The 230,100-nt window shown below is 44.7% G+C and overlaps 1 protein-coding gene and 1 long non-coding RNA gene across 6 annotated transcripts; one reads left to right on the top strand and one right to left on the bottom strand.

Annotated features, from left to right (window-relative positions):
• Window positions 1-11,521: 11,521 nt before the first annotated feature.
• PDE4B (phosphodiesterase 4B) lies at window positions 11,522-227,988 on the bottom strand. Of its 5 annotated transcripts, XM_055724489.1 has the most exons (17): window positions 227,849-227,988; window positions 201,266-201,376; window positions 198,774-199,009; window positions 72,258-72,452; window positions 70,018-70,054; window positions 69,850-69,920; window positions 66,240-66,289; window positions 38,707-38,819; window positions 23,513-23,606; window positions 20,212-20,390; window positions 19,526-19,624; window positions 19,225-19,389; window positions 18,715-18,814; window positions 17,854-18,008; window positions 17,634-17,756; window positions 16,427-16,609; window positions 11,522-13,606 (listed from the first exon to the last, which is right to left on the bottom strand). In XM_055724489.1, exons 2-17 carry the CDS (start codon window positions 201,305-201,307, stop codon window positions 13,241-13,243), a joined length of 2,208 nt encoding a protein of 735 aa, XP_055580464.1. In that variant the 5' UTR covers window positions 201,308-201,376; window positions 227,849-227,988; the 3' UTR covers window positions 11,522-13,240. The 5 variants fall into 5 exon arrangements, with proteins under 5 accessions (XP_055580464.1, XP_055580465.1, XP_055580466.1 ...); XM_055724490.1 differs by lacking the exons at window positions 198,774-199,009; window positions 201,266-201,376; window positions 227,849-227,988 and adding an exon at window positions 179,774-180,130; XM_055724491.1 differs by lacking the exons at window positions 198,774-199,009; window positions 201,266-201,376; window positions 227,849-227,988 and adding an exon at window positions 105,697-105,758.
• Window positions 227,989-228,438: 450 nt separating this feature from the next.
• On the top strand, window positions 228,439-229,765 carry LOC129737174 (uncharacterized). The gene is made up of 2 exons (XR_008734724.1): window positions 228,439-228,564; window positions 229,569-229,765. It is a non-coding gene; the product is annotated as an uncharacterized LOC129737174 (long non-coding RNA).
• Window positions 229,766-230,100: the final 335 nt, after the last annotated feature.

The raw sequence follows: 230,100 nt of genomic DNA, 5'->3' as shown, positions 1-230,100 counted from the left end.
CTCTCCCGCAGCCATTCGAGAGAGAAATCCATCAGGCTGACGTCACATCACCAGCAATTAGCCCCGAAAGGATGATGCGGGAGAAATTTCTCCCCGACTGCCTTCCGAGAGCGCCTGGGAATTAATTCCACATGAAGAACAGACGAAGCATCGCCGGAGCGGGGAACAAAAGAGGCTGGGGAGAGAGTGGGGGGGCTGCAAGAGCCACCCTCAGCCTCCGCCTGGGACACCCCCCACCACCATCCAAGGACCCCTGCATCTACCATCACCATGGCCAGCAGCAGCTGGTACTACTGTTGCTCTACAAGATGCCACCTGAGCCTGTCCCAGCAAAGTGCCACATCCCCCCTTTTCTCTCTGCCAGCCCCCGCAGCACAGAGCCTTGCCACGCACCAGCCAGCCCCCCCCGATGGATGTGCAAACCTCACCAGCCTGAGCTCACCATTTCTCAGAGCTGCTACGAGGGCAGAGGGAGCGTGGCTGGAGGGCACTGGCAATGCCAGCGCTGGAGTAACCCAGGACGCTGCTAGGATCACCCCATAAATACACAAGATACAAAACCGGTTCTGGCAAAACCAGCTTTAAACCACCTCCCAAAGTCTGGTTATATGATTTTCTTTTGCTGGCAGGGAAGATGCATTCAAGCCCCTTACACACATAGTGAAGTAGCCCCCGCGCACAGCCGCGAGCAGGGATGCGCTCACCCAAAACAGCATCCATCGCTTTGCGGGACAGCGGGGACAGCCCCAGCCCGGGGCGAGGGGACCCAGGCATGTGGGACCATCCCTGCGGCCACCACCGCAGCTCAGCGCCCAGCAAGGACGGGGATTACGGCCACCAGCACCACCCTGCATGCACAGAGGAGCTGCCTCCCCACCTCCGCTCTGGTGGGGCACAACCAGCCTGCCCCAGCACCTCGTATGTGTGGCAGGGGCTTAACTTCTACCTCTCACCCTGCGTCACCATCGTTAAGACCATCTCAGTCACCAGGTACATTTCTCAAGACTTCACCTTGCTCACAAGCAGGGAGAGCAATACCTGCATTGTTTTTCCTGTTAAAAAAAAAAAAATATATCCCATTTTCCCCCATTAAAAAAAAAATATATATATCCCATTTCCCCTCCGTTAAAAAATCCAAAAGCCAAGCACCTCCAAGAATTTAGATGCACCAATGGGGAAATGAGCTCCAACACCACAACCAAGTCTCCGGCACCAAGTGTCCCCAGGACCAAAGTGTCCCCAACTACAGCCCCCACCCATCCCAGCCGGCCAGAACCCCACCGCCCGCCCGGGATTATTTAGCAGATGGCTGGTTTAATCCCTGCAAGGAGCCCCTACGACCTGCCTCAGCTGCCAGCACTTTCAGCACAGGCAGCGGGCTTGCGGGGAAGGGTGCCCAGCGCCTGCTGGAAATCCGTCTGTAATCCCAGGGCGAGCGCAACATGCCAAACACTGCGCCGCTCTGCCCCAAGCCACACCGAGGACCCAGGCTGGCACACATGGCAGGATGCCCAGGTGATGCACACACACCTGCTGTGCCCAAATCCCTCTGGGACACACCGGAATAACACTTCTGCTCCGAAATCCAGACAGCAGGACACGGCGCCACCGGAGCCAGGCGGCTCCACTTCCAGCCGGGAAAGAGCTGGCAACCCACCTCCCGCTGCTCCTCGGCAGGGCTTGCAGGCCTTGAACCAGCGAGAAGAGCTGTAGTCTCCCCTGCGAACCCCCTCCCCAAGCTGGGTGAAGGGCAAATAAATTATTTTCACCAAATTCCCCCGGGTTCCAGCAGGCTCCACGTGGTGCTGGCACGCACCGTACGCGCGGGAAACTCACGGGTTGGGGCTAAGCATGGCGCAGCTCCAGCCTCGCTTGGCTCTGCGGGGCGTCTCGGCCTTATGAAATAATCCCTGCCATGTGGCAAGACCGAAACTCGTCTTCCTGAGGGCAAAATGAACCCCATGCTAACACCACCACAGAGCTGCTCCCTGCTCTTCCCAGAGCTGGGAGGCACAGGGAGAGCCGGCTCACTGCGAGAGCACACCCGTCTCCCTGGAGAGGGCAGCGTGCCGATGAGCCCTTCTCGTTTCAAGGTAAAATTCCTATTTATGGATTCCCAAACAATTTCCAACCACTTTAGTGGACACATGGACATTTCTCAGCAAAAGTGCTGGAAAACTCAGGCAGCTCCTGAAGGATATGCATTTAGGCAGCTGCAAGCAAACATCAACAGACAAAATAAAAATAATAATAATAAAAAAAAGGCAGAAAATTAATCACCAGAGTGCATTACTCATATCTGAGCAGTCATGCTTTAGGTACATGTGACAGGCACCGTGGGAGCGGAGGAGCCCAGCTCGTCCCCTGGCTGGCCGGGGACACAGTGCCCCAGGGCGGGTGCAGAGCGCGGGGCGCAGCATGGATGTGGATGGGGATTTGCTAAATAAAACTCCAATCCGCCAGCCTCGTCCCGCGTGGGAGCTGGCCCTGGCAAATCCCCCGGCATTAACGGGCAGCCGGTGGATTGTTTACATCTCTGCGTTCGTGGCTCCGCAACCCTTTCGCTAAACCAAAACTAAACCTTTACTGAAAATAAGTTTGTCCTTTATCTGCTCCTGGTGGAAATGCCATGGGTGACACCAGACTCCCTGGCAGTCTCACCACCGATGGCTCCTGGCGCTGCACAGCGCTGGGGAATTCTCCCCCATCCCCTGCAGAACAGACTTTCCAAAGTTCAACCGTTTGCCTCTTCCCTTATAAAACTCACATCTTCCCTGCAGGGTGCCAGAGGTTGGTGTGTGTTTGCTGGAGGTTAGAAGTCCTGGGACGCAGGAGCGTCACAACAAACGTGGACATGCATGCATTGCTCTAGGACAGCTAAAGACAAACCCAAACCCTTGCAGAGGCTGCCGCTCGGACTCTGATAAAGTGCCATATTGACAAGATTCCTTGTTCAAAAGGCTTCTCCCTACCAGGAAAGGGGGCTGGGAGATGCAGGGTCCCACCAGGACCACCATGCCCAAGCCTCCAGGGAGCTCAGGTGGGCGCAGAGGCAGATCAGCCAGATCCGGAGCACCAAATGCCCCTGCATGGTCCTAGAAACGTGGCCACCTGCAAATCTGTGCCGAAAGAGACTGCACCCACGATTCTACCGCGCCCCACCACCCTGCATCATGTTGTGTGTGGCCAGAGCATTGCACGTGCATCTGCAGTCCCCTGGCAGGACCAGGGCTGGGCCAGCACCGGGAACCCATGGGAACCGGCCCTGCCAGCCCCCGGGTGGTCCCCATCCCTCCCTGCCCCCCTCGGCGAGCTCACTGCCACCACCCCGGCCGGGAGCACCGGGGACCGCAGGCTGGCAGGGCTGCGGGGAGGAGAGGAGCAGCACCCACCCACATCCCCCAGGCACCGGCCCCCTTCGGGATGCAGCTGCTCCTCACTCCACAATAAAGCCCGTTACCTTCTGCTCTATTAGGTTTTTGCTCTATTCATCCCCTGTTTTCCCCACACACAAGGAGACGCCGAGCCCCTTCCATCTCAGCGTGCTGCTCCGAGGAGAGGGACAAGGGACACAGGAGCGAACCCTCACCCATGGGACACATGCTTGGAGAGGGCAGAGAGCCGCACGGGGTCCCCCACAGCGCTGGGGAAAACGAGCTTATTGTGTGTTTAAAGGGAGACTCGGCGTGCCAGGCTGTCCTCGGGGTACAAGGGGAGCAAGGCTTCCATGGAAGCTCACCGGTGAGCAGCAGCACAGGCTGCGCCCATGCCCCCCCGCCTGCCGCTTGTCCCCACCGGCACACAGGGAAATGGCCCTGGGGGACACGCGACCACAGCCAGCCCTCAAGAAGCACCCTGCAAAATACCCCACGCCCTGCTAAGCGCCCCCCAAAGCACCCGGTCCAGGCTGAGCACCACCACAGCAGCATCCCACTGAACCTCGAACCATCCCCAGCGAAGCAACCCCCCCAACCACAGCCACGGCACAAGTCACAGCAGGGCTGGAAACAGGGAGGTGCTCCCTGAAACCAAACGTGGCAACTTGTGGGACCGACCACCTCCATCACCAGGCACGAGCAGGGCATGGGGGGCAGCACCCCCCAACCCCAGCCAGCAGCCCTGCTCAGTGCCCCCCCAAACTCACACTGTGCCGAGCAGGGTGCCCCAGTGGCACAGGGGTGCTGGCAGAGCTGAGGCGCAGCGGGCACACTCACAGAGCGATTTGACGCTGCCAGAGCCAACTCTGCCTTGTTTAATAACTATGGTGTAAGCAGAGGTAATTAGGCTATGCCCCGGGGTGTAAGAGCAGGCCGGGAACACCCCCCCCCACTGGGGCCCAGCCCCCATCGCTGCCCCTCACACCGCCCTCGGAGATGCCCATTCACCAGCACCAGCCACCAAAACCCACCTCTGCCAAGCCAGGAGAGCCAGCCTGTCCACCTTCCTCTGCTTCCTCTTCCTCCCAGCAACCCGGCCCCCACCCACAGCCCTGCTAATCAAGGGCTTATCAGGCTAATCAGCTGCCCCAGCACCTCAGCACCACACCCGGCAGGGATGAGGCGCAGCTGGGGGCTGCCCTGGGGATGCTCCAGCCACCTGCCCAGGCGGGGTGGGGACAGGGCCTGGGTGCCCCCCCACCCCCACTGCCCTGTCCAGAAACGAGACGGCCGAGGGAATATTATTAATGCCGCCTTTTTTTTTTTTTTGCAAGGAAGAAGGAATTCAACGGCACTGAAAAAGCCTCGTGCGCCCCACAGGTGTGGGGTTTGGCAGCCAGCAGCCCCACTTCACCACACACCTGCTCCCAAATATTATCAAACCCAATATTAAAGTCCTAAACTATTAAATCCTAATAATTATTAAATATTTGATCACTGAAGGCACCAGTGCCAAGCACATTTTCAGGCTGGGAACGGCCTCCCCACGTGCCCCCCAGACTGGGTGGGGGGTCAGCGCTGCACCCTGGCACCTGGCTCCTGGCTGGTGGGGGCACCCCACCGCCCCACATTGCAGCCGGTGGGCATAGGGAAGGGGGAGCCCCGAAAATAGCATTTCACTCAGTTCTGCCCAAAGAAACACTCATGGCATTTGAAGCGCTGCACCCCAAGGGTGCAAGGTGGGGCCCAGCAGCGCACAGGGGGGTGAAGGGAGTGTCAGCTTTTGAATATAAAATAAATTCTATAGGAGCAGTGTCAGCTGTGGGTATTTCAAAAGTATCTCGTGTTTGGATACTGTTCCCTCATTAGACGTGAGAACAAATAAAAGCAGGCTCCCAGCTCCTGCGCCGTTCCCCTCTTCCCTGTAGTTTAAGCATGAGCTTAATTAGAGTGTCAATTAGCAAGGGGAAAAAATATCAAAGCACAAGGCCGGGATTACCTGTCATCTGCAGCAAAGCAAAATAAAAGCGAGCTGAAGCCACACTGGCTAGCACCTGCTTTCTGCTCCAGTGCCAGCTCGGGGGGCTTCTCCCCGCTGTGCTGGGGGCAGTGGGTGACAGCCCTGGGTGCCCCCCACCCGCCTGCCCATGCCGCTGCCTGCAGTGGGAAGCCCCAGTGGAAGATAAACTGGGAATTTTTGTGCTGGTCCAAATCCAACAATATTTCAAACACGTTTTTTCCCTCTAGGCACGATGGCTTATTAACTTCAAATCGTTTAAAAAAAACCCCAACTGCCTTGACCATGCAGGAGCAGACTTGCACCGCCTGGGAGCAACGAGGCTCCGCTGGCTCCTCGGGGGCAAAGCAGCCCAACCCATGGGGTCCGGCAAAGCCCCATGCGGGTGGGTGCAGCTCGGCCAGTGGTGCTGCTGCCCAGGCACCCTCGGGGGGCACATCCTGCTCCCCAGCAGCGCAACTGGGCACCACTCCTCACACTGCTGCTGACAGCTGCCTGCCTCAGGCTGATTTTTTTTTTTTTTTTTTTTTTTTTTTTTGGTGGGGTGGAAGGTTTCAACCCAAATGGCTCAGCTGAATATGCTGGAAAAAAATTGTTATTTATGGAAGTGGGGCCATGGCTGAGCGATGGTCAGACAGGTCGGCCTGTATCACACCAGCTGTGCTTGCACATCAGCACAGTGAACGGAACTGTGAGCCCCTGTGGGGCAAGAGTGAGAGATGCTGGAGCATGTCGGAGCAGGGAGAGGGCAGGGGATGGCGCTGGGAAACATCTGTGCAATGTGGCAGAAAAGGCAGAGGGCCCTCAAAGGTGAGAACCCCAGAGCAGGCCCAGAACAGCTGCCTCCAGCTGTGTGGTTCCAGCTGTGCTCAAGCATCAGCTGTGCTCAGGCTCCAGCTGTGCAAGGATCCAGGTGCACGGAGGCCCCAGCCATGAACCCTTCCAGATGTGTACAGCCCCAGCTGTGCATCTATCCAGCTGTGTATGGCCTTGGCTGTGTGGGACTGCAGCTGGACTTGTCTTTAGCTGCTTGGGGCTCTGCCATGAACCACTCCAGCTGCCTGAGTGCCCAGCTGTGCATGGCTCCAGCTGTGCCGGACCCCACCTGTGTGTCCCTGCAGCGCATGTCCCTGCCATGTGTCCGAGCTGTGTCCCCCACAGTGGACATCCCTGCTGTGCACACGCCGGCTGTGCTGTGTCCTGCCCTGCGCGCTGTGCTGTGCAGTGGCCTGGGACCTCGGCAGATGGAGCTGTGCAGCTGTGCAGGCAGCCGTGCATGGGCAGGATGGTGCTGTGCAGCTGTGCAGGCAGCCGTGCGTGGGCAGGATGGTGCTGTGCAGCTGTGCAGGCAGCCGTGCTTGGGCAGAATGGTGCTGTGCAGCTGTGCGGGCAGCCGTGCATGGGTAGGATGGTGCTGTGCAGCTGTGCAGGCAGCCGTGCATAGGCAGGATGGGGCTGTGCAGCTGTGCAGGCAGCCGTGCTGGGGCAGGATGGTGCTGTGCAGCTGTGCGGGCAGCCGTGTGTGGGCAGGATGGTGCTGTGCAGCTGTGCGAGCAGCCGTGCGTGGGCAGGACGGGGCTGTGCAGCTGTGCAGGCAGCCGTGCTGGGGCAGGATGGTGCTGTGCAGCTGTGCGGGCAGCCGTGCTGGGGCAGGATGGTGCTGTGCAGCTGTGCAGGCAGCCGTGCACGGGCAGGATGGTGCTGGCAGTGGGCTGAGCCCCACAGCGTGGGGCTCCCTGGGGATGGCTCCCTGGCCCTGCCGGTGTCCCAGGCTGAGCGCCGCCTGCAGCATGGTGGTGGCCCCCTGCTCAGTCCAGCTGGTGCGCCCCAAAAAGCGGCTGGCTCCGTGCACCTGAGCTGCATCATGCTGCGCCCTCCGTGCCGCGCTGCACCCCGAACCACAGCAGGATGCTCCCCAGAGCGCGGTGTGGTGCCTGGCCAGAGCAGGGCCCATCCCAAGCAGCGCAGCGGGAAGGTGTCAAAGGTAAAAATAAAACTATTTCATGTAACTGAAATCCTCTGCTTGGGCCCATCCCAAGCTGCTTCAAATAGCAGCAACAGGGGTGGGGGGGACCCGTGGGATCTGGGGACTCCATGCGGGACCCACAGCAGGACCTACTGCCAGCAGTGACCCCCTCCTGTGGGTATGTCTGTTCTGCAATATGTATTATTATTATTATATTTTATTTTTATTGCAGCAGTCTTCTCTCTGCAATGAGGAGCTTGCCGTGGGGATGAGGACGTCCCTGGGCCTGTCCTGCTGTCCCCCATGGGTCAGCCTTTCACCAGCACTCCTGCAGCCCCCCAACACGGTGACAATCTGCAGCCGGACCAGCTGCCGTGAGCAAAGGCAGCGTAACGGCGCTGTCAGCACAAGCTGTGTCCAGCTCCACAGTGTGTTGGCAACCCCATAACAGAAACCCTGTCCCAGGAGAGCCTGTCCTGCCCCCACAACAGGGGTGCCTCCCTCAGCCCCATGGTCAGAGCTTTGCAGTCCCCAACCTCCTGCAGCACTGCAATAGCAGCATCACAGCATGGTGGGGTGGGAGGGCAGCTCTGCAGACCACCCAGCCCCCCACCGCGGCTGGCGCAGGGGCTCCCCGAGCAGCCGCACAGAGCCGCGTCCCGGTGGGTTTGAGTGTCTCTGGGGACGAGACCCCCCAGCCCCCCCGGGCAGCCCGGCCCGGGGCTCTGCCACCCTCCCCGTGAAGAAGTTCTTCCTCATATTCAGGTGGGACTTCTCGTGTTGCGGTTTGTGCCCGTTGCCCCTTGTCCCATCACTGGGCACCACTGGAAAGAGCCAGTCCCATCCCCCTGATGCTCTCCTTTAAGATATTTGCATGCATTGGTAAGATCCCCTCTCCATCTTCTCAGCAGACAGACAGAAGCGGTGATGGCATCTGACCAGGGTGGCAGAAATAGCCTCAATAGACCAGAAACTTGTGCAGCAGGAGCAAGGGCTGGGAGCCCTCGGGGACGGGGAGCCCTTGGGGACAGGCTCCTTGTGTCACCCTAAGAGGGATGTTCGAGAGAGCTAAAACATCTAAAGCATCTTAAATTGCATCAGCTGGGCCACAACCTGCCCTGTCCTTCCTGGACAGCCCAGGGATCCCAGCGGTGTCCCCACCACCAGGCCAGTTCACCCACCTCCCCTTCGCAAGGGGCCACCGGTGCCGTGAACCCTCGGGCTTCGTTCCAGCACCACAGACTCGATAAAATCTGTGCTTTGTGGGCCAGCCCTCAGCTCCTTCCTGTTTTTTATGACAAAACTGTCAGCACTTCAGTTTTTCATTTCTTTTTTTTCATCTCTAGGACTTTTAGGGGAACTCTAAGCCAGTGGCACCTAAATCTCCTCAGCCAGCAAACCACTTCCAGCACTTTGCAAATCCTTATGGCTGGTTTGTAACTTGGAAAATGCTCTGTGCTGCTGGCTGGCGCACGGAGGGACACAGTGCGGTGGCCCACAGGGTGCTCAGGGGCATGGGGCACCCCCATGAGAACGTGGCGCAAACCTCGGGGGGGGCTGCAAGGCCAGCAGAGCATTCAGCATCCAGGCGCCCAGCCCCCGTTACAATAAGCACCGTCCTGAAGGGGGTTTTGCTACGTATGCAAACCAGAGGGGATGGCGGTGGCACCAGCCATCCTGGTGCTTGGCATCTGGTGGCCCCAGCGCAGGAACCTGTATCCCTGTCCCCATCCAGGCCTGCAGTGGGGGGCACGGGACACCCACAGACGCTGGCCTGATGGCTTGGCAGAAAGCTGCCACTGAGTGTCATTACTCAGATGAGAAATCTGCGTCCTCAGTGTTTCTTCAGAAGAAACCCAAGATTCCTTCAGTGCCTTTCCCTGGCAGGGAGCTCTGCGCGTGGCTCAGGGCCGCAGCACCGGCTTGCAGCCGCTGGCGTGCCGGGGGGAACGCACGTGTTCATCCCTGACTCCTATGGACCAGGGGGGAAAAAGAACAAGGAAACCCAGCCCCCACACCCAGGAGAGCAGACAGTGCCTGTGCACCATGGGAAAAAGCAACAGGGTGGGTTTATTATTTGATTTATTTGCATCATGGTTTCTATTAACAATGCCGACCTCTGGGTCAGAAGTTTCCTGGCAGCAGCGGGGGCTCTGCGGGACCCTTGTCCCTGTGCCCCAGGTGCCAGTGCAGAGCCAACAGCGGCTCGTCCCCAGGACTGATGCCCGGGGGAAGGTTTACGGCTGGTGGAAATCCCCGCTGCAACCCCAGCGCCCTGGCCTCAGTGGGAAACTGTGTCCTGGAGGACAGCTGCCACTCGGCCGCTGCTGAAGACAGGGCTGCTGGCACCAGCCATCATTAACACTGGTGGCAAGGAGGGGACAGTGTGTGCATCCTCCTCTCACAGCCCCAAGGCTGGAGGTCCCAAGCCCATCCGGCTGGGCTGGGGTCCTGCACCATGGACCCCACACACATCCCAGCCCCTCCTGGCCCAGCCCCAGTGGGTGTTGCACACCCCAGCGCACGCCTGGGCTGCGCAGGCCGGTTGCATTCCCTGGTTGCAAGCTGCAGTTCCATGCACAGCTGGTTGCACAGCTGGTCGCATGCCCCAGTTGCAGACCTGGGAGCCACCCCCTCTCCGGAAAGACACATTTCTGCACCCTGTCTTCCTGCAGGTTGTTTCTCATCCTGCTTCCCCCAGATATCTGAGCAGCAAATACACCCCCCAGATGTATTCCCAGCCCCTTCGGGCGCAGCCAGGACCTGCTGGGGGGTCACTGGAGGCAGCACAGCTACACCCGCAGCGGGAACACTGGGGAGGGGGAGCAGGCACCCATCAGCACCGTCCATCCGCTAATGAGGAGGAAGCACCGCATTGCTGCCGCCACACGGACGGACGTGCTTTGGATGCTGAAGGAAACCACTCGAACCCCACAGGGTGCTCGGGCCGGTGGCAGTTTTGGATGGGAGGCCAGGAAAGCAGAGCCAAGAGGTGTCCTCATCCCCCGAGGAGAGGAGGAAAAACGGCGCCAGCAAGCCGCCCTGCACCTGAACTGGGATTTCCCACCCCAAAGTGGAAGGGAAACAAAAAGGATTTGGGTTATCTGGCAACACAGCTGCCATGGGAGCATTCTCTCTGCTGCTGCTGAGAAGGAGAAGTGAAAGGCGGCTGTTATTTCAGCGCCAGAGCAGCACCACCACGTTTGCATGTACTAATGAAGCCGCTGCCTGGCAGAACTAGGTCACTGGAAGGCAAAGCGAGCGAAGGCGTGCAGGGGGGGGCGCAGGCAGAGGGGAGGGGGCCAGGGCACAGCACCCTGCCCCTGGGCACACCGCCTCCCCCCAGCATGCCCGGTGGGGCTGGTGGCTCACCCACAACTGCAGCGCTTTGCTGTCCGTCCCTGCTGGCCGCTTTCCTCCACCCAGAGCTGCAAATGGTTTTTCAGCCCCATAACCCGCTTCCCATCCCACACGTCCCCTGGAGCCACGGGCACAGCGCCGGACGCAGCTGCCACAGCAAAGCGTCGTGGTGGCGGGCACGGGGCTGCCCCTGCTTCCAGCCCAGCGCACCCAGCTGTGGTGTCAGCTGCCCACCCCGGCCAGCCGAGGCTGAAGCCTCATCTCGGAGCCTGTGGAGCCCCACGCCATGCTGCAGCAGGGTCTCCAGCACCGCCAGCTCCCCCGGCATCACCCGCAGCGAGAGTGGCACCGTGTCCCCACCGCCCCCTCGCCCTCGTGCTGCTGGCCGGCAGGATGTTGTTTTTACTGGAAAGTCAGTTGTTTTGGGTCAGGCGGGGACATGAAAGCATCCCGCGAGCTGGCCCCGGTGTCGCCCTGTGCCGGGCGCAGGCTGCGCGACCATTGCCTTCCTGTCTGCACTGCCTTCCTGTCGCCGCTGCCACCAGCACCGGTCCCCGCTCCACCGCCAGCTGCCGCTCAGGAAGATGAAGGTCTCGCAGCCAGAACGATGGAGCGGGTGGCCGTGCCCTCCAGCCGCAGAAACCCTTCTTTTCCGTCCGTAAGAGAAGGGTTCCCCGTGTCCGCTGGGTTTTGCCACCCGAGGGTCCACTGCTATCGCTGCCCTGGTGCTGGTAGCGCAGCCGCCTTCGTCGGTACAGCCCGCGCCACCCTGTTAACAACAGCAGCACCAAAAACAACAGCCAGGGTCATGCTTTCATTTATTCACTTCATATAAAAATCTCTTAAGAATGCATCTGAACACAATATATAATACTATAACATACATTGTGTGAAACTTTTGGAAACAATAAAATAACCACCTGGAACAATGCAGTGTTCAACAGACATACAAACCCATTGATCATGCACAACTGTGCTATTTCATTAACTAGTTAGTCACAAGTTGGACCAAAAGCTTGAAACATATTTTACAAACTGAGATTGACACCGCTCACGATGCCGGACAAGCTTTGTCAGAAGAAGTTTCACAGCACAATTATTACATCAGTTCACATTTTTGTCATAGAAATTCACATTGGGTTGTTCAGAAATTGGAACGTGACATTTAAAAGCCGGCCTGTCCATGGGGGTTTCTTTTCTCTGGTCCCACCCCCCACCCCCACCCCCCTCTAGGTTTTCAGCACTTCCAACCGCCTGCCCGCTGCCCTGGGGTCCGGTCATCGAGCTCACACCACCCCCCCACCCCCCCACCACCCCCCGCAGGCGGCAGCCACCCAAATGCCCTTCCTGGGTTGCGTCTGTCTCTTCAGCTATGTTCAGGTTCTTGTATTTTACGCAATACAAAAGGTTACAAGAAAAAAAGGCAACTCTTATTCCGAGTTTTCTACACAATTAACATTGCCGCCGACAGGCAATGTTAATTCATATAAATTAATAACTTACAAAACATTACAGTATATACATTACGTAATAAATACACTGTTATAAACAGTAATGGAGGTGTTAGAGCTCAAGGCAGTGCAGGAGGAGGACGGTGGACCTAACCCTAGGAAACGTGAACGATAGGCGAGAGAAACACAAATATCTGAGCGTGCAAATTCCACTGAGCCAAGGAGCTGCCGAGGGGGAACGCGCGTCACACGCTGCCTTATCACGTTACTTATATATGTACTGTGCTGTGCCATGGAAACAAACTACCCTCTATCCTGCGCACGACAAAAATAAAACCCCATTGAGGAAAAAATACTGTTATTCCTAGCAAGCGAACAGAGATGGTGCACGATGGCATGAAGTGACTTTAAATGGGTCGCCTGGGGTGTTAAGATGACGATTAAAGGTGCGATAATGCAAAAGAGGGTTTCCCTTCTATTTAGTCTGTAAAAGTGATTAACTGCAATAAAGTGACAGGTATTGCCCATGAAAAAAAGGAAGACTGCTTCTTGTAACAGGAAGAATCAAAAAAGTATCTGTCAATTTTGAAACACTTTGCGTTGCTTTTTATACTAAACTCCGTGTATTTAATTAATAGACTCTTGAAAAGACATGAAAGTGTTTACAAAGAAGGCACACAGGTCTGCAGACAGGTGGTCAGGTGGACAGGTTTTATATGGAGAGTTATTAATCAGTAGTTTCTATCAGTCTAACTGGTATAAATTCCAAAACTAACAGTATAAAATCTCTCAGTTGTGTGTCGTTTACTCTTCAGTCATGACCCAAGCCAGCTCCAGGACAGGACAATGCTCTCAGCTGACAAGGCTTAAACCACAATGTAAATCACCTGTTAATTTCCTGAGCAATCATTCACTACACGATCTTTAACCCTGACTCCAATCTCAAGTAGCTGGGAAGATCTTTCAGCCCATGTCAGACACAGGCCTCAGACCCAGGCTGCAGGCTAGCCCGTGAGACTGCCCGCGTGCTCATCAAGTGTTTAAAATCCACCCACACAGCGACAGGACATTATGTGTCGACAGGAGACGTATCTTCTGTCACGATTTCTATGTTCGCCTCCCTCTGTGAATCCTCTTCCCCTGGGTCGGCCACGCAGAGTGTCTTTGTATTGCTGAAGTAGCTGATGCTCTCGCCGTCCTTCTCCGGCCCATCTGAATCCTCCTCCTCCAGCGTCAGTTCAAACTGGAACTTTTCCATCAGACTCTGACAGTCCCTGCCCCGCTCCTCCAGTGGAGGAGATGGGCTCTGAGGTATCATGCTCTGGTACCAGTTCCTGTTGTCCTCCAGCGTATCCAGGATGTCCTGGGCATCGGGCTGCACCAGGTCAGCCCACGTCTCCCAGAGTGGATGGACGATATAGTCAATGAACCCCACCTGAGGAACACAGGAACGCGGCACACTTAAGGCCAGGGAATGACTAGGAGCAGGCTGCCGTCTAAAAAGTTCAGATGCTGTGAATACATGACTTTTACAAGCAAAATACCCACCCCCAGAGCAAGTCCCCAAACCAGCACGGTCTTGATCGCAGACATAATCATCTGATACCCACAGCTGCACCTGCAACGTTGGGCTAGGTTGATGTCTGCAATCAAACCTTGGATGAAAGTTTAACTAAAAGCAGGAGCCAGAGGAAAACTCGGCGACGGAGCTGCCAACCCCATCCCATGCTGCATGCGTGCCTTTAAAGATCCCTGCAGATGCCTGGTCCGGACTAGCCTTGCCCTGCAGGAGTCAGGGTGAGCCATCACTTTGAAGGCAGAACATCCCACCGAGAGATGCTTCTTACCAGCTGTTAGTGCAAGAGAGGCATTTTAGACCATCATTGCCTCTACCCCAACTGCACTGAGAGAGCTTGCTGTGTCTGGGGTCGGACCCGCTGGTGACCATGGACAAGGCTGGTGCGCTGATGGCAACGCCGCCGTGACCCCAGCGGAGGCACACGTGTGGCTGGCAGCTGTGAAAACGCCAGCGCGCCCCAGGCCAGCAGCTGCCCCAACGCCGAATGTCACTGCTCTTACGGAGCCAAGTCTGACCTCTAGGTGTATTTTACCACTGTGCGTAGTTTGTACCTACTCTGAACTCTTTCACGGTCCTGCCTCTCTCTATGAACATTTCAGCATTTCTGCTCTACTCTGCCAAAGCAGGCACCGCGTTTTGCTGCGGAGCTGGCGCTGGTGGAGATTTCCTCTCCTTTCCTTTTGTTTCGGGAAGAGCGCAGAAAGCTGGTCAGCTCATCCCAAGAAGTACTCCTCTCACATGAAGGCGACAGACCGCTGCTGCCCGGCTCCTGGGGACGACATGCCAGCGGTGGGAACAGCAAGGGCTGTGGCCGAGCCCGTCAGCCCTTCCGCCGGCCGGCGCGTAAGCTCTGAGCTAAATCATTTTTCAATTGTCTGACTAAGAGGACGTACGTCCAGGATGGAGAAAGCTGAATAGCCGTAAAGAGGATTGAAATTCTTCTGTCTTGGCAGAACGCGTCCCTTCTCTCCTCGCTCTGCCGGACAACATTTCTGTGCAGCAGGAAAATGGCTCTCAGAGGGGCCAGACTCAACGTGCAGATGTTTGCTTTGGAAATCACACATGCCTCCTTCAGACACAACAGGATGTCAATAGAACCATTAACATTCAATTGTAACATACTGTGGAGGCAGCTTAAACAAAAAGGTGATGAAAATTTCCTGCAGCACATGTTCCGGAGAACTTTTAAAGTGAAAAAAAAAAAATATTCTGTATGGTTAGTTAATGGTTTCACTGCCACCCAAAATGCTCGGGGGCCATACAGCACCAATGGCCTGGGATCGGTCACTTTGTCACCAGGCCACTGTTTTTTTAAACAAACATCCCAAATTATGGAATAGCTGGCCAGACAGCTGACCACCGATCTTCCAATATTTTTGTGATGTAAAGAGGTAACATCTGAAATACTTGCGTACTATTTTCCAATTAATTCCTTGTTTTGCTCCAGAATGGATGTGCCACCTCCCTTCCTCCTTTGCCACTAGCTGGGATTTCAGAGGTAGCCATTTTGTGCAATTCCCATTCTTTTTGCATAGCAAAAATACCATTTTGAAACCTCTGTGAAGTGCGTATGTGAAACAAAAAAATTAATTGGAGCTCACATGCGGAACACATGGGCATTTTCTGGCCAAGCCTGGCCAAAGGATTCATTTCTTGTTAGGTTAACAAATAAGACAGATTTTTCCAACAAAATCACCAAGTGGTTGAGTGAATAATTTTGAAACCACTTGGCTTAGCCGAAGAGGACATTTGGAAATAATTATCATCAATTTTGTTACTTATTCAAGCTGAAAAACCTCAATGATGACTTGCTCAAGTCATTTAAAAACAACAACCAAGACACCACTATATAAAGATTGGAATATGTTTAGACAAACATAAATTACCGACTTTGTTACAGCCTAACTGGGTGAAATTTTACAGCCTGTGCTACACAGGTCAGAACAAAATCTGACCTTGAAACCATTGAATCCATGAATCAGAACTAGAGATGAGCCAATTCATCCAAAAAAAAAAAAAAAAAAAAAAGGCAGCGCCATCTCCTTTAAGGTTTGTATTGACCTAAGTAAAATATTTCTTTGACTTCACCTGGCACACAGCAGCTCCAGCAGACCCCTAACTTAACTGGCCAGATCACGCTCTGCAAAACTGTTCTGCACGAGGCTCAGTAATGACTGATGGCCAGACCTTTCCAGCATCCTGAAGTGGATCTCAGCTGGGAGAAGCTCCTAACCCTGCAGTTTCAACGGGGCTGGCATTGATGTAAATGTCTAACACGGGGTATGACGTCAGTAGGTTTAGGAGGTGCTAATTAAGGAGGCTGGAGGGCATGAAGGCAGAAGAAACCTGGCAGAAGGAAGGGGAGGAGATCAGAACTGCACTTTTCAAGCCTGGGGAACAAAAGGAAACGAACTCACTCTGGAAACTGGGAGAGAAACAGGGCAAGATGAACATGCATTTGGAAATGAGGAGACACCAAGGGGTACATAAAGGAATCTGAACAGCCTCGCCAGTCTGTATGGGCTTCAGGCACAGCTGGATGTCAGGGTCAATCAGAACCAACCCTCTGAACAGCTGGCTGTTTGCCTAATTGTGCTAGAGAAAGCAGATGAATTTTGTCTCAGTTTTAAAAATACAAGCTTAGGCAGTACGAAAATGCAGCTCATGGCCAATTACCTGCGATTTTTCCACTGACGCTGTGTGTTTGTCGCACATTGGACTGATTTCCATTCCTCTTTCTCGCTCTTTGTCTCCCTGCTGGAAGAACTCCTCCATGATCCTGTCCGTCCACTGCCGGTACAGCTCCAGAGACTTTGTGGGATTACTCAAGTCTGCACAATGTACCATATTTCGGAGAACCTGCAATTACATTAATCAGAAAACTCATAAAATCAAATGCAAAAAAAGAGGACGGTTTCAAGCTGTATCTGCTTGCTTAATTCAGAACATCTAACCACAAGACTCCTCGATTTCCAACAGCCTATAAAAATATTAACATCGTAACATCTCTGTATACGAGACTCGCTGCTATGGTCTGCTCCAGAAGTACAACGGGCTGCATGTTTTTCAGACAACTCGGTACTTAGACGGGGTGCAGTTGTGGCAATGGTAATTACATCATACAGGTTTGTTTTTGAATGCAGGTGCTTCCCACCATTCAAAATTTATTTCCATGCTCTCAGATGGTTAAATGCTCCTACTTTATTAAATGAGTAATATCCCCTCCACGCACACAAAAAATGTGCCTGACTAAGTGTGGTCGCAAGGACTTAAGACAGCAACAGGGTGACCTGTTTTAACATCAGCAGTCTTAAATAAAAATGACGGGAGTTTTCCCATGAGTCTGTTCTAAGAATTTGGCCATCAAAGTGGAGAGAAGATCAGGATGTATCTTGTCCTACTAACTACGTAACCCTGTTCCAGTTCTGCTTTGTCATTTCTGTAAATCAAGGATTATGTTTTAGAGAGAACAGACTGTACATGACTGATGTCTCAGAGTGAGAGCTGCTTTTTGTGTGGAGCCACAAACTAGAATCTTGCACCCCTGCAATGCTACAGCAATCTTACTGTGCTTTTTTGACAGGAGAAACAAATGGGAGAAAGCAGCAAGGGCATTCAGGAGCCCTCAAAAACTCGGCCCTCCAGATTAACTTCAGCAGAATGCGCATGTTCGCCGTTCCATGCTCTAAGGGTTAAATCCCCTTTACCTAAAGGATATGGGACCACCTTGTACCCCTTCATGGTGCAGAACAGAAGAAAATGCTGAAAATTTAGGTCAGTAGCTGCTGTATATGGTCCATTCAAAAGCCAGAGTGCAAACAGGAACATAGTTTCTTCAACCCTCAACCAAACACACAAAATCCAGGAAACTCGGCTGACGTACCTGTATTCTGTCTGTGTAGTTGTCCAGAAGGAGGACTCCTGAACTGGTCACCTTCTTGGTTTCCACCATAGTCTTCAGATCAGCTAACAGACTCATGTGCTTTGACATGTCTGTAGCCAATACCTTTACAGAAGTGAAAACAGGATCTCAGTACAGGCAAGCATACAAAGAAACCAGGGGTTTTGTCTAAGAGGAGGAGCACTGGGTGCATGGGTCATACCATGTCGATCACCATCTTCCTGAGTGTCTGACGCTGTTTCTTGGTCAGGTTCTGGAAGATGTCACAGTGCTCCTCTTGAAGCAGTTTGAAACCCACAGCAAGATGGTGGTTCTCCAAGACAGATTCGTCATTGTACATCAGGGCTAGTTCGGAATCTAGCAAAGCAACACAAGTATGTGACTCCAGCATGTGAAATGTGTGACTTCTAACAGCAAACGCTTGTCCTGGGTACTGAAATGTTTATCTGTATGCAATACATCGGGAAAGGTTTTCTTTTTTTGCTTAATGCATGCCAAGAGCGTGCGGTTTTCTAATCCGAGCACATATGTATATAATATAAACAGCCCTTGCTCGGTTCTAATGAACAAAATAGTACTCAGTTGACTTAGTTACGGGCTTTAGAATCACTGACAACAGAAAGCATGAATCCTGCAAACACACTTTCCAAAAAAGAACAATACCCATATTTTGGAATCAAGTAACATGCTTAGCCTGTTGCAGCAGAACACAGTATGAAACACGGTATTTAGCTTTATCGTTGTCAACAGCAATAGCACTATTTATCTTATAGTAATGATCAATTTTGCACTCAGGACTGGACGAATTATTATGCGTTAGCAAGTAGTCGTATTCACAAGATTCAAGGGCACTTTGCAAATTGCACTACAATAGCTTCCTTTGTTAGGAATTCCATTTTAATTACTGCTTTATTTCAAAATGTCCATCTAGTTTAGTGCACAATATTTTGAGAAAGTAATGCAGCCTGAAAGTTGTAATTTGTGACCGTGCTGTAATGGAAAATGCATTTCCATTAGTTTCCAAGTTTGCAGATGAAGTTATTGTGTTTGAAACAAAACTCACTTGTATTAATAAGAAACTGATTGGAGACCCCAGGGTGATCCACATCATGAATTGCAGCTGCAAAAATTGCAGCAAGAATTTCCAAATCAGTGAAGACGGCCTAGGAAGGAAAAAATGGAATTTGTCAGGCAAATCCTTACGTTTTATCTCTCAACAGTCTGGGACGCTGATTCAGAGAAACAAACTGTGCTTTAAAAATTAGTTTTCTGAGGACAAGACATTACTCAGAAGAAAGGCCTAGAAGCAGCATGTGCTCTTTAAGATGAAAGAGATTACGGGCAAAGGTGCTGCTGAAATTTCGTAACGGTGATTTCCCTGGCAGTAAAGGGAGCCCTCAGAAGAGCAGGCAGCATGCTGCTTTTTGCCAGTTGCGTGCTACCGGTCCTTGACTCAGCTTAAGGTTTTTCTGCTACGTTCACACAGGCAACATGGTGCTTTTATTCTGCCACCCCACCCTGGAACGTGATGACCGCCCAACACAAAGCACTTCGCTCAAACTAGGGAACTCACATCCAGTGCGGGGGTGGAGAGCAGAACATGTGTGGACTGGGCAACATCAGCGGCATGGAGGCTGTTGTGGTAAGCTACATCCGAATGGTAGTGGTCCTCCAGCGTCATCATGTACGTCACAAACGTGTCTGAGGAGATCTTGAAGGTTTTTAGTAGATCTCGCTCCTGTACAATAAATGGTAGAAGCATACACGCATTTATCAAATAAAGTTGTCACACTGTAGAAGGCAACAAACCAGAAAGCAATTAGAAACTAAAATAGTGTTGTAAAAGAAGCAAATTGGATCAGAAGATCACGCACCTGAAATATAGCGTACATAATGCAGGTGAGCGGCCTGTTGTGGGAATACCTTGCAACATTAAATATGTTCAGTCCCCACTTATTTAGATCTTCCAGTTCCTTTTGAAAGGACAAAAACAGAACCGTTACAATATTTTTCAAGACATTTATCACTCTCATGTCTTTTGCATTTTCCAACAGTTTAAACAGATGCAAATTCAATCTTGTGATAAGTGTGTGAGTGCATGAACATGCATACTTAATTAAGTACGCGAAAACAGAGTAACTGTGAAGGGCTGCTGCCAAAGAGCTTGTACAAGCAGATGACATTTCTTTGTGTGGCAGGGGAATTATTTATGATGTGTGTTTCCAGGTAGCAAGAAGAAATGCCCTGACAGAGACGAAGGCCCCACAGCCAGTTTGCTGGATATGGTGTTTGCTCTCCTCTGCATTCATCACATATTTTTTCATTATTTTAGGGGTATTTTCAAGGAATTTATGAACATAGAATATGCTGTTAGGGCCTGGTACCATTAATTAAAGCATTTGTAATGGACACATCACTTCAGAGATACTGACTGCAGGTTTGGTTGTGGTTTTTTTTGGGGGGTGGGGGGTGGCAAGGGAGGGGGACAGGCCAGCCAGCCAGTCCATTCCTGGCTTCCAGATAACTCTAGTTCTCCCAGAACTGCAAGAATCTGTCATACCTTGGCCAGATGGTCTTCCTTTTCTGTTTTCACACCAAATCGTGAAATGCTGGTGTTATTTAAGCTTGAACTATGCATTAATTTTTTCACTCCACTGATCTGTGTCATGAGCTGCTGTTTTTTCTTCTTCTCTCTGTCTTTCTGGGTGGGAGAAGGAATCTCCACATCATTCTGCTTGTCTGTAACAAATAAAGGTGAAATGAGTCAACATGGTTTGCAGGGTGAACACTCATCACGCCACTCAAAATCAGCCCCTTAGCCTTCCTGATTAAGTGGCTCTCCACACCAGTTCAAACCCATGTGTTTCTGCCGGGGGTCTTCTCTAATTTTGGGACCGAACTGAACCAAACCCAAAGCAAACCAGGCACACAACCTCTGTTTGCCCTCTGCAAGACTGAATCTTCCCACTGAACCCTGCTGGGACACGAAGCGCCAGGCTGCTTTCATCACAGCCATTTTCAAGCCGCACTGCTTTGGGACACGGCACGTGTCCAGGAGTTAGCTCTCCATGCCTGAAGGGCCCCAAGTTCTGCTTATGGCTAGATCTCAATTAATTTTGGTTATGTATGTTCAGGAAAATAAAATATATATTCGAGAAACACATTTTTCCTCAATAAAGTATAGAAGCATCGATTTTTGCATTCACTCTACTGATACTTATTAGGGCCAAACTCATCTCCATAGCCCCTGCTCTTAAAACACCAACGCAATTAACAAATCTGTGTCACCGATTCATTCAAGGTTTGCCCTTTACAAACATACACAGACTAACATACAATGCACAGGCTGTATTTCTGTCGTCATGCTCAGAGACAGTAAGAGCATTGGGGCACATTAAGTAGGCACCTCGTGGGGCACAAACTTGGCTGCAGAGCTGTGCTTAAGAAAAAAAATCTATCCGCATATGCTACTTACTGCCTTTGCAACTGATTTATTTGCTGGGTGAAAATGGAGATACAATGGCTCAACTTTCACACTAACCATTTTTTATGAACTTTTAGAAAAGGCTCTTTGCACCTTTGCATCTCTGAGGACCTCCAGAAAAGACTAGGCATCTAGGCACCAGTTACTTTTGCCTTGGTTGAATTAAAATTCTCTGAAATAAGAACTACCAGCGTGTCTGCACCACTGCAATTAAGAAGGAAGCCATTATTCACAGCAATAGTCAAGCTGACATCAACGGGTGTTTCCCCTGTGTGTTTTTGCTGAACAGAAGGACTTTCCTCTACATAATCTCCTTAGCAATGACTAAGGTTAAGGCAGCACAAAATGGACATTCTTGAGCCGAAATCTCTAATTTGTTAAATCATGTTCCCATCGTGGTGGCAGCAGCAACATCCCTCGCCCCTCAGGAAAGGGCATGTGCCGAAAGGTCATCGTGATCCTCCCCATTTACGTGATGTGGCCAACAATAAACCCACTGTTTTCTATCTTTGTCCTTCATCCAGATCCAAAGCTGGCATCCTTGCTCTCGCTGACCAAACGGTGACGGCAGGACTGGCCCCTCTGCAAAGGACGTCACTTCCTCAGCTCATTTAATATGTCAGGAGACTGAATGAAGTCATGTGATCCGGTGCTAGTATCTGTAGGTTATCCCCATTGAACAAACACTGTTTGGACATAAATTAATGTCCTCTCTGCATATTTGTTTGTTTGTTTGTTCAACCTCCTCAGTTATAAGACTCCTGTTATTTTGTGTGTTCAGTTAATTTTAAACCAAGTTGTTTTTTTTTTTTTTTTTTGGGGGGGGGGGGAAGTAAATCATAAAAATGTAACAGCCTGACTTCCTAAAAAAAGCTTTAAGAACCTTTTAAAAGCTTTACTAATTTATTTTTAATATGAGCAATCAAGTTGCAGTCTGGCCCAATCTGGAGAGCCTGCACCACTCGGCATTAGCGCAGCACTAAGCGGCCGAGCGGCCCTCAGACTGCCACAAAACGGTGAGGACGTCACCATTACAGAACATGTGAGCAAAAGCAGAATAGGGAGGAACAAGACCATTGTCAAGACCTGCAAAAGGAAATGCAGTTACCTGACCCAGCCTGAGCTCAGGGAATAATACAGCCCTGTTAGCACCAGCAGCAGCTTCAGCTAATTAGTCCCCGCTGAGACACAGACTCGCTAACTCGAGTGTATGTGTGGTTTATCAGTTTTATATCAGGTCCACAGTATCAAGCCACACTGGGTATTTCTGCTGCAGCATATCCTGCTCCAGAGACATACGCCTACTGGCAAAGAACTGATGAACAACAAACTCCCAGAAAATGCCATGGTGTTCATGCTTCCCGGCGCGTTGTGTACGCTCCAGGCTCCTCCAGCTGAAGAAGTGGCCTGCTGGCTGGCAGCTAGGCAGTCTTGTTTCTACTCCCTGTATTAATTCATGTTCTGGATGTTACGATTAAGCTGAGCAATAAGACAGGGCCCATGGATTCCCGCAAAGCAGCTACAGACTTACATGGATTATTAATGATGTGATGTGTCCTAAATGCATGCAGTAGTTCCAGTTGCAACTGGCTACTGAAATCACTTTAAAATCCCTTAATGGAAATAATTGTGTGTCATACATTGAATGCATTCTGGGCCATCATAACCGCAGGGCACGAGTCCCCCACGAGCTCCGGCATCCCACATACATTCAGCATTTGAAGCTGTTGGACTCAGAGATACGTATGTGAGGGTCCTGTGCTAAGCTTCATTTTATATGCCAATGGTCACAAATTCTAAAGCTGCTTGAAAACACAGGAAATTATATTTTTCATAACAAATATATTTTATAAATGCAGAGGATTAATTCACATCAGTAGTCCTACGAGCTCCAACAAACCTAATGAAATGCAAAATATTCTCTTTACCCTTCATTCTCACATCCAGTGCAAAATGAGAAAATACACACAAATATATAAAATGTCCGGGCTGAACCTAAACCCTGTCTCTGAAGGGGAAGATGCAGCTGGATGAGGCAGCAGTTGCAGAGATGAGAGTATGCAGTTGGGCTTGTGTGACTTTGTCCTTTAAGTAAGGTCAACGCAAAAATCAAACATTGCATAACGCAGCTCCCAGTCGCTTAATCCATCTGAACAGCAAAATCTTTTGAATTGAAGAAGGAATTCTTCTGTGGGTGGCCTTATTCAAACACCGTATTATTTTCCTCCCCATGTCCACTTTGGAAGTGAAAAATCAAAACATTTAAATAATGATCTGCCCCAAAGGAAAACTGGGCACAAGCACCTACTGATGGCTATTAGGCTGCCATTAATCGTTATCTTTGAATCACCCGAAAGCTTGGGATGCAACGCCTTACCCAGGAAAGTGTTGGAAATGTACTCAGACACCTGGTTGCCGGAGCGGCTCATCTCAGAGAGGTGTGTCAGCTCCCGGTTCAGCATCCTCTTGAACTGGGAGGGGAAGAGCACAAACACAAAGGTGGCATTTTTCTGAATGTTTTTCCAAATTAATACAGCTTTATCACAAGCAAGTCCACAAACAAGATGTTAAAAGCAAAATTCTGGAGATACCTGGAATGGAGTCAGCGACACATAGTTTCATTTAGATATACTGTTCAGCAGCAGCATCACTAGATATTTCTTTTCAGTACCTTAAACTACAAAATTAATTTCCCCCAAAGATGCATATTAGGTTTTACTGCAACAAAATGAGAAGGTAATGTTTCAGAAAATCTCTGAAAGATCAAATTCTTGTATTGTTTTTAAGTTCCACATCCTATAACCTTCTTTTGTTCTCAATTTTGTAAGTTTGCTCCATTTTGAATTATGCAAGTAAAAAACTGCCTATGTTCAGCACATAACAGAGATATGCCACAAATCTGAAGATCTGCTTGGATCATTACAGTAAAATCCAGGATTCGAGCATTTGTTCACCCAGCTATACAAGCTATGGTCCTCCTAATTTTCTAATCACACATTTTCATTGCTGCATCATTTTACCCCGCAACAGTGAATTCCCAAAGGGGAAAAAAAAATCTACATACATGTATGCTGCATGCACAGTACACACATATGTCTATCTCTTGCCATACAGTACGCACAAATAACCATTTTAAAAGCATGTTTTCCTTATAGAGCTTTTATCCAAGCAGTACAGTACAAAACCCCAGCCATTTATAAGCCTTCAGGATTTAAACCCACCTTAATATAACCCCAAGATACAGATAACAAATAGTTTGCTTCAGGCATTTTGGAAAACTCCACGCCACCGTCCACAAATCCTCACGGAGAAATCGCCGGTCAGACAGGAGAGCTTCCTCGGGCACACCGACACCCCCTTCCCCAGTCAATAAAAAAAATCAGTGTTCATCAAAGCCAGAGATCCCCCAACGCCCGGCAGTTGCTAATCCCAGACAAAGCCAAGCTTGGCACAGCATCTTTGCAGAGGGCTGAACGTGGGTGTATTTGCTCGCAGGAGAGAATAATGAAATCAGGGATTGCACGAAAAAACGAGAACTAATCCAAATGTATTCAGCTGGATGGCTGGAAGCACTTATGAATTATGAATTGTCCTGGTTGCTTAGTTGGCTGAAGGGGGTCCCCACTCCACATCAGCTTTGCTCAGCTGAACTGTACAGCAAAAAAATGATGCTGGTTTCTGCGGGCTTGCCAGCTTTAGTAACACAGCCATCTTTTTAGAAGGAAGATTAAAATGGAGGAAGCTCTGTGCATATTTAAATAAGTCAAAAGTAGGCAGCAGCCTCTTCTCCGTTTCTGCTTTGTTTTAATCCTCTTCATTACAGAGGATTTTCAAAGCAAGTATTCACAGATGGATTTTTAAAAGCATAATTTTTCACATTTTCCATGTGATCATACGTTTTTCCCCCTACATGGTAAATGGCAAAATGCAGCAATGTAGCAAAATGTACCTTTGCCAACTGGAACTATTTCTCAGGTAAAAGGTATAAGCTAATAATAACCTTAAATCTGTAAGGTCAGCCTGCAATTAATAAATTCTTTTTTACAATATATTCACAATCCCAATTGCAAGATTTAATCATTATTGTAATTTATTTTAAGCTGAAATGCAACCACTTTACTAGGAAGCTGTAGCTGTCCTTTTAGCATCAAATCAGAAGAAAAGCACATTGTCCTGGGTCTGACAGAGATCACAGCAAGGAGTCACCGCCGATGTGCTGCACTCGCCCTGCTTTAGGATGTCCTTGGTGATTGCTAGCTGTAACACACTGCACGACAGCGGCCAGCACGCCAAAAATAAAAGTGCAATCTCTGGTCTAAAATTATTTACTTCCTCCAATTGCCTTCATTAAATGTTATCTATCAGCCTCGCTTGCATGACATCATGAGGCTTCCTCGTGTGCTCTGGGACGTGTGGGACATGTGGGGCACCGGGGCAGCCTGTGCTGCATTGCACCCCTGTCGCCACTGCAAGAGCCCGCACGCAGGGAGAGGCAGAACCCGCACACAGCCCGTGCAGAGCTCCCCACTTGCTGGACCAGCACTGAGCACCACAAAAATCACGCCTCACTGGCCAGGCATGGCTCCAGCTTCTGCTCAGCACCGTCCAGATGGAACTGCCGCTCAGCCTTTTGGCCATAAGAACCACACGGTGCAAATGAAGTTGCAAACCCACCTCCTTCTCTCCTTGAATTTATGATTATCAGAGGTGGAAAGCTGATGTCGCCTCCCTTTGAGCACGTGGCTGTCTGCGTAGATCAAAGATGGGGTGCCATCTGCTCGGATTCTGCCACCACCATCTCTGCTGCTTTCTCTTGCAGGAGCCTGCCTTGTCCTAGTGTGACTGTCACACAGAGAGGCCTCGTTTGCCAGGTTACTCAACCAGTTTAAATACTGCCTCATGGGATGCAGGTGGGAGCAAGATGTGAAAGACGGTATCTCGTGGGATACGGCCAGGAGCAGGATGTGAAAGATGCTGGCTGCCCAGGAGAGCATCCCACAGCGCTGGGTCATGGACACGGGCTTTGGCTCATGGGGTCTCCAGTAAACTTTGTGTCAACCAAGAGGGACAAAAGCCTTTTTGAAACTCCTAAGAGAAACCTTAGTGACGGAGAACGAGTGGCAGCGAGAATGAAAACCAAGTAAGAGAAAGCCTGTGGGAGGAGAGGAGGTCTCTGACCCTATCAATTCCTCACAGTGACGTATTTTCGCTGGTCACAAGCACCAGCCACCGACACATGAGCACTCCCACAGACTTACAGCAAAGCATGTGCTGAAACATTTCTCTGGATCGAGGCCTTTATCTTTACAAGGAAAACACCATAATCAGATGATCACACAAACAACTTTTAAGCAACGTTGAATCTGTCTGGTTTTCTGTACAATTGCCCCTTTCAGACTAATAATTCCAAGCAGTGGACAAACATCAGAAAAAATTGCCTTTACCTCACAATTGGCTGCCTTTTCACAGCGGCACCAAGCAATTAAATGGCCTCCACAAGGTCACCTAAGCCATCTGCAGTAGAGATGAGGGCAGATAGAAGACCTTGGGTTTCTCATATCTGATCTTTAACCAGGAATCTGTTCCCTTCACCTCCTCCAACAGCCTTAATCTTGCTCACTTTTCCTGACTTTTAATCAGCAACCTTTTATAAACGAAGACAGCAGTATTAGAGCACTGCTAAAAGGACTACCGGGGCCAGACCCAGCCGAGACACCACCCACAGCCCGAGACACCACCCACAGCGCTGTAAGAATACCCACGTGCTTTGCAAAGTTTATTGCAAATTACCATCTGAATGATGCTGGCACCTAAGCAGTATTTACTTAATAACACTATACCCTTTTAAAATGAACAGAGTTCAGCATGGACCAAGGCATGCTGATGGTGCACTCGGCAATCACAGTGTCTCTGCTGCTCGTGGGGGGCATTTGGGATTTTTCCTGAGCTTCCCTTGATGTCAGGATGCTCTGCAGTGACACAGCTTCCTCTGAACTGCTTTTGCCATTTGCCTGCGGCGCCTGCGGGGAGAAAGCGCGTTTGCTGCCTCTCTGCACAGATCAATGACTGATGTCATGTGCAAACCTCTGTAAGATCCCTTCATTAAATCGATTTGACAGCAAAGGGTAAAACAAACAGATTGCACGCTAGCAATGAGAAAATACCAACTGCTCTGCCATTAAGCAAACAGAAGTGGTGCTGCTTTAAAAAGCTCGTGCATGAGCACAGCATGGCCCTCAGCTCGGCAATTACAATAATGCGTATCAGGAACATGTGGACATGTGCTGTTATTTTCATAATTTATAATCATCTTGGTGCCTTTTACAAAGGAAATAAGCACCGATAACCTCACTGTACGGATGGGAACTGAGGCACACACAGAATATGCGCGTGCACACAGGAGGATGTACACGGGAGGGGATGCCCACCCCAGAAAGAAGCAAAATCAGGAAAAGGGCTTGAGGGTCCCTGCTCTCTACCCAGAACTCCAATCACAGGACCGTGCAGTTAACACATTCAGCTGATGAAAAGAGTGCAGATAACATAAATAAGATGAAGCCCCAGCCAAAAATTTTAATAACCAAATACACATGGTGGTACAGCTGACCTTCCCAGCAAGTCGCAGAGGTCTAAAACCATCTGGAGCGCTGTGCGAGAAAAAGCCAGTGCATTGCATGGAGTTTTCCTGTTTTGCATGCTCTGAAGTAACTGCAGAAGTCATCTGAACCAAATTAAGTCTCCCAGAAATTGAATCATTCTTTGATTACCAGCAGTGACCCTTTTTCATGTATTCTCTGGTAGAGGGAATCACAGTTTCTTTCCAGCTTTCCAGTCGTGTGTGCGTGCGGCAATTTCCTTGATTACTGTTGGGAAAGTTCACTCATAGTTCCCCTCTTGGCTGCCCACACTGCACCCTTGCTGCTCATGTTCCCTCTGCACCGGCAGCTGCACTATTTGCTTTGCAAGGACATGACCATGGGAGCTCAGCAGGCGTGCAGCGGCATCAGCATCAGCACTGAGCGCGGCAGCTCCCTCCCTCCCTTGGCAGCCGGCCCTCCACCCCATCCTAACCAAAAGCTCTGTGTGCGAGGCCTGCCTGCCTTCATTTGTGTGAGAGACAGAAAATTTGGCCTGTCGTAGATTAGGCCAAACATCTGCCAGACTGAGGAGCCCCATCACGCTGGGAGCGCGCCGGCAGAGGGGCCACCCTGTGCCACACGGGGCGGCGTCCAGGGCAGCACCCAGCCACACGTGGGACATCTCCCCAGTGCTTCAGTGGGCAAAGTCCCACCTTTCCGGCTCTTCATGGAAGAAACAACTCTTCTTCCTTTCCTAGGAAGGTTAGGGAGAGCCACACCGCGGCACACACAGCTCTTGGCCTTTCCAGCCCCACACCAGCTCCAGCGATAGTCCTGCTGTTATTCCCATTCCTACTCCCCTTTAGAGCAGGCATCAGAGGTGTTCCTGGTGCTTTACAGGGAGACTAAAGACAGGAGGATGTATCTGCTGCTGATGTAAATCCTTTGAAGTCGATGTATACCAGCTGGGGTTCCCTGAGGCCAAGAGTCCTTATGCAAAGAGGCTGCTTAAAAAAGTTTTAGTCATTTGCAGGAGCTGAGGGCAATTTCAAGATAAAAGAGCTGCTGAGATGCTGTGGGGCTCCAGCCTGCCCGGAGTACCTAGGGAGAGTGGGGTCCCACCCCACACTTTGATGGAGGAATCTCGGTGCAGATCTCCAGTGTGTAAAAATGTTTATAAACTCCGTTCCCCGCGACCCACCCTTCTGACGCAAACATTACATCCCTCACTCTTCCACCACTCCTAGGCTCCTAGAAATCCTTAGAACAAAAGGATTTGTGGTACGATTGTTACTTTCGCCTTTGATTTCCACGCAAAGGCTGCTGGGCTGAATCCTTCTCAGCTTAATTGCCTGGGTAAATTACTGCAGGTCCAGAGGCGCAATTAAACTTTGGTGTAACTCCACTCGTTTCAACAGCTCTTCTCCTGGGAATAACTGGATGCCCAGCACTGGGAGCTGGGAAGAGCTGACACTCACCTGCCTGTGTGACGGAGCAGGAACGAGAGTCCAGCCGGAAATTATTTACACACAGGAGGGAAATTACTCATCCGTGTATACAGCAACCAGGTCAAACAGCAAATGTGTAATGCTTTTGTCTGGACCTCTGGTCGCTCTAAGAGAAGAGATGTCACACTCATGTGCTAATGCAGGTTTGTAAAAAAATCAGATTAGTCTCATTGCCTGTGTTTCAGAAGTTAGAATGAGTATTTCCAAATACCTAGCCCTCTCTTCCTGACACGGACAGCTCATTCCTGTATTGCACAGAGACACCTACCCCTCAGGCAGACAAAATTCCCGGAGCTGGGATTTTGCCTGAGCAGTGGCAGAGCCAGGCTCACCGTGTGCGCTCCTGGGTGCCCCGGGACAGGGGTCAGACCCAAACCTGGGCACCCCCTGCTCGCTCCTGAGGCAGGGCAGGGAAGCTGATCTCTGGCACACAAGTGCCTTGTAAGGTCATTTTTCATTGCTGTTTTTTCCTCAAAACCTGCTGGTTTTGGAGTGCTGGAGCATTTCTTTTGTTGCTTCTTAAAACATCTGCAAATGAGTTAAAATTCTTTAATTTATAGAAGCCGTAACTCATTCATTTGTCTGTGCTTTCCTGATGTTACACCACTTACAGAAAGGGCTATATCAAACAAATTTGCAGCTGTCCTTGTTACACCGTAATTTCTATCAACTTTCCTTTTGAAGCACTCACACCAAGGATGACGGGAAGGTGCATTTAAATGTTTAAAGAAAAAAAATGAGCCCACTTCGCAGTAATCATTACTAAAGGGAGGAAAGTTTTCAGACGCATTTCAATGCCTGAAGAAAAGTGGAATGGCTGCAGTCAACTATCAGTCATTAAAAAAATCAAATGCTTTTGCAACTCTTTCTAGTCCTTGTTTCCTAAAACAATATATTTTTTAATGTGCTAGAAACTATTTTTAATGAGATACAAAGTACTATTTGTTTTTGGGGGTTTTTTTGTTTTCCCTTCAGCTTATTTTTTAAACCAAAAAGTAAACACACGGTTATGAAATCTCCAATTTCACATCAAAGGAGAGTTGATTTATATGTATGTTCAAAGGAAGACTTTAAAGGAGTAACATCATGACCAACTTGTTGGCCTTATGTTATTAAAATAATTTTAAATTCCACAATGTAAATGTTGATAAATAAATAGCATGTTGCCATAAATCAGCATGTGGCTGCTCATGAAAGCAGTAACATATATCTGATGTAGACAGAACAATATTCAGGTTTTACCCATGAAGTTTAGCATTTCTGAAAGCAGCCAGCAGAACCTCCCTTGGGTGGGACGTATTTACGCAACACGGGGCTTAAGAAGTGATGAAGTGGAACCTGAAGCAGGAGTGTTAGCACCGGTAGGTTTCCAGCTCATTTCCAGAGACCTGAAATATGCAAATGGCATTAAAATGCCAGAAAGGAAAAACTCCCAATAGGATCCTGCCCGAGGAAAGCACTGTGAATTAGCACTGCCTAGAAACAATACTGAATCTCCTTAGTTAAAAGCAGGCTTGGGGCATGTTACTCACTTGCTGGGAACTGGTAAGGCAGAAGAAAAAACCCCTCCGCCCGATGCTGGCGAATTGGTAAGGTCATAGAGAAACCACCCCATTTACTTTCCTGAAAATGAATGTGTCATGTGTAAGGTGTGCCTGCCTGAGTTTTTGTTGGCACACGAAGAAAATGCCTGCCATACCCTGCAGGGCCAAATCCGCTTACCACCTCCTCCATCGGGCAGTCCGGAGGCACCCAGTGCTGATGGATTCACTTCGCGGTGTATCCAATAGCACTGTGTCTGGTACCCAGCAGCCCTCGGTTCAGCTTTACATTTGTTGTTTGGGTTGACATGAAATAGCAAGACTGAGGGAATGTAAGATTTCACGCTGCGTGGTGTGACAGAGCACATATTGTGTGGTCTCCTCAGGTGGAAAAACCACAGCAGGGGGTATGGCCCAGTCTGCAGCGCGATCTGAAGCTCCTTTGGTTCCTTTGGCAGAAGCACAGGTTGATTTCTGCTCCATCCAAAATGCTCTTCCTACACTTAAGAACAGGTCTCTTGTAGCCAATTAATACACGCAACCACAACCGGAGCCTGCGTGTCAACTTACTCGATTTTGTAAGGATTTCCTCACCAGTAAGTACCAAACTGCACATGGCAAGAGCTCGCAACCACACGAAAGCTGAGCAGCGATCCCTCAGGAACTGTACTCTCTTCTTCATCACTGAAAGGTACATTTTGTAACATAAAACAAATTACACTGTAAGGAGGAAGGACCACACCGATGGCACATTGCAGGCAAGGGGTAACTCCTGAGACTAGTACCACCTTTTCCAGAGCAGCTGACACAGCGTGGTCAGTCTTCATACCACGTTTTCAGCCCAGCACTGGTTGTATTTTTCACTTGAACGAGAGGTGAGCAAAGAAAACCAGCAAAAAGGAAAAACATTTGTTCTGCAAAATCATTTTTATAGAGTTTTACCAGGTGGAAAAATGTTTGCCATGTTAAGTGCAAAAGGAAAATCAGGAAGAAGAGATGATGAGTACCAGCCTGAGCTGAAGGCTAGGAAGCAACAGCAAAATTAAAACCTACAGCAGCTTGTTTGTTGACATAAAGTTGATTAAAGAAAGACCTGATGCAGCTGACAACATCTGTGGCCTCAAGAGCAGATAGCGCTCCAGAAGGCTGCAGATCTCAAACCAAAATCTTCTGTCAGTCACACCCATGCAAACCACACTGCTGCCAAATGACTACGCAAGGAGAGCCCACAAACCCGCGAGCCTCCCCAGCCGCTCGTCCCTGCCAGGGCAGGCAGGCAGCAGGCAGAGGCAGCCCTGCTCCCGGGGAGCTCGGGGCTGCGCATAAGGAGATGCTGGCCATTCAGATGAAATATGCCTGGATTATACTCTCAATCTTCAGGAGAAAAAAAAAGAGAAAAAACCAAACATCTGAGAGGGAAGAGCATTTGTCATTTAACAAAGAGAGCAATGCAATTAAACATGGGATTTTGTTAATCGTGTGAAGCAGCAATTTAAATTTAATTTAAATTTGAGTCAGGCTCTGCAGTCATCATTTAAGCAAATCCAGCTGGGGTTTTACCTGAGTAGGAGAACAGGCTCTGGAAAATTCAAATAACTTTGTGCCCTGAGATGACTCTTCCATGATGCCCGTGATGAGGAAAAACTCCGGCAACTTTTAATTGACAGAAGTCTGTATGCTTCAGAAAACACAGGATAAAGAGCAAGTCCTAGGAAGAAGTCAGTGTAGCTCTACAAGACGGTATCCCCCCAGAAAACATGGCAGTTGGTCCTGCCAAAATGAAAATGAGGCTAACGCAAGCACCAAAACCATACGGAAGGCACTAATTAATGTAAATATATTTAAATGAAAAGTCCTTCTCACACAGAGATAGGCAAATTATTTGCAGAATAATTTTTATGTGGCGTTTGCCCAGCTGTGCTAAACCAGCAGCAAGGTGAGGCACTTCTTGTTTGTTTGCTTTAAACACAGGGCAAAGGCTTTAATCAGAGGAATCTCTCCCTCTAAGAGCTCTGACGGATGAGCCTTCAAACCAGTACATCTCCACAACATGTTCTGGCTTTGATAACGCAACATCTTTCAATTAAGTTTCACTTAGCGCAAGTATTTTGATCCCCAGCCGCCCCACCGAGAGCAGTTGCTCTGCAACTGGGTAAAAAACAAAGAGTTCGGAGTAAGGCTGTGCAAACTGCCCTGGTCCACAAAATCGGGTCAGGATTGGGACTGCTCCAAGGATTAAAGCCTACTCTGCAATCCTTCACAGCTCACCCTCATCTAAGTGATGCTTCTCCTCCGAGATTTCATGCTCATTCTCCGGTATCCTCACTTCACTTCCAGATAGGTCACTGCTCTGAACAGTTAGTCACTCTCTAGTCCTGCCCTCAAATCATGATTCATTTTGAACCTGCCTTTGAGCTATTATTTATTTAAGCCCCACCCTAATGTGTTATAACGTAAAAGTCTGAGAATGCAGAACTTTTAAAACACATCGCATCCCAGCACAAGCAGAAATCTTTAAAGGACATGTTAGAAGGTCCTGGGCACTGTCACGTCCCAGAGGATGGCAGCTCCACAGAAGGGCTCCCAGGAGGATGGATTTGAACCAACATTCAAACCAAAGTCTTCTTATCTGCTGTGGCTATCTAGACGTGCTGGTCCTGGGATCTCCCTCGTATGGGCTTTTCCCACCCGTTTACCACAACAGTCCCAGCAGGTGAGGATGCATCTGCCGCTCAGAGTCACTGTGCTCTAGGAGGCACCTCAAACAGTGGCACTGGCTCTCAATGCTGGACACTTCTCCCAGTGGTGCAGCTTTCCAGTACTTAAACATTTGAATCAGTTTGACTAAGACGTTCAGAAACTGGCAGCCCAGAGGGCTCACAAGACCAGAATATTATATTGTTAAATAACCCACATACGGCCCCACTATTCCACCCCACTCTTATGACATATCTGATATAGTCAGAATGATTTATTTTAGAGGCCAAAGAGCAAGGGAGGAGGAACAGGATGGATACAGAGATAGCTACCCCATAAGTCCATTTATGATAGTGATGAGAACTGATACACAGGAGTTGACTCGGACCCATCTCCGCAAGTCTTGAACATCCATGAGGAGCTCTGAGGGGTTTTACAGCCTGGGGCAGAGCCACTGCCCAGAGCCGGCTCCTCCTCACTCAGCAGGCTTCACTGGAACCTTGCGCTCTCCACTCCCAAGTGGCTCTGTTAAAAAACCTGGCTCCTGCATCACCCATAGCTTTGCCTTAAGAAAAAGACTGCCCTGTCCTCTAGCACAAGGACATCCTCAACACAAACGAAAAGCCATCAGATAAAACCAAGATGGAGTGAATATTCCCAACCTCAGATATAAACAGCTCCTACCGCAGTTCTCACCGAGCACAACGATCGCCTAGCATCCTGCTCTGCAGACAGCAGCTGTACGTCTAAGAAACAGTTAACCGCTGCTGAACACGCCGACGTCAAACCTGACACGGGCAACGTGTTAGGGCTCTGCAGGGACTGAAGCAGAGCGATGCCAAGGGCTGCTCTGACCAGCCTGCCACACTCCAGAGAGCTGGGTAGCAGATCCCGGTTTCCATAACGTAAGTCCCTGGGCGAGGGGAATACCGGCGTGCGGCTGGGGAACCGCGTGCGGAGCTCAGTGATTCATCCCGGCTTGTAAAAACAGGAGACGTGGAAGTCTCTTTGTTTGCTGGCTGCTGCACAAGCGAACAAGCCCCTCTTTGTGCGGCACTCGGCTATTTTAAAGCGCATTAAACAAAGGAAGTTACAGCAAAAGCAAGCAAAAGACTAAACAGGTCGGCACCACTTAAGGGAAACATCACGTCCAAAGGGGATGAGACGGAGGGCTGGTGGGCTGGCAGAAGACAGGCGAGCGGGCGCGGAGGCTGTGCAGCCCAGCACATACGCTGCTGGCACTTGGCCCTGTGCCGTGCTCAACCTCTACCACTGACCCCAGGAGTTTACATTAGTGTCCAGATGTTTATTTAGCCACTGCCTCCTGAAAGCTAGGTGCGGCCTTGCTCCTCTTTTCTGACTGAAATGCCCTTTGAAATACAAGCAAAATGAAATCAGTTATGTTTATCTTAGTGGCTTCTGGCTCACAAGCAACCAAGATAGGAGTGCGAAGCCCTGACGTGCTGCTGCCCTGAGCCACTGGCTGGAAACGGCCTTGGGTGGCAAGATTTGAGTTGCATCATTCAGCACTTGGGAGTAACGGAGATGGCTTTAAGAGCTGACATGAGAAACTAAAGATTTACTCTGCAGTGTCTGCAGCTGCATGAGCAGTGCTGGCGGGGACAGGTCCCCCAGGGAACAGTCCGGAGAGAGCAGCGGGTTTCAAAAGTGTCAAGAGCACAAGGCAGGCACCCTGATGACACCACCTCTGTCAAAATCAGAATATCCTCACAGAGCACAAACGACATCACCTGTCCATTTACTTACTTGACAGACTGCAAAAAGCTCTAAATAAGACTGGTCTGCTTTAAGGAGATGGAAAGGTACTGCTTGGGCCCATTCAGATATATCTGTTTTAGGCACAGTCTGGGCTGTATACTGCACAGCCAGGAATCAAACGTCTTCTCCATCCCTAAATGCTTGGAGCTGGCAAGACCAGCATTTCAGCTGGGAAAAATACTTGCTCCTTTTTAAGATTCAGGAGATGCACCGAGTGTGTCCTTCTCAAGATCCCAAATGCTAGGCTAGGTAGTAGAGCCGAGGGGGTCCTGCACTTCCATCCGCAGGACAAGCGAGGCTGCGCACAGCTGCCTAATGCCAAATGCAACATTACAGGGTGGCCACCAAGAGAGAATATACCCCCTCTTTATCAGCAGGCCCATGACTCACAAATCCTTCTGAGACACAGCAGCTGTCTGAGCTGGAAGTTGGACAGGGTGATAAATGCAAGCAAAAAAAAAGAATATATATGTTACAATAATGTAAATATGTGGTCTGCTTCTTCAGGCAACACTGAGTGCCTACAGAGCTTTTTGCAGGTAATTTCGTTTCACTGCACAGCTGCAGTGCCATACTCTCCTCACAGCAAAAGGTTAGTATTAATGTTAGGAAAATAAATCCCCTTCGTATTGGTTGCATTCCCTGCAACCAGGTAGTTTTCCAGATAACTTTCTAAATTAGAGAGAAAAAAACTAAGGGCACTGTGCACGGTCAGTTGTTCTGCAGCAAAAGCTTGGAGCTGGAGCAGCAAGGGATTTGGGCTGGCCTGCAGATCAGGCACTGCTCTGGTAATGCAGCAGGACTCACAGATACCGACAACACACAGGGGAAACAGTTTCCCCTTTGCCAGTTTTACGTCCAATCCCTGCTCCTGGGACCGTAGTGTCCCACCGTGCAAGCAGCAGTGCTTCCCTGGCTCACACTGATGTCAGTGCAATCAGACTCGTTAGCTCACAGTAAGATTAGCTGCTCATTTCCTCACTTCTCCTGTAATTAACTCACATCTTAAAAACGTATATGCACATGTTTTAACTGATGTTTTCCGAAAACCATCAGCTTAAAGCCAGGATGCTGTCCTGCATGGTGTTTCCCCCCAGCAATTCCTTTTTGTTGCAGGACTTCTGAGAATCACCCTGCGAACACGTATGCCGAGATCCTCCCTCTCTCTCTGCTGTTGTTGCAACTCTGGGTTTTCTAAACTACGTCTGTCAGGAAGGAGACAGGAAATTCGAGTCACACTTGCAACAGCTGTGCCATGCCTACTATCAGTCTCAAATGACGTAGTTTGGCTTGGGTGGCGCGGGGCCAGGAACTCGGCGAGAGCGGAGGTCAGGAAGATAGGTCACTGTTTATACTGCTCTTGCACTTGGGAGCATGCTGAGTCTATTTGCTTTCTTCCTATCTATACTGTTTCTCTTTCCGTTTTTCTTTAATAATGTGGAGCCCAAGCATCCTGTTTTCAAAACATCTGACTGTTTTTCTATTTACCGGTGACAAATTTAAATGCCGTTGACCAAAGCTGGCAGTTGAGTGGGATACTTGGTGAAGGGAAAAACCTTACCAATTAAGGACCGTCGCAGCCTCCTCCTAAAGATGCACGTCTCTAAACCAAGGGCTTCTTGCTCTGCAAGATCACTCTGCAGACTGTACGTCTGCCACCAAAACCCAAAAGCCACAAACCCCCAAATTAATTTATGTCAATATTTAGTGCTGATGAGGCAAGGAAAGTGAGGTGTGAGGCCATTTAATGTTCTTCTTTCGCAGATGAAAATGATACTGGAAGTTGACCAAAAAACGCAGACATTTCAGAAAATGGTTATGAAAGAACAAAGTTTCAGGAACCTTTTGCTCAGCCCAGCTGCAAGCCATCTGCACACAGAGAGATCACAACTTTTAATTACTACAACAAGCAATTTAGTTAAAGTCTTTCACCTTCACGAGTCTGGTTTGGCAGTCAGAAAAAAAAAAAAAGAATCTCAAAGTTAAGGGTATCAGTGTCCACATTGGAGGTGCAGCCCTCTGCAGCCTAAACCTTTCTCAGCTTTCACCCTGGGTTCCCTCAATACAAACAAACAAACAAAAAATATTCTTTCTTGAAAGCTTGGTCTATAAAACTTTTATTGCTTCCTTTGGCCCCGCACGTTGTGGTAATCGCTAACAGAGGAGGAAGCCGAAATAATAGGATTTCTCTGCTCAACGTTTTTCATAAAATCAGTTTATGATTCAGCATTTCTGATTTCATTAATTTCCACTTAGGAAAGAACCCAACAACAACATGGGGTTTGTGCATTACAACTGGGAACCGGGTTTCACCGTGGCAGCGGGTCAGAGCCAGGGATGCAGCAGACACAGCCCGAATCCCAACGACGGAGCAAGCTCAGTCTGGGACTGCAGAGCTGCTCCATCAGACAAGGCACGGTTGTAAACACTGCATTAAAGCCTGGGTGAGAGAAAGCTGAGCTGGAAAAGCCAAGGGATGGGGAGCAGCCAGGCTGTCCCGGAGGTGCGAAGGCTGCGCTGGCAGCCAAGCGGTGCCGCGGGGCAGGGAGCGCCGCCACCCCGCACAGCGCCCGGCAGCCAGGCTCCTGCCCGGGGGGATGCTGCAGCCACAGCCTGGCGTTCGGCTGGGCAGGACGGAGCTGGGGAGCCCGGCTCCAGCACGGGGAGGGGGCAGGCAGGAACAGCAGCTTCTGAAAGTCGCACACAAGGGTTCAGACCTCGCATTTCGCCTTTCCTCTCTGCTGCTTCTCGGTGCGCTCCTGGGACTCTGCTCTCCCTCGCGCTCCTCTTAGCACAATGTACTTTTCTGGCTTTATATTACTTACTTATACTTACTCTCTCTAAATTAGAGAGAAAATACCTGACTCCTCGCAGTAGAACTCAAAACTCCCCTTTCATTACAAATTTAAAAAACCCACCCAAACCCGAAAGGAGCCAAGGTCCCGGGAGGCGGGCGAGCAGCTCCCCCGGGAGCCGATTCCCTGTGCGGGATCTCTGCCGGGAGCCGATTCCCTGTGCGGGATCTCTGCCCTCGCTCCCTGCCCGCGCGGGCGAGCGGTGCGGAGCCAGCCCACCGCTGGGGACACACGGGGCGCCCACCGACGGGCACAACAGCGACCAACAACGCACCGCAACGCTTAGAGCTTACCGCTATTACGGACAGGCAGCAATGAAGATAATTGACTTCTGAAGTGATAATTTGTTAAATGCGGGCGTTTGCCCGCTGTGCCTGGAAACATCGGTGCCGAAGGGACGGGCGCCGGGCGCCTCGGACCGAGCGGAGCGGGGCCGGTGTGTGCGCGGTGGGCGCTGCTGGGACCCGCGGGGCACCCGCACCCCCGGCCCAGCGCCGAACTGCGCGTTCCCTCCTGCACAGCCGGGATGCAGGCGGCCGTGCCCCGCACCGCGCCCCGCACCGCCCGCCGCCCGGCTCCGCACCGTGCCCCGCACCCCCCGCGCCCGGCTCACCTTGTTGGATGCCATCTCGCTGACGGAGCGGTAGGTCTGGATGGTCTCCAGCTGATCCAGGCACCAGTCGAGCTCCTCCAGCGTCTCCATGGCCAGCTTCTGGTAGGGCTCCTCTGCGAAGAGGCAGACGGACATGTAGTCGGGCTGGCGCGGCGGCAGCCTCTCCATGCCGGGGCCGCCCGAGCCGCCGCCAGCGCCGCCGGAGGTGCCGCACCGCTCCCTCATCATGCGGCCGCCGCTGCGCTCCCCTCGCCGCCGGCGAGCAAATCCCCGCCCGCCGCTGGCAGCCGGCACAGCCCCGGCCCCGGCCGCCCGCCCCGGCCCGCCCCGGCCCGGCCCCGCAGCCCGCCCCTGCCCCCGCGGCACGGGTCACCGGGCGCCCCCGAGCAGGGCCGGGCTGCGGGACCGCCGGCTACCCGCCGGCCCCCGGCCCCTGCGCCCCCCCGGCCCTGCCCCCCAGCCCTGCCTGCCCCCGCACCACCAGCCCACTCCCCATCCCCGCCAGCTCTGCCTGCTCCTGCTCCATGGGCCCACTCCCCATCCCCACCTGCCCCTGTGCCCCACCAGCCCTGCCTGCTCCTGCATCCCCCGCCCACTCTCCATCCCCCCCAGCCCTGTCTGCTCCTGCTCCCCCGGCCCACTTCCCCATCCCCACCAGCCCTGCCTGCCTCTGTGCCCCGACCCCGCTCTGCTGCCCCACCAGCCCTGCTCCCCAGCCCTGCCTGCTCCTGCGCCCCTCCAGCCCTGCTCCTTCACCCCTGCCTGATCCCGCTCCCCTCCCCAGCTCACACCTGGTCCAGCTCCCTGCCAATCCCTACTCCCTGCCAGCCCCTAGCTCTGCTGGCGTGTTCCCTGTGGCCTTGACCACATCACCAGCGCTGCGTCCCACTGGTCCCACTCCCCAGTGCCATGTGCCTGTGCTCCCCAGCAGGCCCTGCACCCCAGCCTTGCCAGCCCTGCTCCCCAAGCCTGCTGGCCCCTGCTCCCACCAAGCTCTGCTCCTTGACCCTGTCAGCAGGACAATGCGCTCCTGAGCGGCTCTCAGTGTAAAAGTTAAGGTTTACATAAGCGGATACAGTGAATCATAAAATCTCTCCATGAATGTAACTGCTTCTCATAATACCAGTGACATATGCTTACCCCGTAAATCTGTCAAAGTTAATGGATTCAGCATTTCTAATGGCACTGGCTGAGCAGGTAACAGTGACATCAGAGGGCAGGATTGCTATGATATACACTCAGCGAAGCATCTGCTGTATAGCACGCATGCTGTACACACGTATGCCCCATATGTGTGTATACCACTGCCCTCCCTGTCAAACCCTCACCAGGACTGCATGGGGTGTGCTCCCCGCAGGGCTGCCACCCTCTTCGGCCCCCCGTGTCCTTGGGGGACCAAACTGCACCTCGTGCTGGTACCTGCCTTCATAGGGATAGATCCTCATCATCATTCACCATCGCCATAAAGCAACGAACATCATTAATAAGTATTGTGCACAGGCTGTATGTTCAATGTTGGAAGTTACATGGCAGAAAGTAGATGCTGCCAAAGAGTATTTCAGCAATAAACTTGCAGGGAGTGCTTGGAACTGGCACATTGTAAAGATTCAGTAAATCTGAATCTTTGTGGCATTGAAAATGTTTTTTCTGTGCTCACAGAGCTCCAAACATGGCAAGTAATCTCATTCTTGCATACTTCTACGATACATATATCAAAAAGCAGGTGGAAATAGCCAAAACACACAGAACTTGAGCGTATTTTCCTTTCTAACATGCATATTCTCTATCAACTACTTTATCATGTGAATTAGTTGACCTGGAAGGGCTCAAATTCCTTGTAATAGAAAATGTTTGCGTTGATAAAACTAACACAGGCTAAATCATGACTTTAGGAATTGGAAAAATACCATCTCCTCAGACAAACTAAGGAGGAGCTGACCATACGTGTAAATAACGAACTGCACTGTGCTGTTGTAGTGTGTTCTCCGAGACTTCTCCACTAAGCAGAACCATGGCACGTGTGCATTCCTGCAGCAGCAGCAGCAGCAGGAATAGGTTCATAGAGGACAGACTCTGGCACTAGACCCTAATTTAGCCCTTTTGGGGATTTCCAGCCTTGCCCAGGGTCGAGGTTGCAGGACCTGCTACCCCAATAGTTTCACTTCAGATCTTCACCTCCGAAAGAACCATCACGGCAATGCAAGACCAAGAACAGAAATCTGCACTTGATATTGAAGGATTTATTTTCCCCAGAGCTGATGAAAGGTTCAGGCTATTCCCTTTATATTCCCTTACTTTGAAATCAGAGTTTTGTGTAATAAAAGAAAAAAACCCCACCACCAAAACCCAAGGAAAGGTACTAGATATTACGGAGAACAATGTGAATTAGGAAACTTCAAGTATAAGGTATGGAACAAGGGGGTTTGGCTACTGCTAGTTCTAAATAATTGAAAATTTTATTTTACCTTTTCAGAAGATGAGATAAATATACAGTGAATATTTTATAGATTCTAAATGTTTTTCAGAATTTTTAGCAGACTATATCTGGACAGTCGTGCAAAATGACCGTTCCTTGCCACCAGCGTTTTGCAGCATGTGAGCTGCTTTTCTGCTTCATCTCCCTGAGGCTCCCCTGGGAACAGTGGGAATCCCTTTGGTCTGAAGCCTGGTTTACTCATGTAAAAGTACGAGCATTGTCACTTACCTAGGCCTTTTCAACAAAAACATTTAGAGGACAATAGATTAACGATTTAAATGCAGATGTTTTGAAAACTGCTACTTAAAACATCTCAAGTCATTTCAATGGCAAAGCTGCAGTGAAATGATAGTAAACTGTTCTTGCTAAGTATAATTTTAAGGGGAAAAAATGGGTGAGTACTGCTACTGTTCAAAAGCTTTTTAATGCCCAATTTAAAATAAGTGTATTTCCATATAAAAGTACTGTTTCTAGCTTTTTCTGACACTAAGCCAGCCTGCACATTTCCACTGCCCTCCTGCGCACAGCTCTGTCTGGGTCTTCAGACCCAGGGAAAGATGCATCACCTTCATCCTTGGGTAGCTTCTCTGAAATTCTGCAGTGTCTTTTGGTTTTGACTAATCCAAATATTTTTTCACTCACTAAGTAAACGAGCCCTGTGAAATGAGGCTCTGGTGGTGTGCCTCCCTCCAGGTGTATGCATGCTTCTCAGCTTCTCCACCCTCCCTGCCCTCCTCGACTCCTCAGTCAGTCATTTCTGAACCTGCGGCAGTTTTAGCTCGGTTTGCTCGACCAGTAAGTACGTCAAAAATACCACATCCCTACGAGTTTCAAGAAATTAGACAGTCAAGCAGAAGAAAAGACATTATCCTCCTTGACAGAAGGAAGACAGCGTGAGCTCAACCTTTCTTAGAAACGGGGTAACTGTCTCCTAAGCCGCTTTGTAAGTGACCCAGTCTCAGACCAATCAGACTGGAAACCCCAATTCCTACCAAACCAGCCCTCTCTGGGCACATCCAAGTCCTCTGACTCCCTGCTCATTAACTTGTTGTGACTGTTTACAAATAAATTGTGAAAGCACCGGCTACGATTACACAGATAAGGCTAAATTTGCACCAGGTGTTTTTGAAAAACAGCATGTAAAATTAAAGTGCTTACTCCCAAGTCCCTAGTGAAATGTAAGATACACAGCTATCCAAAAATAAGTCTGATAGAACACCAGTTAGAAGTTGCTCTTCTATGAATGCAATAGCTTTCTGTGGGAATGATCTTAAAAGGGAATAACATGGATTCTCTAACTTTCTTAATAGTTAATATTCATGGATATATACCACATTAATCACATTTGAATATTTTAAAACTAGCGGTACCTAGTGATACTGGTAAGGGAACTAAACAACAGAACCAACGCAGCCCCTGTGAGTGAGAGCAGCTCCTCCTCTGCTGATGCACCATGCCACCTGCCACTCTGCTCAGCGCTCCTGCAGCATCAGTCCCTGCAGACAGCACAGCCAGAGCTGCGTTCGATACAGCATGATACACGAGAGTACGATACACTCTCAACAGCTCGTGATGCTTCAGTGCCAGCTCTGCCTGCAGGAGCAGCATTTGCTTCTGCCGAGGTGGCCATGCAGGGCACAAGAGGGAACTGGAAGTGATAGCAGGGAACTGAGGAACCCTCCAAAAGCAGGGGGAAAGAAAAAGAAGTGACAGAAGAGAAAGATGAAGCGCCATTGGGATTCTCCCAGACTGGTATCTAGCGTTACTACAGGGATTCACATAAACAATAAACAAAAGTTCAGATGCTACATGACGTGTTCTTTCCCTGAATCCAATGTGAGCGTCCCACTGACATCAGAGGCACAGCACCCTCTGTCAGAAACACCGTTAAACCATCTCCACTCGTGGACTTTGATAACCTTCCTGGTACAGCTGGTGCACATGGTCACTTACGGAAACAGTCCTGCAATTTCTGGATATGAACTCCTGGAATACTATATATGTGTCTTCAACTGTATCATGTTTCAGTTTATATTTGGGTGTTGCATAACTAAGCCCTTACCCATAAAATTATAACCAGCATTTCCGTCATTTTTTCTAGCGCCCTACGTGAAATCATTTCTGAGACAGAATACAGAACTAATTAAAGACAGGAGTTTGTTTCAGTTTTCAAGTATTCATGGTGTTTCTGCATGACTTTTGATCCTGGTGGCAATTTAGCAGGAACCGAGGTGACATTTTGTCACAAGACCCGATTTGCTGCCAGACCATCAGAGGACAGACTGGCTGAGCCCTCAGAAGCAGCACACCATTTAATATTTTTCCGTTGGCACTTAGGATGTTCTAATGTACTGAAATACAATTCATTTATGTGCCAGTATTTTGCAACAACTGCATTTTTGGTACTTTTTCCATCTGTTTCTTCTTCATCTCTGTAAGACGATGGAATGGAACATACGGTATCTCTCACTAGAGAAGTGCCTTAGCAGCCCATTTTTAGAAGCTTTTTCCCATTTGCTGACTTGGCCATGCTATTGGTTTCTCACGGTGAATATGGACTTGAGGCTTCTTTTTCTTCTTGAGTACGTGAAAAGTGAAAGGATTTGGACATCATCCTCTTTCTGGGAGTGGTTCAGCTGAAGAGCAAATACACACTTCACCAGAAGGCCTATGAAGTGTCACAGATGAGACGGGGGCTTAATATGATGAACTCTTGGCCCATACTCCCCCACCAACCCCATGTCTGTGCCGTGCTTCCCTGCAGCAGAGAGCCACAGCCCCTTGCCACTGCACAACCACGCGTGCAAGCCCCTGCGCTCGCCCGCTGGCTGGGGTATCGTCGAGCATGAGGCCAGCGTTATCTGCAGCTGCAGCCGTGCGTTCTGGTCCCTCTCTTAACCCACAAACTTGCTGTCCCCATCCTGTTAGCCAAATGCGCCGAGCCTCAGGAGGCAGCACGGCACGGTGGTGGGGCAGAGACCGCAGCCCCAGGGGCTGCGGGAGGCAGTGGTGTCTTTGCCCTCAACTGCCACGGCAGAAGAACCAAGATAGGAAATACTTTGAAACCAGCTCCAAACGCCAAAACTCAAAGTGAGCTTTTCTCTCCTCACAATTCCCTCTTGCCACCCCAGTCCCCTTTAAATAAATACATTAAGACATAGTGTGTCTTGCTTCTGGCAGAGAGCATAAAGGCTAAAAAGTTTTAAGTGGCCAAAATACCAGATCGCAAACAGGTGAGTTAAAAAAGCTGGAGAGGACTTGCAGTTCTCCTCTTTGCTCAGCAGAATATTACAGGTGCCAAATAACTACATTCTCCATGATATAGCAGGCTAATATTGCTAATGGGTTTCTATCTTGTGAACAGGTTGTCCAATTTGGCAGGCCAGAAATGTTGCATACAAATATTTGCAGACATCTTTACAAACTCTGCTCTCCTCAACTCTTAAAGATCAAATTATGGACTGACTGTATGGGTAAAAGAGAAACTCTTATGATGATGGTTAAAAAGCAAGGCATTGCTGCTTACAGCAGTCTTCCCAAGTTTTAACGCAGTATATCCTATCCCACGTACGCCGCCAGTAGTTCACAGTACCAGTAAGACATCTTCTGGGTTATTTACTTTTAATTGCATCCTGGCTGCAATAAATTGCAGCTCTTTATAATTGTAAACTTCTTCAAAATTTGAAGCCATCCTTCCTACAAGCACTCTGCAATCAGTTCCAGCCTGCCTTTGTAGCAGCAATTCATCTGAGACTCCGGGGACAGCCACCAAGGTCACCAAAGTGCCCATATTCCAGTGATTCCAGTTGATTTAATAAAAAATATTATCACTCTATCTTAACCTTACCTCAACAACAATTCAGACTCGGGATCAAATCTGCTCACTTCAAAGCAAAATTAGTAAGAACGGTTGCTCTATTTTGCCTTGGAACGGCTTTAATACTGGATCTGTTCCCAAATCTAGTATGTACGTGGCAGTAGGCAGGCGCTGAAACGTTCCCTGAATGTTTAACAAACTGATAAAATACAACAAAACCTGAAGCAGGCAAACACTCATAAGAAACAAAAGATAAAAATTTAAGTAATACAGAATAAAATGCTTCCCTAGTTTCACTAGTGACGGGGAAACAAACGGTCAATAATGAGTCCATTTGGTGAACTGAACTCCACTGCAGCTCTTAGGTGAGCTGGGGCTTTTGAAGTCCCCATGTCCTTGTATGGGAACATGTAAATGTTTATCCTGGTGCATGAAACCGCTTGCAGGCACTGAAAACTCTGCTTTAGGAAACGTCTGAAAGCATGCTCCCAGGCGCCTAACCTGAAAATAACATTAAGGGTGCAATTTTAAAATGTGCTTAATTCTCAGTGTGAATCCATACAACGCAACCCCTGTCCCAGAGGCTTTCAGCACATTTGAATATTTTGCTTATTTACAGATATTTAAAATAATCTACACAGTAAAAAAAAAAAAAAAGGCACATTCAGATACAGACCTTTCTTAAAAATTGTAAAAATACACATTATGAGTCTTTATCGCTGAGAATTCGTCAGAGGACATTAAGACAAACCATTTTTAATTATATAGCATACTATATTTATTATAGATTATCTTAATTGTCATTATTATAGATGACCAAAAAGATTAAGCAGAGAAGGGAGATCCTCTACTTAATCACATGAATGACAGATTATTGTTTTGCGAGCAGTACAGATGTCATTAATGTTTAGTGAAGGCTTCATTTACATTTCTCAGTCCTTGACTACTAATGACTAAGAGCTTCTATGAAAGCAAGCTGGCAAAAGCCCTCTTTGTGGGATCCTCACATATGATGTGATCCACCAGCTGAACTCACCTGTGCTTCAGCTGAGACCCATTTGACTGTAAGTCCTGATGGAGGTTAGAGGACAGAAAAATAAAAGAGGAGAAGGAAAAGAAAGGAAAAGGAAAGGAAAAGGAAAAGGAAATGGAAAAGAAGGAAAAAAAAGGAAGGGTGGCCTGCGTGATTTAACAAGGTACTCTATGTGGTCATGGCTTAGATAAAAGTCATGCAGATCCAGATCACCGAAGGTGTTCCCTCCCATTCCCTCCAACGAAAGAATACGGCTACTTAAACTTAAAAAAGCAAGATTCATTATATGCCCTGCAATAATTACTAGCCAGTGTCTAGCATCACTCTAAAACCCGGGAGCACAGAGCATGTTCAGTAAAACAGGTTTATCAACAAATGGCATGCCAAAACTTGATCGAACAGGGACTCGGGCAGGCTGACAGCCATTTACCTTTTGCCTTCCCTAATATATCTGTGGTTGCTTACAGATTGTGCGGACATGTTTACATATTTATCCTTGACAATGCCGAGTGAATAACTGACACCAAATAATTTATTTGTTTAATGTATCCTGTTAGTGCATTCATGACTACCCATGAGCAGAGAGCTATTTCCTTGAATTAAACTATTGTTCTAACAGATCCAACAAACGTATTTGAGAAAATTGTTCTGTAGATGGGTTTGAAAATTCACAGGGAACAAAATGAAAGGCAGAGAGCACAAATGCAGTGATTAATTTTAAATCTTCAGTGAAAATCTCCATGTCTGACAGCACCATCTTACAAACTGCAAGCACTGAAAAAAGCCCTGTATCCTGTAATTAGGGGTTTCTTTTATAGATGCTCTGTATGTTTTCCAATATTCAGGGAGTCTATGGACCAGATTGTCAAACTTTTTTTCCAAGCACAAAAGCTAGATGTGTACCGAAAAGGGGGTATTATTCAAAAGCACGATGTATCCAGCAGAACTACCCAACGCCGCACGTGCCAGCAACACTGCCAGCACACAAACATGTTCCTGCTTGTAGGTTTATGGACACTTGCGCACTCCCGGTCCGCTGGACCGCGGGGCTGGAATTAATCTAAAATCATGGGAACGACAGAGTCTTTAGATACACTTCCCCTCCTCCCCAACATTTCATTGTATGCAATGAAACTAATTATATCTTTTGCAAAGATAAGTGCAGATGTGCTAAGAAAGGCACAAAGCCCCAGCACCTGTGGAACAGGTGGAGCCAGTACGCTCTTGAGCAACTCCCCAAACAAATGGATGATCCTGCCCTTCTCCCCCCTCCCGATCATATTTTTGGGACTCCAGTTCAACCAGTAACTCTAGCTGTCCCCTCTCACATTTCTCACACCTGCAGCTATACTGCAACCTCCCTCTGGTGGCAAGGGTGGTGGGGGTCAGAGCGAAGGGCTCTGGCTTTGCTCCCCAGCATGGGGCAGCTGCGCTGGGCACCGGGAGAGCCGTGGAGCGGGGCCAGCAGGTGCCAGGGCTCGGCAGGAGATGGGCAGGCTGCAGGCGGCGCGGGCACGGGCACTGCATGCAAATGAACGGAGAGCTGTCTCGAAGCAATGCTTTTAGCGAAAAGCTGTTTTAGAAACGTGGACTTTTCTGTTAGCCAGCGCTAATACACGCGAGGAGGTGAGAGAGGCCAGGGTAGCGAAACCCCTGCAAAGAGAGACAATGGGATTAACTGGCAAAGGCACCGCTAGAGGTGGCACTGGAGGAGATCCAGCTGTGGGGAACGCAGACAAAATCTTAACACAGGCTCAAAAGCAGCAGAAACAATGGAGTCTGTATTCAGAGATGATAGAGGAAGATAGAGACAAAAAAAATGAAGTGAAAGCTTTCTACTGCTAGTTGCGAAAAATGCCAGGAAATGAGAGATGCTGCTGCCAGGAATAACGTTTGTGATACTGAAATTGTTGATGAAAGTGTTTGACATGCACTACGACCTCAGGCAAAATAAGGCCAAGATTTTGGGGGGCATGTTTTTTTTCTCCCAAAAAAAAGAACAAGGAGCAGAAGAAATGAACTCCTCCGTTACACTGCTGAGGAGTCTGGCATTATAAGTTCCCTAATTAAAGACAGGTCCTTTCTGGGACACACCATTTCAGTTGCCCAGAAAGGCTGCTGGGAAAACTCAGGCCCCAGAAAAACGGCTCCAAACTTGCTAAAGACGCCAAGGCAGTGATTGTAACAGCCCCCGCCAAGAACATCGGGGACACATTCAGGAGTGGAAGACTCGGGGGAGTAAGCAGAGACGCCTCACCAAGTGAAGGCACGGGGACCACAGAAAGCAATATGAAAAGGAGAAAGAAGAACCTCCTGCCTGTAGGGAACGACACAAACCCAAACCACTTCACATCCCCATGCTGCATCCCAAGAAGGAAGAAGGCACAGCTCATTTAACCACCAAAACAGAGGCTTCCAGTGACGGGAGAAATGCCTGCAGCATGACTTGGCCATGCCGCGAAGCGCAGGAGACGTCTGCGAGTCACTCGACTGCCATAGTAGCAGCGATGTTTCTGAGTCAACAGCCAATGTGTTCGCTGCCGATCACTGAGCCAGCTGCAATGTAATCTGAGCAACACCGATAAGCAGTAATATTAGCCTGGAGAAATGTCACTGGGGTGGGGGGGCTCATCTGAGCTATCTTTAGCCATCTAAAAGTTAATCACCTAAGCTCCCCGCACAGTCAGTGGAAAGTGGCTGGGACCTCCAAGGGGTAATCCTGGTCTATTCTCAGCATGACTGCTGCGATGGGCTGAATCACCCTCCGGAGGTGCCGTCATTCTCCTTTAACTACAGAAGGCACCTCTACTGCAGTCACAAGACACTGGCTGGAAGGGACCTCCAGATGTCCTCTGCTCTGGCCTCCCACCAGTAGGACTATCCCCCGCTAATCACCAACATCAAACTGATGCACAAGTAGCTGTAGGGCACTGTTAGCCTCCCCACACCCCTCCTGTCATCAGCCACCAACTGCACACTCAGCCTTTATCACCACCCCTAGAGCCTGGTGGCCCAGCAATACCCAACCCTGTCAACAGTCCGTCTGGCCAGCCAATGCTGCTTCAGCTTCCACGTGGGAATGCTGTGGGAAATGGAGCCAAAGCGCTTATTGCAGGAGGCCCTCCGTGTTCCCACAGCCGGGCCATCCTGCTAGCCCTTGGAGGAGGAGGTCAGGGCTTTCAAGCACAATTTGTCCTTGGCAAATCGGTGTCTATCATTCCAGATTCACTTTCTTGCCCTCTGTGTGTCTGGAAACAGACTCCAGCAGACACCCTCAGTGACCTCTCTGGTGACAGGGAAAAGCCTGACTTGTCCACAGTTCCCCAGATCCCCTTCACCCTTCTCAAAGACAGACCTTCTCAAGCACCAGAATTTTTCGTGATTGACACACGCTGACCTTACAGCCACACCAGCCAGCTTTTCCAGCCAGAATCCTGTCCAACAGGTGGACTTGAACACATCCACCTCCTCTATGTGGCCCCTAACACACCGCTCCCCTCCATCCCTCTCCTTCCCAAGCTGCCTGGGGAAGCAGATGCTGGGGCCTGGGCCAAGACTCTGGCTGTGAAGACTGAGACAAAAAAAGTCACTGAGTATTTTGGCCTATTTTGGCCTTTCGTGTACCAGCTGTCACTAAGCGGCTTCCTGCATAGATTAACATTTCTTCTGAACTTTCTTTCCATACTCCATACCCTCGTTGGAGTCCCCCCGCTAGTCACAGCTCCATCGGCCTTTGGTCTGCCCAGCTGCACCCCACACACCCAAACAGCTACATCCCTCCCTTGTTACCGGTCCTTTTCACTCTTCGCCTGCTCTCTTTCTGCACTTTGACTCGTTAAGAAGCTCCTTGCTTCACCAAGTTGGCTTCTGCTGAAATTCCTGATCTTCCTGCACAACAGGATGGTTTGCTCCCGAGCTCTCGATGTTTTCTTCAAAAATCAGCCACTACTTAAGATCGGTCTATAATTTTTAGATGGCTGAAGTTACGTGAAATTGATCCTGTGACAATGATGGAGTCTTGAGACCAAGCAGTGAACAGAAGCCCTCGGCAGCAAACAGAAGAGTTTTTGCAGAGCCCTGGTGCTGGGAAGCCTGTCCCCCTAGCACTGCTTTGATCCCGATTCCTGCAACCCACCCCAAAGTGAGCGGCAGGAGATCAGTTGTGGGGGCTCAGCCACCATTTTGAAGGCAAAACCGAAACACTTCAAGGAAACCCATACCAAGAGGTCAGCCTGGAGCGAGAGCCAAGCCCTGATGGAGCCAGTTAAGGCAGAACTGGACAAACCTGCAGAAGTCCTGACTATACCCACCAGTACCAGTGTGCAGGCTGGCTGGGGTGGATCACAAGCCAGGTCATGAGAATCAGGTCACCAAGGACCCACACAGGCTGGCAACTCACTGAACAGACCACTGACTGTCAGCAGTAATGAGGCAATTGCTTACCAATTAGTCTAGAGGAGGGTGATTGCGGTTTATTATCGCAGGAGTTGGAGAAGTCGCTCAGTTTCGCCAGGCTTTGTGGCAATAACTGTGGGTGCCCACAAGCAGCACTCATCATTAGAGTTAGTCCTCTAGTGCCAGTCCCTTGCACTGGGCAGCAGGTACTGGGAGTACCAAGAGCATCACTCCTTCTAGGAGAGGATAATGACACGGAAGAGGCAACCAACAGCCGAGACACCTGCCTGGGACAATCTCAGCAGTTCAGTCTGGGTGTTGTGCCCTGCTGAGCTCAAGAAGCTGAAGCTCTGAGCTGAAGGAGGCATCAGGTGGGGGGTACAGCTGTAGTTCTTCAGGGACTGCTGGTAGGAAAGCCTGTGATGTCCCCACAGACACCTTAAAAACAGACCAAAAAAGAATGAAGGAAAACGGGAGGGGATGCTACTCGGGTATTGCCTTGCAAAGAACTGAATTTACGAAACGTTGCTTGGAGAGAAGGACCAGAGGTTCAGTGGGCATTGCAGCAGGGTGCAGAAGATGTTTAATCATGAATCTCCATTCCCACAGAATAAATAATACTAACATCTCTTTTTGACTGAGAATGAGCATTGGGAACCACTTGGAAAGGACCAGCTAATCAAAAGTCAGGGTTCTGAATTAAACTAAAAAAATACTTACATTTATTTCGTGTGTTTACATATGTCAGATATGCATGCATGCTAAAACAGCTGTGTAAATCTCAACTTTAAAAATGCTACAGTGTAAAGATTAGAGGAAGATTCCCAAAGCAAAGTTAACGCTGCAACTTTTGCATTACAATGAGGTGCAAAAACGAGGCGTAAACACTAAGAACACCTGAAGGTGGCTAATAAAAGCCTATGAAGCTTCCCAGAGAGGTAATTTCTGATGTGAAGATAAGTCTAAAGGTTTAATCTGAAATGCTAACGAGGGAGGAAAACTGAAGAAGTTCTGAAGAAGGATTTAGATTGGAGATACCATCTCACCTTGGGGTGGGATGGAGTTTTTGCCACAAGGCAGTCCCGGTTTCTGCAGTGTCCCCTCCCTCCCTCCCTGCCTGTGCGCCCCCCCCCCCCCCCAGGCAGCCACGTGGAGCGAACAATACAGTGTAGCTGCCACATGCCACAAATCAGAAGGGTAAGTGACAGTGCTTTTATGGTGCCAAATGGAAGTAACAAAATGCAGGAAGCATCTTGTCAGATGTCACTTAGCAGTGATATCATGGGGGAATCTGGGAACGGGATTTGCCTGCATAGTAGGAATTCCTCAGTGCATGGAGAGGGAGAAGCAGAAATGGCAAGAGGGGCAGAATCTAATCTTGGCCTGTTGAATGCACGGGAAAGATTGTTCAGCTCCAACTTTATCTCGGGGAGCAAACACAGGGTTTGGCACATTATCATTTTACTGACCAGGCTTGATTCCTTGTTGCCCTATAGGATTCCTGCCTTAATCACAAGACAGGAGATAAAATACACGCAAGAGAGTACCTCTCCTACACAGGGTCTAACAAGTGCAAAAGACTGATGGTGCACTTAAAGGAGAGACCTGCACGGAGAATGCTGAAAATGTTTTTTCAGATGACGTTTCATAAGAAAATAAAATACATACCTCGAACACATTTCTGAAGACAGATCACAGTTACCAAGGTCATTATGAATTTTTAAATTAAGTGAATCCTCACCACACGTTTACTCAACACGCTCCTCAAAGTGCAGTGAAAACAGCCCAGAGAGCTGCAGGCTGCGCATGGAGATGAGCATTGGTTTCGCTGGGCTGCAGAAGGTTCCAGCCCAGGCCCCAGAGCTGAGCCTGGGGACTGAAATCCCAATTTCCTGCAACTCACGGGGTGCCCAGATTGTGTTTTTGTTTCTCCAGCTAAACAAGGAAAGGTTGGACCGCAGTAAGATGGACACTTTACTATATGAGTAAATGTGTTTTCTTCCTGAGCACATGGCGTGCATGTGAATGCACGAGTGTGAGAAAGACACTGAAAAATCAGGATATGATTGTGAAATTACCTAGCTACCCACCTAGGATCTACCTGTGCCGTGCAGCACATTATCTCATTCGATACATGTGGGCTGGCTCTGAGAGGGCTGGTAAGCTTACACGTGCAGGGAAACCAACTTGGATCCTGGAAGCAACATCGTTGTGCTAACAAGGCACTCCACCTAAACTAATTAGCCCTGCCTTTCAACAGGCTTAATTAGGTGGGGCACCATCCTGTGCTGTTGTGGCTAGACGCCTTCCGGTTCTGGATCTGGCTCACCCGCAGCCAGCGTGCGGATGGCAGCGCTACCTGGTGCCATGGCCGCCGCCTGTGGGAGCGCAGGGCCTCGCTCAGCCGCCTTCCGCTGCACGTCTGCGCAAACCGCCGGCGCCCCTGCTGCCGCCCTGAAATCCGCCCTGGGAAACCGCGAGCTGGCTTTCACAACAGGCCTAAGACGAAGAAGGAACTATCGAGACAGACCACAGCAACGATTTTAATTCAACAAAGGGGAAAAAACCCACCCTGACACACGAAAGATGCGAAGGGCTAACCGTACTCTATTTCATTGCTTCAGAAGTTTTGCAAACCACAAACAAAAAGGTCTGCGTTTGGATCTGCCACAGAATCCAGATGTTACTTTCACCCACGTACCCATCTGTAGCCATTAAATCAGGTTTTGAACCGGGTTAACCTGAAGATAATAAAACTTATGGTCTAGGTATTCTGTCAAGAGCGAAAGTCCTTTGACTGTGGCGAAACAAATACCGGGGTAGGAAATGGAAGAGGAACCTCAGGAATGAATCCTGGAAGCACAAAGCACAGTGCCAATCTACCTGAAAAGCTCCCCTTGGCCAGTGGCATTAGAGGTAAAGACAAAGTTTACTAATAAACCTTAGCTCTTCATAAGGGAAATTAATCAGAAGTTTTAAATGAGGGTCAGAATGAGGCTACCTGTGCCACCACAGCAATGCAGAACAGGCTGTTGGTAAGACCTTGGACTTGTTTAAATCAGTTTCCTTGGCTCCTGGAAAGGTTACAATTTAACACAAAATTGTCCTCCATTTCCTCTCAATTTAATTTCCTTAAGGTCTTCAATATGAAAGTTAAGAATGTGGCTCCTGGAAGCATCCCAGTCATAATTCGTAGGAATTATTTAAGACACATATCAACCTTCATGTCCATATGCCCCGCTCTCAGCCTTGGAAAGACTGGGCGTTCAGTCAGCTGTTACATTCTGAGCCACCACACCAGCCATTTAAATTATATTAATTAATAAATATAATTAAATGGTTTGGGTTTTTTTTTTTCGTGGCTATATGTAATTTCTTGAAAGCATTATCCTTAGGACGGAAGCTTAAAAAACTGATTTAGTTTGGAATTTTAATCTGTTTTCCTACAATAGATATTTCATGTACCCAAAGGGTAATAATGTCAACCTCAACAATTTACCTTACGTGAACTTTTTGCCCTTATTTAGCCTCTCAAAATAAATGAATATGAGCACCATCCTACATCTGAAACCCACAGATATTGCTACTCCGCATTGAGCAGAGCCACTCAAGTACGCAGCATGTTGCAAAAAATGACCTGTTTTGACATATTGGGTTTTTAAGTGATACTCTGAGTAAGCCCTATCGGCCGATCTGTAATTGTACCAAACGACACTGTGGGAAGTCAGAGTATTGCTCACTGCAGACCGTGGGTCGGTCATAGAGCCGAACCAGCAGAAATAGCTTGAACAATCTGAAAGTACACGCAATTAAAAAAGTTGTTTCTTAATCTTCAGTCCTCCAGCTTTTGAAAATGTGGAATGTTTTGCACGTTGAGCCAGTGCCATTCAAAGAGATCTCTGGTGGCACCCTGAGACATATGGATTCACTTTTTGCGCGTCTGCACGCTGTAACTCTGAGCATACAGAGTGAGCCTCAAGTCACACAAATAAAAATCTTCAGACCCGCAGTAGCCCACAACAGAGCTAAAATATTCACTGTGCTAATCATCTGTATTAATCTACCCTAGCAAACAATTTCAGCTGTTCCTAGCTGTGACTCAGTGTGCTTTATGTTTACTAAACTGCACATACGTCCTTTTAGAATAATCTGTCTAAAATCACAGAGTGAGTCCCACGGGTAAAAGGGTGGGGAGGAAGAGGGAGATGTCAGTATCCTACAAACCAGCATAATTTGTTTTGACAGCTTTTAATATTCCGTATTAATCTTTTGCACGTGCTGATCTCCACTGTGCCTCTGTGTCACCTTCAAACCGAGGCCATCACACCCTGGTCGCCACCTTTTTAAAAGATGTTTTTGGGATGTGGCTCAGCACTGGACCATATTTTCCCCGACACTGCCAGGGACACAGCATCAGATTCATTAAATGGTTATCCATAGTCAGAAATAGATAATAGAGAACATCGGATAATAACTTACTTGTGGGGTTTTTTTCTTACACCTGGATCATTTTAGCCAGAAGGTGATTAAACCTGGAGGTCCGATTCCTGTATGACCACTTTCCTAACATCTGAGGTCTCGGTCCTGACCCGAACCAGGCTGTTCGCACTGAGCTGCACCATCAGAGAGGTGCCTTCAAGGGGCAGATGGAGGACAGGCTTGACAGCGACAGGCAGGCTTGGAAGTGTAAGCCCTTGTCAAATCGCTACAGCCAGCCCAGGTAAAAACAGCCTTTCACTCTCAAAATGCATTCAGTTAAGGCCCTCACAATATATTTATTTAAGCACCTCAAACCAAGTTCAAGGAAATAAAAATGTCAGCTATACCGATAGCACCCTTATTAATTAACAATCTCAGTTAAAATATCAGATTAAATTGACATGGAAACTGAAATATTCCCCATTGAAGGTCAAGTATGGGTTGGCCTGCTGCAGATTATTCCAGTGCTTACTTTTTATGCTTTAAGTTTTATGCAGCGTGGCACCTTTCATAATTTCTTACATTTAGCAGCATAATAGAGGCACCTCGTGTTAGCCTTGGCCAAGGTCTCTGGGCTGTCATTCACACTGCCTCGCTGAATTAATTAATTCTGTGAAATAAGTTCAGTGAAATCCATAGAATTTCTGTGAAACATCTGATTGTAAGCTGCACATGACTTTCCATTTAAGGCAATCTGCAATAAGAGACATTCTAGCAGCATGCTAAATTGACCACATTTGGATGTGTTACAAAGGCAGGCTCAGAATGAGCAGCTGCTGCTGAAAAATGTGGTGTGAGCATCATCTCTCCTTGTGTTTCATTTTTTTTGTTCCTGATCTATAAAGTGTGAATAACAGATTTTTGGCTTTTACCTGGATAGTTTGTTCCCACTGTAAGCGGATGGAAATATTTAAAAGTTTCACGCAATATAGTTGAAACCCAGGAAGCTGCAAACAGTGTGTGACATTTCAGTAACAGGAATTTTGGGAAATACCCTGCCCAAAGAACTTGAATGAAGATGAAGGCCCAGCATACCTCTTTGACTACAATCTGGATGTGGACCATGTCGCATAAAGTATCACTGCTAAAACAGAAAATACTCCAGTTAGACTGGAAACTTGTATCTGGATTTCTCTTCTTCAAGGAAGTATCTTTGGGAAGAAAGGGAGATAAACATTTCACAGCTGTCAAATGCCAGTGACATCTATTATTGACAAACCCTGCACTTGTGTTTCCTATCTTGTAAACGTTTACTTCTCTGAATTTTTGCTAGCGGGATTGGCCCCACGCTGTGCTCAACCCATCAGATGCTAGCCCCCACCCCGAGCAGATGGTTACAGCACGTCCTCTCGGGCTGTCTCAGGCCAGCTGAGCACTCCCTGTGCCTGTGCTGACCCAAACATCCTGCACTCCCATCAGCAACAGCAGGGCCACCATCCCAGGTCACTTCTCACAGAGAGGGAAGGAGGCAGGGAGGGAGGGAAGGGGAGCAGGAGGACAGGCTGGCTTTTCCACCTCTGGGAGTAGTACGGTGGCTTTTCAGAGAATGCAGTGAGTGCTTCTGTCAACCTAATATACAGTATTTAAAGAAAAATATGTTGCTTGCAAGATGTGACATCTTAGAATCATTTTGTTATTAAGTGCTAAGCTCGTAAAACCTACCTAAACGCGTGCTTGCAGCACAAAGGGCCTAACTGGATTCAACCCATTTTAAATGAAAATACTGGGGTGTCTGGAATATGCCCTGCGGGCCCTGGCAAGCTGCACCCAAAGCTTCGCTCTGAACGCCTGGAACCTGGAGTCTTTTAGGTACAAGGCAAAAATGTCTGCTTAAGAAATTTTTTGAAGTGTGTGGAGGTGTGGTAGAAGACTTTTCATATGCACAGATGTTTAATTTCCTCTTGGAAAGACATATTTATGACAGCAGGATATTTATACTAGAATATCTACATTAAAAAGCATAGCTCTTTTAAAATTAAATCCAACTACTTAAGTATTTCGTACTGAATGATGGCCACTGATCATGGGTCCTAGGAAACAACAAAACCCAGCGTCTAACCTTGGGTCAGATCCTACTCCTCTTCTGGTTGATGAAAGGCTGCTTGCCACTGGCCTTCAACAGGCACAGTACTGAATAAAAAAATCACTAGACATTAATTTTAAATCTATGCTGTGCCAGATTTTTGAGAATGGTGGTTTTTTTGGTTGTTTTTGGGTGGGTTTTTTAAATTTTGAATTCTTAGAATTATTAAGTGCCTGAATGCACAACAAAGTCAATCAATGATACCTTTAGATATGAAAACATATTCCACAGAGACAGACATATTTAGATGTCTTTTAAAGTCTACTGCTTAAAAAATTTAAATCTTTGTAAGCATACGTATTTTTCCAGTGAACTGAATTAACTTAAGAACCTGGTATGTTTTATTAATAGCTATAAAAAATTAACAGTTGTTTCCTTTCTGTCAAAAAATTATTGTAATTATACAATACTTAAGGCTGTCACTTACAGACACTTCTCACAGGGAAAATAGTATTACAATAAAATGTTTCATTAACTATTAGCGTAATATTCTTTACTAGTTGCACAATGACATGCTTACATTAATAAGCATACCACACTTAACTATATAAATCTTTTTTAGTCAATCAGGAGATTAAAAGATACCAATAATAAACCCAGAGCATTTCTAGGTGATTTGAACATTGAAAACAGTCAAGACGTTCATTGTTCAGTGTCACCATTTGGGAACTGGTGAGTCTAAACCGCATCTCAGAACGGACGCGATTCCACAACTGAACAGAGGGAAAAGTGCATTAGCAATCCTTTACGCCATCTTTAATTCTACCTAGTTTATATATTGATTTTCAAAGCTCTTAAAGTTTTAATCTTTATCATTGTTCTCCTATAATTGTAGAGTTAACTTTGGTGGGCAAAATGTCCACCCTAGAGAGGAAAACGGGCAAATTCAAATTCTGCCTGTCCAGGCCAGTGCTGTACCCTCTGTACATGCCCCTACAAAGCAGAACCAGGCATTGCTCCCACCACAACTAATCAATGTGAAGCAGCAGGAGTTCCTGCCCAGTGACGGACTGAATAACTTGGCCACTAACAATCAAAACACAAAGTTAGAAATACTGTGTAAAACACAACAAGAAAGCAACTTACACTTGGAACTGGATCCTGCAGGAAGACAAAGGTTTGAACATTGGGACTGGCCAAGGACGGGCTGACGGCTCTGGGATTTGTGCGGTGCATTACCCTGGGAACGTCTCCGCACAGATACTCGGATGCAGCCTCTCACACTCCCATGGCCAGCTGTGTCTGGGACACAATGCTGCAGCAGTGAGCTCAACCTCAAGGGAGGAAGGAGAAACTTATATATAGCTGCTGCAGGGATGAGCTGATGGGTGCTTTCAGGAGTCTGTTTCAGCTCCCACTGGCTGGAAAATGCTGATGACATGGAAGTTGAAGGGGCTCAAATCAGTGGGACAATGAAGAACCCTATTCATCACTAAGGCATGCACAAACTGTGCCCCACAACCTAAAAAAAAAAAAACCCACAAAAAAACTTGGCCTGCCAGAAGTTTGGTTTGCGTGTTTTTGTTTGTTTTGGTTTGGGTTTTTTCTCAGATCAAGTACACATTTTTCAAACTCATATGGAACTGATTCAGTACATTGAAGACCGCGCTGTCAAAATCTCACCCACAGCAACTATTATCATTCTATGCAGAAAACAAAAGAAACACAGATTTTATCAACTCTGATATTAGCAATGGCAAAGTCTTATTGTCTTCGCAGAGGCCTTAAGCAATCCAGTACAAATGGGAGCTGAGTAAAGCAATATAGGGCGTTCAGGGCTTGACCTGTGCTTAAAGAGCAGAGTGAATATGGGGACATGAGAGCATGCCACTGCAAAGATCTCTTCGCTGCCACCTTGGATTCACAGTTGCCTGGATCATTCAGAAAGAAACCATTCATCAGAGAGAAGCCCTTTTAATAACCTATGACTGTTTTGATGGTTTTCTCCTACGTAAAATGACATCACATTTCACATCAGTGAAATGACAACCTCAACAAAAAAACCCAGCTGTTTGGCTCCTCAGCTGTTCTGCAGAAACACAGTGCTGCTGTGGATTACAACATACCTGCTTATCTTGTCAAGGAAAGGTACTCCCTCCACCTGGGTGAAGATGCCATCTATATATATATCCTTAGGTTTTCAGCTCGCAGCCCCTTCGGAGCCTCTGTCTGATGGGCAGAGCCATTCCTGACACCAGGCAAGGAGAACTGACCGACCCGGAGCTGCCTTCAGCAACGGGCAGGATGGCAGCTCGGCGAGGTCGGCATCTCCCCAGCCGCAGGGATGAATGGATGCCCAGGGCAGCCCAGGGGAGCCAGCGTGCCTCAGAGATACAGCAGGACAGCACGAGCACACGCAGGGAGTCCCACTGGCATGGTGGCTGTGCGCCCCACAGCCGCGGATGGCAGCTGGGCCCAGGGAGTGACAGGCTCCTGATGGCAGCAGCACGTGTAGCATCTTCATGTGACATCCACAGGTGGGGCGGAGGGGAAAACAGTTTTTATCTGTTGCTATGGAGTCATGATTAGCTTGTGTGTCTTCAGAGCCTGCTGAGGAGAAGTGAAGGCTATTTTCTTAAATAGATGTCATGAAATCAATCCTTGCAGAATTTCTGGAGTCAAAGGCTAAACAGGTTTGCCTGAATACCTTCTGTTACTCGATACACAAATAAATCTAGCCGGGAGACCTAAAATGAGTGTCATTTTTCAGCTGGAGCTGAGCTCAAAAAATTACTCTTTAGTCTCATTTGGAGCTGCTTATGCGCACAGTAACATAACAAAAGTGTGTTAAATAAAATGCAGCCATTATCTTCGCAGAAAATGAGTCTTAGGAAATAAAGCAAAAAAAAAAAACCAAACCACCCCTTATTGTAAAGCATAGTGACTTCAGAAGGAACTTTTCCCTTATTCTCTCCAAATGCTAAAAGAAAACCTGATGTTCCTCTTTTAAAATGTGTCTGCCTCTAGGTCTTTGGCACAGGTTTACTGATGGGAGGGCCGGCAATCTATTTAATGACTGCATTGACGTCAATAGCATAACTGAAATACTTACTAAGATGCATGAGTCCAACTTTCAGGGGGTGTGTGTTTGCAGGCAGGCACAACACACGAAACGGAGTCTCTGCAGGAATGAACTACCCCAGAGGAGCAAGAAACGTCCCCAGCGAGGTCTGGAGCTTTGTCAGCTATGGTTGCTTTTTCTACAGGTAACTTTTAAAGCTCACTTTAAAACGCACTTTCAATTTCTGAAGCAGTAAGAATCACTTGCCCATTCAACAGCCTTAATTTTACTCAGTCATGTCATTAAGCTGGTATCGGTCTGATTTCTTTTACAGTGTTGCTTAGTTTCTAAATAATCTGCATCATTATAGCACCACATCCTTTAAAAACAGTATTTGTACGTAATAATATTTATAGGTAAGTCTACAGCACCACTGAATTCACTGTACACAACCGGTTACTTTTTTAGATCAGCTCTGTCGTGATACACGGTTCCTCTTGCACTCTTGTTAAAAGCCAAAACCACCAGATCTACTCGACTTGTACAATCTTTCTCAAGATCAAAAGGCTGGATCTTCAGCCAAACTCACAGCAGACCAACAGAACTTCAAAATGAATCCTCTGTTTCACACATGCCCAGCGCCATTCTCTGCACACTGAGCAGAGGCAATATTATTCTGCAAGAGCGCTAGCTCCATACTAATCACTTGGGATTTATAGATATTTGTAACCAAGAGCTTACTTTGATGCACGGGGATCGTTAACTCCTACAAAAAGTTGGGACTCTCATTAGCACAAGCACCAGCATTACCCAGCCTTCTGTTTACGCTTTATACAAATGTTTGTGCACGAGTCTGTGTACATCTTACACCCACATAAAAAATGAAAGAGTACAAGTTTTGAGTTCGTGTAAAGGCATGTGAGAAGTGCAGGCAAACGTGCAGATGTACAGGAAAGCAGAGGCTAAGGCACAAGCATGAAAAATACCAATCTTTCACTCCCATCCCCAGAGAGGAATTTTAACAAAGCTTTAATCCCCTGAGCCCTGAAAAGCCTGTGTGTGACATATCCCAAAGCGCTACACCCGCCAAAGACTCGGGTTGCAAAACGAATCAGCTATGTTATATTGCTAGCTATATAATTAATTGTGAGGACAGACTGTAATTATTCAGTGTTGAAAGTATCCAAGGGGCACTTGGTCGCCTGCTCTTAAGGAAAGTTTCTGCAAGCCCCTCGCAGCTCCAGGAAGCACACAACGCTGCCTGACCCCTGACATCACGCTTTGCTCCCGACAGCCATCAGTAACATTTAAATGGAGCAGACGGTCAAGTGAACCAGTGTGGGAAAATACCGTCCATCTGGGTATGGATCTCTCGGCAGCGATGTGCCGCCTCTCCCCGGGACCCCCTGCTCAGCCGGGGAGGCTGCTCACTCCCTGTCATGCCACGACCGGCACGGGGCTTTCTCCACAGTCTCAGGGAGGAGGGGGTTCACATACCGCAGCGCCCACGGGTAACACACAGGCTTCTCCACATGCACTGCAAAGGGAAGGTGACGGCGTGCAGAGCCTACGCTAGTCCACACAAACACCAAGACCAAGTCCGCAACCGCTGTCAAACAGTGGGGGAGAAGCCTTGATACTGGGAGTCTAAGCAAACAGCACTGATACTGTGCTGAGCTGAGAGTAAGAATGTGGTAAAATACAAAAATGTCCTGGGAAAAGTACAAAGGAAACAAAACAGATGGAGAAAAGATTGTACCAAAACGGGTGGAAGAATGAGAGGCTTAGACTGAATGTGGCAACCAGTGCAAGATGATTTAATTCAGAGGGGATTAGGGCCAGTGAAACAAATACATATGGAGGAAGGAACAAAACTAAGCAGGAACTGCCAGACTTGTTGCTGGTTAAAGATTTTATTAGTTGAATCAGTTGGGTAGGAACTAAAGACCTTTCACTGATGCCAGGGGAGAGGAGAGCTGAATCGAGAAGAGAAGGCACTGATGGATTCACTGAGCCCAAGACAGCACCAAGGTCAATGAAAGTAACTGTGGCAGAGGCCACGTTTAAAAAAAAAAGGGGGGGGTAATATGGGGAAGAAACATCAGAAACACTCATATGACAATGCGTTTGTGACAGTGTGTTTATATCACTGTTTCTGTAACTCCAGAGAAGGTAGCTGGGTAGCGTCCATAACCCCGGCCCCGTGCAATCGTGCTCTGCACTGCTATACACTGCTTTGGAACCGCGTGGTCTCCAGTATTCCCATTATCCTTCCCAGCTGGGGAGCGCACGAGCTAATTAAGGATTTATGTACTTTTTGCTACAGTTTCATATTTCCATGTTATGGTTTCTCAGTTAATTCATAAAAGCAATTTTGTTCGTTCCTGTGATCTGCAGTTATAACAAAATAACAGGAAAAATCTGCCACATTTACTTAAGCTGATACCAAGGACAAAACACAGGATGTTCAATACATACTCCTCTTCCTTTTATGGCTGTGGTTATAAGGTTAAGAAAGCTCTGAAATTTAGTGACATCAGTATCAGCTTTGAAAGCACTTTGTCCCATGAAAAACCTGGCCAGAATTTTTTAAACTTTCAAGAAAATGAAAGCAAGCAAGAAAAAGAATTTCATAATTTCGACACAGCTCATTCATTTCACCATGGGCCTGGGTCCTCAGTGATGCAACTCCTTGGGAGTACACTAGCAACAGATTTGGCTCCTCTCACTTTGAAACAACTGACAAATCCTGTAATATTTTAGCTGGAGTAAACAGCTGGCATGTATTACTTCCAGTGCAAATGCGGAATGTAATTTGTCTCCCTCCAGGGTAATTTTATTAATGTATGCTAGTTTGCTTTAAACCCTGAGTTCTGTACTTTTCATAACAAGATATAAATCACTCCACTAATGACAAATAAAAGGAGACTTATATGAGGTGCTCATACTGATGTCAATTGATTGTGGTAAATCTATGAATCAACGTGTGACATGGGAGAGCTAAAATAAAATTCCGAGCTTTGCCGACTAACCAATCTAGAGAATATAAACGCATTTTATTTCAAAACACATTCTTTTATCTAGAAGTATGTAACGCAGCCTAGTCCCAATCAAAACATTACTGCTTCCTTCTCCAAAACTTTCAGGAAAAACACTCTGCGTCCTTTCAGACACAGGAGCCATTGGCACATAACTGGAAGTGTTCTGATAGGAAAAACTCTCCTTCCTTTCATAATTTCCACATCAGAAGCCATCTAGGGGAAAAAAAGCTGTAAACACTGAAAAAAAAAATAATTCCCCTAAAAATCTTTGCTCTTGCTGCATTTAAATGGAAACTTCCTTAGAAAGTAAATGGCCGTAATTGTTTCCTGCCATACTGAAATGAGTTACCACAGGTAACAATGACTGTGAATAGGTAAAGGGAGGCAATCACCACATCGATCAAGGGAACTGCTGTGCAGAATCACCGCAGCTTCCATGGGAAACAAGAAAGGCTCTGCAAGAACCTGGGATGCACTCTGGGCAGCAAAGCGGGGACACTGAATTCAACAAGGGCGGGCAGAAATTCAGAGTGGTCCTGGCTTACATGCTAGAATAGCACAAACCAAGAAAATAAATAACTGCAGGATAGAGGAAGACTGGCATTCTTCACTACATGGCTATTTGCACATGAGCGTGGGCAGAATGTGAGCTGAGGGCACGCAACCTACCACCAGAGCAAGCAGGCAGGTGGCTGGGTGCTGGCCTCACCTGAGAAGAGCGCATCCCTTCTCAGCTACGACTCCAAGCCTTGCAAAGCCCCTGACAATCTGTGAGCATGGCAGCTTTGTCAGGCTGGTTTTCAGAGTCTTCCTTCAACGTGTCCCTTCACAGCAAGCACAGTCCTGACGCTCTCAGCACCGGGGTGCGACAGGATGGCAGATGCAATGTTTTAGGCTGGCCAGGAAGGGAATGCTTCAGCCTAGAAACTAGATCCCGCAAGAGTTGGTAACATCCATCAGCAAATAGAATCTGAAATTGAATTTAGGCAGAGAACCCAAAGTTTTTTCACTAATAATGTCAATATTGGCCTTTTTCATGTAGGAAATAACACAATTTCCTATCAATCTCAAAAATATTTCTTATTCTCATCTACGAACTGTCACAATTTACATAACTTGTGATGATACAACTCACAGGTTTTGTTTCATTTGAAGACTTCACCTGAAGTCAGTTAAGATTCATGGCTAAGAACTCACTTACTTGAGGGGCCACTAATCCAACATACACTTCTCGAATTTTTACAAATCCCACAAGCTGCTGAGCTGCAGTTTTCTTCCACAGTCCTTTTGCTACCAAGTAAAAATGTGCATGCTGAAAATGCATCCAGCACGGCTCATTTCCACATGTGGGCTTATTTTTTTTTTCCACATCTCAGGTAAAATGTTAATATAATTATTTTTAGATATATTCACCCATCCACATATAATTACCAGCACTGAAACATTAAAAACCATGAGTCAGGATCACAAGGCTAAAAATGCTAAGTTGGATTCTTCTCAGTTGCTTTCTTTTTTTGAGCTTTGTAGAGTGAACCAACTTGCTCTACAGTTATGTGTGTCAGACCCTTCAATCAAAAAGGAAGCTTGAAATTTTCATGTAACTCCAGGATTAGAAGCTTGGGTTAGCTAAAAAGTAACAAGTATCCTATGGCTTGTGTTGGAAATACTGTAGAAGAATACCCACAAAGTGTTAAAAAGTTGAAAGCAATCATTTCCACAGAAAGTGTAAAGAAAATTAACCTAACAATTCCTGTAAGGGAATTCTCTCTTCATTATTAGATTCTGTAACTTATACACACAAACCTATGGAAAGCTTATGATTTTTTCCATACAGGCCACAAAATCAAAGTCTTGCTAGAAGAGATTTTTAAATAAGGTGATGAGTTGCATTCCTGCTCGCTCTGACTCGACACTGCTCACATACAGGGAGTGGAAGCAAAGTTTGTGTTGTCCAGTTTTGTTCCCACATCAGAGCTTTCCACATCCCATAAACAAGTTTTGAGGAACCTAATCTGGAAGTGTCCAGGACTATACGTGTCCCCAGACAGTAAATAATACACAGCATGAAAGGAAATGATAGTTTTCCAGGCTTCACACACTGTAAAAATTAAGCTTTACTAGTCCCTCCAAGCACATAATTATTGGAAAGGCTGAGATTAAACCTTATGAATGGGCACTCCTCCAAATCTTATCTTCTTCTCTGTGGGAGTAACCTTTAAATTAGCGCAAGCAGGGCCAGCTGTGTTCCTGAGAGGGGTCCTACAAGCCCTCAGCACTGTGTGGTGTAAAAATAAAGAAACTTGTCATAAGTGAACAGCAGGCTGCCTCTGCTTCCTTTCCTCAGTGCTTCACCCTACCTGAGCAGCCCCCTGCTCCCACCACCTTGCTCCCTGCCTCTGCTTGCTGAGCCCACCCCCTTGCTCTGGCACTCCAGGCAGGCGCTGAGCCCCCACGGGGGTCCCTTGCTCGCCCAGGCTCTAGCACAACCTGTACACAGTGCACTGCCCAGTGCCCTCTGTCCAGAGGCTTTGCTCAGTGCTACTGTCCTCCGCGTTCGCAGTTAAACCCACTTGTGTTTGCTGGGGTCTCTGACCCGGGGTGAGGACAAGGTGACTGAGGTGGAGCGCAGACAGGAAAGAAGATGCGATTAGCCACACTCACTGACTTCTGCTCTCGTTTGATTGCTAAATGTAGATCTCAAAAGACCACAAAGAAACAATGAAACAAAAAAATGCCATTCCAGGGCACCCTAATAAAAGCAGAGGAAGTTTCACCTGAGAAAGGTTTTTGAGATTGCAATTTTTACATAGATCACATGGAAACAAACTGAAATAAACAGGATAAAAAAAAAAAAAGTACAGCTGTGTCTGAGCCTGTTCAAGGCTTGTAGGCTGGGGCTTGTCCAGGCCTGTGCAGCACAGGGACTCAGAAGAATAGCAGTCACTGTGGCCATGACTATCAAACCAAAATCATGTTCATCTTTCATGCTAATATACATGGATAAACCCAAACGCCAAACTATTAAAACAGAGATATTTTGGACCCGATGGTTCTCTCATATTGGTTTTGCACAAGTAACCCAGAAGAAGCTCTATGAGCCCTGAACTGCACCGGGGAGGGGGCAGAAAAGCAGCTGTTGGTAAAACGATGCGCAATAAGCATCACCTGTATTTGGCCTTGTAGGCGATTATCAAAGTCCCACACTTACCTTGCAGGTTCACTCTGGAGACAGGTGGCTGACTCGTTACTGGAGATCTCCTACAGGGGATAAAGAACACTCTGCAAATAGCTATTATTTTATCCTTTCAAACCCTGTTGGCAGTTCAAACTGCCAACTCCCACGATTAAAAATCCTTTTCATACTCACAAAGAAGCCCCAACCACTTTAAAATGATTTTAACAAACGGTTATCAACAGTTAACAAAGATAAACAGTTAACAAACCGTATCAACGTATCTGTTAGGATAACTCAAAGATGTACATCCCCTGGCTAGGCACACACACGTGCTGGAAAGAAGGCATGCCAAGAGAGATGTGCCATCATCTCACACTGCCTTTGCAATTTTCTGCTCAAAATATGCCTGGAAGTCAGCAAAGGCTGGTCTGTGTGGCTGAAGGGGGTCCCCCAGAATCAACGCTTTCTCCTGAAAAGCTTTTTTTTCTTACAAGGTCTGGACTGGAGCTTGGAGTAATCTCAAATACCACACCAGTGTGCAGGCTGCAAGGCAATGCCATAGGTAAGGTGAGAAATGAAAGGCTTTAGAGCCTACAATTAACAGTTTGAATTTCACCTGGAAACAAGTAAGGAGATGCTGCAGTCGCTAGTGCAAGCTCTAAAACAGCTGAAGGACATTTTGTTTGACTAGGAGCAACAATTTCATCAGAAAAGTCTGGATTTCAGAAGGACCAAAAGATATTTGAAAACCTGATTCAAGTCAAGCAAACAGGGTCTGACTGGAAAAAGGCTGCAGTATTTGTCCAAATGTCAAAATATTTCATTGTGAGATTTGCCAAATAAAACTGTTAATTTTTCAAGTTGAAACCATGATTTACTCAGGCAAAAAGAGGCTTCTTTTTTAAGGAAGTTAAAAAGAGTTGACACCAAAATCAAGACACTTCATTTTGGATTGAATGCAGTATTTCTGGCTGACCAAAACTGAAACTTTGGGCTTTTGCTTCCCTAAGAAGTTTCTGATACATTTTAACTGAAGCCAGATTTCCCCACACTCTCTCTTAGCCAACCTCCTAACCCCAATTTTTTAAGTCAGCGACTGAACTGAAACATCCATTATTTGCCAGTTCTCCTTTGAAGCTAAAATCAAAGCAAGTGAGCGGCTCAATTCTGCTGCAATTGTAGCTCCAGGGGGTTCTTCAGAAGTGCTCCAGGAAGGCCTCGCTAACCAGGTAAGATCTGCGTTAAGAGTAACACAGCTACAGTCCTGCTTCAACCCCTTGGCCCCAGCCTCCCGATCTGCCGGCACTGCTCCAGAGCCTGCTCCTGTGCAGGGGGCTCCCCTGGTGCAGCACCCGCCTGCCAGCTGGGATTTCAAAGGCTCAGCTTTTCTGGAGGGAGCTACAGGACCCAGATTCTTTGAAGGGTTCAGCACAGGGCACACATGTTGGATGCCAACTTCTCTGAAAATCTGCCCTGACCTGCCGCTGCTGAGCCTTTGAAAAGCCAGATCTTGAAATCTCTAAAAAACAGAAACTCCCCAATAGGGACACCACACTTCCAGTATCTGGGGAGGCGTGCTCCAGGTATCTCCAAATCCTGCACTGAGTTGCACAGACATGCCTTCGGGGAGGCGGGGAGGGATGAAGTAGTGTTCGGGAAGGTATTCCCCACTGCAGTGCCTGAAAAGGGAACAGCGCTGCTCCCAGCATCCTTGAATTATGTCCTGGCCATGCCCATCCTGGTTACTGCAGCAGCCATGGCACAGGCAACAGAGACCCAGAGATCTGGGGTCTGACAGCACTGACCCTTCTTAGCCACCACCACACTTCAGCATACATGGCTTCGCTTCCTGATCCTTCTCTCTTGCTGGTGGGAATTAGGAGTAGGCGCCGGATGCTTTCTGACTGTGTCCTGGGCCACATCTGCCAAACACAGGCACTCCGAAACCATTAATCATACTCTCCTCTTTTCCAATCAGGAAACTGCCTCAAAACCCCTGACGTTGAAGTCCAAAAAATATGACTTCTAGTTGTTTTTTTTTCCTCCAGCCCTTAACATTCATATTTTCCAGCATTTCTGTAAATATGTGGGACAGCATCCTCTTTTTCTTTCTCGGGCCAGGAGGGGTGGAGGAGGAGGAATAAGCGAGGGGAGAGGAGGGGCTAAAGAAACACTGAGATTCTCATGATCCCCAGAGCAGAAGTTTAAGTAAAATACCACATATCATGAGACATATGATAAAATCATGAGCTGGCAGCACGGCTGTAACCCAGCAGAGCTGTCTGGAAACTGTGCGGGAAGCTCCGCAGTGCCTGGAAGCACATTTTGCCACGGACTTGGATGTTTGGTATATAATGGTTTAAACATTTAATGACTTTTACTTTGGCTGGGCAAATGACTTTATACCTCAATCAAATCTGGGAATGTTTTCAAAAGGACACTGCAAGATGCCTGTGTGTCCTACAGGTTACGCCCTCGCTTCCTTCCGGCCCCGTCCAATTTCAGATTCCTCATTAGGAACTGCTGAAATGCTCGAGCTGTTCAAAAAAGCAAAGCTTAAAAAAAGGAATCTATTTCAGCCATCTCTTTTGCTATTAACCTCCATCTTGGAATGTGGTGGCTCCTTCCCATCAAAATTTGCAAACACAAATCAATGGGAGGAAAGCCTCGCGCCTGGATAAAATGCTGGGCTTTATGTAAAACACAAGGTTGCACTGGAAGGCAGAAAGCAGAGCCTGCGGTGGGCACCCAGGCAAGGCCACGCATGCAGCAGTGCAGCAAGCCTGTGGCATCCCACCGGCATGCGCTTCTGCAGCTCATCCTTCCCCTCAGGAGCCAGCGGGACATGGGAGCCACCAGCGCCTGCCCGTCCCGGGGTGGGATGGGTGGGTGCGTGACCGACGTCACCAGGAATGAATGATGCTGGTTTCATGCAAAACAGCTCTCTTGGGGCAAAACAGGCCAGAAAGTGACGATGCCCGGCTCATTATAAATAGCTAAGGGGAAACAGTGGCTCTGGACAAAGGCCTAAAAAGGTTTGTTTAGTTTCTCCTGTTCAGCAGGTATAAAGCCCAACACTCTCCCCCTCGGTTCAGTGCATTGCCTTCCCGGTTCAGCGCCAGGACCGAGCGAAACGGAGCGCTGTGGGCCCGCTGGGCGGCAGGCAGCCCCCCCAGCACAGCTGCTGGGCACTGCTGCCCGCCCCGCCCGGAAACCCCCACCTCCTGCTGGGGCCTCCCCTCGGCGCCCACCCTCTGGCCCTGACCGCCTCTCTGGTGAAATATGGGTGGCGAGGCCAGGCAGCTGGACCCCTAACGAAGGCCTGGGGCGGCCACGGCGGCACAGGGAGGCAGGTGTCACACCACGGCAGCCCCTGCCCGAGCAGGCACACACCGCCGCCCCCACGGCGGGCCGCCCCCGGCCCTGCAGCCCGGCGCCACGAGCGAGCGGCAGGGCCGCGCTCTGGCGCCCCCTGGCGTCCCGCGCAAGAGGCGCGGCGGCCCCTCAGGCGGCGCGGCCGCAACCCGGCGGCGGGCGCCGAGCAGCGGCTCCCGGGGCTCCCGGGGCTCCCTGGCCCCTGCCAGGCCCTCCTCGGGCCCCCGCTGCCTGCCAGCCGCCAGGCGATGGAAAGCGCCACACTTACTTGTTGGAGGTGCCGTGCAAATTGGTAAGGAGCGTGAAGTTGTTCCTCACACTTCGTAGACTGGCCAGCACCTACGAGACAGGCAAAATGGGAGACATTACCTTCTCCACTTGAGGGGTTTGTTGGGGTTTTTTTGTAATTTGAGAGGCTGACAGGCTGCCAACTCACCTGGGCGAAAGGTGTGACAATCAGGTCGTCCCCATGCCTAAGAAAAAATGGAGAAACTGTGTAAATTCACCTCAGGCAGGGCATCACTCACTGCCGAGAAAGCACGTTTTATAGAGGGAGTTTTTCCTCAGACAAAAAAACCCAACCAGCATTAACCCATGCGGCGTTTGTTTAACACTACATAAAATCTTGTTCGTAACAGAAAGCTCTCGCAAAACAACCCGGCTGGAGCGGCTGTTCGGGTTGGCAACACCAGGCAATAAAAGCCAGGAAATTCAGAAGTTAAGGCAACACGCTCACACCGTGGTGGAAAAAAACCCGTAACGGTCCAGGGAAAGGTCAGCTTTGAATTTCCTGGCTTTTGTTGATCTCTGTCACAGTCTTTAATGTTATTCAGATACTGGGTTTTGTCTGGCTGTTTTCATCATGGAAGATCTGAGCAGAAGTTCTGAGCAAAATACATCGTCACCATCAGTAAGAGGGATTTTTTTGGCGATACGATATGTAGCACTGGCGCGTATATGAAAAATCCAGTATGACTGACTGGAGACATGGCAGGGCAGAGCTATTGCTGTGCAGCACAGCCCTGACAGCGGCTGGAAGCAGGGCAATGCAGCGTGGCTGCTAGCAGGCTCCATCCCTTGGTGTCCTGGTACGGTGCGCACCAGGGGCACAGAGCGACGGCAGGAGAGCAGGCAGGGCTGCAGGCAGGAGAGAGGGGGCATGCCTGCGGGCAGGAGAGCAGGAATGGCTGCAGGCAGCAGGGGAGGCATGGCTGCAGGCAGGAGAGCAGGACAGTTGCAGGTAGGACAGCAGGAATGGCTACAGGCAGGAGGGCAGGAATGGCTACAGGCAGAGGAGAGGAAGCAAGGCTGCCAGCAAGAGAGCAGGCATGGCTGCAGGCAGGACAGCAGGCATGGCTGCAGGCTGCCATAGGCACCTCTAGATTCTAGACAATACCCTTCAAAGGGGTATTCTCCCTGGCTGTGCTGCCACAGAGCACGTCCACTTGCCCAGACTCAGGTATCAGTGCTACTAAGTCGACATTTTAATTAAAGTTGTCTCAACACTGATGTCAAAACCAGGTCAGGAGATGCTGGCTCCTCCAAGAGCCATGGGAGCTTTTACGCCTGCAGTAAACGGACCCCTCTAACTGCAGGCAGCTATGAAGCTGGGGGAAATCAGGGTGGCGGGCAGAGCTGGACAGGGCTCTCCCCATGCCAGCACAGCTTTCTCCTCCAGCACACTGCTGGGAACACAGGGCAACTGTCAAGATCCACCATTTACACAAAACATGGCATTTTCATAATTTGGAGTGGTTACTTTGTCTCTGGTAAATATTTACTAAATGTTAACCAACATGGATGGACATTCCCTTTCAGAAGAATTCTCCTCATGGATCTCGCTAATATTTAGATTTAGGACAAAACTTGTAGGCCTTCTGTAACAGTTAAACTTTTTTTTATGAGGACTTCTTTTATAGCTTAATGGTCACTTTAAAACTTTAAACTGTGCCTTTTAAAATAAAGGGCTGCAAATCCAGGACACTCATTTAAGCTCCATGCTTTGTGTTGTATTGATCCTCTCAAGCTTAACCATCTGTCTCAGCTTTCTGCTCGGTTGTAGTGAACAACCCATGACAGAAAACAGGATAGAGAAGAGTAATACTGTAAATGTAAGTACAGTATATTTCTATTGCCCAGGTTAATGGAGCATTAACTACTTAAGAAAAAGCAGAGATCATGTTAACCAGGCTCTGAGAATGTATGGTGAGAGTGCAACGGAGAAAAGAGTGCAAGCAAGCCAAGCACTGGAGCGTCAGGGTTCTCCTGTCTGCAGGTCCAACGGTGGCCTGGGCAGCTCACAGCAGTCTCTACCCTGAGCACAGCCCGGGCTTTACCCTGCAGTTTGCTGCAAGCGCTTCGTACCCCTAACACTAATTCCCACGTGAAGAACTAGTACCAAGAAAGGTAACATGCAAAATTTCTCTGTTATTTCAGGATATGAATTTGAAAGCTCTTCTGCTAGATTACAGAGAAAAGGGGAATATTTTTGAGGATGGCATGGGGGAGAGGGAAGTCATGCCTTGGCAGACCATAAAAGCACCCATCTTGGGCACGCAGGCTATGAAATGTGAGTACCACCTACAGGCTCCTCTTAACAGAGCTCTGAGGATTACAGGAGGCCACATAAAGCTCTTAGTTACTGTAAAATATGATGTGAGTGGAATTTATGCTTACTGTTCACTTGGGAGAGAAGAGTTCCTGGACATCGTCTTTGGTGATAAGTCATAGTCACTGTCGGATCTGTACAGGAACGACTCCCTGCGCTGGCTGTGGCCCGGGAACGTCGTGTGCAATACGAGTCCTGATGAGGAGCTGGCCTGTGGGTCCAGTGGGCTGCGACCTGGTGACGGGCCATTTTCCACATCGAAGCTGTGAACAAAACACATACTGTGTGTCACGCGCGTCTGTCAAAATATGTTTTTCAGTGCATGTGTCATGTTTGCATTGCCCACACCATGTCATTTGATCAGTACAGGAGACGCAGGGCTACATTTACTGGAGCCTCTCGCTGGTGTGTTTTTATTGTATGCAAGCAGGACTCTGCATTACGATAAAACATTTACCCCCGAGGCTTCCTTCCTGACTACATCTGCTCAGTCTTCCTTCAGCCTGAATTTCTCTAAGCTCAGCACAGCTCCTGTCACTCTCAGCATGAACATGCAGCAGTTAAACACTGCTACCAGGCTCTGCAGCCCTCCTCATGCCAGCCCCATGGCCATAGTGTTTGCACAAGTCAGGGGGTTTGATTTGCCAAACCTCACTCCAAGCCTTACAAGTGTAACAGGGACTAGAGAAGCTATGACATGCCACTGTCCTCCAGCCAAGCCCTGTCCCCATCCACTCTGGAAGCAAATTTTTGAAATCCTGCAAGATTGGCAAGGACTTGGCAGTTGTGTGAGCTGGATGTTCGAGTCTCTTTTCAGCCATAGTTCACATCTTAGCCATTCAAGAGATTAGTTCATCAGTTTCAAATAGCCGGGCTGCAAAATGAAAGACCATTTTAAAAAAATTCAAAAAGCCCCAAACCTTCTGTCACCATTTCCATTATACACCCACTTTCTTACGGTTTCGTAACTTGGCTGCTGCAACTTGTGGCTGAAGTCACCCTGGACACTTCAGCAAGTGACACCCCTCATAAACCCTGAAAATAAGAAGGTTGGCCTCTTTTGCTTGGGCATTCAGATCTGATATAAATACCATATGTGTGACCATGTTCCAGCTCAGCCAAGTGAAGTACAGCTGCATTCAGCATGAATTTTCTTGCCTTTGGAAGTCTGAGGCTTCATTTCACTTGCAGCGGGAGCTGAGATCTCACTCTAACCAGGGCATGTGCTTCTCCCCATTCCTGATGTTCTCCCAATTTATTTCCCCCACTGGGCAGGTGCTTAGACCCTGGCCATGGCACCAAGCTGCAATCTCGGCTGTGCATTTCTCTGTCCCTCCTTGCTCCTGCCTGACCCCACTCTTTAAGTCAAAAGATCCCCTGAACACAGTGGCAGGGAAGACCCTGTCTCTCTCCGCTCTGCAGAGCACACAGCATGCTTTTAACTACCCTGTGAGGAGGCAGACAAAATATACACATTAAAAGAGCAAAACTTCTGGCAGATCTGAAAGTAAGTAATGCACATAATTGTGAAAAAAATACAGGAGCGTGTGTCTAGTTGCAAAATGTATTGGCTTATTCTCCTTCTGTATGGAGTCCATACATACACACAGAGATTTAATACAGGTCGATCAAGGGATGAATGAGAAGGGGAAAACAAACACTAAACACCACAGAAGGGAATCACTAGTAGAGAAGTCTTGGAGAAAACCACTGACATGACGGTGCCATCGCTGAACTTGACCTACATTATTTAGAGATGAGGCCGGAGAGAATGAAAGACGAAGCAGGCTCAGAACAAAGGCAGCCTGCTCGAACAGTGACCTGACACCTCGAAGCATTAAGGCCACCTACCTCCCGACCAGGAAATCTGATTAAAATCCAAATTTTATGGCATAGCCTGTCTGTGGTTCTCTGGGCATTGGCAGGAAGGATGCAGAGCAGAGGACAAACCCTCTCACCACTGAACACCCAGGCACCAACTACAACCTCAGGTTTTGCAGAAGCATTTCAGGTTCCTGTATAATAAAACTGAACATCTTTCCTGGAGAAGCACCAAGCTGCAGTGTGACACCAAACTGCTTCCAGCAATGCAGGAGTGGGACACAGGAGCTGCACTGGAAGCAGCAGTGGTGGTGAAATGTAGGCTGCATGCCCTGATGTGGCAGCTCCTGATGTGAGCTGCTTCCTGGCATACACCAACTATTTCGTATGAACAACCACCAATGAATTACTGAACAATTTATCAAGTATCAGTAATAACACACCGTGTGTGAGAGACTGCACGCTTTGCTTAAGCAGTGATATTTATAACATAAATGTCTATTTACGGTTGTGTATCCACTTGGGAGGGAGTGGGTGCTGAGCGAGTTACTTTTGATGTCTCCAGAAACTACTTACTGGAGTGGAGCAATAAAAGACTATGTGTCCTGGCAGTTACTGTGTTCCTCGTGGCTGCAGATAGAGGGCAACTACTTTGGTCTCATGCCATTTGGTCTCACATATGGCTCCTCAAGAATTAAAAAATGCATGAGAACATACATTTAATTAGTGCAATCAAAAAATCACAAGCACCACTGCAAAGATTTTTAGATTCTTTGGAAATCCAAAGGCAGGGCACCAGTATAATACAGAACACACTGAAGGAGACTCCTACATCTACTGTGCCTCACTGTACTGTTTACTTACCTGACTGCTTAAGTACATCTTGAAACTGGTAATGGCTCAATTAATATTCTTTTCTTTTGCTCTTTATATTCTGCTGTTTTACCAATGACAGCCTGAGTACACTTTATTTGTACCCACAAAGTAATCAACGGAACAAACTCAGCTCTGTAACTATGGCGTCTACAAACAACAGCCAGCTGATAGTTAATCCGTACCTATTCAGAAAATTAACCTTGATTACTCAAAACAATTTATTGCAAAATCTTCAACTGAGAACATTTAGTTTACTGACACAAATGGAAATACAGCAATGAACTAAACCTGAGTGCTCAGCTGAGCACAGCTGCTTCTGGCTCTTTGATACTCTATCCGCTGCTTGCCCATAGACCTTAGCAATTGGCTTGCGAGAAAAAGTTAACACACAAGGTTTAAAAAGTGTGTAAGCAGAGGAACAAGTTTAGTAAGAGGGGAACTATCCACCAAAGATCTGGTTTTGCATGGCTTACGGTAGCATGGCTTCTATGCCTTGAGGTAGGTGGAAGATACTCAAATCCTCTTCCTTTCCCCTCTTTTAACATAAAAAAACCCCCTCACTGCTAGCCTAGGCCTATTCTGAGTCACTCATGCAGAAATTCCCACCTAAGCCCGAGGGATTTTCAGTATTTTCAGAGGATGTGAACAGTTACATAGCCGGAGGTGTTAAGAAGGACCTGACACTCTGTGACCTGGGTTAAAGGTGGAGGTTAAGCCTTGGCAAAGGCAGAGCTCCCCAGGAAACAGTTCCCTGAACCGTGAAGGTTTTGCAGATTTCTACAGCACTTGCAGCTCTTGATGAGCTGGAGACATTCAGGCTGCGTTAGTGAGAAGCCCGGCACAGTTGACGCCCAGCTCGGAGTGCCGTGGCTGCTTGGAAGCTGGAGCCACCCTGCTTGCACGCAGCCAGCTCCTGGCTGCACACTGCCTGTGCTTCCCGTACCAGCGCCTGGGATGCTGCAGCATAGATCACGCAGTTAATCCAGCTGGAAAGGCGTTTTTATTTCTTTCCGCAAGTTCAGCCTGCAGCCATGCCGGCCCCCTCATCTGGCTCCTCTTCCTTGGGCCTGATCCAGCACTCAGCCAACCATGTGCTCAGCCATTAAATCAACAGAAAATTCCCCCCCAAAAGTGAGGGTGAACAAGGAGTTTGTAGCTCTCTCTACCAAGTGTCCTGTTTTATGCATTTTTAAGTGTCTATTTTGAACAGGCACTCCCAGTGGTACAGGTGGGTGGGCAAGGTGTTCACCAGGATGGCCAAACCCGGGTCCAAGTCTCTGCTGTCATGGCTTTTTAACAGTTACAAGAAGTCAAATATGGGAAACTGTTTCCCCCAGATGACCCAACATCAGGAGAATGTGGCTCGAGATATGTAGAGCAAGAGTTTAACCTTGTGTTTTTCAAATCTCTGCTGTACACTAAGTTCAACAGTTGCTTTTGGTCTATACAACAGCCCATCTAGAATTGTGTCCTGAGGGAAAAAACATCTCCCAAAGAAACATTTGCTGAAATTGTCAAGAACTGCAATTAGATTGTAAAGTTGCCCTCTCAGGGCTGCATTTCCCACTAATTTTTTTCATTACAAGTTAACTGATGAACTCTGCTGGAAAAACTTAATCACCAAAGAATACTCTGCAGATTGTAAGGGCCCTCTCCAAAGTCTGCAGCACCCCACAGTCTTTGCCTAAGTGGAACATAAAGCTGCATTTGTCTCGTTAAACATAAGGATGGCAAAGCACAAAGCACCCACTGCTACAATAGCCTAGAGAAAAAATGCCAAAATTTGCTTGCAGTTTACCTTCGAGCAACAGCGCTTGCAGTCAAGACACCCCATTTGTGAAACAACCTTTGGGACCGGAGCACTGAAGCAGTGGTGGCAAGTGCCAGAGGTAAAAAATCAGGGGACACCTGATCTGTTATTCTATGGTTGTTCCTCACCCCATGTCCAAACCAAGGCTGGATGAAGTATCTTTGGCCCAGGGCACAGTCCTCAACCATGATGTACTGCTTCTTTCCCCTAACCTCCCACGCCGCCCCCAGGGGCAGTTCTGCATGAGCACGTGTATGCTTACTGCACTCAGGCCTGAGCAGGCACTGTTGAGACTTAAAATTGCGTTACCTCAACACATAGCTCACAGACTTGCTATCTGAGGTCCCTATAAATCCTTCAAGGTAAGCTACATAAATACCTGTCCCCTGTAGGAGATCTCCTCTCTAAAAAGCATGCCTTGCTCTATGGTCTTAGGAGCTCCAGCGCACTGAGCTGGCACTGTTCCCTGCCTGCCTCCAACTTGTGTTACCAGGTTTCTTCAGCCAACTTTTCCAAGCGCCGTGACAATCTCAGGGAGTGACGGCTGTCTCGAGGCCACCAAGGGCTTCCAAGAAGTTGAGTCCACTTGAACAGAGACAAAAACCGGCTCCACAGGACGAAAGGTGACAGCATCCATATGGGATGGGCATTAGTTAACCACTGACACAAATCAGTGGTGCAATCCCTATGCCAGAAAATAATTGCAAATCAAAGAATTGACATCAATCTGTTGAGACAAAAACAAGTCTCCTGAGGCCCTTCTGTTTTTAATGCCAGATTCAGGAGCACACAATTCATGAGTACACGTGAGTGGCACCCCTGAGGACAGCATATTCTCAGGGTTACAGACCACCAGCAGAAACCCAGCAGCAGATGAAGAGGGGGACTGGGGGGCCAGAGAAAGCCACAAATCCCAGTGTGAGCCAAAGGGACCAGCAGACCCACCAACCAACCCCCAACGTGGCAAGTGCACAGCCAGCGCAGCAAAGGCAAAGAGAGCAATGGCAGGGGCAGCACCACAGCCCAGCGAGTCCCCACTCTCAGCACTGCAGAACTGGGAAGGAAGGTGGCCTGTCCCCTGGCTTTCTCTCCAGAGCCAGGCTAGTTAAACTCAACATCCAGGCTCTCCGCTTACTGGGTTGGATGAGAGGAAAGCTGGTGGTGGTGGAGGAGAGGAGGTGGCAGGGTCGGCAGTGTGAGGAGCAGGGTGGCTGCAGAGCAGTGCTCAGTAGGGAGGACAGTGCAAGCGACGGGGCAGCAGCAGCTCCATCTCCTTTGTCCCTCTGCATTTTTTAATAAACCAAGGTCTTAATGAAGTGAAGAGCAAAGAAGACAGCAGGTGGCAGGAGTTAGCTGTAGCTGGCTCTGACAAGCAGCTAAGGAGGGGGCACTTGCTTTGGACCTGTGGAAAGATGTGATTATAACACCGCAAAGAACAAATAAGCAACATCAAGCCAGCAGAAATCATGCTCAACTGTAAAACACAATGAGATTTCATGAGTCAGTCTGCAAAACAAAGAAAATTAATAAAAGCAACCCCCAACTGTCCAAATTCTGCAGTTTTACAGTAACAACTACAATTTCTCTACATTAAAAACTCCTGCAGTCTTCTATCACAAGCAGAAAATCCAACCAAGCCTCTGTAGACAGTTGGATCCCTGCCGTAGGACTCTCCATCGCCCTCCAGCCATCTTTGCCCCCACCCAGCGATGGGGCCAGCTCCCTCCAGCATCCATGAGGACGCATCAGACCAGTCCTATATCAATCCTAAACCAGCCCCGCTCCTTCCCACAGCACAGCATCACCCTCACATGAAAGCACTGCAGCTGACCAAAGACGCCACCTCCAACTAATCCAACAATTCAGGCTTTTGAGCTCTTTGATCTACCTCTGCAAGGGGGTCTTGGCACAAAACTTTTTGGTGGAGTAGCAATATGGAAGAGACAGCATCGGGAGCGCATTGCCCCTGGATTAGCATTGCCCGCCAGCAGTCTTGGAACGTGGTAAGATTTGGAATAAAAACTGAAAAATAGGACTGTGCTATGATTTTGATGTATTCCAGAGTCATTTGAATAGTCATTGCAAGTCAAATCGTTACCATGAGAGCTACACAGCCCCACAGTTTGCTTCTAGATCTGTAATGTAAACCACACAGACAGGCACATTTAAGTCTATCAAACCAGGCAGGCTTGTGTATTTTTTGTTTATGTTACGAATTTACACTTTTCCTGAGGATGACAGCACTGGCTCTACAAGTAGAGGGCTTACCATCTGCTTTGCCTTCCCAGACTCATTCCTGAGGGCATTACTCCCGATCTTCTACGTACGGTACCACCTTTACTATGGTATCAAATATGTTTCCAAAATACAGGATTTCAGGAAGTTTGGGCAGACTCTGCTAATTATAAAGATCCCCTTGTGATCATTAGAGCCCTGTTTCTCACCATGACATTCAGCTGGATTTTTAACACCATTAGCAAGGAAAAATGCTGTTTCTTACACCTTCAGATCTGTACAGATGCAACTGCTTCTCACTGCTATCTAATTTTGTGCACCTGTTTCCCATTACCAGAACAGCTTGCTGTTTTTTCGAAACAACCTTTCATGCAGAAAGGTCTGTGCTTGAAACCATCGGCACCTAATGAAACAGGATCGGACACGCAGCGGGTGTGCCAGAGCTGAGCGCACTGACAGCCGATGCAGATGCCCTAGCATGGGCACAAGGCTCCGTGAGCCTGACTGCTCTCAGTCAGAATTTTTTTTTCCCCTTCCTGACCTTCTCCCACCAAGGAGAACACCTTGTTGCTCTCAGGGGCCTCTCAAAAGTGTTCAAAACCCTCTGCTAGGCTTGTCCCTCATGTGACTCCCAACTCTTTTTTATCTCCAGAGCCTAAATGCCCATGCCTCCCGACATGCAGCCACCAAGCCCTTGCAGTCCCCCCCCCAGCACTGTCTATCACAGCTGCCTGGCACAGAAAACTCAGCAGCACTTACTGAAGTGTTTGTAATGTAAACTGTCATTTGCTGCTAAACATGTTATTAAGCCTCTGCGTGTATCACAAAGCAAAAATATATGTTTATTTGACTTTGTTATCTCTGAGTATATAAGTTCACTCTTCCTAGTGGCTTTCTTGTTCAACGGGTGCAATGGGGGCAGAATAACCAGAGCCCCCTGCCACGGCCCACAGCCTGCCTGCTGCCGCAGAAGATGGGGCCAGGAATTAGCTTGCCTTGTGCTTACAAACTGCTTTGAATCGCAGTTTGCCTGATTCCAGCCCTGGTGTCCAAGGCAGACCTGAGAGCTAGTGGTGCTCGCTTTGCACCCAGGGCCATCTTCAGAGTAGTACAAAGATAAAAATGAATATACACAGCAAGAGCCCTTACAGCTCTCCAGCGTAACTCGTCAGCAGCACCCTGGTGAGGCTCCCGGTTTGCACAGCAGCAAACATCCATTCAGCTGCCAGCTTGGCATAAGCACTGCTAGTTTTTAAGGGATGTTATGAAGTGCTCATTTATTTTTTTAAAGCCCTATTTGCTATGCAGATGCCACTGTGCTATCTGCTTGTTCTGTCTGCAGCGATTACTGCCTGAAACTTTCAGCATCTTGCACATAAGGTCCTTGAGCCATTACTTCTCCCCGTGGCCATTCACTCACCAGCACTGGTGAAAGCCACCAGGCTGCGGAGCTCCTGCCCGAGCCCAAGGATGGTGTGCAGCACCATGCCACACTGGCTGCAGTCTCACGCTATGCCACAGCAGCCACAAATAGATGTTGGAAAAGTACAGGAGGTAGGTAGAAATGAGTTTGGATTTTCTTTTAGCACAGAGGGTTCCAAAAAATTTAATCCTTTTCATGTTTACTACAGATAAGTAGCTTGACGTTACCCTGTAACAAGCTAACATCATGTGGTTGTTTAAGTCCTCCAAAGAAGAAATTCTGAATTCTGTAAACCAGTTGTTATTTTCCCACATGTACAACCTGGGCTATTTTATCATCTTACTATGGTTCACTGTCATTAATCTCTGGAAAATGCAAGGCATAGTCAAACACAACGGACACCCTCTCTATTTTCACTTCCAGAGCCTGTAAATGCAGATGAGTGTGAACGTGATCATTCTTAGTGCAGGCAGCAATGCCACTTCCTAAGGGCTTTTTCCTCCTCAAAGTACTCCAGCTAGCAACCGATGGAGCAGCTGCTGTTCTTCCCTGCCGCTGCTGCCCAAGCCAAGGTATTACCATCCCTGCGCAGCACTTACACAGCTCTTCTTGCCTTACAGGTGTTTCTGCCCAGCACCCTCCATCCGCTCACAAATCATCAGGACCAAATCTGCCCCGGCACACGGGCTGTGCTTTTGCTGTGCTGAAGGACCCGGCTGGGCCTCACCGAAGGGACAACTGCCACCTTTTCCCTGCTGGAAAGGTGCTGGAGAGGCAGTTGCACGCCCATGGCCTGCCCTATAGGTGGCACGGGGAGAGCACGGTGCTCCTCAGCAGACACTCGCTGGATTCTGGCATCACCTGCTCTGCAAAACGGTGCTGTTCTGCGGCACAGGTGTTTACATTCAAGTTATAGGACAGTATTTATCCCAGCCTGGCCTGGCTGCTATGCTCTGCTCAGTGTCAGTTCAGCTTTTACAGCTGCATCTAAGCACCGTAACATTTTACAGACTCTCTTTCCCAACACGTAAGACATGGATGTTGCCTCCCCTGGAGGAGGCTGCCTGCGGCGGCCTGGTTCGTGTGATGGGGACCCCACTGGGGTCTGCAGCTTAGCCCAGTGCTTCTGTGCTGCTTCAGGACACCTTACAGCATTTCTGCCTACGGACAAGCTCTGCTCCCTCCCCAGAGCCAGCCTGGGGTGGGTAATTCCACCCAGCGAGTGGGTACATGGGGTCCAGCCTCGCATTTTCCCCACCAGGGTATTACTGGTAATGAAAGGGGAATTACAGTCATATATTTCATCCTTTATCAATTTATCAAGTATCTCATATACCTGTTAAGTGTAATCCGCACTTAACACTCTTCCCAAAGCATTCAGTGCAGTAATGGTAAATGCCAGCCAGCAGCACAAGTCTCAAGGGACCCATACGCAAACAATCTCTGCTTCCAGTATGTAGGGAAGTGTTCTCGTATCTGTACGGAACCAGAGCATCAGGAGGCTGCCGGCCAGAGTCATGGTTTATTTCATGCTGACCTTAAAAAGAGGATCGCCTGGCACGACTCCAGGAAGCACTTTTGCCTTTTCAAACAGGCCAGCAAAGTCACAGCAAGCCGCTTTGCTCTGCCCTAACTCTGTCCGGCTGCGACAGGTTGCACGAAGGCATCAACTACAAATCAAATAGCTGTTCTGAGCTGCTGTCAAACAGACAGGAGTAAAGTGACAATAATTTTTAACAAGTTACAGAGACCACAGATTTTTCCATTTTACCTGGCTAATCTGACCTGGGAAGACAGACAGACTTTGAGTCAGGTTTACACATTTTCTGCACTGATGTTTTAAACTACCCTCAACTCACCTACAATACCCAAAAGTCCAACAGTGGATGTATGGAAAGCTGCTGCACTAAGAAATGCACCAAGCCTTTTCACTCAATTCATAAAATAATTATTTGACCTGGTTTGGGGATTTTTCTCCATAATTGGTATCTGTGCTCCCTGCCAGCAAAAAGACAATGAAATGTCCTAAAATGGTATTCAGATTATTAAATCCTTTGGAGACTCTTCCCTCCCCCCAAAAATTAATCCGGTTGGATACATTTCAGCAAAATTTTACTTGCTTCACATCTTTCAAATGTCTGTACTCTTCACCTTTTATTTCAATAGGAGAAGACACTGTTCACAGCAAATGGCAAAGTACGCTGATGTGATTTCAAGGGCAATCTTTTTTATAGCTCTTATTGATCATTTCAGGCCCAGCAGAAGCTTAATGTAAAAGCAGCCTCATCCAAATCACGAGCATCTGCCAACTGGTACTATTTGAGCACAAAACATCAAGGATGGAAAAACCTGGCTCTTTGGCAGAAAGTCGCACGTTTACTCAGCCTAAGTGGTTTGGCACATGGACTGAGCGGAGGGTTAGAAACGGCACCCTTTTCTGGGGTACTGCAATGATGAACAACACCAATACCCCATGGTTAATACAACTTCAATAGAATATTTGCTATAACTCCTTCCCTGGCAATCACAGTATTTCTGTCTTCTCTGGGAAATGCAGAGAAATTGCTCACAGGTATGATTTTAAATTGCAGCTCCTTACTCTGGTCAATCACAGCCACAGCCATCACTGTGCTTCTCACTGCTCATTTGTTCTGTTGCCATTAGCATAGCACGGTCCTGACGGTAAGGCCGGAGGGACTCAGCTCATTCCTCCTGCTGAAACGGCCGCTGAGGGATGATGCCCTTCTTCTGTACGTGTGCCAGGGGCAAAGGCCAGCAGAGGAGATGAGATCTTCAAGCTAAAGGACAATGCTATCACAAGAACAAGTGGGTATAAAACAGGCATGAATAAACTGAGGCTGGAAATCAGAGGAAAATTTTTTGCCTCGAGAGCAGACAGATCACTGAACAGCTTTCCTGTAGGAGTGATGGGGGTAAACACCAACTTGATGTTATTATTGGTGGGATTAATAACATAATTGACTACAACATGGTGGGATGGAGCCGGGTGGCGTTGGAGGCTCATCCCACAGCTGGCACCCCGATGGACATGGGAGGGAACCTCCGTCCTGGCTCGGAGGGAGCCGATTCCTGCGATGCCCACGTTTCCCTCTTGCTGTCTGTGAGCCAACACAGATGAGCCGTATCCACTGAACATCCATCTACTCTATAGAAGCACACTTACTTGGGGGACATCACAGCGACACGCAGAGATGAGCTGTCAGGTTTAGGGTCTCTTTGTTCCCTTCCTGCCTCCCCAGTGCTGCACAAAGCTGCCTACCAAACCCCTTCTCTCCTGTGCTAAGCTGAAGCCTGGCCAGCACGGCAGGCACAAGCAAGATGCAAGCAAGTGGCTGGCATCAAAAGGATGTTGCACCATCCCAAACGAGACACCTCTGACATTGCCTTTGCCACCAACGCTGTTACCGTAGCTCTGGATAACCCCCATACCTCAGCACGTGTGCAGGCAGAGGCAGGAAATACAAACCGTGCATCTGCTGGCATGCACAATACAGTATTTCCATATATTTGCATTTTTACTAATGATAGTGAGCTGGAAGGGACACCTGAGTGCTGCCTCGGCAGTGACCAGCAGTGACACGCTCTGCCTGCCCACACTCCTTCCCTTCCTCCTCAGGCTGTTTGAAAACAAAAGGGGGAAAAAGAGGGTGAATTTAAAACACAGATTTTTATTTTCTGCTATTAAATCATGTGCTCTGAAATGAGCTTTAATAATTCTGGACAGTAAACTGCATTTAGCAAAAGGAAAACCTTCTCCAGCATGGAGAGAAGACAGAAATGGCAGGCAGCAAGAGCAAAGAAGGACAGAAATGGTGGGCAGCAAGAACAAAACCCTCTATAGGAGTGACTATGGGCCCAAAAAGCCAGGCAGGGCAAAAGTTTTGCAGCATTTTCATGTAGTTTATGCCAAACTGAGCTCATACAGTAAAAACATGGCCCCAGATTTTCTAGGTGTGGCAGAGCTCAGGATGTCAGTCCTCGCAGGCCTGCCAGCAATTGATCTCAGAACATGTTAGGAAGGAGGCAGACATTATTACCCATTACATCTGATATCCATTATCTGTCTTTTTCCCCCCTTTAACCTTTCTAGCACCCTTACAGCTTGCTTCTCCATCCAAAACAAGTCTCAAACGGCGGTGTGTGTCTGCACAGGCCAGCCCTTCTCAGGTCTCCAGATCAATGCGGTTCTCATCCCGGTTCTCTGGCTCTCACGGAGATGGTGCAGGGACCTCCACTCCATTCCTGGCACTCAACGTGCAGCTCAAACTCCCAGCCTCCTCTACGCACAATTTCACAACCACCTTGTGACTTCTCTATAGCATGTTCATGCTTGCAACAGTCTGCATCTTATTGCCAAATCATCTCCTTGCTCAAGTCCTACCTCAGATCATCATCTTACCACGAAGCCCTTCAGAAAAGCTCCTGCCAGCCTCCTACACTGCCTTCTCATACACTGCATCTCAACCAACTCCTCCCTGCTGCGTTTCTAAAAGCCTCTTGGGAAGGAATTATTTCTCTGATGTGAAAGCAGGTAGTGCACTGTTGGCACCTAAAATATCATTTAATAACACTGTTATTTTCTCTAGACCTGCAAATTTTCCCAAGACCTGCTTCAGGGTTCATTTTGATCTTCCTTAATTAGTGATCCCTTAGAAGCTCTGTTTCATGTCGAAAATCACTTGCTGGAATCATTATTCTGGAGTCACTTGCTACAAATCATAAAGCTGCACTGTTCAAAAGAAATTGAGACGTGGGAGTGCAGAGCAAAATAAATTGCAGCCCCAAACTATGAATATATTAATGCAGCCATAAGTCATCAAGTCCAGTAATAGCAAACAATGCAGCAATACAGCCACAAACACTTAGAGATTAGGAAGAAATATTGGCAGAGTACTTGCTACAATTGATCACCATCTAATAATGCAGAAGGTGAAGTTTTCACTGTGAATAAGCATAAATGTGTAGGCATGGCACAAAATCATTATATCTGATTGCAGTTTAAGACTCACGTCATCATAGCAAAAGCTTCATTCTTGAACTAATAGAATTTAGACATCCTGAGTATTTTATTGTATTGATAAAGGTTTGTACTGAGCTAATGAAGAATGAGTGGGCAGAAGTAGTCAATGCCCAAAATGGATCCATTTTAAAAATATTGAAAAATAAAAAATTGTGTGAAAACACTCCGTGTTGCAAATCCTGAAGACAGTATGCACAGACGTGTCAGTCCAAGGGAGGGAAAGAAATGTTTGATTTCACTCATGAAACACGAGAGAAAACACTGGAAACTAGTGAGGAGCTGCTGAAAGCCCCAGGGGGGCTGCCAGGGGCGCAACAGGCAGGGCAGGCGAGGCAGGCAGGGCTGTAGCGGAGTCCTGGGCCACACACGCAACCCCAGCCCTGGTGATGCTGGGGCCTTGAGCAAACACTCCAGCGCACACCAACACTCCTGCGAGGGCTGAGCCCAGAGGTACCTGCTCAACACCGGTTTTCAGATCAATAATTCTATACGCTGTAGGCCTGAGCGTTCTTCCTGTGGCTCTGCACCGAGTGTGGGGGGGTGTTAATTCTTCATCTGCTTGCAGAAAAGCTGCGTGTGCTAGATCACTGCTAGCCATATCATCTAAATTAGAAAGATGGATTAAAATTAGCCTGTTCAAGCTCAGATTAATTCCCAGCAGAGGACTGGAAGGAAACTAACTGAGCACCGGTCTGCACCCTCCCACCCCAGCTCAGGCAGCTGTCTTCTCCAGCCTAAGCCAAGATGCAGGTTCTGAAACCTTTCCCCTTGCTCTCTGTGCTTTTTCTGAACTCCAGCCGAAATCCAGCTCCTTCCTTCCTTCATGTAGGAGAGTGGGCCAGCTCCGAGTTTTCAGGTTAGGAAACCTTTCTGCAAATGTGTTGATGCACTTGGAACTGGATGATGGCCAAGAAACCAATCAGTCCCAGGGCGAGCAGGACGGCGTGTTATCTGTCTGCCAGCCGCCAGGAGCGTCTGGAAATGGTCAAGATTACCAAGCCAGGGTGGGAGACAAACAACGGGTATTCCCTTTATACCACTCAGCCAGAATAAAATGTGACACGCTATATTAATAACCTGGCGTCACCCAGCAAAACATCTGACCGAGGGGAACATGAAATGCCACGCAGATATCAAGGGCCTGATGGCAAGTCATGTGAAGAACAAACAAGATAGCTGGGTGGCATGAGATGCAAGCAGGGAACAAAACCCTAATGTCAAGCCTTTTTGTGCTGAGCAGAGTCAGCCCCAAATGGTTTGTGATTTTTCCTTTCTGCCAAGGTACTGCTTTAATTGGGCAAGGGAGACTGTTGAGTATTGAATAACATAGAGCGGAGAGGAAAATGGCATGTGCTGGGCTGAGAAGCCATGTAGAAGTCAACCTGCTTAAGTGCAAGAATTTATTACTGGTAGGAACACATCTTATTCATTATAGCTTTTTACTTTACTATTCTAAGAAGTGTTTTCTGTGACTTAATTTAAGAACGTAGCCTTTTTTGTGTGTGCTGTTAACCAGCCACACACAGAAATAAAATTCTGTCTAAATTTATGTTCACAGGCTCCACTCGTTTCAGTAAACAAAGCCAGAACTAACTCCCACCCCTTTCCATTTCCTTGGGTGAGGTGGAAGCAAAAAGCCACTGACTGCTAAGACAGCCTGAGGACATAACCACGGACACGGTGGTGGACCTCACCCCTGCCATGACTCTCCCGTGCACTGGCCCGGTGGCTCAGTGGTGGCAGGGAGCGAGCAATGCCACCTTAACTACACACTGCTCTTACTTGCAAAGCAAGGGCAACTCTTGTGAGGGCTGATAGAGCACAGTTCTCTCTGGGGGCAGGGGCTGAAACCTTCTGGGTGTCTCCAAGACATCAAAAGTTGGCCTAACTCCTACATTATGATGGTGGCCTACAGGGCTTCTCAAGCAAATCTCTGATGTAGAAAATTGAGCAAGCATAGCTGAGTTGCTTATTGACTTGAATTTAACAGATTAGTTAATAAGCCCAGGGACCTCATCACAGAAGTAACATCCTAGCAATGCTCCTTCCTAGACTCCATAATCATCTGAATAGCGTCTTTGGTACTTGAAACACTTTCCAGCATAAAGATGGTTCAATAGCAGCATTCAAGCCTAGAATAGCTGGACTGGCTGCACTCTGTCTTCACAAGGGTATGAAATTCTTGCGGCAGTCTAAGAAAGAAGAATCACTTAGCACAAATAAGGTCTTTTAAAACCGCTGATTAAATAGATATTCACAAGATAGAGCACAATGGCTTTGATGGAGCCATTGCAACCTATTACATAAATCCTCATTCATGCCCATGAGAGCTTTTCCTTTTCTTTTTTAATAACAGAAGAGAAAATGAAGCCACGTAAAAGATATTAAATTGCATAAAAATGTGTGACTGGTAAGTTCATGACTTAAACTCAGAGAAGCAAAGAGATGGAGAGTTTGGGCTGGAGCTCTCGGCTGCCGCGCAGCCCCCCGCTGGGACCTTGCGCTGTGGCCTTGGCTCACTGGCACCGGAGCTCACTGCTTGCTTGCTCAGACCCAGCTCCGCAGCACCAGACACCTCTCCCGAAGAAGAGGATGTAATTGCAAAGTTTATTTATGGATATACAGGGCTGCCGACAATGAAAGCAAAGCGTTATGTGAGGGGTCAGGCTGGTACGTAGAAACTCTGTCCCTTACTCTATAAATGTTCCTCATCTGTGCGTATACTGCGACAGCCCCAGCACCTTCCAGCCAGGCATTAAGCAACGCAGCTGACGCATGTTAGCAGCGCACCATTTATACTTCCACGTACTGCTGTACTAACATGTCAGACCTGATTGAAGGCAATACTTTCACTATAGCTTTGGCAATTTTCTGTGTTTCCTCCCAATAATGGATTTTTTTATTTTTTTTTGGCCAGAATCCACTTCTTCACACATTTAATCTGAAATATATACTATTACATCAGTCACCAGCTGACCTCGTTAGCTGGGCTTGCTCTAATGGAGCTAAAACTGATCTGGGAAAGCAGCGATAAGTTTAATAAATTAGTTTTTAAAACAGTGTATAATTTTACTGCAGTAAAGCAAAAGGGGGTCAGCTTGTTCTTCCAGACTCCACTCCAAACAATTTACTGTCCTTACAGATGAAAAAAATGCAGGCAGTCTTTTGTGATTTGAGTGAAACTAGGGCATTCAATCCATACCCACTTCAAAACTTCACTCACAGATGGCTATTCCTTCAGCTAATATTTATTCTCCAGATTTTCAAGAAAGCCCTTTTATGCTCTCAACAAGGCTAGGTACAGACACAGCATCTCCTTCACTGCCACCTGCCGCCAGTAAATCTCTGCTCTCGTAAGTGTCTCTAACTGCAAATAGATGAAATCAAGCTGCAACCAGGCAGACTCACTCTCCCCGGAGTTAGGGTGTCATACAACACCGGGAGCTCCATGGCCCTGCCAACAAGGGCATGAGGGACCTGGCAACTTGGCCCAGCAGCAGGACTCGAAACAGAAGTCAGTATCCTTGTTGAGACAGCATCAAGAAGCACATTGATCTCAAGAGACCTGTAACTTCAGGAGCAGACAAAAGTGTAATAAAGAAGTTCCTAACCCTGCCTTTCTTCTCGTGGCTGGATGTCGGAGCTCTTCAGCCAAGTGGCTCTACGGGAACTGGGGAGACACACACCAGGGCGACTTGGTGACACGGGACAGCCAAGCTCAACGCTCCCTGGACCTGTAAGGCATCTTCTCTGCCTTGCTTCTTGCAGGAGAGGGGCTAGTTTGTGCCTGCTATGAGCGGTGGGCTTCCTTCCAAATGCTGTGCAGTCCGTATATGTCCACACAGCGGTTCTTCACAACCAGGCAGACACAACTTCTTGTGGATTCGCTGACCCGAGCCACCCCACTGAGACAGGCTGTGGCCCCCACTTCACACTCACCAGCCACTGATGTGGACAGCACACAGAACCAACCACTTCTTTCCTGCTCCTCACCACAAGAAAAGGTTAACAAGAAATGTTTGTTTAGGAGCCCGACAGGTTTTCCCCCCAGAAATGGACTCAGACCACAAGAAGGACACATTTGGAACCTCTCTGGGTGCTTAGCCTGTCTCTGTTCTGCTTTGCAAGGCACAACTCACATGGCAAAACCAGGAATTCAGTTCACTGGCATCACTCTCCATGCGAATTCACCCCTTTTCCTCATGATGTCATCCAGCTTCAACACCCCCAGGGCTTTTGCCAGAGTTGGGAAGTGCTGACGTGTGGGGATTCTCGCTTTAGCTGAAGCAGAGATGATTTATAAGAAATCTCTGACTGCACTTTCTCCAGCTGGCTTCAGAATCTTTGCCTTGGTGTTTTTACAATAAAGCTGCTCCTGGGCTCAGCCTGCCTGGGCTTGGCCCCGCTCCCCTCCCCCTGCACCCACCTGGCACAACGTTCACCCGAGACAAAGCAATGCGAGTTTTCCACGGGTTCATGGAGCTGAGCTGGCCCGCTGCAGGGTGACAGGCAAGCAGGTGGCACCGAGCCACTGGTCCCATGGCTGGACTCCATCCCTTGGGCAAGGGGCTTGCAGCCAGGATGGCTCCCCAAAGACCAAGAGCTGGGAACAGAGATCAGGGGCACTGAGAGCATCGGGACTGGGACAGGCTGCAGCACTTCAGCGGGAAGTCTACCTCAGCCAGCTTTAGAAGGCTCCCACCTGAGCCGATACTCTGCCCCACGTTAAATAGCATGGAAGCGATTACACAGCAGGGTAAGATCCACGTGCCTGTATCTGGAAAAAACTTTGTGTGTTCCTGTGTCCAGCCCTCTGCTACTGCAGACTCTGCACCAGACAACCTCCTCCATGAACTTATCAAGCTTCCTCCCAAGTACTGGGTTCCTTCCGATCTCTAGCACACCTCCCCAGCTGCCCCAGCAGACCGTGAGGTCTCCCTGACGGTATCTCGGCTGGACCACAGCTGCTCGCAGGGAGAGCCCACAGCCACACCAGCTCACAGCCTGCAACTACCCTGCAGGCAGCACGCTGGCTCTCCTCTGCCACTGTTTTCAGCTAATCAGTTTGCAGTGTACAGCCAAAGTTTTTCTTATTAATCCCCACACACGTGACCTTACGCTCCGTATTGCTCAACTTCACCAAGGCCAGGCAAGCCTTCCACACGTGCAACCACATCCAACCACAACGTGCAACAGTGGGCGTACAGAAGATCAAAAGATGGCATCAGCACAAACACAGAGATGAAAATGTTTCAGAAGATCAGATGTAGGATTTATCCCTGAAAAATCCCACTGCTAACTTCCTCCAGCCTACGAGATGTCCTTGCTGTACCACCAGTTCCAGCGTGTTTCCCCCGCAGCTCACTCCTTACCCATTTTACAGCTCTTGTGGCAGTCCACACCTCCAGCTTGCATCTCACCATGTCATATACGGCACCACACTGAACCCTTTGAGATAGACATCTACTGAATTTACTTGATCTGGGAAAAAACCAAGTTGCCTAATATAGAAATGATGTACCTAAGACAGATCTGTTTCACCACTGCCCTCGTATTTTTAATTAACCCCTCCTTCCAAACTAACCACTAAACCATCTTTAAACATCTATTCCTATGCTAAGGAAGTGATAAAAATTGAACCGAAATGTCAAAATACTGCATATAATAAACACTCAAACAATATTATGTACAATCAATGTAAAAATAATAGACTTACATGAGATAACTAAATAAAATCTGATTTAGGGCTTTTCAAGAGCCTTGCTAGCTTGTCTTTTGTATAACTTTTGAAATACTCGGGCTGTGTTGAGTTTATAGAATAATTCTAAGAAATAGACTATAACTAGAAGGACACCGCTTTTTTCTCTCTTTCTAAATAGAGATCAAATCTAAGGACTATTTATCTAACTCCTCAGAAAACCCAGAGTCCAGCCCCTCAGGTATGAGCACTTCGGCAACGCACACGCTGCAGTTTAGCAGCTCTGTATTTCCCTGCTTTAAGCTTTTCTGGATGCCAAGAAGCAGGCGCACATCCCCACTAAGGATGACGGCAGAGGACTTGCCGTCCTCATGTGCCGCGGCGCTGGTGAAGCCGCTGCCAGCTCATCGCCTGCAGCAGCAGCAGCGGAATGAGTGGGAAGGGTGGCAACGGGGACACAGCCATGGGAAGGGACTTCCCTGGTCACCCATCGAGAGCTGCAGCCCTTACTTCTCTGAGATCAATTATTTTATTATATGCTTATATGAAGACTGCAAACATCTGGAAAATATTAGGCAAATGCTGAAGAGAGAGCAGGCTTCTCTAATTAGCAGAGAGCTGCATCACAGCTCCTTCCTGCGTTCTGTGAAAGGGGAATTTTCGGGCCAAATTCTGCAGACTTATAGACTCAGGGCCCTGTTGGCACCCAGCAGACCCGCTGCCTCTGTCTCTCCACAGCATTTGCAGCAAGATACAACAGGTTTATTTCTTTGATTTTTTTAATCTACAGCCTTTGAATTGCTCCAAAATATATTCAGTACCAAATACACCAACTCAACAGGGAAATTGCTTCATGCTCCATCTTGTCTCTTATCAGATGATGCCAAAACACCCCAGATCTGCTCTTGCGGGTGACAAAACTGCCAGAAAAATTTTGGTTGGGAAGGTCCTTGTCTACACACCAAAACATACTTCCTGGATATGCCATGGATCAGCTCACAATGGGGTTTCAGCTGGGGACAAACATGAAAGCATCTTCTGTTCCCATAGGTAGCAACAAGAAGATGGGCTGCTTTGAAGTCTATTGTAAGGCTTTTTTTTCTCTTTTCAGCTCTAGGCAAAGACAAAAAAAAAATAATTCTCAATGCTATGGCAACTTCCCATGGAAAAACTTGTCACCTACCTGCAAATGAACATATGTACCTCAACAATTCAGGTGGGCAGAAACCGTGGTGGGAATACGATAGACTGTGCAGGGATCAAGACTGTGACACCGCACCCTACATCAACATTTGACAGCATCGAGACAATCTCAAGGCTGGTGTTTTAAGAGCCACAAGTGAAGCACAATGATTCAGGCTTAGAAGCATGTCAGGGAATCAAAACGTTAGCCAAGTGATCGGTGATGCCTTGGTTTCCTTTCACCTAAAGTCACTGCTAACAGGCTCTGGCTGACGTGACCAGAAACAAGCCAGGTATTGCGCAGAAATAGCTCTGGTTCCAGCAGGTGGCATGTGGCTCCTCTTGTCCAGAAAACGAAGGCGAGCTGTTCTCTCCTTGTTTGCCAAAAATTCCAGGTATGTTCCCAAAGAGTGTCACCAGGGAAGGATTTCAGACTTCTTGGTGCTGAGGGCTGGAGAGCATCATGGAGTGTCCCTAGAGCCTCCTCCAGTGGCACCAGGAGGACTCAGCAGCCCTCCAGAGCTGCTGAGGCCACTGGGGCGAGGTGGCCCATGCAGAGGTGAGTACAGTAGACCCACAGGCTAGAGGAGAGCGATTAATCTGAAAAAATTACCTGAGATTTTAATTCAGAATGTATTTTTCATGATGATTTCCTCTGCTGGTATAAATCATGATGTGAGGCACTCCTGAATCATGTCTTCACAGGGGTAAGAGTGAGCCCTGTCTGTACATTCCCCAGAAATTCAATACAGCCACGTTGGCACGTACAGGTAGGAGATGAAGGAGCCATCTGAAGGGGTAACCTGGGGTATCCCACCCCTAGCATATGGGAAAATCTAGGCACAGCAATGCTTTGACGGACCGATGCCTTAAGTAGGTGACCTTCTAGAATAGGTACGAGGCTCCCCCATGATTTCTGGCGATGCAGAACACAAACCCAAATGTTCCTATATCTAAAAAGGGACTGTAGAAACGGGGTGCAAGCTGGTGTAAAGCAGCAAGACAAATCAGCATTCACACACTGCTAGGAAGGGGTACCCCAGGCTGGGAACTCTGTCCAAGAGCTCCAGTCTGGGTCCAAGTGCCACATCTGGGGCCAGCAGCATCCCTGAGCGCTCCATGCCAGGCTCCCGTGACACCCAGGTTGTGCCAGGGGCCTCCAAGAGCGTTTAACACCCCCTTTCCTATTTTTGAGGAAAAAGATCTTTGCCAACAACCTGCCTCTCACTTTTGCAGAGTAGCAGTGCTGCTTTTTCTTGGATAAACTCGTACGGACCGGCACTTGGCACTGAAGGCTGTTTATGAAAACAAGTACCAGCTGGGGGAGGACTTGGGTGGCAGCACACACTCCCTAAAAGCTTTTGGATCTCCTCAGCCCGCTCCAGGGAGAGCCTGCCGTTCGGAGGCAATGAGGACAACTCCTCCAACAGCTATAGATCCAGCCCTCCTCCCACCCAAGAAACCAGCCACAGACTCATACATGGAATTTCCCCTCCTACCAGTTCCTAAGACCAGATGATTCTACCCCAAATATTTGTTTATAAACTTATGAACCAGTAATGATGCACTAAACAGTTTTGCAAAGCAAGGTGAAGTTTGTGCAACAACATCTAGAAAGCTGTATTATTGATAAAGTCAAACAAAATGAATCTAAACAAGGTAAGATTTAATCTCTTCGTTCTTGCATTAAGTCATTCTGAGGACTTAATTTTAAAATACAGAAGTGTTCTGAGAATATTGTGTAATTACAAACCAATAAGAAAAATCATCCAGGAGGAATAATTACATAATTTCTAGATGAACTCACTGCTTAGAAGAACTCACAGCTTAGAAGAGCAGTAATAAATAGATCCTCATATCATTACTGTTGCTGCGGCTGATGACTCACCACTGTTACTGGGATCATATCCCAGAATAGTCATGCTACTCTGTGTACTGCATGCAAAATTAGCCATGAGGGACTTACTATTAAATGAAACAGATTCGGGGGTTTAGGATTCATGTGGTCATATCATAAAAACAAAAGCTGTTAAATATTTTACTTGAACACAGTGTATTTCAGATACCAAACCTGAAGGTATCTGCTCTCCATCAGACAGAATTAGCATCTGCATAAACCAACCGCATGGGTTTTCAGGTAACAACTCCCTGTCATACCCTCCTGGTTCTGGCAGCACAGGATAGCCAGCCCTCTTACACACACCAGCTAAAACATGCCACCCTGAGAGAAAAATACACGTACTTTTATAGAAACGTAAAGGAACAAGTACAGGTATCTGAAACAGTTTATCGAAAAGAAAGAGATTAGCTAATTGAAATTTATGTGCTTAACAGCTAAGGCAGACTGGTGTATTGGTCTGATAGAACTTCATTCAAAATGCGTAACAAAGACATTAGAATGTCCTGCTATTAGACTACTCAGCCTCCAAGAAACACCAGTAGTTTTGTCTAATAACTTAATTGCATGATATAGATGTTATCTGTGCTTACGCGCCACACCAAAGCGTGGTTTGTTTGCCACCTTCAGTGAACACCAAAAGTCCTTGGAAGTGTAGGGCAGATCGCCACGAAAGCCACGCAGGAGACCGACAGCACGCCGGGACTGTGAAAGGGCCTCCCAGCCTACTGCACAACCTCCTTCCCAAACACGTTCTGTTCTTTCACCTCCTGGGACATACACACACCCCAAAGTACATCCGCATCCTTTACCTGCTCAACACGTTTACTGGAAACAACATCAGGAACATCCAAAGTTTACCTTTTGGTTGAATAAAACTCTCTCCCCGTGCATTATAAAATGATCTAGCATGTATTACAAGTGAAAACACTTCCCCCCCCCCCCCCCCCCCCAGTCTCCAAGCAACATCCAGCACTCGGCATACAACAGAACTTTATCAACATGCTACCACTCAAGGTACTTGCTTCCACCTTTTTCAGGTGAACTGCACCTTCAGACTTCGCCAGCCACTAACTCTTCAGGCCTTCCTCTTAGGATGTTGGCTAGTTTCATTTTATGTTGGTTTCTTAAAAGAACTCCTATTCTGCCCTCCAAACAAGCACACCAAATTACAGAAAATCTTTACTTATCATCGCAGCAATCACGCACCAGCGAGTTAACCGAAGCAGCATCCAGATTGCTTTGAAGCAGGCTCCCACTTAAATGTTCTCGCGAGCACGAGCGAGCCCCTGCCCGGTGGGGATGTGTCCCAGTGCTCTCTGCCTGCCCCATGCCCAGCACCTCGCGCTCAGCTCATTTGCAGCACAAGCTCCTTCCCAAAAAGCTCACAGGTAAAGCAGCTTGCTCCCGTCGGAGCCAGGGTGGGTAACGCTGTAACACCAGCCACCACTGAAGTGACACGTACGGGTTTTTCAAACTAGGTTCAAGGTTCTCCAAGATGAAGAAGCTGGTTGAATCAGTGGGCAGTAAACGCGAAGCACCTTGTCCATCTAGCTCCTGTGGGTCACCCTGCAGCCCACTCCACCGCTGCGTCGTGCTGAACCTGCCTCCTTTTCTGCTGTAAACCCTCAACTCTTAATAACTGCTGTGGCTTCCTTGGAAATACGTCAGCTGCTGCCCTAGATACCGAGCCTGCTACACCAAACGGTCTTTTCCAGACTGCACGGTGACTACCAGCTTATTTCTCATGTCACTCTCAGCATCCTTCTGTTCATCCTCATTTCCCCGTTTCTGCCAGCCTACCCAGAGGACTACCACGCTGCTGTCCACCCTTCCCAGCTCCCTCTCCTTCTCTTTGCCTAATATGCAAGAAACCACGTATTTATTTGTTGTTTTTTCAACCTTTAGACAACAAGAGTTTGGCTTGTTTCTCTGCAGACATTAATCCCTCCAGGCTAGGTAATTAATACCGGGCTCCCTGAAGCAGCCTGTCCTTCTAAGATCTTACTGACGCTCCCCAGACCGCCCACTCGCGTCTTTAGCTAACAGCCAGCTTTCGGGCCGTATTATAGCTCTCCCCTTATGAGAGTCAATTTGAATACTCAAAGTTGTATTTCAAGCTCTCCTAAAAGCCAAATATATACTGTCTATCAAATTCAGTTCCTCTCCTAATTCTCTTACTTCTATAAACAAACCCACCAATCACATATGCTGTGTTTTTTGCTCATGCTTGTGCTTTTGACAGTGGGCCAAACCATCGAAATTGAAAGAGTTTCTAAGCCAGTGCAGGCAACACAATATATGCTCCTTTAAATGTGGCAAATCTGCTTTTAATAGGCTTTTAACGATGACAGATTTTAATCCTGTGGAAGCAATTGTCTAGACTACTACCTGTGCATTTTCACAAGCACCTGCTATATTTGCTTTTCCAGTCCTCTGCTTTTTCTATATTCCTACCCCAAAACCGTATTACTTACATCATCAAATGCGGCATTCATTCCAGTAGTTTACATTATCGACCTATTGTGCTTTATCCATGGCTTCTAAAAATATTTTATAATGCAATCAGGCCCTTCGGGCTAATTTAATTCACTGTCATTTCAGTAGCAGACCTACACCTATTGCTTTCATCACAGAAAACATACGAACACACATCAGGTTCACATGTCCTCCAGCTTTCAGGGAGTAGCTGCTAGGGAAAACCTTTGCATTGCTCCTCCACATTGAATAGCAAATCGGGGGGCACAGCATGTGGCTTTTAATAGAGGGCCCCTCATTCCTGTCACAGATGCTGTGCGTGGTCCAGCAGCTCTCTGGAAAGCAAAAGGGGAGGCTGAAGGGAATCCTCCTAACAGCAAAGTCCACATCTGACACTTGCATTAAAACACAAGTTTCACACAGGCAAACAGGTAAACAGAAAGAAAAATGAAATAAGGGAAGTCTTCTACCATGAAAGAGGAATTGTGAGCGTTTATACAAAGTTTCAGAATTATGTTAACCACTACAGAATTAACTAGTTTAAATTGCTGGTTGTTACTGCTTACATTAATTGTTAAACTTTCTTTGGAGTTAACACCTACACACAGTAGGTATAAACACCTCGGAGGGAGACACACAGTAAAAAATGTTTAAAGCTTCCCATTGCAAACCCCAGTGCTCAGTGTGGTGCGGCTGCTCGCCCAGCCTGGCTCGCTCAGGATGCAACTTGCCTGGAAAGTTCCCGCAAAAACTATTGAGCTGTTTTCAAGAATAAAACTATGGAAAACATGTTCTGCCCACAATAAAAAATGGTCTGTCAGAAGCTGGCTGGGTTTGATTTTTTTTTTTTCTTTCTTTTCCGTTTCAGGCTATTGCTGTAAAGGTTTAATTTGAAACTTGGCAAGAGTGCCTGGCCAGTGTTGGTCAGGGATCAGCCCTTCCTCAGTCAGCTGGGGAGTCAGATGCTGTTGTAAAGCAATCGAGGTGAGAAAGTTTGAAAAATAGGTGGTAACATACCCAAGGACTACTATAGCACACGTGCATGGCAGGGTCTTGACCTTGACCCAGGCTGCTCTGGGTTCATACTGTGGGAATATTCCTGCGGCGATGCTGGGCATGCAGGCCACTGCTCCCTGCGCCACGGCACAGCACCGGCACCAGGGAATGCAAAAATGGGTCTCAGCATTCCTAAGAAGTTCCGGGGCTTTTTCCACTCTTGTATCTTAGCAGGCTTAGGAATACAGATTCTTGTTTCTAAAGCTTTATCAGGATTTTCTTCATAAACCTCTTTTACAGAGGTTAATAACTGGGATAAAGATTTCTTTTAGCTACAAACTTCCTAGCACGTAAGGCAATCTCTGGGCAGTTAGCTTTTTCAGAGAACACCACCATGACAAACGGGTTTGAAATCTGGATCCTGCAGAAGGAATGAGTAAAATTTTGGGTTCTTGCTGACCTGGGTTTTGTTATATACAAAGAATTGTAGAAGTGGTGGGTTTTTTTTTTCTTTTCAAAAACACACCCTCCCATCGCTTGTGATTTCCAGTTGTGCCATCCTGAGAACAGCTCCACAGTACCAGTGAACCGGCCCCCTACAATTTCTCCATTTCACTGGTGGGAAAAATGAAAAAGCTATTCCAGGGGCCATGCGACATTCCCTTCAAGTTACTTCTGCTCAGAACAAAGCCAGGCACACCCTGCACAGCAGCACCCCTACCAACACCATGCCCAGAGCCGGACAGACAGGCGTTGGGCGCTGCCCTCTGCTCCCCAGACCCAAAGCTCAGCCTAAATTTAACCCTGAGAACTAAATAAAGTATTTTCCCACTCACAGTCCTGTCATTGCTTACATCCTGGTCAGCACTGGGTGACACAGAATTGTAATTCACAGCCATGGTATTTATTTTTCATCCAGATGAGATTCCTCAGCAGGACTTTCTAAAGGAAATAAAGTGTGATTAACAATCTTTCTCCCCACATTGCAAAACCAAATCTGTAATCATTATCCAACTCCTATTTCCACTGGTTCTGTTCTGAAAAACTCTGGATTATGGCAGATCTAAGTCAGTGTCCAGCTGCCAGGAGAGGAGAGCTGTCCCGAACCCATGCCCTGCTCACCCTCTGGTTCAGTGAGCCACTTTTGCTTCGTCATTTGGAGGGCAACCATCTACAAAAGAAAGATCCTGAAGCTCATGACGCAGAATACAAAAAGATACCATTCCATGTAACATAACGATGTTAAAAGCCCATTTATTTTTTTATGAGTGTTGTAAAATTATGTTCTAAACTGTCTGAACTCCAGGAAAAAAAGCCATTCGGTTACCTTTGGAAGAACAGAGAGCATCCATCCGAGTGGAGGTGCCAGTACTTCTCAGCAGGGCAATGTTATAATGAGCCACGCTCCATTTCAACCGATCTATCTGACATAGCCGCAGCATCACAGGGCTTACGAAACTACAGATGGTTTGTGCAGACGCCCGGCAAAATTATTAAAATGCTGCATGATGGCACTATTCATAATAAGCAGTTTTGGGCAGACTGGGCTGTATGTAGCAGGTAAGCAGCAGCAGGTCTTCTCCTGCTGCCCCTCCTCCAGCCTCCTCTTTCGCAGCATTTTTATAGCCTTTGTTCAATCTATCACAGATGATCCTCGATGCTTATTAGAATTTCAGTTTTATTTATTTAAATGCTAACTAGATAAAGGCTGTGAAAAAAAAAGAACAAAACAGGAAAGGTTTTCCGAGAGAATAAACCTCATTTTTATGCTTGTGAATTAGCTACCAGACTTTTATTATTTCATTTATGTGCAAGTTTACTAGACATTCCGGGCTGGTTTGAAACCTCCCAGTGACGTCAATGGGCCAGCAAAATTAGAGCTCTGCGAGACAGCAGCACTGCACCCAGCCTGCCCGGGTCTGCTGCTCCTCTCAGGGTGACAGCTCAGACAGATACAATCAATCACGCACTCCTGGCACTGCACCAAAGCAGGGCTGCTTCAGCGTTCACAACAGCAAAAGCTCCCCATTATTTGGAGAATATTTTTTTTTGTTCAGTACAATTAACAAAGAGAGTGGTATTAGAAACTGCAGATGGCAAATGTATTAAAGCGCTACAGCTCTTCACTAAATTCTGGAAGTTTAATTTGTTTGGAAGAAAAAATAAAATTCCAAAGTAACAAAATCATTGCTTGGTTTATAAAGGGATTTAATCATCATTTTACAGGATATATTCCCCCCTGCCCCGATTCCTTGTATGGTTCTGTTGCTTTTTTATGCAGCTATCACTATAAATTCTAGAAAAATGACTGCAAGCCTTTAACAGCAGTTTATCTTTTCTACTTGTTTTTTAAGGAAAGCATATGAAAATGTGTTAATTCTATCAATCTAACTGTTAAACATGAAAACAAACTCAGTAAGAAATCGACCCATGATACTGTTTGATCCAGTGCATCACTGCTGTACGCTGTGAAGCCACGTGGACTCATTTCACTCGGTTCATCAAGGGTTTGTCCCAGCTCATCCAGCCCTTCTCGTCTGAGACATTAAATCTGGCTGCGTGAGCCGGGGTGCAGCACAGGACCGCTCTGCGCAGCGGTTGTCTGAAGAGCCAGACAGCATCTCGGAGCACGTGAGGGGGAGATGCTGGGAGGAACGGGTATCAGCGGTGGAAATGTGATGGTGGCCAGGACATGGTCTCAGGGCACGGCTGCAGTAGCAGGGAAGGAGGGGGGGGCAGGGGGCCAGGGGAGTGGGGGTGGGGTGGGGTGGGTGGGAAGGATCACGTAGGAAGAAATAAAATGAAATAAAATTATCTTAACTCTCTGCAGCACTATTACAAATAATCTCTCAAGCTTATACACAATGGTGATGAGGGAAGTAAAATAATCAGAGACACAGAAGCATGCTTAGAGGTTGCAGAGCAGGGAAGCTCATCAGCAGAGCTCTGCAAGCCAGTGGAGCACCAATGGTATCCCCCCTCGTCAGGATGAAGACCACTGCCTTCTCTAAAAGCGTTCAAGGAGAACCTGGGCTTGTGTAACAAAGTCAGCACGTGGCTTCCTGGTCATCTCTGGATGCCACCTAAACCAAAGGGCATTCCCTGGGGACCCACCGAAGCCAGGCGGGTCTGCTGAACCACCGGGGCAGCTCCTCCATCCAGGCTCACCCTGACAGGACCCACACGGCGAGGGCTGTCTGCGTCACGTCAGGACTTGGGCTTCTGTGTCTTAGACAAGTCAACCAGGAGGAGAAGGAGAAACTGGAGAAACAGCTACGCGTGCATGACAGATCTAGATATACATTAACCTGGCTAAAAAGAGTTTGCCATCCAAATAAAGTGACACAGATTATTTAACTGGAAGTTGAGATAATGAATATAAATATGATAATGTAAAGACAACACTAGCAGCCTCAAATGCTCTAACTTTTATCTTCTGCCTTGCAAAACCAGCATGAAAATATAGCCAGGAACAACTTGAAAAGATACAGCATGAAGGGAAGGGAAAGGTCACTAAATACCAAGCACCATTCCTCCACCAGAATCCCTCCGTAACCAGCTCTTCTAACAGTGAAAGCAAACACTGCATTGCTCAGACTCAATTAAATCCCCATTATTTTATTGTTCAAAATCTCGTTTCAGCCAGGCATTGTCTTCGCTGCAGACACATTTCAAGAGCGTATTCTTTATTCTTCCTACAGCCATTTGTGAGCACAAGAGAAATATTTGGCCTTCTTTTTCTAAATTGTGCCTACAGATTTTTGAGTTCTGTCTCTCAAACCTACCCTCTGCATATAAATCATTTCTTTGTTGAAGACACTACCTATTTATAGAAGGCTAAGGAATTAATATGTGAAGACAACCAAAATGTTTCAAGTACATCTAAAGTCACAGCTAAGCCCCACGAAAACAAGGTAACTTGAAGGTCGAGCAGATTTTTACCCACAGTATTGGTGAGTATTCACTCCCGGACCAAAACTTGAGTACTTCAAAACTCAATAAATAAAAATAAATAAAAATCGTAGTCAGTATATACGGCACCGCAGTATGAAAAGTACTTCCAGCCTTATCTCCAACCGCAAACAACCAACGGAGCTGGAAGTGTTAATGTCAGGGTGGCTGTTCTGCACACTGTGCTTATCACCCCTACCATAACGATGTCGGTATTTCAGTCCTGACACAAGGATCGGCCAGGAGCAGCTGCCCCGCGGACTGTAGCTGCCTGCGGGCTGCGGAGCCCCTCCAGGCCATGCCCGTGCTGTCAGCCAGAAGCAGAGCCCTGCCCTTTCCCTGCACCGCTTCACTGTCTCCGGAGTTTTTCTACTCGCCCATCGGCGCAAGGCAGCTGCCCTTCAGCACTGTGCAGGGGACAGACAGGAGTTTTAAAACGTCCCTATGAACAAGCGCCGGCCACGGAGTTTCCCGTTTCTCCACCATGCATTTAGAAGAACTGATATGCCAGTGCACTCAGCTGCTGACAACTATTCTCCGTTTCCCCAGACAGCTTCCAAAGCCCCAGTCCAGCCAGAGCATCCCTCAGCACAGCACTCCCCTCTCCCCACCGAAAAGCAGCAGCAACCAATGCCTCACATCACCCACGTGTGGACGGGAACCACCAGCTCCTCTCCTGAACTTAGACTCACAGCATGGTTTGGGTTGGCAGGGACCTCCAAGACCACCCAGTCCCACCCCACACCACAGGCAGGGACCCCTCCCCCCAGCCCAGGCTGCTCCCAGCCCCGTCCAGCCTGGCCTTGAGCCCTGCCAGGGATGGGGCACCCACAGCTGCTGCGGGCAGCCTGGGCCACTGAACCTGGTGGAGAACCCGCTGCTCTGAACCTAGAGGCCGTCCCAGCTGGCCCCAGGCTGCACCGTTTAAAACAGCCTCTCTGAAATGCTTCGTTAGGATCTGGTTTTGACAACTCTTCTGCAATATGGAGCAGTTATTTGTTCACTTGCATACCCACCTGGCAGCGAATGGCTACTTGGTTGATTTGTTTAATTTAATTAATGTGTTTCAGACAGTTCAGATCAGTGAACACTTATGCTTCCACCAGCATCTACAATACTTTTTTTTTTTTTTAAATTTTAGTTGAAGAGTTTGCTTATGCATGATGGGACAGAGGAAAGACAAGTTCAGAAGAGGACTGAAAACTTACTAGAGGAACAAAGTGCCTGAAGATACAGTGCAAATGGCCAGCAGTAATTAATGAATTTCAGCCACGACGCATGCCCTGAACAAGCAACCAGCCGGTTACAATGGTCATGATTGGCGAGACTCAGTCTGAAACTGTTATGAGACCAGCACGGGGCGAAGAACGTGCTTATCGCCACCTGCGCACAGGTTAAGTGAATCTTTATAGGCTAACGCCTATCCTCTCCTTTGTAAATCAACACAGTGGCAGGCCTCCCTCTGAGCTGTACAGTTTTAAATGACCTGAAACTTCTCCAACTGATCCGATGGGCTCCAATAGCTCCACTTGTCTCCGGGACCCATCTTTGACAGCCCCCCCTCTCAGGATTATGGTGGTGTTGAGCTTTTATTCGAGTTCTGCACTTCCTCAAGCTAAAATTACTTATGTTGCTCTTGCAGCTACAAAAATGTATGTCTCCTTTCTCTGAATGAAACGCTTATTTCTGTGACATCCTCTGCTCTGTGCAGGTGTTGGCACTGTCCATAACTAACGCACACAGTCTCTCCTCTTCCTTGCATTTGTAATTCTGGCAAATCAACTTAATGCTTCCCACCCCTTTCCTCCTGATCCAATACCCCTCAATCTTAGCTTACTGGGGTTCCGTCTCAAGAGGAACTTCCTAAATCCAGCCAACAACTCCCCCTGCCAAAAGGGGAAGCTGTGGTGATAATTCTGTATCTACATAGATCTAATATGGATTCTGCTAACGCTCAGCAACAACCTGCCACTGTGTCAGGTGCAGCCACATGATTCCTCACTTATACCCGTCCTTCAGATCTGGCACGATGTTGAGAGCTGCCAGCAAAGGCGCATCCTCCTCCCTGAGCTCACCCAGCCTGATCTGCCAGCACCAAAACACATCCCTCATGGCCAGGTGCCTTTGGAGATAACTCGTGCACAAAAACAATTTTGCAGGGGCAATGTTATACAGATTTTGACAATCCCGTGGCCACTGCTTGCCAAGATGCTCCTAGGATCTCCCGCGCACACCTGGGTATCACATACGAACTGTCCTCTACCGCTGCAGACAAATGGGCATGTATGGAGAAAGGAAAGCTGAAGGATTTTGGTACAAAGATGACAAATTTGGGCAACGTGCTTGTCTGAAACTACGAGACTGTGCAACGTGCTGCACAGCAATTGTACATCTGACACCTTCATTGCACGGTCCTTATTACTCTGCAAGCATTGCAGCTGCCTGGGAACCTGGGAGCAAATACCAGAGTCAAAGAGCACGAACACGGTAAGGTCGCCAGCACGCCCACGTGAGCAGCACGTGCTGGACCTCTTCAGCAGGGCAGGAGCTCCTGCTGTCAGCACACTTTGCCCTCCTGAGCACACAGCCGCCATGCCAACAGGGGAGGCGACACGTGCCACCAGGTCTGTCCTGCAGAAGGGCAGAGGGTGCCAGGGCAGCACTGTGCCACCGATGCAGCTCTGCCAGGACGGCATGGCCAGCAGCAGGGAGAATGACCTCGCCGTCCACCCCAACCCACAGCGCAGCAGAGAAAGAGCAATCTTCCTCGTCTCAGCTATCTATCGATTCACCAGCGCCGCACCGAGTGCGGAAGACACAGCCCTAATGTCTATGCAATGTAATGACAGATGCTGTTGGGTTTTTTTAATGAAGAAAACCTCACACTAACACAAACGGGTCCTTGGGATGGGGAGGACGTACAACACCTCGCATGGACAACTCAAGCAACTGGTGGGACCCTCCTTCCTTCCCCTTCCTGCTGCCTCCTTGTTTCCAGGTGGTCCTTGTTTCTTCCTTTCTTAACATCTGCTTTAACCAGAGGTCTTCCAATAATACAGTAGTGCATTTTCCCTCTTCTTTATATATTTACCTTTCCATTCTCCTGTCCCTGAAACACCACACATGGCTCTGCTTGATGAGCAGACTCTGAGCTCTGGAGAAGGAAAGCTGACTGTGTATCTTTACAGACCGTTTAAAGACTCAGACCCTCAATATTTTTATTAATATATACAAATACTGAGCTATAGGTTCATCTTGAAGCCTAATGCAGAGAGAGTCACAGTTAAATGATTATAAGTAATAATAAGATTACATTGGATAAATTCTGTGTAAAACCAAAATATGTATGTGTATAGGTAAGATTAAAGAATACAGTATTTGAACATCTAGAATATAAATTTTCTCTATATTTTATATTCTTACAAGATGCTGTACAGACTAGATGGGGTATCTGAAACTGTAAGACTATATTTCACACTACCCAATGACTTCATATCTTAACTCCAACAGCGGACCTTTACCTATGGAAAGGAAACCCATTTCTGGGCAGTCCATCAAGCACAAACCTGTGGCACCTGTGGCAGGACATGCCCTTGAAGGTCCCCTCCCATCTCCCTCTGCCCTAACACAGCCAGATCAGAGCAGAGGCAGCAGCGGCAGCTCCATCTGCTTATTAAAATGCAACAGTAGTTGACAACAGACTTGAGAAGGTACAGAGGTAACACCATGAAATCACCCAAGTGAAAAGACGTTTTAGTGAGTCATTTTTTAAATGAAAATTCATGTTCATATACATCTTACAACAAAAATAATTAAGCACGATACAAAATCTTCCATCCTTTTCCCACCCTTTGCACACGCACCCCCCAGTTACTAGGCGTCGTGAGGGTGCGTCGTGAGATCAAAATCTGATCAGGAAAGACAGAAGAAAAGAAAATATTCAGCAAGCACCCTGACAATTTTACAGCTTGAGGAACACGCATATCCTTATCAATGCTTCTTTTTAGCACCTGCTTTTTGCAAACATAAAATTGCAGACTTTCAAGCTCTTCTGCCCACCAGAACTGCCCTTAGCTGGACAAAACCTAGGAATACTTACCAAATCCACGAATGACGACGATTAGGTAAAAAATTAATATTTAACATCTTCCAAGACGATACTTTCCTTCTACTTGTCCGAAAATATTCAGTACATTTTCTGCTTCTTTCAAACTTCTGTCTTTCTGAAGTTGTATCAGTGGCACGTAGATGTTTCCAGGAGTTTTTATTCTTTGTGATTACATGTCAGCTCCCATTGCAGGGTGGATGTCACTTTATATACGAATGCAAATGACTTGGCAATCAAAATGTGAGGGTGCATGTGGAACAGCCTCTACGGACTCCCATATTTCTTCATTTATATCAGAAGAAAAAAAATAATCTATTTCTGGCAAAACCTTGACTGCAGTTTCCTGCTCTCATTTGTGTAATCCCTTCCAGTGATCCTGAGACAGCAGGGGAAAAAAAAGCGAGCCTTTTCCAAGCTGGAGAAACATCCCTATTTTCCTGTTTATCCTTTCCAGGTCACATCCCTCGTTCATTCACCACCTTCACAGATGAATCAAAGTTTTCTCATGCTGCAGAAACTCCACTCCCAGGTCCTTCCTGCGTAACCCGCTCCGTACCACGGACGTGAGGGATGACATGCCTGGGGTGTTGCGGTGCAGGCGGCTTCAGGGGGACCCAGGTCCGTGCCCAGGTTAGGGGCTACAGCCAGGAGGGAGCAGGTCTCTATGGCAAAAGGCCTGGCTCGTCCAATCCGCTAAACCAGAAGAGACAGCAAAGCTTTCCGAGGGCTGCGAGCTCCCTGCAAGGGGTCATTCTGCACAGACACGGGTACGCTCTGCCTTACTCCTGTCACTCAGGGACGGGTCTGTGTTTCTGGACACAGCTGCCTCTCCAGCTCTCCCTCTGCCTGGCTGGAGAGGTGCTCTGCCTGCAAGAAAATCCTCCAAGCAGGTACCTCCGCAGCTGCAACTTCACCCAGAGCCTTTGAGCCAGAGCAGATTTGTGTGTCTCTGCATAAAATGGAATTTTACAAGATTTACATCTAAATCCCGCCGCTAAACATCAAACCCAGCACAGCTCCCTGGTGCATCGAGACGTCAGGGGGTGGGTGGTGGGAAGACAGCCGCCACGGAGCCGTGCGGGGAGCGGCTCCCAAAACCAGGGCTTTCCGCAGCCGGGGGCGCAGAGCCCCTCGCCATCACCCACCCCGGGGCTGCCGCCAGCGCTCAGCAAGGCTGCACCAGCGCCGGGGCTGCGGAGCCGGGGAGGGGACCTGGGGACAAAGGGGGGTCTGGATAAATAAAGGAGACTTTAAAGTGCTTCCAGCAGTGCCAGCGCGAGGGTTTGGGGATGCTGAAGGGGACCTGCCCACGCACCCCTGCCCCGGCAGCGCCTCCGCCCACCCCAGCGCGGGGGCAAGAAGGGGGTTAGGCTAATGAGGCTGGAGCGTATGCTGCGCTTCCCTCTGTTGGGGAAACAAAAAGTTCAATGTCAAGAAATGCGCAGCATGTACGAGCAAATTTGCCGTTTACTGGATTTTTTTTTCTCCCAGTGAAGTCTCGAGACATTTCACCTTGACAACCAAAAGGAAGGGATTTTATCATCGGCTGAAATCAAATGCATAAGCAAACATGTATAAATGGGCTTTCTATAGACGATGTATAAACAGGCTTTACATTTCATCGGGGTCATAACCGATGCATAATGTTCCCTCCCCACAGAGCGGGGAGTTCCCAAAGTGGCAAGAGGGGACAGCAGCCCGGGGCACCCAGCAGGGGATCGCACGCCAGGCGCGGGGAGCCTGCCCTTACACCGAGACCCGAACCTTGCTGGACCACCCCACCCTGCAGTTAAGTCCGAACTGGAAAGGGGAATGAGTAGTTGTTTTACTAATTAAGATCTCAAATCCAATTTCAAAATACACAGGAAGGGGTAGCCTGGCAATGTCTAAGTTACAAGTCAGCAGTTTGCACCAACACGGTCAAAGCTAAGACAAAACCCAGACTGAAAGAACTGTGCACTTCTCTTCCTTAACCGTTATATGAAACATTAAACCATATTTTATTTTATTGACATCAAAAACCATTTTATAAAAACGTAGGGGCAACTTAAAAGTATAATAGAAAAGTGAGAGTACCTGTAAAGATGAGGACGGATACCTAACATGCAGTTTGTGCCTCAGTTGCTTTGCTGCATCTCCACTTTGGTCAATTCATTTTGAAATGAGCCAGTTTTTACACGCAGCGGCAAATAATCCGCGTAGACTACAGAATTATGCATCTTATACATGAAAAAGGCCCACAAACATACATGGATGGAGATAAATATACAGATACACTGACAGATGCACATCTCCAACCCCAGCCTGCAGATGGTACTGCTGGGACAACGGGCAGCTGGACAAATGGCCATTTTATACATGCAGCCAGCAGAGACAGCAATTCTGCTGTTACTGCCTTCAAAAGGAGAATTTATATTTTCAAAAGTGATGTCTATTATGCTGGAAATGCATGTTGATTTGGATATAGCTGAAAACTCAGCTCAAAAGATATTTCAGGGCATTTCTTAATATTGTGGGAATTTCTAGACCCCTGTGTCCTCCATTTCTTTGGCGAAGTAAAGCCCAGCATCCCAGGCTTCTTCCGTACATGCCTGGCACTCACCGCCAGGCTAGCCGACCCCAGCAGCATAAACCCACCGATACACCTCATAGGGGTTTCATAAATGAAAACCACTCTGTGGGAGAGCTACATTCAGGAACTCCCCCCATGGGCCAGGTTGAAATTTAGTTTACTTTTTGTCAAATAAGAGAAATTCAGCTCATGTAATGAGCTTAACCCAAGCCTCTGGGCCATTCCCAATGGACATGCCAACATTGTGGGCTCGGGGGGCAACAAACCACTGTCACCCCCCCAAAATCTCCCACCCGTCACTCCACCAGCTTCTCTGCGCCCAGCAAGTTGAAAACTCTCACGATTTCAAGTGATTCAAAGGAATTCCTTTTCGGTGTTCCCCTCCTGCCCGACATGATTCTGCTCTTTTAGCTCTTCCCCAGCTCTCAGGCTGGTACAATAAAACATTGCCAGGTTTAAACTGGCTGTGCCCTCCACCCCCCCATGCCTGGGAAGGAACACCAGCATGTCCCTCTCGAATAGAAAGCCTGCCACATCGGCCTTCAACATTATTCTCATTCTTCTTGGTGAAAAGGCAAAATCAATTCACTGCTGATTTGGTAACAGACATTTATGTGCACTGTTGCTTCTTTTCTATCCCACCACACCGAGATCATGCATTTTCTCTCCCTGCTCCCGTTTGTACGGTATCTCCCTTCATGTTTCCAACTCTTCCCTTCATCTAGCATCCTGAACTTGATGTGGATAATTGCAGGGAACATGGCAGTAATCAAATGGTGGCTGGGTGGGAAGGATAATAAGTCATTCTCCTGGCTTTTTCTCCTATAGCTTCTCAGACAGTTGAGTAATTATCCTCCACTAAAGACCCAAATGAAAGACTAGCAATTGCAGTATCAACATGACATAAATGAATATAACTCTCGGGGCTATGATGAGAACCCCCTTCTGCCTCACTTCTGGGTCTAAGCACTGCTGATTGCCCTGCCTCCTACTCCTACATACTTCAAAAAAACCATCAAATTGTTCATTCTGATCTTTATCCATTGGGTGACACATCTACCTATTTAATATGTTTATTAATTAGAGGATAAAACGCTTTGCAAGCCCTACTAATGATGAGTCCTAGTCCCATCGGTCCATCCTGGCAGCCCCTATAGCGATGCTCCACGTCAAATGTTTTGTGAAAAATTGCACAGGCTCTTCAAAACCATTTGCTAGAAAACTAGCATGTAATTTTTTTCCATGTCTTTCAGAAAAGTTACATAACGCAGCTATTGCGCAGCTGGCCTGTTAGCGTGCCGGCTTGAAACACTCCAGGCCCTTCGGCACTTCGTTACCTTTACTCCCCCAATCAACAGCAGGTTGCTGTGAAGGTGCAGGAATGTTCCCTGTCCTCGAAAGGCGCAGATACTGCAGCCTGAAAACAATCAGCTGATATTTCTGCTATCTTGAGACAAACCAGAATCGCAGCACGTTTGTAAAAATATGCACATCTGATGCCATCTCTTTCCAGATTAAAGACCCTATTAAAGACTTTCTTTCCAGATTCAAGACCCTACACTAATGCAAGAGTATATTGGGTGTTTCACCCCAGAGAAATAAATAGAATACTAAATATGTTTAGAGGAATATTTTATCTTCCTCCTAGTTATTAACATTGGAATAATCAGGATAACATGCAAACATCCTAGCGTATAATGGAAAAGCTTGAAAAACCACTCGGAAGCAAACTTCTCCAGTGCTGCTGCCGGTGTTTTATTAGCTGTGCTGCAGAGCAGTATCGACCCTTTCACAAATGTTTCTATCATTGGGGTTCTTCTGTCACATGCCGCTGCCACAGGCTGCTTGGCAGAGTACAAAGCTATCTATTGATTTGGAAAGGATGCGATTGCTTGTGCACCAAACCAACTACTCAGCCACACAGAAGCTTTTCGTTCATTCTTTCTTTCTGGCCACACTGACTCATAATGATGAAATACTGATTTGCAATTCTAATTTCCTTCTTTCTCTTAAATAGGCTGCCCAAGGACTGACCCAATTGCTCCAGGAACATTACCTTGCCAACTCTTAAATACCAGTATTCTCTGTCTAATACTGAAAAATACACTTATTTAAGGAATGCAATCATAAAACATATACCCATTCAAAATAGTTAGCTTATCAAACATAATTTTAAGATAATCTGTTTTTCTTGAATTTTGGAATTCTATTCACCAAATTATAAGCTATACCTGCTGTAAGCTGACTTGAAACCTGCACGTAATTTGGTGTGCCAGGAAATTACGAGCTCCAAAATCCAACCTGGATCTCCTGCAGACTCTTCTGCAAAACACATATGCCAAAAACCCCGCAGCAACAAGAGGCTAAGATAAGCTGGGTGTTGGACGGCAGAAAGTAGCTAGCATAATGACAGGTATGTATTCACTAGGAAGAGGTTCAATGAAATCTCTCGCCAATGCAGATGACTGTTTAATTGTCAACTCAGCTCTTCAGGGCTGTTTCCCCTCCTGCTCTGCAGCTGGTGCAGTCCCTACACCTGTGCTCTCGGTGTTTAAGAGGCACCGAACGTGAATGATGGGCTCCCTCACACTGCCTTACGCCTGCATTGAACTCCGTCTGCAGAGCTCTGGATAAATACAGGCGGGAGATGGCACAAGCACTTTACGTTTTCCAAAAACGGTATCACTAGAAGTCACTTGGCAGCAGGAAACTGCAGTTTCTGGAGCGATGCTATCAATATACCCTGAATCTTTCCTCCACAAATGCAAAACCAAAGTGCCCCCCCAGGACGATTCATCTTTTCGAAACAGACACATCACCTCCATCTTTCTCACCAACACCTTCCTTCCTCTCTTCCCGTAAATAAAACTGTATTTTCAAATGGGTAACATTCAAGCCAAGCAACTTAACGTGGAAGAGGAGGCGTTTGAAAGCAGATGGTTCACACAAAGGGTGCTAAAACACAGAGTCACAGAAGGGTTTGGGTTGGAAGGGACCTTAAATATCACCTAGTGCCAACCCCCTGCCATGGGCAGTGGCACCTTCCACTAGACCGGGTTGGTCAATCTGAGAGACGGTGGTTGCTTTCAGAAAAGAACACAGCCTTTGCCCTCAGGGAAGCCCCCAGACCTCTCTGCCCACTGCCGCTGGCCACCACGCAGGGAGAACTGTGCACCGGGCACAGAGTGACACGCGGCGCATCACCTTCTACACCACAGAGCCTGCATTGACCTGCAAGACCTGGCTCTGACATTGTACTGCAGCCTGGTGAGCCAGACTGGCATGGGTAAGTGAAAGTCAGAAAGAGCCTGTACAAGAAACAGGGGAAACTGATAAAAGGGGGAAAACATGGAGAATCAGCTCGCTGATATTTGATCCATCCTGCAACTTCCCAGCAAACATTTCTGAAAAGTTTCCAACAGAAAATAACATAATGAATCAACAACGGCAGCTGGCTTGTGAATACTGAGCACCACGCTCTTCATAACCATCTCCAAGGGGTCTTAGTACTGACTTAGCTTGCAATTCATTAGTGGGAGAGTTTTTATCTATTTTATGTCAACAGCATATATGAAGACACGTTTGGAATGCACATTTTTGGTGAGAGCACACCAAAATCTCAAAGCTGGGAATGTGCTGTATACAGAAGAAGTACATGCAGTGCACAGGTTTCCATCTGGATTATATTTTGATCTACAATTTTATTGCACCTTTAGGGAGCTTTAATTTTATGTTCCACTTTGGCTACCTCCAACCTCTAAAGCTCTTGCAAACCAATTTGTGGAAGAGATGCTGCAGGGGATGCGAGTTCCCACCGCAGCACACGAAGTGACTAAACGAAAACCGAGCCTCATTTATCTGATGGAAACAGAAACTACCAGAAACTTAGGCTTTATGTCTACGATGAAATTTATTTCCTCTCAGTGCTCCACTTCTTTGGAAATGCAGTTGCTGTATTACCTCGGTTAGGGAAGAAACACTGATGGCTGCTTCCTGGATGAAACTAAATGAAGTAACCGAGAAAAAGTGCTGTAATTCCTTGCATATCAGAATATAATCACCTGTCTGTAAGCAGACTGATAATTAGAGATGAGACATCTCAGAGTAGTTAGGTGGTAACATATCAAGCGTCATGAGGCTTCCCGAGCTTTCCAAGCCGTGACTCTGGGTCCCCCCCTCCATCCGCGGAGCCATCTGGAAAAGCAGATGCAGAACAAACGCCCGACGCCGGCATGCTCTCCCATCTTCCCACTCCCTGCTGCAGGCCAGGAAGAAAACCGGAGCCCCACACCAGGCTGGATGCCTTCTGGATGAGTAATAAATCCCCATAAACACAGCCCTAGGCTCTGACGTGGCCCTGGTGTTTTCAGACTTGAGCATCTAAAGCTGGACTCCAATTTAGGTACCTACGTAAAGGACAGGATTTCTGGACGTGATAAAGCATGAGGACCAGGGCAGCGGGCGGGAAGGCACCCAGCAGCAACAAGCTTTGTTGGCTTCCCCAGACCTCATCTACAGCACTGATTTATATGTGAAAAAAATAACTGCCTCTTTAACATAGGTCATAATATTATGACTTATAACCCTCAACACATTTTTTTTGTGTGTGTGTGTGTGTCTTCAACCCTTTAAGCTTAGTTTTTGCAAGCATTAGCTTTCATAGCTCCTTGACTGAAAAAGGGGTATTTTTACATGATGGCATTTTGTGTTAAAACAAGCAGATGACAATTTCGGAGTGCAGTACTTAAGGAGCTATTTCCTGACAGGAGACAAGGGAAAGCAGCAGTTTCCTCAGGCACTCAGATTGCTCCTTTCTGCTCTCTCCCATAATGTTAACTCCCATCATGCTCTCAATTTCCTTTGAGTACAAATCCATCTGCATGAAAATATTTTAAAATATTTTCTATTACATCTGATTTTGTGACAGGGAAGAAGTCCCAGAACAGACAGGAAAATTTAATCACGTTCCCCATATGCTTCCTCACTTGTGAGTGTGTATTTTACATCCACCACTGGCCATGGCCGTGGTGATCCCAAGTGAAGCCCATGAGGAGAAGCTTCGAGATCTTTGCAAATTTACCACTTAGCACTTGTTCGGACATGAAACGGCCACCACCAGCTCCTGAAAGCAGGCTGGTGCCAGCACAGCCTGTCTCCACTGTACCCACCGCCAGGCACCATGTCCTTAGAGCAGCAAGCAGAGTGAGAACACCAGCAGTGCGTGCCTTGTGGGAGCGGAGTGCAACCGTCTGGGGCAGGACAGGGAGGCAGCTCGGAACAGGGCTCTTCATCGACCTTTAGCTAATATTACAATCCCTGACTTTCACCCTAAGGAAGATAATACAATACCTTGGACCCTGAAAACCAAGGAATCTTCAGTTTCTCAGACCCCTTCTGAAAACTAAAAAAGCTACGACGATATTGCAAAACTTACCTATGTTAAGGTTTTGTTTAACACATAATTTCCTTGGCACATTGAAACGCCCCTCTCAATGATATATTATATTTCTGTAACAAAGAAGTAACTTATATTGACAATAGTTACTTTTTCATATTGAAATCACTCTCATTTTAACTTGCAGCAGCAGAATAATATGCATGTCTATGCATTCATCCAAGCCTGGAGATTTTGGCATGCTAAAACTGTGAAAAATCAGAACAGTAATAATTTTAAAATAATCTGAAAACAGTGAATGTGCCATCATTATCCCTGAACATTTCCCAGAGTTAGCTGTACAAAGCAAGTCATGCTTTGTCCTTAAATGCCTGTTACGGAGCCCAGCGCACTGCAAAATTCCTACAGCACATGGCAGTAATTTGCTCTGCATCAGGTCCAAAATGGGTGAGCTCCAGGGTGGCTCAGGCATGCTGCCGGGACCTCTACCTCCTCTGAGTGCTCCTGGTGTCTGGTTTTACATCTCCTTCACTCGGGGGCAGGAAAGAATCTGCTGTTTTGTTGAGCGCAGGACGCTTTCTCCTTTTTTGCTCCATTGGCTCTCTGCTCGTGTATAACCGCAAGGCCCTAAGCACAGAGAGCGTGGGGAACCCACTCGAATCCTTCGGTGGCCGAGCAAGGGGAAAACAAGAGTATTAACCAGCTTAACAACAAGGTTAGTGAACATGAAGAAACATACTTGGAAGCTATATCAAGAAGATAACAGCTTCATGGCCACAACATTTACTGGTTTCATACATCCTTGTCTTTTACAAATACCTGTGCTATCCTGTGACCATTAAACTAATGTATATATGAGCTGGACGGATGTTCCAACACCCATCCAAACGCCTTCTGCTGGGACCCCCCAGCAAAGAGATCTCAAATGCAGTGCATGCTGAAATGGGCCTGAACAAAAATGATGTGTTCTTTGCAAACCTGCTCTTCCCATGTATTTAGCAACCTATCTTGTCACTTCTGTGACTATTACATTTTGTTCTCACTGAAATCGCAGAACCATTACTCTCCAGGTACATCCATCAGAAACACACCTCCCTCATCTTCCCAGCTTCCCTGGTGGGAACACAGCTTTGCAAAACAGAAACAATGGACATACAGAAGCGCGGAGGGAAAGGACTTCTTAGAGTCATTATTATTTTTTTATTCTCTAAGTGTGTTGTTGAACCTAATTAGAGAACAGGTATACCCAGACAGAATTTGAGGGAATATCTACTTCTATTCCAGGCATTGCATTTTCGATGACAGCCTCATGAGGATCTGCTTCACGTGTGCTGTTCAGAGGTGCACTGGAGGGGTTTATATCACGCAACAGTACAGAAAGTGTTTGCCCAGATAACACTCCTTTTCCTGCCATTACTACCAGTGGCAGAAAAGCATCTAATTCCCAGGGTACGGCAGCCTTGGGCAATGCCGGTGTGTGTTACAGCACCCACGCACCTCTCCCGCCGCCGCTGGAGGCACCGCTTCTCCCAGGGGACTAGACTCGGGATTTACCAATCCCCAAAGCACCTCTCTCTCTGAACTAGGTGAAGTATCTCCCTTTTGCCAGCAAAGGCTTTGCAGGAAATGGAGGTTCTTGCTATTCAAGAGTGCAAGCTCTGCCAAAGCCCCACAGAAAACATCCATTTATTTTACTGGTTTGGCATTATAATAACATTTTGAAAGAAAAATTACATCGCACATCATTTAATACACACCTATTAATTTCAAACAGATAAAGCTGATTAATCTATCTTGACCATGCAGTTCAACACTATAGGTAGAAACACACAGTTCCTAAAGATGCCAGGGCTAAAATGAGATGTTTCAGTCCTGTCTCGTGCCGGACCTGGTAAGAAGGACAGACTTTTTCTGCACAAAGTCTGCCTCTCTCGGCAGAGACGCCCCTTGGAAAAGCCTTTCCCGCCATCCTCAGTGATGTTTTCTATGGATTGCTCTTGCCTGGCTTTCTGGATGACCTATGGTATATGATAAAAAAATACTATTCCCAGAACAGATTTCGTGAAGAGGTTTAAGTCCTTCAAGAGACTTACTCATGCATCTCAGAATAGTCCACATCGCAGCCCGGCATCATGAGTGTATATATTTAACCGTTACTCCTTATCACTTACGTTCCCTCCCCTCTAAATATCACTGCCTCAGGAACAGAGAGAAGGCACGCTCTTCCTAAATGTTTCCAACTTTGGGAGGAAAAAACCACCACACATACACACAAAACTTTTGGACTTTGGTATCTGGGCTCTCTCCAATTTGTTTGCCCATTACTACAATTTTTAAACCATTTTTTATTGCTCCCATTTCCCTAAGAAAGCAAAATTTCAGAGTAAAGGGTAAGAAATCAAGAAGCACCTCCCCTCTGCACTCCTCAGCCCTTTTTTTGCATCGCACGTGCTACAGGCAGACTTTTGTACACTTGCCACATAAACCGCCAAAAATACGTCTACCCAAAATATGTTGACTTTCTTCATCCAACATGGAAAATAAAAGCTACATGTAAAAGGAGAACTGTAATATAAAATAGCAGGTGTCTTTTAACTGGAAAGGATGCTCCTGTAGCACTGTGGAATCTTTCAAGAGCACTTAGGACACCTGCACAGAAGAAAACCCGCCGAGCTGGGTGACAAAGCCCGAGACACCACAATTAGGATGCTAACACTACACTGCTTTTTTCATGCACCCAAACAGTGATTTGAGAAATACGCTCCCAGCTTCAGGAAAACACAAACCCAGACGTTTTTAGAAAAAGGCTCCGCACAGGCCACCGTTACCTCCCGACACTCTTCTCTCCCAGGAGCCTGGTTATGGCATTTTCTTACAGGAAACATTTGATGCAAGGCAAGTGCAGTGCATTTGTTTCCTTGGAAACAAACCCTTTCAACCTCCACTGCACACAATCTTAAGCAAAAGAAAACTCTGTAATTAGGCCCAAGGTCTAGCTATTTTTAGCCAGCAAGATGTTAAATCACAACTATTTTATTAGCAATAGAACACAATGAAAACACACTTATCTCAATTATTGGAGTAGTAAGTCTTTGTATCAACCAAAACAATAAACTTGTTGAATTACACTAAGAAATATAATTGCTTGCCCATTTAAAAGATTTTGGTAGATTTGGATTTAGCTACACTCTGCGCCAGGATCAAAAGCAAACCTTTAAGCGACAGACAAAACTGAAATAATCAAGAGGTAACATTTACTCATTTAGGAGACTTTAAAACCTTGAATAACCATCAGTGTGCTGCTGCTACCGCTGCTTGTAAACAACATTTGGCCACAAAGGCTGAAGCACTATTAAGCACCACCACCCCCATGAAACTTGTCAGTACTTTACTCAGGCCCTAGCATGAAGCACTATCGTTAGCACCGACTTTTAGCTAAACACTGTTTGCTCTATAATAAACTACTGTATAAAGCTCAGTAATGATTCGTTGGTTGGCTTAGCTACAGAGCTTTTGTGGTCAGGAGTGAAATCCTTTCTAACACCCAGGAAGATGCTGGACCACTGGAGATCCTCTTGTATCAGTGTTGGCAAGAGCTGGCATGGATGTTTCAGCCAGCAGGATCAAGAAGCATGCATATGCTGGTCTTCACAACGTCCACTTTCCAAATATTTACATTCATAAACATACAGTTGTGCCAGGGGAGGTTTAAATTGGATATCAGGAAAAATGTCTTCACCAAAAGGTGAAGGTCAAGCCCTGGAACAGGCTGCCCAAGGAAGGGGTTGAGTCCCCATCCCTGGAGGGATTTAAAAGATGTGTGGATGCAGTGCTTAGGGACATGGGTTAGTGGTGGCCTTGGCAGTGCTGGATTACTGGCTGGACTCAATGACTTTGAAGGTCTTTTCCAACCCAAACGATTCCATGCAGCAGTCGGAATACTGAATGGCCCGAAGAGTAAACTCTTGAGATTTTCACCAGCATTGTTTTTCCTAGCAGAACCAGAGGCAAAAGCTTGTTTTGTTACAGCAGTCCCTGAGCTACACTCTTAACAAACACATCCACAACAGGAAAATAGTCCAGGAATCAAAATCCTGTAGTCAGAGAAAGTAGGTAGATCCTTCTACTAGAAATATATGTATATATACGTGGCCTAAGGAACTTATTTAAAAGGAACTGGAGAGTACAGTTTAAAAAATACTGGCTGATTCTATTCTGCTTATGATTCCTCAGTGTTTTTACCGTAGAAAATCTCTGTATCGTTTCAATTAGAAAGATGTTAACTGACTTCTAAAAAAAAAAATTATCTGTAAAGATAAATGGGAAATAATTACCTACTACATTCTACTGTAAAGTTGGTATTTTTTTCTAAGAAAAAGTTTCAAAGAATTACAGAATTATTTATTCTATAAATCTGTAATTTTATACCATTCTCTAATTCTACTGTTAATTTTTATACTTTTATAAATTATAGGGTATTTTTCTATGCACTGAACAGATTATCAAAACATTATTGCTGTTAAATTATACCACTAGGCTACTCGGGGAAATGGATCATTAAAAACAAAATTTACAGAATTATAACATCACATTCCATGCAGCAAAACTGAACCCGGGAGTGAAACTCTTTCACAGCCCTTAACTTGTGTTTGCTGTTCTCTGGAGATTCTCTCGCTTGCTGCTGATAGATTTTCTTTTTCCTTGTATTAATGTTTTAAAATGAGAAAGATTTGTTCTCTGTCCATCATGTCTTTTTGATTAAACATTACACCGCAGGGTTTTTTCCACAATAAATAGAGTGATTTTCAATAAAAGGAAGTGTCATGACACTTGTGAATTGAATCAGTTGGACAAACAGAGGTAAATCACAGGGAAGGGAATTTTAAGGCTTTTATGGATAAAGATTATTGTGCTTAATGTTGAATATGCGCTTAACTTGCTTGTTGAATTAAAGTTTCAATCTCTTCATGACCAAAGCGCTGCCCCGAGAAGAATCACAGCTCCCGCGAAGAGCTGATAGAGGTGAATCTCGAACCGCCATTTGAAGACGTAAAGCTCTGTACTGTGATACTGTGTTTTCTTAGGTGTCTAGACTTTAAAAGGCAATTAATGCGCTGTAGCTGGAACATATGCCCTTACATGATTCACACAAGCAGCAGCAGCCAGCCTGTTAGACTGGAGTGGGCAACCTGTGGTAGGTTGTTTACAGGGAAGTCCTGAGGGAAAAAGGAGAAGATGGAGTAATGAGAGGCAGGGAAGGCAAGAGGAGAAAAAGCAACTTCAGGCTAAATTTCACTTCATGTTATCACACACAAATAGGTGTGTGTATGTAGGTACTGCTGCTGCTGAGTCAGCAGGGCAAGCCTGTCACCTTTGGATTTGGGAGGTATGTGTGTTTGCACAGGTAACCCCCAGATATTACCACAAGCAGCAGTAAATCTGGTATTTTTATTAACCAGGGATTTTGATATTTAGGTCAATATATAAACAGCCTTTTGGGCAGAAGACATCCCTGTATGGAAAAGAAGATGATGAACATCCTATTGAAGATCTTGCTGCAGCCTACTTGGAAAAGTTCTGGAGCCGCTGCTTCCGTAAGTACAGAACTACTTCAGATGACTAAAACCACCATAATGTACAAGATAACATAGAAATCTGCTCATCTTTCTGATGGAGGGCTGGGAGGCCAACTTCTCTTCCTTCTACCAAAGCTCACCCGATTAAAGGATTCACAGTTACAGATTCATAACACAGAATTAAAGGTTCAGAGTTCCACTGACATTACAAATGTAACAGGTAGGGCCAGGCTGAGCAACGTTTCCGACCTTGTGGGCTAAAGTGACTCCCCGCAAGATAAGCATCCCTTCCCTTCATATTTAAATTGATTTGATAAAAGTATGTCCTCTCCCTTCTTCAGTCAGTCGTTCATGCCTTCCTTGAAAGAAAGGGCTAAAGGACTCCAGCAGAGGCTACACGCAACTCAACATGTCCTGTATTTCTGGTGCTTCTCTGTTATTCACACAGCAACTGAAGAATAATGCCTTGTTGCAGAACATTTACCAGTGTTTTAAAGGCTGACCACAAATACACAACCCTGAGTTGCAGCAAAGCTACACAAACGTAGCGCGGTCTGCAATCATCACCAGCGGGCGTTTGCCGAACATCCTTCTCCACTTGTGTTACAACACCCTTGTACGTACAGCGTGTCGGGATCCCACTGTTTGAAGCAAGAAGTGGTAGTTAACTCAGAAGTGATGACCTTTTCAAATGTCAGGGTGTGACTGCATGGGTGGTATGCAGACACCCCAGCCCCAGCCACAGGAAGGCCAGCCGGCTGAAATACAAATTCTTGCTGCAGCATGCAATATATTGCTGCATTGTTCCCCAAAGAGCAGGTTAGATATTAAATTCTCTCTCTGTTCCGAAAGCAACCGACACAACAGCAGAAAATTCAGAGATGGATCTAGTCCCCTAAATGAGGCAATTCACAGCTGACAAATGACACCTCTCTCTCGCCTAAAAAATGCTTCATTAGAAGTGCAGCTCAACCCCTACTGTTCGGAGAGAAAAGATCATTTACTTAGAGTTGTGTTGGATCCTCATATCATGCCTCTGTCTCTTCAGCTCCTCCTAAACAACGGCTGTATACAGAAATCTACCTGCTGAGACAGAAAATTGCCCCACTTGTCACAGAAAATACATATCCCAGGAAGCAGCTGGTGTGCAAACTATCTCATTTTGAATGATGGGAAGCTGAGCGTCCTAATGTTTTTCATTCCTCCAGTCTCTAGGGTATATCTGATTCTGTTCTGCAACAGATGACTTAACATTATGGATTTCAAAGAAGGCAGGCCCTGTTGTATGTCAAATAAAGTCATCAATATGCAGAAATGTAGTGGAGGGCGATATGGACCACAGAACCACGCCTTCACTGGGAGCACAAGCAACAAGACCAGTCTGTGTCAGGAAGATTAAGCAACCACAGCTGCCTCTGCTCTTGCATCGTACTGCATACAGATACCGGCCAGTTTTTCTGTGGTCAATCAAAAGCCCCACCAAGATCTTAAATATGAACATTTGAAAACCTCTGAGGCTTCACAACTCAACAGAGCATTTCCAGCGGCGGGCAGTCTCAGTTGCAAGATATATTTGTTCCTGGACTTTGGACAATGGAAACTTGGACTGAAACGGATTTTTCTCCAGCCTCCCCATATGAGAAGCACATCTGGAAGACATTAGCCTCCTATACCGGTGTGTTTAGACATAAGAATTGGATAAAATGGTTTCTAGGCCAGTGAATGTATTTTTTTTTCCTAATTCAAATAGCAACTGAAAACTGTTATGTCTGATAATAGCCAAAGGTTGTAACTAGTTAATAGAACCACAAACAAACAAGTTGAATGCCATTTCTGCTACAGAAAACAGTAACATATAGACTAATGTTTGTCTAATTGTACATGACAGTAATTCTACCGGGGGGGCTTCAAGTGACATAAACAAGGCTGAGTGGGTTATTTATCTCACAGTAGCCCCTCCGTGGGATTTCAGCTTCACATGAATAATTCAGCTTGTTTAAAAAAAACAGCTTAATATGTATTTTATTCCAACTTTTTCATTATGAATTTTCTCCTCCCTGCACTCCCTGCTTTCAAAACTGAAAAGAGTAATTTATTGTGCTTTCAGCTATATTATTCTCAAGGCACACCAATTTTTAACTCTTTCTTTATCTGAGAGAAGCTGGTACATCTAATTGTCTTTGACTTCAGTGAGATCTTGTTAGAGCAGCTTGAAATCTGCCCCAGAAAGACAAAAAAACTAGAGACTGATCTATCAGCAATAGTTGGGAGAACTGGCTGAAGGTAACTGCTAGGATAAACTCCTAATTTGCTAACAAATAATAAACGTAACTGGTTACGCATCTCTGGCACACTAATCAGCATAAGTGGGGCACACTGCAGCAATGACAATACTTGTTAATAACAACCCAGTTCTACTTTTGAAAATTGAACTCAACAAGCCCAGCTTCACCACATGAAATAGATCTTTCCACGCACTACATACACTAATCGTTTTAAAGCCCCGTTTTTGCTAATTGTCCTGGAAGCTCATTATTAAGTTCATTATGAATTTCACAAAGCTAAATATCTAACATACATCAAATGTTCTAGTGCTCTAATACTGTAATGTAATACGAATGTTAAAAATATGACTAAGAACAGGTCCTAAAAAGGATGTAAATTGAGAAGAATCAACTCCAAGAAAATGATGCACACAAATCGGCCAGTTTGCAACTCCTCTTTCACCAGTAAGGTTATTCACATGGCTAATACTCTATTTTTGCATCCATCCAAGAGTCCACAGTCTTACTTACCACTGTACCTAGTTCCCACCCCAGCCTGCTGGGATCCATGAATTAGGCTTCTCCAATCTGCCAGCCCCTGGTAGGAAAGTTTAGCACACGAATCCCATTGAGTTTGGCAGCTACCCACACTTGGGACAGAGATGCAGTTTCCTAGCAGAGAACCCCAAGCCTGGAGCTGAGACTCACTGGTCAGGCCAGTATGCCCAAAGTGTCCCTTGGGAAAGAGGTCCATAAAGAGCTGGAGGCAGCAAGACGCACCTTCCTCAAGGACCACCTGCACACATCTCCCCATATGTACATCTGGGGGAACCACGGCACAGAGATCAACATGCCCAAGCCACAACACTAACGATGGCAGGCTTCAAAACACAGAGCAGCTCACTACATCCTAATCAGAGAATCCTTGAAAACTAGAAAGGCAATTTGCTATAGCCACACTTTAACAATATTAAAAGGTATTTTCATTTAAATCTTGGGTAAAAAAAAAATATTTAGTCAAACAAATGCAATAATAAACTGTAACCTTTTCTGGTTTTTGTTTGTGACAATTTATTGGCATTAACGATCATTATTTCTAACACGAGTAATATAAAAATGTGAAAATCACATATTAGAAAATCATCAAAATGACAGCAACAGCAAATACATAACTCTTTAAAATTAGACCCTACTCTTTTCTCATGAAGTAGAGCTCTTTTCCATTGCAGCAAAGTGATAGGTAAACTAATAATTTAACATGAAACGGAAGGTGTAAGAGAAAACAAGAATTGAACAACACTTTCAACTTCACAATAAACTTTACATGTTACATGCAAGCATAAATATAATAGAACATCTGGAACTGCAGAAGGATGGGAGTTGATGTAAAGTGTGGAACTGGTTTATCGGAATAGAAATCAACCATCCTAATGCGTGCTGCATATAAAATTCACTGAGTATCTATGAGCAAACACAGCCACAACCTATTTACTAACAGCTAAGTAATAATACATGAGTTCGTTTATAAGGTGCTGATACTAGTTAAGACAGTTGAAAAAGAAGTGGTGACCACTCCTTTGACTTAGCCTCCCCAAAAAAGTGCTCTTCACGTTGACAGGGCACAAGCCTAATCTGCAGTTTTTCACTGGACTTCAGCTTTCCTGAAAGTGGCCAACCTCTGTTTAGCTTTGGCCAGAGGACACAGATCAGAGTCACGATATTCAGAAATGCAAAAAATACTTTTGTAAGTAAGGGAGTCTGCCGTTCCCAGTTGAGTCCCACAGCCAACAGCTGGACCTGAGCTCCATTTAGATGCTTGAGTTGAGCAATCCAGCTGCAGCAACCCAGAATATGGCCTGAGCTACCGATGCCCTACTGCTTTGGAAGCACAAATTAAGAAAAACAATTCCAAAGTAACTTAACTCCTGTAGGGTTCAATGACCACACTAGTCGCATAAGAACAATTTTTATAAAAGCACTTTTTCTGAGACAAGCACCTGCCCTGAAGCTGTCCTGCCTACAACCAACCCGCCCCTGGCAAGCTGTCATAAAACGTGGTCACCAGAGGCTGGCCAGATGCAAACTGAAACAAAAAGCTTTGGGCTGGCTCCTCCTGCCCTCACTCACATCTTTATTTTAAATCTTCAGAGCATAAATATATAAATACTTCTACAAGGGGAAAAATCTGTTGAATACTTTACCTTATAGTAAAAAATATTTTCCAAATCAGCATCTAAGGAGAGTTGTAAAATGAAAAACTAAAGACTTTATCAGTATATAGTGAAAACTGGCAATCCAGCGGTTTTCTGCAAAACCATAAATGTATCTACTTCAGTGGAAATGAACAGTAATTCCCAACATACTCTTGCATATTAAAGTAATGTGCATCCACATCCTTATACTTCCCCAAATGTCTCTGCTTCTCTTGAATCCATGGCACTGCCTCATTATTCTGAGCAAGAATCAAAAATTCAGAGCTCTTTTACTGTTCATATTTATTTTTCATGAGCATACACAGCTCATATAAGAAGAAAGAGTGGACTTGACTTGAGCAAGAATTTGGTACATCCAGCCAATTCAAAAGGGAATCAAATTAAAGCTTACAGACCTTTGAAACAATTTCTTCTAGCTTTGACTGCTGTATTTGCTGCCTAATCAGTAAATTCTGAGGTTGGAACACTGTAGGATTTTACAAAAGAAGGATTTTCTCTGCAGAACCATACATTTTTCATCTCTGCTACTGTAACAAAAATAAAGCAGTAGAAAACATCATCGTTAAGGATCTTAAGGCCAGACTGGTGCCTAGACATCCCCAGGTCAAGAAAAAAAAAAATCAAACTTTTATTTATATACTCCACTGCTCTTCAGAAAGGAACAAGGATCAATGTCTTTAGAAGTTTTAACTTTAAAGATAGCAGTACTGCTAATAATATTAAGCAATGTGTGGTGGTGGTTTGGCAAGGAAGAAACACCTCTGGTCTTCAACAGAGATAAATCAAAGGAAGCTTTTGGGAAGAGCATGGGGGAAATAAGCCGTTGTCACAGACACACAGCTCTAAGGGAACACCAGCAGTGCTCCGGAGAAGCAACAAGCGAAGCAGTTGTTGGAAAATCTCTGCCTCCTAATTGCCAGGAGACTCACCAGCCAATTTTCCATGAAGAGAGGTTCAAACCTGAAGAGCCGCACATCATTAAACCCTCAGCCCAAAGGAGAAGCAGCGGTGGACAATGACGCTGGGACGCAGGCGATGCGGAGGGGAGAGGCAGTGCTGCAGATGCACCAGAAATAGTTAAATCTTTGAAAGAGACAAAAAGCTGTAGGCAAGCTCCAGGTGAATACCTACAGCTTTCTGTTCCTATTTGATACACACCTCTGAGCACTTCATTTGCTTGGCAAAAGGTATTTGAAATTACCAGACCCAAGCCCACCAAGAGGAGTGTGACAAAGCGGTGGGCGGCACGTTAGCAGGGGAGGGTTGCTGAGGAAATCCAGCCTGCGGGTGAGTTCAACAACCCCTTTCAAATGACATTTTATTCTATCAATTAATGTAATTTAAAATAAATTTCATTATGATTCATCATTACGGCCCAGCACTAGTTCCATTACAGCCAGTACATCTGACAGCACTAGCAGTGGCAAGATGGTCAGCTCGTGCAGCCATCGCAGTCCCTACTGCAGCCACTGAGCAGAGACAGCAGTTAGAGCCGTCCTAGGAAAACCATTCGATAAAATCTTTGCATCTTTGTTTACTGCCTCTAAAATTTAAAAGAAGTGACTATTACAATCTCAAAAGTAGAAACAATGGCTGAAAATGAGCCATTTGCACCCCACCAGTCAAGTAACACGCAGTCTAAACATTTTAAATACAGTGTTCACCGAGAAACCCACAGTGACATCTGTGTGGGTGTTTTAATACACTTGGTAAATAAAATGCGTTCGAAAGATCTCTCCAAATGCCTACAACAGAGAATGCTGAACAGGGAATTTGCTGATGGGAAGCGGCTTGTGAGATACGGTGGGATTCCACCAGGAAACCATAAAACTTGTATTACAGTGCCTACCCCCTCCCCCAGCTACCTGCGGAGACAGAGCTCTCGATTAAAAATACACTGTTGAGCAGCAGCAGTGGCTAGATTTACCCAGGAGTCTCCAGTGACAATCTGAATTAGGGTTTTTTTTGTTGTTGTTGTTTTTTTTTTTAAAAAGAAATCCTTCAGAGCCGATGTCTGTTTTCTCCTCATTCAAAACAGAAGAAATGCAAACCAAAATAAGCAACTGGCGTGTGTCAGAATTAATACTAAGGTGATAGAACCACAAGAAACAAGTGCCAAAATGAGGGATGCAGCCTCAACGCACATTGGGGAGCTTCCAGAAGAGACGGCAGAACACCCTTTCGTTTTTGTACATAGGTGCTGCAGTCGCTTTCCCAGGAAACTGCTGCATTGTCCGTGACGTTCTATTATACGGTATGCATAAAATCATAGCTCTCAACACCATCTAGATACAGCCACCAATCTTTCTGCTAGTCCAAACCTCAACATTCAGATATCAAAACTTGAATTAAAACAAAACATGAAGACAAAAAAGAAATTTCCCTTTCTGCAGCTGACCGTTAAATGCAGCTTAGTAAGACAGAAATGTAACCTGTGAGATACTGGGGTGAAACATATAAAAAACTGTAATTCTATTAAATTTTAATTGATATAAAGGAAATATAAGACCTAAGGGGAGAGGAAGAAGGCAAGCCCCTGGTCTGATCTAGGGCTGAGCTTGTAGGAGCTTCTCATCATGGGTCTTGGGTACTTTACAAAACTGTCCCTGGCAGCTGTGGCCATGCCTCCAGGTAAAGCAGGCTCTTGTCTGTCCCCGTTTCCATGGGGGGTGGGCACTAGGTGATCTTTAAGGTCCCTTCCAACCCAAACTGCTCCGTGACTCTATGGTATATTGCTGTACAGCCAACAGCTATGATTGTCAGGGCTCCCTCCTCTGCTATTTGCACATTTTATTCACCGCTGCTGAGGTCTGCTCTGCACTGCAGTTCACCTGGGCACAAACGCTGGGGTTGTAAGCGAGCTGGGGCTGCTCGCACTGAGCGCTGCAGAAGCACTAAGCCTAGCAGAAATCACAGATGCCCAGTAAATGCCTTGCCCGTTAATGCATATGGCACAAGCAGTACCTAAACTGTCTTTAAATCAGCCCAGCTCAGGTACATCAACACGGGTGCAGTCTCGAAACCATCCGCTTTAATTGCCAGAATACGGAGGGCAGAGGGCGGTTTCAGCCCTCTCCCTTCGGCTGCTGGCTGAGCATTTCACTTTGCTGAGCTGCAGAGAAGTCACTATTCTTGTTTGGTTTGCAAGTTAGTTTTCTACCGGACCGGCTATGGTGTGGCAGACCAAGAGGTGGCACTGGGAAGGTGCGACCATCCCTTCTGGCACCAGCAAGGACTCCATGTGGCTTACCATGAGCATGGACCCACGCAATCATCTACATGGAGCAGCCCACAGCCGTGAACGGAGATGTGATAAACGCTGTTCCTTGCTTTATTCCAAAAGGAACAACACCCATGTCAGACTTTGTGACACTTCAAGAGCTTAAAACATGCTCATGCCAGCTCTTCTTTGGGGGAAGAGCTGCAGACTCAGCCCCTTGCTAGACTGAAACAACTCTGTCCAGTCAGAGCTGTAACATTTATTAAAATGATGGACTGCTTTTTCAAATAGCAATGTGATGACATACCTCCACAGCAATACCCTCTCATTTTGTGTATGCAGCAGTATTTGACAGCAGTCATTTAATACCCCCTCTAGGATTTTACTTTTCCACTTGACTGCAAATTTTCAAAAACAAGATTTAAATGTATTCAGGTTTTCTCCCCCTAAATACATGATAATGCTTACACTAAAAAACTCCTTGTTCTTGTATTTAATTTTTAAAGCACACATAACAGGCAATGCAGCTATGGAAGCATGTCTTTTTCCTTTGAGATGGCTTCCAAAATTTTGTATTAATAGCTGAAATCCAGCAGGATTTGGCAATGTGCAAGCACGGCAAGGCCAACGACAGTAGTTCTGGACATCAGCATCCCTTAAGCCAGCCTTCCAGAGAACAGGGACTACTTGGGTCTGCATGGGGAAGGAAGGGAATGCTCTGGGGGAGCAAAGAGGAGCATTTTGCCTCCCTCTGCAGTACAGATGTCAACAGTGCAGTTGCACTCGGGACCACTGCGTTTTTGGGACCTTGTAAGTGTGCCACACTGGGAGCCAATGGACAACATCTGGAGCCAGGGAGAAATTCTCCTACCAGCTCAAACCGGCAAGAAACATCAGTGAAGAGAAGTGAATTAAATTCTTCTGTAGAGTGACCAACCATATGATTGTCCAGAAGTTACATGGACAAGTGCTGAGCAATTGCAGAGAGGGCACTGATGACATCTTTAGCGTTGTCCTCCTCCTTACTCAAGCAAACTACAGAACAGAATGCAGACTCTACCCTTTATAGTAAGTTTTAAGTTTCTTAAATGGTGATGGAAAATGCAGTGGTGGCGTGCGGGCACTTTTGGATTGTCTCTGCAAAGGGCTAAATGTGATGACTCAAGTGCTCTCTTCCAGCTGTCCTGCTGATCAAGACTACATTAGCAAGGCTTCTTGGCTAGGATGGGATGGGATTCCTGCTATGCCCTTTGCTACTGTGGCTAATGCAAGAAGGAAAACTACCTGCCTGGGAAGAGGGCATGACGCAGCTCCAGCATGAGGTCACTGAAGGATGCGCAAAGAATACTGAGTCGCTCTCACCGACCTGACTGCTGCTCACGCTAACTGAGAGGAAGAGTTGCCAGCAGCCAAACACAATGTCAACTCTGAATTAAAAGTTTGTTGGGTAAACTATAGGCCTAGGAACCATTAAAATGCTGTTGCCATGAGCTACAGAAGTTATTTTCACATAGACTGCAGCCCAGGTGGCAGAAAGCAAGCTTTTAAAAAGATATTAATTTCTAGGAACCAACATATAAAATTTATTTATATCCCCTTACTAGAGCAAATCTAATACAAAAGTAAAAAGACAGTGGAAGACATTCTGATACCCTCACTGGCAACTCAGATAACAGCATTAGGTTTCAAGCAAAACAAAATGTTTCATTTTTTTTATTACAGTCTGATTTGCTCCAGGTTACACATTAACCTGCTGCATTTGTGAGGCAATAGCATTGTGCCGTGTGTGGGAGTCAGCAAATTAAATTGTAAAGCTTCTCTGAAAACAGTCTTCTCACAAAGAACACAAAGAAATTAAAATAACATAAATCATTAAAGTGGATGAGATTTTTCTTTTTTTCTGTATTTTTCCAAGAAGGTATCAGTTACCACCTGAATAACAGTGGTATAACTTTGATAGCATTTCTAATTCAGAAAGATCCTCTAAATAATTACATTTCTTACATTAGATGGCAAATTTTATAAAAAAGTCTAGCTCGATATGGAAGAGTAGGAATATATTACTCATCTTGCTTTTTATGTGTAAGTTAAAACTATCAGGATTTACTGTGTTTGCCTCCCAACTTCAAGGTGGAAGCGAGCATGGGGATGCGCTACCCCCTAGTGCAGGGATTCCCCTCCATGGGGCTGCCAAGACACCATGAAAATACCCTGGATGGAGGAAACCCCTGGAACCCTACCTGAGTGGTGAGCATGGAAATTAACCAGCTTTTGGACTAGTTTTTACCAAGATTCACTCCTTCATTGCCTGCTGCAAACCTGGCCTTGCCATACACCCAACTGAAATGTCTGCACCAAAGAATAATGCTGGTTACAGCTGAGATGCAAAACATTATGGTGTGTAATACACGTGCACCATTTACATCTGCCTTCTGCTTCACCACTGTGCTTTCCCCTTTTCTCCTTTATTTTCTCACCCTCCTTTCACAATTGTAAGAAGATTTTTCCTAGCAGCAATACGCAGGAATTTGCAAGTGTTACAGCTGGTCTTGAGTAAGAAATCAGATTATTCCATAGCTGCAAGGTATCTACATTTCTTCCTGAGGTATCTGAGCTGGCCAATATGCAAGAAAGGACTCTAATCCATCCAGACCACAGAAATCACAGCGTTACAGAACAGTTTAGGTTAGAAGGGACCCCTGGAAAAGTCTCATCCAAGCCCTGCTGCAAGCAGGTCCCAGCAGACCAGGTTGCTCAGGGCCTTGCCTCGTCAAATTTTGAGCATTTCCAAGGATGGTGCTCCCACAGCCACTCTGGCCCCTGCCCCGGCGTTTGAGCACCCTCACAGTTAATGCAGTTTTTTCCTTCCAAGTCAGAAATCTCCCATGTTATAAGAAAAGGCTGGCTCTGCCTTCTCTACACCCTCTTGTTGGACATCTAGAAGCAGCAGTGAGATCTCCCCTTCCCCTCCTCTCCCTAAGGTTGAGCAAACAGAGTTTGCTGAGCCTCTACCGATACACCATGTCGAGCTGCCAGCTACACGGTCAGTAACGCAGCCAGCTGCGGGCTGGCCTCCCCTGCTCCAAGGGCAGGATCAACCTCAACCTGCCAACCAGGAGGTCCAACGTTTTCCTGCAAAGCTGCTTTCTACCCAGCAGCCAGCCCAGGCTGTCGCAGGGAGTAAACCGATGCAACTGTCAGCACTGTCACATTCCTCTATTAGTTAGCCTAGGTGTCTAATTATTTTCTTCTAGTTGTCGATTAAATCTGTGCTATTTTGCTTTTGCTTGGAATTTGGTTTTCATTCCAGAAATCATTGCTGGTTTTAAAAGCATATTCATCATTCCCATCAGCTCTATCTGAACAAACAACAGACTTTTAAAATATTCACTATATCATCGGAATTGATTTTAATTTGAGCCAAAGCATAGGGATAATTTATTTTATCAGAACACATGCATTTTTCATGAGGAAAGTATGCACCTTGAAAAACGCTGACTTTAAAAAATACTAATGGCTTACTGACCATCTACATTACAGTTATAAAAAATACATATCCTTCAAAAACGCAATAGGAAAATTTTGTTTTAAAGAATATAATTGGCTCTTCTAGTACTGCCAACAGATATTTCCAAGAAGGATTTATGAATAATGTATCAAGTATAAAGGGAAGAGGTTATTTGCCCCTTGAACATAGCAAATAATCAGGTTGGCCTGAAATACTACGTTTACAAGGCTTAGCATGCAACACATCACTTACGGCGTGGTGGAGAGAGCCATAGGCTCCATGAGAAACCCCTACGCATAGGCTGCAATAGCTGCCCTTCGCTCTACACCTTCCATTCTTTGTTCACTCGCTTTGATAGCTGATCATCAGATTAGACCCTGATTTGGCAAACTAGTGAATGAATGTGTCCTAATGACATGATTTGTCCCACGACCCCAGACAACAATGTCAGATTTGGGCAAAAGTCATTTGTGCATTCTCCCTTTGTTCTTGTAAAGCATGTGGAATTCTTTGCAATATAGGCAAGTACCATATATGTATAAAAAAACAAAACAGGAGGTATATGTGCCCTCTGTATGTACTAGCAATGTGCTCAAGTTAGATCTCTAACGCTTCTGGCACGACTTATTAATCACCCGGAATGTAGTGAACTTAAGTTAGCTCCTACCAGAGACCTGCTGTGCCTGAATAAATCCCTGCTCACTACATACGATGCAGAATTTCTCCTTCCCTCACCCCCCTGGAAAGTGAGATTCACAGCAACCCTTTTCGTAGAAATAAGGGATGAGAACTGAAACCTACTGCTCGATGACCACGTTTCACCCTGCGGAGGAAGGGCACCAATACACGCATGGACAACTGGCACGCAAAACAGGGTGGCAGCAGATGTGGGACCAAAAGGGGCACTGGCTCTGTCTAAAACTTAGGGTTATCAAACATCTGGGTGACAATATCTGTCCACATTCTCCTCAACATGCATTGCTGCTATTCAGAAGAAAATACAAGGAAGATAGAAGATTCTGCTGAACTTAGAAAGGTAAGATTTTATATTTTAAAAAATAAAGATCAACTAACTTGTGGGTGTCTAGAAATATTTTTGCATTTACTCTAGTATTTGTTAAAAACAAAGAAAATAAGGCAAACACTTTGTTGCAGGAGCTGCTTTTCCTTCCCCTGAGTTTAGTAAGTTCACATGGGGCAGCTGGAGGGAGGGACCAGCAGATCTGCCCTCATTTGTGCGTGCAAATGCGTGTGATTCATGCCTGAACTGATGTCAGAGAAACACATAATTATTAATCTCTTTAGAAGGATGAGCAATGAGTGCTGCTAATGAGAGAGGATTAGTGAAGTTTTATCACGATGCCTTAAGAGGTGATGGGCAAACAAGCAAAACTACCCAGAAACCAGGAATTTCCCAGGTATACCTGCTAATTAATAAAACATATATAAATTAGGTGACATTATACAAAAGCAATATTCTTGGGGGGGAATGACTTATCTATTTCTTTAGATGTTTAAAAAACCTGATGTATTTATGCTACAGATGAAAAAGATGGATTGAAAAGAAGTATTTCATAGGAGTAAACTTTCATGTCATCAAATTGATTCCCTGTAGCTGTGATACAACAAATTAAAACCTGAAATTCAGATCTCTAATATTACTTCTAAAAGGATACAATGCCATTTCTTCAGGAAAGAGGCATTTTGTTTGGAATAATAAATTAGAATAATAATTTTATGATTCAAAGTTAATGCATTTTTATTTTTGAGAACTGAACTAAACAGGTTAGGAGAAAATAAAACCTTCAAAGAAGGTATTATTGAAACACATCCTTGATTCACACGATAACAAGTATCAGGCACAAACATCTGTCAGTATGACTTCTTCCTTACATATCACGGGTCAATAATTCTTATTCATTGCTCCTGGTATTTCCTATCTACAAATCCACACCATCTACCACTCGCTTTTTGACAAGACCATCAGAATACAGTACATAAAAGTATAGGCATTTCTTCATAAACAGGATTTTCTTGAATCTGCTGAACATTTCTGATAATGAAGTGTCCCCTGAAAAACTCTGAAAAATTAACATAAAACTAGCCCCCGAGGAGCATCATTAATTTTTATGTCATGTAACCCACGTCATACTCCACTTGCAGCAAGAACTCATCGCTAGTGTTGACGCTGCCCATCGGGTCATGTATATACCAATGGTTTCCTCTGGGCCATTTCTTCTATTAGATTTATAAAATACATTTAAAAACTTCTGTAAACTATCCATAGTTAACAATGCTTCATACCGTCAACCAAAAATCTTGGAAAGATTTACAGGCTGTCAGTTGAGATGTGTTTTTTTCTTTTTGGATTTCAGAGGTGAATAAAAAATGGGTAAGCGTGTGAGATTTTATAAACAATCTGTCTATGCTGTACAGTATTACCCTGTATTTCCTGGGCTTTCTCAATTTACTGTTATAGATGAATTGCACCCTGTAATTTGTAAAATATTCTTTCTGAAATAACACAAAAATAACCCCTCAACTTCCACTGAATTGGAAGCAGCAATTGATACATAATCATAGAATCGTATCACAGAATCACAGCATGGTTTGGGTTGGCAGGGACCTCCAAGACCACCCAGTCCCACCCCTCACCACGGGCAGGGACCCCTCCCCCCAGCCCAGGCTGCTCCCAGCCCCGTCCAGCCTGGCCTTGAGCCCTGCCAGGGATGGGGCACCCACAGCTGCTCCGGGCAGCCTGGGCCAGCGCCTCGCTGCCCTCACAGTAAAGAATTTCTTTCTAATATCAGGTCTAAATCTAAAGCTCCAGATGGGCTTCTTAGTGGCATGGGGCTTGGGGAGGGCGCTGGAACTGAAGCTTTTTGACCTGATGGGTTGGTGTGGTGTGAAGACAAGCAGAACTGTCAAGTCAGAGGTTTGCTCTGCAGCTTGCAGGGATATCTAATAACTTTTTCATACAAGATGAAAGTGTTTCAGCTAGACTTTAAAAACTTCACTGAAGGCCTCAATTTAAAAAAAAAAAAAAAGTATCCTTTCTACCTAACATTTCTAATAACAGAATTCTAAACCTGATTATGGAGAAAAAGTCATTTTAAAACAGAAAACGGGTTACTTGTCTGTATATTGCAATATTCTACACAGACTTTTTTCATAACAGACAATATGAATATGTTTAACCTTGTAAAAAACTGATTTACTGGGGAATGCAGCCACCACCATGAGAAATACAATCCTGCTGTACCTTAATTTGATTTAGATAGCATCAAAATTCTGTTTATAACATACAAAAATGACTACTCAGCTGCAATGCATTCACTTGCTCCGCACACCCCCGGGCGTAGTGCACGCTGTGAGCACCCCCTCTCCCACAGTGAGAAACGGTCCCACCAGCACAGTTCAAGCTACAACAGCACAAGGCAAGGGAAGCACCCTGGAATAATTCATTCTGGTGACAATGATCAGACCTCAGCAAACACCGCATCTGTAAACCAGCGCCCCAGGTCCTCTGAAGCCAGTCCTGCAACCAGCAGCCAGAGGTGGAGGCTCTAGTTGGTGGCATCCGAGCCAGGTCAGGACTCAGGTCCCACACAAAGCAGCAATAGGGCCAAAGATTAAAAAAAAAAAAAAAAAAAAAAAGCCACAAAACTAAACAAGAAAGCCAGTCATCTGCATTGATATTGTCCTAACTAAAACCACTAAAATCTTGACCAAAGGAATAAACAATTCATAGCTGAACCCCAAAACTTGCACCAGCTCCCTCAGCTCCAGCACAACTTAACAAGAATAATAATTAATAGCAGGACCTAGACAGCTACAGATTCTGTGAAATAATCACATCCACAAATCACTCTCCCGAAATTAGAAAGCACAGAGCTAATTCAGCTAGTATCCAACACACTGCTGGGACAAGAAGCAGAACGTGCAGCCACAGTGGCTGGCTAGGTCAGAAGAGACATTGCAACCCTGGGAAGAAGGCTCAGGTGATGCAAAGGCACCATCTGCACCAGCTGCCAGAGGGAAGTCACAGAAGATGCTTCCCAAGACCATCAAGAACTACATAAAAAATCAGGAAACATTAGGCAGAAAAATTCATGCTAAAGTAGGGCGCCAACTAACGTTATTGAACAGGCTCCTTTACAAGTACAGCATAAATAATTCTTCGTGCTTCTTTTGCTTTCAAGGGGCTGATTATTCCAGGCCCTAATTTTTCTGTGACCCTATTCAGACTTCTTTTAGAATAAACAAGAAGGGGAAACGTGATGAGAGTAGCTAGTTACTGGTAGGTCCTTGCCCAGCGCCACCAGATTCAGCACACCACGCTGGAAAGGGTGGTACCAGTGATGGAAGCACAGCTTCCCAGCCTGGAGATTTTCTAGTGCTCTTCCTCTCCGTCTCTCGTGGTGGGCAGAGGTTCAGTTCTCGCTGTCCTTGTTTTGATACCAGGAGGAAACAAACACATTAATATGGAGCCCATAAGTGGCGGTGTGGGCTGAGCTCGTTATCCGCAGCAACAGCCGCACAAACGAGCAGCGGGGGTGCCTTGCTTCCTCAGGCTGATGCCTTCACCGACTCAACACTAGCTCACTCATCAGCCCAAAGCGATCTTGTATCCCACTACAGAAAATCTTTTGGGTCATTCCCCATAAACCATTTGTATACTTTCCTCTAGAAACAACGTGAAACGTTATTGTTTGACTCTATTATTGCCTCTGGTCTCTTCCAGCTGCTGCACTCCATGTTCTCTGTCCCCATCACAAACTTTCCAATTTTTCCTGCCTGCCGCGGTGCTGAGTTGCCGCTCTGCGTGCAGAGCTCCGGAGGCAAGCTCTGCTTTCGGGTACACGCAAGCAGCTCCTCTTTTTGATGCCAACAGTGTACTAAAACAAGAAACTGGAAATAAAATCTCTACACGACTCTCATCTTTCAGCTTTAAATACCTGCCTTGTCATCCTGCCACCCCTGCCCCAGACGACAGTATTCTGTCTCCTACTAATATACATTTACTGGCAGCCCCCACACTAACGTATCTTCTGCCTTCTGTGCTCATCTGTACGCCCATCTTGGCTTTCACCTGTTATTATATATTCAGCTTTTTCCTGTATCATATCACTACTCCCTTCATCTTGCTCTATCAGATCACTCTACTGTGCAAAGTAATTTCCGCTTGCTTCCCCCATTTCCAACATTAAGCACACAGCCAGAATATTACTGGTTATATTCTGATGAATGGTGCCGAGCTTTGTGTAAATATGTTAACAGCAGCTTCATATTTACAACTAGATTCATCAGAATTGGTCTTCATATCACAAGAGTTATGGATATCAGCAGATTTATGGTGCTTTCTTTGAAGCCTCCACCACATACTGTAAAAATGCCACCCAGCCTGAATTGGAGGGTCCTTTCTTGTCTCCACATCAAGGACAGGCAGAACAAATTTTTGCTGTTGCTACCTGCCTCCTGGGAAGAGGTTCGCAGAACAAAACTTAATATGAAGCACAATTTCCCCAAGAGATCAGAGTACAACATCTGGATTAATACGTGTATAGACAGATTGCTGCACATGCTAGATGGTAAAAAAATTGTGACACCCACCTGCTAGAACAAGTCTTCAGCTAAATTCAAGGAAGAAACCCTTCCCTGTGAGGGCAGTGAGGCGCTGGCCCAGGCTGCCCGCAGCAGCTGTGGGTGCCCCATCCCTGGCAGGGCTCAAGGCCAGGCTGGACGGGGCTGGGAGCAGCCTGGGCTGGGGGGAGGGGTCCCTGCCCGTGGTGGGGGGTGGGACTGGGTGGTCTTGGAGGTCTCTTCCAACCCAAACCGTGCTGTGATATGATTCTAAAGCAGGGATTGACTACACAAATTTGACTACAAGTTGAAACAACTTCAGTCAAATGACTCCAAGTAAAAATCCCCACCATTTCATTATAACTGCGTCTAAAAGGCAAAAAGGACACCCCACAATGAAAAAAAAAGTAAATATTTTTTTTTTTTTGTCTCAAAAGCCTGATTATTTCATCACAAAAGGAGGTTTGTACATTGTTGTTTATGGATGCTGTCAGGGAAATCCCCAGCAAGTTATCAACCTCATTTTGCATGGAGATGAGCTTAAAAAGAGTAGAAAATAATTACATACAATCTGGAAGCCTGCAATTGTTTTCTGGTTGACAAGGACACTGCATTCTTTCTTAACTGCCACTTTCCCTACCTTAATGGACTTATTTTCCTTCAGACTGACATTTTTTTTGAAAGCTGTCTTCAATTAGTATGAATTTAATTGATGAAATGTTTAACATACTATCAAGGTACTTATTTATATAACACTAAATATTTAACATCTCTTGTGTTAATGAAGGGAACCAGACCACGAAAAGACACAGTACAGAAAGCAAATGTTTTTCTGACAGTGCAAACAGGAATAATATTGTATTTGTGTGTACACTGCTAGAAATAATTGAGATATAAACATAATGAACAATGCAGAGCCGAATGGGAAACAGCATCTGTCAGTAAGGTCAGCTAAGGTCTATATTATGTTTCATTTTTAAAAGGGAGATATTAAAGAATCACTATATTCTAAAATTTGGAAAATGGCTTAAATTGCATAAAAAACCCCAAACCTTTCAGGAGTATTTAGCTAAATATAAATTTCTACACAATATTTTCAGGGTGAATTCCTGGGTTCACAATTAAGAGGCACTCATTTAACCAGAAGTGAGCACCATTACTTTGTAAGGATACATCTGCCTCAAGCCCCATACATTGAAAGCCGCAGCAGAGATTAAAGTGATGCACGTGAGAACAGCTTACAGCTGGCTTCCAGAACAATCACTGAGAAATACTAATGTGGGGAAGCTGTGCCAGTAGGGTCACTGCAGCTCATTTGGGAAGAGAGCTGAGGGCTTCTACGACTAGTTCGTACCAGAGGGGTTCTGGTGTCTCTGCCTGGGTACCCGCAGCAGCAAAGAGCCAGGGGGTGTGAAGAGAATTTGGGTGTGAGTCTGCACCTGACAGGAGCCTGGACTAACGCAAGTGTCACCCTGCCTGGTTTGGTCCTTTCCCACCCCACAGAAATTCCTCTGGGAAAGTGAAAAGAAACAGTGTAGGGGGGAGGTAAATTTTCTTGGGAGACTGCTGAGATCCAGGCTTCTGGAAAACTGGCCACCAGGGCATGGCCAAAGCCATAGAATCATAATTGTTTAGGTTGGAAAACACCTTTAAAATCATGAAATCCAACCGATTCATCAGAAAATGAGTCAAATTACACCTGTCCCACATTGGGATTATCCCAGAATCTGCATAAAGTTGGGTTTGGCAACCCAGCCAGGGGTGAGGAGGAAGAGCAGCTGGCATCGGGCCAGGGTAGGCGGTATGTCTCCTACACCCCCGTGCTCGGGCAGCCCCATTACCAGCTTCCCTGCCCCGGACCGATGGGCCACCACCAGATGCTAAGCCCTCTTTAAATACGCTGATGCTGAAGCAAACAGCCACAACACGGAAGAAACCCCAGACCCCACCTCCTTTCTAGTCTCTCTGCTAAAACTTGGACAAACCACTTTTGTCTTCTACATTCAGTTTTTTGGAGCTCTCTACATGGGAGAGGAAAGGTTCAGCCCTTGTTCAAGGTCAAGGACCTTGACAGCACAAGCAGCCAGAACATGCAACCCCATTCACCTACTGACGTGCAATTTAAAGTAAACTAAATTCTTCCGGTTTTCAGCTTACATTGTCAGGTCTTAATAATTCATTCTTGTCTGCTGGATTAAATAAGCTTGCGTTCTTTGCTTCAGACCTGCAGCTGAGTCAGCACATTGCTCCTGCTCGCTGCACAGCAGCCTAGCTTTCTCCTTTTTGTCCAACAAACTTGTTAGTGTTTGTTTATATTCTTCTTAGATTTTTCTAATGCAAAGCCCCTTTTGTTGGTGTTTATTTTAACCCTATATGTTTGATTATACAAAACATATCTTTCTTGGGTAATGTTCCCTCTAGGAGATGGCTCCTTCTAGCACCATACAGATTTCCAGCTGCTGGAATGCTGCATCACTTCACAGAGAAATCCAGCAGAATCATTTTTGTAACCTCTTTTTGTTGTTTATTTTTCAGAAGTCCGCATTTTAGCAGGTGTCCGCTCAGATTTCACCTCTTGCCTTACAATAACATCAAAACTTCAAACAATTCAGGAATGGAGGAGGAGGAGGATTGCAGGCTGGGAGGAGGCAGACCCAAATCCCAGAATTAACTGTCAGTTAAGACAAACACAATTCCGCCTGCATCTCATCCATAACATAATGCAAAGCCCACCTCTTGAATTTACTTTCCTTGAAATGATCCTCTTAATATGCACTCACATGGTAAAGGCCAAAAAAATTAAAAATTTCCAGTAATACTGAAGCTTGTTTATATCAAGAGATCTGGATTAAAAACTTCTTGAATTCAGTTTATCTGGATGACATATCTTGGCATTCACTGACCTTACAAGTTTTTGATAGAGAAGACTCTATAAAGTATTTATCTCCCAACAAATAACGTCAGCCACTAGCATACAGATCTGAGTTAGAAAAATGAGCTGTTGTTTTGAATACATTTAAAAAGGCAATGAAACTAAAGATTATTATGTGAATCCAATGTGCCTATCAGAGTACAACAAACAATTTAACCATGCTTCTCCTTTTTCCTTGGCTTCACTGCCCATGCCTGCACTTTCAATAAGCAATGCTGACTAATAATTTCAAGGATTTCCATGAAAACAATGTTCAAAATGCAGTCTGATTATTTCTAATATAATCTGCACATAAAGTACTTTTCAAAACAGAAATAAACTTTCTAATATTTAGCAGTGCTGGTACCAGCAGTGCACGTTTCCCCCCAGGAAACAGAAAGTGTTGCCCACAGAATTCACTTAATCAAAACCTAATTAGAATTCAACAGTAGTTCTTTAAATTCTTAAGCATGTTTGTGTCAACAGCATAATGTTCATGTGACAGTAATGTATCAAAGTGATTTTGACAGCTATTGTATATACTAAAAATATTTTCCATGACCAAGAAGAACCTTTAGGACACCTGGATTTTTTTATTTCAATTTTTTTTTTAAATGTCTAAAAGTATGGAAGTTTTCAGAAGTCTAAGAGACGCAATCCAGATAACCTCCGACAAAGTGAAAAATGTAGTAACAGAAGGGATTTTTTTGCCTTTAACTTGTAATAATAGTCACTGGCATCAAAGTGTTACACAGACAATACAGAAACTGGATGAGATTTTCCTTCTCTGAGAGTCACCGCTCCAGGTCCAGCCCTGGTGCATTATACACCCTATACCAGAGGGCAGGTGTGGGGCTGGAGGCAGGCGTGGGGGCAAGAGGCAGCTGCAGAGACGCCGACGCCTCGTGCAATGGGGTCCAGCTCTCCTTTCCATTTCTCAACTGGGTAAGAGATAGTTTCCATCCTACTTATTCTGAAACTAGCTAACAGTCAGCTGGATATCTTGAAATAAAATGTAGCCCTGTATTTTTCAAAAGTAATGAGACCTTACCTCTTCGCATTTCTCATGCACAGCATTTGTTCCACCACTGAACCTAATTATCCAGCAGAAGCCCAGCTATTTTTTCCCTTGTTTTTTTTTTTGCATTTGCCCCTTCTCTGTGTTTTATGCTAAATATTTTTTAGATTGCCATGAAATTCCAGTAATTCACGACACATGGAATTTCTCATGAAGAAAGGTGCTATTTATACATATACATATCATCAAGCTTAAAATTTCCACTTTCCTTGAAAGGGCATAATATTACATATGGCTGTTGAATTTGTATACCTATACAAACAACTGGAAATATAGATTCAAGCAATACTTTATGGCAAGAAACATCACAAACCACTTGCGTTACTGAAACCAGCTATTTGTAAAAATTTTGTTACTTGTAATGAAGGTTCAGCTATGTATAAGCGTAGGATGACATTATTTTTTTAAATTATAGCTCTTAGTACACAGAAAAAAGTCTCTATGCTGGATTACTAGCTTGACATATAACCCTCTTTTCTTACATTTTATGAATGAATACAGTACTTAGGAGAACACAGCACAGTGGAATAAATAAATGATAAGCCCTGCACCTTTTGCAGGATTGTGCTAATCACAGTAAGCCCAAATAGTGTCATCATTTCATTCCATCTGTGGAGCAAGCAGTCATTGTTTTTTGGTACAGTACAAATTTACTGGTAAAGAAAACCCCTGCTCCAGGAAATTTGTACTAATTAGTGACAACAGAAGGTGCAACTCTAGTGAAACCAGCCTCCCCAGCACTGGAATCACGGAGCTGCCCTTGTCCACCTTTATGGCTGGTCAGCCTCCCCTACCTCTTCCTTAGCTGGGACAGCCTGACCAAAACAGTTTTGCAGTTGGGAAGGTGAAAACTGCAGGACCTTACAGTAATAATTTTCTCACTTTAGCACACAGTTTACATTAAAACTCATTATCCGTCTACTAAAAGTTGAGTGAGCACTTAGGAAGAATGATGCTTGCAGAGCACACTGCCCCACAATTGTTTGGGATTAGCTATCAGTTAATACCATGATGAGGTTCTAGCTTCATGTCGTGTTCGTTAGAGTCAAGAAGAGAACTCCTGACCATCTAACAGAGCTGCCTCAATGAAAACATGTTCCCTCTATACCCAGCAAAACACACATCCCGCAGAGGATGCTGACACATCTCCACTTGCAATGATGCTTCTTCATCCCTTTCAGTGCAGCAGGCAGTTTACATCCCGTAAGAACAGATTTGCTCATTGAATGTTTTATGTACAGTCAAGTGAAAAACTCTCCATTAAAAGAGAACAGCCCTCTCTAATACAGTCAACAAAGAGATGGAGCAACTGAGTGATCGTGGACGCTGGTGGGCACCTCTCCCCTTGCACTAAGCAATGTGTACTACAACAGATGGGAAAACGCAGGCAAATGATACACTTCATATTCCATTTAAAGAGCAGAAACTACAACAAGTTTAGTACCAATGTCTCCATTCGGGGCTGCTTTCCCCACAGGGAAAAGGAGAAGAATAAGGTTTTCCTAACATTTTGCAGAAGGAGGGAACCAACAAAGAACAAAATTACAGAATTTGCTTGTTTATCAGATCATCCTTCAAGTTCTTCTCCTTTTGTCTTCCTTTGCCACCTATTTTAAATTGCCACCTACACAGTGCTAAGACCTATTTCCATAAGCGAAACTCCAGATTAGGAGAAAAGGCATATGTAAACCATCCTGGACGAGCTGCTACCAAACCCACACCTTTACCCAAGGCAGTTAGTAAAGGTAAAGCTGCATGGGAGCGACCGTTTCACAACAGGGAGCACCACAGAGTTCCAGCACTGACAAAAACTGACTTACAATAAAATTTAACAAGAAAGTACAGTTAAAGATACACAGAATACAGCTTAATGCAACTGCTCTTTGCTTAAAGAAATAAATATTGCCATTAGAGGTCTGAGCACCCAAACCATTTACAAAACAATGAAGGACCCCATACTCATTTCATGTCACTAGAGGAATTTAAGAAGCGAGTAAAAAAAATCTCCAGCTACTTAAGTGTTGCCCTATTCTCAAGATGAGTAACTATATATTTTACATTAGGAATCGTCATCCAACTTCAGCTCTTACTAAACAGGACAGGACTTGACAGGAGTGATGACATGGCAAAAATGTTCAGACTCACTTTGGTGCCAAGCCCAAACCCCACGGAACTGGAGCCACTGCAGCCACCAGCAGGAATACCACCAACTTCTGCTAGAAAGAGAGGATGGTGTGCTTCTGAGCGATGAAATATCTGAATTCCATTTTGTATGTGACCTGGATCCAACAGCAGGAGCTGGAATGATCAACAGCTGACGCTACAGAGCATTACTGAATGCTGAACTCCTTGTGCCACTCAAAGTAATAACAGGTTAGTTACTTCTTTGTTAATCCATTAACACAAAACCCTACTAAATGCTAACTTTCAGAAGCAAATGGCCTATTCTGTTGACCTGTTTTTCATTAGCAAGTAATGATACATTTCAGCTATTAATATGAAAAAAACACCGTGCAAATGAAGCAAGTCCCCTTTTTCAAAAAAATGTCTATTTCAGAGATTCACTTGAGGTAAGAAGAAAATTAATGATACCAAAACACAGTATTGATTACATAAGCAATTTCAATTAAAACTACAAAGTGATTGTAAACTAGATTAGAAACTTGTTCAGGGGAAAGAAACAATAGTTATTTTCTTAAGGAGAAAAAAAAGCTCTAAATGTCCATGTTTCCATAGAGACAACCTCTATCCTTTTGTGCTTACTAATCTATCTTGGTCGATCAATACTTTATGGTAATTGTTTCCATGGTAATTGCAACTATAATAATCCGCCTTTTCAGTATAAAAGGAACGTAGAGAAGGAAAAACAAAACAACTTGGGAAATGCAGACTGTCTCTGCAACATTGACAGCAGAACACACTCCTTTGTCTTGACGAAAAGAATTTTTAAATTTGTGTTTAATTAACACAGCTAACTGTGGAGTTCACAGTTTAGGTGAAGTTTCATGGGGACTCTGAGGATGAGGATGCAAACTTGGTTCTGCTCAGAGCTGAGCTCAATCCTGTGCGGCCGAGTTCAGCAAGCCAAGAAAAATAAACTAAAGAGCCCTCTGAGCTGATTTCCCATGGCATGAAGGAACAGCACGAGGCTCTGGGCATCACTGCTACCCTTCAGTGCTCCTTTCTTATCCTGACACCCTGCTGATGTGGACAGGGACAAGAACTAGGCGGTCCAGAACATCAGGGACAAAAGAAATGGCAAAGAACAAACCATTAGCAACAACAAAAAAATAAAATCAGAGAGTTGGTGAGGAGTATTTTATTTCCACACTGGACACACATCCAACCTGATCATCCAGGCGACACATAGAAATGCTGGGTATCACCCGCAGGGCACTGCAGAGAAAAGCCTCGAGACCTTTATCTTGGTCATTAACTCCCAGAAATGATCGTTTAAACATTCATTATCATTCAATGAAAACAAACAAAATAAAGCGACAAGGCAAACTCCATGCTTCACACGGGTCAGTTTTTCAGCTCCAGTGAACAGCGAAAAGGCCCTCCGACACAGCCACCTAAAGTTAGATCTTCAGCGAAACTATGTTCTGGGTTTAAAATTTTGCATAGAAAAAGACGTCACTCTCACAGTAGTACTTCCACATAGTTAAATCTCAAAGCAGTAGGGTAAAGGTAACACCAGGTAACACAAATTTAATCTATATAAAGATTGGCAATTAGCAGCTAGCTAAAAGGAAATTACCTAAAATACTCTAGGAAAATACTCCCCCTGAATTAGGACCAATTTTGCAATTTCTGATAGCTTTCCATGTGAACCAAGGAGAGCAACAGTATAGAAATTAATTATGTTGATTATATACTTGATTACAGTGGATTAAAAAGCATTATATGAGTGCTGTTCCCATGGCAGTGTGAACTGTCAGTGCTCGCTTCACAAACTTCTGCCATAAAAACGCAGCAGCTCTGAAACGCTAGGTTGGCTGGATCCTTCTCTACCTGTTTTAACCAGACAAATTTATTTTCCAGATAAAACAGCTAGAAAAATGGAAGATGTGGCGCTCAGCTGAGCTCATGCTTTAGCTGTGCATTAGGTCCGCTAGATTCAGACAAGCAAAACCAGAATATAAAGCAGTCCCCAGCCGAAGTTTGTGTTTGTTAACATGTGTTGGCTCATTGGCATTTCCAATGCCAACGGCTCTGAAAAGAGCTCGGCCCATTCACTGTTAGGGAAGGTTGGCGCAGAACGCTATGCCTAAAAAGTGCATTTAAATATTTTTTTTTTTAATTGCGGAAAAAAGAAAAAGGAAAAAACAAAGCATACTTTGGCAGGGAGAAGAGTAGAAAGGCTCTAGTTGTTTATGTAATATTCCACATTATACAAAATTCCCTGAACTAGCCCAAAGGTTTAAATCCTACGCTAGCCTGAGCTCACACCAGAGATTATCTGGTGGCATCACCAGTGGCATCAGCAGCAGCTCTGGGTTGTCAGCAGAGCGCCGAGGGACAGGAGGAAGCACTCAGACAGCATTCCCGTCCCCCCTGAACCACCAGCTGTGCACAAATCTCAGGCTGGCCACCTCTGACTAGAGAAAGCACTTCAGAGGAAAGTCAATAAACATCTGTATGAGCCAACTAAACCTTCCGTGCCACCTCCCCAAGCGTTGGCAGGTCCAAGGGTACATCTGACCTGATGCATCAAGCAGGGAGTCAGTCACTTTGCATTTTACATCACTTTAAAATGATGATGAATGGTTTAAATCAATAGCTAATCTGTAAAAATGCAAAGGCGAGGGCAACTTCAGGGGGAAAATCCTGAAGGCACACAAAAGGCTAATTCTGCTTTAACAACAGGTCACCTACTTCAACAATGAAGTTACCAAGGAACCCCTGAAGACAAGGAGCTGCCAAGTCCAATCCATCAGCTGGCGCAGTGTTACGGTGGAGCCTGCTGTTAGGGCTGACCCCTTTGGACCCTTCCTGCGATGTGCAGCACACAACACTCAGACCAAAAAAAAACCACATGGGCAGAAGGAAAATGATAGGTCATTTTTCTGACTAGCTTCACGCACATTTCATGAGCCTTTCTCTTGGAGACAACATACTAAAAATGGCACACAATTTGTTTTCTCAACTGCTTCTGCGATTGACAACCATTTTTCTGAAACAATTGCAACCTGATTGTGGGGCAGGGTGGAAATATTAGAGTTGTTTGCCAGTTCAGGATTTTGTATTTTTTTTATACGTATATACATATACACACACACACACACACACCCCCCTATATGCATATATATATACATATATATTTCTCTCTATATATTTTAAAAGTACCTACCTGCTTACTAGCCTGTAACTCTACTGACTTCTTTGGGAAGGAACTCTTCATCACACAGGCACAAAGAAGAAACTACCAAGCCTCACAGCTTGCAATTAGAAACTTTTCCATAAATGTAGGGAGTTTGTAAAAATTCTAAATATATAAAAGCAATGAAAACACAAAATCTGTATTTTGTATATAACCAAGAATATTCTAATACTTGAATTATGTATGGCAAAGCTCTTTTCAGAAGTCATTTAAATACTTTAGGAATTAGAACAAAACACTGAAGTTTAGTCCTTTTAGTGCCTATGTGTCAGAATACAGAGTGCACCAATCCTTAAAAACAAGCTTTGAACAGGTTAAATATATAAAAAGCACCATTAAAAATACTGTGGTATTTTGTATATTTGTAATGGACAGTGCACTGAAGGAGTCATATTTTACCCTGCTAAAGGCCTGACCCTGCTCCCCTGACGTCAAAGGGACTTCTGCTGTTGACTTTAATGACATCAAAATTGTCCCTTATATATTTAACACACTGCTCTGTGCTATAGCACTACACAAACATGCAGATGCCCTTTGCTGGTATCATTTAATTGTAAAATTCAGCTCTTCTATATACTTAAAATCTAAATTAAAATTAACTCTTCTGCATTATTCATTTTTAATTAAAAGCTCCTTTTGAAAGGTGTAAAGAAACTCAGAAGTTTCTCCATGAAAGCAAGAAAAGGGAAGCAAAAACCTGGAAACTTTTAGGTGGAAAGCACTACTTCTTTGCTCAGGAGAACCAGGACCCTGCTTCAGAAGGGAGAGTAGACAGCACAGCAGGGTAGAGATGCAACTTTGCTCTGTGTGACCTGCCATCTAAAGGGGACTTTTTTGAAAGATGGAAGCCAGAGAAAAACTACAGCAAAAAATAGCAAATGAAAATACCCAATGGGTCTCTTCAGTAACAAACGAAAAAACTCAATATAGCTGAGCTTCACTCCACTTCAAATTGCAAGAAAAATAGCGTGGTGTGACAGTTTTGTAACCATGTTGGAAACCTCCAGTTGTTTCATTTTTATAAATTTATACAATCATGTTACACTTAAAATGCCAGCCAAGAAATTGTATGGGGTTTTTTATCTTAAATTGTTGATTTAAGAGGGAAGAAATCCTATAAAACTCCACTTCAGTGATGTAGAATAACATGACAAGCTATTTCAGTATGCCCTGTTTTATATTAACGTTATCTTGTTCAGGTTCAATTAGAGATGTGTTCCTCATGCATTTTTACTGAGAACCATAATGCTTTCAGCCCCAGTTTGATAGCGCAGAACTATTAAAAAAAATAATAAACCACCCAACCAAATTCTGAACTACATATGCTTGTCTTCTTAAAGTTCTCATTATTAAAGTGCATTTCTCTTCCTCCTCCTCAGGTAGCAGATGGAGTGTACAAAGCAGACTTCAACATATCCTTGGGAAATAATTTCAATAAATACAGCTCATTTTTAAAGCTGTAGGTATCATAAATATGAAGAGAAATATGGCTGAAGATATATACCATACTTACAGCCATGGAGCAGCGAAAATGTGATTTAAGAATTCATAATAAATGACATAGAGCTGTATATGCATATATAACAATAAGTACTTTTCTTAACCCACTGGAAAAACAGCCTTTGTCTGAAAAGGGTCAGCATGGTAATAGTGCATCATGTAGAGTAAGGTGAAGATTACTGACTTTGCCGCCATGCCTCTAGTCATGGGAAATGCCTGACATACTAAAATAAGTGATATATTCTAGTAAGGAGTTTTTCCTACTTGAAAACTTACACTGGAAATAGAATTAATAGAATCATTTCGGTCAGAAAAGACCTTCAAGCTTATTGAGTCCAACCATTAGCCCAGCAGTGCCAAGCCCACCACTAACCCATGTCCCTAAGCACCACATCTGCGCATCTTTGAAATACCTCCAGGAATGGGGACTCCACCACCTCCCTGGGCAGCCTGTTCCAGGGCTTGACCACCCTTCCCATGAAGACATTTTTCCCAATATCCAGTCTAAGACTCCCCTGGCAAAACCTGCGGCTAGTGCCTCTTGCCCTATTACTTGGAAGGAGAGACCGACCCCACCCCGCTGCACCCCCCTTTCAGGCAGCTGTAGAGAGCGATCGCGTTCCCCCTGAGCCTCCCTTTCTCTGGGCTGAACACCCCCAGCCCCCCCCGCCAGCCTTGTGCCCCAGCCCCTTCCCCAGCCCCCTGCCCGGCTCTGGACACGCTCCAGCCCCTCCAGGTCCCCCTTGCCGCGAGGGGCCCGATCCTGCACGCCGGGTTCGGGGTGCAGCCTCACCAGTGCCGAGCGCAGGGGGCCGTCACTGCCCCGGCCCTGCTGGCCACACTGTTTCTGGTACCAGCCAGGACGCCGCTGGCCTCCTTGGCCACCCGGCCACGCTGCCGGCTCATGTCCAGCGGCCGCTGACCAGCCCCCCCGGCCCTTCCCCGCCGGGCAGCTCCCAGCCCCCTGCCCCCAGGGGCTGGTGTGACCCCCGGGCAGGGCCGGCACTGAGCCCTGGGGACCCTCGTCCGATCGGCCTCGGCCCCTCGACGCAGCCTGCCCAGACCCCCCTGCAGAGCCGGCCGACCCCCCGGCAGATCAGCACCCCCCAGCTCGGGGCTGCCTGCAAACCTGCTGAGGGTGCGCTCAATCCCTCGCCCAGGTCATGGGTGAAGGTGTTAAACAATAATTAACTAAATAATAAAATACACAACATTAATAGAAAATAAGAGAAACTTCCAACCCAAGATGTTTATCTAAAAGCTACACATGAAGAGCTGCTATCTTTAGTGCATACCTTATCTAATGTAGATACAGCTAGGCAATGTTGGCAGCTCCGAAACCACCTGAGGTTTGGACTTGCTTCCTATGCTGATGACCAGGAGGTCATCAAGGCACTTCTGCCATTCTATGTCCCACTGCCCAACACAAGGACCTTGAACACGTTCAAGTTGCAGTGAGGATGTTCGTTACTCTAACAGCCTCCTGCCGGGCTGCAGCAGGACCGTAAGTAACCGCTTTGGACGACAGTTCAGGATACAAATGCCAGGATGCATCAGGCCAACGCACAGAAGAGAATCAACGGAGCAGCCACTTGCTCTGCTCTTCAGGAAGCTGCTTGGTGAGCTCATCCCTCCCGCCTTCTCCTGAGGCCTCCTCCCTGCGGTTCACTCCAAACATCACCTTCAGTATTTTCCAGAGGGTGAGGGAGTTGATGGAAAACTCATCAATGATTTCTAGCAAAGATAATTTATGGTTAGAGGAAACTTTGATCTGAGGACACAGAACAAGAGCCCCGGCAGTGCCTTTGATGCAGAGGATTGATTACTTTCGGTAATGCTGTCTTGGTTGTGCTGTTAGTTAAGGGATTTACCTTTCTTCTCACGTTGAAATGTCCTTTGCCAAATAAAACGTTTATTCCTTTTATGTCAATTACTTTGTGTCAAACATATTGACTCAAGTCTTCATTGTGGGATGTTGCCAGGAGTGAAAAGTTTTTCTAGATCTCCTTCCTTTGAAGAATGTTTCAATATTAAGTATGAGTAAGCTAAAGATGAAGATGAGTCAGACTTATCACTCAATGAAGAAGCTGCAAGAGGGACTCTGAACTGCTGGAGATGATACGGAAGCCCTCCAGTGCACCAGGAAAAACTTATCTAAATGCTTCTTTCAGCTGGGAGAATCACATTTGCAGCAGCCTCCTGGAACATGGTATGTAACTCCTTCATGTTATATTGGATTTTCCCAACAAATGTTCAATGGAAGAAAATGCACCTTTATCTTAAAAGAGAGCATGCAAGTCATCGCACAACCCTAACATTCAATACCAAAGCGGTAATGAGTTTCTAATTTGAAAAACCCATAGGAATTTAAAAAAACCCAACAACTTAATTTCTCTAGCATTTCTGCTGAATTTATTCCATTAAGTAAATTCTTCCTCAATTTCTCTGAGCAGTACAAAAGAAGTCTGAAAATTATTCAAAACTTGTAGCTTGTTTTTCTCTCACTACATACAAAAGACAAAAATACTTCACATAATACTGACTATTCAAAGCAGGAAAGACCCCTATTAATAATATTTTTCTAGGAACATAACTCATTCTTTTTGGAAAGGAAGTCAAAAATAGCAATTAATCTCCCTGTTCATTTATTTGTTAATTATCAGTAAACTTCCAATTTTCACGGGAAAAAAACCATTCCCGGCAAGAGTGTCACAGATCCTGCAGTTCCCCAGGGAGGCAATGTCAGCCTGGAAGCACACCTGGGATTCCCTTGTAATGATTTACCTTTCTCATGCCTTGTTGCACATCACCTCCTGTCAAACAACTCTTACAAATGAAGGATTTACTTTTCTAGCATTACAAATGTGATGATTCCCTTATAATCCCATTCTTTTCTCATACCACTCCAGGGAAAACTGAAACAGAACTGGCAGGTCTTCGTATAAAAAAAGAAAACAAAACAAAACACAGAAACCCCAAAATTCAATTGTGAGCGTTCTTGTGACAAACTCCAATACACAGCACACGAGTGACACGCACGGAAGCCCTCAGGTGCAATCTCTGTACTTTCTGCTAGACCCTCCCAGGTGGAAAATACTGCAACCATGGCATGGCGGTGGCCAGGGAGAATAGGGGGAGCGTGCCTTCAGCCCGGCTCTGCCTCCGCAGGCGGTGGCGGCGCACAGCGCACGGGGCCCCGCTGCTTCACCAGCCAAGGCGCTTCGCACGGGTGTCTCTCACGTGGCGTGACTCAGAGAGGACCATGCTTTTGGATGTTCTTTTGGCGCTTAAGTGTTTCTAGCCCCTTCCCAGCTTCTAGACACAGAACCATCCATACAGAAAACCTACTGCAGTGTACGACATTGACACGATGGGGAAAGAGGAGGCATGTCAGGCCGGCAGCGCCCTAGCCCAGCGAGGCAGCTGCAGCGGGGCTGGCACATTGACGTCAGCCCTGCTGACCCCCTGCCCTGCTTTGTCTCCCTCCTTCCTTGCTCCTCCTCCAGCCTCCACCCATTTTGTCCTTCCCCACCCCCACCCCCCACCCCCCTCCCGCATTTCCCTCTTTGCTGGTATTACTTCATCCCTTTCTTTTACCTTTAGGCTGGTTTTGCATCTGCTGCCCTCCCTTCCCCAGTGTTTTTATTTACAGGTTTGCTCTGCGTTCAACGCAGCCAGAAAAATCACTTTACTGGCATTCCCAGCACACTAATGCTTCTCTGTTACAGCACAGCCACCTCTGGCTTTCACCAGTTTTATTCAGTGGAGGGTGGAACTGACTAGGCGCAAGGCTGTTGAATCAGCAGAGTTGCCACTCCAAGCAATGCTGAGAAGAAACTTGCCCGGTCCCTGTCCCACCACCTTCTCTCCCACCGGGCAGCACCCCGAGGAGCCTGCTCGCGCCTGTAATGCACAGTGTTTCTGGGCGAGCAAAAGAATCCCCTTTCTGAAACTAAAATGCTTCCCTGAGCCTGTGGGTTGATTTGCAATTCCATTCTTAATTCTTAGCATGATTTTAAAAAGCCAGAAAGTAGCTGAGAGCAGATAGTTAATCTATATGTAAATGAACAGCATGCATATGGTATCACTCTGCTAGAGGACCCTTGCACAGAAAAGCAGAGCCGCTTCAGCTTTGTTCCACAAATGTTCCAACTGCTATTTTCACGGGATGACGTCCTTAGTGTCATGGTTACAACAATGCTGCATAAAGCATCGCTCTCGCCTCTCCCTGCTGATATAACAGCTCACTGGGAACAGCTGAGCCGCCGCCACCTCCCCTCCCGCTCAGTGCCAGCCGGGGCTGACCCCCTGCCCGGGGGCAAACGCCCGCATCCAGGCGGCTCGGAGGGATGCCAGCAGAAGGGCGAGGGGTCTGCAGCTGGTGGCCGTTTTAACGGCAGGGGCAGGGATGGAAAGTAAATTTGCACCAAGCACTGTTGCTTGGTACAGCTGTATTTAACAACAGGATGTACTTGTACACAAGCCTCATTTCCTCATTATATTTTAATGGTCTTTGTTTATTAAAAAAGTTAGTCAGCACTTGTGAAGGCTCCTTAGCTGACTCGGAGCTGCTGTGCTTATTATTCCATAGTTTTTCAAAGTCCCTATTTCATGTCACAAAGATCAAGCAAGCAGTATTCCCGGCTGTATGGACATTCAGTAATCTCTGCAAGCTCCAGGAGAGGTCTTTGAATCTTTTTTTTCTGAGAAGAGTAATTTAAGCCTGTTCTACATACTGTTTTTCCCTGTTTCCCCCAAATACAAAGCAACTAATTTTTCATCTTGCCAAAACATCACTGAGCTTAATAACCAAATAACGGATTTCAAGAACAGATAAGTAAAACTTATTCAGGCAGAAGTCTCATCAGCTGGGCTTTACAGTATTCTTCCCCCCCCCCCCCCCCCCCCCCCCCCCCAATATTTGCTTAGACCTCGACTCCTGTATGCAATGTTAAAACTTCATTTGAATATCAAAAGATAGCCCCTTTTCTGTTACCTGTTGGTCCTTCCTGAGAAGATTACTCTGGTCGATCTTTGTCTTATTATGCTATTTTCTCATTTTTAACATTAGCAAATACTACTGTAATTTCACTATTACCTGTTTTCAAATTAGAATTGAAGAAGAGGCTGGTTTGGGGTGGGTTGCTTTTTGGGGGTTATTTTTGAGTTAATGGCTCCCACCTGTGTCTTTCATGGTAGAAGGCAATAATTAAATTGCAGAATTTCAAACATTTTCTTGACATAACAGTTGCTTTCCCATTATCAGACTACCATTTTCCCCTCCATCACTATTCTTAAAATGATGAGCAACTGACAGCCATTAAATGTCAGCGCAGAAAACTGGCAGATCGATGGCGAATGATTTGTGACTGAATATACTTCAGTAAGTCTGGCCACCTCCTCTGACACAGTATCAACAGAGTTCAAACCAATTATTTTTCAAAATAAGCCTGAAAAGCGCAAACCCCATGCCACTTTTTTTTTTTTTTCTGCCGCTTTTTGCCCTTTCCTCCCTTTATTTGTTTTTTAATCAACCAGCTGAATGTTTGGCACATGTTAGCATTCAAAGATGCTCATTCTTTGGCATGATCGCCCAAAGAAAAACAGCCCAAAGAAAACCCCCTCAATTTCTGCTAAAATCTACTTGCATTTCAAAGTTTCAGACAGCCAGCAGAAATTTACATAGCTGAAGTACGTCATGAGATCCTTTGAGTCCTACTGATTTATGGGTGCAAAGCAGGCAAGGACAGCCTCGCTGGAGGGAGCACGTTCCATTAACAGCCAGCCTGGATCGCCTGGTCATTGCTGCTGGCCTTTGCTCCTACCTGCAAATATGATTAATGAAATACACAGGTATATTTACTTGACTTGAAAGTTTTCCAAGATTTTTTTAAATAACTTTATTTTCTTTCTTGATGTCCTCTTATGTTTTCTTTATCAGTAAACCTGTGTATGCATTGAGGAAAGTAAGACTGCTGAAATAAACCCAAGAAAAATAAGATTCATTGAAGACAAAACATCCTAACATTGCTACAGTATCCACATTCCTCACTCTAAACCTTAATAATTACTACAAAAACATGTTTTAAGATTCCAGCAGAATCAGACCCTATGCAAGGAAAACACCTGCCAGAAATTAATGCTGTAAGACTTTAAGTCTTACCACAAGGCACAACCTACTGATTTCTGATGATTAAAGAGGAGTAACTCCTGCTGCTTTCAGTGTTTGAATAACTTCTGGCATTTCACAAAGTGGCTTGAAAGTCCGAGCACGAAAACACATCAAACTGCAAGACAGAATGGAAATTTCCACCTGAAGAAATACTTTTTAAAAGAAGAACTGTTTTATTGGTAGGCATTTTTTTCCCTTTATTAGTCTCTGCTGATTCCAGTCTCCCAACAAGAAGGATGTTTTCTCTGTAGACACTACCCACCTTGGGATAACTCAGCAGACAACGCGGTATTTATTTCTTACAGTATTGGCATCTTAACAGTATCTGGGTGCTGGCACCTCATTTAGTGTGTGTATAACCACAGAACATGGAAAAGGCACAGGAATCCAAATCTGTAGCACTCCTCTCACTGCTCATTTGACCCCGCTCCATCCTCTTTCTTACTTTAGCTAAGCTTCAGTACCTTTCCCTTGTAACATAAACTCATTGTCCCAGAGCACCTCAGGCTTCTCTGGTTTATTTGCAGCTGCAGACCTCAACCCTGCCAGCCTCTTTGTCATCGAGGTTTCCACATTCTCTCTTCACAGTACCAATGGCAGCCTTAATTGCTTTGTCAGGGTGCGTAAAATTTAAAACCATTCAAGTTTTCATTTAAACATTTCACAAAACTATCCTAAAGCCTGAAGGAGGTGAAAAGGAAGAATACTGTTTCAATTTAAATATCAAAAAGGCACAAAATGTATATATTTAAAGGTCAAAACTCCCAACACTATCTCTTCTGAAGCACTACAGATAACACTGAAAATCTTTTTTTGTGTGCATGTGGTTTAAGTGTCTTAAGTGCTCTCCCTAAGCCTATGGTAAGAATTATTGTTTAATGAAGAAGGGGACATTCAGAAATTGCTTCCAATAGAGAATCCACTTCAATGAAAAAGAACAAATAATAACTAATTCTCCAATACAAATAAATACCCTCAATTAGTTCTCATTATTGCTAACCCAAAGAAATATGCAATCATTTGCTATTGTTCGTGATTCGTTTGCATTAAACTTTACTACATATGGAGACAACAGGATCCTGCCAATCTGAAAAGTTTATAATTTGTTTAACAATAAGGATCTCCACTCACAACCAGCAAAGACATAACGACAGATCACAGCAGAAAGGGTTCCCATTACTGGGACAGCAATTCGATAACTCTTGACTCATTTAGTGAAAATTGCATGACTTCATCTTACCGAACAAAATCCTAGGTAAAGGGAATACAACATGTCACATGAAGCAAAGCAGCTACTAACCTAAGAGTAAGTGGCAGAAACTAATGTTCCTAATAAAATACGTAGAATACAAGTGTCACTGGTACAAAAGAAGGATGGCTTGACTGAGGTTCACAGTACAAGTCCTACTAAATTAAAAATAAAACAATCAAGAAATACACTAGTGAGGCTGGTACCTAAGTGGTTACATTCACCCAGGCTGCCAATTGCCACTCAAGATGCATTATAAATGAAATAAAAGCTTATTAAGGACATAAAATTGGTGTATATCAAACCCTGGGTAGGTATATCCAATTCTGTCCAGAACAGCTGGAATCAGAGTAAAGGATTATCTGCAAAATTATAATTAACCTTCTATAAACAGGCTAACATAAAGAGCTGCCTTCTGTTCTATTCTGTAAGACAAGAAGAGACCCAGGCATTAGATTAATGATACAAAGATTTATACTTTAGTAAAAAGGACAACTATGAAATGAAATCCTGCCCATGAAAATCCTGGTGGTTTTTGACATCAAAAAGCTGGAATTTCAGCCCTACGTACATCCCTAACCAACTACAACATCCACTGAAACAATAACAGTGAGAAAAAGAACAAAAAAAAATTATCTGGCATGGATGGTAAACAGAATATAAATGCATATTATTTAACTTCTCAGTGAGATTATATAGAAACAGCCACCACACTCTTAACAGCATTTTCATCTCTACAGTCAGATGTGAATGAGATTTGGAGATACAGGCAATAACTGAAATCATTCACCAATAATGAAAATGGGTGAAAACTCCTGTGGAGAGTTGTACCATTTGCCAGATTCTTAACTCAACCAAAAATGTGTATTTAAATAATAATTATCAGGATTTCACAGGAGATCATTTAAATAATTTAAATAAAGCAATTTAATTCTCACTAAAGTGCTAGACAAGACCCAGTTACAATGGATTTTTCAAAAATTCCATTCCCATTAGATAAAAAACCTCGATAAAATTTAGGGGGCACAAGACTATTAGGAAGATCACCTCTTTGAGGGTTCTTTTTTGCTTGTTTTTTCATAACGGTACATGCTATGCTCTACATTAACAAAGCATCCCTTTCACGCCTCACGAAACTGTGGCTTCTCCTTCTCTCTAACACGCCTTCTACAGACGCATATACTGACAAGCATTTCGATGGTTCACAGGCTTCCAGCGGACTCTGCTGCTCCTCCTCACTCTTACTGACCCAATTTAAAGGTCGTAGCTACAGCACCAGCCACAAAATACAGACTGTGTAATTTCCATGGGCCCTTAATTAACTGCAATAGTAACCAGGTAGTATTGGATTTGCAGCAGATTACTGCATCTTATTTTTATTTCAGTTATTATTCTTGAGGTGAGAGTATAAAGGCAATTCACAACACTAGTTTCTGCATTCCATATCATGCAAAAAACTGCAAGTTAATCGTAAGCAAGGAAGAAGTAGTTTGGATGATGGACACCACCGTGCAAGGTGCACAGATGCTCCCTGACTCCACCTGGAAAAACAGATGCTCTGGTTTCTACCACTACTGCTTGAAGCAGAAGGTAAGAGTATCTCCTGCTGGAAGGGACCATGATCAATGTCCAACAATCAATGTCACCAGGTTTATGCTCTGTACTCCTGCTCTTGTCCACGCTGGAAGATGACTTTGGATGCAACTCTCGCAGCCATCCCCATTAAAGTTATTTTGGTTGCAATCTGGGACAGTCTTGAGGAACGTGAACTGGAGCTTCTCAGGTGACAGTGAACTGGAAGGTGCACCTCAGATGCTGCCAGGGCTCCCCAGCCCCTAATAGCCACTCAGCTTATAGAACCAGCCCAAAGTAAAACCCTGAGAACAAACCTCTGTGGACACTGGCTCCTCACCACTGTTTTCCTCTCCAGATTCGCTCTTATTGAGCCTCCTATTACCATGATTTGCCAACATGGACAAAACTTGACTATGCCAACAATACCTCTTCCTACAGTCATCAAGGCAGCAAACCTTAAAGACCAAACTAAGTGAGCCTGAGTACCTCTGCCTGTTGCAGAACAGCTTTCTTTTTTTTCTTTTTTTTTTTTTTATGGAAAACCTAAAAAGCTGCTGTTTCACTACTGTTAGTCTGCAGCAGATGTTGCACTGTCTCGTCCAAGTATGCCTTTTTTCCCCCCTCTCTAATTAAGAATCTACACAAAGTATTTCACAGATCTTCTCCTTCCTCTGGAGAGAGGACTTTGGTCTCGTCAGGGAGAGGGGATGCACACCATGGAGGGGCTGGTAATGGAATCTAGCTTTTCCAGCAATGCAGATAAATATTTGGAGAAAGGAGGGAGGAGAGATCACAGTTGCACCCCTATGCAAAAAGAGGAAAAACCCCAACAAATAAAATAAGATCACTGCAGAGACCTGGAGGATTTGAGATTTGCATGGTGTGCCCTGGAGCTCAATAAATCTGCCCAGGGAACAGTCACACTGAGGATGGGAAGGTTATCCTGGTACCATCTCTGACACGTTTAACACCACCAGTGTGACTGTAGGGGTGACTGAAATGTGCTGCCTTACATAACTGCAATCATCAATCTTTCCAGCAATTATTTTCCACTCTGACCTATTGTTCAAAACACCAGCTACAAACGTAAGGTGACTTACGGCTTCACAGTGAGTACAGATGGATATACCTTAATTGCAATTACTAAGAAGCCACTGTACTTTGCACAGGGTAACTGGAAGACCAGCACTGCATCAAAGAGATTTTTAAGAGAAAGAATTTAGGTAAAAGCAGTTAAGTGAATGCTACAATCCTCCATTTTCAATGCATTATATACCCTTACCAGCTTCTTTTCAGTGCAAATACAGCCTTTATACCTTACAGTCATTTGTACCAACACACACTAAATAGGCAAAAGGTGGGAGGTTGAGTACGACGACTTACAGTGGAGAACAGCATTGCACAGCAGTAGTATTATCAGATGTCTCATTTATCTTGTTTTTATGTAGTAGAATGAGATTTTTACTCACCTACATGCCTGCATAAAAAAAAGGAATTTAAGTAGATAAATGAGTAATATTTTTTAAGATAAATGTTGTTATATATTCACTCCTGTTATTTTCCTACACATATTACATTGTCACAGAAGATCTTACTCAGTGCTGTCACAGAAGTTCCCTTGAATATCTGCTGTACCTTTTTATGAGCAGAAAGACATCCCTGTGAGGGACTTCAAGACGTTGCCTGGTCTTTTCCCACACTCTAAACCAGGTTCAACTAAATCCAAAACTTTCTGGCCTCACCTCACTCAAGAAATGATTGAGGTTGAAGACCTTGCAGCCTGCCCAGGCATTTCATCATCTTTCCACCAAAGCTTTTCTGAATGCCTGTAGCCTGATAATCTCCCTTGCTGCAAGACCTGCTAATTATTTCTTGCCCTATCTGCAGCAGACATGGAAAGAAATTTCCTTCTGAAACTTTTTATATAACTAAAAAAGCCATTCCCACAAGGGTAAATAATACCAGTTTTTTAAACTTTCCTGATAGACCATGTTGCTATTTCTACCATTTTCTTTCTGATTCACCCAATTCTACTTCTTGAAGTGAGGTCCCTGAACTGGACACAATCCCGCAGCTGTAGCATCACTATGCGCAGTAGGGCAGGGTATCTCATAACTGCCTTGTTTTCTCAGAACAGTAATACCAAGCATTGTGTTCAAAAGCTGAAAAAAGCATCAGCTGTAACTTGGCTTTCAGTCCAATAATATGGCATTTAGCCATCTCCAGACCATTAGGATGATTACTAAAAATGCAACTCTTTGCTTTGTTGCTATTCTATATATAGACTAAAAACAACCACAAAAGCCAACACTTGTCTGATTAATATCTTACCTTGCTTCTTCCTGTCTAACACACTTTTTCATAGTAAAATTCTGTAACATCTCATAAAAGTAACATGTGAAAATGCAAGTGATTTGCTCTGAGGACATTTCCTCCAGCTTCTCTAATGTTATATTTGCCTTTCTGGACACAAAGGTTACAAGTAAAAATATTGCTTAGCCAGCCAGATAGAGAGATGTATTGCAAGAACAAGAAAATTTTTACTGTAACAGATCACAATGCACAAAACAACATGCTTCGAGTGCTGCAGGCAAAAGTATCTATCCACTCTGTTGGCTTAATACCAATATTTCAATACTAAAGCAGCTCAGCTTTTCAGCACAAGTATGGGCTTTTCAGTGGAAGCATTCTAAAAGTGTGATGTCTACATATAGACCTGACATGCAGATCATAACCATGAAATTGGCTAAAAATATTCTAAAATTAATTTAACAATTGTAGTTGAGAAGATGCATATGGATTAATGAATTACAATTTGTGTTACGGGTATTTTCTCAAATAAACAAGCTGCAACACAAGTACGTGCTATTGTGATTGCTTATTCTGTGGCGCTGAAATTCCTACAAGAAAGCAACTGTGAATCATCTGAACAGTCATGCTCCTCAAAGGGAAAAAAACATCCACAAGTACATTTAAATAAAAAAGATCTCTTGTGACTCTCTGCTTCCAGAACGCCCCACTGCTTTGGGGTGGGCAACGGAGGCTCATCAAGATTTGTCAGAGCTCCCCCTTCTCCCTCGGCCGGAGGAGGTGACACCCGGTAACATCGGGTGTTCCGTACAATCGCCTTCCCCCAGCAGAGACAGCTGGCAGTTCTGTGGAGCGCTGCATCAAGACAAGCCTTTCCTCACCTGACCGGTACCTGCAATACTGCAGTCCCAAGCAGCCACGAAACCCAGCGGGATGGTCACTCCACCAAGAAGAGGAAATCCCCTACACTGGGTATCAGCCAGCAGCCAAGATGAGGCAGCAGTCTCCAACATACTGTATTCACCTCCTCTCCTCTCTCTTTTCTCATCATGTACTGAACTAATTTACACCAGAGCTTGATGGAAATTGCTAATTGTGGTTATGTCAAAGTGAGCTTCCACCAAATCTTTTTTCCGTGGTTTTGACTGGAGGACAACAAACTAGGTACACTTGATGCCTATAAATCACCACAACATTCGCTAAACCAAGTCAAACACATATGATTGAACTAGTATCTGCCATATGTATTCATTCCACTAGCGAAAAACTACTACAATTCAGAAAAAAATTTACGGGATGATGATGAACCTCCAAAAGAAAAAACGTACAAATGAAATACATCATGGAAACTGCATGTTACCTCTCATGCTGTGTTGGGTTAAAAGCATACCAACAGGCACTGAAAACAACCCCAGCAAAACGAGACAGCAATCTGGCTGATTTGTGGTGGAAACAGAACAAAGAATTGTGCTTTATGGCTCAACCTTCTGTTTTTCAGCCTCATTTTTACTAGAGATCATCAACTGCTCACAGTCACAGAGCAACTCACATTTTGGATTGACCAAATTTCCAGGTCTTGTTTCAACAAGAAAACTGAAATTATTTTCACTTTTACTCCACCTGGACACTTCAATATTTTTAGCCTTTAAAAGTTAATGCATTATGTGAAAGACTACTTATACTGAAAAGCAAATTGTTTTCCAAACCTCATGAAATCCAGCTCCCCAAAATCCAGTGCTCTGTCAGGAACTGCAGTTTTAACCATGGTTGGTTTATATTTTGAGAACAGAGGAATGAATAATAAACACTGCACTACTTAACAGCATGATCCGCAGGACAATAGACAGCTTATTAAGGGACAAAAGACCAATTAAAAATAGTAGATGAACCTAAACAGCAACTGGTGTAATACTGGATTTGGTCTACTACTACTTCAATCACAGCATGGTGCCCTGCAATAAAGGGTTTGCCAATAAAAAAGGGAAACACAAACCCACAAACAAAACCCGGGATGAATTCAGCTTTGGGAAAAAAAAAAAAAAAAAAAAAAAAAGAAAAGGTAAATTTAATCTCTTCTGGTGGATCGTATTTTTACTTTGGGATAATCTCTTGGTGACAGTCAGATGAAACCTTCAGCGCAGAAGAAGGGGATGGATGAGGAGACAACCTGTATTGCTCAGGCACCCCCCAAAAGACAGTTTCCTGCTCTCCAAACAGCCTCCCCGTCTCAGACCTTCCCGAGCCTCCTGTCCAGCAGGCTGCAGCTTAAACATTCCTGGAAAACGTATGCCGTGCTGGTGTATTGGGAACAGCAGAGACTTCGATGCTGTAAATGCATCAACAGACCCTAGAAGTGACATGACAGATCTGGAACGGTGATGTATGAAGTGGTGGAAGATTGGTCAACAGCAAAGTGCCTTGCAGAACGCTAGCATTCTCACCGAGGATCAAAGCTGATCAGGCAGAAATTACATTTCCTTATGTAGGTGGCAACATATGGGACTTGTCAAAACACATGCTCCTGCAGATGCACATGTCCCAGAGCAACACTGCCTCTCACATTCTGGGACTTACCCTGGCTAGAGGAAAAATTGTACATTAATTACTGTAAGCTTAAAAATGATGTTGCAGGAGTACCTGGGGTCTGCCACGGTGCCCTGCACAGCTTCTCGGCAGTGAAGGAAAGTCTGTGTTTCATGGCAGCGGCACAAGTGGTCTGACGGGGAGCAGTGACGCTGCTGGGGCTGCTGCAGAGGTGAGGGCAGCAAGCCGGGGGCAGTGGTAGGAAGAAGGGCGTTTCTCACGTCTACCTTCTGGCACAGCCCACATGAGAACCTCTCCTTTTCCAGCGCACGGTCCCAAGCAAGGCTTTTGTCCTGCTGCTGGTGGCAGGGACTGTACTGCACCTCCACAGCCTGAGCTCTCCTGGGGGAGCTGCCCTCTTTCCACTGCCCCTGGTGCCTGTTCTGTAGGTGCCTTGAGATAACTCCACGGCTGGTACCCTGCAGTCCCTCCAGCTGACAGGGAGCTCCGTGCTCCAGCAGCCACACACCTTCTTCACGTGGCTGATGACAGAAAGACAGATGGCACGGTGAGGGGCTCTTCTGGAAAACAGGACTTGAACATACTGCATGGGAGGGGCTTCCTCAGGTTAGAGGAGCAGAAGCAGTGCTGCTTCCAAATTAAAGTAGTAAATGGGACGTATAGCATGCATAACTTCCGGCTCTTTCTGCCATCAGCCTGTCTCCTCTCACTTACGCTGCTCTGGACATGAAGCTCGCCTGCTGCTAGCACCCACTCCTCACTGAGCATCCCAGAGTTGACTAAGGGTCTTGCTTCCAGCCTCTAAGGCCCCCAAACCATCCAAGACCCCCAGGTATCAAAGCATGAACCTGAGTGATAACTGCTCCTCAGACCCAACCATGATGTTCACCAACCATGCTCCAAGCTGCAAGATGAAGTACCATGGGAGCAAAGAGCCACTTCCATTCCTGCTGCCTACCATCGGCATTGCAGACCCACACCACCACTTCGCACTGGGATAGCAGGGACACAGCAAGGCAGCCCTGCCCCGTACGGGTAGGTATTCCCATACAGTGACTTTGCCTACTGTAAATCAAAAGATGCAAGTGAAGAGACTATCTGGATACTGGTAAGGCACTTTCTGTACAAAAAGCAACGCAGAAACATTCAGCACAGAAAATTCCTCTTGGTCTGTCCTCAGAAGACTTAAACTTGATGACCTGGAGATTAATCTTCTGCATGTAACGTAAATCCAAGTATAGCAGCAGGAGGCCCACACATGTCACACCAATCAAAACAGCTCAACCCAAGCAGTTCAGGAAAGGATTACTGCAGTGGAATAAAAAAAATGTTTTAAAAGCTAAATAAGTCAGCCAGTATCTTAAAAATATTTAAAGATAGGAAGATGTGCCCCATGCTTCTAAAAATTAAATGTAAGATTAGAAATGTGAAGTCAATATATTTCACCTCAGCTTGAATGCTGATTCATACGCTCTCTACAAGGTATAGACTGGTAAAAGCAGGAACAAAAAGTAGATGCTACAGCCGATAAAAAACTCAGCTAAACAAGTTGTCTACAGGAAAATGCATTAGCCCAAGAGATGCAGAAACAGCAGGCCACTCGAATGAAATTGGATTCTTTAGATCATATGTCTAAAACATTCAAAATTCCCTTGTTTATCAGTAAAAATTAGTACAATAGGGATACTCCAGGCACAAAAAACCATACCCAATGTTGATACCTGAAATGACAGTGAAACAATTATTTTTTCCTACAGAGAAACTAGATAGGTTTGAAAGGAAATAAAAAAATCAAGCAGAAAAGGCCCCATGAGATTAGTATAAAGAAAGATTAAAATAAGAAAACAGTCATCTTTTAGGCATGTTACAGCTAATGCAGTTATGTTGATTGTCAACATTTGTTTCCAGGTATTAATACAAGGAGGAAAAAACTTATTAGGGTGGTAAAAGATAAAAGCATTGCTAGGAATAATGGGATGAAATGCAGCATAAAAGTGTAGGCTATGCAAAGACGCTTCTAGATGACAATATTTACTAAACACAAAAAGTTTGTCAGGTCGCTGAAGCTCTGACAGACACTTAGGACAATTTAATTCCAGACCCACAGGAGCACTCATGCGTGTACTCCGCAGCTGAGTAGGCTATCGGAAGAGGACACTGTTTACCTTTCGGGCAGGACCTGTGCTGGACGGGGAGTTCCTCCCGCCCCATAGACTGCGAGCACGGAGTGTGCAGAGTGCATTGTCAGACTATCGTTTAGCTCACGCGGAACAGAACGCTTAAGAGCAAGCAGATGAGCGTTGGGTACATATAAAATACAATTAAACATGGGCTAGACATTAAAAAATACAATAAATAAATGTTATTATGCTAAATCCTTCAATATTTATTCTGCTTATGTATTCTGTAAACTAAAAGGAACTCCTTAATTAGGATTCACAGACTTTGGGGGTGAGGGGAAGGAAGACCTCATTAGTGGCATGGCTAAACAAATAACAATTGAGTTACTGCATAGTTTGTAAATTCTTTCACTTGTACTATACCTATACATCCTATTTAACATAAATACCAAGCTGTAGAGAAAGTTAGTAGATTATTTTCAAAAATAATTTTGTGACCCTGAAAGGATGACTAAAAATGTTTATAAATAAAAGTCTTAAAATGAAAATAAGATCTCATTCCTATGAGACCTGTGACAATTTTGCAATACACAAATTATCTCACAGAAAATGTATTTGTAATCATTTTTAAACAGGAATGGTTGCATTAGGTACCTATTACTCATATGTGCTCATACTTCCTTTAGGTCTGTGCTGACTCCTCCTTACCAAGACCTTACCAAAGTGAATGCCATTTCCAGTAGCACAAAAGACATACTAGTATTATTGATGAAAACCTTAAAAAAAGTTGATTCACATTTGAGGTGCCTAGCTAGAAAAGCAAAAGGGTCACAATCCGCAGTAGTTTCTCACTTCACTCAAAGTGAAGTCATCGGGAGCTTCGCAGCTCATCAGAACCAAACTCAACAACAAATATGTACTAGAGGAAACACCTCTGGAAGTTGAGGAGCCCAACATCTAACCCATGATGAATCCCCAATTTTTTAATTGCGGCAGTAAGCCAAAAACCCTAAAACCAAATACCCACCCGTCCCCCTCCACCCCCAATTACATTCTTCAGCTATACAACACGGTTAATTGAATAACTTTGTCACAAGGGTTGACAACATGAATTAATCAAAACTAACAAACAGCTGCAAACACTTGTAGCCAGTAGTCTCCATCTGAACACTGCCGCAAAGGCTTCTCTTCAGTATGCCCCCTTATACCACACTCACTAAGCACTAAGAAGTTTTTAATCTTGGTTATTCCTTTCAGTTGAGTCATTACTAGAATATTTTACTGCCTTCCTGAAATGATTAACAGCAGTGACCTTTTCAAAATTTGGAAGGATCTTTCCTGCATGCTAAGTAATATCACAATGGCTTAATTTAAACTACAGCACAAAACCAATCTACCTAAGTAATCTCTGTCAACAATTAATTTAACATTAAGAAAGTCAAATAAAAATGCGTAGTCAGTAGCAGCTCTGTTTTTAATTCGTTTGCCCTTCTTACTATCCTGCTCAAGGCAAGAATTATTGGTGACAAAACCAGTCACAGATACCACATCAATTTAACTTTAGTGCATGAAGCTAAACTCACTTCAGCTGTAAGAAGCTGCAGAGATCAATTTTTCAACATCACAAAATTCTCACCATTACAGTTTCCTAGTTCCTAGATCCTAAGAGGCTCAGTCAGCCCTATGAAAGACTGGATTCCTGTACAAAAACTTCCAAATCCCCGTTGCTTCTTATAAACAAACAAATAAATAAAACTGGACCCCAAACTCACAATTGAACCAGCACAGATCAACCAAAAAGCTACTTGAAGGAGATGCCTGCTGCAAGAAAAGCCCAGCTGAAGGGTACTGACCAGCTCTGACACTTTAGGGGATCATTGCTGTGTCTTTTCACTCAGATAAAATTACCCGTCATTTTGGTGAACAGTTCTCCCTTAGAGTCGGTCTATCGACTCAACTGCTACGAGCTACAGGATTCCCAACCCAGGACCTTTATGTCAAATGGGGAATATCAGATAATTGTCTACACTAGTCACACTGAAATGAAAAACAACAAGTTATTTCCAATTGCGACATACTGCTGTTTTTAGAGACTTCTGTATTATTTTAAACCCAAAATGCCAACTTGGACAGGTGACATGTCACAATGCAGTGTTCTATAAGCCTCTGATATGCTTTATCTGGCTTTGAAATCCAAAATCCAAATTTCTGAAAACGTAGATCAAGAGATCCAGGACGAAAATAGGCCATTTGCAGCTCTGAAAAGCCTTTGTATTAATGTCTGCTGTTCTCAGTGGAAGCAAAGTAGTCTCAAACATTAACATCTCTGCTTTAATACTTGTCCCTATTTGAGATTTACTTTCATCTCTCCTATCTCTTTTTAACCTTTATCTGTGGTAATTGTTTTTGTTAAGTCTTGTTAATTAAGACTGCAAGCTCATCAGGGAAACATTCTCCCCTTTGTTTTCCAGTTTCATAGCCTGGCAGAAGTCAAGCATCAAAAATGCATCAGATACTGGTTCAACAAAACATTTCACAGAATTAAGAGTATAGACATGAAGGTCCTGAAGTCCATCTGTGTGTTTGTATCAAATGCTTCTGCTCACTAACAATGTATTAATAATATAATAGGCTTACTGCTTCTGGTGAGAGATTTTAATATTGACTATTAAAAAAAACAGTTTCTATCTGAATTAAATCATTCCCTCTTTCAGCCAAGAGCTGATGCCCTTCAAAGGTTCACAGGCTTATCACAGCATTCCCTCCCACCACACTAACTTCCCAGTTTGGTCACTGTTTAGCTAAATGCTGTGTATTTATTCTCTTTGTCTAAGGCCCTGAAAGTTGGCTGTTAGTCTATATGACAGGGTTCATAAATTAGTGACCCTGAATTATTCATTAGATGTTTAACCAAATCCTCTACCAAGACCCCCAGTTGCTGTAAATCGAAAAACCAGATTATATATTCTATTTTTTCTCTATATAGCACTACATACTACATTTTTTCAAAAGATTCCTTAAAGCATCACTAGCTTTTACTTTAAGTGATATCACAATAAAAGGCAGATTTAATAATCTGTTTCAGTTTCTTATCTTTCCTTTCCTTGAACCATTAATATAAGTGAAAGCAAAAATGCAACTCAGCTTGTTATATTTGCAAAATCAAATGCATTAGACAGGGTATTATTTGCCTCAGGCAATGCCATTTCAAGCTTGTATCACTACTACCCAGGACCATTCAGTTTACAAAGAAAAGAATTTGGATTTCACAATGACTGCTGTCACTCATTTACAACTAGCAATTGCTCTTTCACCAAGAAATCAGTTTCCACCCCAGCACATTTGAATGAACAAACCTGTGGTGTTTATTACATAGGAAATATCTTCCCTAAGGTCTTGAAATAATTTTAATCTATTTCTCTTTACCTTCATAACACATTAACAAGAGAAATCAGAAATAAGCCAACACCTTTCTTATGAGACCAATTTTATATTTAACAACATGCAAATGACATTTTTAACAATGAAATACGGTGTTTGTTTGGATAAGGACCACTAAATGAGAAAAATTAAAAAATCCCACAAACCAAAAAACAACTAAATGTCTGGGACTTAAATCTCCAGGTTGACTGCTCAACTGTCACCAGCTTGGGGGGTGAGTTGCTCTTCTGTTGACAGCATTTTCAAATGTCTGTAGTCGTTTATCTCAGAGACAACTTCAAAACTTAACACCATGCTCCTGGCTTTGCAAATTTGGACTGATATGACCGATAAATTCCACCACTTGAAGGTCGGTGGATATTTGTCTTATATTGTCATGCACGCAACTTTAAATGAGTTTTTAAAATGTCAGCTCTATATATTTTTGAGCTCGCTTCCATACTCATTATTTACACAGTTATTAACGTAATCCTCAATATTGTGCTTGACTATTCCCTGCCATGTTCTCTTGCTTCACCTCCCAACCCTTCAGCACAGAAGGAAGATCAGTTTCTCAATTTTACTGTTCTTTTGAGATCTACATAACGAGTGAGAGTAAGTCAGCTAACAGAAAGACTGAGTAAAAGGCCTGCTCTGATATTTGAGTCTGAATGATAAGAGGTCCAGCGACAGAGGTGATGGCAAGTGAGTGAGTGATCCAGGTCAGGATTGACAGGAGTACTCTAACAGGAATGCAATTGTCATCTCAGGCCACAGGGAAAATTTGTAATTTCTCCCACATCTATTATTAGAGACTAGATTCAAGTTCTTTATATATGTATTTTTCAAATTTCACTTTGTGAATTAACATCAATTTAAGTCCTTTTAATTAATTCTCAAATTATTTTAACCAACCATTAAAACCAAACCCGTTTCTCAAGTCCACCTTGAGGCTACTTTGAGCAAGTACACTACAAAGGGAGTACGCTGTCAAATATTGTTAGTGGTTAATATTATGGGAAACCTAAACAATACAAATATGCTCTGAATACAACAGAGAAACCTATTGGAAACTATTTTTATCCTACAGAGCAGAGTCCTGACATTTTTTACTTAGCCTTCTGTGGAGTCCTAGTTTACAGTAATTGAGTAAATGAAATTCCAACCCAAAGTATGAAGACTATTCTCAAAAAAACTTCAATACTTTCCAAGCACGGTTGAAGAAGATTCACATTCAGTTCCCAACAGGCTGACCAACTGAAAGCATTTACAACTTGTTATATTTTTTTTTTCCATTGTAAAATAACAACTGACAAGTACGAGACAAACTAATAATTGCCTATGGCGGGCATGCAGTGTATTGCAATTGTGACTGCAAAGCGCTTCTTTCTGGGACATGCTGTAAAAAAATAGCAAAGCCTGACATTTAAAGATTTTTCTTTTTCCTTAGGGAGGCAAGTTTCAAGTACAGTATTGCATATTTTCATCAGTCCCTTCTTGAAAACAGGGCAAAGCCTTAGGGCTTAGTGGTTTATGAAGGTGTTTTTGTTGTAGGCAGAATGGAGAACACATCCTTACGTCTATGGAGATAAGAGCTTAACACATCTGTAAGCTGGAAGAAAAGGCAGCAACTGACTATAGATCCTAGAATTAGAGAGATTGCCACGGCACTGTACTCCAGGGAAGCCCATTTGAAGATCATGCTTGTGCAAAGCGCGGGCTTCTCATTACGCCAACTTCTCTCAGTGTTCATCTTCCAGTGTTACCTCCTCCATCCTGTACAATCTTCTCTCTTTTGTTCCTCCTTTGCCATGAGGCCTATGTAATCACCTGCATCTCATTACCAGTATGATGGTGAGGAGATCTCTTGAGATAGTAGGACTGTTCCTCATACATTCTTCTTAACATTGAAGGAAATTTGTCTTGCAAATATCAGGTAAATGACAATGGAGTTCTTTGGGGCTTGGGCAGGGTTGAGGTGTGGGGTGGTTTTGGTAAGGACATCATTTATCATTTGTTACCATCTATCTTTGAGGGCAAAAATAAATAAAAAATGTCTTAGTGGCTATGATTCAGAAAAAGGCAACATTTGCAGCTTCCATCAATTCTACCTGGAACTGAAGGAGCTCAGTATCAAATAAAAAGGGCGGCCTTGTAATAATGTTTGAATACACTGTGTCCTCTTGATGAGTATTTTTACTGCATGTATACATGGGTTTAATCTAACAGCAAACTGCTGGAAAAGCAATCAACAAGCCCAACACCGGCTGGAGGCAGCTCAATCAACAAACACTGGAGGGACAAAGCAAGAGCCATTTGTTCTCAGTTCCACCGCTGACCTCCAGCAGCTCAACAGAATAGTTTAAGGGGATCCAGTCTGACAATACAGACCTTGACTATATTTCAAAGGACACGTCACCTCAAGGGGAAGAGAGAGCTTTGGAAAACAGACTAATACTCCGATCTCAGAAGTTAAGGGTGGCTGTGGCTTGCCATCATTAATTTACATTAATCATAGTTAAGAGATGTGTATAATTACGACTTACTTTGAACACTTTCCTGCTTAAGTCAACCACTAAAGACATACTTAAATGCAGAAATCACAGAATCCACTTACTGTGATAGCTAAGAGCAAACGCAGTTCGTCACTGCAGTCCACCCACGCAACAGGGTAACCCAAAGTGTTCTGCTTCAAACTGGCAAGCACACATTTCCCAGCTGCAATACTCCGCGATCGTGACTCCATCCCACCCCAAACACCCATAACTCAGGCAACTGGCATAAGGACAGAGCCAAATAGATGATCACAAAGTAAATTACCACAGTAGTAACAACGGGCGAAGGCAGCACGGCTGGAGGGGCACAGCTTCCAGGTAGCCCCAGCCCAGTCTAATGGCTGGGACACAGCAAAGACACAGCTCCCTTAGGCACTGCATACCATAAAGGATGCACAAGAAGGATGCTGGGAGCTCTGCAGTGGCGACAGCCCTCAGGAAATCAAGCCCTTGTATACACTGTGAAAGTGCTCGTGATTGTAATAACAGAATGCTTACGGAAAATGAGCCTCCCTAGGAATACCTGCCTCATCTGGTTTTCATACAAATATCCCAATTTCCTACCCATCTAACTTAAGCTTGAGATGGGGCAGAATAAGGCAAATGGGCTGAGAACCCCTTAAATGAGCACTCATGTGTTAATGTACAGGAAATTAGATCCTCAACAGATCACACACTTGTGTATGAACTCCTACAGTGGGACTCCCAATCACTTAGCCATAATAGCAACCATGCAAATCTCACACTGAGTGCCATGCCATTTATCCATCAGCAGAGAGGTGTCTCCATCAGTGGTGCATAAGAACAGCTTGATTTTATGACAGAGGAAACGCTGCTTAAACTCAGCCTACTCATACTGATGGTCATTATATCGCTACTTCTGTTTCTGTGAAAGCTGCAGTGTAAGTCTTTGGTAGAAACAGGAACACAAGAGGTTAGGAGGTGAGGGAATTCCATAGCAATGTATATGCACAAATGAATAAAACCCACTCTCTGAGGTTCTCAGAAGCTACAAGAAGAGATGCCAATGTAGACAGAGATATCTTAAGTCAGAAAATTTTTATTACCTACTCTGTGTTTTTAGCGTATTCACAGGAAAACACTGGTATTATAAAATACATCTACACAATTGGGCAGAGAAGGAATTTCAAATGCTGGACAGAACGCCTAAGGAGAGCTACAGCACAGTGCCACCAGGAGCAGATGCTTGTATAAAGCTCTCCAGCATAGCTTCTCAACAACATGGGCTTGTATGTCTTAAATACCTCTGCCAGGGTATACTACCTAAGCTTCTTCAAAGCAAATGCTATTGCTATGAAAATTCATGGGAACTTGATTTTTCAAGATAAAATTCTAGTTTTTGAAGATAAATTCAGGCTAAGAACAGAAGTTACTCATGCTGTGAACACTGTTTATCTTCCCAGGAGTTTTACAACACTGTATGAATAGCGCCAGGACCTGGATTTACTTGATTTTACTTTCCTAGCTAGGTAAATTAGTCCCCACGTTGCTTTCTGCAACATTTAAACAGTAACAGTCTGCATATATGGTTTGCAAGTCTGGGAAATACACATTCAAATCTCTTAAGAATGGTTTATTAAAGATTTGAAAGCTGGCACTGAAGTCTAACTGAAAAGTAGATGGCTGTATTACAAGCCACCTTGAGGCTGGCAGCGTATTCAATAGCTGTTCACAACCGCTTGCAGATGCAAAGACCCTGGAGGCAGTAAGTGGGTAGGTTACTAACCTCAGGTCCTCACCTGAGAGAAACAGACAAAATTTCCTCGAAAGCCTGAATCCAAAGGGACTTTCAGAGGTGATGGTCAGATGTGGAAGGCTGAGAACTCCTCTGGCTCAGGGCTTCAGACTTGCCTCTTCCAACAGTGTTGGTCTTCAGTCCCAGCAGTTGGCTCTCAGAGCTGCAACTGCCTAAGGACAGCCTGACATGCTAGTGACAGTGATTGTGCCAATTGGAATCGATGCAGAGTCATCCGGAAACGGTTTCCCACAGGATCAGTGGGCTGTCCGGCCCTTCTTCCTCTCCCCCCATTCTCTTCTTTGCCTTGGCTCTGCGTTCCTTGCCAATCTCTTGAGTTTCCATGTGTTATATTTGATTGTTTTTCATTCTTTCCCCATCCCCCATAGAAAAAATACAAAATAAAATAATCCCCAGACAAGCAAGAGCTTATCTAAGCAATATAGGATAGGATGTTTTTAACTTGTTTATTTTGGTAACTCTTCTTTTTCCCCCTCCATCTTGTCTTCCCTGCTTAAAAAAGAGAAACACTGCAGTACATAGCACCCAACACTTCACTCATAAATGGATGATTAGGTCTGTGATAAACCTTAACTGTAAGTAATAATACATAATTTGACTTAGTATGCCTTTTAAAGAAAGAGATCTGAAAATACCCTCAAACCTACAAGGACTGAATGCTTTCCTAACATACCACGTTCCCTTAGACCTCATTTCTGTGTCATGAGCTCCAGAATCCACTCAGCTCAGTAGAGGTTCAGACTCTCCAATTACCTTAGTAATAATGAATCCAATAAAACTGGAAGAGCTAATTTTGCATTATTGTTATGAAAGAAAACTTTCCGTCTAACCTAATGAAGTTGTCCATCACTATGCAATTATTACCTGCATATGTAAAATGTCAGCAGGGTTCACTAAAGCTTTTTGAAATGACGCAGCAGCACAAAATGTCTCTAATCTTCAGATAGCTCTTTATATGGTTCTTTAGATATTGAAAAGGCAGCAAGCAACTGTTAATTTACGACCTATATTCTGCACATTTTAAGAACATACGGTACTTTGTTATTATGGTAAGAACTACATGCTAATATCATTAAAGGAGGCAATGTCTTAAACATTTTTGTTGTGTTTGCACTTTGTCAACCTGTATCAGTGCAAAAACTGCTTGAGCTGAGAGAAAAATTAATTGACTTTTGTTTTCTTTTACTGATAAAATGAGATTAATGCCTCCTTATGTTTCCTTTCAGGTGGTACAACACGCTTGCTTTTCCATGCCAATGTCTATACAGCTAGCTACGTCAGAAATCAATGAAACAGGAATCCAAGAAGTTACTGTACCAAGATAAAATATGCAACGAAATGGAAATTATTCCGTATATGTATATGTAAGAATCTACCTGCAGTACATTTTCATTCAGAATAAGAGTCCTTTTCTGAGGTCTGCATTATGATGCATCGTACACTGTACACAATGGCACAATGAAAAATCATCATCCTAGCAGTAACTGACTACATAATGCTGGACACATGGAGCTATTGGAAGTGCAACAAAAACTCTCCACATGAGTACAAATTGATTCAGGGCAAATTGATAAAATGGTTCCCATTTAATTCCATTAACTGCCATGCAGATGTTTTCCCTTCATAACATTTAAATTTGTTGCGGAGAAAGCTGCATTAAATTGCTCTATCATGATGAAATGCAACTTGCTGGCTTAAAAAAAAAATGCAGAAGGCCTTTACACAATGTTACATTGAACACAGAAAGGTAAATTCCGTTCTAATGAGTGCAGGCATCCTAATTCTACCCACAAGAGCTCTGCTTTTCTAGTCCAAACAAGTTCTAGACAGTAGCAAAGTAGGCAGCTTCTTAATGTAGCAGATTATTATGGCAACAACAACAACAAAAATAATCCATGTCCCCAGTGCTTTCTCTGCCAACGACAGCAAAGCCAGCTGGCAGCTGCTGCTGCAGAGAGGGAAGCTGCTGAGATAGAGGCTGGTGGGTATGCCTGGCAGCAGGGTCGGTCAGCCCAGTTGTAACCCGCTTGTCTCACCCTGGCCACCCATCTCAGCTCTGTTTGTGACAGGGCCCCATCTCCGAAACAACAGAAGTCTGTCTGCACCACTGGGAAGTTTCGAAAAAGTTCTTTTTCCTACTGTGATGTTGCTTGCAACATCAAAAATACCTCACACTGTACATTTTCAGTCCCTCAGCACTGTCCCCTCCTCCTACCTGCAGGTCTTTCCTCCCTCCTCCTCTCATTTAAAGGCCGATTTGTATCTCCATACTCTTGTCAGCCCCTTTACTCCAAGTTCTTCTTACACTTTTGTCAATCATTTTACTGGAAATAGTCAAAACTCAAAGCAATCTGGGTCAAACCTGATTCTTACTTGAATGCCATCATTTTAGCCACGTGGAAAATGTGAGTATATTGTAGTATACCACACCACAAGGAAGGTCTACATTTATCAGGAGACAACAGTAGATCAATCAAGCGTTTTGTCCAACACAAAAAAATTAGGGTTATTTTACCATCAGAAGAAAATAAATCAGCTAATCATTGCCATTTCTTCAGAGTCTTATATTATTTAATATCTACTCTGCCCCTCAGCAATACCTATTTGTAGTGCTGAGAGAACAAAAAAAAACAACCACCTGAGAAACTTAAAAACTTAAGTTTTCTTCCAGTGCTTCCCAGTGGTAGAAGTTTATCTGTTAGAAGAGATTGACTCCATGGATGTGTTTCTTGGAAAATAAAACCTTATTTCATATTAATAATTTTCCTATGGGTAGCTATGGCAATCTTTTACCCCAAAACACTATCAGCTGCTGTTGCACCACTCTTCTTGTTTTACTTCAGCATTATGCTTGTGTCACTATTTCAGTACATTAATAAATGTCTATTATTTATTATCAGTTAGAGCTTTATATTGTGCTGAGACAGGCACTCGTGTGTGTCAAGCAATGCTGCCTATTAATTCATAGCATCCCATGAGCAGAGTTCACGTTTATTATTTACATTTTGTATACCATACCCACTCATGTAGTCCAGTAGGAAATTGAGAGCAACTGCAATTTTCACATTGCAGCTTCCCAAATCCGCTCTCTTCTTTCTACTTCTATTTGAAAATCCAGCCATCGCAGCATCAGCCAAGCATTTTCTGTGGCACTGCTTTAATTCACTTCTGACAAGAACACTGTCCATCTTTTAACCTCAACTGATTTTTTTGAGTATTGCAGAATGCCCATACCATGATCATTACAGAAGAACCTACAAACTTGACTTGTCAAAACTACCTCCAAACTCACCCCATGCAGAGAAGCATGCATTGTGGAACCCGTGTGATGTTCTCTTAAGGCAATCCCAAGTAATAGAAGTAAAACAGGGGGAACATTGAGGAAAGCTAGCTGTCATTATTCAGAAGGAAAAAAAGGTGAAAAAGATAAAAACAACCGAACGATGGACTACAGAATGTATAGATCTGCAGTGAAGCTAATCTACACTGCATAAATTATGTGGCAGACACATTTGTGGTTTATCAGTCTGTCCTGGCAACCAACTCGAGCACGTAAGCAGCAAACCGTACCTCCTAGAAACACACAGCACAAATCCATAGATGCTATCACAATGGCAAGTTTCATACATCAACATAGCTTTCAGCAAAGCTAAATTCAACAGTAAAGCTTCCGAAGGAAACCATTTTGGCACAGAAAACATTAACTTGATTGGTAAGCCTGTGTATGAGAGTTGGAAGTCACGGATTCTCTAGGCAGGTCTCCGCTGCCACAGTAAATCATGAAACCTCTCAGAATCTGCATTCCTCATAGATCAGCACACTGCAAACAGTTAAAACTTAAAGGTATTACAAATTCCAGAAAGTGTTTATTTCTCTGAGAAGGTATCCGCTCTCATTCTCTCTCCCCACCCCAGAGAAATGGCTGAATCTATCAAAATTAAATTATCATTAATATAATAATCTGTTGTACTTTGCTTGAATCTTTAACAGCTGGTGAATATTTTAAGACCATGTTTTCCCACCTAAGTGGCTGGGGGATGATAAAAGTTTCTCCTTTCTGTCCTCTACTTTTGTAGACGAGGTTTAAAGGCAATATATACAGTCAAAACAGATGTGAAGATCACACAGCTGGGTTCAGTATTTGTTGTGTGTGCTTACTTCTGTTGTCTGAAGAGCTCTTTCCTCCTCACCTTCATGTCCTTTGGAATCCTTCCTGCCACTTGCTGCTAGCACTCAGGAATGCTCCTCAGGACAGATGGGAGAACATATTCAGCACAGAAAAAGAGAGGAACCTTCTGGTTTTTACCCATCCTTTTCCCTATTCAATTCAGTTTGTTTCTCCTAGGACTTTCAGTAGATAACTGAGCAACACAGTGTGTCCAACACCAGTCCCAGTTCGAAAGAGAAACTCCAGACAGAAAGAGAATCACCCTATTTCTCCAAAATGAAAATAATGAGGGAAAAAAACCAAGCTTGAAATCACATCAACAGTCAGTGAGAAACACAAACAGATCAGCTCATTGAAGTAAAGGCAAGTGTGTTAGTCAGTGCTGGAACTATGGAAATGCACCCTGCTATATATATAGCAAAGTTGAAACAGGTCCAAAAGCATACCATACAGTACTTTCAGCAAGACAGGCTATGGTGAGAGGCACTAGCTTTGTCTCAAAAGCAAAAGTCAATTCTTCTAGCCCAAGTCTTGGATGAAGCTGGCCAGGAGAGCTCAGACCAGGGGCCCTGGTGCATGGGCTGGCAGCACAGGGCAGAGGCCACCTCACCGCAGGTGGACACGGTAGGGCTTGGTGCTGAAGGGGACACCAACAGGGGCGAGATCCCACCAGGAGCTCTACTCCACCACGCGCGTGCTGCCCTGTGACTTGTACACAGCACCGCAACATGACCAAAGCACTGGCGAAGTTGATGGATCTTATAAACACCTGTTATCCTCAGCAATTTCAAGTATACAGACAGTCTCCAAAACCTGAATTTTCTGAAGTGCTGATCCAAGTGTGGGCTGCCACTAGGTAAGGCTTTCTTATTTGAGTCTAGAAGAACAATCACCAGAGAGCAAAACAAAATGTGACATCTTTTGATAGCTTTGATTTGCCTATAGTACATTTTGCAGCTTCAAGTAATTAAACCGACCAGTTGTTATTCACCAGGCTTGGGAAAACCCTCAAATGCTACCCCTCTGACTAGATTATGCCACACTATTTAACAGACTAAACTCCACCACTGAAGATTACTGTGTAATGAAAACAGATGATGTTTTCAAAAAATTAAGGTTAGCATACGATTTACATTTTACATTATATTTTAAAAAGCAAATGCATGTCTGTATTTCAATTTCATTGAAACACAATCAAAAGAAAAAACAGAGCAAAATTTCCTAGCATACTATTTCTGTTCCATCCTGTGTTTTCTTTATAAACTAAATAATGGGTATAAAGAAAAAAAAACAACCTTAAAGCCACTAAAATGAGGAAAACTAAACATGAACTAATTTGAAAAAAAACCACAAGTCTTAGTTAAGAAGAGGCAATAAACATATTCTAGAAATCACTTCATTAAAAAGCCAGTGCTCATCACACAGCATAGCAAATGACTGTCTATATATTAAGAAACTGATTAAGTGATCTAGGTTGTATAAATATTACTGAGGAACTACTTCTAATCTTGAAGATAAATACTGCAAGGTAAATAAAACTGTATTATAGGCAGCAGAGTGCACTTAGAAAATATCTACTTTCTTTCACAAGACATTCAGGATCTTCCAAGACGTTGCTGAGAAGGACCGTCCTTTGGGTGTAATCCCAATGACATTAACCGTATTACTTGACAAGATTGAGATGGCAGACCTGTAGAGAATGAAAGTTATTTTTACAACTCTTGCTTTGAAAGTCCTCAGGCTAAGGCCTGGGCAAGGGAGAACAGACATGAGCAATGGAGAGGGAACGAGCTGTTCCTGCGGTAGCAGTGGCTCACACGAGCAAGCACTGTGGACAAAGCATCCATCCTTGTCTTGCAGAGGTGCTGACCTCCCTCCAGTGACTGCAGAGGAAACGCTGCAACCAGGTGTGCGTGCAAGTTCAGCACGGGATGGTTGCTAACAGGTATCAAGTCGTGTCAGCTAGCTACTGCCTGCTCCTTTCCTCACACACCCCCACCCCCCCAAAGGCAAGTGATACAAACGGACTATCAGAAAGGAAGAAATAGCACGTGGGCTTTCAGGATCTCCAGGACAAAAATGATAGTCGCAAGAAAAGAAGAGTGAGACTTGTGGATTCTGGTAGAAGGAAAAGACCAAAGGTTTAAGAGTTTTTGTACTGTTATTTTATATGAGTGAGGCATTTGAAGACTGGACACAGCAACAGCAGCCACGGTAAACTGTTTCAGGGGTTTGGAGCAGGAAGGAATCAGCTTCACAGGTATTTAAAGGCAATTCTGTTGACAAGTCGGTCATGTCCTGTCATGAGAACTGGATCCCAAGGAAAAGAAAGATTCAGAGCACAGAAGCATTTGAATCATGGGCTTATTTAAAAAAAAAAAACAACAACAAAAAACAAACTGAAATTTTGTTTTCCTTTTTCTTTCTGGATAAGATCTGATGACTGGATATCAGAGAAGACTGGTGATGACAGAGATTTCATCAGCATAATCACGAGAAAAGTTGCAACGTATTCAGTTATAAAAGAAGGAAAATGCCTAGAAAAGGCAATTAGTTGAAAAGGAAGGGAAAAGAGCAAGGGAAGACAGAAAATTGAAAATAAGGGGCATAGAAGAGGGAACAGAAGATTCATCAAGTAATAACATTAGCAACAATGACAAAGGTGGTGAAAGATGATCCTTTACCACGCCACTAGCCCCCAAACTGAGGGTATTTACTGTTTATGAGGCTATGAAAGATATAAATTATATGATATCCAACAGCATGAATCAATTTCCTTGCTTACTATTACTGTGTAGTTGATATTTCTTGTACATTTACTCCTGAAGTAATTCCTTTGCTACCCAGATACTAACTTCCAGCTCAACATAGAAGAGCACCTTACGTAAGTGGCATTTTTGCTTAGCACAGGTGATGATGTTTTCATGCCCTGCATAACAAATTTACAACTAATAAGCAAATTCAGTTACGTAGCTGAATGTACACTGTCTGCAACACGCATACAACAACTGTACAGACATTCTAATGAAATGTTCTATCACACTCAATTTAAATTCCCTCCTGTTTTATGACATGCTAGAGCAAATTGAAAATATGTCTGTGTTTGCTATATGTTTTGACTGCGTTAAATATGTACTCACAAGCAAGCATTCTTGAAACCTTTCTTTCTAAGGGTGATTTTCTTCATTTCTACAATAGCTTACATCTTATCTAAGGCTAAAACACTTACGTGCAGTTCATAACCACCTGATACTAAGAACTTAAAAAAATTAAGAGTATGGGAACCTTCCATCTTTCCATTAAAAAAAATCAACCTAGAGTAATCCCACCTCCTTTATAAGCTGATTGTTAGTTACATCTATATGTGTGTATGTGTGTGTGCATATATATATAAAATTTTTTTTCACCAACAATGCAGATAACCCTGACCACATTCTGCTCTACTAATTCCCAGCAGTACCGTCTTTCCATAGCACACATTTCTTGAAATACACTAGTGGGGGTAAGATGAGCAGTAACCCACTGCTTCAATGCTGAGAAATATGACAGATGTTCGAGGGAATTAATGTGTATAAACCGAAAGACTATTGACTACAATCAATTAAAATGCTAGAGGAAGCTAAAGAACATACTGAAACCACTACAGCATGTAACCAGTTTGGGTGGCTGTTATTACTGCTTGGATTAAATTTAAAAAAACAAAAAAGGCGGGGGGGGGGGGGGGGGGGGCAGAAAGCCTGCATGATTTTAGAATTCTAATTTTAATTTAATGCTGCTACACCTCAAATGCATTTCAAACTATTTAAAAAAAGATTTACAAGTCAATTATCTCAGTTCAACTCAGTAAAATTCCCTGGTATGAAAGTTGCCAGTTTTTCCTCTTATTTTTCTTACTGTTTAACAGCACATAACTACTGTCAGAGCTACTAATCCACTCTAAGCAATTAGTAATTCACTTCAGAAGTAAATACAGCTTTGAATTATTTCGGCATTACTCAAATTAACCACTTTAATATAATGTTCTATTTTTAAAAACAACAGACAAGGATGGGTATTTCAGATACCCCAAAACAACTGGCCCATATAGATACAAACGGGACAGCCTCATCCTCTCTCCTCTGATTTAGTCTGTGGAATAGGAAACTAATGGGATACAGCTCTGCATTAGCAGGGTTTAAAAATATTTATGTTACTTAAAGTTTTCTGGTTTAATTCCCACAGTCAACTAGTGCATATTTATAAAGACTTTTGGAATTTAAAAGGTGGATTGTACAAGACCCATACAGAGTAAATTTAGAAAATGAACCAAAAAATATTCTTACAGATTTTCCTGAATTACGTATTTTGATTACTGTTTACAGCACGGTTTAGCCAGGATAACTGACAGTCAGAGGCATCTCACAATCAACTGTAATGGCATGCAAATTGACTATTTGGGGTTCGTAATTTGAAGGGAGGGAAAAGATGACTCTTAACTGGAGTTTCCTTGGAAAAAAATGGCTGAAAGAAGATAATTTGTAGCTAGCAAAAACTGTTTAAAAGCTCTCACAGGGAAGTTGAAGCCCTTTCCAGCATTTAACTCCAGGAGTACCCTGCCCAAATCACCCAGTCTGCGCCGTACTGTCATCTGCAGGCAGAGCTGACAGAAGCAAAGAAAAAAACATGTCTCAAAGGTTTTGAAATGAATTCATGTGCTCTACCTACGACAACGTAATGCCTGGGAAAGTTAGCGGCTGCTGCCTTTGTTCAGAGATTAACCATGGCACAGATGAATAATGGGCTGGATTTATTCTAAAGAACAGAAGCTGAATGACAATTGTCGAGGCACTGCATTATACATACTTTGGCTGTCTTCTGCTCTATTCATTTAACACTTGCAGAGTGTACCATGAATGAATCTCAGCTCATTTTTCCCTGTTAAACCCACAGCCACACAATGTTTTGTAAACCCACACTGATACCCAGCAGATCTTACCATGTATGTGCCACCGTAAAGCGACGACGCTGGCGGATGCTTTTATTCACAAGCAACTTTCTGAAAAAGCATGGAGAGTTCCTCGGTGAACTGCGAGGAGAAATTTTTGGAGACGTAGGTCTGTTCCCAGGCAGCTTGGGAAGCTCGAGCTCTAAATGCATTTGTTCTTTGAAAGTCCTTATGTAAATCTCTGACTCTGGAGTAGCAAGTTCCCTAGAAGAATCTTTTGCTGTCATAGCTTAGACGTTATATGAGCTCTCACCATTCAGAAAACGTAAGAAAAACACATCACGCAGGCATCGCCGCAGATCAAAAATGCTGATAAATCGGCAGAGCTTACCCTGCTCATTCACAAGGCTGGGCTCCAAATGGAAAGGCTGCCTGAAGCAACAGCAGCATAAATTGAAGGACGATAAGCCAGGGCTGTCAGAAAACCCTTTATCAGCCCAGCTCTCCCTCTGAAAATGCGCCAAAGTGTTTCTGTGTCAGCAGCCTCTGTGTGGATGCAGCTTGCCTGCCAGCTACCCACCGACGCGCGCCGGAGCCATTCAGCCCCGCACACCAGCTCATGAAAAATTCATAACAGCCAGCTCCCGATCAATCCCTTTCCTATAGCATTTTGGCTTCACATACCGAACAGAAAAACACTGGATTTTTCAGTGTGCACTAATAAAACCAAGGAATTCCCTAGCCTGTCACAAGCCAAGTAACTTGATTCATTCAGGCCCAGTATGTTTAATAAAAAGGTCTTCATTCAGAATTAGTTTTACCCATACTGCAGTAGCTCCACCCATGACATGCTTATTGGCTCAATATTATTTTGACAACTGGATTCTGTTGAGCTACGTATTGTGTGATGAGCGTGTCACATTCTCATGAAATTTTAACGAGCTGTCTAACACCATGACATTGTTCCTGGGCACCTCCGAGCACACCCCGGGCACACCTGGAGAGACCCCTGGGGTGGCAGCAACGCTGGCTCTGATAGAGATGTGCGCAAGGCTCAGGGTGGGCCAGGAAGAAAAGGTCTAGTGGGGGGGAAGGCAAGCAATAATATTCTGCAAGAACAAAGCCTGCAAGAATGCATGTTCCACAGACGAAGCTGAAAGCCTGCCGAAGCAGCATGCTTTGCTGTCCTGGGATCTGTGTATGGTCAAAGAGCAGAATCACTGCCAGATACTGCACAGCCCCAACACAGCAAGCACCACTGGAGAAGCTAGCACAGGGAGAGAAAACAGGGGGAAACACCAAAGGATGGGGAGCCTGGCATTTCCCTGCAAAGACAATGCAAATTAATTCAAATTAATTCAGCAATATATGTATTTAGAAACACAAATCCCAAGGTTTTTTTTTCTGGACATAAACACCATGAAACCAACACTTGCAAGGCTAAAAAAACCCAAAAAAACATCCCAGCAAGAAAGTTGAAGACAAGATTCGATGCTCATAATAAGGGCATAATACTACAGGGAGTGGCAGAGCATCTTTTTAACTGGTCAAAAGTAGGTGACCTTAAATGTAAATACAATAGTTCTTTTTAAAGCAGGAGGAGACAGGAAAGAGTATACCCAGCCAGCCCACGGTGAGAGTGCGCTGATCTGCATACAAGACGTTGATTGCACAGTATAGGCATCAATTACACAACAAATCCCCACCAGTTCCTATTCATTCCAGTTCTTTTCACTCACATATCCCAAAACACTTTACAAAAACATTAGCATGCCTTCCTCAGCTTCAAGCAAAAGGCTTGCTATAGACAGCTTCCCTATAGCAGAGACTACAGACGAGTTACCAGGCATTCTGCCTAACCTGCCACTATGATAATCATCATTCAGATTTATTTAAAAACAAAAAAAAAACCCACCCAAAGTACAAAACCCCCAATCAAACAACAAAAAACTCTGCCTGAGCCTAACCTAAGGACACTGGAAATGCAGTGTTATTTAAAACCAAGAGGCTCACACAGGAGCAGAACAGGAACATTTAATGCTTTAGGAATTATGACGTGTTAGGCTGTGATATGTTACTCTACGTCTCGACTGTACTGACAGCTAGTGAAAGACAAAGGGAAGCTTGGAAGCTATGCTGAATGATAAACAAAATCCACACAATGCTTAGAATCTGGAATTCCAAACAGAAAAAAATTAACTTTCTAACTCACCAGGAAGCAAAATGGGATATTGGAGAGGTTTTGTGAGAATACATCCGATACTAGAGAAAGAATATTTCCATGTCTTTTCAGAAAGCTATTAAAATGGCAAGGAGAATAAAGGGAAACTCGCCTTTTAAAAGCACTCTGCAATAAAATATGCTGTGCAATGGCATGCTCCTCGTACTATGTACTTTCCTTACCTGAATTCAGAGATGTTAGAAGCAGTGTCCATTAAGGGAGCGGTTCTCGTTATTTGGACATTCATAAATTAGTAACGAGATGTCAGCCCCACAGCCTGCAGAAGGTACTGTGGGAAGATGTGCAAAGGCTGTTGATGGAGCAAAGAAATGCAAAACAAACTAAGCTAACGCAATGAGAAAAGGAGACTGAGGGGTAAGCAAGCCTCCACTCTCCCTTGTGAAAGCATAAAGAATGAAAAGACAAAGTGCCACCCACTGCTTTGGGTAGCCAGAATGCTACCTGCTTCGCCAAGATGAGGTCGAGGACAGTAGTTGCTTGGTACTCAGAGTATTTTGAAGGCTGACCATTAACACAGGATATTTCTTTTGTTAAGTATCTTCCAGATCTTGGAGGCAACGGGAGCTAACTGTTACCTGAAAAAGGCTGTAGAACAGTTCTCTTTCTGTTTCAGCTACCTTCACGATTCATGCTGCCAAATTCTGACACTGCACACACAGAGGACCATGCAGTTAATGTCTATATAGTCTCTACTGATTTGTAGCACTGGAATTCTGTCAAGACATGCTGCTTTACTCTAGGATAAGCCAAGAAGAGGTGAGAACAAGAACATCTCAAGAGACTTGAGCTAACTGGCACGAAAGCTTGCTTATCAAAATAACCTTGGCAATAATTCTGAAAAATGAATTTTGCTATACTTGTGAGGTTACCATTAGCAACAGAAAATAATGGTAGACAGAGCACCTAGGGTACCAGAACACTTGGAGAGGCTACCAGATGCAAGTCCCAGTTTACTGAGGCTCCCCTAATATACCAGCAAAAACAGTCAACAGGCATCTCGTTTCCTGAACTTCTGTAATGTCCCAGTAACACAGTGTAAAGCAACAATTTATCTATCAATACAGATTATTCTGTGCAATAGGATCAGTAGTCCTTAAGTAACAAGTAATTTCAGCTCTTCAGAAATGGGGCCAGTAATACAAAGGCAGAGTTGAGAGGGGGAAAGAATGATTAAGGAAAAGGGCCTGGTAGTACTGGCAGGAAAATGAAACTGCTTGGAAGAACAAGAACAAATAAGGAAATTTTCAAAAGTTTGAGTATACTTGGGTGAGTTTTCATACAAGCTTCCTAGCTCACCAAAGTGTCTAGGATTGCTGAAGGTTTTAAAATATTTTAATACTTTTAATAGAATAACTGATATAAGTGGTAAACATTTTCAAGCATGCAATTCCTCATCAAAGGCCGATCTTCACTGTGTTGAAAGCAACTGCTAAGCAACAAGAACACATATTCTTTACAGTAGCACTATTATTTACCTGTTTCTAAGTCATAATTGGCAGGATAAATTAAAATGCCAGGGAAGAGGCAACTGTGAAACATCTTACATGCTTCAGTAGGAAAGGAAGAGTGGTTAGTTGCCTTTTCACAGCACTCAGTCAGTGGCAGAGTAATTGGATAATTCTTCCATACAGCACACTCTCCACAAGCTTATTTAGATAAAAAAAATTTGGAAACTGCCCTCTGTTACTTAGTCGTTGTTCCACCCATACACATATTAGCAAGGCATCCCAAAAAGATAATGCTAACCTGACAGCAAATTAATTAGAAAAATTATTTCAAGGGATCACGGTTTGCGGGTACTACTTTCACTTATTTGTCAAAGAAAGGAAACCTAAGGGAAACATATTTTTCATCAAGTACAGAGTCTTCTTTTCAGAAGTCCTGGCTTTTAATATTCTGTCTTTAAAAGCAAAAATAAAGATCTCCTTCAAACAACATGAAAGTTAAGACTACTACATGTGCCAATCACTATAAAACATAAAACACAGACACACACACTGCCCACATATTTTTAATTGTTGTTCAAGCAATTTGCTGTCTAAATGCACACATGCAACGTGCTCCTGAAGCAATGAAGAGTCTGTTCCTTTGTACTAGTTAACCCTGGCAGGATTTTGATGGTCCCTCACACATACATAGCAGTGTTTGCTCTGTTTAAGTCAGGCATCTGTGCAAACACGGGATTGTAAAGGTCACTTGGGAGAAATGGCTCTCTCTAGAACCTTTATTAATAGTTGAGGATGCACAAGGGAAGGACTTAATCTGACTCTCAGAAGCCAGTTTCTTTCTTTTAGACTACAATTTGAACATATTTGATGTAAAAATGCCTATTGGGCCGGCAACATTACGCAATCTCACAGCACTGTTGCTACTTAATATCTGGATTTCTGCCAAGCACACAGGGTAGAAGATGGGTTGGGAGAATCTACGATAGGCTTCCAGGAGAGAAACTCTAGAAGCCAATTAGTGCTATTAGAGAGAGATAAAAGGGCAATGTGATCCTGAGTAGGAGACAGTGAAATCTCTGTCCCCCTCCAACAGGTCAGCTAAATCATATTTCCATTATAAAAGAAAAGGGTTGATCAGAGCAGGTGATCATGCAGGAAACTAGAAATTGGAATTAGAATTGGGTCATTGAAGCGAGTGATGAGTTCAGAGGAAGAGAGCAGTTGAGGAACGCCTGTTTTTGTGAAAGGATTGAACAAGGTTCTGAGGAAAAGGAGAAAAATAAACCAAGGGAAGGGAGAAAAAAAAGCTATAAATTTATAATTTTCTTTAGGACTAAACCAATAAAGACACATGAATAGAGAAAGCAGAGGAAAAGAGGAGGTAGCAGAGAGAGTCAAGAATATGGGTATAGTCACTTATACTGGAAAAGAACTCAGTTAAAAAGGCTCCAGTAGCGGAGGGAATAAAGTTGCAATGGAAATGTCACAGGTCTGACATGGATGCGATCTTCAGTTCGATGCCTAAGGTAGAAGATGTAATTTCCGAGATGAGCCAGCGCTGGGAATAAATAAGTGCAATCCAGGCAATGGGAGACAGGCAAAGATGCAAGGGGGAGGTAAGCGAAGCAAACAAGAGGGAATGTCTAGGAGGACACTTAGTGCAAGACAACAAAAAAAAAAAAAATACATCAACAAACTGGAACTAAGGAAAGGTAAGTGGCCAGGAAAACAGATGCCAAGGAACAGTGCTTCAGTGAAAATGGAAGTCGCTGTGGATCAAAAAGCAAGGATAGGAAACGACAGCCAAGGCTTTAATCAGAGCAATGGCTGGTAAGAAAGAGGTGGGAAGGAGACACTGATGTGAAAAGAAGAGCTGGATGCAACATTGCTAAAACCTGGAAAAGATTCCAAGAAAACGAAAAAACAGCTGTACAGCCAGTGTTATATACATAAGGATGTGTTTGTGGTGGAGAATTTAAATCTTTTCAGTGATGGAGTTAGTTCTCTAGACACAACAGCTGCTGGGAAAAGGGAAAATAAAGGTGAAGAGTATAAGCTGAAGAGACTGTTACAAGAGGAAATGACAAAATGTGTACTTCATGCCTTCTTGATTTCCTTTCTGTTACAACCAAGAGGCACACTATGTCCACCCCACCAGTGAGAGCTACTGGTTATATTTTAGGCAGAATTAGGGTTAGTTAATTCCACCCCATCCTAATCCCAATTTTACTTTTAGTTCCCTTAGAGTAGCAACAAGTCTTATAGCCTCTACTTAAACATATACCTACGAACCATCATACCAAATTCTGATGCTTCAAAATAGTTATTTAGCCTGAATAATAAGAATTCACCATTCTAATTTGAGATGCATTTGATCAGCCACATCTTCCTACAATGCAGTAAACAAGAGCCACAACGCAGCACAGTGATCAAACTTCCAAACCAAGCAATACAAACCTAGGGCTTAACAGTAACGTAAATGTAACAGCAAAGAAACACTATCTGGAAGCTGTGAAGAGGTGCTAATGTAGGAAATGTCTTCCACCCTCCCTTAATAATGTCTTCTTTAATAGAAGACTAAGCAAAGCCCAAAGCAGAAAAGTCTCTTTGGCTCAGAAGTGGGAGGCTTTTTGGTGTTCAGTTTGTACCTTTTTAAGTGTGTGTGTTTGGGGGGGGGGGGGAAGCCCACCTTTGCTCAATTGCAATGCCTGCTGTCTCACAAGCTACAGCTTCTAGAAGATGGCTCCATGACAGAAATCTCTAAATGACATGTTCAACAATTTTTCTTATACTTTCCTGCAAGTCTCCAGAATTGAGATGCTGAATGAGAAGCAGAAATACATCATTATTACTGGTTTAAATGACAAATTTCCCATATTTAAGAGGCAAAAAAATAGAAGCAACAGTTAACTGCAATTTATATTACCATTGGAAGATAAGTTTTTTTCTATATTTAATATTTTAAAGTTATATAGTTTGTGTCTCCATTCCCACAGATTTAGGGGCCTCTGAAATTTTCTGATTGCATAGGCCTTTAAAGCGATGTTTTGGAGCACTATGAACGGTCACAGAAGACAGAACCACAGTACCTAGCAACCCTTTGGTTTGCAGTGTAAGAGCTGAGCCAACTGCAGAAGAAAGCAGCAACCGGGAAGGTCCGCATTTTAGGGAGTCAGGACACCAGCACAGAGAAATTACCCACATCTATGAGCTTAGCAAAGGTTGAACGGGACCCACCCTATACCAAAGGTGACCTTTTGAGCTCTTCCTGTTCCATTAGCATCCAGTTGCTTTTGACAGGGCTATTTCTCATTCAATAAGCAGCTAACACATTAGGTTTTGGTTTAGCACCCAGCAGTTGCAGGCTCTGTGTACGATTTCATAAGTTTTAAGGTCTTTAAAGCATCTAACACTGTCAAGAACATCCAGAATACTTTTCAGATTAGTCACAAATAAATGAGCTCCATCTTTAATAAAGATACCTTGAGAGAGTTGAGTGGCTCATCTGTTCACACTGAATTAGTAGTCTACGTCAACCACATCATTGTACTGTTTGAGTAGTGCACTACAAGGTGTCCTCTGTCACAGAGAAATTATTTGCATTCAGAACATGGATGGAAAAGTTAGTAGTAACGGTAAGCCTGACACCTTTCACCTGTCATTTAGTCCTAAACTTGATTTGGTACATTTTCTTCCATAGTAAATCGCACCATAGAAAGAGACACACACAATTTATCTGAGTTCCGTGCACTTTTCAGTGTTTAAACAAAAAAAGTACACTTTCTTATCATGCTACAATGCCATTTTTTCCTTATCTCCCAGTAAATACATATGAGGAAATATTATTTATACATAAATATATATAAAAATATATATCACATACTATAAGCCCTCAGAGCATGATATAAGATACCTTATTGATAATGGTAATTTCCTTAGCAACTTTGATTGTGTTTGATTGAGAGTATTTCTCGGAGAGTATTTAAATGCCTTCTGTATTATCCATAGTGAGTAATCACATATGTTGGACCCACCTGTATTACTTGTGATTATTTTCTCATTTCGGAGCTATAGATTAATATTTTACCTATTAATTCAATAAGCCAACTCATTCTTCACAAGCAGAGACCTTGGGGGTAACTCCAGGGAAAAGAGAAGCCAAGGCAAAACAGTCTTAGAATTTCACACACCCTTTACATCCAATGTGATGAGACCAGGCTTTATGCTGCTGCAGAGATGCATGAAGGAATCTCTAAAAAGGGATTTGCCTGGACAGGCTAGCTCGCCTCTCACCAGGCTGTTGTTTTATTCACTCCACAGGGTGTTATCTGACTGTGATTAGCGTTAGCTGCACCTGTCTCTGCCACGAATTTGCCTGTGACTAAGCACCTCATCTTGCATGAGTCACCAACATTCGTAAGCCAGGATCAGGTCTTTGCTCAGCACCATGCAGAGAAGCCTCTGCGCCCAGGTCTAGGTGCCGCTGCAGGTGCCTCCGCGCCCACGTCCAGAGGCAGCTACGGGCACCGCAGCTACTGGCCAGTATCACCCACAGTACTTCAGTCACCGGTAACCTCCTTTTTTAATATGAAATGCAGACAAACATGAGTATCTGTAATTTCCATGTAACTAGAATGATAATGACACAATGACAAATATGAAAAAAAACCAATATTGCTCTTTTCAGAGGAATGTTCTTACTGATAACAGATAATACTGTGTAACCAATTCAGGCACCCACTTTGTCAGGTTATTTGTGCCTCCTGTCATACAAGACATACATGCAAGATATTTTAATTACTTTGTGTTTCAGGTCATCTACACCTTATCAGCTCTTACAAATTAAACAGTATCTGGCCTATATGTGCATTTATTCATGATTATTTTTCCTTAAAAAATTTTCCTTAAAAAAACCCAAACCAACACAAACAGGTAAACCTCACTACATTTACTGTTCAACAGCATGGTTGTAACCCCCAGCTTTGCCAAGCGCCTCATGTTTTGGTGCTGAGAAAAAATAGAACATGCATTGTGCGCAACTGTCAGAATTCACACACAGCTTTGTCCATTACAGCTTAATTAAAGGAATACATTCACAGCCAAAAACCTAGAGATCAGTGCACTGCCAGTGCCAATAAGAGCAAGGTTGAAGAGAGGACGTGGCTGTGGCCTGTCCAAGTATATAAGTCGTCTCCCGTTTTTCTTGGTGGAAAGAGAGTGTCCAGAGACAGGTAATGAGCCTCCTGAAGGAGCAGACATGGTAAGAACCTGCAGAACGTGACTGAGGCTGGTAGCAGACTGTTAAGTAATCTGATTTAATAGCCTGGTTACAAGTATTTAGAAACATGATCTATAAGTGGACTTTGCTGAATTTTGGCGGGGAGATGAATGCACGGTATGTGGAATCAAACTCCAAGCATTGAAACTTCCCAGACATACAACATCCAGGATGGGGGCTGCTGGAGGAGGTCGTCTGTTAAATGGCCATGGCACAATGCTGGAAAGTAGATTCACATCGCAGCCCTACAGCAACCTAGAGCAGGTAACAACACACTCATCTTTTCCGCTCTGTAATCCATTTCAAATATGTTGTACCCCATGGCTTCTGCTCTAGTGTAAAGACACGAGAGGCCATATGACAGTGTGCAGGCCACGTGTCACAGCTAAACTGATACACAGGCCAGGATTCACTCTTTCTCTTACACTGTATTCCAGAGCTCCAGCGATAGTTCAAGGCATCACTGAAAAACCACGTAGGCACATGCCACACATAGCGCTGGTCACCATGCGGCAGGGACATGGCTGCCCACCGCCAGCAAGCACACACGGGAAGAAAACTGGGGGGGACTGGGAAACACAGACCCTTTTGATGCACATGACATTTGCTTTTATTCTGTTGTGGGTTTTAGAGGTACACGGGCCTTCACAGTAAAACGACTTCTGTGCTTGCACAGGAGCACAAAACAGACCACCATGGTGTAATACTGAACAAAATGGTAACTAATGCCAAGGATCAGCTGAACCAGAAGGTAGCTCTCCAGGTAACAAAGCAAACTGGGTTTGATCTTTCCTTTCAGATGAAGTTATCAATAGACAAAATTTTGAAGATAAAAGAAAGTTGTGTCAAACTCTTCTCTGATTCAGCTTTTATATCAACTGTATTTCCATAATCTCCATGTATTTTATATTCTTGGGAAGATGAAGGTTGAACATAATACTTCAGAAGCTCCATTGTCTTTTGCTAATTAACAATGACTCATTTCTTTCCATTCTAGATACATTTCAAGATGTCTTATTTAATTCTGCATTGAGGTATATAATTATAATTGAATCATTAAAAGCCTTTTTTGTGTGCCTACAGCTACCTCTGTTTTGAACGACTAGTATCTCCAGGCAAACCTGGCAGCACCAAACTTCAGGATCATCTTCAATAAAATTACTGGGCTCACCTTGCAATTCATACAAAAAGGGGATGCTATCATTTTAAGCACATAAGCAGACTAAAATCCAACAAATCAAATAAATGCAAACTAAGAAAAAGATTATGTTACACCAACAAATACAAATTGTGTACAAAAATACTTTATAAAATAATGACAATTTAAATTCAAAACTTATGACTAATCCAACATTATGTTTCTTCTTAAAATTCCTCTATACCAACTACACCACAGATAAATCATACTTCTTCTATTTAGGCCTTGCAGAAAACATAAAAATAAAAAAAAAATATGCCAAATGAGAAGATCCAAGAGCTTCAAAAACTGACAGCAAGAGACAATGTCTAAATATAGGCAGTCAAAACACTTATCTGTATATTTTTAGCTGAGAAAATAACTTCAGTGATAACTCAGAGATAGCACGAATTATCTCTGCAGCAGTTGGTTTTTTTAGATAGGTTTGCCTTTGTACTATGCATAAAACAAGCAGTGACCCCTGTATATTTAGGTTGCCCACCGTTTTTTCCTATTCTGAAGGATTCTTGTGATTTGTTTTTATAAAGAGATCTACAGGATTTGTTGCGTAATGTCAGATGAGGACGGGGGTCCACTAGTGACCCCCCACAAACCAGCCTTCTTGTAGCAGAGCCAGGGAAGCAGGCTAAGTGTGAGTGCCAACAGCCTCACTGCTAGTTATGTTTCTTTGACTGATCCTCTGCTCTACATAGTTCTTGGGTCACTAAGAACCACCATCCTCACAACCAGGTAGGTGAGGATGGGATATCCTCTGGTGGAAACATCTTACAAAGGGAGAAAATAACAAAATTTTAGAGAAGGCACTTCTCTAAATTACCTCGCTTACTTACATTTATTTTTCCACATCTTTGTGAGGTGTTAAAAAGAAGCTGGGGTGGGGAGCAACGATGACAACAAATTCAAGGCATGTCCTCTTCCCATACCAGACAAGCAGCTCTTACTTCTCACCTTGGTGAGCTCAAACAGATTCAAGCCTTAGTGAACAACTTTATGTAATTTTTATGATCTACCTGCAGACAACATACAAACTATCTCGCAACAAACATTTTCAGCTTTTCAAAAACTATCTTGAGGCGTCCCTAGCAGTCCAAGCTCCTACCAGTGTTCAGCACCAGGAACAAGCCATCTCTAAAATGTACCGGATAATATCTCTACCTACTGAAGAACAAATAAAAGCACTGAGCTGATGAAATCCTTTAGGACTGTTTCCACATCTAACATTCTTCAATGCTCTCTATGTCTTTCATATTGTTAGGAAACTTAGGACAAATCACAGTCAGTCTGATTTTCAAACCTAAGCTATCATATACATTTTCCAGAAACAGCACAATGTAATTAAAAACTATTTTCCCTATAGAATATATGAGATGTTATGACAAATACCGTTGACCTCCTTTTTCAAGGTAAGTAAACGCCCCACAGAAATGTGGTATAGGCTTCTGAAATACAGGAAGCATGTTCAATCAGAATAATTGATCCTGCTTTATTACAACAAAAAAAATTATGTGATTTATAGGAATAATAAACATTTTGGACTAGATGATTCTAGAGGCTCCTTCCAACTTCAACCATTCTGTGATTTAAGACATTTTAAATATAGGTATAAAAATAAAACACATGTTTTTAAGGTTTGGGTTTTTTTCTCCTAGGTTTTTATTTTTCACATCATACAGGAAGCCAGCTCATCTATTTTTTTTCTATTCCAAGCTTGTAGCATATTTCTTCAGCTCTTACCTAGCTGAATTTGAAATGATCTAAGAAATAAGACTTCAACCTATTTCACAGGGCATTATCCCGTAGTCTGAAAAAACATTTAAAAAAACACAAGAAAAAAGCCCCACACTTCTCCAAAACAGCATTACTCCTTCTGAACTTCTGGTTTTCATCTCACTGTTCCTGCTTAAGCTTCCTATTACCCTAAATATTTCCTTTCATTCCATGGGATTTACAGATTTCAAGCATGTAAAGCACCGACTGGGCATATGACCTTCTGCTTAGTTTACTAGCCTGAATACGGTTTTATTATCCTTTTTAATCCTCCATGCAAATCTCCATCCCCTTTATCATTCTAACTTTCCACGTCTATCCCTCAATTAATTGCAACCAGCCTAACAGCTTCACAGTGGCTACGAGCTGGCCTGAGCTGAAGTCAGCATTTCTACTGAAGGTTTGATCTCAGATTCAGTTGCTCAAAAACTAATACTGATTTTTCTTTTTTGCTTTGTTTTTAACGTTGCATCTAATTTACTGCCCACGATCACCATCTGGAGAACAACGCGCAGTACTACAAGCATAGATTTGACACTACATACACGCATCAGCCCTCACTGCGCACGCAGACTTCAGAATGCAGTAATGCACTCACACAACCTTCATTGCACACCTAAACTTCAGGAAGATTTTCAGATGGACATGGGAAAAAGGATCAATCCCTTCATATTTTCTGTTTAGATTGTGACCACCAACCCGCACAATAAAATTGTTTCAGAAGAAAGCAAGTTATAGACCTGGTCACTGACAAATGGCTAGCAACAACACAACATGCTCACAGGCACACAAAACACTAATCTGCTGATTAATTACGTATGCTGTAAAAAAAAAATATCTGAAAAAGTAAAGACAGACTAATGGTTAATGTTTTTACTAAGTGGCAACAATGTGACTCAAATAGCAACCAGCTCTGTTAGCAGACAACTTCCTTCGAACCGAGTGAGTTCTCATTTTGCTTTTGCAGAAGAGCAAGGTAGCTTTTGCACTGGACAATTAGTGACACATATTTCGATTTAGCATTTAATACTGTAGTCCTAATATTTAATTAATCTCTATGCCCTGAAAAAGAGCACTCCTGATTATATTTAGATATTAACCATAGCAATTCTTAAGACCTTCATTTCCTTACGCTTTTGGACTCAACATAAAACTTGGTTTTGTATCAACATTGAAACTTCATGCAAAACTGTCAGTATATCCCCACAGATCCGAGTCAAATGTGTAGAAATGGTGTAAATAAAAAGCTAGCTGTCAAACCTAACACAGGAGCTGGTGAGCATCAAAAAATAAGGTAAGAGAACTGTTTTGGAGGCTCTAAGTGTAGCTACAAATGTATACTTCACACCCTCGTTCTTCCCTCTTGCCCGCATTTATCAGCACAAAGCTTCAGTTACAAAATATGGAGCAGGATTGCAGAAAGCATTTTAACAACTTTCATGAAAATATGGACAAAATTTGTGCAAAAGCAGCTTATAAGGCTTCCACATTCAGATTGCCACTTGAAGATCTATATCCTACGTACTTCTTCCCTTGCATGATTCATGAAAGCTATTTCGTATGTGTACTGCTTTGCCATTTTCACACAAAATATTATTACATTGCAGCTGGCTTAGAATTATTGCTTTGGAGTCAGCTTGCCCATTTTTTTCTTTGCTGGTTATAGATCTTGTCAGACCAGCATTGGTCTCAAGAAAACAAAATTCTAATAAAGAAATGAAAACAAACAACTCTGGAGCAGCTTTATTTTTTAGGTTCCTATGTATCTGAAGTTAAAAAAATTATGTAAGTCATGGCTCACCCTCTCACAGTTCTTACTTTTGTATTATCACTGGAAGTTAAATTTAAGGTGATTTCTGAAAAAACGTGGCAGAAAAGCTACTTAAAGAAGGAATAGGCTTGTTTTCCTCTACCCCTCCCAAATAATATGTTCTACATTTGAACTGTTACTCTTTTCTTCAAACCACAGTTATGCAATCCCAGGAACAGCTAAATCTCCAGTCAGTGCATTCTTAGCACACAGTCTGTAGCACAGTACTGATGTTGAATTCTGTACTATCTCAGTGATGATCAAACCATGAAAAATATTTTTAAAAGAAAACAAAGCACTGAAGCTGTCTTACTGTAATCTGACTATATTCTCCATTGATAGGTAAGGTTTTCCAAAGAGCTTGGCAACATTCAGAGCTGTGCAAGCTGCATGGGTAGTACTGGGAAGCATTGTATTTCACAGGTGCAGCATCCCCTAAATTGGTCCAGGAAGAACCACAGATATATTATTACACAAACTCTCCTCTAGGGTTTCGGTTCAAAAATCTCATTTGATAATTTAGATACTTGCCATTTGGTATGTTGTTCAATACAGAGCACAAACAGTGAAATGCTTTGGAGCAATGGAGATCAGTGAGCCTAAATAAACCATCCAGAAGAAAGCAAAACAGCATTCCAGCACAAGAACAATAAAAATATAAATGAGCGTATAGGAGACATTTGGTGCTAACAGGAAAAGGAAGAACTGGAAAAATGGCTCGGCAGAATGCACACCCCAAATACACGCTGTCAGAGTTCCTCCAGGGATTTAATCAAGTTAACAGGAGAAAAGAGAAATAACCCCAGCAGATGTAGAGCTTTTGCCCCTCACAGTTCAGAGCAAACCCCTGATGATCAGGTTCTGACTTAGCCCTGCCTCTCCAGAAACTTCATCACTGTTTTTCTGGTTAAGATGATAAATTTCTACAAAGACTACAATGGCTTGCACAAATAGGAAACAAAACCTCAAACTGAAGTGACTTCTTTGTTCAGTATGAAATATGCATGGAAAGCCTCACTTCCACCCTACCTGTCCTAATAAAAGAGACAGTGTCCCTTATAGAAGTTTCATATGTGTTTCTGAACATACATTAAGTATAACTGTGTAATGAGGAGCTTGGGTATCAGCATGGGAAGTTAACTGTCATCACAGTATCACTAGGAAGCTCTTTAAAAATCTTACAGCCATTACAAAAAAAAAAAGATGATAGCTACTATGCACACTAGACAAACGAAATAAAGACATTATTTCTAGAAATAATTTTTCATGTCATAATAATGAGATGTTTCACATCTGTCTTTGGGGTTTCATATGCACAGAAATAGATTACAGAAAGCTTGGCTAAACCTACACATTTCTGAACGAGTCCTACTGATCTCTTGTGAAAAGCATCTCCAAGCTACAGCTCTGCAAACCCTCAGGAATAAAACCACCACGTACTAAGTGACTGTTAAACAATTTCTATTGGGCACATAAGAGTTACGTTGATTTACCTTATAGAATACCTAAATCTAGACCTTACATTGTTTATGCATTTTAGCTGTATGGACCCCAAATGTCTTATACCAAGGCCATTTACATTTCAGTGAAGAGCATCTTTTTGCATGATTCACTAACTCTACCACCGTAACACTGCCAATGAATTTGACCTTGTACAACCAGTAGCAAGACTGTCTACCTTTGGGAACATACAGAGGTCAGGAAACCTCTGCATCCTCAAGGTAAACTCAGGGAACAAATTTAGTGAACAATTTCCATGGTCCGGAGACAGGTGTCTAAAGCAGCGCAATCTGAATATTTGGTGCTGCATTAATGCGGTAGATTTGTGGACTAAAAAAGATACACGCCACGCTTCGAAGGAACAGCACGCTGCCATTACCTTCCACTGAAATGCTGGGAAACACAAGAGAACTGGCAGAAGACAAATCAGGACAGGTTCTGACCAGACATACTGAGGCTTTTTTCTGAGACAGTCATGCAGCAGAACAGGTTGCCCAAAGAAGATCTGATGTCTCCATCCTTGGAGGTTTTCAAGATCAAAGCACATAAACCCCACTGCACAACCACGTCTGAGCTCACAGCTGATCTCACATCAAACAAGGTTTGGACTAGAAACCTCCCAAGGTCCTTTCCAGCCTGAATTATCCTATAATCCTATGAAACTAAGAGCTGGATACCCTTTTCACAAGGAGTACCCTCTTTCCTGACCCAGTCTGAGATTTACACTGTTTAATGGCATTAGGCTCACCTACAGGTAAAGCCTTTCCCCCTGCCCCGATTGCTTAAAACATGTGAATTTTCTGCCAGTGGCCTCAGCATTTTTAGTAAAGCTCCAAGGAAAGATAAAGTGGGGTGATAAAGAAAACCCAGACATATTCAAAGAATGGTCTTACTGGTCAGGCCAATGGTACATCTAGCCCATCATCTTGTCTCCCACAAGATATTAAAAGCACAGAACAGAAAGGAACAGAAAGCAAACATATATACTTCCCCTCAAATATTTCCCCAGTTCTAAACAACTTGCAGTTCAGAAGCTGAACAAGAGATGGAGTTTATGTATTCAGAAGGAAACCACAACAGATTGCTCCTCCAAGGATCTGTTAAGCTTTCCCTTAAGCCTGCTCAAACTCCTAGCATCTACGGTCTCCCCTACAGCACGAAGTTCCACAGCATAGCTATAAACTGCATGAAGAACGACCTCCTTGCACTTGCTTCATGCCTGCCAATTTATTTGATGGCCCCTTTTTCTTATATTAGATGGGACAATAAGCAATAGACCAACTACCTCTTCTCTTCATACCACTTATAATATCTTGGTTTTGTCCCTTTGCTCAGCTGTGTCTTTTCTGTGCTGAAGAGTTCAGGCCTCCTTGGACAATCCCAGTGCAGCAGCTGTTCCATATATTTGATCATTTTAGAAACCTTTAACTCTTTTTAGTTCTGCTATACCCTTTTTTGAGAGGAAGGACCAGACCTGTACACTATATTCAACATGTGACCAAGTAATGGGTTCCCACCATGGCATCCTGATGTTCTCTTTTATCCACTATTCTTTTCCTTCAAATCTTTAACAATTAACTCGATTTTTTCTGACCATTAATAAGCACTGAACTCACAACTCTATTGGACTTCTATCCTATACCCAGCACCTTGCTCCTGCATAGTAGTATTGTTTTGCAGCTACAATTCTTTCACACTCAGATATATCACATTGTATTTATCTACACTGAAATTTTCCTATCACTTTATTGCCCACTCACCAAGTCTCTTAATGCTCATATCATTCCAAAGCTGTTTCATCACAATGGCACATGCTGGGCTTACACAAATATAACCCGCATCTGGGGTATACTTCATACAGAACTGAACCACAATATACAAGCCCAAACAGCCTGGGGACCAGATTCGGCTTACACTGCTACTACACAAAAAAACCCTCAACCATGACTGCACCCCCGGGAGCATGGTCAGGCCTCAAGTAACTGCAAATTTGTAGGTAAGGAACTGCCTGGCATGGGGTAGAGACCAGTGCTAACCTCATCAAAAGCACTTGATGACTAGAACTTAAAGAGAAAATGGGAAAGATTACACCATTTTTCTGCCCGGCTGTAAGAGCAGTCAATCTAACTGGTGCCCAAGTCAGAAAGGTGAGGGGGATGCAAAGATGCCTGTGTGAAGACGTGTTCGAACCGCATTCTGCATTGCGGTCACACAAACCAGCAACTCCCAACTTGCTACATGGATGTAAACAGATATGATAGTGTCAAGCGAGCCAGAGAAGTTGGAAGCTATCTGCTCACTTATAAGAGATTAACAGCAGTAAAGAAAGAGCAGTAACCTGAGTATCAGTTCTAAGTATTTTCTCTTTGTGGGCATACTGTTCAAGAAAACACATTTTGTGCAACACAACAGCATACATAGAGTCTGCTGTAATGGAAGAGAGGAGCAGCAATGCCCCCTTGTGTTACAAGGGAAAGTAATGATAAATCCATTGCAATTCCTTGCATTTTCCCAAATCGTGTATGAAGGTGTATTCAAAGATCAGAACTAACTCATTCTTAAAAGCACACCTTATGCATAGGCTCCTAATTGTCCTGCAGTCAAGATTACAATCTGCTGCAGGTATGCAAACAGGAGCACTCGTAAAATGCTTATAAAGGTAACCCAATCCTTTTACTGTCAAAATTCACAATCCATCTGAAATTAGGTAACTCATTTTGTTAAATTTATCCACAGCAATTAAATGCAAAAATGGAACAAAAGCTCCTGCTAATTCCTCTTTGATTTCTGTATCTCATCTATTCAAGTACATAGTTCAAAAATCCTATTTTCAATAGGAAAACTGTTTTTGAAGGATTCTAACAAATTTAGGATATCCTCTGTAATTGTTCAAATGCAAACTGAAATGCCACCTCTGAAGAGTGCCGAGCTTAACAGAAGCTAAAACCAGAATCAGACTTGGAAATGATGAACATGTCTTGCAGCCAACAAATGAAATAGAGTGGAGCATTTAAAAATTAGAATCTAAACAACACTTGAATTCCAAAGTTGAGCATACAAGGTTTAAGGTTGCATGGCAATGCCATTTCAAGATTCATATGGCAAGCTGGACATCTAACGTTATTTTGCCATTAAAACCTAAAAATTGCTATTCCATTAAAGCCTAAAACCCCCAAAACCTAAAAATTGCTATTCCAACACGTGAACACTTGGGGCTTTGTCTTCTCCTCCTCCCTCTAGATGAACGTCCTTGTTGTAGCACTTAACATCCTGTGTTTCTGTTTTGGAGCTCACCTCTTAGCAATCCCCTTTTAATCAGCTCTCTGATAGTTTCTTGGGGACTTTTCTTGAGTTTAACATCAAAGTCAAATGCTTTTCCAAGCCTTTCTTCTAACATTTGCACAGAAAATAACCAGAGAGCTAAAGTCTCTTTCTCCAGTCTGTTGTAGAAAAGTCTACCACCATCCTGAACTCTTCTGTGCATAAAAAGCTAATAAACACAAATCCTCTGACAGAGCTCAGAATTTACAACACTAAAGTTTCATGAAGATGCACAAAAAAAGTGAACAGAAGAGGTTTTAACAGAAGTAGAATTTAAAAAAAAAAGGCAATTACTTTGTAAACTTACATCCATGGTAACGGATCAAGATCAAAAATACTGATTAAGATATTCAAAACAACTATCTAGTAACTTTAAGCAGGAAAAAAAAAACCCAAAAACCAACTTTAACCAAAACCACAAAACAAACAAAACCAAACACTAAAAACCCCAACTGTGTGAGATTCATAAACAAGGGAAACAACCTACCAGTCTTGGTAAGTGGTGATTGCTATACTTGGAGGTGTCAACAAAGGCAGAGTTGTTGGTCTGCAGACAATGTCTCTGTCAGGGGTCCTTGCTTTTTCTGTTTGTCGTTGGGATAGCGGTGGTAACTGCAAATTGCCAGAACAGCATCTTCTTCCTCTCCAGAGGTCTATGCCCAGAGCATGGGTAGAAGTACTGTAGGACTTACTCAGCCCACACTCCAGGTAATCCAGAGCATTCTGCAAAAACAGAAAAGCCACTGAAGTTCTGCAAACAAATATTTTCCTCCATGAGGATGAAACACATTCAATTGTTCTACAGCCATAGCTACTCACAAAAAATAATTGTATGACGAAATCTTGGCAGAGTCCGACTGCGCTGCACTGTTATCAAATTATGAATGAACTTGCAAATTCACTCATAACTTGTCTAAGCTAAATTCAACAGCTAATTCTAACTAAACATTTCAATAATGTATGTCACTTTGGCAATATGTTAAACTTTTAATATTTCAAACTTTCTCAGAGAACATTCCACTCGATATCCACCTAAGGATCATTCCTCTCCACAGCACAAACACATTGGTTTGCCACTTTTTGTTTTGATGAATCACCAGGCAGAGAAAGGTGCCAAGAATACTGGACTTAAGACACATCCTGAATCATCCAAGAGCAACTCAGTGAGAAGAACTCCCAGCTAATCTGCACTATGTATGGCATTGCTAGTAGAAACAGTCTCAAAAAAAGGTTTTGATCAGTTAAAGCAGTTTTTCTTCTAGTTTCTAGTGATTTTTATTTAAAAACATCACCATGACCACAGAATTGGCTGTCAGTCTTCTCAAACCCAAGCCAGAAGTCCTCTCACAGAACAACAGCACTGCAAAAGGGTTATCAGTTTTGGTCTTACTCAGAGAATTTAGCTAGTCAAATATAGTTGTCCGATATAAATCAGAATATTTCTGTATTGTGTGTGATGAGCTACCAGTAGAAGCTGGAGGTTTATTACAATCAGCATGTATATCTATGGCAACCCCTCTACATTTTTCTTCTTCTGCTTGCTCCTGAATTTTGATCTCCACTTTGCTCTCTCCACCCTTCACAGACCTTTCCAAGCCCACTTTACAGCCTCCCCAAATCCCCTGGTTCACTTTCCCTACAAACTGCTACCACTGTGCTCTCCCAGCCAGCACCGAGTAACTTTTTTTTTTTAAAAAAAAAAGTGGTTTAATTTTTCATAATAATTTTTTCATAATAATTTATTACATCCTTCATGAACAACTGCAAAGTAGCATGACTCCTCCGCTGCCTCATAGTTTCTAATGGAAAGTATGTTCTCCATTGTCCTGAGGGCATTAAACAACTCTGTGGTACTGCCTGCTCTCTTACCCTCAGCAAGGAATCTCAACACAGCAAGGAAAGACAAAACTGACAGGAGAAAGGCATACTACTAGTTTCCTCAGCTTTCCCTGCTTGTTTGCTCACCCCGCAACCATGTGAAGGATCCAGACAGGAAACAACATGGCCCACAGCTCCTCTACTCCTTGTACATAGCCTGAAGTGCTACGAGGCATGCTGGTGCAGATTCATGACGTTACTAAGGCATCAACATCATAATGACCTAGATAGAAGTTTAACGTATTTGGCATGCTGTGTTTCCAAAAATATGCTAGAGATCTTCAGTGATCCAAACCCTACTCTTTCACAGCACAAAATCAGGTCAAAAATACTCCTAAGGAAGCCCAGAAAGGAAAGCCTGCCTTCTGTATCAGCAAGGCCTGAGCAGACAAGCATCGTGCTCAGGCAAACTGACTAGGAAGCAGTACAACATGTGGTCCAAGAGTATAAAAGAAACACTTATTGAAGGAGTGCTATAGGATATGCTATCAGGTTCCACTCCTCCACTGTATTTTCATATACATTCCATGTGATTTTCCATTTTTGGCGAGCCTCAGCTGTGACAAACAAGACAAATAAGGCTGTGGTTATCATGCCATCATTACAAACTGATACATTTCTCCAGAGAATGGGAACTGGAGTTTAATTAATAGGGTATTATGATGATGATTAGCAAGCGTAGTAATGGAATAACATACACATCATCACATTAGGTGTTCAGCAAGTACACTGGGGAGAGATGCTGAAACATTTGTAAGTACAGAAGTACAGCATATGCACAAAGATGGGATCCAGAAGAGAGCTTCCATAAGGTACACAAACACTGCCTGCTGCCTGCCAGCGTTACACTGACCAAAGACCTGTGAGGTACATGCTCTGCACAAGACTCCTTTAAATGTCTCATGGTGTCAGGGCTGGCTTGTTTTCAAATGTGCTGGGCTTATCTTCTGCCTATTATATGAGCTGCAAACAATTCTAAGGAAACCAACGAGTAACCAAAGCAAAGTCAGCTGACACTTACAAAATAAGACAAAACTATCTTTTTATCTCATTTGCATAAAGTACTGTGAAAAGTAAAACATGCCTTTAGAAGCAACTTACGTCATCTGCAGTTACTGTCATCACACTTCTGCTTTTCTTCATTATCGAGATTAAAGCGCACCCCGTTATAAAATCAAACGTTGCTAAATCAAATTTCTTCAGAGAGGCAACCTGAAAGAAAAAGTTGTATTTTTGAATAAAACACTGGTTCTGATAACAAACTGTGGAGCTAACTGCTAACATCACAGCTGATTTATAATTTACTGCCCATTTTCATAAAACACTTGGCAGCAGATGCTGGTGCAAGTGTAGCTCTCTATTAGTGAAAGGTCAATTACAATATTTAGTAAAATCATGTTAAAAGTAACCAGTATTCAAAACACTGTGCAATCTAAGCAAGCTTTGGAACATGTCTAGTAATACGGGATCAAAGCTAACAGGTTCTACTTGCAGAGAATTTTTCTTTAAATGAGCCCTTTTCAGAGGTACAGTATAGAAAGTCTCCAAGAATGGCTTGAGCTGGCTCTCAGAGAAGAAAAGGAATTGCGCTTGTATGCGATTCTAAGATTTAATCATAACTCACAAACATTATTTATTCTTGTGCTGGCACACACACACCACTTCAGCCACTAAATCACAGCCTTCTGTAGAGGGTGACACTGCAGCCACTTTGAACTATGCAAGAGTGCTAAGGGGAACAAAACACAGCCGAGCAGCCGAAGCAGCAGGGGAAAACAGCACATGGGAACAGCCCCCCTCGGACTGTTCCCAGGCCCCCTACTCTTTCTTGCTGTGGATTTAGCGCTCATTAAAAAAAGCTACATTCAGGATTCTATACAGAGAAGACTGAGGGTGCTGGGGTTTTTCTTTTTTTTCCCCCAAAGAACAGGTAGAGCTGGAGTGCCACTTTTTGTGCGCTGACAAATTTCCACCCCCCTATGCTTGGAAGGATTATTTTTGAGCTAGAAGACCGCTGAAGGGCCACTGTTCATGAACTTTATTATTGAAGCCACCATGAAAAGCTGTGCAGCAGTTTCAGGCTTGGCAATATTAAGACTTCTAACATGATGTTCACTCGGAGACATCACGGACTTTTAACTGTGTTCAGATCACCTGCTCATGCAGGGCAAATTCAGGAGAGCAATAAGCAATTCAGACTGTCTGCAAAAAAAAAAGACTGCCAGACCCTGGCCACCTACCCAGCTGACGAGGAAAGATGTAGCGTCAAAATTAGGCACCCAGTTCTCTTCCCTGCCACTACCAGCAGTCAGGATCCCAGAAAGCAGGCAGCCTGCACCCATCACTTTTATTGTGATGTTCAAAGCCCCGACAGCCGGTACTGAAAGTCATCTTACATGGCAATTGCTGGTCATACAACACCTGTTCTTTGGTTCCCACCCCACAATGAATTCAGGAGTCTGCATACCCAAGCGTGGCAGCTCAGCTTGACGTACAGCTACAACACAACTGTGCCATCAGGGGGTCACCTTAATACCATTGTGCCCAGGTTAAACAGTATTTAGCTTGCATGTCCACCTATTTAAATCAAAAAAGCTTAAAGAAAAAACCCCACGCTAATTCTCAGACATAGCATCCACATAGTCGTGCCTGTGACCACAGAGGTCTAAGGACACTGCAGCTTCCAGGAGCCAACTGCTCATCTGCTCTTCCATGAACAAAAGAAGTGCTGTAATGAACCTGCTTTCCCCTAAACCAAACCACACTAGGAAAAAAAATAAGAGAGAGAGAGAGAGAACAAAACAAACTCCAAGGAAACACTAACGCACAATGCCAGCATGGTAGTTGAGACTGCCTGCAGTTCTGGCTGTGGCACAGGCACCTCCAGTTGTTTTCATTTCCTTAGGGTTCATACATCCAACACACATGTATCCCTTCGTTGCCAGCCAAAGCATTCAGAGTGCTCAGATCCTTGCCAGACATAACTCACTGCCATTTCAGCACAAGTGCCAGCACACAGGGCTGTACGCTTCATCGTGTATGAAGTAGCACTGGAAAAGAGCCGAGGGATTTGTCTTCTAAAGCACCTAAACAGCTTCCCTCCAGAAAAGGATGAGCAGGACCATCCAGGAGCAAAGGACAGAAAACAATGGAAAGTGCTCTGCAGTGCCTCCCCCCAGGCTTGCTGTCCTCTCAGCATCCATCACTGGCTGTCACCAGAGCCAAGCTAGTGGGATAAACAGAATTATGGCCTGAGCAAAAACCCTCTTCTCATGACCACAGGCCACATGCATGCCCCGTCAAAGCAATCAGGAGTGGGTTTAGACATTACAGCAATGGAATTGCTATTAAAAACTGGACACTTGGCAGCATGGTTGCATGGCAACGTCACTGCTCTCTGCAAACCTTACCTAGCTTTTGATCCATATTACAATTCGATGAGCAGGCTAGAAGTAAAAAAAGTCATAAAAGCATAGCATACCAGGCTGGAAGGGACCTCAAGGATCATCTGGTCCAACCTTTCTTGGCACAAGCACGCTCTAGACAAGATAGTCCAGTACCCTGTACAGCCAGATCTTGACAGTGTCCAATGTTGAGGTATCCACCACTTCCCTGGGGATATTATTCCAATGGCTGATTATTTTCATTGTGAAAAATTTTCCTAGAGTCCAAGAGTTATTACTCTATTAGCAGAATAAAAGACATACTACAGTATCAGAATAAAAATCTAGAATACTTTTAATGACTCCACCAATCTTCAAAAGCTAGGAGAAAGTAAAAAGCCCTGTTATAAAAAGAATGCAAAACTGCCAGCAGGCAGCAAATTAGATGACACTGTCCCAAATATTATGCAAGAAAAGATGACCATGACAGTGGTATGTATGCACGGACTAGGAATAATATGGCATAACTATTTCCTGCCAGAAATAAATACAGATTCTATTGTAAAATCTAGACAAAAATCATAGAAAGACCAAAAGGAGGAAGCAGTTGCAAAAGCAGCAGCAAACAGATTTGTGTTTAATAGAGGTATGTACTTAATATAAGTACAAGTCTGAGACATCCATTACTGACCTGCTGCGCACACTTTGTGATGCCCAACACAAATGAGCTCACACTGCAGCACATCCCACAATGGGACTAATAAATCATAGAATCGTTTAGGTCAGAAAAGACCTTCAAGCTCATTGAGTCCAACCATTAGCCCAGCAGTGCCAAGCCCACCACTAACCCATGTCCCTAAGCACCACATCTGCGCATCTTTGAAATACCTCCAGGAATGGGGACTCCACCACCTCCCCGGGCAGCCTGTTCCAGGGCTTGACCACCCTTCCCATGAAGACATTTTTCCCAATATCCAGTCTAAGACTCCCCTGGCAAAACCTGCGGCTAGTGCCTCTTGCCCTATTACTTGGAAGGAGAGACCGACCCCACCCCGCTGCACCCCCCTTTCAGGCAGCTGTAGAGAGTGATCGGGTTCCCCCTGAGCCTCCCTTTCTCTGGGCTGAACAGCCCCCCCAGCTCCCCCTGCCCCCACCAGCCTTGTGCCCCAGCCCCTTCCCCAGCCCCCTGCCCGGCTCTGGACACGCTCCAGCCCCTCCAGGTCCCCCCTGCCGCGAGGGGCCCGATCCTGCACACAGGGTTCGGGGTGCAGCCTCACCAGTGCCGAGCGCAGGGGGCCGTCACTGCCCCGGCCCTGCTGGCCACACTGTTTCTGGTACCAGCCAGGACGCCGCTGGCCTCCTTGGCCACCCGGCCACGCTGCCGGCTCATGTCCAGCGGCCGCTGACCAGCCCCCCCGGCCCTTCCCCGCCGGGCAGCTCCCAGCCCCCTGCCCCCAGGGGCTGGTGTGACCCCCGGGCAGGGCCGGCACTGAGCCCTGGGGACCCTCGTCCGATCGGCCTCGGCCCCTCGACGCAGCCTGCCCAGACCCCCCTGCAGAGCCGGCCGACCCCCCGGCAGATCAGCACCCCCCAGCTCGGGGCTGCCTGCAAACCTGCTGAGGGTGCGCTCGATCCCTCGCCCCGGTCATGGGTGAAGGTGTTAGAGGGCTGCCCCCCGCCCGCACCCTGGGGACACCCCTTGCTACGTCCCGCTGGCGGCCGGTCACTCCAGTCGCCGCCACTGGCTGGGCTCGGCCTCCCAGCCAGGCTGTTACCCGGCGCAGAGCACCCCCGGCCCAGCCATGAGCGGGCCGTTCCTCCAGGAGAATGCGGTGGGAAATGGTGCCAAGGGCTTTACTGAAGTGCAGGCAGACACCATCCACAGCCTCTCCTCATCCACTGAGCAGGTCACCTTGTCACAGAAGGAGATCAGGTTGGTCAGGCAGGACCTGCCTTCATAACCCCACGCTGGCTGGGCTGATCACCTGGTGGTTCCGTACGTGCCGTGGGGTGGCACTCGGGATGATCTGCTCCATAACCCTCCCGGCACCGAGGTCAGGCTGACAGGCCTGTAGCTCCCTGGATCCTCCTCCCAGCCCTTCGTGTAGATGAGCATCATATTTGCTGTCCTCCAGTCAACTGGGACCTCCCCAGTTGGCCGGGGCTGCTGATACAATCGGAAGTGGCTTGGTGAGCATTTCCACCAGCTCGCTCTGAATACATGTCAGTTCACAAACCAACATAAATAAATAAGTAAATACATAGTAAATACACACACAAGTAAGTATCCAGGAAAACATCTTCGGAAAACAAAATCTGAAAGATTGAGAGTCTAAGAGTGTCTCTAAATTTTGCTGAACTTCAGCATCAGAACTGACATGAGGAGAGAAGAAATAGAGATGGACGAGACTGACTAGCACATCGTTTCTGTGGATGCCTGAGTCCTCTTATACCACAACTCCCTTTCCTTTATAAATATTTATCAATTTCTTAAAGTAAATTTAACCAGAACATGAATAATTATAAAAAACATATTTTGTTCAATGTGGATCGCGTTTCTGAAGAGCCTATCAAGAAAATGTAAGAATTCCATTAGTCATGACTAAATTACTGTTCAAATCTGAGTCATTCTTTTCTTGTGTCTTTACATAAAAGATCTGACACCTGGGATGAACATCTAGGGGAAAAGAAACGAAAGAGGCTTACTGCAGAATTTTTCCCATGCACATTTTCTAATTAATGCAATCTTTTTTACAAGCGAAGAATTTCTCTCCACTACCCAAATTCTTCAAAAAGAAACTATATCCCAGTGGGCTGCTTAAGTGTGGGAGTGCCTAAAAGCAGCAAGGCTTTGTATTTGATGTTAGACTACAACGAAAACTACTCTTTCGGTGCTGCAGTTGGGTCTAACCCATTTTGCTGGAATACATCCTAGGTAGGGTATGAGATTTCTCAAGCTGCCCTAGTTCTTCCACCTGAGTTTTTTGTGTTCAATGACCATGGGTTTTAAAAATGACAGTAAACGCTCCAGCAATTTCAGAGTGATAAAGCCTTATAGCAAAGGTATGAATTAACAGGGTTCAAAACTTGGCAACTGACAGTGGTGAGAACAGAACTACATAGATGTGTGTTATAAATCCTCCTTTTCCTACACACCTTTTTAAAAATAGCTATTCAACTCATCCAGTGTGAAATCCACTATTTAAAGAAATTCCTAAAACACATCTCAGTGTGCAAGTTCTGGTATGATTTGGAATACCAGACACACATTTCACCACGTCACAGTTTTCCCCACACATTTCAGCTTCTGCATGGGCAGGTTTAAAGCCACAGGGTTACACGACAAGCAGATCAGCCCTCTCACCCCTAAGGACACTCCCCTCACCGATGTAACACAGACAAGGCTGGACCAGGAGGATTAGATTTTTGCTGCTCACGCAGTGCTAGCTCTTTGGCTTATCAAAAGGTTTTGGCAAGCAGAGCTGTTTATCTGGCTCCTTTCATACTCTTAATTTCCTCCCACTTTTCAAGAAGGCAAGACACAAAGATTGGGAGAGAATGAAAAACAAAACCCAGTGAAACCCAGATCATACAGCACATTCTGCAGTACCATACCTGTTCCTTCCTAACTGCCAGCAGCGCTGCCAGGGCCATGACACACATTACTGGGGCAGTATTTTTCCTAGCAACAAAATGCATATCCTTACAGGTTCAGCAGAAGCTGAGGATGATCACAGATAAAACCAGAAACTTGTATGGTGAATTAATAGAGAAGCTTTACTAAGGAAAGGGCTGGGATGAAAAAGATTATCTGACCACACAGATAATTACATCATTTGTGAGCTGGGTTTCAAACAACTTGTTTCTCCTTAAAAGTCATCAAAACTTCACAGGGAGAGTAGTCAGACAGGGTGACAGTCACACAAAAAAAGTGATAATCTTGGGTCTAGCTCTCCCAGACGAAACACATGGGCTCTCATTTCAAGCTTGGAAATTGCACGCGGTTCTTTGTAAGAAAAATAAACCCTACATGGATTTAACATTGGTCAAAAGAAACTTCAGGTGTAAATAGTAATCGGTACCTGAACAGTGATGGGTTTGTATTTTACTTTAAACAAAACCAGCAACCCCAGAATGTGAGAGCAATTCTTCGCCCTGGGACTGCTTAGAAGGTCAGCTTGCTTACAGAAAAGGAAATGGAGGTCACGGCCAACTGGTTGCACAGCATGGCAGCAGCACCGCAGGTACTGGAGCCATCCACCTACAGCAGGAACTAACGTGCAGTATGGTTACAAGCTGTACATGCAACAAACAAAACTTCAAAGAAATACCAGTCAAATGTTTCTGCAGAAATTACGTTCCCCTGAAAAATTAGTTTCAGAGATTTTACCTTTTTTTTTTCTTTTTGTGCATTTCACATGCACACATCTCGAGCCACAGAAGAATTAACTGTAACTTTTTCCCTTCTACCAATTTAGGTGCTAGGCTATTTTTTTCAGTATTGAGCCCTAAATTTTTAGCTCTGTGACTACCACTAAAACATCCAGCTACTTGGACATAGCCTCCCAGAAATACATACATAGGAATTTCCCAAACAGCCCTTTTTACTTCCTCTTTAGAGAGTAAAAAGGTGGTGGGTTTTTTTCAGTGGTCTTTTCTCATTTCTTTTGAACAGAAGCAACTAAACTGGTCTGCAGAGCTTATGGCAACTCTTGAGAAACTCACTCCTCCTCAGAAAACTCAATCTGTTATAATTTTCATAAAATGTCGAGAAGACTTCAAAGCACTACACAAAATCAACGCAAGGGCATCTATGCACACAAATGCCTGGAACCTGTGAAAACAGACTCAGAAAAGAAGGATTTGCCCTGAGAGGTAAAACTAGCTTTATTGCTTATCACTGCAATTCTCATATAAACTACATTTCCCATAGAAGTGCTAAGGATCTACCAACACGATCCAACTAGAGGAGTGATTACTCCAGCTTGTCCCCTTGTAAGGCTGCTTTTAAGCTTTCTCATAATTGCCAACCTGTGAATTACAGGCTGAGTATGCAAACCCAGTCTAAATTAATTTGCTGGTTTTAAGCCATCACATCTGTGCCATGTGATAAAGTTCCAAATTTATCTACAATATAAATTAAACCAACTCTTTTATTATAAAAGGTAAATTCTATACACAGGATACTCTTTGTACATACTTGGGAAAGTTCTGTCAAAGTCGTGCAGGGACAAAACCCCACAATTTTTAAAATCCCCTCCCTTCCCATGTTACCACTGGGTAAATTACCCTTATTACAACAGTGTCTTAACTTTCATTAGGAGGTTTCTTACTGAGATATCACCTGCTTCTTAATGCTATATTGGTGTTAAGGAGTTTTCTTACTCCCAATTTCAGTGACAAAGGTTAAGAGGATTGCAAAAACTCATCTCTTCTCTGGCGACCTAATCACTAAAGCTGAGAATAACCATGTCAGTCTATTCCAGAAATTCCAGTCGCTTCCTGATTTCCAGCAGAGGGTACAATCAGGTTGTCGTTGCTCTTCATTTGTTTCAGTTATGGTAAGAAAATCAACAGTAATTTGAACCTATCATTACATTGCTTACTGTCATTAGGCCCAACATGCTCTGCAGAATCCCTGTGACAGACAAGCAATATTTTTCACTATTACTACTCAGAAAATATGACCATATTTTTTTCAGGAACTTTCAGGCAAAGGTTAATAGCCTGGGCAGAAGAAAGAATTACAGAAAACACTATTCTATTTTCTTTACTATGTTAATGCTTTTAAATCTTACCTTTCTAAAAACGTTTGTCTACTATTGAGGTTAAATGCAATTAATTTAAAAATCTGTTCTGACAGCAACAAAGGATACAGTTTAATAGTGCTGCCTACCAGCATGCGCAGGATTTCAAGGTAATTACTTAGAAAAGTGAAGCATACTATTAAAAGATGCAATTTATACTTTCTTGTTCCATGTGCATATGACTAGAAGAGCCTCCCACACCTTGGAGTGGAGCTGAACTGCATCCAGAGAGCAAAGAACAATTAATTATGCTTTTTTTTTAAAAAAAAAATCAGTTTAAAAGCACAACAAAAAACAGTGTGGCAGAAAATGCACACAACGCAAATTTCCCCCCTTTAGATTTGGTGGTTTTTTTTTTTAAAAAAAATAGACCTCATATTCCCCCTGTGTTTTTATTAGGAAAGGAGCATAACGCATTAAGCCTTGCTGGTCTACACAGATAACGGAAATGCTGCAGATCAGGCAGGATTAGCATGTGCTGGATGAACAGCGTGGGGAAACTCACTTACTGTGTCATGGCCAGCTCACACAGCACTTGCCTCATGCCACTGATTTATTTCTTACCTTCCTAAACACTCACCCAGAGATCGCTCTAGTCCAAGAGGAGAAGTTCTAAAATCCTCAGATCTCTCTTTCCTCTGAAGTTTTTATGGGAAGGGCCAAGCTCAAACAGTCTGCAAGATGGATTACCCCCCGCACCTTTTTAAAATAAAAATATTGAAGCCATGCAGCAAAGCAACAGAATGATCCTAAGCACACAAGTATACAATCAAGCCTACAAATAAAGACCATCCTCAGAAGAACTCTTGTAACAGAGGAATATTCCTAATCTTCCCAATTTTTCTCTTTGAAAAAAATGCAAAAGAATAGTGGAGAAAGATGAAATGCAAAATCAGCACAGCAAGAGGTCCCTTGAGAACCAAAACAAAGCTAGCTGAGACCTGCAAAGGAGGGGACCCACAACAGCAAGAAGAAATCTTAACTGCACACCAGCCACACAGCAAGAGGCTGAAGGAGAAAATTCAAAGCATCTATGAGAAACGCTAACAGCTTTGTGACTGCAGACCCTTCAAATCTTGCTAGGGACAGGCTTAGCTACTCCATTTTATCCGTGCCTTGCATCTGCATCACAGGGCAGCAGCTCACCCCACCTACCAGAGCCAGTGCTGTGGCCCGATCTCTGACCTGCCGACCAGCTGTGCCTGGCCACCAAGGTCTACGTGAAGAGAGAAGTCACGGCGCAACGCGGCAGCTGAGGTTGGCTCCTTCTGGGGATGCCCCACGCAAGTAAGAGACTTGTTATAAATGTCATTTCCATGCTGCTCCAGAAGCCTTCTCCCACCCCACAAGGAGATGAACACCACCTCACTCCCTCCCCAGCAGCCAGGCACACAGCCCTGTATGGTTGTTTTTTTCCCCTTGTACTGTTTAGGCAAGTAAAAATCTCATAAAAATTAAGAATCTCCCTTGAGTCTCCCATAAGCCTTCTTGCTGCTGTGTCTTATTTGAAGATGGCTTATAAAATGGGAGATGAGGGACTGAACAAACATGATCAGATACCCAGCAGCATCTTCAAACAAGAGAAGGCACTAGTCAACAGCTGGGGAAAGAGCTCTCCACGATGCAGCACAGTGGTTTTCTGTACCAGATAGTCACGCTCAGGCAGGGCCCGCTCATCCCACCGCCCAGCCTCAAAAACAACCCTGTGGGCCGTGAAACACCACCTAAAAACCAATTTAGCTGCCTGAGGCAAAACCTATTCCATGGCCAATGAGAGTAAATGCTTCCATCATGAACACAGCGAGGTCACGTAAATAGCTTTTTCTGACCACAGACACACACAAAAACTAAATAAAAAGGATGCCTGGTGCCAAGGTAAACAGCTGCTGCCGTTTTTCATCTGCCCCCCTGTGTCCTCTCTTCACCAGGAAAAAGGATTCTGCAGCTGATAAATTGCATTTTCATAAATTGTGCATCCTAGACTGCTCATAAAAGACAATCCTGTAAGGAGTCCAAGGAAGAAGAAAGAACAGCCTGGGAGAGACCTCTCCGTGCTGCTAAATGAGTACAAAATGAGGTTACTTCTGGGGTAACAGCATCTAGCCACGCATGATATATTGTTCCTATCAACACTGCCTGTCTGCAGCATCATTTTTGTTAGTGAAATACAATGGATTTATTTTTTTAGATCACGGAGTTTGTGCGGCAGTAGCTTCTATTATTAAGTACAACAATAATAATTCTGTGCTACAGTGCATTGTCTCAAAAATTTTATATAATATCCTGGAACACGCACATAAGAAAAACAGCCATATATTAACAGTAAAGCTAACTGTTGCCTCAGCATCTCCTACCCAAGTTTTGGACACATTTAACATCGCTGCAACACCTCTCACCCACAGACCTCAAAGCATTTGATGAGTGCGCCCAGCCCTGCAGTAGCGGACACAAGCGCACCAAAAAAAAAAGCAGCACCTGACTCAAAACCACTTCTGAGTCAAAGCAGAGCCAGAAATAGGACAGAGAACCAGCTACGCTTACCACTGCATGAGGGCACCCAGGAAAGAGTACGCAAGCTGTATACGTACAGATTAGGAAAGAGAACCTATTTTTAACTCGCACTGTTCGCCTTATTCCCCTCTATCTGTCAAAAAAAGAATTACGTTCTCAGATTTCAAAAAAATAACTTAATTGTTCATTTAGAACTAAGGAAATTCTCTAAATGTAGGATTTCGGGCTTCTCAGTAGAACTCAAACCCATTCCAAAATTCATGCCTAAAAGTATCTGTCATAACACTGACTTTGGAGGATAAGTGGTTCATCAAATGGCTCCACCTTTTAGACAGTCCCCTTTTTATGCAGAAACAGAGAGTAATTAAAATTAAATTTCACATCTCACCTGCAAAGGCAAAGCATGGCATTCACACTATTAAAGAGGACCTGACTGCATTAGCTTAGCATGGTCACCTACAAACCTGACATATCCCAGTTTTCCTCCATACTAGCAATTTCCAAAATGAAATTTCTGTCTGTCCATGCAATAAAAGACAATTAAGACTAAAGGAAAAGCCTTTGGCATTCTTCACATGCACAGATGTTTTCTACCAACCACTAGCTTAAAATATATAAAGTAAAATATTTTAATGGGAGTGGTTAAAGAGGCAACTATGACAACATTTTTGTATTCTGAAAAACTAATTTATAAAAAGAGACTTAGAAAAAGCCTAATTAGAAGAACATTTAAGCTTTCTCATTCCAGGATTTTTCTTTTAGCCAAAGCAGATGCTACTGTTTCTTTATACTAGTGCTACTTTGTTTCTTTCAGTAGCTAATATTTTGCTTGTTGGGAAAATATTTGCATTATTGTAGATTCCAGGCTGAAACTACAAACATTTATGTTTTTAAATGAAAGGATACTTCAGATCGCTCCACAGTTTTCCCAGAAATCAAGTGCTATTATGTTAGCTGAAAGTGGTAACACCAGCCTTTTCCTCAAACGTCTCATTGTTATCATTGTCATTTTTTTCCTAGTTATTTAAATCTCTTCAAACCTTTAATTATGTGGGGTGATACTTCCAACACTCAGTGTCTGCCTCATGCTGCATACTTGCAACAACTACAAAGAGCACAATTAATGAGCAGTGCACTGCTCAGTAACCTTTACTTGCAGCATCCCCACGCTTCAGAGCACAGACATCATTTCAGAGGGACAGGCTTCATGTCATGGCTCTTTTGTGTGTGTCACCATGAAAGTTCTGGCTCTTCTGTCCAAATTATTCAACACAGAAGTTGCAAATAGAATTGCAAACTTAAACATTCCAAAACACAGGGATGTATGAGAATCCCAGGTTGTTCGAAGTGTGGTCAGGGGAATCCCAACCTAGTTACAGCCTCACCAAGAAAACAACTACTGCTCTGCACACAGCTGGCAATTCTGAGAAACAGCAACTGAAGATGGGAGTCTTGATGTGAAGAGTCAGCATTTGTATCTACAGATGTAATAACTGGTAAAATTTCAACAGTCTCTGGCCCATAAAGTAAGAGATACTCAACTACTGGTAAAGGGAACGCCACTAAATGCAATTAATATTGCTCTTCTAATAAAATTTGAAAATGTGCTGGCAAAAGACCATTCCCCACCTTTGCAGCAATGAAGCAAAACATCTGAGTTCTTTTTAAAACAGGTAGTTCTGTTGGCCACAGATGATTATGTACTACCTCATGTATCTTTTCTCCAGAAATGAAATATTTAGGTATTACCAGTACAGTATTCTTTCAAGCTAACCTTAGGTTAGGGAGGAAGAATATGACATTTTTCGCTTGTTCCAGTGCAAAAAAAAGTCAAAGCAGCCTGATTTGCACACGACTTGCTTTTTTTTTATGCCACAAGGCATCAGCCTACAAAATGCTGTAAGCCACATGAGTGGCCTAACACTTCTGCAAGGTTTCCCATTTCATCCTTATCACATGCTTAGACAAAACCCATCTTCCTTTCTCAGGGTGGCAAAGTAGACTTTTCTTCTGGGCAGGAGAAATGCCAGCTTTCAAAATGAAAGATGGCCTGCTCATCCAATATTCTTCTCCCATAAGCAAGATCACACACCAAAGACCTGGCCTTGCTGCCACTGCTGCTCTCAAGAACGAAACTCCCACTGGAGAGGTAGCACTGCTGCACTGAGCAGCTGAGAAGCCTGCAGAGGCTGCTTGGATCGTGCAGGGGCTTCGTGTGGACACGGTGCCCCTGCAGGGAGATACTACAGCCCTGTTCAGCCACACAGCAACGTGACAGCCATGGTAATGTGCCCTCCACTGCACCTGCTCTCTAGACTCATCTCTCCAGAACAGGAAAAATCTTTAAACCCACTAACTTTTTACCGCATCACCAGGCAACCAGGGGCTTTCTGCACCACTCTCCGGTAACAGAGTTTTGAATCAGTTAAGAAAAAGAACTGACTTAGGGCTACTTGCATGTTTTATTTCATTTCTATAAATTGTTGTATGAAAATAAATGTAAGGATTTTCAAAGATGGACAGCAGATTAAGAGGATATATGCCTTACTATGGCCTCACCAAATCATTAATTTACCACCAGCTATATGAATCTCCAATATGTAAAAAGTACAGAGGAGTTTTAAAGCTCTCATCTTTCAGAACTGCCTTACTGAGAAACTAAAGGGCACCCATATTCCTGTAGTAAAACAGCAGTATTAAATTACTAGATGTGTTTTACAGCAGGAATTGTTCTTCCTGCAAAATTTAAAGCAATATATCAACATCTTTATTACAGTTTAGAGAATATAATGATTAAAAAAAAGTATCAGTTTTTCACCTTGTTCTTGTCACCCCAGTAGATAGCAGATCAAAGAATCCCAAATTACACAAGTGGCAGAGTATTTCCGTAGGGCCTTTAGTACAACCATATACTCACCTGTAATTTTTTGTACACTTAAACATATGTGCATTTATCTTGTATGAAGATTGCCATTATACAATTAATTGCTCAACAAAGACTTCACTGTTCCTAAGGCAGAAGCTGCACACATGAGAATTACACTACGAAATAGCAAGCCTTTGCTATTTCAAAGGTTTATTATTAATTCTGGATGCAGAATTGCGTACTAAGAACCAAGCCAATTACAATGGCAAAAAATATCTTCACATCAGGCTGAAAAAAGCATCCCAGATTTCTGCACTCTGTTCTTTAGACATCCATGCCATTACCTGATGTTAAGACTTGCAGAGAAGCAGGTAAATGTTTATATACTGTTGTGGTGAGAGCTGCATCCCAAGAAAATGCAGAGTGCAAATGATGAAAGACCATAGATATGCAAATAAAACAATCCTTTCCCACACTGACTCTACACAAGTATTTTTTAGAGAGGTCAATGAAAGTAATATACTTCCTTCTGTATCTATAAAAAGATCCCAACTAAGTTACAGGAAATAAATTCCCTTTTTTGAAACCTCAGTAGATACCCTCGCTCCAGGGGACCTCCAGAAATGAGGTGGTGCTACCCTGCAGGACCCAAGAACCCACAGATTCCTTATTACCCATTATGAAAAAGCCTCCCAGAAAGACCTAGCACTGCTACCACTACCACTTATTTTGGACGTATTTTGCCAACTTTCTTCAGGATCTCCAGACATGCTGTAGAGATGAGCATTAATCGTTACATGGATATACAACAGGAAAACCAAACACGTTTTTGCAGCAGATGGGGTGGATAGAATAAACTTGTCCTTCCTGTTGACAAATATACTCGGGGTTTGGTAAGAGTCTTAATCACGCAATGTGCCTGCAGTGGTGCTTCCTGGGACATGGACAGAAAAGAGACTGGGGGAAAAGGATGCTGCCAGCTCTCCATATGTGGGCTTTCAGATCCCTTCCCCCACAGCTGAGTCACTCAGATCATACATTTGAAACCTTAGCTTCCCAGTTACTATAACAACTTAATGGATTTCTTCTTGATGTTATTAATTACATTCAACTTAATCTGTTCATACAGGATTTTGGAGGAGGCACTATATGATAGCTTCTCTTGTCCTTTCAAAAGGCGTTTACATTCCTAACTTACTCCAACACTCAGGTGCTCCCCCCATAAATGTGCTGCCACCAAGATAAGGAAATGCTCATATTCCTTCCTTTGAGAACTCAGAATAGAAGGAAATGGTTTTTTCCTGAAACCAAATAAGATGCCCAAAATAAATCTGTGAAAGATGTACCCACAGCTGGTTTTCTACAGTAAACATGGTGCACAGAACAGCCTGTAACCTGGCTGAAAGTGGCATTTATAATGCATCCCAGAAGAGAAAGACTGAATGCTTTGCAAGCAAAACTACTGAAAGCACAAGCAAAGAAGCAGTCAGAAACTAATTTATTAGGTCTACATTTCACAGCCTCAGGGTAGGAACAGGCAGATCTCTACTGCTGGAAATAGCAGGAAAATGCAAGAAACTCAAGGCAAATCCTAAGGTCCAGCAGCATTGCACTACGCAGAATTAACCCCCTTCATTTTCACATGTATTGGCTTTTGGAGATCAGAAGTGCCACCTCTACGCAACAGCATGGAGGAGAAAAGCGAAGACTTCGTGTCCCCTGGCAGCACCATGGGACAGGGAAGACAGCAAGTTTCTTCAGCCTGGCTGCACCAGGAGGGCAGAGAAGGTGCTCTGCCTGCTCCGTTCATGCAGGGATTAAACAGCACTGACCTCCTGCCACTTCAGACCTGCACAGAGTTTAAATAACGCAGAAAGACTCCAAACACCAAATCCTTTCCTCTTCTGAAGGACAGCGAGACCCTGACAGGCTACAAGATGACTACCAGCTGTTTTGAGGGCAATGGGCTGAAAAAGACTGAAAATCAGCAACTCAGGATCTGTAGAGGGGCACTTGCAGCACATCAGTGTTCAGTATACGTTGTTGTATGTCCACCCAGGGGCAGATGTTAGCTGTTGGCTGTTTTCCTTCCTCCACAGCTTGGAGCAAGGGGAGCCACCAAGCTGCATCCCTCCTGCAAGCAGAGGCTTCTCAGCAGCCCAGTGAGTTAACCTGGCTTGGGAGACAGCCTGTAGGTCCTTAAATATGACTGCAGGTCTCTGTGATAGAAGTTTTGGCAGATACCCAAAGAGTTAATAACTGAAAATTACAATATCACTTATTTTTGGAAATATGTCTACTGCTTACTTAAAGACATGCTAATTCAAAGGGCCAAACCGTAAGTATGGAGACAACTGAGTGCGATGGAGAACCTGAACAACTCAGGAACGAAGCATTCTCGCCACGTTCTCCATTTAGACTTACCCCTTTTAGCAGTAGAGTGCAGAACTGAACTCATCTGCAGAACCATAGCCATACAGCGCTCAGGATAATTTTAACCCCAAAGACATATGGAAAACACTCCTTTCACCCTCCTCTGCAGAAAAAGATGATCTGAGCCTACAGACTTCCAACAGGGAAAAAAAGTCTTCTCCAGATATTTTAAATCAAAAAAATTCACAGAAATGACAATAATAGTTGTTTATACTTACAGTATAAAAACATGGCCTGCATTTTAGTCACCACCAAGTATGCAGTGATAAAAACAAGAACACAGGGAGAACAATTTCATGCTGCTCACAATTTTCTTTTAATTTCAAACGACTAATTTCTATGAATTTAATTACTCTCATTATAAAGTATAGTTGTTAGACACCTACAAGTACCCTTTTGAAACCTATCATTGTAACCATACTTCAAAAAAATAATAATAATGGAAGTATATGTCTGAAGCACAAAACAGTATGAAGCAGCTGCGCATGCCACATGACTGCACTTCACAGCTTTAACCCAGGTGCAGCTTGTTTGCTCCCAAAGACACAATATCAAAAATGAAAACCAAAATGGGTTTATTTTCCTGAATAGAATAAGCTTTCTTAAAGAAAATCTGTTTTATTCAACCACAAAGTAACAGGTACAAATGTAGAAAGAGAACGAATATGATGCGTATGTATTTATCCTGAAGTACTGGAGGTAGGACTGACACAGCTCTGGAAAGAAGCAGGTTGACCTCAAGATGGTTTTATAACTATCTCTTGTGTTTTCCCAAATCCACAGCTAATCTGCAGACTGGAAAGACCCCCTGCACTTTTCAGTCAAAGTACTGAACAGAAGTTCAACAGTGCTACAGGCAGCGGCAATCCATTGCCTTGAGAACCAGCTGATATACAGACAGCTCCGCGCAGCAATCACCCATTTGCATTGCCTTATCAATCCACTTCTTACCTGGCTGCAATGCACCTCTTAAAAACAGCATTGAAAAAACAACTTCAAAGCTCTGACTCCCCAGCCTACTCCACGCAAGCAAACTTTAAGATGAGCCTGGACCCGAGAGTACTGCAGCTCTGGTGTAGAGGCTTCCATCTCAGTTTGCCATTTCTTTACTGCTTTTACACTGTCATACTGGAAAGCAAGTGCTGGTGCCCACCAACGTGCAGGTCTTTGATCCATTAGACCACCACAAGACCTATCAAATAAAGAAACCATTAGATATCTCTGCAGAGTAAAAATGGAAAAGGCAATAGTAGTAACTACTCCAGCAACTGCACCATATTGCAGTTTAATCATATAGTGAGTTATGTGAAAGGAGAAAGGCATTTTTTCTTGGAGGATGGTTGCCAATGCTTTCTCTGATGCACTCAAGCCCTGCACAGAAAGGAGTTTCCTAAAAGGCGAGTGCTACAGCAGGATACCTACAGCGAAGCAGAAGAGGAGCACGTGCACTTCTGCTGGTGAAGAGGCACGTGGAAGCATAAGCCATGCCATGGAGAGGAATTTGGAAGATGTCTCCCTGCTTGCTCCTTGTTTTAGAAAAAAATGGCCCTCAAAAAAATAAATAAATGCAGCTAGTATCAGTTCCTCCAGCCGATAAGAGCAACAAGGAAGCTCCACAACAGTAATACCTCAGGTCAAGGAAGAGAAGCAATATTTACTCTAGCAAAATTCACCAAAGCTTTCTACTGATGCACACAAAGTCAACAGAGGTTTGCTTAGAGCTAAGGTACTATTCCTTATCATAAAGCTTCTTTATTTTTACATAGGTCTAAACAAATACCTCCTCTTTTGCTTACCGAGTACCTCCTAACTTTTACTACACATAAATGATTTGAGGAACTAGTTTCATTACAAATGTGTTACATGATAGGAGTCTTGCACCATAACAGTACTAATCTTGTAGACTAGCACTTGTAGAGAACATTTTTTACACTGATAGTGGATGATTAAGGAACAAGGAAAGATGCTAAAGAATGTACCTTTCTCCTTCCTTCTAGTTAGCTACTTGCCTGTGACCAGATTATTTTTCCTTTTTTAAAAATACATGGTTTTTCTGTGAATATGCCAATAGGCTCCAGAAGAAAACTAAGCATTAGGGAAACAAGTCTTTATTTTTATAGTTCTTGTGCCTGACTTCATTTAAACACTACCTTGTTCTTGCCTCTCCGAGAAAAGGCATTTAAAAAAATCTTCAATTTATATTTGAATCAATTCAGTGACCCACAAGCAGCTTTGGGGGGAGGGGGGGGGGAAGTTCCTATGGCTTCTCCAGAAATTACAGAAAACAATAAAAATGAATGTAAAATGTGAAAAAGCACACAGGCCCAGTTCACCTACAGAACAGGGCAAACACTGGACACATGGCAAGTAAAACATCAAACCTCTAACAGTATAGGCAGGGGATTTCAGGATACCAAAACATTATGCATATGTTGAAAGCAAGTGAAAAGCTCAGAATAGGAAAAGAAGATCACCAGCTTCGTAAAAATGCCAGGCTTCTAATCACCCTGCTTATCCAGTCCAAGTATTTATCTTTTGTTAATGGTTTCCATCCAGAGGTCTGCAAGTTACGTATATACATAATTCATTAGGAAAGTGCAGTGAAGAGGAGTTATAATAGAAATTTCTGAGTGAATTCTAGAAAGGAAATGCAAACTTGAGCCAGAGAAAAGAAAGAAGGAAAAAAAAAAAAAAACAACCAAAAAACCAAGTGAGGCATAGTCACTTCTCCCAACCCTGCATACCTGGGAAAAAACAGTGGGGATGGGTATCCTCGGAACTATTATGGTAGAACATTAATTGTTATTAAAGCAATAGGCCACTGGCCTAGAGGTTCTTGATGATGTACCCCTTTTAGAGTTGTCTCAAGCAAAGATCTGTCACAAAATCCTCAAGGTTAGCAGGCAAGGATACTGCTCATCCCAATCTGACTCTCCAACTTTGTTCTTCTTGCACTGTACCTCACCACCAAGGCTCCCTGGAGAAGCCTCTATAGCTTTCAAGGATGACAATGCCTGAACAAATTTCCCGTTCTCCTTTGAGGATGCCAAAAGATAAACCCTAGATACCCTGAAAGTTTTCTCTAGTGGGAAGAGGAGCACTTATAGGAGAAGTGGCGATCTGAATCCAAGTGCTCAAAAAACACTTAATATCCTGCTTCTAAATGTTCTTTGTCTTCTGCCCAAGAATGGCAAGTGGTGTTTCAAGTTCACAATAACACTAGCCATTCTCAGACGAAAAACAGAAAATCTTGTGCTACTTCAGTGACAGTTTTCCAAGCTGATGCCTACAGAGACTGCAAATATTATACATAGATGCCTTTTCTTCAAGTGGAATGACCAAAATAGGCAGTAGGGGGTTTAGCTCTCGCCCCACACACAGGCACTGTGAGATTTATTATTAGTATTCCTGAGCACACTGTGCATCCTGAGAATATGATTTTTCTTTGAACAGAATCCCATCAAACAGAGCAGCTTCACCCCGAAGGTTTCCATATGTTTTTATACTTATTTTCTTCTCAAGAGCTCTTCTGAGGTTGGATCATTTTCTGTTTCTTATTTGGGCTTGTAGTTTCAGAAATGGTTACTACTGAGGATTAATAATTTTGGATTCCTCTCTTCCTTAAGTTCCTGTTTTCATTATTTATAAGCACTCTTGAAAGTATCCCTGTTGCAAGGAGCTCCACTCCAGATTTATCCTTCACATTTAACAAGTGCTCTGGCAGTTTCAGAAGGTTTTTCTGGTACTGTTTGTTCAGGCGGTATGCAGTCTATTGCTTCCTTGAGCAATTACTGAATTACAAAAGCATGAATGAAACAAAAATCAATTGCAAAACTGTATTTTTCAATCTGAGCATAGTACTGTTCCTTCAGCCAATGTTCTGAAGTAGTTTTTCACTCGGTGACCATCTCGCAGGCAGAAATCATTCAATGCACATCAGTCTGCTTGACTCTGACGTTTAGCTTCTGTTTAGCAACAAGGTTAGAGAAGGTTCTCCCCCACCAAGCAAAATTTCACCCCTTTTTTTTTTCATGTTTCATAGTTTACATCCCTAAACTGATTCTTACATGTCAGTAAGAAAACACTGCAGCTCCAACAGCTCCCAGACTTACATACTGCACACAGTCACTTTATTCACGTCAGTTTCCAGAAGAAACACTGTTTTTTCTGTGTCAGTGGCACCTGAGTTCACCCAGGACCCCAGGCAAAACCATGGTTATTTATTTTCCCAAAGGAAAGGGTCAACTTATTGTTTACAAGTTTAGAAACACTGTTGTACAAGAAAAACATCTGAAAGAATACTGATGAGAAAATCCCAGCATTAAGCTCTCACGCAAACTACTTTTTGCAGCTTCCTTGAGGTATCTTTGTAAAAAAACACATCACTGCCTCAGCAGAATATTCTCTCTAAAACGCTGCCAACAGGTCGAGTTTCCTTTGGGGTTTGGGGAAGCAGAGGTGACTTCTCTCCCAGGCATGACTTACACAGCCACCCTTTTGGCATCTGCTTATTTGCTGCTCCCCACTCTGCCATGCTTGCCCAGCTCTCTGTAGTCTTCAAGACCGTATTGTTTCCTTGAATTTATTTTAGATGACCTCTCTTTCCATTTCTCTCTTCCTACTCCTTTATTTGTAGAACAGAGCTTCTGCTCTGTGCATTGTTTTACAAAATATGCCTTGAATACCTTGTGAAAAATCATTCTTCCATTGCAAACATCACACAAACAATGCCTGCCCAGTTCATGCAAGTTGAAAAGTATTTGTTAAAAAAGGTATTAGCACCAGATGCTTGGTTACCCTTTTAGTCAACCTTTTATTACCTGTTATGTTTTAACTATAGAAATTCTAGTTCCGTGCTGCTCACTAACACTTCATGCTTGGAAGGCATACATTTTACCACAAATAGCCGCTGTTCCCTGCAAAATCTGCTGCTTATAATCAGGTCAAAAGTAGGGTATTATCAGCAGTGCTGCAAATAATTAGAGAGCAAATGAGTACATATTAACTCTTTAGCAGCTAAGTCAGGTCACTTGAACGTTCTTAACAAGCAGCTGTTTGCAAATGAAGTTATTTCAGCAAATAACTTTCACAGTTTTTCTCAAAAATGTCATCTAATGTTTGCAGTCTCATGCTTCCATTGAAACATAGCCTAGACATTCAACATAATGCAAAACCACTGAGGAGGTCCTCCATCCTCTTCTGGGCATCACTCATGACACTCCAAGAAACAAAGAAAACATGAGTCACCTTAACTTCTCTGATGCATTGCAAAGGATCCTGGTGGCTTCTGCTGCTTTTCTGTTACCAGAAACTAATTTAATATAAGATAAAGCATATCATACACTGAAATAATGGCATCTCATCAAATTACCTGCAGCCTGCAGGAAAACAGAACTGCTGTACTATTTCTTGGCCAACCAACAGCGAAATCACCTGAGAAGGAAAGGTCCTCTGAATTAGCTAGTGTTTCAATTATAAAAAGAAACGGTAAAAGCCTCAGTCAGCTTAGTGCTTTCATCTTCAGAGAATGGCCTACAACAGTAGGGAAAATACCTCTGAAGAGTAGTAATAAGGATTTAAGGTTTTCAATGATAAACAAACAAAAAAAAAAAAAAATCACGAAGTTTGCAGCTCTCTTTGATCAAGTTCAACTTTGCTGCAACTGCCTGGGCAGGACAGTCCGGGCTCTAGCTTCCCCCAGCCAACCTCCACAGCCTGGTCTGAAGGAACCTCTGTTGTAGGGCACTAAAGGGGCTGACACATCATGTTTAATATTGAACGACCCACTGGGGTAGGACTGCTCTAGTTACACTTGTGATTTGGGTCTCTGAAAGGAATATCCACATTTATTCCCAAGGCTACAGCCAGTGAGGCAAGGGACAAATGCCCTTGTTTACTGGCAATGAAGGGTCAGTATGACTACACCAAGGGTCGGATGGAATCCTTCATGGAGTGAAGGCTCTAAAAACCTCAGAGCTGACTCCACTTGCTGGGTAGGAAAAGCAGTCTCCATATGGCTGCTCACAAGGGGGACTGCCTAACAGGAAACATCTAAGCATAGCAAGTTTTAACAGAAACCTGGACTTTAACTCCAGCTCAGCAAGGCTGCTCATCTTCGGAGCCCATCAAGAGACATTTGCCTACTTGAATCCAGCCATCACAGTTTATGGACCGTAATTCAGCGCATTTCTTAGTGTGTTAACTGCTCCCATTTCTAATTCCAAGCTCAGAAGCTCAACCCTAGTCAAGACTTATCCTTCAAGGCATTTCCCCCTGTTAGTATCAGCCCTTACTGGTGTTACAGAAAGAAACAGGCATCAACCCCACAGCTTGCCAAACCCTAACCCTAGTTTTAGTCATACTACTACATGTCACATTTCCACACATGGGGGAAAAAAACCACCTAAGCTCATGACATCACATCTCTTTTCCTGTGGCTTTTTATGCCACGTTGCACTGAATTCTCAGCTACTTCCACCCCACCAGAATCTACAAAACTTCACATACACCAACAGTAATGCTGTATCACCCACCCACCTCATCCTGAGCCCCAAAGCCAAATCCAATCCAGCCTCATTTCACTGTCCCACAGCCCATCATAAACCACCTGCTAGCACCAACTCTTACCCGTCTCTTAACTCTTCAACAATTTAAAAGTAAAGATGTTCAGCCCATAAGGTACCAAGCTTTATAATTCTACCCCAAATAAGCTACCTCTTTTTCCCCCTCTATATAAAATAACTTGCTCTATACAATACATTTGATCTACACTGTCCCAATTCCCAACTTACATTTTCAGTAACACCAACACTGTCCTTACTTCTTCCACACCCTGAACCTGCACAGACCCCTCTGGATCCTACATCTTAGTTTGTCACAGCCTGGTTTCACGGCTCCCCCACCAACAGTAGCCAAGTCCGGTTGCCCTCACAGAAACACCCTGTGTCCCAGCCCCACCTGACAATGCCTCCCCCCATAACGGGACACTTCCCCTCCCCTCTGCCTGCTGGCCATCTCTCAGCAGGTGAAAGACAACATTTAGGTTGAAGGAGGCAGTCAAACTACACATGCACAAAGCACTATCCAGCCCATGACTTAGCTTTTGGTTCCTCTTGCCTCCTCACTCCCCACTGGAAAAATACATCTAACACTCCTTGCTTGGCTTCCAAAGAGGAGAGAACATTCAGGAAAGAGAGATGGACGGAGGGGAGGAAAAACCCCCACAAAACACACACACACAAAAGACTACACAGAAAGAAAAGGGAGAAGCAAAGACAAATACAGGGGAATTTTCTGGATTTTTGTCCCCTGACTTGCTAAAAAAATAAGCAAAGTGCACTGTTAAGTGCACAAACATGAGAAAGTACCAAACCCAGAGTGCACATGTGCACTTACAGAATTACACATTTTAAGCATCTGAATAGCCACAGATCTAATCCATCATCATCCACTAATCTATTTTCTCATCACTGACAGCAGCGCCAGATGCTTCAACAGAAAGTGCAAGAAATTCTACTGTAGGCAGACACAGAATAATCTGCTCTCCTAGAAAGTTTCCTCCAAGCCTTATTTCTCAGAGACTGGCTTAAGCTATGATGGATAAACATTTACATCTTTTCTACAGCTCTCCAAAATTGTCTCTTTAGTATTTGCAAAGTTTTTCATATTTCTGGATACTTCTGTGATTTACAGAAATTACTTTGGATCTAGACAAGTTCTGTGCTTCAAGAACACTCTAGCAAATAGTCCCCCAATCCAACTAATTATATATCTAATGAAAAAAAACAATTAACAGTCTTGAATTTTTCCATTTCACTGCATGTCTACTTGTTTTTATATTGTATGACCAGGAAAAAGGGTCTTAACTTACCTTCTCTGTACCATTCATCACACTTTTTAATATGTTAATGTGAATAAGGGATATACTCTTAAGCTATTTGAAATATAATGGCATGTAGGGCTTACAGGTGAGCAGAGCCAGTGGCACGAGCTAATGGCATTTCACACTCAGAACGGCACCAACAGAAAGCAGAAACAGGCCCTTCGTGCATGTTTTTAGCAAGCGACACGACGCTATCAATTTGTTCTTTTTTTTGTAAAAGCAAGTTTTTAAAGCTGAAAACTTTGTTCATAATTAAAGAAATTCAGCTAAAATGTTCTACATAAAACAGTTAAATAACCATTCCTCTCCACTGCCTCAAACCAAAACACTGCAGCAGCAAGAATCTGAAAGTGAAGCTGACAAATTATTTTAATTCTCTAAACTATGGGAAATACAGGGGGAAAAAACAGAGCATGAGTAATAACATCAGATTAATATCCTTTTGCCTTAGAAGCAATGTATGTATTGCTTCTAAAGCAAAAGGATAGTAATTCCTTCATATTTAATATATGTAGACACATATTTGTTTGCAATAGCCTTCAAGTTTAGGGGAGCACTTTCACATCATCGTTTGTTCTATGCCTTTCTAATAGGTTTTTTTCCATCCGCTACAGCTAAATTTATCCTACTGCCATAACTAGACACTTTAATTTACTGATGGAACTAGTGTAAAGACTTACATGCTTTATTTGCTGCATAATAGCCTTTAAATGTAAACAAACAAAGGTATGTCTATGCACCATTTTCTCAATGCATAAGAACTACTCACATCTATACCAGAACAGCTTGTACAATGCAGATCACTCCAGGGCAGGATTGTTCGCGTAAAACAAATCAGCCCAACTGGCCTAACTTGTCAATGCTTAAAACTGCCGTTTTAGGAAGGATTTTACAAACCTATCCATGGCTATCCATTTAATATACGGAAATTCAAGATAGTTGACTGTAATGACTTTTTAAACAAGACTACTGTTCACAGAGATGATTAGACAGCTAATCCGTTACAAACTTCCTGACAGGTAAGTCAGACTCTTCAGTAAGGATCTGAATGCTGAATAAGAAGAGGCCTCCATGTGAGGTGGAAAGAGCTGGGAAGCAAGTACAGGGGTGGTTGGGGAAGAATAGGAAGGTCTGGGACACAAAGCTGCCACTGCTGGGCAAACAGAGGGGCTGGTGAGCACTGAGAAAAGTGAGAGGAAAGATGACAAAGCAGGCTACGAAACTCTCTGTGGCACTTCCATAAATATATTTTCGGAAGAAGCAGGCAACAAGGCTGCATCTTGTATTTTACTTCAGATTCATGTTTAAGCATTACATTAAAATGGTTTACCGGAATCTAAAATGTTCAAAGATGAGAATAAAGTAAAATGTAGCTGTACCTGGAGTACCTGAGCAGGCCCATGGAAATGTATTAGAATAGATTAGATGACAAGAGAGACAGATAATTACAATGAATAATCTGCTATATGCAGCCAGTATACTTAATAGTGTACTAGAAAAGCACTCTTTTTACTAAAGAGCTTTAGATTCTAGATGATTTATAAATCAGAGATTTATTTACAATCTGGCCACCATCTCTGAAGCTGGTGGTGAGGGATGCAGCAAATAAGCATCTTGCTCATAGCGGTATAAAAAGTTCTCCGTTTCATTCGATTTTAAATGTGCCAATGCAATTATTCAGCTTATTCACTGGTGCTTCCTCTGGACATCAGAATTTCAAATGAAAAAAAAAAGCATTGTATCAATTGTGCCGTTAAGATACCTTACACATCTATCAGGAACTCCCTCTCCAGCATAGGGGACCTCTTGGGATAGGTCCTACTGCAGCAGACACACAAAACAATTCCATGCCTCCGTGGCTACGCTGCACCCCGAGAGATCTACAGTAAATAGCTCGTTGCCTATCACAGCTGATTTATCACTCCTCAACCTTCACCCAGGGAGGGAAAGGAGCACCCCTCTCCGCCAGCCTGTGCGGCACCCAGGGGCTCGCAGGCAGCTGTTGCCTCAGAGCCGGTGCAGAGCTCCGCAGAGGAAACGCTCAACTTCCAGATCCTCTCTAAACTCACAACTCCCACCAGGCACCGAACTGAGAAAAGGAGAACCAGAAAAAACAAACTGACTCAAACCACATGTTAGGGAACACGATGCATAGCTGTAAAGCCTGGAAGAGAAAATGTCATGGAGAAAGCAGCGTTGGGAGGACTGACCCCAGCAGCTGGAAGGGTGCCGGGCCCCGCTGGGTGGGCAGCCGATACCAGACCCCACTCACGGGCAGAGCGTGGCACCCATCCCATCCCATTCCATCGCGAGAATCCGACTCCTTTAAATGAGAGGCGATGCTTCAACAAGACAGCCTTAACAGGTGCGAAGTAAAATGAATAATTCTAACAGAAATTCAGAAAGACTGCAAGAAAATAAATAAATACAAGTGCATCTTCCCTCTCTGGAAAACCACTACCTTTTTTTTTAAAAAAAACCCTACCAGTTCTTAATGCCATGTGATTCAATACCACAAAACTTGCAGAAACCGACCCACAAGTGACTCAGATGTCTCCCTCAGCCAGACCCGCGGCGCGCAGGCGGAGGCCGCACCCCCGCCGGGCCTCGCAGCGCCCGGCCCCGGCCCCCGCGCCCCTCGCCCCGTACCTCCGGCGCCGGGGGGGCTGCCGGGGGGCTGCCGGGGGCCCGGCCCTGGCGGCGGCCCGGCCAGGCGAGCAGCGGCGAGGCGCAGGCGGGCAGCCCAGCGCCGCTGCCGGCCCGGCCCGGAGCGGCGAGCCCGGAGAGCCGGGGAGCGCTTACCTTCGCCGGCGGCCCGGCGTCCTCGCCGGCGGGGGGAGGGGGGTGCTCTGCGGGTCCCCAGTCAGCGCCGCTCCTCAGCGCTCCATGGCTCCGCCGCTCTCCCCCAGCCGGCGCTGGTAGAGGGAGCAAGGAGCGGCGGCGGCGGCTTCAGCTACCAGGGCCACCACCTGCCGGGGCTGCGCTCCGCTCCCCGCGCTGCCGGCAGAGCGCGGCGCTTCCCCTGCGGGCGCGGGGCGGGCTCGCCTCAGCCTCAGCGCCTCAGCGCCCCGCTTCCAGCCCGCCGGGCGGGGGCGGCGAGGGGCGCGCGGCGGCGGCCGGCCCTGCGGCGGGAGCGGGAGGGGGCGCGGGGCCCGCCGGAGCCCTCGGCCCTGCCCCGGGGGAGCCCAGGCCCGGCACCGCCCGCCGCGGGAGCCAGCGGGGCGGCCCCCGCCTCAGCCCCGCGGGACGGGCGGCCACGCCGGCGTTCGGGCCTCGCCAGCCCGTTTGGCCGGCCCCCCCGCCGGCGGGAAGGCGAGCGCTGAGGGCAAGCCTGCCGCACGGCACCCGGCGCAAGGCAGACAGCCGGCCTGGCGTTAGCGTTGCGTCCGCAGGGGCAGCGCGGGAGAGGAAGCAGCCCGCGCGCCTTGAGGGCTTGCCTCGGGAAGCATCGCCCTCGGCCCCCTGAGGGACGGAGCGGCCAGCACCCCCACGGCCGAGGAGCCACCGGCCCCCTGAAGGTAGGCAGCCCTGTACACTGTGAGGGGCGGCACAGGGGACGCCCCAGCACGGCCCCCTGAAGGTACACAGCCCTGTATGCTGCGAGAGGCACAGAAAGCCACACCAACATCACTTGGCTCAGGCTGGCTGACAAGCAGCAGCTTACCTTAAAGCTGGCAAAGTATCCTAAAAATGGCACACTATCTTGCAGCTGTATGCTAAAGCCACTCGCTGGTCACACCACCCCCAAACACCCATGATGTGGAAGATAAGGATAACTCATTTTATATGGTTTCGTTACGGTAGGAGCTTCTGTTTGATCCTAAGAGCGATGCAAGATCCTTGGGCGTTTGATGTCTTTATCAAAGGCCAAGTTTCTGGAGTAATGATGCGAAGAACTTAGTTCACATTTTACAAGAGGAAGTTTCTAGTCTTCCCAACTGAGGAGCAGCATGTGGCTTAAAGAACCCACACCAACTCCCAACACCTCAGAACACAAAAATAGAGTGCATTCATTATAAAGCCTTTTAAATTAAGAGTTAAACTTGCTATTTGTGGATGACACACAGACCCTTGTTTTCTTTCCCAGGGATTAATGACTACAGCCTCTGGAAACTGAACAGAAGGCTGCTTTGTTACAATTCTTGATCAAGTATGATCCCATACCCTTGTATCCCACAAATGCACAGTGCAGACCCTACCAGATCTTGATAAACCAGTCTTTATGCAGTGCAGTGTAGAAGAACAGTATTGAATGAAAGTTTTGTACCACAATCATAAACAGGAAAAAAAGGTTGTCTGTATAGCTGTTCAGTTATGCTATGGTAAAACTAAGAGTTAATAACTGCTCGAGAGATTTCTATAATTTACAGACATTTATTTTTGCATACAGAAGATACAGAACTAATTATCAACAAAGTTTCTATTTCCCCCTTCCCCCCAAAAAAGGGCAAATTTATTTCTGTGCATGTAGTGTAAAAAAATTGTAAGACTGCTAATACTTTAATTCAAATTACAGTTTTAGGTATATACTGTATTTCCTTCATTACTTCATACTGCAAGCAAGGGTACAGAAGGCAGCCTCCATGAATACAGATCCCACAGTGCCAGAATTTTTGAAGCAACTTAAAAGCATTTCTCTAGAACGTTTTGCACTGTTACAACTTGCAACTCATCCTTCCCTTTGCCAATAAACTACCACTCCCAACATTTCGTAGCCTATCACGTCTGAAGTCCCCAAAAAGAAAGATTTGCACTACTATCTCTTCCCAACATCATGGTTGGATGTGGAACTAAGGATGCTTACATTTGGTCACAGGAGCTGACCTTTATCTCACACAAAAGCAAGACACCAGAGGTTGGGGCAACGGGGATGCCAGCTGAATTTCAGCAGAAACGGGAGCTATCACCTTACAGAGCAGCCAGCTAGGCTTTTGCCTCTGTGGCTGCCTGCAGTTCCTGCAGAGGAAGGGCACTTGGTACCACATCACTTTACTAAGCAGCTGTCCGGGGATAATTTGCCCTGGTGCAAAGCAACAGTGGCCAAAGCAGCCTTT

Source organism: Falco cherrug, chromosome 12 (genome assembly GCF_023634085.1).
Source record: "Falco cherrug isolate bFalChe1 chromosome 12, bFalChe1.pri, whole genome shotgun sequence".
In the NCBI taxonomy this organism is placed as follows: Eukaryota; Metazoa; Chordata; class Aves; order Falconiformes; family Falconidae; genus Falco; species Falco cherrug.
This window is presented reverse-complemented; position numbering and strand designations above follow the sequence as displayed.

Coding starts and splice junctions, on each gene's coding strand:
- PDE4B (XM_055724489.1), bottom strand. CDS start 201,307: ATGAAGAAAAGCAGAAGTGTGATGACAGTAACTGCAGATGAC. Junction 66,290..69,849: donor TTGCACGGCACCTCCAACAA/GTAAGTGTGGCG, acceptor TATCCCCTGTAG/GAGATCTCCAGTAACGAGTC. Junction 13,607..16,426: donor CGTCAGTGGAAAAATCGCAG/GTAATTGGCCAT, acceptor TGTGTTCCTCAG/GTGGGGTTCATTGACTATAT.